This window comes from Poecilia reticulata, chromosome 21, assembly GCF_904066995.2.
Source record: "Poecilia reticulata chromosome 21, P_reticulata-male-v2, whole genome shotgun sequence".
Lineage (NCBI taxonomy): Eukaryota > Metazoa > Chordata > Actinopteri > Cyprinodontiformes > Poeciliidae > Poecilia > Poecilia reticulata.
Window position 1 is genome coordinate 7,513,812 of NC_088850.1, and position 288,358 is coordinate 7,802,169.

The window sequence follows — 288,358 nt, forward strand, 5'->3', positions numbered from 1 at the left end:
TGTCGACGTGGCGTCACTAATCCATCTCGTGCCGAGACCCCTCGCCGATGCCTCCGGACCTGTCGCCTGGCTTTCAGACGGTCACGCTGTGCAAATCAAATGAGAACTGGCCAAATTGAATGAGAGCCAGCGCTCTCTTGTGAGTGTGAGGATAAAGTTTCCACAGAAAATACTTTTGGATGTGCAATAGTATTAGCGAGACAGCAATTACAGAAGCACATAAACGGCAAAAGTGAGGAGAATCTGTAGCTACTTGACTGCCGTCTGTGTCATCACCACCACGCAGAGAAATCATTGTATGGTTTAACCTCGGCAAGTTCTGTGTCTGACAAGAGATGACAGGAATGTAAACTTGTTCATATATTTTACTTATTTTTATTTTTTTGCAGCGTCTCAATCAGCTGTGAAGCAGATGAGTTTGAAGTGAACGCACAGATGATGTGTCTATAGGATACAGAGGAGGGGAACAGCTGACCTCAATACATGTCATTATCATAGCACAGTGTTCAGTCAACAGAGCCTGTCACATCACTTACAGCGCTCCAACAACTGAGTCTCACAACAAATGGTGGGTGCAGCATCGTGCAGCAGATTAACTGAGCTGTTACCATGAGCGTTAACCGTCTTCGCAGCTCGGAGAGTTTCGGGGGAAATGAGCGATCTGCAGCAGAGAATCCAACTCCGGTAACACGAGGCAGGAAAGAAGAACACTGTTTTGATTTTAGGTTGTTTCAAGCAAAGTTTAAGGTCTTAGATTTCACACACTCCTCCTCCACTTCACAAATTCTGCACTTTTTTTTACCCTGCTAGCAGTCTTAAGTTAAAAATACCCAGCAGCATGAGCATATGAAGCAGAATTAATCAGTTGATTAATTACTTTTTTTATATTCCTGAAAATGTGCTGGCGAGACGTTTTAGAAGAAAGGCTTAACCATTTCACAGTTTTTGACAGCCTAACAGCAGAGTTATGTATAATTTGTTGCCTTGGTTTGATCAAACTAATCCATTGTGGCTCTAGCTGTTTATTTAGGGGCAACCTGCTGCAAGGTTAACCTCCATTTCAGCTCAATGCCTTTTTTTGCATACTCTGTTCCACTTTTGCTCTGGAGTTTTGAATCACAGTCATCTAAACAAAGTACCTCGTTGCGTTTGCTCTGAAAACCACATACATACAAGCTGGTCTTCTTAAGGCTTTCTTCTTGCCACTGCTCAGTAAAGGCAACATTCACAGAGTGGATGACTAATGGCTCTCCTGTCAATGTTCTCTCACCACAGTTATGAACCTCTGCTGCTCCTCCAAAGTTGCAATGGGCCTCATTTCTGCTTTTATGATCAATATTCTGCTAGATTTGCACGATTTAAGACACCATTCTCCTTTTCAAAGTATTAAAAACTCAGTCAGACTGAGTTGAAAGCATATGCAAAAAATACATATTCTAGTTTTGCCACTGATTCCTTATTGGATTTATGTCAGGGAAACCTAAATCCAAGATTGAGCACTATTAGATCTAAAGCGTACCAATAAATGTCCACTAATGATGATTCTGCCACTATTATGTTTCACTTTGAGTTTTTGGTGTGTGATGTGAAGTTTTATATCTTGTTTTTTCTTTCTCAGAAAGTTGAGCTCTGGCTAACCAGAGCATCTGGCTTTTAGCAAATTCCAATAAATACTTCTGTTTGGCTTTTCTGCAACAATAAAATTCCTCTTTGACAGATGTATGGCGTGCAAAACTAATAATTGTGTCTTGAGGGGACGGTGGCCCTTAAGTGACTTGTGATGGTAACTGGTTGCACTGGATTGTGTTAAGGGATGTCAGAGCAAAGGGAATTATTTCCAAAAACCTTAGAAAACCATGAAACATTAAACTTCCACTTATCTGATTTTTTTTTTTTTTTTTAACAAAAAGCATGGTAGTTTAGTTTCTGGTTGTTATGTGACAAAATGCAAAAACAAAGTTCAACATACATAAAAGACTTTTGCAAGTAAAGCCAGTTACCATCTGGACTTCCACAAGGCATGCGCCTCCTGAACAAACAAGCTTTAAAATAAGCCACAGTGTTCCCAAACACATACATCACCAAGCGCATCGTCAATCTTAAAAAAAACAAGCATTTCGTCTGCACCTTTCCTTTACTTTTTCAGCAACTGTTTCAGGTTGCTTCTACTGTATGTCTCATTAGTCACTCTATGTTAATTCAGGAAAACACAACAATGGAAAGTAATGTTTTCTTTTGTTCTACGCTAATGCATCTTAAATTGGGTGTATTTCATTTAAGACACAAATAGGAGTATCTTAGAACTGAATATTGAGCCACTTAATTATGCTAAGTGACTGACCCTCATATTCAGTTTGGGCATTGAGGCACCGACGTGTTTCTGATGGTCCAAATAAATTACTTTCAGAAAACATTCTGAAACACCAACCAAGAAAACATATTTAGAGCAAATTGCTTGTCAAGAAGATAAATGTAGCAGACAGTCAGTGCATGGTTATTTTCCTCTAACTTTTCCTGTGGCATCCACACACACACACACACACACACACACACACACACACACACACACACACACACACACCCCCACACACACACACACACGCACACGCACACACACACACACACACATACGCATGCACACACAAAGGGTGCCAATTATAGTAACTGTATGATGAGGTTTCTTATACTGAGCCCCATGCTACCTTTGCCTCTAATCCTTTATTAATTATATCTTCAACGAGCCTACACAGTTCTGGTGGTGTCAGCAGCGAGTATCCATGGGAACAGTAGGCTGGTCGCAGCGTGCAGCAGTGCACGCGCTCTGCAGCCTGACAGGCTTGATGCAGAGATGCTCCGCTGACAAGATGAGCAACTCGGTAGCAGAAACTCGGAGAGAAAAACATGATGGAAAAACAAGCAGCCTGCAGAAATCCAATGTCCTCATTCGATAGGTGCAGTGACTTAAAAAAAAAGGTCAGATTTGACAAGTTTCACACAACTGGATCAAATATGATGCATTATATTGCTAATAATAACAATAATGCTAAAGGATGCACCCAATCTCCATGTTTCTTACTACAGATGTCTTACTGTTAGATGTTGCACCTTTTCCACATTGTTGCACATTCTGTTAATAAAACTTGCAACAACAGACTGTTCTGCATCTCATGAACACCCTGAGGTAATATCACACATTTACAAAAAAAAAAAAAAAAAAGCTAATAGCTGTTATTTAAAAAGGACAATTTCTGTACAAGGTTTTAACAGAGAAGATGCTAGAAATGTGTTTATTTATAAATACACAATTAAACATGCATGCATAAAAGTGAGTGCAGTACTTCAAAGCACAATTTCTATCATGATAAAAGAGAATACACGTATATATCCCAAGGTGCATTTCCCTCCCCCTATTCATTTACCTGCAAATACTCAAATACTAATCACCTGTATGTCACTGCTTTACTCTCAAATCGCAAAAATGAAATACTCCTTAACTGATCTTTACAATCATATTTCTAGTTATAAATAACTCACATCAAACATGGAGCCTAGAGCTAATCTCCAGATTCTCTTTCAGCAACCGAAGGACAGCTCATTAACTTCCAATTAGACCTTAATGTTCAGTGAGAAGAAGTTATTTGTGTTGTATTGCCCTTGCTGCACTTGGCAGGGATATTAATGAGGCAGCAAAATGAGCCTAGAAGGAGTTAGATTAAAACTGAAAAAAAAAAAACATATTCCTCAAAGCACGCAAAAACTGTTAGAAGTGATTTTTGTGTTAATAGTTCCTTGCTGTAGTTCAGAAAATGCAAATATTCCTTGTGGGTTTTCGTCTTTTCTCTGTGTGATGCCTGTTAATTAAGCAGGAGCACCTCTTGGTGACAAATAAAATCACACACACACAACATGGCAGCCTTCTGCAGCACAAGGTAAACAGAAACATAAAGAATACAGATAAGATCAACTGCTCATATACATTGGAGAATACCGAATTGGATTATTTGAAATAAATTTATCAAGCAAATGACGTTCTGTCAAAGTGGAGGATGTGAGGGGGAAAACAAAAATGGGAGCAATTGCTGCTAGCTAGTGCCATCTATTGGTGAGATGGCATAACACAACCAGATGAAGAAACTGTTTTGAAGTGAAGAAACTAATATTAAAGTTTTCTTTCTTCTCTTTTAAAACAATAAAGCTTTTTACGTTTCTGTCTCTCCAACACAGCATCATGCTGCCACCTCCAGAATGAGTTCAGTTATGCTAAAAAAGAACAATATATCCCGAAGCATGCAATAACCGTTTCATTTTTATTACTATTATTATCGTTTCCCTCTGGTTATCTAATAGTTGGCATTGCACATTGTCGAATTGGGTTATGTGTAGTATGTGACTAAAACAACGTGGGAGCAAAGATAAAAGTAGTCATACAGCGCCATCTAACGGCGAAATGACAACCAGTTGTACCAAACCTGAGGATGTGAGATCAGTACGAGTAAGAGTGGAGAGAACTGTAGCTACACACCGCCACCTACTGGTGAGTCAAGATACACACAACTAGTGGCAGGAATTTAGCTTTAAAACGTTCAGATACATAGTAGCTGTTAATGTTTTCCTCAATGGGGGCACAGACACTTGAACCATTTTTTATACATGGATACAAAGTAGATTTCAACAATTTACATGTACTTGTTTTTTCTTCAAGCCACCTAACTTAAAAAAAAACATTCCTAAAAGACAATGTCTAGCTGAACTTTTCTTTGAATAATGCTTCAAGACTCTATGTTATATCTTAGGGTAAAAATAACCTATAAAGCTAGCACTTTTTTTTTTTTGCTTTTTAATAGGATTATTACGCAAATTAAATGTGTCTTTCCTGTCTTTGGACTTCTCATTGTGCCATTAGATATTGAGAAGTCTCCTTCTTACTGCAACCAATAATTTTTTTCTTCACTGATCAATTCTACTTAAATTAGATAATGTCTTGTAAAACTCTTCGGAAAGCCTACTGGCATCATTATGGCGGGACAGGAAAAACAGTAAGGAGTTTCTTAAAGATTTCAGCTGAAACTTCCGCTTGATTCCAATTTTCTATGTATAAAAATGGGGGGAAAGGTCTAAAATTTGCTCCAAATCTGCTTTCTTATTTGCAGCAGTACGAGTATTTAAAACCTATCATATAAAACACAATATTTATATTGATTGTTTAAAATCTAATTACAGTAAAAGTAACAAAGAAATCAAAATAAAACATGTTTGTGCAGTAGTTTAAATTGATTTACCCCTTAAATTTCTTCTGTTTTTTCTTATTTACTACACTTAAACTTCAGGACATCAAACCTATTTTAATATAAAATATTATATCAAATGATTATTTCATTTAAGAAGGGCAAAAAAAAAACATACACAAATGAACTAACCTAAAATTATAAATGCAGCAGCACAAAGAGGCACAATCAGTGCTTTTGGAACAGAAAATATTTTTATTCTTTTAAAAAAAAAAAAAGCATGTAATTTTTATTTGTTTTCATATTCTTATTTCAATATGTAAACAGAGTACAATATAGACTGAAATTAGATTTTATCAAAATGCTTAAAAATACTTGATAATTTAGAGCTACACAAAACGCCAATAGACAAGATTGATCTACATTACTTTATTAACCCGACTGCATGCTCAGAGCTCAATACAATCTGACAACCCAAAACTTTCACACGGGCTCTACTTTCACAGAGTCCGTGTGAAAGTAGCTATAGATAGAAAAGTTGAACGGCACAAAATAAGTGACAAATGCAGCTTTTTCCAGCATTTGGAAAGTACTGACAAGCATAATTCTGCAGCGTTAAATATGCAGTTTGAAAACTAACACAAGTAGTTTGGTCTTTTGTTACAAATGCAACTTGAAAATAAGAAAAGCATCAAAACAATAGAAGTTTTATGTTAACATCCAGCAAGAAGAAAAACATAGAAAGGCAGCATCAGTGTCCCTTTAAGCCACAGCATTTCTACCCTGGCAGAAATGTTTTAAAATATGTATATGTGTTCTGTAAAGGTGCAAGAACGTTGCCTAAACATGATGGATCGGGCAATTTTTACCAAACAGGAGAGAGCGGACCGTTACGTGTTCAAGGCCAAAATACAAAAGTATAAAAATACAAACACGGCACAAAGAGGAATAAACAAAAATTATGTAAACTTTATTAAAAATGTATTTATTCCTGACTGAGCCTTTAAAAAGGAAGCAGAGGCAGATAAAAGGTAACAATAGCTTTTTTTCTGTTTAGAATTAAAAGGGGAAAAAAAACGTGGGTTGTATGAGGTAACTATGCTGTGAAAATACATTTTGGCAGAAATTATATTCTCACCATACATATTGCAAAATCCTTAAACTAAATTCTAACGTTTTCTTCAGTGGGGCACTTTTAAAGTGGCGGTATTGTGTAAATATCGACTTTTTTGAGCTTTACATCATGTTATAATGTTATTCCATCATTAGAAACATAACTGGAGTACAGCTTTGATTCTTTCATGCATGTTTGAGAAATCCTTTAATCTCCACTGGCAGCCGTTTGGGTTTGCAAAACACTTGTTCACACCAGGTAATTGCTCCAAACTAGCGGGAGCAGCAATTAGCAAGCACCTAGAATGACGACGTGCTGAAGGCAGAGTCTCGGAAAGAGCAAGGAGTTTCTTAAAGAAATAAAGCCTCAATTTCAAAGCATTATATTGTGACATTTTACATACATGGCATTTTTATAACAATTGAAGGTGACATAGCTACTTGATGATGTTATAAAATGCCCCTATGTGTCCGTAAAATACATAATACATAAGACTCTTTAAAACATGATCGATTTGGAGCAAATCTCATCCTATCCAGATAAATTAGTGTAGTGTATGTCACTTGCAAATTACTCTTCTTTTTTGGGCTCCTCGATGAGCTTCCCCTTGTTGTACTTCTGTCCAATTCCATAAGGCACATGTGCAGATATGGTTCCCAGCTCATTGGCCCCCTCAATGTGGAACATCTGGTCGTCGAAAAAGATGTGAGGTCGGATTTTCTGCAACAGAGGGCCCTTGGGAGCCCCGGCCAGAAAAAGGGCCTCGTCGATCTCCAGGCCCCAGCTGCGGAGGGTCTTCAGGACTCGCGCGCCGGAGCTGGCTGCGCTGCGGGCCGTGACCAGGAAGGTTCTGATCGGGCAATTCAGACGCTCGTTCTTGGCATAAAATTTTCTCTGGAGCTTACCGAGGGCCTCCAGGAAACACTTTAATGGACCCTGTGTGAAGCACAGAATCGGGTTAATGTCCCGTAAAATGAGTAGTGTGACAACAGACGTATTTTAAAAAAAAGCTAAGAATTAATTTCTCTTAAACTTTTTTTTGTTAAATCCCAATACAACCACAAACTATACTTTTTAATTTTACAAATACAATCGGAAAAGTGCTGCATGCAACTGCAGTCAGACCTGATTCAATTCTGTGATTTTTAAGTGTTCACAAAATTTTGAATTGGATTTACTTCGGTCCTTTGACTAGGCCATTCCAACACATGAATATGGTCGTATATTTTTGTTTGTCCTACTTGAAGGTGCAGTTCAAATTTTAGCTCCATCAATCATCCCATCAACTATGACCTGTGTTTAAGTAAAAGATAAACACAGGTCCACAACTCGTTGCTATTTCTTTAATAAGTGCACAGCTTAATTCCAATGGGACTGCATTATTAGATCGAGTTGGCTGTATATAAGATGGATCATTTTTTTGGAAAGTGCTTTGAGAGGACATTTGTAGTAAATTTGCACTACATAAAAGAAATGAAATTAATTCAACTCCAAATTGTCATGCTGGGTTTTACTGAAATTTATTCAAGGGTCTAACAAGTAAAAATGGGCTGAATACATATACATGCAACACTTTTAGCATTTTTATTTGCAAAACCTTTGATTACCAATGGATTAGTCCCCTTCTTAATTATGTGCTATGTTGTCTCAGTATAATCAAGGTTTGCTGTTGCAAAACCATTAAACCATGACAGGGAATGAACAGTTTTGCATGGTTCTCTACAGCAGGTTAGACAGGTTCATAACTGCATCTTCACATCCAGACTGGTTGTAACAACAAGAATATAGATCTGTGTGCAAGTTCAGACATTTATCACACTTCACTGATGAAGAGAGAAAATATGACTAATGGAAGAAAAAAGAACCTTAAAAGTTGAAACTGCAACAAAAGTCATTTTAAAGCTATGTAAAAGAACTGGGCTGACATGTTGCGCAGAGTCATGGCGTTTGTGTTATTTTAAGAAGACGTGTGATCTCATTTTTGTCAGGTATCAGAGATGTTGCACGTAGACGACAGTGCCTTTTTACCTGAGCCAAAGGTTGGTTCTCAAACTTTTTCTCATGCTCAAAGAAAGTGTCGAGGCCGTGCTTCTTCACAATGATCTCCGACTCGTCTGAGAAGAGGACGGCGTCACCATCAAACGCCACTCTCAGCTGAGTGTCGCTCAGATCGTTCTCCTGTTTTGGCATAAACACGGTGGCTGCAGCAATCCCTACATGGAGTAAAGAAATGGTAAAAAAAAAAAAAAAAATGACGACATGTAAATGTTCTGTTCTTGGATTTCTACCGCAGGCTAATGTCAGCCCTATATTTCATTATAAGATGTTTGAACTGACGCTCAACTTCAGATTTCAGCAACCACATGAGTGGATTTCACCAAAAATAATAGTGACTCGCAAAAGCTTCCCTACTGCTTGAATGTTTCCACATTTTGCAATGTTATGATCACAAACTTCAGTGTGTTTTCTCATTTCCTTTTCAGTTCCTGGTTCTTTGTGGTTATGCATCATTTTGGATAAAAGCAGCAAATCCTGACATTTAACGATTTGAAACTAGTAAATATGGTCCCATATTTGATAAAAGAAATATTTTTATTAAGAATATGCAAATTAATTTTTTAGATTAGACAGGAGGAGCCTTAAATGCTACTCTTAGCTGCATGTTGCCAACAGTGACATGAGGGGTTCCCCCCCCCACTTATATAATGTCTTGGTTTTTTGTGCACATCTTCATGAGAGGTGCCAATAATGATGGAGGGTAACGGTATTAAATAAATTTTTAAAATAAAAGTTGTGTTAAATGTCCGAGCTGTAATAAAAGGATATCTCCTCTTACCTTCCTCTATTGCTTCTGTAACTTTGTCTGCACTTTTTGAGAGGTAAAGGTTCGTCATGTAGGCCTTCAGGTAACCTATAGGACTTTTCCCTCCAGTCATACAGAATCTCTCTATGGTCAAACCTGAAAGAGCATCAAACATATTAGATATGCATGAAGAATGAAACCCCAGCTCTAATGAGTTCTCTTCTTGATTATGCCTGCTGATGTAGCGAGGCGGTGAGACGTTGCAGAGCTGAACGATTAACAATGTTTGGTTAAGAAACGCAGCGTACCGTAGTGATTAATGCTGTTAATGAGGCGCACGCCGACTTGAGCGTGGTTGTTAGTCATCAGGACGATGTCAAACAGCTCCTCGCTGTCGGGGTAAAGGTTCCTAAGTCGAGTGTTGACATTCATGAGAGCCTGCAACACATATCACACCTTCTTAACTCAAAGAAAAGAAAGGATATTGAGGCATTGTGTTACACCTGAGGTAACAGCAGTATTACAAAAGGTTTGCCATTCTTTCCCGTTTATATAAATTACACAATATATGCTCTGACTGTGGAAATAAATGACTTTAGTGGTCTTGGAATCACATATTTCCTATATGAGATAGGAATAATGTGTTATAGAAGCAGTGCAAATGAACGGACGGGTGGATGGGATTCAACTCAACTCATGTTCCACTTCTGGAAAACAAAATTAGGTCAGATATTTTCATAGCACCACTGTCAAAAATAAATAAATAAATAAATTAAAAAAATATATATATATATATATATATATATATATTGTTGCTTGACATGATAACCTTCAATTGTGGACTTATTTATTCCAAGAAAACAATTGCACAATAATTAACACACAGAGGAGCAGCATCCAAAACAAAACCAATGTGAAAATTCCCAATTAAAAAAAAAAAACTTTTTATGGGAGTCAGAGATTGAAAAGTAGAAACCTGTTAGGCTGTTCGGTCTTTTGGCATTTACTTTGCAAAATACTCTAAAAAGTGTTCTAGTAGTTGTGACTGTAGCTCTGTGATTCTCATAAGTTACTGACTCCTAATGCAATAAACCTAAAAGAGTTTGATTCTTCCGGTGTATTTGAATGACTGGGTCACATCAACATAACAGGTTTGGCCAAGTTACAATAATATCATGACTGATGGCTTGTTGCCAGTATTAGCTACAACTGGAATGCCTTAAAAGGGTCCACGCCCGGAGTTACAGCTGTTTGCCACTCCCTGAACGACAGGCCTACCTTTACGAAAGGGAATGCAGGTCCCGGCTTTAACGGATCGTTTTCATGTTCCACCTGAAAAGCGACGTACTTCTCCACTCCTTCATCCACGAAGATTTTCCTCTCTGCCACCATGTTGAAGAGGGTGCGAGAGGAGACCGCGATGGTTACCGCGTTCTGGGGTTTAGGCTGACACAGACAGAGGAAGACAGAAAAACCATTACCGATGCTCAAACTAGACTACTTTAAAAGTCATAATGATAGAGATAAGGAAAAAACAGTTTAGTGATAAACTCACCGGCCTCGGTACTTTGGTCTTTAGACTCTCAAAGAAAGCTTTAGCTGCTTCCCAGTCTTGTTCATCTTCATTTTTAACGGTTGCTGTTTTTTCCTCTGGTTTAATTTCGCTCATTTTTACAAAAATAAATAAATAAAACTGAAGTGAGTCGAAATAAAATCTAAACGAAACTCAACTAAGTAGCGTGCAGTACGCTACAGTTACTGTGTTGCACCTACTAAACTTTACGGAAGTGTAAGTAAGGAAGCCCGATGGGAGTTCCCATAGTTCCTACCAGCAGTGACGCAAGTTGTCATGGCAACACTTTCACCGCACGTGTTTATTGACTACCACAGTAACACGTTCTATCGACGGCTGTGTACAACTACAGTAGTCACCAAAAATAAACTAGCTTCCTATTTATGAAATAGCCTAATAATGAATAACTGTTGCAGAAGAAGAACATTGTGCAGGCGAAACTGATACAGACGTCACAATAAAATGGAAACAAATGAATTAACAAACTGTTGAAACTTTACTTAAACTCGGCTAAAGGTTAATGTGGTCATTTAAGCGAAAGAAGACGTACTTTGCTTTTGCATAATGTGAGCAAATTAGAATTGTGTGTAAAAATGCAGAGAATAGAACTTTTATTGGCCTTTATGGAACACTATTGTACACAGTTAATAATGCACATCGCCATAAATACAGCATCAATAATCTTAAGTATGGTCATGGCAGTATCATGCTGTGGGAATGCATGTCCTACAAGAATGCTAGAAAGAGTAGTTGGATGGATCTACAAGACAACTCTTTATTGGAAATGTTTCAAGGGGATATTTATGCAAGACACATTTGTATTAATAGAGAGCAATCTTGGAAGAACTGTAAAAGGCTGCAAACTACTAAATATTAACATTTATATAAATTAAATCTGAACGCAGACATATAAAATTGCACAGCAAATAAGCAAGCGGCACTTTTCTTAATGTGAGAACAGTATATCATTCTAGCAATATGTGCAAATATGTTATAGAGACAACCCTAAGACATGAAAATTACAATAATTTTAATTTGTAAAAAAAAAAAATGTTTACAATAATGGACTAGGTTGTGTTGGTTTATCACGTAAAGTCCTAAAATAAGTGACAAAACTGGAAAAAAGTTATGCTTTCGTGAGCTTACTGCACGTTATTTAAATATTCTATTTAAAATGTTTAATACGCGCATCTTGGAGCGCCGCTCTCGTTAAATCTTTAATTGCTTACACAACTGTGACTCACACACAAACACATGAATGACCTCCCTCCTCGGCTGCACCCCCTCCACCCAGCAGTTGGTTGGTAGAGTCCGGGACGGAGCATCATGGCGATTGACGGTAAGTCTGCCTCTCAGGTGCCAGCCCTCACCTTAAACTTTACTATGAAACAGGAATAAGAATTCTTCTATGTAGATGATCGCCTTCCGATCATTTCTGCGGCCGCGGTCTCCCTCTTGATCCACGCGGCGAGAGGCACCGCAGAGCCGGGGCGCGCGGGCGGCTGTAGCAGCGCGGGACGAATGATGCTGAAGAGATGCGGACACTTTGGTGATGCAGGACGGTTGTGATCCGCTGGCGGGATGCTCACGTGAAGTAATGCGACATGTAAACAGAGACGGAGACAGATCCGCGGGGGCTCTAACAATGTCACAGGCGAAGATATACGCGAGGAAAACATTTGTCCAAGACGCAACCACAAATAGAGAATAATTTAAATATATAATGTTAAGCTGCTGTTTCAACGAGACCGCTCTGCGGATGAATGAGATGGGATCTCGTCCACCGGAAAACAACGCTATTAGTTTAAAATTACTCTATTTCATGGCTGTGTGTGCCGTTTAGCTCCTTTAATCAACACTTAGTGTTTATAGTGACCAGCGTGGAGACGAAATTCGGCGGCTGGGCAGTGTTAATGTCACGTGTGGCCATGCGTGCATGTTGGATGAGTTTAATGACGACCTGCTTGCCAGCAGTGTCACACCTATATTAAGACAACGTCGTTCTTCGGTAGTCCATTCATTGCACTTATGCTTTGAGTATATCACACTTTAGTCCGACGAGATGTTAACAGGGGTGGTTCTTGCGTGATTGGCGCCCCGGGTGAACCGGTGCCCCCCACCACTGGCCTATATGAAGCTTCACAAATAAGAGGGTAATGTGAGTTGACTAGTTAAGGATTGAGCCACAATCCCTTTGGCAGGGGAAGAGGAGTGAAATAGACTGATTCTCTCTAAAAATATACTGCAAAGTGGTTAAATATATTTTACATGTCGCATGGTAAATGAAGAAATGTAGAATTGCCTAAAAGAAAGCACATTTTTACTCTTAGGCTGCAAAAATTGAGTATTTATTTTATTATGTTCTCTTGTGTTTTACTTCATTTCTGTTTTGTTTGAGTATTTCTGCCGCTTGGTGAATTATTTAGATTTTCTGAATTGGTTTCTTTTCAATTAAGTGAGTACAAGGAAGGAATAGCCTACTCTGACAATACACTTTGTTAAGTTGCGTGCAGAACCAGAAAACATTCTGGTCTGACACGTTTCTCATGCCCTTTACTCTGTAACTTCTCCAAATTTTATTCATACGGTTAGCTTTGGGTTATGATTAGACAAGGCAGCTAAAGTAATGGGGTAACCTACGTTACACTCCAAGTACGCTTAGTGTGTGAGATCACAAACTACTGATCTCCCCACTCAGTACAAGGAGGTGCCAACTCTTCATTATCTGTATCTGTATAAAAGCAATATAAAACTTATTAAAGATGCAAATAAAATACAAATGCACTGTTTTCTTTTAACGCATGGTCGCTGTGTGTTTCCTTGCTGATGACACCCTGGGCAAGTGCCCATGCGGCAAATATGGAAAAACACCACTGCTTGTGAATAATGTTAATAAAAGTAATAACATTGTATATTTGTAAAAGAAAAAAACCTTCATAACTCAGTTTGGCTGAATGCAAAAAATAAATAACCACAAGTTCTTGCTGGGCCTTGAATGTGCCAAGTGTCAGTGAGGTTCAAGACTACAAAATTGTGCATGCACATGTGCAGCGCTTTAATCTGCTTGTTGGCTTAACTAACCTCAGTGACCTTTGTATAGTCTGCAAATGTAAAAGACTACATTAATGATTTAAAAACAAATAATTATGGCACTAAATAGTACACAGTGCAGATAAGGCCAAACTGTTCTGTTGCAGTCTCACAAGCTTGGACCACTTTCTCAAATTCAACAAATGAGAGAAGAGAGCCTTAACTTTGACTTAAGATATACACACACCTGGAAAGAATTCATTCTGACTGGAATGAGTGTAAGTCCAGAGGTCTGATAATTAAAACTTCCATTTCTTTTTGGGATTGCCCAAATAAAAAAAATAAAAAAAGTAAGTGTTCACCGAATGTCAGACAAAAGTAACACAGTAACAGAAACCCTAAACAATTTAATATTCTTAACACTAGCTAAATATGAGAAATCCCGAGCTACACTGATTAAAGTATTGTTTATTAACCAATTACTGCATACTGTCAGTTTCATAGTTAAAGGAACACTAGCTGGTAAAGGAACAAGTAATATTTTGTGAATAATTGCAATTTATCATATATAATTATTGACATTCCTGGATATATCCACAAGGTGTCAGTATTTGGGTCCAAACCCCTCCATTCACTAAATATTATTATTTTTAAAGCATACATCTTTGTGTAAAACCGTTTGACAACTCCCTGCATTGTGTATCATTTTCTGAGAAGTGCTACAAGTAGTATATGTAGCAGCTGTGAGTTATGAGGCTTAAATCACAGAACGTTTTGAAAAAGAATCCATGGTGGACCGGATGAACTGGAGATCAAATTACATACCACTGGGCCACACTTAAAGAATGGTGTTTAAACTTTATTTACTATGAACTGCATATTGTTAAATGCTATAACAATGGAAAGGGAAAATCAACAGTGTACTGTTTTTATACAGTTTCAGAAGGTTACAACAGCAACACATTGGATAATGATTCCCCAGCTGCATCCCTGGACTTCTAAAACTAGTTTCAGCTTGCTGAAATATATTTTATGCATGTAAAGTACATACATTTTTTTATTAGGTGTTTTGATTGCAAAGTTGTAATGACACTGCACTCATTTCCAGGATCCTTGGCAGGGTTATTTTAGGTGCAGTACATTGAATACAAGTCTTTAAATATTGTTTGGATTAATAAAAAATAAATCATTCAGCTAGGGAATAAAGTACATGTTTTGACAGTTCAAACAGTAATCCTGTTTCTTTAGCTTTTTAAAAAAAATTTCTGTGTCTTCCAGGAGGGGGGAGAAACTGTGGTGCTCATGAACTCATCTGTGCTAGACGAGGTAAAACCTTTAATACCATCTCAAAGTTTTTTTAACATCCTTGTTTATTTACAACATTTTACTGTAAATAAATGTAGATTTTTTTTTATTTTTTGTACTGTCCTCAGAATAAAGTGTTTCGGTGAATTATGTAGGCCGTATCAAGTTTTGGTTCACCTCAGCAAAAGAAGGCAGCTGTGTGTGCATGATTTATTCAGCATGTAGGTTCTGTTTCGTTCCAGGTGTCCATGTGTAAGCAACGCTTCCGCATTCTAAACAACCACGCTCCTTAAACTGCACCATCCTCTCCTCCAAAGACTTGAACCCGTATTTAGTTTTTGCTTTAACTTTGCATAAATCTGACAGATTAATTACACTCCCTTGTTTTCATTTTCGCTGAGACGAGCTCACATTTCTCTGAGGCTATTATTCATTTCAGAACGCTTCAGCGGCTGCGTTTTCACGTTCGTTAGACAGCTTGCAGGAGTCATTAGCTGGAAAAGCAAGCTGATTGAATGCTCAGAGTCCTAAGTTCAACCTCAGGTCACAGACTAATTTAGCTAGGTTTTGCTTGTTTATTTTGTCAGGTCAAAAAAATAAAAAACCTGAACACAAACGCTTATGAAGGAAAGAGGGGCATCACCTCTGCTGGCAAAAGAAATGTTGGGGATCCGCTTTCAAGTCTACATCGATGAACTCTTCAGGTTACCTCGGGCCTCTGAATTATTCAGCTGTTGTTAAAATTTACAGAGACAGAGTGATGTATGAAGCGTCATCACATCTCTTTAGCGCCAGTGCCATAAGCTGGAAGTTTTTAACAGACGGCTGATGTGCCCACCGCTGCAGAGGTCACGCCGGCTCAGTCGGCAGTGAGAGTTGACACGTGAACCTTAAAACCACTGGATCTGATTAAGCGTGAGGGATTTATTACATGCGTGGTTACCTCAGAGCTGGATGGCTTTGTGTGTTAAGTTACAAACTATATCTGGGTTATAACACAATTGCGGTTATAAGGTAAGGCTGTCGCTTTATTATCTAACTCGTGTTTTGCCATTCTTTAGGATTGAGCCTTGATCGTTTTTGGCAGAGTGCAGCCGGCATGCTGTACTACTTGAAAAAGCTGAAAAAGTGTCTTTCCTGTTGCTATGGTGAGAAAGGTCTGTCCATGCCAAGTTTAGTTCACTTTCACAGCATTTAAGGAAGATCACCATAGAGCTAACATGACTGCTTATGTTAACCAAGCTTCGTAGGTTATTTTAATCAGCAACGCTGGGAACCTTACGCAACATTTTAAATGCTTTAATGCTCTATTTGAATATTTGTGGGTTTGACAGGAAGTAATATTTATCTTCAGTGTTAAATGACATATTTTATTTTAATTATATACTGCATTTTCAACAAAATCTGGTAAAAATGCTGACTAGTGTGTGTGTGTGTGTGCTCCTAAGGCACAAACCTCATGTTGAGGGGTCAGAGCGATTTAAAACAAAGCTTGCATTTACGAAAACGCTTTTAGCCTGACTATGTGGGATAACATGACATGCACAAAGGCGGGTGCAAAGGATAAATTGGTGTTCATTCTTCAAAGGCATTTTACAAATGTCCCCAATTGAGACTTTTTTTTTTTTACTGAAATCAGTTCCAGGATCCTTGGCAGGATTTTGTAGGAAACAAAAAAAGAGTCAAAAAGGTGTAAAAAGTTGAAGATAGTCATTTTAACTTAATAAAAAACTGAGCTCTTTACAGATTTTCATATTACAGGTGTGTGTGAAGAGGGAAGGGGTGTTTTCCAAGGACAAATTGCATCAATTCTTAAAGCTCTGAATTGTCTTAGGGTCAATTCAATCCTTCACTAATTTGTTGATCCATTTCATGCAAACATGCGACTATTTTGTTCTTACCTATTTTCAGTTCATAGAAATAAATCTCGCTGCACAGTGGTGCTGTTGGTAGAGCTGTTGCCTTGCAGCAACAAGGTTCTGGGTTCAATTCCCAGCCCCAGTCTTTCTGCATGGAGTTTGCATGTTCTCCCTGTTCATGCGTGGGTTTTCTCCAGGTACTCATGGTTGTTTGTCCTGTGTGTCAAACAACTGGTGACCTGTCCAGGGTGACCCCGCCTCTCGCCTGGAACGTTAGCTGGAGATAGGCACCAACACCCCTCCTGACCCCACTAAGGGACAAGGGTGTAAAGAAAATGGATGGATGGAGAAATCAATCTCATTTTAAATCATAGCACATCAATTTGGTTCTGTGGTAAATTTGTCAATTTTGATGAAATATATAGAGAACATAAAAAAAATGTCCCAAAGGCTGAACTGATGCTCTGTTGGTACGAGAAGGCAAAATGACCAGTATTCTAGAGAAATAAAATCAGTTTCCTTAGCCAAGAAACTGAGTTATAAAGAACATCAACTGCAGAAACACTTTGATAGGCAAATGAATTCTGGAATAAAGCATTTTCAGCAGTGAAAATTATTAAAATACACCATTGTCATTCACTTGAAGGTTTTTGTCCATTAATCCTGCAATATAGTTCCATACTGTACCTGAAGAGTTTAAATCTGCTTCATTATTAAAATGTGTCGGTGTGAGTTTAAGCTACATATCTCCATATATTTCAAAAACTAAACAAAACAAACACTTCTTATTATAAATCTTGTCTAAAAAGTATTTTCCTTACGAGTTGTTCTTTCTTTTTAACGGTTAAAAAAAAGCTGCTCAGACTGCAGCTAATCTGCCTGACAGCCTCCTAAATGATGGTCCAATCTGATTTTTCGGGCTTTACTGAATCTACTTTTCTGTTAGATACTGCTCCTTTGAGACTCTAGTAAAAATAGCACAGGGCTGCCTGCTTGGTTACATGGAGTGTGGATGGCCTACATACACCGCCGTGGCTTATGTCTGCCTATGAAGTAAGAGGAATAATGGTTGATTCAGCTCACAGCAGCTAATGCTCACCATTTTGTCTGAAAACTTTAGACTGATTTCAGTGTGAGCTGTTTTTTTTTTTTTTTAAATAATAAATTATCAATAGATGATTGTTTTTAGAGTAACTCAGGTTTGTTGCTCAGGTCTAAGATTTTCCGGTTTTTTAAAAAGATTTGGTGTAATTCTTTTTTTTTTTTCACTGCAGTGTTTCATTTTTCTAAAATTTTTTCTTGTTGTCTTTCTCTTTTTCTTGTCTGTTCTCCTCTTGTCTTCCACAGTTTCTCCTGAACTTCTGGGTGTTTTGTCTTCCATTGCAGCCTTCGTGGCGTTGATGGCTCTGTTTTTTCTTTACCTCAGCAACAAACTGTCTGTGCAGAGTCCCGACAATCTGTCGCATCTCAATGGACAAAAGAACCCCCACCAAGGTACTCAACACATTTACAGACTGGCCATATGACCAGAAATGCTCTCAGTTATTGGTTACAAAAATGCTCGCAGCGTGGGATATTTACAGTTGCAAAGATAGTTTGCTGTACCTGGAGAAAATATAGAAGAGCAGTGACTTTGCAAAACCTCTAAAATGAATTAAAATACCAGAAGTGAAGTGGTCAACAACCAAACAGTTCTCCTGTATTATTCATAAATCTAAACTGTGTTGTAGTGTTTGCAAGACAGAAGCATTTTCTTTCAAAGACACACATAAACTAAAATCAACAAGTCAGCCTCACCTGAAGAAAATTTAACGTCCAAAGCCAAATCTTAACCTCGGGGTCATTTTGAAGAGAGCTGTGGGCAAGAAATGTACTCAAAGTCCCATAGATTTGGTGAACAAATCCATCAACAAATTAGTTTAAAGGTTGCACACCAGAACCGCATGACTGTTATAGTTTTTTTAATTATTTTTATTTTAACTTAAAAAGTTTAAGTTAAAAATTAAACTAAGCCAAACTCTTGACGGTTTAGTTTGGTTTTCAGTTGAATTAACCTTTTGTTTCTCCCATAAGAGGTGAAAACAAGTAGGAAATTATTTATCATGGCCTCATTTGTTCATAACATGTAATTCTGGCATCAATTAATTAATCAACTTCATTTATGACATTACTGGAGATTTGGTTACAGTGAGGTGAGTCAGCTTTCTTAACAAATCGGAAACTTGACAAAAACACTTGACTAAAGGTGGCCCAGTGCTTGGTACTTTAAAATATTAAAAACAATGAAACAAAAACACTGAAAGCAGACTTATATATAGAGCCAAATTTGTACAAAGGAGAACTTAGATAATGTGAATTTTCTTAAAATTTGGCTTCACAGCTAAGCAGCAAACAGTTACTCAGTGTAGACTAACATCTATTATCAACAAGCTGGTGAATGCATGTACATACTGTGATGATGGCATCGCACCCTGCTAACCACCACATGTCTGTGTCAGTGCTTCTGATGAGGTAATCTCGTGGTCAGCGTGTAATAGAATCCCCCGACTGAGAGATGGCCTTCTTCAAGAGCTTCCAGCCGACCCTGCCGTCTGTCAACATTTCTTCCATCCTGGACTCAGTCACCAGTCGTGTGGATGATCTGGCCAACGCAGTCAGCGATGCCACATATGCCGTCAGCGACCAGCTCACCGAGCAGGTTACTACCATCATCAACAAGGTGCAGGAGGAAGAGGAAGGGGAGAACAGCAGGAGCCAGGATGCTGCTCAGGCCTCCGGCTCGCAAGAGGGCAGGGCCGGTAATAAAAGCATGTGGCAAATGCAGAGAAACTCAGACGCTGGCCAGGCCGGGTCGAAAAACAACCAAAACAGCGATGCAACCGAGGGACAGAACTCCCAGGGTCAACTGGAGTGGGAATGGAGGGACGGATGCTGGCGAGTTAAAAAGACGGAGGCCGAGCTGGCAGAAGAAGAGATGAGGAAGAAGGAGGAGAAAGAGATTCAGGAAAAAAGAGAGCAGAGAAGGAAGGAGAGGCGAGAGAGGCAGCTGGAGAAAGAAGCAGAAGCCAAAAGAAACAGAGAGGAAGCCAACGGAGGAGGGATGGAAGAGGAAGATGAGACTTCTGAGAAGACAGATGACAGAGACGGACAAGAAAGGAAGACAAATGAGAGTGAGGATCCAATATCTGCTCAGCAGAAAAGTGATGAGTGCGATAAAACTTCTTACTTAGCTGACAGCGAAATAGAAACAAAGACATCAAAACAGCAGGAGGAAAAAGACGGGGAAGCCGAAGAGGGGCAGGAGAGAGAAGCAGACAATGAGGAAGAGGACGAGCCATCTAGGTCATCTTCTAAAGTCAAAAAGAAGAAGTCGGATAAGAAAAGGGACAAAGAGAGTTCAAAGAAACCTGAGGAAGACTTAGATGTGGAGAAGAAGAAAGACAGAAGCAAGAAAAGCAAGAAGAAAAAGAAAGGAAATCAAGGTCAGAGTGAGCTGCTTCTGTGTGAACGCCAAACTCTGGATCTCTCCTCAATTTCCACTCTCAACCTTTCGGAGTGTTGTCCTCTTCTGCGTCTTCTTCTTGCCTCTTTAAGAATTGCATTCACCATTACTTAAGAGATAAATGTAACGCTTGAACTAAAGCGCCCATATGTCCTGTACAGATGGAGTTGTGTCAAACAGCGAAGAAGAAAAAAGCCTGGAGGGTGTGACCCAGCAGAACATGACGTCTGCGTGGAGCAAAGGCAAACAGTCGAGTGAGCAGGGAGGGTACAGCAGTGAGGCCTCCAGCGAACAGGGTGAGCCTGCACATATGGCCTTCTCTATAGTTATGCAACATCGTTTTGAACCAGTATGGTAAGAAAAGATATGTATTTAAAGTCTCAAGGTGGCACACGACCAGTTTATAATAATTTAGAGACATGAGGAATAGTTTATAAAGAAACATATCACAGATAACAAAGAAAATACAGTCAGTAATTACAGCTTATCATAGCATAATTACTGTTGTACCATCGTTTAATTACTGATAGCAGTAATTACATTAGTAATTACTGGTATGGTTACTAATATTTGCCATATTTGTCCAAGCATCTACAAGTAAAACTAATTTTCTATGACAGGACAGGTAAACGCAGATTTATGCTTTTAATTACTTAATTTAAGATGCACGTTTGAATTAAAAATAAATCTGCCAATATACTACACATGATGCAGGTTAAGCTTTGGCCTCCAGTCCTGAAGAAATTTACAAAAAAAAAAACAAAAATCAAAAACAACTTTTCAGAGTTTTGTTTTTGTTTTGTTTATTACGATAGAAGACATTAGTAAGCCTCTGTAAAATCTAGCTCAGGCTTAAGATTATTTATCTGATATTTATCTGCTGAATTACACATATGTCCTGTTGGCTGAATACATAATGAAAATAGTATGAATCAAATTAGCATCACTGGTCCGTAAAGTGTTTATTTTTTAGCTAAAAGGTTTTAATGCTATGCTAAGCTAAGCTAGCTGGCGCCCAGTCAAATGGCAGCTGGTAATGAATACAGAAAACTCAAAGGACAGCAAAGACAATTTAGAGAAACTATATATGCTTTCTATTCAAAATCTGAAATTTCAAACTTTACAAATGTCTTTACATTCACATTGTGTTATAGGAGGCGGTATTATAATGGCTGTACCCACAAACGGCCGCGCCACCTGGTGGCAAAGCAAGGAACTACAGCACAGCCTTCTGAAGACGGGATAAATATTTAGTTCAAAAGATGGGAATTGAAAAATAGATAAGTCATCAATAAGATGAACAAAATTGTAAAAAGCATTAAATCTGCTGAGTTAGCATGAGCGACTTAAGACAGCTGGCAGCAAACCCAGACAGTAACTCTGTGGTCAAAACATTTTTGGATTTAATTTTGATTCTGGCAGCCATTCAACCATGGAGCCCAAAAGAAAACCTAATGAAAGTTTCTGCATAGCACAGTAAGTCTCAAATAACAGTGATTCCATCTCATGTTACCTCGTCTTTTGTCCCTCTCCGTCTCTGCTGTGACTCCAGCTGCCAGTATTCAGAGGATAAAGAAAGACTCCTCTCTGACTGAGCTCCAGCCTCCGCCGTACCAGCATGTGAGCTCAGGCACACGCAAGTCCTCACGCTCAGAACGAGGAGTCAGGAGACCGCCGTCCCCGCAGCAATCTGACAGCCCTCGCTGCTCCAGCGAGGCCAGCGTGGAGCAGGACACCGAGAGTTACCTCAACAAAGGCTGCGAGGAGGACATTCCCAGTGACAGCACTGCTGTTCTGAGCCCAGAGGTTGGTTCTGACTCTCATTATTTCAGCTAATGAATCAATAAACTTTCGTAATGGTTTAACATCAAATGCTCTGTGGAAACTACCACAAGGAAGAGTGTAAAATTGCTATGCACCACCACATTATTTCAGTAATTTTGCATTTCCCTTGCAGGAGTGTTCATAGTCCTTGAATCTTGCATTTGAAATAACAACACAAAGTAGTTGATGATTGTTAAATAGAAGGAAATTAGCACGAGGATTTAATTTCCTTTCCTCTGAAAAGTACGGTGCGCTTTTCAGAGAACCACATTTTACCACATTTACTGCTACAAGTCGCTAATAGTTTGAACATTGAGAGACTGAGATTGTTGTTCAACTGTCTTTACAAAATAACTGTCAGACTGGATGGGGGTTTGTGTGTAAATGTCAGTTTTGCAGTCCTTGGAGTTAGATCTGCATTTTGACTAGACTATTCTGTCTAATAAAAAAGCTTTAATATATTTATTAATATTTTTTCTTCCACTTCCCAGTTATGTGCTACTTTGTGGTTGAGTGAAATACATAGAAAAAATATGAAAAATTACACCTCAGGTTGGGGTTGGCAATATGCACTTAAAGTTTTATCGCAACATTTTGTGGTACTGATGATAAAAGTGACAATAAGAACTACTTGTTACTACTTTGCACACAAAGAGACATGATTTGTATCACTAAGTTAATGGTATTTAATCATATTTTCAGGTTTATTAGTATGTATTGAGACCCTCATTGAACAAACAGTGGAGAAAATACTAAAACAAACAATCCCAACAATATAAAACATTGTTACTTAAAATCATCGTGACAACTATATATCAAAATTCTTATCACAATACATGATAAACGATACGATAAATGCCCACTCCTAACCTCAGGATTTTTAAAAAATTATTATTTAAGTGGTTATTATTGGCAAAGAGTTAATGTTTACTTTACCAGTCAGCACCAGAATGTGAATGTAACTCCTCTGTTGTTTTTTTAAAATGTTTTTTAGGACGGTTCTGGTCTCCAGCTTCCTTCGGCCTACGAGCCAGAGCCCATCGCACAATACGGCACGCTGGACGTCGCCTTCGAATACGATTCCACTGAGCAGTGGTTGGCCGTCACGGTGACGGCCGCCACCGACATCCCCGCTCTGAAACAGACGGGCAACATCGCCTGGCAGGTCCACCTGGTCCTGCTCCCCACCAAGAAGCAGCGGGCCAAAACAGGCGTGCAGAAGGGTCCGTGTCCCGTTTTCACGGAAACATTCAAGTTTTCCCGGGTGGAACAGGAGGCCCTGGGGGACTACGCCGTTCGCTTCCGCCTGTACAGCATCCGACGGATGAAAAAGGAGAAGGTCCTGGGAGAGAAGGTGTTCTACCTGACTAAGCTGAACTTGCAGGGGAAGATCGCGCTGCCCGTCACGCTGGAGCCTGGCTCTGAACTTACAGTGAGAACATCTTGTGAAATTTTACCCCCCTTTAAGCCGACTTCACATGAAGCTGCATAACTTGTTTTGTTTTTTTTCTGTCATGCCAGGGTTGTGGCTCTCTTGTAAGTGTGTCTCGTAGCGCAGGTGCTTTGTCCTACCGCTCCACCGAAGACTCATCGCTGCCAGAGGTCCTCCTGGGTCTCATTTATAACTCTGCCACAGGACAGCTTTCTGCTGAGGTTATACAAGGAAGCCACTTCAAAACTGCAGCTTCTGATAAACCTGTCAGTAAGTACTAAAGCTGTGATGTGGAAGCCCTTATCTCTTGAATTTAGTTCCGGCTTGCTGTGAATTTCCTATTACTGCAATTTTATTTTTCTTTCGCTACAATATCTGTCTGTCAAACTGGCTGCTACGAGGAGAAAAAGGTCAACTCACGATGAAAATGTAGAATACAACAGTGCATAATTTAAAACTACAAACCTGTATTGACTCAGCTTTTTTATTCTAGTTTTGGTGAGGTCCAGCTCATCCTTTACAAAGTGCTACAGATGTTGCATTTGTCAAACTCTCTCCTGCAGAATTATTAATTCTTTCGTTAAAGATGTTGTCTAGGAAGCAAGTTTCACATTCCAGATGGAAAAGGATGAATCCTTTTCACATTTAAGGAACCCAACTATTTAATATTAACCCCTTGGAGAATTCTGGGACGTGCCAGAGAAATGGCTGAATCCAACTCTGGACAGAAATAAATACTAGTCTGGGGAAATGAAACATTGGTGACTTCTTTCCTTGATATGTTGCAGGCTACGTATCTGCTTTTGGAAAGGAGTTGCATTTAACTCCCAGAGAGATTCATCTTGACAAATTTTACTTCTCTACACAGCTATCAAAAATACTTAATAGTCAGTTTGACATGCAATTTGCAACGGAGACGGACTCTCTGGTGAACATCACGTTCGTTAAGTTTACCATCTTTCTTCTTTCCTTTCTCCTGTGTGCCGTGGGGTGTGTCCACTCTCAGACGGTCTGTTTTGTTGTGTGAAACACTTCGTAGGGGGACAGCTGTATATCATGAGAGGTAAGGCTAAATAAATGTCTAGAAGTTTAAAACTTTTGGTACAGTCCCAGCAGGTTAATCTGCGTTCTTCAGACTGAAATGATTATTTATGAAAAAAGAAAACAAACAAGCAAAAAAAAAAACAAACTTGATTTAAAGAATCAAACTACCCCTAATCATTCATTCAATTGTAGTGATATGCAATTCAGAATGTCGGTTTATATTTACATTTTTATATTTAAAGTTATATATTTTTTTATTATATATACATTTTTTATGCTATGTATGTTTCACTCTCATTGCATTTAAGGCACTGAACGTGCCTTCATTTAAAAAAGGACAGTGGTAAATCTGACAAAGGGGAATAAAAATGTGAAATTCTATTTTTATTTAGCCGGAGAATCTCAAAAGACATATTGGTTATTTTTATACAGTGTTGTGAACAGTTATTTTGTCTTAAAACAACATTTAAACAATACTAAAATGCACATTTTTGACAAAATTAGGGGGGAAAAAAGTGGAGTGTTTAGGATAATATTTAAATGCTGTAACTACCAACAGCTCTCGGTTGATCTCTGTTCGCCTTGTTGAGAGATTACTGGCAACAATTTGTCTTTATTTCGCAGAAACTAATTGTCACTTTTGCATTAAGGAGTTTTTTTTCTTTTTTTGTGTGTGTATATTTTCTGGTTAAAGAAGCCAAACTGTTGATGATGATTGATTTGTAAAAGCAATCTAGAAAAGAGTAAAACATCCAAGGGGCACTTTATGTTCACTTATTAAAATATCTGTTGCAGTGCCCAATTTTAACCACTTGATGGCACTCCATCCCTGATCTCCCGTGCGTCTCTCCTTCCAGACACTTACGTTAAGCTGACCATGCTGGACTCCAAGGGCAAAGAGATGTCCAAGCGCAAGACGGCGGTGTGCCGCGGCCAGCCCAACCCCACCTACAAGGAGACGTTTGTCTTCCAGGTGGCGCTCTTCCAGCTGTCCGAGGTGTCGCTGGTGGTGTCCGTGTTCTGCAGGCGGAGCAGCATGAGGCCCAGGGAGAGGCTGGGCTGGGTCTCCTTGGGCCACAGCAGCACCACCGAGGAGCAGCAATCCCACTGGACAGAGATGAGGGAGGCAGAGGGGCAGCAGGTCTGCCACTGGCACACTCTGACCGACACCTAGGAGACGTTTTGTGAGGATTGATGAGCAACCGTAAAGAGCATCCAAAGCTCTGGAAGAGCAGGGAACACCTTCTGCGTACGAGTGTCCTTGTGTGCGGTGCATTCAGGTGTGAGGGTGGGCGCTGCTTCCCGGTCCTCACTGCCAGGCTGCATGGCTGCCCTGTAACCTGCCACAGGGCCGATTTCACGGAGAAGGATTCATACCTCCGACTCCAGCCTTTTGAACGACACACTGTTAACAAAAAACTGACACAGTAATTCAGAAGTTAAAAACAATTTGTTTTCTATTAAGAGATTATTTTTCACAGCAAAATCCGCATGCACACCAAGTGTTTACAGGACCAACATGACGCAACACCGTCCAGACGGCTTCAGCCTTTGAATCTCGGACCAAAGAGTTTGGTCCCGGACCGGCAAGACTCCTTCCAGTTATTTTCTGGGCTTCAGCTATCACCAGCATACCAGACATTTCTCCAGCACTGACAAAAGAGGATGCAAAGAGTGGACTGTTACAAGAGTCCTGCAACATGCTGCAACTTATGCTTACGAGCTGTTCTTTTTACGACATGTTTACATGCACACGGCGTTATGCAAGATAAATTACTTGGTTTGCTCCGGTTTTTTTTTTTTTTTTTAAATGAGTTTTGGATATCTTTCATGGTTTTATATATATATATATATATATATATATATATATATAAATCATTTGCATAACTCTGAAAAACTATGCATATGATGCAAGAAGGGTGCACTTCTTCCCTGCGCTTGCCGAGTCTCCCACGGGATTTTGGACACAGCTCTGCATGCCGTCTGCACTGAAGGACAGCTTCCCTTCCTGCGTAACACAGACTGAGCCTGTTTCACCGTTCAGCCTTCTGACAGCTCTGCCATGTTCGTTCATGTAGAAACACGGCGCATCACGCCGGGCCGAGGAGGAGGAGGAGGAGTATGCAAAAGGCCGCACAAGTCCCAATAAACTGCCCTCGCAGTTTATTGGTACTTGCCAGCGCTGATGGGCAACCTCAGCTGTGCTTCCCGGGGTGGAGCGAGGAATGAAGAAAAAAAAAACTGAGTTAAAGACAGAAGAATCGTATTCTTTTTTTTTTTTGAAAATATGTTTCATAAAGGCTAAACAAATATTTGACAGGAGCGGTATAAGGTTCTACCTGTATGCTGAAACGCTGAGCTGTGAGAGCAGCTGTGAGTTAGAAAGAAGAAGAAAAATCTTCCCTGAGGACAAATGAAAACTCCAGAGTCACACCCTTCCCTCCCTCCCTCCCTCCACCAGCTGGCTCCGCTTCAGAGGCGTGGGCAGCCCGCTCTGCTCTCGTTCTGTCGAAGCGTGCTGCGGTCACACCTCATCAGTGGTATTCATTTCAAATGAACGAAGAACGCATCCAGAATTTCTAACAGTTCTTTTTTTTTTAAATTTCTTTTATTAAAAGAGATTGAGTGTAAAAAATGAAATCATTCCACTGTTGTTCTCCCCCCACCCCCTACTTCTTTTTTCTTTGGCATCTTCACTAAAACATGTTTCAAAGTCCATGGCGCATGGAGATGGTCAAATCTGGACTGGATTATTCCATATTAAACTTGAGTTCTTTTATTAATAGTTTGATATTTTTTTGTTGATAAAATTTCCCCCCCAAAAAATGAAGTGTCAGTGCTTTGCTTGGCATGTTAACACACATGGGCCCAGTTTAAATGGTGCGTCAGTGACTAAAAATGAAAACGATTAAGAGTTTGGAGAAAAACTTAGGTTTTGAAGTTACTAATGTGTTTTCAATGCAAAGTTACTTTATTCCATACGGAGCCAGACACGGAAAATCGAGTAAAACCTTCAGTGCCTTCATAGGAACTGGGATTAAGGGAAAAATTTCACATTAACACTCAATTTCAATGTCAGTAGGTAATTATTAGGGGATTTCCACTTCTGCTTTATTTGCATGTTTTACAGTTTGTCTTCGCCCACATCCCAATTATCATGCTGTTGAGACCCTCTGAAGCTTTTTGCAATTGTGAAGAAATGTTTTCAGTTAATTTTGCTCATTGAAATAGTCACATGCTGTGTTTGCAAAAGTGTTTGTACCTGAACTGTCAGTTTGTATTAAATTTTTATTTATTTATTTCAGGTTTTGAATGATGGAGCAAAACAAAGCGGCGCAGAATTGAGGAGAGAAAAACAATAAATGGTTTCCGACGGTTTTTACAAAAAAAAGAAGAAAAAAGAAAGTGGTTTGCGTTTGTACTCTGACACCCATAAATAAAATCCAGTCTTCTCCCAATTGGTAAATAGTCCAGCTGTTCAGAGGGTTTGCTGCAGAAAATTATTCAACAAGCAGAATCATGAAAACCAAGAAAAGCACTGGGCAGATAAGGGCTTTTAATGCCCAAAGTGAAGAGCCGTGGTGGCAGCATCATGGTGTGGGAGCGCCGTTCCTCCGGAATGGCAGACAAACTAGTCAGAACTGATGGGAAGTTAGATGGAACTAAATACAGAGCGATTGTGGAAAAAAACCTGTTAGCGGAGGCAAAGATTCCCCTTCCAGCAGGACAACAGCTCAGGACAGATGGCCAAAGTTACAAACGAATGAACATGCTGTGACCCGAGACAAAGTACTGACCTAAACCTAATAGAGAATCTGTGCCACAGCTTGAAAACTGCTCAGCAAAAAAAAAAAAAATGTTATTCAGAGGGAGCTGAAAACATATGGACGACAAAAAACTTCCAGATTCATTTTTTTGTAAAAACGTCAAAAACCCGAGAATCGTTTTACATTCACAGCCATATGCTGCTGCTTTGTGTTGGTCTTTCAGAAAAAGAAAAAAAAAAAACAGATGTTTGTGGCTGTAAGGTGACGAGACGTACTAAAACTCAAGAGGTAGGAATTCCCTTTGTGAGAATCAAAAGACGTTAGTAGACATAAAAATGAGGAAATGAGTCGAGGACATTTTTTTTTATTAGACAAGTTTTTATTCCCACTCATCTGGCCTTTGAATGGCATGTCTGACGCCGTCATCAGTCTGACAGCTCAAGCAGCGGTGCAGGTGGCTGGAGCCTGACCAGGGAGCGCATATTTTCATCAATATTTACACCTTGCAGGGTGACTGCAGCCTTTTAGATTGATTCTGCTTCAAGCCACAGAAAACGAGTTGTGCCACTGACGCTTGAAGGGGGGGGATATACACGGAGGGAGAAATGCTGACCCAAACTGAGCCCTTAGGACTTGGTCAGAGTCGAAAAGTAATTACAAATATCCTGGAACGAGAGCCAGGCTGCTTGTAATAGAGGAATAAGGAAATGTGGGTTTTTTTTTTTTTTGGTCGTTTTGCAACACGTCTAATAAAAACCGACTCCAATTTTGTCTAAGGAAAACAGGCCTGATTCCATATATTTGGCCCTCGAGTCAGAGGCACCACAAGGCTTTCATTGGCAGCAACATTAATGGGATGTCTCATTTAGGTTGGGATCTGAGTGATCAGGAACAAGCAACCACAACATTATGGTTTTATTGCATGTCTTATCAAGTTTAAAAACAGCCTTTTTTAATAACATTATTAATAAATATACACAATGTTGTGAAAGTTCCATAAAAGCATCCTCACAGAGTACAAATGCTGGGAAAGAACACCAATTTGAGCTTCTTCTGTTTTTTTTTTTTGTTTTTTTTGCTCCTCCAAGTTTTATATTAAGATTACAGAAAATTAACCGACAGTCAAATAACGAGAGACTTTGGATTTATAATACATGATGGGTTAGGCTTCGGTGGTTTGATGAGGGTCGTACCGTTCTGCATCCCTTTAGTGAGCACCTTGCAGATTTATGCCGTGTAGCTGCAGACATCGTACTCATTTGGCAAAACAAAAAAAACAAAACAAAAAAAAAAAGAAACATTCATCAAGCAAAAGGTAAAAAGAACAGATGTAAAAAGTTACCATCTACACGAGACGCGCTCCAGATCTGTGCCGCAAAAGGCAGGACTTGCCGTTACGGTGACGACATTCAAGCTTTCCGAACTCTGGGAACAGGCCTCATGCTGTCAGCTCAGTACAAGCACACGAATGGTAGCAAAGGAAAACGGGAGCACATTAAGTATCTTTAGAGGCCAGATCAACGAGTTGTTGTTTTGGACCATTTCTTCTCTCAGATCATTACCCTTGCGCTCCTCCGTGAGACAAAACAAAATGAATTAGCGCGATGTGAATGTGCTAGTAGGAGGGAAATTTGTCACAATTTGACGGAGGAAGAAAAACTGTTGCCTGTAGTTTCAGATTTAATGACCCAAGTGCGTGGTTCTAGTCAGAAGTTTACATACACTCCTCATGGACACGATGGACATTAATTTGAATATTTGAATGATGCATTTGAACTGTTTTTTTCTTGCAACTTCAGTATTGCATAAAAAAAAATGGTGCGCAGAAGTTTCGCTTAAATATCTATATTTACAACTTCCAAAGCTTCTGACAAGATCCTGGCTGAATATTGGACAACTCTTCTTAGCAGAATTAATAGAGATTATTTTATAATTGGTTTGTTTCCCCTCACTGAAGCAGCTTAAAGCACTATATTCACATCAATAGTAATAGTTCCTGCACAGTTCCTATGTGAGAGTTTAAACTTTTCCACCAGGAAAGAATAACGAGAAAAATTTAAGTCAAGGAAGGAAATAACGAAGTGCTCAAGGAAGTGAGGGAGCAAGAGACAATGGACAAGGAAAGGAAGTACATGTAAAACAAACTGGGAACTGAAGGCAGAAGCAAGAACATGTCATTAGGCAATAGTATAGAGATTAAAGACTGGAAAGAAAATTATTTCTCCATACTTATAAATACCAAAACGAAAAAACAAAAAACTGCAGGGCAGGAAAAATAACGTGAGCCTTCAACAGCATGTTTGATCTGGTTTGGTATTATTGTACCGTTGAAACACTCAACTGTGTTCACGTTTTCACGGTTTGGGTCAGAACTCAATCTGTCAGAAGAAAGGAAACGGGGAAGGATGTTCAAGAACCACCAAGCCTCAATCGCAAACAACAACATGCTGGAATGTCAGCATCGTGGTCTACAGCAAACTCAGCATAACATTAACGTCGACTGGGAGGGTTCTGAACAACTACTACTGCACGGTCCAACATCGGCACATTCAAACCGGATTGAAATCTGCAGCTGCCCACATGGACCAGCCCAATTCCTTCTTGAGGATTTTTACCGTCAGTGGAGACGAGGATTGTCACGATAACAGGAAGTTTATTCGGAGATGTCAGATTTTAAAATCTAAGCACACTACCAAGTGTCAAGGGCAGTTGTGCTGGTTTAATAATGTTGCTCCAGTTCATTTCAAGAGACACTGGTGTATTTCACGAAGTGAATGGAAAAATGGAAGACTAAAACCTCCAAACTGTTTTCGTTCACATCAATTACATACACTCCTCATGGACATGAGGATAAAGTTGTATGGTCTGGCAGGGCAAGTCAAGACTAGTACTAGAATAGACCTTCTAGTGAAAATGTATAACCTGCACTTCAAATGGAGCTTTGTAACAAGAGAACAAACCAATTTATTTGAATTTTACCAATTCTGTAGTGGTCAGAGGTCAAACATCCAGCCTGGGTTATGTGTGGATCATTCTGATGGTTGTTAAGGTATAAACTTAATCAGAAACCCCCCAAAATGTGTGTGTATGCATAATGAGTAAACAAAAAAAAAAGCAATCAAAAATAAATTGAAACTAGCTCAACAAATTGCATTTAATAATCACAGAAATGTTATATTTTTACCCATTGATATGGGATTTATGCTGATGAGTGTATATAAACTTCTGACTATGGTTTTACAGACCTCTAATTGCATCCATAATACATTCCACTGAAACTGTGTTGATTTTTGTGATATTTAATCATTTTCAGCCATTTGGTTAATATCACTTCATTAAAAATGACTTGAGTTGGACAGCCTGATTGTTAGTTGTATTGACACATTTGAGGCATTATGGTGACCGCTAAAGTGAATTCCCTCTGGAGGACGCAACGCTGCAAAGACATGATTGGACTGAGCTGTTGTCATTTTTGATTTCCCAAAAGGCAGGGAGGTCTCAAAGTTTCCACTAGACGTAAATTTACACATTTAAACGACATTATTTAAAAATTAAAAAAAAAAAAAAAACTGTCCGATAAAATACGTAGGACCATCAGTGCTTGAGTTTGAAGAACAGTTTTCAACTGAATCGCTCTCAGCTGAAGCCATAATTCCGTCTGTTACTTCTGCAGCTCCACCATCAGGAGGAGTGAAGAAGTTTCTGTACACTGTAGGTCTGCCTGCTTTTCCGTGGCAGGCAGGTAAGAGGTGCAAATATCTTCTGTAACTAGTGGTTGATGATTCAACATGATTGAAACGGCGTGTAAGAAACAAAAAAATAAAAACAAGAAGTGACGTCCGCTGAAAAGGCTTCATTTCTCGGCAGTGGTTTCTCTCAACCTACACTCTCTGAATTTCCAGCTGGTTAAGGTTAAACGTTCGATCCACCTCCACAAAATCCGAGCCCGAAAGCTTCCTCCTGCATATTTATCCTGCAGTCCAGCCGTCAGTCTTCATCACTACCTGCAGTGGATGTTTCAGTCTATCAATCTCTCTCCCCCTCCGGCCGCCTGCGAAGACGCTCGACCCCCAGGCTAGATGAATTTGAAGCACTTTGTCTTATCGTGGGGCAAGCGAGTCTTAAACAGCACAGAGTCCACTCTGAACTGCGTGTATAGCAGCGGCATGTAACCGTACACCTTGACAAAGAAGTTGATGCATTTGTGGCGCTCGTGGAAGTGCGAGTCGTCGTGTGAAAGGGCCTGAGGGCAGCCGGGGCAGCGGAACGTCCAGCGCGAGGTTACCTGAAATAAAACAGAGGGACCGTAAAGTCACAGTTTTTCACTTTGAAAGGCAATTTGGCAGTCTTCAAAACACACCGCTAACTGTTGCTGAAGGCCCTCTGGTAGGGAAGGAGTGTGTAGATTTACGATGTCGGTCTGTCGTAAACACGCCGTCTAGTAATAAATGTCCTTCCAAGCGAAATTCTGGGGAAAACTCAGGCGTAAAGAGCCGATTCGATCTGCCGTTTTGTAATTCATAATTGTGTGTGTGCAATATTGAAAGTGCCAGTTTGAGTAATGGCATGCCTAAACGGGCACAAACAAAAATACACAGGGTCTGAAGAGAATGGATGGATTAAATGCAAATAAGACGAGCAGCAGAAGGTAATAGCAGCATAAAGTTCTCACAACTTTGGGATTTCTCACTTTACAGTCAAACTTCTGCGCATTTTATGTAGATTTTATGGATTAACCAACACAAAGTAGAGCATTATTCCAAAGTGGGGGAAAAAATTATACTTTCTAAAAGTTATCAGTAAAAATCTGAAAACTGACTCAAAACATAACACCATCCTTCAAAGCAACAACACCTTCGGCACATCTAAATGTTGAGGTTAATATCCACTTTTCTTTGAGAAGAGCTGAAGCTCATTATCAGTTTTCAGATCACTAAAAGAGATGATTTTATCCTTTATTTAAACCAGATGTTTTTTGTGCTTTCAAAACATGCAGGTCAGATTGGGGAATCAAAGACTGTGGCTGATATCACATCATTCACCTGATTGAAAAAGGCTAGAAATATTAGTTTTGGTTTCATCTGATTAGTACTTATTCTTCCCTGGAATAATGTTTTGTGACATAACCCTGGACTTGGACTTCTCCACAACCTCATCCGTCATCAAAAAAGTAGAAAACTAGTAAATAATTTCCTTCAGTTTCACAATATGTCACTACTATATGCTGATCCTCCACATAAAAATCACCGTAAACATTTTTGCAGTGTGTTGGTTGTGATGTAATAAAAGGTGAAAAGTTCAGGAGATGCAAATATTTTATCTTCACTGTACAGAAGTTTATGAACAACAAATAGAAATGTTTGAATTATTGATAGCAAAAGTTAAACAGGTGATAAAAGGCAAAATGTCAAGGCTAAAAAAAATTCAAAATTTTTCATAAAACAAATAGGAACAAGAACCAGAATAACATGCAAAAACGTAGAAAAAAAAAAAGTCCAGGTTCAATTTTAACACGTCGACAAAATTAATAAGTGTGTTTGGCAATCAATAAAACAAGTTAAGAAAAGTCATGTTTAAACCTCTACAAATGCAGACTTATCTTCTCTTAGCGCACCAAAAAGCAGCTTTCTGTTCTTCCAAGTGGCTTCAAAACTCTCAATTATAGTGAGTGATGCGGCACACAAAGCAACACTGTACTGGTGGAAGTGGTTTTGAGGTCTGAACATATTTCAAGAACAGTGCTTGTTGGAGATATAAAGTGTTAAAAACAGATTTAAGTGTTGAGTGGTGGTAATTTTCTCCGTCTGGCAGACTTTTTACAGAGCACATTTTATTGCACAAGGAATCATTTGTGCACTTAAAAGACAAAAGACAAAAACTGTAAAGAAAACAAAAAACAAAACATATTATGAAAATGAACAAGCTCAAGAGGAACTAGCTGAACATTTTAACTCTTACAGGAGATGTTTAAAAGAAAATAACGCACTGGGTCTTTTTAATGGTATAATGTGAGAGAACGTTTTATTTGAAGTTTAAATTGATGACAGTTTGGTTGTATTTTGCAGATGGGGAAGCAGTCTGTCTAAGTTTAGAACAAATCCTATCGCCATCACTTTGTTCAGTCCTTAATACCAGATTAAACATTTAAGGGAAGCATTGTTCTGTTCTGCAAACCATCCAACACTAAATATTTCATTTAGAAGTGCTATCGACACGATGCTAAACTCTTGAAATGTTGCTGCAGAGTCGATGCTGCTTAAAGTTTCATTTAGGTGCATCAGCGATGCTGATGAAGAAGGAAAAATTGGATAAAAGCTTCGTTTCAGCCTCAGTTGTGAGAACATTGTAACACACAAAGCCATCAAAGGCCCATTTAAAGTCCATTCTACTAGGAGGTTCTCCAGAGCAATTGCAAAGTCCGCTTGAGACGGCGCGCCTTCCAGACAGAAGGAACAAATGTTGGCTAATCAAGCAGCAAGCGGCTGAAATCTTACAATGCATTGAAGCGAAAAACATTAGTCTGCAGCTGAGAGGGGGGGGAAGCCTGTTTCTGTCTACCGCCGCCTGAAAAATAAGGACACGCTGTTTAAAAATGACTGTGGTAAATCTGCTGCTGTGCAGACATGCTGCCCATTTAAGATTTCAATTATGAAAAAATAAATAAATAAAAAACTCGCAAAACATTCAGATTTGAATGTTGCCAATTTCTCACCAGCGGTGCAATAAAAAAAAGCTATTTAATTTCCAATCTTATTTGTCCTATTGGGTGTAGGAGGAGGGAAATATATTCCTTCTGCCATAAGAACGACAGATTTGCTCCAAATTCAATATTCAAAGGGTTTACTCTTCGGTGAAGTGCCGTCATAAAACACCCTCCCTCCACCAAAGATGGCCTTAATTCCCTGCTGAATATCCCCACCCTGATAAATCAGGCATAACTTTAAAACCAAAGGCTCCAGCAGCTTGATTACCGTAATTATTTGCCCAGGCATAAACATGCTGTGCAGCGATGAACGTCGTTCCAATAAAAACCCAGAACAGAAAAAGCAAGCATGACCCACCGACGTGAGCTTGTTTATGAGTTAAAGTTGGGTTTTTTTATGCGGGTAATATTGGACATGCCAGTTTGAGTAATGGAGAGTCTAAACAGAGAAAAATAAAAATACATTTAACCCAGGGGGAGAAACAGAAACTTGAAGAGCGAGGACGCAGCGTGCCGTTTCTGACCTTGATCGGTGGTTTGCGGGTTATGTGAGACACCAGAAAGTTCATGGCGATGTCCTCGCAGTTTATGTACTCGTCCACCATGTCCCTGATGGCCTGGGGCATCACGTAAGAGTACAGGTAGGCGTAGTACTACAAGGACAAAACACACACAGGGGAAATCTGTCAGCAACATGGCTGTATAAAACTCTACAGCGTATGATTTTATTTAAATTTTTTTTAATACTTCTTTTTATCCGACCTTATGGAAGAAAGCGGCTCCTGTCAGGACCATGGAGAGCTCACAAGAGTAGTTGGAGTTGTAGAGCCAGGACTGATGGTTGACGTCCCACGCATGATACCTCCCTGGGAAACCGACGATGCGATCTCTGGCCTCACGCCACACTCTGAGAGATACCACCAAACGGAGAAAACAAACAATATGAGTCATTCAAGATCTTACTCACATAGTCTGAAACTTTACTCGGGTTGTTCAAAGTTTCTCAGATTTGCCTCTCTTCATGTTTGTTATGGTCCCTGCTAATACAAAGGAGCAAAGGAAGAATTGTAGTGCCCTGACTTTTTCAAATTTAGCATAAGTTTTGTGATTTCATGTGACAAAGATGTGTGAAATTGTGAGGTGGAAAAACAATAATTTTCAACATTTTACAAATTGAAGTCCAAAAAGTATGTCATTCAGCCTGAGACAATAAAAGCAATACAATAAAGCAGCAAACCACCTTTTCACTGTATTTAAAACGTCAAAATATTTTGACGTTTTCACAAAAATGCTCAAGCTCCGACTGGACAGAACATGAGTGAACATTTATCAGATTTATGCTCATTTATGGCCTTCTAACCTTTATTGTTGACTATATTTTCAGGGTTGATGTTCATCAGGAAGATGAAGTCCTAGTCTGAAGTCTTTTTCAGCCTTTAAAAGAGTTTTTTCCACAATTATTACCTTTAATTTAGCTACATCCATCAAGATACAGGTTTTATATTAAAAACCACACAAAGTGGATGATTTGTCATATGTAACATCTAAAGCACTGGAATTTAGAGGTAACAGAGTAAAGATGGCTAAATGCAAATGAACTCCGTATTTATCAGACTTTTCAACGCAACAGTTATGCATCACTTTGTGCTGAAATGTATGGGGTGTGAATACTTTTCCAAGGCTAAGCATATATTCTTACTCATAACATCTGCACGACATCAGTAAAACAGAAACAAACACACTTCAATCTCAGTTCAGATTAGATAACTGGACTCCTCCCATCCAAGGAGATCCACAGAATGTCCAAAAGTAAATCAGCTTCTCCAATACATTCATGTGCAGCCACTTTAAAAATCTAAGATGCTCAACGGCACAGGGACTTCTCTCTCCCTGGAGAGGAGGTCAGGAAACATTCCTGAGTAATCATTGGGGGGGAAGTTTGAGAAAATGCATCACATATGACCCAGTACACAGACAAACAGAGGGCCGGTTTCTGCCTGTCTGGACAAGCTGCCACAGCAGCTCCAAACAAGATGGGAGCAGGGGCGAGAACCATGCAGGAAAAAACAGCTTTTATTTGGTTTAAACACAGACTTCACATTTTGAGATATTCAACAGACACATGCATACTTCAGTCTTTTTTTATTTATTGCGTCATATTCAGTGGTTTCCTTCAAAGTGGTGTTTTGAATTTTTGGGATGTTTCTTTTTTCCTCAGAGATAAAATGTTGCAACTACAACTGATTGAGAATTAGATTTGGCTCCAAGTAACAAATCTGACCAGATATAATTAAACTCCTAAATCTAACAGAATTTAACAAAGATCTGCAATCAGTCAGAAAACTGCAATCGGTGCACCGCAAGTAAAAACACACACCTCAGACCTACTGGCCAGGACCTGGTCATCTTACAGTCAAGTCGACCCCCAACTTCATTCTGTCCAAACATATTTTACGATCAAATGTGACGCCTGGTGTCTGAAAGATTAAAACCGACTCAAACTTGAGAAAATCCCAAACATAGGAGCAAAACCACAGCAGTAGAATCAAGGTACTGAAATGGTCCAGTCAAAGTCAATATTTCAACCTGATTATAATGCCATGGAGGAACCTCAGGAGGCTTGTGCAGAGTCAAACGTTGGAAAATATCAAAGAACTGAAGCCATGGCGTGAACCTCAGTGGGTCAAGAGTTCTCTCTAACTGATGAGGGAGACAGAAAAACTTCCACTCCAAAGGCTCTTCCACATGCTCTTGTTTCAGTTGCTCAATCTTAGAGTTTGAAATCTTTCCTGTAGGCGCAAAACAGAGAAAACAACACTACTCAGAGCTTCACTGACCTGAAGCCAAACATGATCTCGTCGTGCCGAAGATGAGCATCGTCATCGATGGAGAGGACGGCCTCGGTTTCCACGACGTCCCAGGGTAGAAAGCGGTTGTTGAGGCTGTTCTTTTCTGTGCGGACAACCTGCAGGCATGAGTTGGCAAAAAAGGGCATTTATATAAAGCAACACGGAGAACATTTTACATAACACCACCCAGAACAGTTTGAAAAGACATTGAAAAAAAAATGACTGCAAAGGAAAACAGGGCACCATGTCTTGAGATCTGTAACTTGTCTATTTTTTCCCCCATTGCTGGCCATTTTATTTTCTTATGATTGAAAATACATAAATAAATAAATAAAAAAAAACCAGGCCAAATTACTAATTAAACTTATGAAACACATTTTAAAACTCTGCCTACAATATACAGAAACATTAAATTTCACAGCGATTCTAATTTGCAATAACTGTTATTTTTAAGACTGTGCATTTCAGAAACATTAGCAAGGAAGCAGGCATTTTATTAATGTTGCCAATTCTGCTTTGTGTGTATTTGGGTCAATGACGTCACACGTGCTACAAGAATAAATCTGCATGTGCTTCTAATAGTAAACACAATGGGCACCATAACAATTAAAACCCCATTCAAATGCTGGTATTATTTTAGAAAAGAAATGATAAAGAAATCTCATAAAGGTTAATGGATGATTACTTGCCTTATGTGATGCCCTTAAAGCTATGTGTAAGTGTAATAAAGTATTTTTTTGTTTATATCCTGATTAGAAAAACAAAATGGGGCAAAAGAATTGGAAAAAACCAACAATGAAATGTTTTATAAGCGGCAAACTATAGCTGAGGTGTCTAGTACTGATTTTACGAAGCAGTCCAGCAAGGAGCTTTAACAAATCTTTAGCAGGATGCAAACAGGGAACATGAATCTTACCACAATAGGCAGGCCGATGTCTGGCCAGAGGAGGTCATCTGAAGGAGGTTTTGGTGAATTCCACACCACCACTACCTTGTTAAGGTACGGCAGCCCATTTAGCCTCTCCAGAGAGTTCATCAGCACTTCCTCCCTTTCATATGTCAGCATGACCACAGTGAACTGCTCTCGGGGGACGTTCCCTCCCAGAGCAGCCTGAAATTCCTTCCCAGAGCCCCCAGAGCCCCCACCAATGGGCCTGAAACCGGTTCCAGAGCCGAGGAATTTGGCTTCCGAGGGCAACACCGGGTCCAGAGGAGTGTGGGGAAACAGATGGAAGGGCCCCGGGGCCCTGTTCCATGATCTGTACGTGTCTGCTGCCGTGTATGTGAAGTTGCGGAGGAAGCGGGGAGAGGCATATGGAGGCTCCGTCTCTACGGGACCCAGATCCAGGTCCCCATTGTCAGCCAGGTTGGCGTCCGTTCCCGCCAGCTTCCCGGCTTTGTGGGGAATCTCATGCGCGGGCTCGTCCTTGATTGGAGCGGCAGGAACCTGGATGCTGGTTCGTATGCTTGCGAGGATGGTGTTGAGAACATTTTCAGAGGTTGAGAAGTACGTCTCCCAGAGAAAACGACCCTGCCGCCTCATGGCGAGCATGTCATTGTCCGATAGGCTGCGCAGCAGGAAGTGGAGCTCTGTGACACGGGGCTTGGGTACTATAATGGAGGCTTCAGTCCAGCGGATAAACTGGTGGTAAGGTAGTCTAGAGTGGTCCCCTAACACAACAGGAATCGCCCCTACCTCCAAGGCCTCAAACAGCCTCATGCCGCAGCCTGCTGAGGCAACCAGCTGTCCATCCCCTGGAGCGATCACCAGGGCGAACGTAGAAGCCTTGAGCACCTCCAGCCTGTCCTCCCTCTCCCCACAAAGAGCCCATTCTGTCGGCAAACTGGGCTTTGGGTTCTTGCATGTGAACTCCACCAGTACCTGATCCAGGTGGCTGTCCTGGACTGCTTTTAAAGTGCCAATTATCCGATCATCGTAGTCGGCGGGCGGATCTCCCTGCAGTTCCTCCTCAAACGATTGAGGGGGCGCCTCCTGGAGACTGCTCCTTAGAGACTCCACCCTCTCACCCTGGAAAGTGAAAAGGTACTTCCTCTTTACAGGAACCTGTGGCGGAACCTCCAAAAAGTTGGGTTCTGAGAGAGCGTGGACCAGCGGGGACACAACTAGGTCGAATCCCTCACGGTACTGCTGCTCCAGGAAGGTGGACTGGGCGACCGCTGCTCTTCCTGTGCTGACGTTATACAAAAAGTTCTGAGTCATGGACTTCCTGGAGAAATGCACCAGAACATGATTGTGTCCATCAGATCTCCAGTAAGGAAGAGCTTTCAGCTGCTTCTCCAGTTCTGAAGGAGACGGCAAAGGGGAGGACTCTAGTATCTCTCCCACCAGAACTAAATATAAACAGGCGATACTTGGGTTATCAGTTACATAAATATTGCTTTTAACGGATGCCGCAAAAGCCTGCTTCACCAGTGGGTCAAGATTATTCCCCCAAGCATAAGAACTTGTGTCATAGACATAAACGGGAAACCCAGATGTAAGAGGACAGCGTGCGTAGTCGAAGCAAGACCGCAGACGACAGGAACGCGGAGACTTTGGTGGAGGTAGTCCTGGGTCCTCTTTGTCTGGTAGCAGTCGAACAGGCAAAGACAGCTTGGGCTGGTTCTGGGCCATCAGTTCTTTATAGGAATGCTCGGTCTGGCTGATGACGTTTTTCAGCTGCAGCAGATCCTGCTTGGCGCTGTCGATGCTGCGCTTGCAGGCCTCGATGCGGAGGTTGAGCCTGGCAATCTCGCCGTTGAGTTCCTGCCTCTTGGCCTCCAGCTGCAGCAGCTCCTCGCTGACAGACTCACGGATGCGGCACAGGTCCTGTACGTGTTTGGCTTCGCACAGCTCTCCGCCAGGCCGGGGCCCAAAGATGCGCTTGTCGGGCCCGCCGGCTTCATCAATGGTGGTGAGGTAGTAATGGGCGATGAGCGGGAAGAAGACCAAGATGAAGAAGAGCATGAAACTGAGCCATGTGAGACGTACCCGGCGCAGCACCCATGTCTGGCCTCCGCCACCCACTCCGCCACCGTTACGCTGCATCGTTTACCGGTCAGTCCTTTCCTCGCCCCACCAAGGAACCGTTTCTATAAGGAGCAGCAGCCATGGTCGACCTTGTCAGCAAGGTGGTGGGACAGAAACTAAACCATTAAATCTTCTCTAAAGGTCATCTGCTGCAGAGTTCCTCCACAAAGAGTCCCGTAGGCGGTGTGGGCTGAGGCTCAGCCTCACCTGTACTCTAAAATGTACTCTGTATTGTTACCCACTAAAGTTGATGCCATTTTCTGTTGAGAGAGGTTCAACTATTCCTCTGAATGTTTGCCAGGAAACAGTTCAGCATATGCAAAGGGATAGTCCCTTGATGGATGAAGCCAGGAGTACATGATGATCATGTGACGGCTCAGATGTGCTCATTTTCTGATCCCCCATCAGAAAACCCACAGGATGTTGATCTTTTTAAATCTCTTTAATCTTCTTAAAATAGAAACCTGAAACAGAGAAAAGCAGGAAACAAACAATAAGTGCCATAGATCATCAGAGGCAAGAACAAACTCTTAAGTACAGATCATGTCATGGTGGTTTCATTCAAATATACAGCAATTCTGGCTTCACACACCACAACACATCTCATACATTCTTCTCTGTGCAGGATTGTCCAGCACAATGCAGATCTCTTGCTGTGGTGCTACTGCAGCTGTTACTACTTGCAGTCTTTTCATAAAATGATTAATTGTATTGATTAATAAAAGTTTAGGTGATATGATCCAAAAAGAAAAACAAAGCATAAAGCGGATGTAATTAGTGAACAGCTGCATTTAACAGTTTTTTTGTGAAACTTCAGTAATTTGAATAAAGGTATAAGGAGTAGTTAAAAAAACATTCATATACCTTGAACCTGAATGTGAGGAATCCACATAAATTAGCACATAATTGTAGAATGACAAGTGTAGGATGTTTTCAAACATTCTACCAAATAAAACCCAAAATGTGGTATTCATATGTATTCAGCCTCTTTCATACTCCAAAGTGAAACCCAGATTTTTGTTAGGGACGTGCGGTTGGAAGTGAAGTAAAAAAGCAAGTTGAGGTGAAAGAGACAATAAGTAGGGAAGCAATATGTATGAGATTTATAGTCAAAGCTTTGCAAAGCCAGCCAGAGGCTCAGCTGCTCAGCCTGTGCATGATTGCCTCCCACAGAAGACAAATATCACTGAGCTGAACAATACAAGGTATCTTTGGTTTTCAATTAACTTTTCAATTTAATCTTTTTTTCCATGTCACACAGAGCCCAAACTCTGGAGAGCCGTCATTTGTAACACACACCCAGCCAGGAAATTAACATCAAAAGCACCTTCAGCAAATCTCATTAAAGCCCTCCTCCTGCATCCTGACCTCAACGCAGACTCAAATTATCGAGCACCCTTGATAAGAGTCCATGCTAGAGAGCGATGATTGCCTCAGGACCGGGAAAGGCTCAGGCATACAGAAGATAAACAGCTGTGCCATCTGATGAATAGTGTTAAACTGATATCTCAGTATTGGGACGAAAAAACACACACACACAAAGAGCATAAAAAATATGTATAACAAGTTTTCCGTCGGTTTCTAAGAGCAGCGAGAGATGTGCTGCTCAAGCTACAGCTACATCAAAAGCCTTGTAGATGTCACCTGATAGGCCAAGAGCCAAACAGTTCTTATCAAGCACTTTACAAACCCAAAACACACCGAGCAAGTTACATAAAGCAGTTCAGAGCAACACAAAGACCAGAGGAATGTAGGAGGCGTTTATCCTCACTGACATAATCACCTTTTGATAAGCGAGTTGTCTGAGCTACTGCTACATCTGAGCTGCCGTAGATCAGGCCAGAGACCGAGATCGTCTTTAAAACAGACATTTATCATTTCAGACATCATTTCTGAGTCAAATAAACCTCTGCCTGCTGCTCACAAGTCATACATCTCAGACTACAACTAATGCATGTTTCCGTGTTCTCCTTGGACCTATTGGCACAACTCGGGGTGATGAAACAAGCCCAATAAGTCCTATCACAACAGTGTAAACATGCTAATGCTACACTTGCACTTTAGAAAACTGCTCAGTCTAATTACTGAATTTCATTAACTTCAAAAAGTGAAAGTCGTAGATAGATTACACACAAAGTGATATATTTAGTGATGTCTTAAAACTATGGAGAGCTTAGTGCGTCTTACATTTATATTTCACAGGCCGCATAAAAAAAAGATTGTTCAATACAGAAGTGTTTTAACCACAGTTGCGTCAAAGACTGCTGACTTAACAGTTGTCATTTAACCGTCAACACAGAGTTAAGACATAAAAGTACTGGTGGATCACGGAGAAACATGTCAAAAGCAATTATTATTAAACTCAGTGAAAGAAAAATGATGAAACAAAAATATAACTTCAACCTTGGGAGGACTATTAATGCATTAACCTTTTAAATGAGAACAAAATACACAAATGCACAATTCATTTTAGGATAAACAGCCTACAGGTCAAGTAATGCTTTATTATTTAGAATAGTTACCGCTGCACTTAATGTAGGACGGTTTGTCGATGCAACTTATTTCTCTCTGGCATTAAGGAGGTTGCATATGAAATACAAATTCACAGAACGGATGACAGTTTGAACACTGGCCTCCGTCTTGCTGCACAGCGACGTCCCTGAACTGCAACTATCACAACAGCCTGATTAATTAGTGCATGACTGCCAGAATTAGAGGCCTCATGGCACACAGATGTTAGCAGATGTGGCCGCCAGGCCTAATCTGGAACCAAAAACATGCTGCCTTAAAGCGCTGCCTGTGGCTGCCTTCTGGGAAACGGAGCAACATGCATAGATAAGTCCAAATTTCAATCTCTTCAGTAGCAGTTCTCTAATCTGCAGAAAGTTGTCCCTCTGCTGTAGACAGCCTAATCTGACTGCAGTTTGCATGGAGAACACACAGTGAAGCATTGATCGCTCTCAACTTACTTTGTGGGGATCGATGATAATGCCATCATTACCTACCGCCAAGCTGCGAGGCTTTGGCTGCCATTAAGGGAAGCTGATGGAGCCATTTTACTTGTAAGACTGAAGCAACATTAAACAGAGCCACATAAAAAGGAGATAAAACACAACATGTCTTTGCTTATGCGGCACAGACTGCAGCCGTAACACCACCACACCACTTTGCAGTCGTACCTGCATGGGTTGCAGCCAAATTAATAGTTATGAAGTCTTGCTTCTCAGGGGAGAGGGAAGCTGTAGCCGACCAACTCATCTGACCCAGATAAGAAAAGAGCATTTGCACCACATGAAAAAGCACCAAGCAGGAAAACCGTTGGTTGGTTCCATGAATAAATTAGTATGCATTACTCAGGAAGTGCTAATATGATTTACTGATTCAGTCAACACGGCCTAATTTAATTTTATAGAAAATTTGCAGCGCGTAGCCAAAATGGCAGCAAGAGCATCTAGTAAGGTTTGCACCAAAATATGCATGATGATGGGTTTAAACCATAATAATGATCAAGAGGTTTAGATGAAGTGGATTCATGAGATTGACAGCAGCAGGTGCCGGACACCGAGTGGGACTCAGATAGAGGGGGTGCCGTCTCCGATTTCCCAGACATCAGAGGGCTAGCTCTTGTATAAATGTTTGAACAGCATCTCTGCAAACTGGCAGCACTTTACGAGGCAAAATTATTTTTGTAGGAAACACAGATGAGACTGTGCAGTCTTCCAGCTGTAACAGGTTTTTAAAAGAGGCGACAACAAATTTGACAAGATCCAAAACCAAAACGAGCAGCAGAGAGCGCATTAGCAGAAAGAAGTTAGTGAGAGAAATTTGGGGTGAAAGTGTTTGTTTTGTTCCTTCCCGTCTGTCCATGAGGAATCCGAGCTTTAGACACAGCTGACAGGAGGAGCCAGAGAAGCCCACAGGAAGACTCCTACTTAGTGGAGGCAAAGTTGTTGAATAAATTGCAACTGAAACTAGAATAAAATGATTCTGAATGTTTTGGCCTCCTTCATAATCATTTAAAATGAATTGTGTTTGGCTTCCAAGAGCAAACACTGATTATTTAGAGAGGAACACGACTTCTGCAGGATGATGCTTGGATGCCGAACCACAGCTCATTAAATCTTTTATCCTGTTTTTGTTCTATTCTTGACATTGTATATGTGCAGTAGTTTTTCCCTTATTAAAAACACACAGCATTGTACATTCCCATAAGTACAATGGTGAATCCAAAGTTCATGAGACAATTCAAGCAAAGAACATAAATATTTATGGCTTGGCTACTAAAGGAGATGCACTTTTCATCATTTCACCATAAACGTATGTACCAAACTATTGTTTTTATGTCGTTGAAATGATTAACCTACAACATGCTAACTAGTGAAGCTAACAACATTCCTAAAAATTACCAGTACTGTCTAATCAGGCTCAACACTCAGAGGCCGACAGAGAGCAAAACAGCAGAAGAGACAACATTCTGTGCGACATGGACTTTTACTGCAGCATTGTAGCTGGCATTAATTCAGTGTTTAATATGGAGTTTTTCCACTATAGCATAAATCTGTTCAAAAACAGTACAGACCCATTCAATATATTACATTTAAAGTTACTTTAGGAACTTATCACCAAGCGAAACATATAGATCAATTACACACAGATGGATGTTTGAAAGCCTTTATCTCTGTTAATTATGATAATTTTCCACGTACAGTCAATGAAAACGATTGGAATATTACATCAGACCAATAAAAGTTAATGGAGGAAAAAAAAACTTTAAACTGATCTCCAAACAAGCTGCAGCAGCACATGTCAAATAATCCTGATGGCTTTGGGACCGCGTTATGTTGCTCTCCTTATGGAGCTTTGGCTCCCTGTGCTCACAGACTATGCTTCCATTAAATAACTGGGAATTTATAGACAATATTAAGGCAAGGCATTCCCAGCAGAGGTGCCAAAGAGAGAAAAAAAAAACATTCAGGCAGCTGACGGGGAGGACAGTCGCTGCACGAAAGTAGCAGCTGTTAAAACTACGGGTCACCACTCATCTCCAGACAGCTGACGGAGGATCTTGAGGAGTTTTTACACTGGAAAGTTACAGAGGTCACTATAGAGATGTAGATCATTTCAAGGAGTCAGAAAAAGAAAAAGTTTTCATGTTAAATATTTAAAATCCAATATGAGGCAAACACAAGACATGAGGTTAAAATTAACAAGAACTGAATCTGTTCACAGAGAAGAAGTCTGAAGAGACAAATGAAACCAGCCTAATGAGACAGGAGAGGCAGCCTACACAGCAAAAAGGCCAGCAGGCTCTGCCAACTCCCAGCTTATACAAAATGCAGTATGTTGCAGCTCATTTTCAGCTGCATATCATTAGTAAAGAGCTTATTCTCCTATAGGTAAATATAACGCGGTTCTGGAACCTGCTGACGAAGATTTTCATCAAAAAAATGATCGATAGTGGGACAAAGTCATGAGCCTGACTATTTCAGGGTCGTCTGTCAGGGCAACACCCACCATCAGGAAAGCAGGGTAGGTTTTTTTTCCCCAACCTGTGATCCAAAAGTGCATGAAAACATGTAAATTTGATCGCAGAAAAGCAATGTAGGCAATGCCTACATTTACCCAAGAGTGAATGAGCATTTTCACTTTATGTATAAATTTGGAGCATCGTTGCATCAGATTTGGTTAGTGAGAGGGCCTTGTGAGGTTTGGACAGAAAAACAAACTACATGTTAAAAAATTAAAAAAGAAAAAAAAAGAAAGAAAAAGTCAATTTTCCACTTGGAGCATCTTCTTAATTTATAGGCGAGCCTGTGTTCACAATAAAGTGGAAGTTGCCAACAGGATCAATCATACTCTCAAACACAACTTGAGCTGAATACATTATTGTGCTAAAAACCATTGTAAAGCCATTAATGGCCACACCAAGCTTCAAGTTCGCCCTAATCCAAGTATGATTAATGGGCAGCCATTACTTGAGTCGACTGCATGGAACAGAAATATAATTTTTGCCATTGTGCAGTCAATATTTTACAAAACAACAATCCTGTAGCTTATTATCTGCTACTTGGTAGTTTTGTCTCATTGTGTGCAACAGACTGAATGTGGACCACAGACTAACCCCAACCCTGTCTGAAGACTTCAGGAAGATTATTCACATCCATGCTAAAAGGTAAATGCCTAAAAATTATCCCAAACTTTTCTTTTTTTTGTGAACCTGAGGTTGGCAAAAAGAATTGGTTTCACAGTAGAAATGCAATAAAAATTAAATAAAAGCCGTCCAGTAAATGGAGCTCATGTTTTTCAGCATTGTTAATTTTACTAATTGGTAATAGATGCTAAGGGCGAGTTGGAATGTTAACACCTTAATATTTTTGTATTAAACCTTCAGTAAAGCCACGTTTTACAGCAATTGCAGAAGTTTGAGAATACCTGCTGGACTGATGAAAGAAATGGGATCTTTTTGGCCATTCAGAAGTGGTTCTTTGAAATTGTCACGTCGATGGTCTTTCAACACGATAATGACCCAAACATGCAGCAGAAAGCATTGAAAACGCCTGGCATCATTCCCCAGAGTACAAGTACAAGGCCTGCACAGAAATATGTCAAATGTAGCATTATTGCTGGACATTATAGCACATTTTCCTCAATCTCCTTCCTGTTCCATTGTCACAATGACCCTCCCATTTTCCTTACACTTCAGCATTTTGTTCACAAAATCTGCCTAAAGTGTGAGCACAAGAAGATGACTGCTCGGAACGTGAAAAATGAGTGACAAAAATGTACTTTTACAAGAATATTCCATTGCAATACTACGCAAGTTTATTTTGTAAAATGATAACGGTTTAGCAGGTTTGCCATATTTTTTGTCCATTGCATTTTTATTTGTTTACATAAATAAAATATTTACAGTTCAGGATATTTCAATGTCTGTTTCTCTACTGTACAGAGGCACAAAAAAATACTAGCATTAAACAAACAGTTGGATGAGATACTGAACAAATCTGACCAGAGACTAATGAGCGCTGCTTTCCTGTCATTAACTATTAAACACCTATTTTATGTCAACAAAGTCATTAAGACCATTAAAGCCCTGGTGTGATGACCCGAAGCAGGGGCAATTAAAGACTAGCCTCCGTGAGGACCTCTCAGCTCAAAGCATATTGAAGTGTTGACCTTTACAGCTCAGTGAGTGAACTAAAACAAAACACAGACTGGCAGAGACAAGCAGGGAATCTTGTTTGGAAAACAAACTGAACACAGGGAAAAATGCATTGCTCTGCAAAAAAACAAAACACCTCTTGCAATGACACACACAGAGATGTACATAGATAGAGGAAAAAGCCAGATACAACACAGGGGAGAGGGAGCGAGTTCATAATGACAGATGGACCTGGGTGTGTTCCAACCTCCAGGGCTTCTGCAGTATGACGAGGATTACACAAGAGAGTAATTCAAGGTGCATATGTCCTCGCCAGATTGCCTGGATTCATCTTACGAAAGTCAAATACGAAACATGTTGTGAACTAGCGGTGATAATGTCGACAAGTCTGCGGCGATAACGTGCTTGCATCCTTGGCGTTTCCAAAAAAATAAAAAATAAATAAATAAATAAACTGGGTGAGAAATCAACAAAAATGGATCACGCCTGATCCACAAGTGCTAATTTGTCGATGAAGCCTCTGTCGTTATACTGCTGCGGCACGTGTGGCGCCAGCAGGGGTGAGGTGAGGAGAGTCTCTCGCCGCTGCATTAGTGAGAAGTGAGGATGTGACAGCTAATTAGAGTCAAAACAGACATTTGGAGAAACAGGAATCCCCCCAACCCACCGTTTTTCAGCACTAAACAGCTCATGCAGTCTTCTAATGAGGCGAAGCCAAAACATCTAGAGAGATACTCTGGGACATTGTTTTTCCTCATTTCTACTCTTTGCAGGACATATCCTACTGCAGCTATAGGTTTCAATAGCTGCAGTATTACTATTTTTTGTTATAAAACAAAAAATAGTAATATCTTTTGTTTTATAGAGTTAGAAGAAAGCATGAAGCTGGTTCTGCTTCATTTCCTTCACATGAAAACAAGGAGAATATTTAAACTCTGTTTATGCATCAAAGACATGAGAGATTCGGGTTTTGCTGTAAATCTGCAAAACTGAAAAACAACGATTCATGAGGAGGCTTCCAGTGAAAACTCCCCAAGCGAGACATTCCACTAATTTGCCTTGATGCAATGTGAAAAGCAGCATTTCCTGCCCTTCTCAAACCACTCTGTCCATGGTTTTAGATTTTATAATTGGGTTTGAATATGAGCTACATTGTTTATGATATTGCATGCTGCGTCGCTGAATTAACATCCTTGAGTTTCTAAAGGGCTCCGAGTCTTTCCAAAATGTCTAAATGGGGAGCATTTCCACCAAGAGCTGTGGTAGACCTTAATTTTGAACTGCCTGTGACGTGTGGTGTACTCTAGTGAATTGCTTTTCAACGGTTCTCATTATCGACAAGCGAGTGAGGGGTGAGAGAAGGAACACAACCAAAAGAGAAAACTATCTGTAGAGATGAAAGAAAAACTAACTCAATAATGCAATAAATCACAACATTAGATTTATGGGAAATTAGCAGTGAGTTCATGTTGGGAGTCCTTGCTTTCTGGACCTATGAAGAACCTACACGAGCTTTTTCTGGTCAACTGCAGAAATGTTGGAGCAAAAAATTATTTAGACCATTACTTTAGGAATTCTATTCTATTCTATTATTATTCTATTTTAATGGAACACACTTATGTGACTCCAATACATAGTATCTAGAAGCAAGAAGTCGTCTAGTAATTTTGGTTTGATCAGGGGTCATACATATGCTGCCATATTTTTTAAGAGTCAACTGACCCAAAGACGGATCAGAACCACAGTGAATGGAAACATGTACAATAAAGACAGAAAAAATATATTAACCAAATGATATTTGAGGAGTTTGACTATTATTATAATTTGATACATACTAAAGGCGCCAACAAAAATGAACTGATGAAATAAACTGCTGTGTGAGAAAATAACTATTTACAGATATGGAAGAAAGTATGAAGGGACATAATGGGAGTAAGAATTAGCAGACAGTTGAATTTGCCGTAAATTGCAAATGTATTTCTTCTGTAAATGACTGCTCAATAGTAAGAACTCCAAAATGACTGATGAGCAGAAATGTCAGTGAGTTTGATCAATATCAGCACCAGTGAGTCAACTTGTGTTCCAGTGTTTTCAGCGTACCACTCTAAAAGTGCTTAGCAGAGATTTTAGAGAAACCAAAGTTCAACAAAGCTTTTTCATTCACACATGTTCCTTTTCTGACCATGTACTCACAATGAACTGGTGCTAGAGTCGGTTCAAAGCTGGTTCAACCTTAGAGCTTCAATGAACTGGTTTTGCATTTCTAATTTGATCCAGCCATGCCATTACATCAGAGTAAATGTCTGTTCCAGCACATCCTTTGAACCCTCCTCTTGTGCATTCTAAAGTTTCTGCAGAGCACTGCAGTGCAGGGAGACCTTTTTACCTTCACACATCATAGCATTTGCTTGATTTTGCCTGCAGTCCCATGTCTCAATATCATCAGTCTGGATTTATAAAAAGATCTCTGCATAGCAACTACGTTTTTGGAATGCTGCAGTGTACAAGGTTTCCTGGCCAAAATTCAAGAGCTTATTGTCCCACAAAGAGGAAATTCAGATGGAAAATAAGGAGAAATGAAACAAATATTACAAGCATAATCAATAATTGCATCTGATGCGCTTAAGAAATCCCCCTAAATACCTCTTGACCATAATGATTCATTGAAAGATAGATACACAACAAGGGACGAGGCCAAAAACCTCAGAAAGGAGATCACTGCGTAAGACAAACGAAGAAAAAATTGCTGTATCATTAGGGATAAAGTTCTCAATGATACGGCTGGAAGCACAGTCTTCGTATTTAAAAGTTAAGGAAATATTTACTATATCACGTGGTTGAAAGAGAAAGAAGAAGTTCTCAACAGACTTCTGAGGAGGCATGTGGTCAGAAACTCGACTGACGGCAAAAGATGCTCAGCAAGTTCTGGTGGCTGCAGCCACGGCATAAACTTAATGCCTGATCACCAAGACAAAGTCTGCTTTATTTTGATCACAACTAAAAAACAAAAACAGAGGTTTGAACATTCTGATACATAGAACAATTAAATAAAAGAAAATAAAAAATTAGGCCCATAAATCAGGGCCTAATTTGATACAGGAAGAGGGACGTATGTCGCAAAAAAAACTAAACGTATTGTGGAGCACGGCAGTGGTTTAGCGATGCTCTATGGCTTCTTCAGTTCCTCTGGCACTGTAAACCTGCAGCACATGCAGGAAAATTGAGATTCAATCAAATGAGGAAATCAAATTTCAGACAGAAAATCCCGTAAAAACCCACTATGTCAGACGTGAATTTAAAGTAAACGAACGCTGAACAAATGGCCTTAATATAATAATAAAATAGCTGGTGCCCATCTCCAGTTCTGGGCGAGAGGTGGGGTACACCCCGGACAGGTCGCCAGTCTGTCACAGGGCAACAGAGACAGACAGGACAAACAACCATGAACACACACACTCAGAAAATTTGGAGAGGCCAATTAACCTGACAGGCATGTTTTCGGACTGTGGGAGGAAGCTGGAGTACCCGGAGAAAACCCACGCATGCACAGGGAGAACATGCAAACTCCATGCAGAAAGACCCCAGGCCGGGAATCGAACCCAGAACCTTCTTGTTGCAAGGCAACAGCTCTACCAACTGCGCCACTGTGCAGTCCGAGACATGGGTGGATGGATGGAGGCAATTAATCGTCCAGCAAAATCTGTTATTGTGACAGGCCTATTTATTTCTGGTACAGATGCTAATTTAAATATCTTGTCAATAAGCCCATCTGCAGTCAGGCTCATTTTTAAATGTAACTTCATTTGTACTGGAGAGTTTGACTCACTGCTTTAAGCAGCACTGAGTCAGGTTTTACAATTTAACGGAAATAATTGACAAATGCACCTGCAATATTCAGTTAAATATTGCGCAAGTCATTTACCAGTTGACTGTTATTGAACATTTAACAAAAACAGACAAGTGAGAAGAGCTATAACGCTTTACCTTTATACATATGGTAAAGATCAGTTCATGAAAGTTCTTCCTTGGGCGAACTGGAATTAAACATGTGGTCAGATGACTGCATCAGACAGAACTGGTTTTAAGATGGGAACAAACAACCCAGCACTGAAAACATCTCCGCACCATCAACCAAATTTGTTCCAGTAATCCTGGTTGCCACTCTTCAGAGAAACCTCCCGAGTTTAAAAATGTGTACCAATGGTGTCTGACCTATTCATTAAGCAACATTTAATTACAGACCATCACATGCTGCTCAGTTAACCATGTGACTCTTCACAATTATCTTAAGAGGTTAAACGTGACAGAAGAGTGTCAGGCTACAAACTGGCTTTCTTACCATGTTTCTTGTATATGAATCAAGACATCTGCTTCTATACACAGTTCTGGTCACACAAAATTCTGAATATTGCACTACTTTATTAATAAAGGCAGTCTCATATTTTCCTCTATGGTAGCATTCAATAAAAATATTTAAAACATTTGCTAACGAATCAAGATTTAAAGACATTTTCCAATTCAAAAGGGAAATACCGATCTCTTAACTGTTCGTTTAATCTACAATCACGCTTTGTCTGGGTCAAACTGGATCCAGCCGTCAGAACTTCGAGTGCTGTGACAGCTCAGTGTAACAAGAAGACACGAACAGAGAGGACGCACAGAAAAAAAGAACGGTCTTTTTGTATTCTACAGTGGAGACTCATTGTGTAAGAGCCAAGCTCACTGCTGCAGAGGGTCTCATGCGCATTTCTCTCCTTCTCGATGGCAACAACATCAAAGCACAGGATTCACACTCTTTTCTGTATGCATATGAAGAATATGAGTTTTTATAAACACTTCTAACATCAATCCATCATCTATACTCACTTATCAATTGGTGTCTGTAAATGAATTGGTAGCCCAAAAAATGGTGTGAGGGAGGTCTAACTTTAAAAAATTGCTGAATAGATTTTTTTTTTGTTTCCAGTTTTTAGCCTGTTGTTTCGCAAACAGAGCAAGTAGAAGTTAGAACTCTAGATCTTTTCAATACCATTAAGATTTAGACTTAAACCAACATAACTAAGAATTTAGATTACTTAGTAACTTATTAAATTTTTTGATGCACATGATGCATTTTGAACATGTTTCTATGCTCCTGAGACCATCTCAGAACATTTATGAAAAGGTTTTAAGACAGTCTGGAAAATCTGAACAGATTTAAAACTTTCTACACTCTAAATATTGATGAATATGTTTTTGACTTCCTAATAAGTCTTTAAAATCCTATAGAAATCCTGTCACAAACTGCTTCCGTTTTATGGTGGCAATTTCCCTAGAAAGGTGGCTGCACGACTAGTTATCCCTTAACTAGAGTCAGTTCACTATGGTAACCTTTAAGGATTCCCAGGATGTCATTGTTTAGCATCAAAAGGGCTTTAAAGACAAGAGCAAGATTGCACCCTAATCCCCCACTTATTCACTCAAAGAACCTCAAGGAGAGCCATACAACTGCCGTGAAGAAAGATTCAAGATACCAAATAAAATCCAGAAAGTGTCAAAACCGGTTCCTGAGGAGGATTCAGCTAATGGCTGTTGCCAGCGCAGAGCTTATTCAAGAATGGCAGCAGATAAAGTGAGAGCATTTCTTTACACACAACTTTCCAAGACAACCGTGAAGGACAGACTGACATTCTGCTTTTCTATAAACTTTTGCTGCTTTTTCACTTTTTCATTTTTAGTCCAGTACCAGAACTTTTTTTTTTTTTAAATCACCAGGGAGCCAGTGTTGTAAATGCACATACAGTCACTTGACAAAGAACCAATTTTTTAAATGTCTTCAGCCACTTTGTGACTGGTTGAAAATAAATAAATGGAAAAACAGCATTTAAAACTACCTGAGAATACACAATGAAATTCTGACTTGTTGGACACCATGTGTAAAATTGAGAAACAAGGAGGGAATTTGTGTGTTTAAAAAGTTCAAGAAATAAAGCAACTGATGCAGTTTGTAGCAGATGTTTTAGATTTGAATCTAATACTCTAACTTGATTACAGAGCTACACTGACAGAGATCCCAGGAGGTGAATGTTCTTTCTGTTCCTCAGAAACCTGCAAACAGCCACGAACTCCATGCAGCCTGCAAATGCACAAGCACGACTCCCAAACATTTGCCTTGACATCTGAGCTTAATTGTGAGTTCGCTGCCAGTCTCAACACCACACTGTGCCAAACTTACCGCATTAACTGTTGGGCTCAGTCCAAAAATAGGACCACTTAGTCAGCCATGACAGATGTAGAGAAATAACCAACTTGTCGCTGAAAGCTACTAAAAAAAAAAAAGTCAACTAAATCTATTCAGATTAAAAAGCCTGTAGGAGACTTTTTAATCATTTTGATTAAGTTAAAGTTGTTCATATTTTTTTCGAGGGTGCCAACAGGAAGAGAAATAATCAATTTCGATTAGAAAAATCACTTGCTAAGCGTTCAAAAACACTAACCGCAAGGAGAATCAGCCGGGAACGCAAACACCGATTTACCAATTTGTCTCCAAGGATTGTGGGTAACACGGCAGACTCTACATGCAGGCAGTAAAATCCTACACCGCTAACTTATAAATCCTCTTTTTATCTTGCCATAGCAGCCATACTTGCTGGGTCCTCCCCAGAGCTCTTCCGCTCCCCCCTCCCTCTACATTAGCTGGCACGGACCGCAACAGATTGACTCAGTCCGACAACAGCTGCCAGAACGCCGCGAGCCTCGTCCTCCAGACACTGACGGATTGTGGGAGGCAGCCAGGGTGATTAGCCCCTGACGTGGGAAAATTATTGCAGCGTGCCACCCCAAAAGCAACTGCACCTGAGCATACCATCAAGCATTCACTTCAAAATCATGTAATGCCCTTTTAAAGAAGAGGTACAATTACTAAAGGATGCAATCAAATCCGTTCATGCATTGTTCTTAATTTGAACCTAAAAATGATGTAGACTTAAAGATTCATTATCAGAAGCAAATCCTATTAATCTCGATGCTAGAAAAGTAGACAAAGTCACTTATGAGGACAAAGCTAAAACTACCTCTTTTTATTCAACAGCAGTTTTCCTGTTCTCAAACAACAACAAGCTGCACTTGACAGAAATTTCACTCGTGCCATTGATTTCTCTCCATCTTCTGGTGAAAAACTGAACTAAACAACCTCCTATTATTCAATAAACATCTGGAACAAAGCGTAACTTTTCCAGACAAAAGCCAAGGTCGGCTAGAGCGCTTCAACTCGTAGATAGGTTTAAAACCTTTTCAACAGCTCAGAGCAATTAATTTCCCCATCTTCCACGTTTCAGCCTTGTCGTTCTGTATTTCAGCTGACTAAAACCCTGAATCTGCGTTGCATTATGTCTCCAAAACCTTTAAAAGCCACTAATGAAACAGACTTTCTGGGGATGCTGATGCTACTTCAAAGCAACAGACAATCCTGTCAGGGAAGCATTATGAACACATTCATGTGTCACGCTGTCTTCTTTTGCTTTCAGTGCCGTTTTTCTTAAAAGCAGCTTTGCCTTTAGGTCTGCATGAACTCGTTGCTTCTCAGAGGACGAGCAGAAAGAAAAATCTGTTCTAGGTGAGTCGTGTTTCTGTTTACTAAGAACAAGCTTAGAAATACCACAAAGGGGGAAGTAAAAACACAATAAATCTACAAGATAAAAACGAGACGCTTGGGGGCATTACTTTTTTCCCAGACACATGATAGCAGCTCCTAACCTGAACTGTTTCTGCAGCCCTTCTTTATGGAAAGAAAAACTGCAGTGTTGTGTCTATATGTTCAGTAAAAAGCTGCAACAACGTGACTTTTAAATGAAGGATACAGACTGATAACACAGAGTAGGACTATCTGCATGTCAGTGCAGCTTTAATGAATGTTGTGTCATCACAGACGCACGTCTAACCATGAATTATGCTGAGTTATCACGGCACAAAATAATCAAACCCCTTCAGGAGAAAAGCAAAAACATTTGAAACCTGATAACAGGGATTTAATACATTTTCCACAAGTAATGCCCCCCCCCCCAGCCCCCATCACCCATTAGTCTGCAAATATGATCTGCACCGGATCACAGGGCAACCGAAACAAAGTTCAATCGACTTTTTCAGGAAAGTGTCTGAGCATCAACAGCCTTCTACCTTCATATGCACACAAGATGCATATTCTGTCCATCTTGTGTGACGCGTCAGCCTCTCTGCTGGTAAACCAGCCCCACATCATGATGCTGCCATCACCATGTCTGACAGATAAGCCTATCCTTGGTTTCTCCTAATGTATTTGTGGTCAAACAGTTCAAACATTGTCTCAATTAACCAGAAAACTTTTCTCCACACAAGATTTGGCTTGTTCACGCAATCAGCTGCAGTTCTGGAGCAGATCCCTGTTCCTTGGTAGAAAAGGACAATTCAAGGAAACTGAAAGGTTAAAGAGACAGTCAGAATCATGCAACTGTGGAAAACCATTTCTCTAAACGACATTAATCGAGGTAAGCTGATGGCTTATGTGTACATTTGAACCTGAATACAGATCTGGCCATGTCTGATTTAAAGAGAAAAAAAAAAACAATACACATCAAACTTGACCGCTAAACTCTCTTGTAAAAATCATCAATTAAACCGTCTAATGCATGAGGATTTAAAAATAAAATGAGAATGACTTAAACAGATCATTAACAACCCAAAATCTACATGGCATTCATTCTCACAAGGAGCTCAAGTCCAACTTTTCACCAGAACTGTAGACGTATCCAGCTAACTGGATTTTTTTCCACTAGCCAGACTGAAGACATTTTGGCTCTTGACAGCAGGAAGGACAAGCACAGGTGTAACTTATAATATTAATGAAGGGTTTCAGCGAGCCACAGCAGAAATCTGGAAGTGAGAACACCTACGCAGAGTTTAAAAAATGTTAATGTCTCCTAAGAAATGGAAGATTTGAAGCAGGATAGGATGGAGTTAGTAGCGTCTTCACTGAAAAATTAGTATAGGACAGAAAGAGACCAATACCGTAAATGTTTATATCAATATTTTCTGAGCTTACATGATAGAGGTGGATGAGAATATGTTATTATTGGAATATTTTAAACAAGTGAAGTTTCTCAAAATTAAATTTAGACTGTTGTTGCTAAACGTGACCACGAGGAAGCAGGAATCATTCAGGAAAAGCATGGGAGTCAATCCTTGGAGAAAAAGATCAATATTTCTGTCCACGATGGAATGCATGCTGGTGTGTGGCACATCTAAATTCACACTCTGATCCATTATATTCTTAAAGCCAGCGAAGTTCAAATTATAAACATTACAGCTTGCTGCACAGGGCACAAAAAAGTATTCATGCTTTTTGAACGCAACCAGACTTTATTAGGTTACTATAACTCAATCCCATCCATTTTAGTGGTGTTTTATGGAATAAACCAAGAAAAATAGCTACGAGGGTTTCATCCAGTTTTCTTTCCTTTGAACCATAAATAAATTACAGAGAAACTAAATAAGCTCATGTAATTAGAGCTTATGTGACTTAATTCTAGTGCAATTCTGGTTGTTCTGTGAAGGCCTCAGAGGTTTGTTAGTGAACAATAACGAGCAAACAGCATTATAAAGGAAAGGAACAGAGCAGACAGGTCAGGTTAGAAAGTCGTGAAGAAGTTTAAATCAGAGAGAAGCTTTGCTCTTGTCAGATGAGACCAAAATGGTTTTTTGTTTTGTTTTTTTAATTTCTGGGCTTAATGCAAAGAGCTATGCATCGCAGAAAATGTAAATACATTACATAATTCACAATGTAAAACACAGTGGCGGTAGCTTCCTGCAGGGGGGGATCCTTTCTTCGGGAGAGACGGGTAGGTAAGAAAACCTGGTATAAACTCCAAAAACAGCCAGGAAAAGGAATCCAAATGCAAAGCCGAGAGAACCTGTGACTCTCCAGCAAAGCTGACTGTTGTGCAAAGTAAAGAACAAAAATTCTAACCTCTACACGTGCAAAACTTTCTGAAACATACCCAAAGACTTGCAATTGTAACTGAAATAAGATTCTGAGAGTGTTGCTCCAGAAGGGATTAAAGGAAACGCACACCACCATTTATCATTTTTCTTTCACTTCACAATTATGCACAAATCTGAGTTTGTAAATTGAAAAAATTAAATAAATGTAGTGTTTTTAAGTTAGCGTTTGTAACAGAACAAAATGTCACAGCATAAATAATTTCCCAACTAACATAAAACTCTCACACCAAGTTTTCAATGTGCGAGTCTACTTTAATAAAGTTAATTCCAATTAGTCCAATTACAGTAGCTTAAATAACACACTGCTGCAATGTGTTTCTAGCAAAAGAAACATTAATACACAAACAGAACTTCCTTGATAAAAAAACCCCCCAAAAAAATCCAAAACACGAGTTGTTTAATTCAGTCAAGTGTCTCACACACCAACATTTCACACAACCAAGATAGTTTAAAGGAAATTATTTTACATAAAGAATACAAGCTCAAATAAAAAAAACATTTCATTTAACCCAAAGGGAAATTAAATATTGTCTCTCAATCCAAAAAAATATGAAAAGCAGTCTACAAAAAGAACAGATCAGAATGAAGCTACTTCAATATGCAACTGCACAGTTCTAGAACAGCATCTTACACAAACTATTAACTATACAGAATTATACAGGATTCAAACAACCAATCCCTAGCATAGTCTGTATGTTTCATTTTTGACTTTCTTACTTCCAAGCATGTCTACAGACAGAGTGCACTTTGAATGGCTTAATAATAAAATGTCAAGATACTTCTACAAACAAGAAATGACAAAAAAAAAACTCTATTGAGGATTTAGTTGTTAACTAGTTTGAGGAAATGATCCTTGTGCCAGACATCAACTGACCTTGCAGCGAACAAACAACTCTGACCTAACAGCGCAGACCAAGAATACCGTTGAACGAATTCGCTCTTTACTCAGACTGTGTTGTATAATAACACCTGGCCTGGCTCTGTGCTAAATAGATATTCCTTGTGCTGGAAAAAAAAAAAAAAATTCCAGATGGTTTGAGCTGCATTTGCTTATTTTATTTCCACCATGCAAATGACGTGAGGTGAGCACCATAAGGTGATATCCAGACATTGGGCTGCTATGTGACTGATGGGTGAGAAAAAAGGTCTGTAACAAATGGGGCCAATTTGCAATAACAAAAAATATATTTCCATAACAAGATAAGCCATTACAGAAAAATAGCGAATAGTCAATTAAAGTGCCTGGAATACTTGTCATGTTAAAAACCGCAGGAGTGCGAAACTCAGTCTGTTCTAATGGGATTTCAATGTGACTGACACAAAGCAGTTCATAATTTAGAAAGGGAAAGAAGAAGACGGTCTTTATAAACTAACAAAACACAAGTTAATAGGAAATTTAATTATGGCAAATAAGTTAAATGGAATAACTTATAGCTTGCAAAAAAAAATTGCATTATTGACAGAATACTATAACCATCTTTTTTATTTCATTTTTTATTTAATTTGTAGTGTCAATAAAGTCAGCTGAAGTGCCTATTTCACCATTATGCATGTTATGTCAGTTACGGCATACTGGAGGGTTAAATGGGTAGGTATGGGAAATGTGGGGTTATGGTCAAGTATGAGTTATTGTAGAAAGGATAAATGTTTAAAGCTGCAGCCTGGACATACATTAGGCAGCAGACCGCATCCCTGTGCAGCAGCAGCAGCAGCAGCAGCTACACCGGCTGGTTGACGTGTGCTTCTACTGAAATCAGAGCGAAACATTCCTGCAGCTGCTACAGAAACCCTCTTCATAACCCCCCCTTTGACTCAAACCAGTAACATAACCAGCGCCTCCAGTAGAAAGACGTCAAAACGTCCTTATATTACCCTCCTGAAGATAAAAGGAGGTGTTCATACACAAACCTCCTCATCTGGCCGAACAGCTAGCCAGTGTTAGCCAGCAGTGGTCACAACAAAATGTATTTACTCTGTCCTGCGATACAAGACCAACATTAGCTTCAAAGGCTACTTACCTCCAGCAGAAAGTGCGTCCTGGAAATGGAGGCTAATTCCTCCCCCAAGCGGACGGAGAGCTAGTGAGAAGTGTGACAGTGTTAAATCTGAGCGGCTACGGTCCCCGGCCAGCCTGGCGGTGTTGCTGCGTTTCCATCTCACAGCTCCATTAAAAGCTGCATTGTTGGAGCGACGGCTGCACAAACATCACTGACTGCACGCAGTGAGGCATTCTGGGAAACGAGGTAGAGCAGTGCCATTAAACGCTGCGGTAGAAAGGTGGAGAAACTGCGCCCCCTGGTGTACGGTCTGGATGCGGTCCACTTTTATGGCGCATTGTAGACCAGGAGTCTGCAATCTGCGTCTCCTGGGCTTCCATAATAACTTTAGCTCAATAGTGATAAACTGTGAAATGTTTAAAATAAAAAGCTTGTCCAGTGTAGATGGTATCAGACAGAAGAAATTTGGCTAAAATAACATCAGTTTTGGACAGTGTCTCTATAATATGAATGAATAATATGCAGATGTTGTTGAACTGACACAAACTGCTGCATCCCAGGTGCACAAACAAGCGTTTTTATATGTCCTTTCTCCTAACAACTGTTAAACTCTATGACCTTCATTTCCCCTAACAAACTCAAGCTCATTTACATTCTGGCGGTTGTTTTCACAGTTTGCGTTAATTGCTTTGCGTTAATTAGATGTTTTTGTTAAGAAAATTCTATAAAATGTGTGAAATGATTTTCCCTATTTTTTATCTTAATCATTAATGCTATATTAGATTGATGTCAGCAACAATTAAATTAAAAACCGTAAACCAAATGTATTTTCCATTATTCTTCACATAAGGAGAGAATAAACTGGGATTTAACTTTAACTTCCATGAGCAAAAGTTTATACTTTCATTCATTTTCCTTTCTGGTGTTTTCAAAAAATGTTGTGAAATCCCTTTTATGCAAATAAATTAAAAATTACTATATATGCTACTGTTAACAAGGAAAAATATATGAAAAAGAAATACACTTTTACTCGCAATGAACTAACTTAATTTAGTAACTGTTATTGCTGACAATGGTTAGTATATTATTTGTTATGCTGTGACAAGGATGTGTTGTGGATGTGGAGAAGGTATTTTGTGGGGGCTGCTGAGGGAGTATGGAGTATCTGGGCAGCTTTTAGAGGCTATCCGATCCTTGTATGTCTTAAGCAAGAGCTGTGCCCACATTCTCAGTGTAAAGTTGATATTGCTCCCAGTGTGCGTTGAACTCTGCCACGACTGCCCCCTTGTAATCAATCATGTTTGTGGTGTTCATTGACAAGATCTTAAGGCATAGGAAAGAGGGGGAGGGGTGACTGGTTTGGCAACCTCAGGATCTCATATTTGCTGTTTGCTGACTATGTCTTCTGGTGGCTTCTTTAGGTCAGGACCTTTTGCATACACCGGAGTGGTTTTCAGTTGAGTCAGCTCCTGTAAGTCTGAGGCCATGATTCTTGACTTGAAAAGGTGGTCTGCTCCCTCTGGACTCAGGGTCAACCTTTGCCTGAGTTTAATCTTGGTGTATTTATTAGTGATGGTAGGAAGGAAAAGTAGATGGACAGATGGATTGGGGTTTTGTCTGCATAATGCAGGCTCTGCTCCAGTCTGTTGTGGAGAAAGAGCTGAGCCAAAACGTAAAGCTCTTACTTTAGAGCTCAGCCTAGATTCAGACCCTCCCCTATGTTCTTATGACATGAATCAGGACTGGAAGAATCCCAGATACACGTGGATGAAATAGACTTCCTCTATAGGGTGGCTTATGGAGGAAGTCTTACCTCGGAGCTCTGTCATATTGGGAGAGCTCAAAGTGGAGTCGCTGCTCCTTGCCACCAAAAAGGAGACCGCTGAAGTGGTGGAATAACAATAAGAAAATATTTTTTTAATCGATAAATGAGCAAAACTAAATAAATTATACTTATGATACATTATTATTATTATTATTAGCCCGTTGGTTCGTTTTAGAATTTTGGCGTGAGCTTCAGTCCTCCCGTCCTGCTGGTGGCAGTAATGAGTTATATAAAGCTCAGACGTACCAATCCAGTTGTAGCAGAAACAGTCTCAGTGTGGAGAGCATGGAGAATAAACACATGTCTGCTTTTTCTTTGTATCAGTCTCTGCAGTCAGAACTGCCCCCTCCGCTTAAGAAGCCCTGCCAGCGGGTACAGGTGTGTGTACAGGCTTCATCAATACCCGACGGGAATATCTATATATGCATGGCTTAATATTTACTGTGCGAACACATAACTGATATTTGTGTTTCTTCGCATCGTATGCATCGTCAATGTGTGGCACTTTAAATTAACCTCCTTTTTTTAATGATATCTAATTAGGTGGAAGTAAAGAAGAAAAAGAAAAAAGTAAACGGATCTGCAGCTGCTATTGTCAACCAACAACGGGCCAAGAGGAGGAAGATCCGCAAAAAACTCGAGAAGGCAGCGAAGAAACAGGAGAGTAAGAAAAATGGACTAGATAATACTGTAAGCATCTGCTCAGGGTTTGACCGTAAATCAGTGTTGTTGAGTGTGTGTGTGTGCGAACCAGATTGAGCGTTTGTGTTTTTTAAAAGCAGCAGCAGAAGGAGGAGAGTGTAACTGCAGAGTCTTTGGATGCGTTGCTCACTGAACTGACCAGCGTTAACAACAGCAAAGAGAGAGCCAACAAATTATTCCAGTGGCTCCTCAAACCCGTTCCTGCCAAGTTCTTCTTCAGGTAAAGTGTCTGTATGGATGCTACATGATTTGTAAGATGCTCTGCATTTAATTGAACCCCCACAGCCACTACAATGTGTCACTACACAGTTGGTACGTCCAGAATGATTTGCTGTGTTAGTTTTCTACCTCTCTCCCTTGTGTTCATCAGGTTTTACAAGTTGGCGAAACAGTCAAACTTAATCTAATTAGCTTTACCCACTACAGAGCTGCAATCAGCATGTTTTTATGTGTTCCTCTCTCGTTACCCTTTCATAGAACCAGCACATTGAAGTGACTACTGCATAACCTGCTGGTAGATTCTTCCAGCTGACCTGGGGAATCTCTGCAGCTCCATGTTAATCCCATCATTTGTCTGCTTTGTTTCTTGGTCTTCATGATGCTGTTTGTTCGTCAAAAAACGTCTGAGAATCTACAGAGAGCAGCTGTGTTTTACATTGATAATAAGTTACACACTTTTGATGCAGTTTGGTTGCACCGAAGTCCGTTTAGGAATATCGGGTTAAATAGGGCAGAATAGAAATAGACGGCGTACTTTTCATACTTTTATTTAAATGCAGCGAGTTGGTGGTCATAATGTTTTTGCAAGGAACTGGATTATCTAAAGGTAATGTTTTTTCTGCTCATCCTGGTGATGCTTCATTGTATATAAGTCCAAGAAGGTTGAACTTTGCATTTTTTAACATGGTACACTAACATTTTCTGTTATTATTAAATAGCACATAAAGGTTGCTATTGTCAGTGGATTTGGTTTAAACGTATGGATTTACCTGCAGCAGGTCTGCAGGAGTGTGTGTGAGAGATAAAATGCTGTGATGTGCAGTGACCTGCTTGCGCACTTGTCCCCATGTTCTTTGTCAGTGCTTCCATCTGGGGAAAGCACAGTGTGTTCTGTAAAGCTTTTGTCATGGTCAGCATTTATATTTTCAGCTGTTTGTCCTACTGTTTCTCCTACTGGGATCATATCAGGTGGACCAGCATTTGTTTTCCCCACAAACAATCAATGGAGCCCTGAGGGATGCCTATGCTATTTAGTTGCAGATTTGCCAAATGTTTCTAAATGCTTACTGGGGAAAATGTGCTTGTGACAAACACAGCACGAGTAACTTGGAAGATATGTAATATATCTTCTTACTTGGACTTCAAAATCTCATACACCATGTATTTATTTATTTTTTTTGTTTTGCCTCATTTGTTTCCTTTGCGGTGATTTATTTGACTTTTTTCTATATGTGAAGGGAAACATGGGAAAAGAAGCCTGTCTACGTTCAGCGCAAGAATCCAGATTACTACAAGGGATTGTTTTCAACAGCTGAGTTTGACCGTATATTGAGGAAGGTAATGTTCTACAACGATGCACATATCTGTCGGCCAGTTATCTAATGATCACCTCTAACTGGTGATCAGTGAGTCAAAAACTGAAACATCCGTTTTTCTCAGTTTTATAAATGATGCAAAAACTTAGATCTACCAATTTTTTTGTTAGCCTGCACCAACAACTGGCATGCTTTATGAATTTGTGTATTTTTTTCTTAAAGGAAAATGTCCAGTATGGAGTGAACCTGGATATCACCAGCTATGTTAATGGCAAGAGGGAAACGCACAACCCACCAGGGAGAGCTCTGCCGTTCACTGTGTGGGATTTTTATGAGGTAAGAATGGAACAGTTCAGGTTTTATGCTTGCTTATGCAAGTATTCCTAATAGCATTTAGGTGTCATTTTGTAGCTGCAATTTGTCTAAGACATTTGCATTAAGACGTTTGCATATTTTCTAAGATAACGTCCATGAAGAAGTTAGAGATACAAATGTACATTTTACTGGAGTTAATGCACTAAATACTTCAATGACTTGATATTTTGTCATCTAGAGTGGCTGTTCTGTGCGCCTCCTGAATCCTCAGGCTTTCTCCTCCACAGTGTGGAGTGTGCTTTCCATCCTCCAGGAGAAATTTGATAGCATGGCAGGAGCCAATGTGTAAGTTCAAGGGAAAAAAAAACAAAAAAAACTTGCTTGCCTCAAACTTCTTTTTTGTTTGTTTCCGTTTTAAACGCATTTTTCTTTCAACCAGATATCTGACGCCTCCGGGAACTCAAGGTTTTGCTCCGCATTATGACGACATTGAAGCTTTCGTGATTCAACTGGAAGGGAAGAAACACTGGCGAGTGTACAGTCCGAGGTAAAATTTATTAAGGTTTAAACTCATCAAAAAGCACCACGTTCATCTATTCTTCTATAACAATACAAAAATATTTTTTCAAATTTTGTTTTACAATTTTATGGTGTTTATTTTTTATTTTTTTAATAAAATTGCTCTCCTGGTCTTGCTGAAGAAAATGATCCCCACAACATGATGCTGCCACCAGCATGTTTTATGGTGGAGAAAATGTACATTTTACTCTGATCTGATCCAAGCATCTTCTTCTACATATTTGCATTAATACACGGGGTTAAATATAAAGGCATGCCACACTTTTCAAAGTTTTTTCTAACTTCATAATTGTGCACTTTTTTTGACACAAGAAATGCTTGAATAATATGCATTCTTTTGAAATATCTTGATCAGTTTTTAATACACATATATAAAGTGGAGGTAATTTGAGGAAAGAGCAGCCAACATTTTGGGTTGTTGACTAAATTTCTGGTAAATATGTATCAATTATATAAATAATTGATACATATAGTGGGAGAAATACCTTTTTTTTATTTTTTTATTTACATCTTTAGGTCCGAAGATGAAGTCTTGCCTGTGCTTTCTAGCCGTAAGTACCAAAAAGGTCTTGATTCTTTCAATGACATAATTTACCTCATCTGAAATGAAAACAGGGCATTTTAATCCTTTTCTAAAATTGGTTTTACAGAGAGAACAAGCTAATTTTGTGACAATAGAAGAAGTGAATCAACTCTTTTGACATGCAGCACATTTGATATTGTGGCTGTTGAGGATGCGTCGGACATTTTGCGTTCTCCTTTCTAGCAAACTTTGACCAGGCAGAGATTGGGAAGCCCATCCTGGACGTGGTGCTGGAAGCCGGGGATCTCCTCTTCTTCCCTCGAGGATTCATCCATCAGGGCAACTGTTTGCCAGACGCACACTCTCTGCACATCACCATCTCCTCGTACCAGAAAAACAGCTGGGGCGACCTGCTGCAGAAGGTAAATGCACTTTCGGTCCCGCAGTCGACGCAGCTGGCAGGAAGCCGCATTACTGCGTTGCAACATTCGAAATATAGAACAATGTTGATGTAGACTCCGTACTGCTTTGTGTGTGATACATTTTGAAATAAAAAAATAAAAGTGGTTGAGCAGTTTTATTTGATTTAATGTTTTGTGATTTCATGTTTAGGTCATTCCTGCTGCATTAGAAGTGGCGATGGAGGAAGATGTGGATTTTAGACGGGGTTTACCTTTGAACTACCTGACCTACATGGGAGTGCAAAATTCAGATAAGGTCATTATTGCTACATTAACTCATTCTGGACTTCCTTGGAGCATAATTAAAGATTTTTTTTTAAACAAAAATTGGATGCGTGGTTGTGAAATTTTATCTAATCTGTACAGACTCAAATATAAACATACATCCCCACCATTTTTATTATCTTTTCCTTTTTAAACATATCTCAGCAAGCTGCATCTTGACTGCTGTTTTTGTACCAATCAGTGCAATTCTAGAATAACTCTCACTGTTTTGATTGGAGATTATAAAGCTTACTGTAATTGGTTGGTGGATTTAAAAAAAAGGTTTAGCTAATGTTAGCCTGTTTAATAATATATAAGCATTTCTTTAGCTCCACTCTAAATTCAGACTTGTGGACCAAAGTTTTGTTTTTAAAAATAATTGCAATTGTGTGCTATAATCATGCCACCTTGTAAAAAGAATGGTTCAGACAAGCTTAAAATGCCCGAATTAATGACGTTTATGCTCATAAGTTATTTAGCAACTTTTCACCGAAACCGCAACTCCTAGTGAGTGAAATTGTTCTTGTGCAGGAGGACCCACGGAGGGCATTTTTCTTGTCTCGGGTTGAGAAGTTGATAAAAAAACTGCCAAATTTCGCCCCGGTGGACGCCGCCGTCGACCAGAAAGCCAAAGAATTCTTCCACGACTGCCTGCCTCCTGTGCTCACTCCAGGTTTGTGCTGTAATGTATGACATTACGAATCAATGGATGGTTTGAGGTTCCAATATTTGATCTCATCGCTCTCAGATGAACTGGCCACCAGTGTGCACGGAGCGCCGGCCAGGTGGGAAAATGGCAAAGTTAAGAATGTCGGTGTTCACATCACTACCCAGACCAAGATCAGGCTGCTTCGTGCAGGGTGTGCCAGGTACAACAGCAAAACTTTGTTTATTTATTTTTTTAGTTAGCAAAAATACATCTTACCGATTCTTCTTTTTGTGCCAGACTATGCAGCGATGGAGATGCCGTGCACCTTTGCTACACCGTAGATAACTCCAGAGTTTACCACAAAGAGGAGCCCAAGAGCTTTGAAATACAAACAGAGGTACATTTGTTTTGTGTGTCTTAATTCTTATGCTGTGCATTGTTCTGATTGCATCTACCTTATTTAATTTTTTTACTTCTTTCAGCATACAGATGCTGTTGAGTTTCTGATCCATTCGTATCCCAACTTTGTGACAGTGGGAAATTTGCCTTGTGATTTTGTTCAGGACAAGGTGGGATTCTCTGCTGTTTGCAGTAATATTTACTGTCAGTGATGATATGAGTTATGTATTAATTGCTGATGCTTTTTTCCCCCTTAGATTGCTCTGGCTGAACTTCTTTTTGAGAAGGGAATTATCCACACTTCTGAACCTCTTGAGGCCCCACCAGCTGTTGAGTCAGAATGACCACATTGTACAATTTAATGTTTGTTTAAAATAAGATCTACACCATGAAACTCGGTCTAAAAGAATCTTCTTTTGAATCTGTTATTTTCATGAATATGCCTTTTCTAGATTTTTTTGATGCATAAAAAACATACTAGCAAATAAAAAGTTCTTGAACAGACATTTTTATTTATTTTAGTTGATACAACTCAAAATAAGGTGTACATCAGTCTCCTTCAACATTACAGCTTGAGGGCCATTCATCATTATTCATTCACACTTAAACCGGTGGAACTTTACAAGCAGTGAAGCGTCTACTTCCAGGTCACCTCCTCACCAGGTTTCAACTCTCTGCAGGGGACAAAAGGTTCAACGGTCATAAGATTGTATCAAAACGTGTTATGATTGTCACTTCAAAGACAGTTTGCACTTTCAAAATTGACTTGAGGCAAAAGTAATTACAGTTCTTACCTCTTGTACAGTGCACTCTTGTTTCTGAATGCTGTCAGCTTCTGGTCCTGCTGTTTGTCAAGGTACCATCCAACCACAAAGCCCATGGGAATCAATATGTGTGCCCAATTCACACTGGATAATGCAAATTTGACCATGGTTCCTACAACCAAAGCAGGGAAAAAGATGAGGGAGTGATCTGAGTTGTTGGTACATAAATTTATTTTTTTGTATTATTTAAATGAACATTATTTTATCCACATCAATTCACAAAAAATGGCATCCTAAGGCATTTTCATTCTTTTTAATCACAGGACTGTAACAGTGAAACAATTTTAATTTAATTCAGAAATTTTATTCAAATTTTTTCAAATTTAGCTCGGTAACAAAATGTCTAAGGAAGCCAGCAAATTGCATCAGAACTTGTTTTCTCTGCATCCCGAGTAAGCAACAAGGCGACAGTGAAATATGTCCCTTTTAAGAATGAGGCAATAATTACAGATAAGCAAAAACAATAACATTTATAGCAGTTTTTGTTCTTTAGATGAGAGGTACAATATTAACATTGAAATACAAAGGTTTACATAGGATGTTTCTATAGTGTCTTTAATTTTGCATTCTACATGTTATTGAAAAATAAAGATAAGTAAAAAGCCTTTAGTTTACTAATCCTACATTTTACTTCCATCATCCTTACAATACTTGTCCGTTATACACCTGTATAAATGCACACATGCTTTTAATGTTAGCTGAATCTAAATTCTTCTACTCAAGATGCTGTAAATGCAAAACACAAATCGTTTCAAATATTTTAAATGTGCAAGGAAAATTCTGCGGCAGAGTTCTCTTTTTCTTTCTTCATTGACACAACCTGAGGTCAAAGGAAGATGCTTGCAGGCTATTCTACAAATGTTTTTCTAACCCCCCCCCATGAAATGCATAAAAATCCGTAAAATGATTTCAATTTCACAGCGTTGATGAGGTTTGTTAGTCCTGAAAACAAACTAGAATTAATTTAGGTCTACTTTCGAACAGTACAAAGTAAATGAGGAGACTCTAATGATTTTTAAGTGGCCTATTTAATCAACCTTTATTAGAACACGGGTTTAAGAGGAAACGTTAAGTTTGTTTATGTCTTTTCACAACAACAAGCAAACTTGATTACAGATGTAGATCTATTAAAATCAACAACGTCCATTTAAAATTATATTGCTGCATATCATTTTGTTTGGTTATTTGGCTATCAACGAAATCCAGCAAAAATGACACGAAGCTATACTTAATACAAATTCACCCACTGCTAACATGGCAGCTAACTGGCATTAGCAACTAACGCCGTATGTTAGAAAGATTTTGTTTTTTGCATGAAAATCTATTTCAGCGAGATAAATATGTAAGACCAATTGAAGGCAAACAATAAGAAATAAAATAAATAAATGAATAGCTTTAAAATAATACCTTATGTTAACACCAAACAGTAGCCTTCAGATCTTCCTTCTCGATGGGAAGGACATAGGATTGTACCAAGTATGTTTCAACGACATGTTTATGCTAAATGATAACACGGTTACAAGGATTGTGTTCGGAAGTTTATTTACAATAAGATACAAGTTAATCCTATGTTTTCTATAGAATTCATTCAATATAGTCCGACAACGTCCTATTTACTGTTTTCACACAGATTTATTATGACTTTATTTGGTACGTTCCTTTACCCTTTCACCTATGACGTAGCACCCAAAATGGCTGCTTCAAACCCGCTAACAGAAAAGTCTTGATTTTCAAGTAATAATAAATAATAACTTTAAGGTTACTTTCTTATATTCAAAAGAAGGATATATTTATTTAACGTTATATTCTGTCGCTCTTTTGACGTTTTCAGCTTTCTTTTAGTTATCTACCTAGCATGTAGCTAGCATGCTAAATAGCCGTTGCCCGGTAAACGGCTAACAATCGTTGTCAAAGCCAAACTGGATTAATGTTTTATCTTGCTACATACATTTACGTTTATTCTCATGCAGCTCACGTTGTATTCCATTTTGTGGAATTAAGCTTTTAAAAAAAACACTTTTGCTTGCCTTTGAATGACTCGTTATAGTTGGCCTTTGTTATAGAGACCCAACAATTAAAGTTGGATTGATGAAGACGGGTTTGTGCTTTTGTTGAGAAAAGTAAAGGAAAAATGACTTCCATTATCAAGCTGACAGCCGTGTCAGGGGTCCAGGAGGAATCGGCTCTTTGCTACCTGCTGCAGGTGGATGAATTTCGCTTCCTCCTGGACTGTGGATGGGACGAGAACTTCTCAATGGACATTATTGATGCCATGAAGCGGTGAGTATGATTACAGATGTCAAAGTTTTATTTATGTATTGCATTTCGACTTTAATAGAACACAGAAAGTTGTTGCGTTCTTTTATTTTCAGTGGGTTAGATCATTGTTCTCGTACATGTTTTGGATGATATAAAAACTAAATCTGGAAGGTGCATCTGATCCAGAAGGCTGTTGCCAGAGTTCTGAACGATACGTGGAAAATGGGTCAGATTACACCAGACCTGGAATCTCACTGCTCATAAAAGGACAGGATTCAAAATCTTGTTCCTCAAAAAATAAATCACCCTAAAAAATGTTTTAAATGTTATATATATAACTTTCAAGAGCTAAATCAAAATTGTTTGTAGAAAGCTTCTAACTTTTTTTTTGTTATCTCTGTATTGCGTTTTTGCTGTCAGATATGTTCACCAGGTTGATGCAGTCCTGCTGTCTCACCCTGACCCCATTCACCTGGGAGCCCTGCCCTACGCTGTGGGCAAACTGGGTCTGAACTGCACCATCTACGCCACCATTCCTGTCTACAAAATGGGTCAGATGTTCATGTATGATCTATATCAGGTACAGTACTGCAAGTTAAGGTTTAAGGTAAATAAATGTCATATTTGCAAGAATAGGACTGATTCCTTGAATGCTTATTTCTTGTTCTAGTCGAGAAACAACAGTGAAGATTTCACGCTCTTCACCCTGGATGACGTGGACAGTGCTTTTGATAAAATCCAGCAGCTGAAATACTCACAGATTGTCAATCTGAAAGGTGAGACGAAAATCAAGTGCCTCGTTTTCTATAACCTTTCATAAGAAGATGATTTTATAAAAGTTATTTTCTTTTCGTTGCAGGAAAGGGGCACGGTCTGTCGATCACTCCTCTCCCAGCCGGACACATGATCGGAGGCACCATTTGGAAAATTGTCAAGGACGGGGAGGAGGAAATAGTTTATGCAGTGGACTTCAATCATAAGAGAGAAATGTAAACGGACACAAAAACATAGTTGTGTAAGCAAGATCTTAAGCCGTACATCAGTTGCTAATTTGCGTGCTCTTCTACTCTGTCTGTTCCAGCCACCTTAACGGCTGCACACTGGAGAGCATTAGTCGACCGTCTTTACTCATTACAGATTCCTTCAATGCTGCTTATGTACAGCCACGCCGCAAACAAAGAGACGAGCAGCTGCTTAGTGAGTAATACGCACAGAAGTCTTTACAGTAAAAAGCACCTTCGGTTCAGTAAGCATGAAACTATATAGAAAACTCTGTCTGTGCCTTTACTAATGGGCTGTATCATCATCCTCCTTTAATACCCACAAAGCGAACGTAATGGAGACCCTCCGTGGTAATGGTAATGTCCTTATTGCCGTGGATACGGCCGGCCGCGTGCTGGAGCTGGCACAGCTCCTCGACCAGATTTGGAGGACGAAGGACGCTGGGCTCGGCGTTTACCCGCTAGCGCTGCTCAACAACGTCAGCTACAATGTGGTGGAGTTCTCCAAGTCCCAGGTACCAATCAGTATCACACTTTCATACAATTAAATTTTGGTTTTAATGAAGTCCAAAAGATATTAAGTATTTCAGTTGTAGCACAGATATGAGCATGAATGTTGTTGTGATCAGTTTTCTTCCTTAGATTTACAACAAGTAGTTTATAACAAATAGTGATTAAAAAAATTAAACAAAACATGGCTGCAAAATGAAAGCTGAAGCAAAATAGCTAAACAGCTGAAAGTAAAATATTCCCAATAAAACGATGCACACAGATATTGGATAAAGCTATTCAGTTAAAAACATTTTTAAACTCAAATCGAAAGCCATATGCTTATTTAAAAATTGCAGAATAATAAATTGTGTATTTTAAGATCTCAGAAAAATTCTAAGTTGAAAAAAAAAAGTGTCTTCAATTTGCTTTTAAGAACCTTCTGTCTTCCTCTGTATGTTATGTAAAGATGTTCCAGAGCTTCCATATGCTTTACTTATAACTACTGGAATATTTAATAAACGGCTACAAAGAGATACGAGTATTTCTGGAAGCTGAGCCTAATATACTTCGTAGTGTAAGTGAGATCTTCTAAGACCATTAAGAGCGTTGCAAACAAGAAAAATGGTTTCAAATTAATTGCTGAGTTTAACAGGTAACCATAGCAGAACTGAACTTTTAAGTATTGCAACTTTGTAATTGTTTTTTGCAGACAAAGGAGCAGAGCAGGGATCCAATCTGCGAGTAACAAAAGCATGGATTAATAACTCTGTTGTCTGTATTGGCTTGAGAGAAAATTGGCCTTCCTCTGAAAATGTTTTCCTAGTAATAAAATCCAGTTCTGGTTAATGATTTAGTGCGTCTTGAAACTGAGGTTCAAATTAAAAATGTCTTCTTGTTTGCAGGAGTGTTTTAGGGTCTTTCTATCATCTTTATTGTAAGATTTTTTTCAAGCTTTTCCACACTTAGAAAACAATTGCGTTGTTTTCATTCCATTACTATTCATTATGTTGTCTTTCTATCTGTTTATTCTTTTTTTTTTTTTTTCTTGTAAAAACCAAACCCGTCTCTGTAGGTGGAATGGATGAGTGACAAACTCATGAGGTGTTTTGAGGACAAAAGGAACAATCCGTTCCAGTTCCGACACTTGAACCTTTGCCACAGTCTGGCAGACCTGGCCCGGGTACCCAGCCCCAAGGTGGTGCTTTGCAGCCAACCGGACCTTGAGTCTGGCTTCTCCAGGGAGCTCTTCACCCAGTGGTGCCAAAATGCTAAAAATTCCATCATCCTTACCTACCGCACCACGCCTGGCACCCTGGCCCGCTATCTCATCGACAATCCTGGAGAAAAGATGCTGGATTTGGAGGTGAGAGGGGTTTTCGTGCAGAATCTTCCCTGAAAAATGCTGCCATTTGTGCCGATGTTCCAGCATCCCAGAGTCATGATTAACTTCTTCTATGCACATCAGGTCAGGAAACGAGTAAAACTGGAAGGGAAGGAGCTGGACGAGTATGTTGAAAAGGAGAAAGTAAAGAAGGAAGCGGCTAAAAAAATGGAACAAGCCAAAGAGTAAGTTTGAATAATCTCTGAATCTTTAAAGTATGGTTACAGGTTGTTTTTTGTTTTTTTGTTTTAACATGGAATGTAATTATTAAGTAAAATATCTGTGAAAGTTGTTAATTATTGTGTTTAAAGAGGGACTAGTAAAGTCCATAATGTATACTTTTTGATCTAGTAAAAGTACTAGAAACTCAAAAATGGGCCCCTGATTACAAATGGAAAAATGTCGTATGATGTACGAGCTATAAGAAAGAACTTTAGATGGAATTAAGGTGTTTTTTATGGCTTTTTTCAGGGTGGATGTGGATTCGAGCGATGAGAGCGACATGGAAGACGATCTGGATCAGCCGGCTGCGGTGAAAACCAAGCATCATGACCTGATGATGAAGGGCGAGGGGAGCCGCAAAGGAAGTTTCTTCAAACAGGCCAAAAAGTCATACCCCATGTTCCCGGTGCACGAGGAGAGAATCAAATGGGACGAGTATGGAGAAATCATCAGGTGCTGAAGTCTGAATGCAAATCGAAGGAAGTAGAGATTTTTTTTTTTCACCAAGTAACCCATTGTGGGGTTTTTTTCTTAAAGGATTGAAGACTTTTTGGTTCCTGAACTGCAAGCCACAGAAGAGGAGAAGAACAAACTGGAATCTGGGCTGACAAATGGCGACGAACCCATGGACCAGGATTTGTCTGTCGTTCCTACAAAATGTGTCTCAAGTGTTGAGAATTTTGAAATAAAGTGGGTGATTACTCACAAAGTGAACCACACCAGTATAATCTCCATATCTATAAAACTCTTACAATGACCCTGTGTTTCTTCCTCTATGTTATAGAGCGAGGGTGACGTACATAGACTACGAAGGTCGCTCCGATGGCGACTCCATAAAGAAGATCATAAATCAGATGAAGCCCAGACAGCTTGTGATCGTTCACGGGCCACCAGAAGCAAGTCTAGACCTGGCCGAGTCCTGCAAGGCTTTCAGCAAAGACATCAAAGTTTACACACCCAAACTGCAGGAGACTGTGGACGCCACCAGCGAGACGCACATCTACCAGGTCAGTCTCAGGAAACTCTGCTTTTAAAGATGCCCACTGGAGAACCTTTACTGTGGTTTGTTGATTAGGTTTGATAGTCTATCAGGTCAAATCCACATAATGTTTGAGATTAGACTGTGACAAAAGGTAGAGGAGTTGAACTATGAGTTGTGTGTTTCTTCTGCTGTGAAACAAATTCAATTAAGTTGCATTTGTTTTTTCATTAACGCAGCTTCTTTTGTGTAGCTGTGTAACCTTCTCAATCGCCGCAGTGTCTTTCCAAGTCTTAAATTAATGTATCTGAAATTAAGACCTGCCTCAAAATGTCTTGCCTTCTTTGTAAAATATGTATGTTTACCTTAAATACAGTAATCTCTGGACTTTTTGTTGTGGCAGGACTATTTAAACTTGCATATTTTATGTAGTTCATTTTTCTCGTGGGACTTTTCTGTCAGACCACAAGCTTGATTGCTTACATTCTGTGACTCCAGGTGGTTGAGGCTACCGCTAACTAGATGCTAATAGATTCTTACCAGCTAGCTAGATAGCTTTTTGTAAACCATTGCCAATTGGCTGGATGATGTATGGCTCATTTCTGTTTCCAACCTGTGTGATTCTACATGCATTCTGTGCAAAGAATCTTGTGATTATTACTTTATAAAATGTGCAATTTTCCTTTTGTACATCTCTGTCATGATACAAGTCTTACATTTTATTCATTATGGTCTTAAAAGTCCTAAATTTGAGTTGGTGAAACCTGCAGAAACCCTGTAATCCTCTCCCTTCATCTCAACTTAAAGGTGCGGCTGAAAGATTCCCTGGTGAGCTCTCTGCAGTTCTGCAAGGCCAAAGACACGGAGCTGGCCTGGATCGACGGCGTGCTGGACATGCGCGTGGCCAAGGTGGACACTGGCGTGATGCTGGAGGAGGGCGTGAAAGAGGAGACGGAGGACAGCGAGGTTCCCATGGACACCGAACCCGAGCTTGGCATCGACCACAACGCCACGGCCGTGGCGGCGCAGCGCGCCATGAAGAACCTGTTTGGAGAGGACGAGAAGGAGATGTCGGAGGAGAGCGACGTCATTCCCACTCTGGAGCCGCTGCCTCTCACTGAGGTGGGCAGCTGTGGTTTTTCTGTTAGGAAAGCTTGTAGTACACAGCACTGAGTACATTCTGTAAATTCAACATTAACATTTGCATTTATTAAGTCTAAATATTTCTTTCCGACCAAAACAAAAACAAAAAACGGACAGTTGACTTGCATCTTTGAGAAGATATTTTCTTGTGATTTTAATTGTACATGTTCAGAATAGTCTATTAAAAGTTCAGTCTAACTGAGTCAGCTATTTCCTCCTCTCCTCAGATTTCAGGCCATCAGTCTGTGTTCATCAACGAGCCTCGGCTGTCTGACTTCAAGCAGGTCTTGCTGAGAGAGGGCATCCAGGCTGAATTTGTGGGTGGAGTTCTGGTGTGCAACAATGTGGTGGCCGTCCGCAGGGTGAGCGTCCAAACCCCTCTGTCCGTATCCTCTTTTTGATCATGCGGGCGGTCAGTCAGCGTACAGAAGACATTCAGCACGACAGATGTCATTTGACGCAGCTTGTCAGCCTTTTCCTTTTGATCATCACTGTTCATTTCATGAAGCATTGAGTTTGAGCACAACGGGCTACTGTTATGGAAAGTAGCCTGAGTTGTTGGTGATGAAGAAGAAGTTGACATGAGAAATAATTGTTGTAATTCTTGGATAAGGATATTAAAACAAAGTGGAGGAGAGAAATTCCTGGAGTTCCTGGATTTCCAGGAATCAGTTTCTGGATCCCTGCATCTGGTGATCAACCAATTTATTTTGTCCATCAATTTTTTTTTATCCGTAGTTTTTTTTTCCATGCACTGCCCCCATAAAATATAGAAGTTTACATACAGTGAATAAAAAAAACGTGTTTTTTTTTCCTTCACTGTATGAAGTTTAATCGGAACAAATTTCTCGTTTTAGATCAGTTAAAATGACCAAAATTATATCTGTTTTCTAATTGCCACAATAATGAGAGAACAAAAATGTCGGTAATTTCTTTTTCAGTGTCTTCTTGTGTGGCCATTATTTCTTTTCCCCATCTGTTCATTATTATTTCATCTGTTTTTCCATCATTCCACCTATTTTTAAATCCATCTATAATCCATCTTCCCTTCCTTTTTAATTGTTCTTTTTGCAGATCCCATATTCAGACTTTTATGACTTGAAAATATCTCTTCATTCTTTTTCTGGAATTTTGTATTTCAACTTTAGGAACTGGCTCAAAAGGAAAATTAATTATGAAAGTTGCATAGGAAGCCTTTTTTTAAGACTTCATGTTGACACCAGACTTGTTATAAGACACTTTCATTAAGCCCGTACAGTTATAATGAGTTATCTTAAGAGACAGAGGAGCAGAGATTACCTAAGTAGAATATAAAATACCCAGTGGCACATGAAGATATCTCACCTTAGGTGAAAGATCAGTCAGGATTTAACCAGAGTACAAGCTGAAGCCAGGATGCTAACAACAAACTGCATAATTGACAAGAACCTAAAATAGATGCAACACAGAAAATGAAATCAAAGAGAGCTGTGACCAGTAACAAAGCTTTTTCGGATGCTATTTAAATGGGAAATCTTGATCTGAATTCATGAGACACTTCCAAAAAAAAACAAACGTCTGCACAAAAGAATAGCGAACAAACCGTAAAGATGTTTTTCTCTGCAGCGATCTGCTGCACAAGGTTTGTTTATCTCTGCTGAGAGATGCAACCTCGTTGCTTCAGGGCTGAGGTGACCTGTGAATCTTTCTGTTCTTTTTGCTCAGACGGAGCCTGGACGCATCGGCCTAGAAGGCTGCCTGTGTGACGACTACTATAAGATCCGGGAGCTGCTGTATCAGCAGTACGCTGTTGTGTAGCAGCAGCAGAAGAAGAAGAAGAAAAAGACCCCCATGGATGCAGAAAACGGCATCTTTGTACACAAACTTTAGAAAGACTTTAATACAGTCTATGCCCTGTGGATTGTTCCATCCTCACTGTAAAACCTTTTGTATATTTCCCCTTTTATACATTAGTTCCAGACGTTTTTTTTATTGTTTACATTTATAAAGTGAAAGGCAGATTGTGTACCTTTATGGACTTCTTCATATGAACACCTGTGAAATTGTCACATTTCTATGAATCCACCCCCTGGGAAGCTATTTTCCACTTACTGTCAGTAAATTGTTTGTCCTGCAAACGGATCATTGTGTATTTGTCTCTATTATACGTGTTCAGCCAATTTTATTGTGGTAATTTGAACAACATTGTCACTAATATACACTTTGAACAGTACTGTCCCTCTTTATTGTAAAGATGGTAAAGTAATTATTGCAGCAGCTTAAGGTCACGCTGAAATTTTGTCATGAAAGAAAAAAACATGCATTTTATGCACATAAAAAAAAAATCAAGAAAAAAATGTTTTATAAAGTAACCATTGCAGCAAATATTGATACTCTCAATGAGCCTATAAACAGTAAATGTAACACTTTTCTTAGTTTAATTTACTTGTTTAAGTTTATGAGTATCTAGGTAGATATTGTTACTAGTATTTCATAACCTGTTTCCCAGAAGTATAGATATAATAACACTCGGATTGATTCCTTTTAGAAAATAGCTAAAGAAAATGTTAAGGGCGTAGAAAGAAATATCTTGGCGTCAACAAGTTCACCCAATCATTAGGTGATGTCTGCATACCATTCAGATGCTTGGGAGTCGGTAAAAAGTCTTTTCTGTCCCACCATCATAAATGTAAACATGTGAAGTTTGCAGAACTTTAACTAAATCCCTGTGCTTCAATCCAATAAAAGTTTGGTTTCTAAGAAACAAACACTTCAAGTGGGTTTATGGTGAAACAAAGGGTTAATATGTAAAAAGTAACAAGTACGGTGGAGGTGCCGTTACACTGTGGGTCTGTTTATTTTTTCAAAGTCCTGGTGACCTTTTTAGACTGTGTGCTAACAGGAACTCCTTTTAGTATCCCACAAAACTTAAAACATTAGTATACCCTGGAAAATGGGCATTTGGTTGCATTTGATCTTCCCACAGGATAATAATTAAAAAAATAAAGCCAAATTAACAGAAAAAAGGGTTCACCAGACATAAGATCAAGCTTCATTCATAGCCATTTCAGTCCACAGATGTACAAAAGAAGAAGAAGGAAAAAAAAACTGGAGTGATCTGAAGAGAGAGCATATGAGAGGATTCAGGACTCTGGGGAGATTATGCAAAGAGGAAAGAGCAAAGACCTTTCTGTCTGCTCAAACCTTGTGAAGTTAGAGGAAGTACAAGTGCTGCTCCTGGTTGAAGGTGATTGCTTAAGCGACAGCTGTACATAAAGCTTATATTGAAGGTACTGGTGTGGATGAGATCTTTCCACAGTAGAACTTTTCTTGCACGTTTTGTTGAAAGTCTTCTTCTGAAGCCCTCTCTCGTTGAGTCCCTCAAGGCTCTGTTCTTGTGTCCTTACTATTCTTACTCTGTATGATTATTCTGGGCAGTGTTTTAAGAACTACACAATAAGAAAATGTTTAAATTCGCTTTCTCGTGAGCCATTTTTTTTGTCATGTTGAAATCAAATCCTCAACAAAAGAGCAATAGTCATCTTTGATCCTAATTAGTTCTCACAAAAGCACTCAATCCTAAGCAGTTGAGTAATATTTTATTATTGAACCCTATTATTTACAGCTAATCATTTTAATTCACCTTAGCATAGTTGCTGAGCATCAGGATTCAAACCGACGGGCACACTTTGGCAGGCCCCTTTTAAATTTCTTCAGAAACGTTCAAGAATTTTATTACTGTGCACATTTTAAAATATGTCCTTTCATTTTTCTAATTAACTTGTATTATTACTGTGCACAAGCTTTTTCTTTGGGGACTTTATGCACAGGATGTTTACGGCTGTTTAAATATGTGCAATAAACAGAAGCTTGATCTGACTTTATTCGAGCTTCACGTCCTAACCAGGTGAACTAGTTGCTGCAGCAACAGCAGATGGAGACATTTTTCAAAGACATCGAACCAGCTTCTGAATACCCCTATCAAATGCAGCCAGGCCATCTGTAGCTACAGTGATGGGATGGCATTGTCACTAAAGTCATAACCAGGATTGGATTTAATTGAGCCTGCTGTTGAGAGCCGGGATTAACATGTAATTCATGAAATGTTTTAGCAAAGGAAAATAAATAGGTAATAACTTGAATTCCCCTGACTGTTTGTCTCTTATATCTTCTAGAATGCGCCTCGTCTGAGCTGCTGTGAGGTGTAGCAGATTAGAAAGTTGGTTTGCTGAGGATGGAGGTTGGCTGGCGTGATGTGTCCTCTGCAGCAGCAGTGGTGGTGGTGGTACAGTGACTCGGCTGATTACCTTCGCAGCCTACTGTGAATCCCTGGAGTGGATCCTTACCGCGGGCAGCTGTGGAATACCTCTTTCATGGATACACCAAAAACAAACCTCTTTCCTTCCCCCCTCACCTCAGCCTCTCACATCATCACACACACACACACACGCTTGCAACAGGATATGATAGCATATGAAGTAATCACAGGGATGGGGAGGGAGGATACACATACCCACACACACACACTTGAGTAGTGAAAGGAATTGTATGGGAGTGTGTATGTGTGTGGTTGAATGAGTTAGGCTCAAGCACGGCTGACTGGATGACGTGCAGCCCTGGTTTTATACAGTTGCATAAGGCACAGTTTTGCACTTTAGAAACATTAAAATTTAAATGCTCTTTTTTTCTTTTTTTTTTTTTTAATCCCCGGCTCGCTCAGAGACGCACAACAAAAACTTCCGTGTTCAGGAGAGCGCCCATGATGCTATTGTTTATTTGCCCCCACCTCCCCTGAACCCAAGTAACCTGTGACAGACTGGAGCAGAGAGAGAGAGAGAGAGAGAGAGAGTGCAGATGAGGAGGAGCTCTTTGTGCCACAGAGCATGCCATCCTCTGCCCAGTCACCGCTTTTCATTTTGATAATTGACCGCCAACGCCAGAAATGTCCATCAGCTAATCCTCTTAGCTTTCATAATGCTGACTCCGTCACAGAAGCCCCTGTTTTAATGTAACAAGCAGCTAAGCCCGCAGCACAGGGCAGAAACGCCTTGGGGGCACAGAGGCTACTCTGCCCCCTGGAGGCCACCGAGAGACCCGCTTTCAGCTCCACAAGTGCGCTGTCAATCTGTCGGACTGAGTCAAATCATGATTCCGTAACCTGGCTCCAGGGTGAACACACCACTGTGCCTTTCACACTGTACACGTTGGCACAAAGCTGCACTCAAACAGAAAGCATCCAGTTCCTGAATGTCCATTCATCTGCGCATGTTGGAGAATGAATGAGAAAACGAATGAAGTCAATCCCGTTATGAGTTGCACGTCTCTCTTCTCTAAGCAGACCACGTCATACCGGTGACATCAGTGTGGAAATGTGAATAGGGGACAAAGTCCCCAAAAACCGCACAGCTTTCAAAAGAGACATAAGGCACAAAAATCCCATGATGCGGTGCTAAAAAAAAAAAATGAAGCTGTCACTTTGCCCAAATGGACATCATGAAGATTTTATTATTATTTTTGGGTTTAAAACAATAAGCAAGAGTCAGAAATTAACAGCAGGCCTATGACGCTTTGAGAATTGAAAAACATACTTACAATGGACTTAAAACTCCCCAGCTTAGTTTATTAAAAAAAAAAAAAAATCAGAAATGTGTCTTTGAGAAGGATGCTAATAGAAATACATTCTTAGAAAGATTTTCAGTCAGGAAATCTGAAATAAGTCATTTTGGTTGTGATTCTCTTAAGCAAGTGGCTTTTCACACTTAGACACACAGCAGGAATACTCATGAGAACAAATACATAAAGACACTTGCTTTCCAGATTATCTACAGCCCACAAAACGACAGTTGCCATGTTGCCTTTTGATAAAACAATGGTCTTTGTTGGATGCATTCATGACTAGGACTGATCCTGTCTGAGTCCCTTGCTGAGACATGTGCTTGTCTCAATGATTATGCGTATGTGGCTAGATATTTAGGACAGATCACATGAGACTGTTTTGCCCAGCCAAGGTACAAGCAGCACATTCTCTTCCTCTCAGAGCAAAACGAACCAGTCGGTCGTCCGTAACTTGAGGTGATGCAAGCCATAGGATCAGGAAAAGCGTTTTTTTATTTTTTTTTATTGGACAAGGGCAGCATCGGCCTCTTAGCGAGCTGCACACAGCCTGACGAGTGGTCACAGCCAGTCAGCAGAATGCAACCTGGTCAGCCTGCTCTTTCCACTCAGCACATCAGAGCGACCCGGCTTGATCTGATGTGACACACATGACACCACCTTGAGAGCTGCGAGGAGACCCTGCCGATGATTAATTCCAGCTCAGACACCACAATGGAGATCAGCTTCCCCGTGTTTACCCTCGGAGACGCCTCTGCCAAACTCAGGACTCCGGCCTACACTACAGGCTGAGTAAAGCCAGGCCGTGAATCATTTTGCACCGAGAGACGTGGATACGAAAACAAGCAGTGTCCAGAGTGAGGAGCGTGAATCCGGAGAAGTGACTCAGCTCTGTAACAGTTTATCTGAAAGAAGCTCAGTTTAGATCCAATGCAATGGTTGTGAGCAGACCCAGAATAGGTAAAGCTAAAACTTCCCTGGTTTGTTTAAATTGTAAAAGGGAAGTTCGGCCGTTGTTTTAATTAGCCTATCCCAACATTTCCACAGTTTTGTTGTCCAAATATGCCAAAAAAAAATATTTATTCCTTTTCTATCTTCGGTCTGGCCTTGAATGTTTTTCTTAGTGAGCAAAGGTTTCCTCCTTGCACAACTTTCTCTGCAGTCTCTTTGTGACGTTACAGATATTCAATTTCAAATCTATCAGTTATGCATGCTGCAAACCTGACATATGGAAGAGTGGGAAGAATAAATGATAACTGAAATTAAGTCATGTAATTGACAGCAAATATGTTGAATGAGGTGTGTGAAGGAAAACTAACACATCTCTAGAGTGAAACACAGTGGAGGGAGCGTCATGCTGTGGAGGCGCTTTCTTTAGCAGAGAAAGGACGAAGTTTAGATAAAGCTACGTAGGGCAAATAATTTTAGTCTTTTAGAGAGCAAAAAACACTTAAAATGAATCCAGAGATTGGATCAAAGCATATGTCGGCGATCGAATGGCCCAATCAAAGTCCATCCCGGAATCTAACTTTCCAATCAGTTCCAATCATTTTTGCAAAGAATGCAAATGATTGCCACACTTTTGTATTTGTCAAAAAAAAAAAGTTTTAAACCAGGCTTCCTTTTCCTTCCGTTTCACAATTATGTAATACTTTGTGTTTGTCTGTCACATAACATCCCAATAACACACTATGTAGAGGTATGTAAGTGTTATAAAAATACTTTTGGAAGATTTGACCACAGAGCTTGTGATGGTGCTGGGGATCATTGTCAGTAGACAACAGTTCCTTTGCCAGCGACTTTGCCAACCCCAACTATGACATTGGTACTAACAACCTGATCCCCTCCTACTGGTTGTAAAATGATCAACAGTCAATTCCCTTTCTCGTCACAACATGGAGAACATTGTGAGCGGTGCTGACCGAGAGCGCTGTTACGTATGCGCTCAAAGCAACCAGCAGCACAGAACTGCGCAATTTAACACACGGTAGCCTACGGGGTGTTATGAATGTCATGATCCAGGCCGAAACTGACTCAGACTCTCAGCTAAAAATGTCATCATATGTCCTCCGCAGTGTGGAAGAAAAATAACTCATATTTGCAAAACTACATGTAGAGTTTCAGAGCCGCAGAAAAAAAAAAAAAAAATTAAAGACGCATGCAAAGCTCGCACTCACGAATAGACAGATGAACTCAATATTCAACTAGAAACTCTTTTTAAAAAGTCACTCTCCATGCCTGCTTATGAATATTTAGACTTTGACATTAACAACTCCTACTCATCGCCCTCCTACACTGCAACTAAAACTTTTGTGTCCAATATGTAGCTTGCACAGGGTGATGAAAATCACACAGCAGGGAAATCTACAGGCCGTTCTGATTTTATTGCATGCCCCCCTTCAGCTTCAAGAGATTGCTTTGTAAGGACTTACTTTCACTTGTCCTCTGTTTCAGAGAACAGCTTCCTACATTAATATAGACTTTGTGGCCTGTCTTCGCGGTACTGATCCTATCTTTTCAGAATGAATGGCCAGCATGTTCTGAAGTGAGTCTGAATGGGGCTCTCCACTCTACATTTCCAAGGGGAAAAGGTTGCTCTTTGCCTGTCTACCCATCCCATTCTGCCCTGCAGAGAAAAGAATAATGAAGTTATTTATGTGCTGCTCATTACAAAAGGTTAAGTCTCTTTAAGATATAACCAGGATTTTTTTTTTCAGTCATATGGCCGATGCCTTAAGAATCGCCGAATGACTTAATTCCTTTTACGTTTCCTAAACTGAATAAAAGCATTCAGGAAAACTGAACTGATGTCTGAAAGAATGAAGCTGATTATCTTAAGTGAAAATAGTTTATTGTATAAATTTTCTGTATAGATAAACAATTATTTAGTTTATCTAGGACAGAGATAATCTGTTAAACGCTAAAATAATATTCCGATCAGAGGTATTTGCTAGTTATGTAGTAATGATATATAAATTGTTGCATAGCAGCAGCAATGGAAAGGGCTCCACAAAGGAAAGATGAACAGCCAGGGGTCATGCCATTTGATTTGTTGAACTCAGTTTATACCCAGAATTTTATGTGGCACATAATAGTCTTCCTCAGAAGATGGAAAAGCCTCTAAAAGAGCCTTAAAAAACCAAGATATATTTATTTGTGAAATCTTTTTAATAATCTGTGAAAAAGATCACTTGATAAATCCGTCAAAAGCTGTTTTGAATACTATAGAACATATATGTTTGACAAGATGTGCTTTGCAGGGAAGCTTTACACAAACGTTACCAATGGCAAACTATTTCTTCAACAGGACGCTAAATGAAAGGTATATCCTAGCAGGACTTTATAAATGAGCAATGCTAACCAAGCAAGCTTTTTTCAAATGCTAGGCAGCAGGGGTGTATGTTAGCAAATGACATGCTAATTGTCCTAACTAATAGGTAACTGCAAGGCCATTTAACACTACATAGGAAATAGGTGAGTTATTATATTTTTGTTTATTACTAAAATACCTTAAGATGATGGAATTGAGAGAACATATATTTGTATATATACATTTCTTTTCTTTTTTTAAATTGTTTAATATATATTTTAGCATCCTAGTCCACACTCCATTCCAGTAGATGGCAGTAATGCACATCTAAACGTTGCTTGCCAAAAACCACAAAAAAGGAGAAGAAGAAGTGAGTTATTGGCTAAATTAAAAGCTAACTATATGTGTGTCAACTGGAAGTTATAGCTACATGTTAGCTGCCCTAATTTTTAACTATTTGCAACTTAGTTTATTTGCTACATTCAAACTGTATACTAAGTGCTCTAAGCATTGGTCAGTTGCAAGCTACTTCCTAGCTTGGCAAGTTATTTTATTGAATGTAATGTGGTTACAGGCCTGCCTATTATATATTCAACCTAATGTAATTGCTAGCTAGGAAAGTTGTTTAATTAAATTCAAGCTTGATGTTAAGTGGGCCAGCTATTTTCTAATTGCAAGCTTGTCAAATCATTCAGTTTTTCTTCTCTGGTTAGACCCAAAGTTCTTTGTGGCATGTTACAGTCTTCCTCAGAGATGAAGAATCCGTTAAATTGAGCCTTACACAATCTGATTTATTTGTAATACCCTCTGATTTGGGACTTTGTTTATCACCACATTCTGCTGCTGAATTACTTTCACAAAAAAAAAAAAAAAATCTAATGAAAGGTTTTCTTCAGTATTAAAAATAAGTCAGGAGCCACCTACTGCACTCTATTTCAATGCCCATTTTGTGTTATGTAACAGATTTTTCAAGAGCTAAAGCAACTCAGCAGGCATGAAAATCACATAAACGATCAATTTGCTCCCTTGCAAGCATATGACACTGCATTGCATACATTAAAAAGCAGTGAGCTTTGGGGGTTGTCTGACTTGCCTCATATCAGCAGTCAGAAGGGTGAGTTTTCATGTTTTGACAGATCAAGAGGGTAATAGAGAGATAACTGTTGCAGCCAACAGTACACAGACAGAACTGACTGTTGCTCGATTCTGCCCTGTTTACTCTTCACACCTGAGCAGGCATACAAATAAACCTGAGGTGGTGCCGTGAAATGCTCAACACTCATGATGAATATTTCATGTGTTCTGCAGCTGACTGAGACGCTTTTACAAGGAGTAAAAATTGGCATTTTTTTTTATCTTGCTAAAAAAAAAATCTACATTTTTTTAAATAAGAAAGGCTTCTTTTGCCAGCTTGAACAGCGACCTGTTTTAATCCAAAATGATCTTAACAATAGTTGGCAGATTGAGACAAGAAAAAGCTTCTGAAAAAGGGATATGCTCCTCTCCATCTGTCTAGAAGCTTCTGATGATTAATAAAATATTTTTTTTTGCCTGGACTATCGATGTATAATTTCTTTTATGGGCCCTGTGTCGCACCGTTTAGCTATGATTTTGTGTTTACGATGTTTTCAGCAGATGGAGTTTGATTAGAATAGAACGGCAGTGGTCTAAGCTAAACAATACAATTCTGACTCGATTAGTATTTGTTCTGAAAAATCCAACATGTTGACTTCCCATTAGTTTTGCAAATATCCTTATTTTTGGTACATAGTTTTTTTTTTTGGTTTGTTTTTTCTCCACAACAAAACTAAGTGAGCAGACTGACAGAAACAAGGTCAGTCAAAAATATTACACTTGATTTATTGGGGTGGGGTTTTAAGATCCTCTTAAAAAAAAGATAACATTTAAAAAATGGGAAATAATAAAGCAAATAATTTTAAGAATGTTATAAAGCAAATAAAACACCACTTATACAAATAAAAAATAGAGAAAAAGTGGTGGTTGATGCTGCTTTTGGTATCATTTGTTGAAATTACTGTTGAATTCTTAATAGACAGGCTCATGAGCCTCTTTTATTGTTATTTTGGATCAGAAGCTAAAAAGCTTGCGTAGCACTGGCTTAGAGAAAATAGATATAAAATTGTCCAGATGATTTACTAAGTAGGGAAGTTATTGATGACAAAATGCTCTCCTCAAGCTATGTGCTAACTAAGCAACTTCTTTGCTAGTAACAGCAAGAGGTTTTATTGAATGCTAAGAAGTTAGCGAAGAAGCAAGAGAATTATTTCAAACTCACTGAAAAATGAAATGCATGAAGCGCGCTGATTCATAATGGCCTTATTGTCAAAATATCTCCACAACAGCAAAAACAACAGTCGCTTATTAAGACTGGAACATAATCAGTGCAAACCAGCGAATAAACAAGATGAATCATCCCAGCAAAAATGTTGCTGGAGCTGAAGTGAGCAGTTCTGAGTCAAACGGGAATTGTTGTGTGACTATCATTGTTAAGTGCTTCACCTCTAGCCATTAGTCATTTGCACTTCAAGTATATGACACACGTCTTGACATTTATATCAGGACAACACATTAACGTCACTCCAGCTGTTCTTGGGACGTCTCTGAAGATCCATTTATTATCTCTTCTGCAGATCAGTGGCTGTTCTTTCGGACCCACTGTACACACAGAAAGACGTGTAAGTTTGACTAAGGCAGGGAGTCTAAAGCAGTGGCTAAATCTCTGTAAGCAGGCACTGGCACTTCTCCCCAACTGCCTTCCCTACTGTGTGGACAGGGGCCTGCAGGGGACTAATCTCTTGGCACTGGCACGAGTCACACATGTTGTATATGTGCGCAAACGGAAGACCCAGTCTGCTAAAGACGAGTCCTGGCGACGAATTTGGAAAGCTCTGACTAATGACCCGCAACGACTTCCATGTTCACCCCTCAGACAGCCTCTTGGATGCTTTTTGGAAATGACGGTTAATGATTTTGGAGAGCTGCCTTGCACTGTACTGACAAGGACAGTCCTGATCTTATGTAACTCTTTTCCGCAGAAGATTGTAAAGGTTTTGATCCTTTAAATTTCGTTTTTTTTTTTTTTTTTTTTTCTTTGCTTAAGCGATCAGCAGCGTTGGTGGTGTGAAGTTGACCAATCCATGCGTGGAGCAATATAAGCAGCATGCACATTCCCTGCATGCTGTGCTGGCAAAGCTGGAGGCAGCAGAAGACCTCTGTGCATACATGAAGCACAAGAAAGCCTCACAACCCCCTCACTTGTGTGTTGGTTTAGTTGTGTGACAGTTGTTGTGCTCAATTGCTAAAGTACTGTCTTAAAATTTACATAATGCAGATAATTATTACCCTCATTAGGCTTGTTCTCGCTATGAATCTACAGGCAGCAGGTTAGCTCAGTTCGGCATGAGGAAAACTTACATCCCCTCAAAGAAAGTTGTCTTTTGACCCTTGTTAGATTTAATTAAACTTGGAAAACAAGTTAACATGTTAATTAGCGGGCTTAAAACGAAGTGCGCGTAGGTAAAGTTTATTTATTTGTGTTGCCCAAGAGCAACTTCAGACTTGGTGTTTGCCACTACTTTAAGAATTAAATAAGCCGACGTCTCAGCTAGCTCTCGGCAAAACTGCAAGTAAGCATATTTTCCACATGGTAGATAGTATGCAGTACTTGAAGTTATTAAATGCTACCCTTTGGGAATGGACTCCTTTTTCCAAGAGAGGCCTGATAATTATGGCAATAACAGACAGCTGAGCTAAATGTACGTAACTATTAACGAGAAAGTTGTTTCCAGTTATTTTTAGGCACAGTCTTAAACCTCTGCTTTACTCTGAATGTTGACTACTCAGTAGATTCCAAAAAAGAAGCCCAATTGCTTTGTTTAGTTAAAACCCTGCAATTCAAGCTCGTGCCATCTAACGCCACATAACAGTTCCCCCTCACCATTTGCATTTGGCTCACTGGACTCTGCAGAGTCCTCAGCTTGACTGTATTGGTGACACACTTGAGAGAGTGCCAACTACTAAACAGTAGTACAGTAGTCAGAGGGGGAGCATTGATGCCAAATTGAACTTGAATCTGCTTCAGCAGCTTTTTCACCCATTTATTTATTTTTTTGTCCAGTTTTTTTTTATATACCTGCACATAATGACATTGTGCAGAATATTATGGTACCTCATTGCAGCTAAAATAACATTTTATGCACATGAAATGGCTTTATTGTTATATTTTTAACAGATTAATACAAAACAAAGTAGCTTAATATCCAATTAAAACAGACTTATTTCCAATGCTGTCTTCTATGTTTGAGTTTCTTGACTTTAAGATGTCTGTATTTATAATAGAAAGGTTGTGACAGATGGATAGTTGGATTTGCAGCTACATGCACACTGTTGTGCTGGAGAACTTGATCCAAAAAGCCTGATTTACCTTTCTATCTGTAATCTAGCGGCTGAAATGTGCTTTCCTCTATAGAGTGGCCAAACTGAGCCGTAGAGATGAGCTGAAGCGGCCCTGCTTCTCTGCATCAAAATGAGTGGCGTAGTTCTTAAGGACGCCTCTTGGGCATCTCCCCTGGGAGGTTTTCCGGTCATGTCTCTCTGATAGGATGCCCAGCTGGAAACTCTGTACTTACTGGATGTACTACATCCTATCTGGCAAGGGAACACCTTGCCATTCCTCAGAAGTATCCGAGGAGAGTTGCTGGACAGAAAGATGTCTGGGTTTTTCCTATTCTGGATCTTTCACATCTGCAACCCGATCTTGGGTAGGTGCAAAAGTCAACAAGCACATGTGGGACGATCGCTCTAAAAGACTCTTGAAAGCAAAAGAAAGAAAAGAGATGACTTAGCGATGATTTCTTTGCAGAGTGGTGAATGTGGTAAAAATTCATATCAAACAGTCAATTTAAATGCATCTTTTTCTTACTGGAAGTATTCACATATTCACGGTCTTCAGCTAGTCTGCAGCTTCTTGCAGCGACTCCGTTGCAATATAAATTTTTTGCATGCTCAGTTCCAACAGATCTCTCCATATAAACCAATGAAAAGCAACTAGAATAAGCCCTTTTTTTTTATCACGGCAGTTAAAACCTTGAGGCCATGAAAAAAAAAAAACATCTCCTTTTAGATTTGTGGGGTAATGGAAGCATTGATGCTTCTGAGCTAGAGGATCTACAACCTCAATTATTCAGATTTATATCAAAATGGGGATTGCAGGTGACTTGCAGGCCAGTTATTAAAAGGGGATATGCTCAGGGACCCAGAAAGATATTGGATTTGGTTTCATAATGCAGCTGTAAAGAGATACGGATGATTTTGTCATTAGCGGCACTGCGAAGCTCCGGCGGTGTGAAAGATCACCATGTTCTGGGCTGATCAATGGCGAGCAGCGCGGCGCTTTCAGTGCAGACAAGCAAGAGCTGAATTTGTAAAAACTTTTCCTGCACACATAGTTTTTAAAGGCAGTTCAAAGAGTCGAGTCTGAACACAGATAACACGACTCTCCGAAGTCTGAGGTTGTACAGGACAATGTGCAGATATTTATTTGGAAACATAATTATTTCAGACCCATAACCTTTAAGACATGAAGGTTTTCCTTAATATCCACCTGTCAGCATACCCCCTTTGAGAATATAATTTCTCTTGAGGCCCTGGATGTTTTTTGAGTCACCTCCAGATTTGATAACGAGGGAAGAAATAAATAACGCAAATTGAAACCTCAATTAAGTCCCCATGAGAATCCCAATCCTTTTATTGAGGTTTTCTTCTCGATTACGTTTTTTTTCCCCACCGTGAATAGAAGCAAAGGCGACCAGCAATCGAATCAGGTTGGAGGGATTTTATCCAGCTTATCTCATTAAGGGGATCTGAAGCTTATTTGCTTAATCTATAAAAGTAATACTGAAAATATATGCTGCTTACCTATGACAAGTAAACATGAAATGAATGAATGAATGAATAAATGAAGTACAAATTCTAAAAAACCTTGATGCTTTCAGTTTGAAAGACTAAAATCTGACTCCTGCAGGAAATAAATTGTAATAATATAGTATAATAATATAGATAGTTTAAAGTTTTTTGAAAAGAAGTCTAGCAGATGAGTGGCTCAGCAGCATTCACCTTAAATAAAACCTTTCGGTGATGATTCGTAATTCACGTTCTTTAAAAAATTAAGAAGAGAGCTGGTACGCCATCTTCTGTAGCACTTTATTTGTTTGATTACATGAAAAATGGTGCTGTTATTGTTAAGAATATCCAACTATTCCTGAGCTGGCTCTCCAGTATCTGGGAATCCTAACAGGCGCTTGTCCTCAGCAGTCGCAAAGTTCGCTTGTACTTAAGGCGTGCTCTGCTCGGTCGGCTCTCGTCGCCCGCCCGGTTGTTTTGCACGGAGAGGGAGTTCATACGCGGGGAGGGGTGGAGGCGCACGGCACGACTGCTGCCCGATTTGAACAATTATCCCTGATGAGCGCAGATTGGTTTCACTTAACAGGCGCAGGTGCGGAGGATTTGCGATGCGGCGCAGCTGAACGTTTTTCCAGGTTTGTGACTGAACACTGGCGCATCTTATGTTGAACGTTAACTCTTCAGCGGACACGGACTTTATTTCCCCCCCCCCCCTCTCCACCCTCCTTCGGGACAGGATGCGTGCTACAAAATGACACCCCGTCCAGTCTGGCACACTCGAGCCGAATTCAGGAGCATCGCTGAATAAATTTTGGACCCACGCTGGTAAAAAATTTGACCGCGCTGTCATTGCTCTGTCCAGCCTAAAAGGCTCATCGGAAGCTGCGGGGGGGGAGGAAAAGGGGAAAAAAAAAAAACAAAAAAAAACTATTCGCTTCACTACTCTTAGGTCTGCGCACTTGGACGACTTGAAATGAGGACCACATCCCGGCTGTACTCCGTGTGAAGAGACGAGCCGGGCGGCAGCTTTCCCTTCCGCTCTCAAGGACGCGCCAGAATAAAGTGGCCCCCGGCCGAGCGAGCTGCGGAGCATGGAGCGGGACGACTCCGAAACCGTGTGCCCGTCCAAAAAGACGATAATCGCGAAGATCTTCAAAGTTCGCAAGAGGAGGGAGATGCTGTTCGTTCAGGTCTGCTTCATCTGCAGTGTCCTCTTCGTGGCATGGAGCATGTCGGCGCTGTTAACTAAGACAGGTGAGTGTGTGTGTGTGTGTGTGTGTGTGTGTGTGGGTGACAAGAGGGGGATGCACCGGGGGCGAAAGGGGAGCATCAGACATCTGCAGAGTGATCATGCTTGGCCGTATCCATAAAAAAAATGTATCATTTTTGCTTTAATTTCAAGGGCAAATAATGAAAAAGATTCGTTTCTTTCCCTTTAGGAACACTCTGTCCAACCTGTGCATGCAGTTCATCTAAATGACGTGTCATTCAAATAACTGTTTAGAGTTTCTGAAGCTGCACATGCTGTCGGCTCTCAGCTTTTTAATGAAAGTACATTCTGTGTGCCGCAGTGTGCGCGGCGGCACGTTTTTAAACTGACAGGCACGTTTGTAATTACAGCATGCTCCTCACCCACGTGAAGATTTTTTTTTTTTGTACTTAAAATGTTAATTTGCATTTCGACCTCATTTTATTATCATTTTTTTTTGTCTTGCCTTTTTCTTTAATGCGTATCAGATTGTACCGTTTCCAGGCGCGTCATCTGTGGAGCGTCAAGATCATGGTTAATGCTGGCATCATCGCGTCTGGCCCGGGGCTTCACGCAGACACACGCACATTTTGCACACACTGGTTCACGAAGATGATCATGCTCCTTTTGCTTCCGCATGCTGATTTTTACGCAGAGGCCACCGACGATCACTAGGATGGGGGCGGGAAAGGAGGGAGGGACGTAGAGAAGGGGTTTGCGATTTCTTAGGATTTTTTTTTTTTTCTTCATTGGCGAGCACACTGAGGAGAAGGATTCCGACGGTGGTGATGATGATGATCATGTCTCGTGTGCGTGCGCGAGCGCAACCCAAACATGCCCTCTCGTGTACAGGAACTCTCGCGGCAGGCTCGTGCAGAGCATCCCACTCAGCCCTCACGCGGTTATGTAATCTGATGGTCAACCTTGACATTTTTGCTGGTGAAAGAATGAGACGCAACTGGGATTTAAGGTTAACTACACAATAGCCATCCCTAGGGAAACTGATCGTATGATCTCCTGGATTTGTGGCAGGAATTTTGACAGCAGTCGATTTATTTGTGTTTTTTCTTGTACTTGGGGTTTCGATGAGAGCATCTAGCTGTAGCCGTCTTATTTTAGGGAAACCTTTCAGATATGATGAACAGTAGGAACTTCTAATTCTCCCAAATGCTCTCGGGTCCCTCAGAGTCATGGACTATATCTAAAATATGCTTTTCCATAAGCTTTTGTCCTACTTCTTGTTGGCATGAAAATATCTCATCTGAAGACCAGAACATGCTAAATGGACTTCATGTCACTCTGATCATAGGTGTTTGCGATACAAAACATATTTGATTTTCTGAGCTTTTTTTAAGTGATTTATATCCTGCATTTAAGTGAAACCTTAAGAATAAAAAAAATGCAGTATCCTAGTTGCAAGTGTGGATATCCTTTGCATAAACCCTTTAGTTTATGCATGTATTACATAAACAAAAGGTTTGCAAAACCACCTTTTCAATTAAAGTCCAACATTGTCCTTTGGAGTATAACCTCTATTGCCTAGAACCAGATCTGACAAAACATGATCTTATTGTACATTTGTCAGTAATTTAACACTGAGGGGAGTGTTTACCTAATGGTTTGTGACCTCAATCAACCTCCTGCATTCTTTGTAAATCTGGCCTAAAAGGTATTGAAAGATGGATAGAATCACCCTAAATTATTGGCTTAAATACAAGATTTGCCACAAGAACAAGACTCTCCAAAAGAACGCAACTTCTATTGTTGTGCATGGTGTTGGCAGCATTATGATCTGAGGTACTAGATTAAGTGAATTAAATTGTGTGAACGGTTCCAGCCAGTTTTGGTTTAATCCTTATGTCTGCCAGACTGATGAAGACCATTTTTTATTTAATTTTTTTTCCCACCGTGTCTCAGTGAGTCATGGCATGCATCTAAATCAGCAAAGAATGAGTTTAACATTTGAAGTTGTGAAATGACACACAGAGTTAAAAGCTGGAAAAACCAGCATAGACTTATTATGGGGTGCTGAACTGAATCAAAAAAGGGGGTTGAATTAAATAATGTGAAATATTGTGGATTTTTATTTATTGAATTTCCCAAAATTAGTTTTTAGTTAAATTGGACAGGTAATATTAAAATATTTGCTCACATAGCTTTATTTAATTTCTTTTGTAGATTAGAAAAATCCTGGTGTATTAAAAGGGGCGTGTACATTTGAGGGCTACTAACCCACGGTTAAAACAAAGGCCACTTTAAACTTTAAGAACCACTGAAACTGTAAAATTACAAGCACAGAAATGAAATCTTGAGTGACGTGAATTTTTGTTCTGGTCCTTGTCAAACGTGAGATTTGCTTAGAGTATTTCAATAATGTATGGAGTCCTCTAGGGAACATGGAGATTAAAAAAAAAAAAGTTTTCTCTTGCGTTGGACTATTTCTGAGTTATTATCACGGGGTAATAAAGTCATCTGACAGTTTTAATTGGTTCTCTCTTGTGTTGGTCTGAATGATTTAAAGGACTGTTTTTAATGCGCAGTTCCTTCTCAACCTTACAGTGAATAAATCGATTTTCAATCGATTTTTTGCAATAACGAGTTGACTGTAAACACATTTTCACAGAGGCTCTTTATTTGAAATTTCAAATTGACATTTGTGACTGTATACAAAATAGACCAGCAAATATTGCAGTAAGTATATTGCAAGGAAATATACTTGCAATATACAAGTATATTTGTATATTAGAGGCGGCGGATTCCATTCGCCGCCTCTAATGGAATCCAGAGGCGGCGAAGAATAAATGTTCTGGGTTTGGTGCAATGGTTGTATTGTTGGTGCTCTAAGCAAGACACTGTTAATCGGTTATGCTTGTAAATATCCATGACAAAATTTTTTAGATTGTATCAAAATGGCATAAAGGTTCTTAACATCTCTTGACGGTTTCACAATGCTTAAGACTGACTACTTTGTTTTGGTTGCAATGTGGAAAATGTTTTTACCCATATCTTGGATCAGGTTAGAAAGGGCATCTGATGGTCCCGTCTCATCGGGAGACATGCCTGTTTAAAGCTGGGGATGATTCACATAACTGTGAAAACTTGATTTCAGGGGTGGCATGTATAAATTAAGAGCGGGACATGGACTTGAGCCTTGGGGGGGAAAAAAACATGGATTTTGTTTATTGCTCAAAGATGTAACTGCAATGCCTAAAAAAATAGAACTTGCTGGTTAAGGCTCTAGATGAGAACCTGATGTGCTTTCTGTTGGTCCTTTTAGCCCCTACTGCTCGGCAGTTCTGGGCTAAAGGCATTCAAACACTTGGTGTACCTGATTTCGGACCCTTAAGGCAGGGGTCACAAACTCCAGTCCTCAAAGGCTACACCATCCTGCAACTTTTTGACTCGACTCTGCTCCAAAATGTCTGAATTTCCTCACCAGCATTCATTCCTCTCTGCAATAGGCTGGAAATGAGCAGTTTATTTGATCCAGGTGTGTTTGAGCAGAGACGCATCTAAAAGTTGCAGGACGGTAGCCCTTGAGGACTGGAGTTGGTGACCCTTGCCGTAAGGGATTACCACAAGTGTTTTGTTAATTACACTAGAAACAAGAGGCTTAAAAGATTATTCTGAAATTATATTATGGATTACAGTGGAATGAATCCCCTATGGTTTGTTCTAGAAGCCGTTGTTGAGGCCCTATGTTTTCGTTTGATCTTCTGACTCTGGACCACACAAAGCTGAGCATGAGCGCCTTTTTGACGCTGACCGATTGGACTTCCAACCTTTAGAGAGGATTTGGGATGGACAATGAAGCCATGGTGGCAGTTTACCATGGACCAGCTGTACCAATGTTTTAAAACCAGTTTTCATTTTACCATTTTTTTGTAGTAATGTTTTATTGAGATTGCAGTTATGAGAGGGGGATTTTTTTTCTTATCGTATGAGACAGTTGAGCAGTGCTGCCCCTCCTCTACTTGTTGCTGCACACTCCCATGACTAAAAACACCTCCCACATTTTTCTCTTAAAAGGGGGGGGCGAAGTTTCCCATTTCCCGCCACCAAAAATGGACATCCACTATGTAAGCTAAAGGTGATCACTACATAATTTTAATGAAGCTTTGTTGTTTTTTTTTTTAGATGCTCGCCAATAAATCCAATCTAAGAATTTTTGGGTCTAACACAAAAAAAATAAAAATAATCAAATATTACCTTTGTCCCTACTTGTGACTGGTGGCAAATGATTTGCCGACTGGCCCAGATGGACAGGATGTGCTGTACTGCCTCTGGGTCGCATCTTCGTGGAGCAGGGGTGGGGCTCAACATGCTGTCACTCCCGCTGATCGCCGCGTGCATATGCACATGTAGCAGACCTGCACGCGGGTGGCAGGAACAGGTGTGTTGAGCAGCGGGGCATTGCTCTGACGGGTAGCTGTGGCAGGTTGACTGTCTGAGCAAAAAAAAATTATGGTAGCAAAAAAATGAGGTGTGCTTGTTCACATCGTGACTTTTGATGGATGGTTGACCTTGGTTTATCTACCTCCTGGGCTTTTCAGACAGCGAGAGGATGTTATTAAACCATTACTGGCTGCGTCGGATGTTCAGTATTGTCAACCGCAGGCAAATTCACAGATTTTTCTCAAAGTGGGTTTAGACTACTGAATATTATTATTTTTTTTTTTGCATGGCAGTCTTTGGTCATTTTAGGTTTGCATTATATGAACACGTCTCACACGATGGAGGTATGCTTGACCTCACTTTTTGTTGTCGTATAATCTTGCACTTGAAACGTTTTCTAGAATATATTTATTCAGTGGGGTGGGGGATCCCATGGTAAAGATCTTCATGTTGGGTAAATTTCCCCTTGGTCTTATTACATTTTAAATAGTGGGTTTTGTCTATACAGGCCATATTGAATCCTTTATTACTCTTATCCTCCCAACTGCCCTCTCAAAGGCTTTACATTATTTAGTTTTTCAGTTTTTGGGTATAAAAGCACCACAGTTACAATTTCCTGGTTTAAAGTGTGCATGATCATGATTCTGTGAATATAAACAAATGAAAACACTGTCTGTAGGAGATCTGATGTTGCATAAGGCAGCAGTGTCACACAACTGGCTATAGCTCGTATTATAGCGCCGACTCCCTCTCTGTCTGCCCAGAGGTGCTGACAGGATCACATCCTTAAATGAATGCAACTTGGTGGTGAACTGGACAGCTCAAACTGTCACCCTGCGTTGACGCTTTAAGTGGAAACGTCATAGTTGTGAGCATGTGGTTTCACAAGTAACTGGTATGGAAAACTGCAATTTGATGAACTGTTTTACTAAATGTAAAATTACTGTGTATGTCTAATCCAGTTTTCTAATGTCACACACACACAGGCCACATTATTTACTATAAACTGGGCTAGTGATAAGATATAAAATTTAGATGGCTTTCAATTGAACATCTGATCAAGAAGGGGGAGGCCAGAGATGTCAGACCAGCCAAATGACTTGACTGGTGAAAATGGGTTAAACTGACAGCCGGAGGGTTTGGTCTTGGAAAGCAGCAAATTGTGGGAAGCGGTAGCGTCTCATCAAATGTAATTTGATTTAGTGGCTTCTGAAATACTTTTGGATTGGTCTTTGAATCTAGAAAAAACTATTTGTGGCAAGTTGAGCACTGCTGTTCTTGTCTGATGCCTGGAAATGAGGATTTAATTCTATAATACTGAACATTTTTTTAGACGCTTTTTGAGACGGGGTTATACCTCGAGCAGAATTTGATTTGGGAGTCAAACTATTAAACAGCAATCCCCTGCATAATAATTGATTTATGGTATGTTTTAACCAATGAGCCAAAGAATACAGAATCAAATGTATTGTGAAACTTGGATATCAGGTACTTAAAAAACTACCAGTCTTGTCAAAAGCCTAATCAATTTTGTAACCTGTATCTTTTTTTTTTTTATAATTTTTTATTTTTCAGAAAGTTTAGTACTGGAGTCATGCACGAGTTGTGTATGTGTGTATTAAAATCGATACAGAAAATCTAATGGGGTGACTTATCCTCTGTAGGTTGATTTGCGATTAATTCCCCTTTTGTTTTGTCGGTACACCATTTTGTGGCCATCTTGGCTGTTCTGACTTCTTGCATGACAAAAATGTCATTTTAGTATGTCAATCACTAAGTGGAACGTTTCTCAAAAAATAAGTTTTGAGAAACTTATTTGTGCAGTTGTACATATGTGTAGATGCCTTTCAACCTTCAGGAAACTTAATTTGTGGAAAGATATTTTTTTGTAGAATTCAGGTGGTTATACCATTGGATTATCTTTGAGACAAACCAGGAGATTTTGGGGCGGGGGGAAATGACATTGGCTGCAGGCAAAGAAATGTTGAGCAATAAAATTTGTAGATGGGTCCAAGTTCTGAAATGTGTAATCTTGTTTTTAAAAATGGAATTTATGCAATTCAGCTTGGAGCTGGAAATATCTACATACATTATGTGTATTGTATAGTTTTTGTTTAATAATCCATGAGTTGAAGCTAGACAGAAGCAGCAAGATTGATTGGCTAAGCTCTGGATGAATTAAACACTGCCTTATTAGTTGTCTATATTCCCTTGTGAGCAGTACAAATGTGCACACAGCATCACTGTTTCATCATCTTGTGCCACAGTCCAGCATTGGCTTTGCATCACAGCGTTTTATGAAAATTGCAACTTTAAAGTGATGCTCGGTGCGTTTGAATGACTTTACATAATAGGTTTGAGATTTTTTTTTCTCCCCCTCTTGTCCTCATTAGAGGCTTAAAAGCAGTTTTATTTGTATATATATAAAAAAAGCCTCCACCCCTAAAACATAATGGCACAGCTGTATTTTGACGTCGTGTTGGTGCTGGATAAAAATTCCGCATCTACGTAAATGAGAACTTTTAAAGGATTAAGTGAAAATAAACCTTGGTTGGATTAATGAGCATGATCATGGATTCCTGCGCATGAAATGTGCTGTAAAACATCAGCTGTGTTAATTTTTTGTTTGCAGAATTGAGTTAAGGTTTCTTTAAAACTACAGGTTCTACAGTTAACTTTTAAATGCATGACATGCTGCAAGAATTGAATGTGTATCTGCTACTGTTGGCTAATCAGTTCTGTCTCTTTTTTAAGGGCATGGGATGATTGTGGAGGGACATCCAGACCTCGAACACTGGGGTAGAAGACTAATGGCTTCCAGATCTGAAAATGACACGGAGCCAAAGAACTGTTCAGAGCCAGGTACGTTCTTAAAGTTTCAAATACATGAACTTCATTTGGCTACATTTCAGCCATAGGTGGAAACAGATCAAGCTTGACGGAGAAAGTGATTGCATAATGCTGGCCCTGTTGACTGGCTTATGGAGAGCCAATGTTGCTTCAAGCTAGGCTGCTCTGAAACCATAATCATATGTTTTAAGCACAGATAAGGATGGATGTATAACATTATCACACCCCTATAATCTTTATTCTAATCTAAACAAGGATATTTTTCTTTCTCTTAAACGGCCGTATTTCATCTCTTTCTCCATGTGGGTAGTAGTTGGATAGTCTAGATAATTCCGATGTGCTGTTTCCATTTCATATTTTATACTTCCAGTAACTCATAATTTTGTGCCAACAAAGTTGACATTTTCAAATGGAAATGAGGTCTCAAAGCTGACCCGTATTTAGGTGTAAATGCTACTAAAATGGGCAAGAGAAATCAACTAATGAGCACTTTTGATCCTCATGGCCATTTTGCATGACTGCAACTAGAGTTGCGAAATCACTGAATATCTGAATTGCTGTTGGACATTTCTTAACTTTTCATGAATGACATGAAAAGAACTCGAATGTGCAGATAAACGCTCTGAAGTTGTATTTACTTTGACTCAGAGTGCAGCTCTTCTGACCTTTCTGTAAATGTGGATATTTTGGGAACTCGTGCGCTTCACTGCCTGCTGACCTGCTTAAACGTTCGTTTCCTAATTGGGACTCGAACATGGCTAGAATTTTCTCCTTATTTTCATTTTAACCAATGAGTTCATGGATTTTCTTGGTCACTTGGATCGACTCAGTCTGGCAAACTTGTGTTTTCCTCAGACCCTGAGTCACATGTGCTCTGTGACCCCTGCGTGATTCAGTAGAAAGAGAATGGCAAAGCTGCCAGGCATAGAAGTTAAGTCCCAGCTAACTACTTATTTTATAAAGATTTCTATAAATAACACCCATCCTGTAGCACAACTCAACAGGCTGAAGAGGATTTGGAGACGACTGTGAAATAACCTTCAGACCTGTTTTATTACAGATGAATTAAAATCCACAGGATGATTATTCTGCATGATGCATCTCAACAGGTACTTGTGTCGACCTGCGACGCTGATGAGCCTGTGGCAGAACGCTCTGGGCCATGGATAATTCGGAAGCAATTTCAGATGTTTCATTTACTCACTTGGTGAAGTTTACCAGGTTATTATTTCATTACTGTTCATAGGAGGCAGGATATTGAAGAGATTATAGAAATGTTTCCTGCTGTTGATGTGTGACGGAGCAAAAATGGCATTTCTTTATCACCGTTAAACAATAAAAATGTGTAAATGTTTTTCATTTTTTTCCTTTAAGGCCACACGGTCTGAAAACTTTAATCACAAGACTCTTAAGTTTTGCGCACGTCGACTTTCCCGACTCCTTAGCACAAGGGGCACCGGCTGGGCCGTGACATTCCTCAAATTTCTCCTCTCATCCCACCGCCGCCCTGCCTTGTCGGTTTAAAGCTGGTCATATGACTTTTATTCCTGTCTCGTGAATAATCCTGTTAAAGTTGCAGTAAAATTAAAGCGCAACCACTGTTCTCATTTGTGCAGTTGCGTGAAAGCAAGACGTGCATTTTCGTCTGGCGTTGTGCCATCGGCCTGTTCTTGCGTTCATGTGTTTGTCCTGAACTGTTGATGCAACTATCACTTTTGGGAAAATGCAGTCAATGAATAAATCTACAGGCAATCGATATTCATCCACTAGAAAATATGAGCTTTTATTGCCTTGTGGTAATGGCCACAACAGAAGCTGAATGGATGAAGATAATTTCTAAAGCTGTCCACCATAATGGAAATGGGGGGCTGTTGGTAATGCATGCAGATGTTTTAAAGACTTGGCTGCTTGTTAATAACATTCTGTGCACAAATTGAAGTTCACAATTTTTACTTGAGTATAAAATAACACGATGATGTTGATGGTTCGCTGACATTGTCGCAGTTGAGGATTGAAGATGCAGTGTTTAGGCAGGTAGTTTTCCAACCTTCAGCATCAACCTTTTAACAGCTTCACTTCTGGCATTGTAGCGACTTAAAAAAAAAAAAAAAGAAAAATTCTTCCCATAGTTTTTTTTTTTCCCCCTACCCTCTGTTGGGAGCAGAAATGAGGTCACGCTGAGAACAGCTACTGCAAAAAGGGTTTGCTTTAAACTCAGATGAAAGGGGTTAGAGTCAACATCTTGAACTACACCACCTTGGTGCCCAGCATGCCATTACTAAAACTGTTATCTTGAATTTGAGTTTTCCAAAAGGTTGTCAACATTTCAAAAGGGGGCATATTCCAGGAGTGGTTAAAAGCGCCCAAAAAAAAAAAAAATAGAACACATTGTTCTACTTTTGAACGCAACTTTGCCGTTTTGGTGAAGTCTGCTCTAGTTCGTCTTTATTTGCCAGATTGAATTATCCCAAGCTTGATACAAATCGACATTCTGTGGTGTAAGATGAGCTAAGCAAAAGTGCAAAAATATGAAATGACAAGCCTCAAGTGTTCCCATGTTTTTGTCTATACATATAAAAATGCTTTACTGAATACTGCTGCACCTTATTACAGCAATATGTAGTAATATTGAAGAATTTTGAGTATTGGTCTTTCTACTTGAGCTCTATGCTGAACATTAGGCCCAGATAATGAGTGGTTTATTAGCGACGGAGGGGAAAAATGCAAAATTGGTTGGCTTGACACCAAACCCTTCATCTTTCAAATTAGCCAGCTTTGTAGTGAATCTCTAGTTTCATCCATGCAAATAATCAATCTACTCCAACAAAGGTTGGAGTAATGTATGTTTTTTTTTATTTTTTTTTTTTAACACTTTTGTCCCAGATGTATTGCGCATCTTAAATTCAGTATAATGAGGCATTGGTTTGAAGACTTGCATAGATTTCCCAGAGCTATCTTGGGTTTCAGCTACTTCCTCATCGTTATTTCTGATCAGCAGGGGAGCCTTTTCCGGGGTTCCTGGTGTGCTAATGTTTTTTCTTGCTATTCCTAAGACTCGGTCTGCTAAGGCAGCCATTTATCGTAAGTGCCTCTTTATATAGGTCACTGAGTAATCACTCCTGGAAAACAAAGTGCTATACTAACTGCTTTTTGGGCTCTTGCTTTATAAGTGCACGCTTCCACAGACCTGTCAGATTGAAATGATTACATTGTAAGTTTCTCCAAGCCAGAGGTTGGGATGATTGTAAACCAGAGAAGCCTGGCTAACTTCCTATGAGGAAACAATCAATACTTGATGTCCTCTTTAAACCCGTGTAAGATTTATGTGAAGTTTTAAAATTGCAGCCATAATGTTGGACTTCCTGGAGATCTTCTCTGCTAAAAACAAATTTTATTGCTTGGGGTTGAATGAAGTGGGAAGGTCGGGGTGTTTAAGTGTTCAAGTATGAACGTTGAGTGTCCATGTCGCTGCCGGACGACCAGGCTTATTTCCCTCCACCTGCCCTTGAGAGGATCCTCCTTTCTATCTGCGTCTGCTTTATAGTCCTTCATTGCTTGATTTAAAGCCACTAAAGGCAAAATCTTAAATAATGGACATTTTAATGCCGTTTAAAAAAAAAAGAAAAAGCCTTCCCAATACTTTACTGATGAAATAATGCAACACAGCTAAAGTTGTCTAACATGCTAAAATGTGAAATCATGGTTATTCCCTATTGTGGCTACATGTTAAATATAATCTGTGCTGCTCTCCTGAGCTCATTCTAGAGCAGTGCTTCTCACTGCTCTAGAATGTGAGAAACACTGCTCACATTCTAGAGCAGGGCCAGCACCCCCCCAGCCTTTCTCCAGGTCCCTCACCGCCCCCCACCAAAGAATTTGTAGGCTACTTTGCACTGACTATTTTATTATTATTACTATCACTATTGTAGATGTTTTGATTTTTATGCTTGTTTCTGTATTTATCATCAAAAATAATTTCCCAGAGAACAAAAAAGCCATAGGAATAGAAATTATTTTCACAGGCGTCTACGAAAAAAGCAATTAACATTCAAGTTAAACTTGGTAGGCCTAACAGCAGCCAATCAGAGTGGAAAAATATTCTTATTCTGTGCCATTTTCTAGTTGTTAAATATTCCACAAAATAACCAGATAAAAGATGTACAACATGCCAGTTTAAACTTTGAACTATTTGCAAAACGACTGAGCTCTGCAACATTAAAACATGGATAGAACTGTAACTACATTAATCATGGCTCTTCTTCTCTTCAGTGTTTCTGTCGGTTTCTGGTAGTGCAGCTTTGTGCTGCCTTCAGGAGAATGGGACATCAGAGTATCATCCATAAAATTTGCATTTATTGTGCAAACCAGAGCTTTCAGTGGAAAAACAAAAGTTCCAGGTCCTTTTAATGCCATACAAATATAAGACAGAAGCATGGATTATATCTGATTTATAGATTAATAGTTTCACTGGACAGAAATTACAAAGAACAAATCTGGTTCTTAATCAAATCCTAATGAGTCAAATTGAAAGTGTCATGGAGTCAACAGCCTCATGACATTAACACTGACATGAAAAATAATATTGAAGAAGTAAATACGTATATCAAATCTAATTAAAAACATAAATAAGTGATCAGTACTGTTATGGTCTGTAAGATACATTTATTCTCAGTACTAGATGTGGTCTCAACAAACCCATGACATTTCAACAATATTTTACCTTTTATCTGGAAACGGTGCCTGTTTATTCTTGCCATACAGTTCTATGTATTAAGTTTTGATCAAAAGGTCTTGCCATATCAGTTTATTCCTCTGTATTTACTTTAGTTTCTTAGTTTATTTTTGCATTTTGTTGTTCATTCATTTCCATTTAGTTTCATACAAAGTCAGGGTATCGTGATTTTAGCATGTTTATAAGAGCGATTTTCTGTTGTTCTTCCATGGAAGGGGACAGCTTTCAAACGGAAATAAAACACTTTTTAATACAAGTTTCTGCTTAACATGATCACAGAACTGCCAAAACATATGTACAAAAATACCAGACAAAGTGAATCACATCAACGTCATCAGCCGGTGTAACGCTGAACTGATGTGGTAAAGTGAAGAGTAGCAGGAGCGGAGCGGAGCCAAGAAGCTAACAAACACTGAATAGAAGAAGAGCTGCCATCGATACAGTTGCAGCCAAGCATGGTTTAATGTTACACAATACAGTTTTACCAAGTTGCTCAAAGTCTAAACTGGCATTGTTGTGCATTTAAGGTGTAAAGTTTACCTTTGACTAAACGCCCTCCAAAGGAATCCCAGCACCCCCCTTTTGTAAAAATGTCCGCCAGCGCCCCCTGCCATCCTCTGAACGCCCCCTGGGGGCGGTACCGCCCATGTTGAGAACCGCTATTCTAGACAGTTTCTAACTCTACAATCTGGTGTTAAAATGTAGAGATGCATGTTTTCAAAAATGCTTTTCCGTGATTGTGTTAAAAAAAAAGTATTTGACTGAGATGAGCATTTATTATTCACTGGAATTTAAATGAGCAAAATTAGTGTGGTAAAATCCCAATGGCCAATATAAAGACAATTTTAATTTTAGCTATCGTGTTGCTCCATTTCCAAAACTGTTGAACAAATTCTGTTCAGTTCTGGTTTCTTCCTCTTTACTCTAAAGTGGATGAGAAGATTGACTCGGTGGTCTATAGATTGTTAAAGTTGCTAGTAAAACTGTGGGTTTAAAACCATTGCATGCAGCTCTTGAGTCACGCCACCTCATCAGATGCTTGCCTGTAGCAATCCCATGACGAATGGAACAAACACACTTTCATCTGTTACCCAAGGAAGGCAACTAGCAGGATATCTGGAACAATGTTTTTATTTTGGGATCCGAATGTTTTATGGGTTCTTCCAGGCGGTGTGGGCAACATGATGCATGCTCGCTGGGAAATGACTTGTGGCTTACTTGGGACTATTGGATTACTTTCTCACATGCATCCCCTTCCTGTGTAGATGTTGTTGCAAAGCGCACAAGATTGGAAAAGGAGGATGGAACCACATCTGCTAATGTGCTGGAGGAATGATTTGCATTCAATAAACTGTTAAAACCAGATTAAACTCCCACACCAGTAGCATAATAGCCCTGGTTAAGGTACAATGTAAAGGCAAACAAAGCAAAGCATCTTGGATTGTTTTGTTGGCTGTACATGTAGGCTGGTGATGCATATTTCATGAGATCGAGGAGGAACTGATTGTGACATGAAAAAGTAGACCTGGCTTGAAAAAGCTGCTGCTAATGTCTGTTGTGTGCAATAAGACAAAAAGTTCCCTCAGTTAAACTAAAGGTGGAAACCAGCAGCAAGTTTTTTTAGCTGTTCGAAGGTGGAGGCTTGCCCATGTTCAAATGTGCATTTCTCAACTCCAGGGAGCGCACCAGAAAGCATTTTGAAAGGGAATTATGCAGGGTGGGATTATGCTGCCGTGCATAATGCAGACTGACCTGACTTTTTCCATTGTTGGCTGGCAAACGAGAAGCAATGATGCAGCAGAGGAGCAGGAACAAACACCTGCAGAAAAGTTTTCTGTGCAGAACTCTCCGAGCATGCCTGACCTCCTTATGCATTTATACACCCTTCAACGCATTGTGTCCCGTTCCACTTTTAGCAAGGTGCTAATGAACATGCTTTCGTTGCCGCTGCAGCTCACCCTGAAGGGAAAAGTGTACTTCTAAAGCTCTACAGCAGTCTTATTCAACATGGAGTCCTTTTGGTCCAGAAACAACTGTAACCATAACGTCCCATTTGACTTTGTGAAACTGTTGAACTTAATGGTGTATCAAAAAATTGGACTGAGCAACTCGATGAAGGTCAGATTTGGTACATGGAGATCTTTCAAGTCTGTCTGCCCTGATGAAGGATTACAGATGGAAGTTTATCAAGTTCGATGTCATGACAAACGTTTATCAAGAATTCTTAAAGCGCTTCATTTTTCTCTCTGCTGATGAGCTTCATTTCCCCCCATCCAAACTTGGCACCTGTCCATCTAGTTTAAAGTACCAATACCTGAGTAATGACTACAGGAGCTAAACTCCACAGAAAAGCTATGTAGTATTCCAGTAAATGATGCAGCACTGGACCTGCCCGGCAAATCTGGAAGAGCTTAATGTTGCTATTGAAGCAACAAGGGCTTTCTGAACATCATAGGAAGTCCATGTTGCACTGCAATGTAATTAACAGAAAAAGGAGTCAAAGTATTCAGTGTGCTTACTGTACAGTACCTGGGCATATTTTCTGTAAGCTCATTCTTCCTTGAGTAACTTCAGTCTTTTGACAAACATCATTTTGCATTATTGGCTGTAAAATGAATGAATCTCAATGTATCAAGGTGTATGAACTCTGAAATTAAAAGTAAAACTCAAAGCGATTCTAATGTTAATCATACAGGTTAAGGTGCTCATGAGGCCCTACATGCATTTGTTTTACGTAAATGTTTTGATGGCAGACTCAGTTTGACATTCTCGATGGATTTCCAGAAGTTGAATCATAATTGCATGTTTGCAAGAACGGCTGATCAGTGAATCTACATTACGCTGCTCATTGATGCCTTCTGGAGCAAGCTAATTATCTAATGGGCTAATAATGACCCAGAGGAAGAGCTCCCTCTCAAGAGTCTCTTGACTGCTGTAGTGGATTGTCAGTTGTATTTAGTTAATGACCTGGCTGGTCTGTGGGTCAGAGCAGGCTTTGGCAGAGGGCAACACCGGGCATTCTGCCGAATAACATTTTACTCATGTCACATTTTTCATTTTTTTATTTGGTTGTATAATATTTGAGACTTGTGCTTGTCTCGCTCTCCCGGGAAGATCCGTTTAGCCTCATCACTTAGTTTGATGGAGCCATACGGGCAAAAAGGTCCACTTCATAACCTCGCTTGAGTCATAAGGTTTTGTTCATAGACCACCAGAAGTGCGGAGGGAACACTTGCACGCATTCATGCACATTCCTGCCAGGGTTTTTTTTTTGTTTTTTTTTTTTGCTCTCCCTCTGGTGCAGCAGGAGGTACCAGATGCTGAAGGCCATCATGTAACTGAGCCATAATGTTTGTGATTTGGCCAGATTATGAAATAACTGCCAAAAAGTGTAAAAAAAAATAAAAAGTGTCCGGCATGCTTTGCCACTCATATCGACATTGGTTATGTATGCAATTCATGAGGCATACATGTTTACTTTATGCCTTATGAATTGGTGTTAAAAACAAAAATACAGCTGGGGAAAAAAAAATCTGATTTGCAGCAGTTTGAAGCTAATCCAATCTCAAAATTGACCATTTACTACTCGACCACTTCTTTCATAACTCTTAAACTAATCATCACAGTTACATCTGTCTTGGTCATATTTAATCATTTACTATATTTAAAGTCATCAGCTGCTTTTGTATGAAGCAAATGGCTCTTTCAGTGGGGTTTCTTTGTGCAAGAGGTGATTTTAAAATTAAAGCGTTTAACGTCATTCAATTAATGCGATTGCATTTTAAACGGTGACGTTTTTGGTGTTGACCGGATTAATTTGCTTAACCTTTTTGCTTGTTATCCATGTCTACTGAGCCTTTTTGGAGCAGACATGAAATGTTTCTTGAGGCTACAACTCTAGTTATTGCTCCAAAGGAGGAAACGCAAACATTACTTTAGAAGAAGTCTTCTATTGCAAAGATCTCGCTTGTGGTAAAAGAACAGCTCAATTTATTTTAGTCGGATCCCTCTAAACTGCAGTTGGAATCAACAACATGTTTTATCCTCTTAAAAACATCCTAATTGATACGGTTTTCCCTGAGGTGTGCTTTCCTCTTGCAAATTAGATTAGGGATTTCTATTGCACTACACCAGCTGGAGCAATAAATTCCTGTCATGACACTTTAGGAAATCTTAAAACTGATGGTATGCATTATGGATTTTCTTGGAATTTATAAATGAATAGGTGATTTTAACAACTTTGAAACATTTATTGCCCACTTGTCGAAACAAATCTGAAGGACTTGTAGCTTTTAATCACAAAGCATTAATGTATTACCAGTGAAATTTTTAACCAGTGTGGCACAGAATGAAGACAGTATATTTAACATTCATCAGTGTAGTAAATGTGGACATCTTAAAAGCTGCAAGTTGTAATCGATTCTTTGACCTTAATTGGCTGTATTCTTTAAAAAAAAAAAAACAACTGGTTGCTCTTATGCAGAGTGAGGTCTATTAAAATTTTATGTTGTGTGGGACTGGAAATGTAAATCAAACGGTATTAAAAAAACTTGATGTTAAAATTCTTTTTACAGCTGATTAAAACTTGACTGGTTTGTTGCACATTAATAATCCTAAAAGGGACACTTCCCGTTAATTTCTTGGTGTCAAATGTTTTGATTTGCCTCGGTCTGTGTGCACACCATGTCCTGTCCTTGTGAGGGAATTGGCTGTGAAAGCAATGTTCATGTCTGGTTTGACCTCTGTTGGCAGCAGACGGTGGCGAACCCCATAGACTCTGTCTGATTGAATGTTTACGAGGCTGAGCGCTGACCTCCCGCCTGCCTGTCATCGCTGTGCAGTCTTGGCGCTTACACCCTTTTTTAGGTTCACCTTTCTGCTGTCGTTCAGTGACGATTACAGCAGCAAGCCGGGATTGGGTAAAGCTTTCAGCTGGCTAACCTGCAGGCACGCTGGAATCCCAACTGAACATGTAGGGAGGATAAATCAACTCTTTTGATTTCATTTTATTTTTTGCATGCCGTTTTAATCTAAAATGCATGTTTAGAGAGCTATTTGCTGCTTATAAATCCTGTAATTGATTTTGCAGGCAGCCATCTGACACTTGAGTAAATAAACCTATCGGATATGAAAAGATGTAAAGCTGCCTGGCACAATCAATACTGTTGTAAGATCTATGTTGGTGCTCTGGTACTTCATTACAAATTAAAATAACGGTGCTTGTTTGTACTGAGATTTTTTTTTTTTTCTTGAAGTTTTACTGTCGGCACCTGTAAGTGCGCATTAATTTAAAATTGGTGCGTATTTCTGCCATGATTTTAATTTTGTGACAAAGTGGATGTTTGATACTACATGTCAGTCAGTGCAGCATTTGAAAGCGGTAAATTCAGTTTCATGTCACTGTACTTCAGACTGATGCAGAAATGGATGCAGAGTTCTCCCCTTTAAAGTACCGTATCTCTAGGCCCCAACTGTGGTAGTGTTTTTCAGTTTAATATTCCATTTTTTTTTTTTTCTTAGACATGTTTGAGTCATGCACATTTCACTTGATGGCCAGACGACTTGAGTAGGAATGTTGTTTCTGTTAGACCAGACAAAGCGCTTTGTAATGGAATTCAAGGGGTTTTGAATACCTATTTTTTCAGGATTTAATGCAAAACACCTACCATATTTTCCGCACTATAAGGCGCACCTAAAAACCTTCAATTTCCTCAAAAATCGACAGTGCGCCTTATAATCCGGTGCGCCTTATATATGGACCAATATTGAGCCACAACAGGTCTAGCAACTACGGTAAGCAGCCGCTGACTTCATTTTCCCCATAGACGAAGCACGCGGTGCATGCTGGGATAGTTGTCAGAACTATCCCACCACTTCATTAACTGGTTTGTTAATAAAGTTTGATAATACATTTAAAGCCGGGGGAAGGGGCGGGGGAAGAGACTGCGACGGCAGGGTGTCGGTTGGTCTGTTACCCAGAAAGCAGTCGGGCACAATATTGCAACACCAACACCGTGAGTGAAACGACTGGGGCAGACTACTATATAAAGCACTCAGGGACCACTTCTTTACAAATGTAGATGTGTAATAATAGAGTACAGAACAAATTGGCAACCCAAACTGTAGCATCTATTCTATGCACCTTATAATCCGGTGCGCCTTATAGTGCAGAAAATACGGTACTCATAATTGTGCAGAGAAACAAAATTAATTCCTTTTTTTTTCTTTTTCTCAAGAATAAAACTCAAACAGAATTTTATTTTCAGATTTGATTGGAAAAGTTGTAGAATCACTACTTTTATCCAAGTGTTGGAGATTTTTTTTTGTCCATCTTCTGTTAGATTAGATCAAGAAAGATGATGATTTTTAAAGTGTTCAATCGTTGCTCTGGCTGTAGGTTCAGGGTTGTCATCCTGCTGGAAGGTGAACCTCCATCAATCTAATACCTTATGGAGTCTTGGTTTTGATCTAGTTCCTCTTTTTTTTTTTTTTTGGAGAAAAGCATCCCTGCATCATGCTGCCACCTCCATGCTTCATGCTGGACATGATGCAGACAGGGTGGATCCTGCTTTATACTTGATGTTTTATCTCTAGAATGTTCCACTAATGCTCTAACAAACCCCACAGGTTCACTGAACAGGTGCATTTGGAGTTTAAATTTAAGATGGTGGGCTTACTTGTGCATTAGCTGACTTTTATAGACAATTGTTTGCGCTGGATTTGGCACATATTCTGTATTTCCACTTGTAAAAAAAAAAAAAAAAAAAAAGTAAAATTCTGTATCGTTTTTAATTGTATTTTGTTAGCCTGTTAAACTCCAATAAGCATTAAAGTTGTGACAAAATGTAGTTGGAAGGAAACCAGTTTGAAGCATTAACTATTGCTGGCATGCACGCTGGCTGTTAATTGACAACCTGCTGAAAGCGCAAACGATTTCATTCTGAGATTTGATGCCATATGGAGCTCACTGGGTGAAAGCCACCAAGTCTGAATCTGATGTAGACATATGGTTCTCGCTGGCAGCTCGTCTGCTTTACTTGGAAACTTCAGTCCACAACATTTAATACATTTGCTTAAATTTCAGGTTAATCTAAAATATATCTAACATGGCTACAAGGCCCAGGTTCTGCATAGGAATATTGGCTTTTCAGATTAGTTGCCACATCACCTGAATTTGTTCCAGTGCAAACAAATAAAACAAACCACTAGTCGGTAAATGGTTGCCACTTGTAAAATACTTTGAAATGGATTCGTCAGTCTCTGTCCCGATCATAACACTGTCCTTTAAAAAAAAAAAAAAAAAAAAGCTCTTTAGACCTCAGGCAAGTTGCTGACACACTCCAGCTCTGAGGTTTACATAAGATCCTCCTCGCTCCCTGAGGCAGTTTTCTCTGTCCTGTTTCTCGGGGTACCTTGTTTTTTGTTTTTGTGTTTTTGTTTAGATGCTTAAATTTCAAGCTGTTAATCTTTTTTGCAATAATCCAGCAGCATCCTAAAGTTATTGGAGTTTTTTTTTTTCTCTCTTTTGATCCATCAGTTCTAGTTCAGCAGAATCAGATCAGTCACAGATGTTGCTCTCATCAGGGAAATGACCTGCCTCCGTCTCCAGCCAGAGGCAATATAATTGTGACTCCAGAGATCTGAGCTGTGATCACTCTGGACTGAAGCTGGAACACCTGATGAACCTTGGCGTGTTCCTTCTGCCTGGTTGCTTTAATTCTGATTTCACACTCGAGATTTTTCTCAGTCAGAACGTCTGGCTGTTTTGTATTGATTAAGATGTGTGACATGCTGCAGCTTAAGTTGAGATTTTGAGCAGATCCTATGAGGGTCCTTCCCCGCACCCTTTCTTCCTCCAACACAAGAATAGATCAGAGTGCGAACTAAAAACTAAACGCCCCCAGGCCTCTGCCTCCCAGACGGATAGCCGTCATGAAGTCACCAAGTCCTGTTGGGGTGGGCTGGGTACATGAATACCTCACAGTCATGCTGCTGATGTGTTGTGACCGTGACATTTCCTCTCTTCTCAGCAATACACGAGTTCCCCGATGACCTTTTCACCAACGACGAACGAAAGAGCGGAGCCGTCCTGCTGCACATCGCAGCGGTAAGGGAGTTCTCAGCCGACGGGAGGCATACGCACTCGGTGTTTCTTGTTGTTTAAGTAACCTTTATTGTCCTTTTGTTTTTAGTTTCTGTGCAGAAGTAGTGGGATTTAGAACAAATTGGAATAAACTGAATGAAATTGCTTGGCCTAAAGTAAATTGTCAAGCCCGAGTTTGCCGTGTGAACCTTTTTGAAACGGGCTTGATTTAATTTGATCAAATCCATTTCAACACAGGCAAGATTATTCTTTCAAGCTTTATGTCTAAACATTAGAACATAATGCAATCTACTATTTTCCTTAGATTAAAAAAAAAAACAATTAAAGAGCTTTAGTAGAATGAAACGGATTTTTTTTTTTTTTAAATATGTACAGTGCCTTGAGATGATGTGATGTGTATTGGAGACGGATTTGAATATACTTTAATTTTAACTCCTTTAAGGGTATGCATAACCTTAAGCATATGGTACATTTTAAAAGCATTTTGAGTGTTATTGTTTTTAAAACCATATTAAGGAAAGCATTGCCATTTATCAACAGAGGATTGAAAAATGTTTCATTTGGTTTTGAGGGTAAAAACCTGAGATGTAGAATATGTGACGGACCTCCAGCTCAAAGCTGGAATCGGCCGTTGCTGAAATTGCAATAATTGTCAGGCCTCTGAGACTTTAACAACGTTGCTTCTATTTTTAGATTAAATGCACTGGTCATTCTTCTGACTTGGTTTGATGTTGTACTGGCCTCACTGATCAGCAGGATAGCCCTGAGTGTGAAAGTTTGGAGTGCTGCAGTCCTGCAGTGCCCCCTGTGGACAGCATAGAGCAGAGCATTTCTATGAGAGCTGATCAGCCTTGATGGTGTCACGACTGATCTATAATTTATAGATCTCTTCTCCGCTGCTGAAACGGGCTGAATCTCTCCCTTCCTTCTCACTGTGGGAGTATAAAGATCCTGTCAGTTTTTCTCATTGTAAGGGGATACGTTACCACTGAACTGACATTGGAATTTAATGCAGATAGTGTTTTTTTTTTTTGTAATCTTGTACCATGGTTTGTTGTTCCCCTTTCCTTGTCCTTTAGCAGCAGCACTAGCAGGCAGTTCTGATCTATATAAAAAAAAATTCAGGTCAAGAAAAATGGATTCGTACATGTATTTTCTACACCTTATATGGATTTATCCGACTTCTCCTTCCAGACTCTTTACATGTTTCTGGCACTCGCCATAACTTGTGATGAATACTTTGTGACGTCACTGGAGAAGATCTGTGAGGTACCGTGAGGGCTTTAATCCTTTTTTATTTATTTTTTATTCTTCCTAAATATTACGTAACAAATTCACAATACTTTTCATATTGCAGAAACTAGACCTCAGTGAAGATGTTGCTGGAGCTACCTTCATGGCAGCTGGCAGTTCTGCGCCAGAGCTCTTTGCATCTGTCATCGGTACACACTCACACACACACACACACACACACACACGCACGCAGGTCGTGCATACAGATGGTCCCAGATGGTCTGTGTCACTGCTGGTTCTGAGACGCTCCCTCCCTGTGCGCAGGTGTCTTCATCACCCATGGAGACGTGGGGGTGGGGACCATCGTCGGCTCAGCAGTTTTCAACATCCTATGCATCATCGGTGTGTGTGGAATCTTCGCCGGACAGGTGCGTGAGTCAGAGCGGGGGACTTACTGCTGTGGCTGCATCATCTTGTTTATTTATAAACTGTAGAGCAGCACATGTGCTGCCCCTCCTCTCTCCCCCCCGCCCTTTGAGGAGAAACCAAAGCTTCTGAAATTGAGGACTGATTTAGTCATTGGCTTCAGAAGACGACAAAAAGCCAAAGTTTTAGCAATGAGAAATGGTTCTAGAGAGCAAAGATTGAAAGTTTTCTGCAATTGTTTCCATAATCTGTTCATATTTCATGCATATATTTGACCCAAAAGCCTGAAATACTTCACACATAACTTAAAATCACTGATTTAATGTTACAATGTCTGCTAATGTGAACAGGCATCATTTGTGTGATGGGTGCAATTTTTGTGCTTTTCTTTTTTTAGGACAGTACTCTTGTAGATTACGACTGCAATTATCCAAGTTCCACTTTTAAAATAAAACTTGCATCCTAAATCTTAAAATTTAGAAATTAAATTCAAAGATTTAAGAAATAAAACTTTTGAATTTAAAGATTTTACTAAAAACTATAACTGGCAAACAGTAGCACTGTGATGAAAACGTGTTTTCTTAAGATTGAACGTCTTGACCTTCACAATTGTTCTTGAATTAAATGTTGCCTGATTAGGCATTTAGCCCTTCAGACCTCACGTTTTTTCCTGTTATCTTTACCATTTACATTTTCAGTTCAGATCGTCGTCAAATAAATGCACTTGTACAACATCAGATTCAGAATAGTTGAATAAAATGCTACCCGGAATTTGCAGCGTCTTGATTTAGAAGGGCTTTGCTGCATGTAGTTGAAGCCTTTTGATAATTACACAATATTTTTTTTTTTTTTTTTTTTTGCGGTTTTCTGAAATCAAACACTTGGTACCATAACAAATGTTTCTACTTGTAAATTCTCAGGTGGTGTTGCTGACCTGGTGGGCTGTTTTCAGGGACTCCTTCTACTACATCCTGTCTGTTGTAGCTTTGATTGCAGTAAGTTAACATTAGCAGTCAATACATGCGCATTTTTGTACTTGGATTTTAGGTTATACTAATCTGTTCCTTTTTTTTTTTTTCTGCAGTTCATCTACGATGAGAAGATAGTTTGGTGAGAAGATTTTCCTATTCAGCTTTAAATGCAACTTATTCAGAGTTTAGTTCAGGTTGACTTGTATTCACAAAAAAATTCAAACAAGTCAACAACATGATGCAGCTTTAGCTAAAATTGAATAGCAATACTAAAATTTGACGAGCTACACCTGAATGAGTTTAATTTAGTAGTTTAAGTGCTTCTGACACAGATCGGATTTACCTTAAAGTGCTCGGTGTTGCTCACCATAACTGGAAATATTTCTACTTATGAAAAACACAAACGGCTAAGTGTGTGAAGTATTAACCTTTCACTGAGCTCACCAGTTCACAGGAACAGGTGGAACTCTGGTACTTTTACTACAGACAAATTAAAAACTTGCTTTTACATGTTAAAGATATTGTAGAAATGACAATGTTAAGAAGTTAACCCAGCTATATCTTGAGGCCAGTAACTCTTTTTGAAATGATTCATCTTTTCAATATTCTATGTTAAGAATTGGAATCTGTTTGAACCTATTTTTTGTTATTATTCTCTTCTACAGGTGGGAGAGTTTGGTGCTCGTCGTCATGTATGCAGGCTACATCTTGGTCATGAAGTGAGTTCTGCCCTTTTTCACAAACAGTTCTTGTTGGATTGGGGTTTATTGGACTGATAAAGTTCTGCTTCATCCCTGTACATCTGTGAGCTGATGAGTATAAACGACTGCGCTCTCACAAGAGGGCAGGAATTTTTCCAGCTGGAGGGGAGTGTCCCCATTTCTGTCCCCTGCCCAGATGGCGCACATTTTCCTCTGTATGGATATGATATGCTGCTGCTTGCACTATAAAATTGTTTCCTTTTAATTAAACAATGTGACACGTTTCTCGTATTTTGCAGTTTGTAAGTGGAAACGTGTTTAAATCCTAATTTTAACTCTTTAACACAGCAGCCATGTGTTGGCCTGCAGAGAACTTTTTTATTTTTTTTTTCTAAACATAGATCTATGCGTTTATGACCATAAGTGCACTCCATTAGGCCACATTTGTCTTTACAGTCCAGACTCGATAATACCAACCATGCTGTCCTGTGCTGCTGTCTCTGTCCAGCTGGTAATCTGCGCTACACTCAGCGGCAGCCTGCTCACTCGCTGCCATAAGAGTTTAATCTTTTTCCCTCTGCAGTGGCTAAGAGCACCAGGCTTAACCGGATCATTCCCCTCCTTTCTCATTTGGAGGAATAAATGCTTACAGTAGGACATGCTGTCATGTCTCCCTTAACCCAAAATATCTGTGGAGCATTTTGGGGCCGTTCAAGTCCAAATGGAGCAGAGTGCGTTTAACGCGGACCGTCTGGGTCTCTGATTTGAGATAATACTCCGCCCCCTCCCTCGTCAAATGCGCCGAGATGAAAGCTGAAGTGGAGGAAAAAAAAAAAAAATGTTGCCATAAATTATAAGCTGTACATCTCATCTCTTGAGCATTTTATGTTTGTTCTCTAAATCTAATCCTGTAACTGACAAAATGCACTCGTAATACCATTATATGCACACTGACGTTGAGTCTTTGGGATCAAAATGAGGGCTGCACAGCGGCTGTTTTGGCAAACCTGAGGGGGGGGGGGGAAATACAGGAAAGATTTTCTTCTGTTTGTTTGACAGCTTAACTTTATCAACCTTTTGTAGGAAGGAATTAATTGTTTTGGGTTTTTGTATCTAAACTTATCCTGCTCTTTGGGGTCATTTGCTGTTGTGCGAACAGGGCCTCTTAAATATGATGGCTTATATTTGGCATTAATGCTGCATCACAATATCATAACCAATTATACCAATTATAATAGTTTCTTGCTGAAATCCACAGAATATCTTTTTTTGCAATGTCTCTGTTCCTTGACCCATGATAAAAAAAATTCACTATCATAAAATAACTTTGTATTATAATGAAGTGCTGGACAAAAGTCTGCACATATTTTGGGTTTAGAGAATCCGAAATGCACAAGAACCTTTCCACTGCTAGATACCTGAATAATCTACAAAAGGTTGTCCTGTGCTTAATCCAAGCATTACTTGAAGGATGAGAGGGGAAACGATGACAGAGATTTACTTGTGATCATTGTAGGGGTGTGTAATATCAATTTTGCGATGCATATCGATATTTTCTTAGGAAAAAAAAATCGATATTCATCCGCAAGTATCGTAACATCCGACTGTCACCTGGCTCACTCACTGCTTGCTTCACTGGGAGAGTGATTCGGTCATCAGGCTTAGAGTGATTTCTTCAGATGTTAAGTGTCGAGGTTAAAAAGGTATCAAACTATTCAGAGCAGGTACTTGGTGAACTTTATTTACTTTACAAATGCATGTAAGCTACAGTTTGTACTGTTTCAATTAAACATGTCTTTTCACCACTTCTTTGATTCATTTTGTCCAGCTGTCGACTTTAAGTCTGTGTCCATGTCCAACCAGAGCCAGGTATTGTGTAGTTGGTGCTTTTAATCAGTTTTCAGTTAAATTAATTCAGTCCAACTCTATAACAGTCACAAAATATCACGAAAATCACCCTGTCCCTCTAAAATCTTTCAGAAAATCGCAAGTGTATTGAGTTGTATCGTTTGCTAAATATCGCTATATATCGTATCGTGAGCAGAATATCGCGCATCGTATCGTGAGATTATCGTATCACTACAGCCCTAGATCATAACCTTAAGAGCTTGTGAAGCCAAAGAAATTCGAGAATTCAAGATATTGATTTTTTGTATAAAAACAATCTCCCCTAAGCCACAGATTTAAGTCTCACCTGGGCTAAAACAAGACTGGACAGCTGCTCAGGGCTCAAGTTATGTTTAGATTAAATAAAATCTTTCACTTAGAAATGAAAGGTCTAGAGAGTCTGGGGGGAAAAGGTGAGGAGGCACAGAACATTCTCTAGATCTAATAGAAATGTTCTATTTGTTGTTTTGGAGAGGAATGTCTGCTGGTGTTGGTGTTCCAGGTGTTGGCCAACCCGGTTCAACACCTCTGCAACCCCAATGCGATAATTCATCCAAAAGTTGCCCTGATTACAGAATTTACAGTCCACACATGTTGTGGTTAGTCCTTGGATGTGACTTTTTCTTCCATTCAAATTTCCTTCAAAATGCATGAATACAGTAATTTGAACAGCAAACGTCTGTAGCAATTTGAGAAGCTTCCTGTGCATTTTAGACCTTATGAAACAAATAGAAAAGCAGGTTCAAGACCGTTTGGCAGATGAGCAATTTATCTGAAATTGACTTTATTTCGGGCATTTCAAGTGTTCAAGGTGTATGCAAATATCCACATGTTTAACAGTAAAGCAACAGAAGTCATATGAACAGTCTTTTCACATTGAATATGCACTGTGTAGAATAAAAGTAATTTTCCCCAATGAATCAAAATTCTGTTTTAGGAGGGGAAAAAAACCTCAAATACTGACACAGAATCTGGTCTGTCTTCGTTCTCTGCTCTTATCAGGCGTTTTTTTTTTTTATATATAGTTGTAATGTTCTTTGAAGATGCTGAGGGCAGAGAACAGCTCTTAACACTCCAGCTATTACCTCTGCATACTTTATGTTCAAAGGCAGCTGTAGTTCCTTCAGTGTTTGATCCGTTTTTATGTAATGGCACTGAAATGGTCTCACTGAAAATGTGTGGCTAAGAGCCTTTGATTGCCTTTTGGGAACATTTCTTTTTGGCTTTCTTTTCTGCCTCAGTACAGAGCAGCGTAGCTCAGCCATTTTCCATAACATTGTTAATGTGGCCTTGAAAATTGGGCCCTTGACAATTTTGCATAATGAAAAATAGACATTTTAAGACGCTGTTATGCTTCACCTGCCCAGCTTTTTATTATTTTTTTAATTGGATATTTTTCCCCTCCTTCCTCCCTAGATTTAACTCCAGCATGCAGCGGTTTTTCATGGGGAAGTCTAACAAAAATGTGGCCAATGGTAACGCTGCAACCAGCAGCGAGATGGAGGACGGTAATGCTTGTTTTGACTATGTTTGGGACGACGACCCGTCGTCACCTTTGCTCTCGGCAGGTAAGGTTAATCAGACAGGCCGGGTCCCAGCTGAGTGGTTGAGTCCGATTCTCTGGACGTCTGAAGACTACTTGCTGGAGTTTTTTTTCTTCTCCTGAGGGATCTGTGGCTTTGCTTTCTGCTCAACTAACGCAGCCAGTGCTTTTTTGTTGTTGTTAATGCTAATGACTTGATATGAATATTAGAAATGTTTGTTAAGGTAGAATGATGTGATCTCTGATCCATCTTGATTTGTGTTGATTAGCCAATACAAATCACTCATCAGGCTCATGATGTGCTTCCAAGCCACAGTCCTCTCTCTATTCTGCTCTTAATCTTTAAATAATATTTAAAAAAATAACCCGTTTCAGAAATGTAACTCTTCCAAGTCTGACTGCATTACTGCTAACATGCCTGTCTGTTTAGCCTTACTAAACCTACTCTCACTTTGTCAGTGTTGTGCCGCTCTGCCAGTTTTTCTGCTTGCATCCTGCTTTTTCTCCTGCCAGTCTCTGGAGCGTAGACCTGCTCACTCCTGAAGTGGTAATGAATTTCGCAAGAGGAACTGTTTACACCAGCTCTGTTTACGCTGCTAATTTATGTGCATTGGTGCATGCATAAGTAGTCAAATTAAGGCTGGGTTGAACTAATAAGTGTTACTGCCTTATTCCCTGTGCGTGCAATCTAAAAGCTTCCTTTTCAGCGAATGAAAAGATATGAAGTTTCACTTGAATTAATTACTTTTTAAGGATACGATCTAAAAGTCAAGTCAAACTTTCAGTGTTGCAAGTTTTGAAATCGGTTCTGTTTTTGTATTTATGCAGCACATCAGTGAGCTGCTAACCAAACTATAGCACTTTGGATGAAAATGTGCCAAAAACATGATCAGCAGAGATCTTCACTGAAGAGCAGCTTGTCCTTTGCTGATGAAATTTTGACTTCACTTAAAATTTTTTTTATTAAAATGTACAAGTTGAGCCTTGACAGATTGAAAGTTAAGTTTGGGGGAATATGAATGCTAGCTACAATGTTCTTCATCTCAGCATTGATTAAACTCCACATCATTTTTGTTCCAGGTTTATAGCTAATATTTCTGGTATAGATGGGATAAACTCCAATGTGATAAATTCTGTATCTTGGCCTAAGGTTCTGAAATAAATTGTCCATGTCCTTTGTTGAGTTCCTCATAGGTCTTATAAAATTTAAGTTTGCATTTTGGGTGTAATAACTTCAGTTGTATAGATTGTTTTTGCCTCACAAACGTCAATATGTGCCTTCATCCCTTCAGTCAAGCCGAGCAAGGCTTACAGCCGCGGCTCAGTGGTGATGGTGGATGAGATGATGAATGCCAGCCCATCAAAGTTCCGCTTTCCTGAGGCGGGACTCCGCGTCATGGTCACCAGCCACTTCGGGCCCAAAACCCGCCTTCGCATGGCCAGTCGGCTCATCATTACAGAGGTACAGCGGGCCGTTGTTGCCGGATTCAGTTTGGTGACTTTGAGCAGAGAGCTTTCCTTGCTGTCCGTATTTGTCTGCGGAAGTGAGCTCTGTTCGAAAATGTTTTGTAGCAGCGAGTCTGCCTGTGTGCCCTTTGACTAAGTTTCTTTTTTCTGAAAGCGCCAGAAGTTGGTGCAGGCGTCCAATGGTGTGGAGACGCAAGTGATTGATGGGAAGGTGGAAATCGAGAACGGAAACGTACCAGAGGACAAACCCAAGGAGGCAGAAGAAAACGACACAATTTCACCGTTTCATATTCCAAGTATGTGATTTATAAACTTGCATAAATGTCTGATCCAGTATGTTTTGAGACGGTGTAAAAGATCTAATTTGTACGTTCATAATTTAAGATATATTCTCTGAGGCGGTGATATAAATAAGTTATTGAAGTTCTTAGTTGGACATCTTGAATTGTTTTGCTGGCGTCTCTTTTAAAATGAGTTTGCGCCATCTGATGGATGAACTAATGATAATCAGATGGCTCAAAGCAAGGCTGCCCTTCTGTCTCTACTGATGTGAAGAGGGTCCAATTTATCATTAAACTCATCTATTATTGAAGTGTTTATGCACTTACAAGGTTCAAAAGGAAGTGAAAAGGGAAAATATTTGCTTCTATTGGTTTAAAAATTTTAAGGAGATAGTGTCATATTAAACTGTCAATACTCAAATATTATGGTCATCCTATTTTATGTTTTGTTTTGTTGCATTTTTTTATCTAAATGCATTCAAATTGGAAATTATTCACACTTGATCAGAAACATTTCCGGACAGGGAAAAGGCAAAACTGGAATAAAATATTTCACTTTGTATATGTAATGTAATGTTGTCATTAATGATTCCAATGTTTTCAAGTTGACTTTAATCTTCTGCTCCTGGATGTCAGTCGTTTTCACCTTCCGTCTTCCTCCTGCAGGGGGCGTGGGCAGCAAGATCAAGTGGCTGATCTCATGGCCGCTGCTCCTGCTGCTGTTCTTCACCGTCCCGAACTGTGCCAAGCCTCGCTGGGAGAAATTCTTCATGGTCTCCTTCATTCTGTCCACTGTCTGGATTGCAGTCTTCTCGTACTTGATGGTCTGGATGGTGAGTTTATTTTGCTGTGATTCTGCTGCGGTGGAATTGATTTCTGAATAAAACCCGGTGTGCAAACTGGTGTCTTGATTTCTGTTGCATAAAGTGTCTTTTAAACCTGTGCCACTGAACGTTTCCACCTATATCGACACCTATAGAAATGCTCCCAATCAAAATTTATGGCATTTACTTTAAGAAAAGCTACATCAGTAAGACGATGAATATTTTCTTATGAATTCATGTTTTATTTCTCAGAGAAATTGTGATTTAACTGTGCTTAGATCACATCACTGAGGAAAGCTCGTCCCACTCTGCACAATATTTCTTCCCCATTTTAAGTGAATAAATGTTGAGTGTCCCAATTTCTCATTTGAAACTTATTTCGGCTTCTGAAAATTACTTCTTGTTTCATTCCGATTGTTACAAACGGGCCAGGAAGGAATTACGTAACTTATTTACACCATTTAAATGAAAAGCAGAAATCCGTTTCCACTGTTGGATAAATGAGGAGTAAAAGGGTAATTCTATTGGTGGAAGCTTCAGCAGTAATAAAGTGTAGCAACGGTATTTGAGGACAACGTTTCCTGAAAAGTAATTCACTTCAACATTGATTTATGTATATTGGGTCTGTTTGTTGTCACCTCAAGCTACAAGCAACACACATTTTGATTAAGACAATCAATCAAACGCTGAAATCATGCTAAAGATTTATTGTCTTAAAGCTGTTTACATTAAGGATCCACTCAAACACTTTTGATGGGAACCTGCAGATAACCTGGCCTTACCTGTGCCTCTTTAGGTCACTATAATCGGCTACACCTTGGGCATCCCGGATGTTATCATGGGCATCACGTTCCTGGCTGCTGGCACGAGCGTTCCAGACTGCATAGCTAGTCTCATTGTGGCGCGACAAGGTATTGCTTTACCTTCTGGGAATAATTTACTTTTAGAAGATATTTTCAGGTTTGCTGGTGCAGGAACGGAGTTCCATGTGGATCTCTTTACATAAATGGGAAGGCTGATTAGAGCTGTGTAGGGTTATTTGGTTCAATGGAAATTCGGATGCTTAATGGCTGGCCATCCATTTTATTTTTTTATGTTTTTGGATCTGTTCTTGGGGAACTGAAATTTTAACCAGTTAATGGCATGTCAAGGGTGTTATCTGATGCAAATATTGTTCCAGAAGATTTTATGATTAATTTTCTTTTTTACTTTCAACTTATGTGGTTCAAAAAATACTATAATTTAAAAATAATTCTTTACTTGAATGACGGGGGAAAAACGCTTGAACTGAACTTACAGTTGAACTTGTGTCTTTCCAAGAGGATGTTCTTTTCATGGCGTTCATAAATATACTTTTGCCATGATCTATGTATATAAAAATACTGTAAAAGAAAGCTTTGATCTGTGCTATAATAACTTTTTTTTTTTCAGGTTTGGGAGATATGGCGGTGTCTAATACAATTGGCAGTAATGTCTTTGACATCTTGGTGGGACTCGGAGTTCCCTGGGCGATGCAGACGATGTGTGTGAACTATGGATCAGAGGTTGGTTTACATCTGGTCAAGAATACAGTTTTTGATCGGTTTATTCAAGAATGTAATTTATTAACAGAGGATCTATTAGCCAGCTACTCGTCTTTTGTTCCAGGTGATGATCAACAGTCGGGGACTGTTGTATTCAGTGGTACTTTTGCTGGGGTCTGTGGCACTCACGGTGAGCATTAAATGCTAATCGCACATTAAGTCAGACAATTTTTGCTTTGAAAAGAACTTTAGGGGTTATAAAGTTTTGCTCAGCATCTCAGATGTTGTCCCACCGCAACGAATTTCAATGTATTTTGAGGTTTATGTCGATGCTAAACAACGTACTGCTGAATTGTCTTGGAAGGATGCACATTGTTTTTTTTTTGTTTTCTTTTGTATACAGTGTCAGCCTGACTTTTTGCCCATTTGAAGTTGCGCAGATCTTTATGATGTTTGTCTTTCTACATGTGCAGGTGTTGGGCATCCACATAAACAAGTGGCAGCTGGATCTCAAGCTGGGCATCTATGTTCTTGTCCTGTACGCCGTGTTCCTCTGCTTCTCCATCATGATCGAGTACAACGTCTTCACCTTTGTCAACTTGCCCATGTGCATGGAGGATTAGAGCGCAGCAGCATGCAACGATTACCAAAACCTCAAAAACCCACTTTGGCAACCTGAGTTTTTTTTTTTTCTTTTTTTCTCAATAAACTGAACCTATCTGGCGACTTTTTGTTTCCCCCCTTTGCTTGCAGTCTTTATTTGTAAGTGTTTAATAGAAATCTCATTTTCTTATAAGGCAGTGCTTTGTAGCTGTGAACTCTACGTTTCCAAATTGTCCAGTCATCGCACAGCACTGGTCCTTTCTGCTCGTTCTTTCAGACACTCGTCAGCGTCATGGTTTCTCTGTACGCCTGCTAACTTTCCACCCATCAAGCATGCCTTTAGATGTCGTGGACCTCCAGAATCAGAAGTGCCCCTTTTTGATTTCACCGTTCTCACTTTAGCGTTTTCAGATCAGAACAATCAGTTCCCACATCAAGCTCTTACTAAACCCAAACTTTATCAAATGTAAAGCCATTCTTAAACGATTCGTGAAATTACTACGGTCAGGATTTTTTCCCCCCTCTCTAACCAAGAAAAGAGGGAAGGTCTTGCGCTGGCATCTCCCCTCCTTTAGCTTGGACCCCTCCCACGCCCCAGCATGGCTTTAGGCAACAGGGAGCTGATGCTGTTAGTGCTTTACTCCACTCTGACCCTCGCCTGCTTTCCTAATCTGCTTTCCTAAAGACCTTTTTGTCAGGACACTTTAATTCAACATGTCACAGTCCAGATCTAGTGACTGTGATGGTGTTATGCATCTGCACCAGTGCACAATGTAAATTTGTAAACACTTTTTTTGTATTTATTTTTTCAAAAAAAAAAAAGGTTTTGTTTAGTTTGAAATATAGAAACGAGCTTGTTGCAAATGTCAGACATTGTTTGTCTTTCACTGAAAGCTAATTGCACATCGAAAATGCTTTTCTTGCTCTTTGTGTTGAGATTGAAACCTCGGATGTGAGATGTACCCTGGCTGATTGACAGCCCAGCTTCAGCCTTTCCGTTTGTCCTTCTGCACAAATCAAGATTGGGAGGGGGAAAAAAAAAATCTCAATCTGTCTGATGCATCTTTTAGTCTTCATCAAATGATTCTCATTCAAAGATGGCTGCAGAAGGATGGTAGTTGTGCTTGTTGCAGTGATGCATTCTGGCCTGTAGGGGCCACTGCAGCCCCTCTATTAGTCCAGAGCGGGCAGTCAGTTCCACCAGTTATCAGGGAAACTAAGATGGACAGCTCCTGGAGATGGAGATGATGATCTTGCTTTTTTGTTCTTTTTTTTTTTTCTTGCGTTGTATGTAGATATTGCACTTTAACAGCCGTCCTCTCATTCTGAATCAACTAGTGCTTCCTTCTGTGCGTTTGTACTTTCAGTGTATACATGTCCGTGTGACTGTGTGTGAAAGAAACAGTGTGTGTGTGTGCGCGCGTGAGTGTGTACGTGCTCATTCTGGGCTCGCGTCAACTTTCTCAAACTGACTGGTTCCTCTTTAACAATTTGAGCACACCTGTATCTGTCTGCAGTGCATGCTGGGACACGAAAACAAAGCTCCTCCACAGCACAGCAAAAGGTCGAGGGCTTCCGGGCAGTTTCTATGGCTACTGCCTGGCCCACTTTACACAAAAAAAAATGGCAGCTAAGAGCACTGCAATCCAGACAATTTTGACACAATGCAAAAATGCCTGTAAAGAGTCCAGGAGTGGGGGGTGCAGAGACTATTAAAGCGTACGTGTGTATGAAATGTTTTGTGTTGAATAATCCTCCTCGGCCACATTGTTGGCAGAGGGCACTTGTATATGCAATCTAAATGTAAAGAATTTATGTGACAAAGGCCCCTGCAAGGTTGCCATATAATGACGGGGCATCCTGTGGAGATTTGATGTCAGTTTGTCTAGTAATCCTTAATGTGTGAGCTCACAGGTGTGTGTGAAAGCTGGAGAACTGTGCACAGAAAACGGACATGTCTGGAGCAGTGGCTTTGTGGAAACGCTCATATTCTCCCGCTTTTTATTGTTTTTTTTTCTTCCTGTGGCTTTCCACTCTGGTACCAGGGCATTAACTCCTCGCCAGCCCCAGCGGAAGGAGCAGCGGGGCAGGATGCGGCACGCATTTGGCTGCCCCCAGGACTCTTTATTGTACACGGCAGACTAAGGAAAATACAAAATACTGGACCCCTCCTTAGGCTGCCTTTCTGCTGGGGTTCATGTGGCTTTGTGACCCCACAGGGTCTACAAACTCCTCCTCCTCTGTACAAGACCTCTGGAGCTTAATTTATTTTTTAATGCTTTCTCAGACTGCATGGCAGTGCTGTCAGAGTTGATCTGAATTGTGTTGCTCTATTTGATTATGTACCGATTGTCAGGACAGAGCAGTAATGGTTTAAGAACTTTTTATTTTATTTTTTTTTTTATTTTTTTTTTGTCCTAACTTAGTGTTTTAAATGGCTGGCATTTTTACTCCAAAATCAATTGTATTGGGGAGAGAAGGTCAAAAGAAAGTTGGATGTCATGTTTGTAACTTTGCATAAACCAAGATTGTACGGACATGTTGTGTACAAAATACGCCCACGCACTTGAGGAAGCACATTAGAGAAGGCAATTTGACACTAGAGGACTGGTATCTATTGACCGAATGCGACCTAATGCACTGTGAGCTCAATGTGATGTGGGAGTTGTTTGTCAAGAAAAAAAAAAAAGATAAATATATTTAATGTAAAGTTAGTTACTATTAAAATATTACTGAGGACATCTGTATAACTTATATGAATGTATTGTCTTGCTATACTGGACATATCCAACCAATGCATTTTACTGTAAAGCAATAATGTGAAGAAAAAAAATAAAATGACAAAATGACTCCTACACATTTCTCACGATTTGCCTTGCATTCTGGGATTGTCGATGTAACTATTGAGGTTTTTTTTTTGTTTGTTTTTTTGCTATATTGAAAAATTCAGACTTGAGTGGGGCTTTTGTTTTCTAAGAGTTGATATGTAAGTTTAAGTGCTTGTGCCCCTTTGGAATAATGGGATGCTTTGGCTGGAGACTGCAGCTCTGAGGAGGCGCATTGAGAGAGCAACCCTTGAGGTCCCCGATTGCTCAGACATGCATGAAGGAATCAAAGCAACACTCCAGGTACGTTTTTGATGAGGGAATAACATGACATGATATGCTCGGTTGATTTTTACATAATCCTTCCCCTCCAAGTTCTGATAAAGAAGGCAACGATTAATCCACATCCATGATGTACAAAGTTTCCAAGAAAAATCAAGCTACTCTTCACTCAAGTACAGCCATTTAACATTAGCAAACCTTTAAAAGTAAATAAGCGTCTGATTGCCTAAAATGCTGCACTGCTCCTTGTGCATGCAAATTCTCCTCTTGTGATTTAGTTTAATGTATATTTTAATTGGCTACAACTAACGCCACTGGAGGACAACTTCAGACTTGCTGACTCTCGAATTGTTCTTGATGCAAGCAATTTGAAATGCGTAATGGATGTTCCTTGATGAGAAAGCCTCAAGGTAAAGTTAATGAGTTGGATGGACTCATCATGCTTGCATTTATGCAATATCCATAATTTTAACATTTCTATTTCAACTGACTGGAGATTCGGTTTCTCTCCCTTTTTTTTTTTTTTTTTTTAGTTATGCAATAAAATAACCTATTTGCATGATATTTACAAATCAATTTGAGGTCTATGAAAAAGACATTTGGCTTAATGGCTACAGTAGCCTTTTCTAATGGGGGGGGATTTGTTTGCAAAGCTAAAGTCCAGTTGTAACATTTCGGGGCTTTTTTTTCTCTCTCTCCATTAAGCATTCTGGACACTTTGTTTTTTCCCCCAGCAGGGGGCAATGTTGCAGCATGTTTCATTTGTCGTCTTCAAGAAACTTTGGAACTGAAAATGGAGCTCATGTACCTCAGAGTACGAATCCTCCACTCTGATGTAAAGTTAACAAAGTGCAACTAAAATGAAAACTGACAACTGGAGTGATTTTTTTTTATTTATTTTTTTTACATAATTTCATCTGCACAAAGTGCGACAAACATGATCTGCTAATAATGGCTGCTCACGTCCTTCATCAGTCAGACAGGCAGCCATCTGGTGAGACCAGCCTGGTCTGTGCCGGCTACTGGTGCTTCTCCTTAATGAGCCACCCTCTTGGCTAGCTTTGCTGAAGTTAACAAGCCTCGCTGTCAGCCGTGATCTCTTGCACTGACGAGTTCCCTTTCTGCCCCCTAACAAGCCCGTTTGGGCGGGAACTGCTCGTCTCCTGTGAATGCTGGCCCGGCTCCCACATTTGTTGTACCACTTTCAGAGACGAGGCCCACGCACGCTGGTCTTGACGTATCCAGTTGCAGAATTCCACTTTCAAAAGTTGTTTATCTTTTCACCCACCGCCTCCACAGTCGTATAGTTTGGGGATATTTTCTTTCCTTATTTGTGTGTTGCCAGTATTTTTGACAACTACTTCGCTGTTTGGGTAAATTGCTGTGCTTCAGTGATGGATGATGGGGAAACTGACTTGCTGCAGTCCTTGTGCATGGAATGTTTTGGATTGCCCTCAGCTCTCCATAGGACGAAGTTTGTATTTTCTCCATTAGGTAGTAAATGGGTTTTATGTTGCAAAGTTCTTCTGCCTCTCAGCATCCCAAATAACACTTTTGTTCGAGGCGCTGTTTTCTGGCTCAATGTGTAACCCAAAGCACATACTAAAAAATAAAATATAGAGTGTTGTTCACCCAAGTCTAGAAACTGACCTGCATATAATTTTCTGAAAGGCATTGTTGAAAGAAATTGCCAGTAATTGCAACTTGTCTGCCACAAGCCAGAGGCCACAGACATGTGGAGGTTGAATACATTTTCTATTTTTTGGAGTCTGTGTGATGGGAAAAGTACCTTGAACCACCTTGAACACCCCATTTCTGGAGTAAAAGGAAAAACAGTTGCAAAGATACAGAGTAATCCTGGAAAAAATATGTTGTTAGAACCTGCAAAAGACTCGGCTGGGTCAGAGAGTCACCTTCCAGAAAGACAGCAACTCTAAATACAGCCAGAGTTAATACGCTTTTAGATCAAAGGGTCTTGGAGCAGCTCAGCCAGTCTAGACCTAAATTCATCTGAATCCCAATAAAATATATATTCTAGTTTCTAAACTATGAAAATTATTCCCATGAAATGGCATTTGTTACAAATATTTAAGCTTGCTATGCTCACATCTCGTGCTCTATTAATGTCTTTGACATAAACAATCATTTCTAATGTAGTCAAATAAGTATAGGAACAAAATGGTCGACTTTAAAATCATTCCTTTTTGGCGAAAGTTTTATTGATTTTTTTTTTTTTTTTTTTTTTTTAACCTAACCTTAAATTTGAATTAGTTGAAGAATCTCAAGACTCGAAAGATGGCGATATTATTCACTGTCAATGCCTTCTTATGCTTTTCCGGGTTTCTTAAGTTTATCAGGTTATTGATCAGAATCCTTGATTTCCTCGTCTTTCTGTGAAAACACCTACAACCATGAAATGCACTGGGTCCATTTATCATAAAACCTTTTCACAAAAAGCCCTAAGCGATGCGTTTCTGCTGTTTTCCATTATCCCCTCATAACCTTTGTGGTATTAACTTGCACAGTAACAGTAAAATAAGTAGAAATGAATCCGAAGGGAATTAGCCTGAAACACAATGACATTTACATTATCAGAGCTGCAACCTGTGAACACTAGTTCCTTTCTTTTTTTTTTGCATACCCTTTTTAACGAAGTCACTTTTAAAACGGCATACACATAAAGCTGCTAACCCAAAGGTATTCCACACCGAACTGTGCATCTTTCACTCGCAATGCTCTCTCGGATTTGAATTCTGCTCATCTTTTTATGAAAGCTTCCACAGCTGTGGATTGTAGATCCGCAATTAATCCATCGTTCGCAGTCCATGAAGGCAGCACACCTTATCAATGTGTTTATGAATACTAAATAGTCATCCATGATGAATTTAGGAGAGTGCAATGAAAACAGATGGTTGTGATAAAAACGTAACGTGCTCTTAAAACTTTGTCACTAAAAAAGACAATTTAAGCTCTCCTCCTGACAGAGGAAGTGAGGTGCTGCTTGGTTACACAAATGAGAAACAAATTTAAGACAAGTGCTCAAATGCTAATTTCTGTTTATTTAAAGTAGCATAGCTGCACCATGAATGAAATCAGGATGATTTTGCCGATATTTCTGTTTTAATAAATATGTCATAGCAATTATTTTTACTCTACTATACTTTCCAGTAAATTGCTTTGACACATTGAAATAACATTGCTACCAAAAGCATTGACCTTGTCAGGGATGTTGGTCCCGCTATCGCTTTGGACAAAACACCATGTTGTAATCACTGCGCCCATCTGTTCCTTTGGTCAAATGTTCTTTTTTTTTTTAAATATGGTTTTTCAGGAACGCTATTTGTCTGACAATAATATTGTTTCTTAACTTCCCAAAGTCAGCATTGCAATCAGTAACCAGTTATTTTAATTTTATTTTTTTTATGTGCAAAATTTTGATCAACATTTGTATTTTACTGTTCATATAGTTCCCTACTCTTGTTCACTTGTCAACAGATGTTTCCCCAATGTACATTGAAATTCCATTGCTTGTCATGTCATGTAGATTTCTACTGAGAGAAAAATATGCAAATCCTTTCCAGTCTTTCTTTTACGTACGTTACTTTAAAAAAACAAAAAAAAAAAAATCTGTCATTTTCTCACATTTGCTGACCAACTGGACCGGAACCTTTTTGAGCCTTGTTGCAAGCCTAAAATTCAAAAATGAATTATTAAAATGATCGTGGGACACAACATGAAATACCCAGTGGTAACAGTGTCAGCAATAAAGTAAAAGTCAAAGAAGGTAAATTATTCATCAGTTTCTCACATATAGGTCTGTAGTGGGGAAGGAAAAGACAGACAGAAAGAAATAAACCTACTAAATGTTGATTTATATAAAGTCATGGTTCTAGGTGACCGTTTTCAGTCATGTTTTTTTACTGGTACTTTTTCATCAAAATGGTTTACTGTTTCATGTCCTATAAAAATAAAGTAAAGGATGTTTTTAAGCTGCTAAAACCACATTGTAGAAACTGCTTTTCCCCCCGGCAGCGTATGAACCGACTTTGGCTCGCCATGGTCACATTAAACAACATTCTTTGTGATACTGAACAAACAACTTTTAGAATACTCCAATAATTTTCTTCCTGAGGGCAAGTCGTGGCTGACTGCTGTATGCACACTGTGTCGGTCAGGAGATCATGTGTGCTTAATACGTCTATGGAGACATTTTATTCATTGACTCTATGGCTTTTGTCCATCCATTTTAAGCTAATGGGTCAACAATCTAATGCCTGAAGCTACAGGTGCATCTCAAAAACAGTCATTTTGAGATGCAAGAAGCCAAAATAAACTTCTGAGAATTTCTTTAATGAGAAATTTTACAAAAAAAAGACAAAACATGCAACACTGAGCCAGCAGACTGGCATTAAGAATGACCATTTTTGTGCAAAAAGGAGAGTAAATTAAGTTCTTCTGATGTCAAGAAAGGGAAAAGAAGAATGACGCAACAAAGTGTTTTTCGTGATTTTTACCGTTATTACTAAGGGAAAGTCTTTGTTGTCCAGTGAAGATTAAATGTGCAGCTCTTGTATGATCTTTCTAGAGAAGGATTTCCATATAGATGACTTTGTGCATGGAGGTATATGGGGTGAAGGGTTGAGTAGAGACCAAAGTCATCCATAGGAAAAAGAAAAAAAGCTATTGACTGAAAATGGTGAGCAAAGAATGGACAAGTCAGCACACGACATGCATGTTAAAAGTCCGTCATAACTTGAAATGTCACTTTCCTCTTATAGGCTCTCAATTGACGTTAGCAAAGACTAATTGCTTCAGGAAGTCATGGATAGACATTAAATCACGTGCAGACAGAGAAAGTCCGTTTACTGAGTTATTACATATGGAGGGAACACAATTACATTCCTGATGCGCAGCGCTGTTGATTTATGGATGAGTCCGTCGCACAGAGGGTCTTGGAAAGGTGATCTGCTGCAGAGGCAGCCACAGGTAATTTATTCTTATTCCCAAGTTTGCCATTTACTCTCCCCCTCCTCGTCAAGCACTTGTGCTGACGAGATTTATTCAAACATTTGTGGCACGGCACTGCGCGCTTAACTGTGACTTGTGATCCAGGCCGCAGCGAAGCCTCGACTCGGGGGTCATGGACATAAAGTTACTGATCAGTACCTGTAATGGTTGCGAAGCTCATTTTCGTGAAGGATTTCTTTAATTAAGCGCGGAACCTGCTCCTTGCTTCCGACGGACGTATTTTGCTGAAACTACTGCTCGGGCGGCATTAAAGAGGCTCAATAATGTGAATTCAGCTGCAGCAGAGAGCCAGCTGGGCCATCATCATCATCTGCTGAAATAGGCACCAAATTCTTAGACATTTTATCCCCTCGCAATAATCCATCTTAGAATTAGAGAATAACACTGGTTCCATTTCAATTTTCAGAGCTGTAGCATATCTCTAACCCCAAATCATTTAGCCGTGCATGAGGTGTGTAATTAGATTTTTTTTTTTTTTTAATCTACTTGTTTATCTTGAACAGCGTCAAATTTAGATTAACAGCTGTCCTTGCTAACAAGGATGCCCCTAATAGGGAGGCCTGGGTGTGACAGCAGAATGCACAAGGTGACAGGATTTTGAAGGGTAGTTTATTTAGGATGAGTTATATCCTCTTGCAGGTGACAGATGACGGACAGTAAACGGTGTAATGCAGTGTGTGCATTGAGGCGCAGAGACCAGCTAACAGAATCTAATTGCTCTCGAATGTCCAACAGCATATAATGTAATGACACAACTGAGATAAGATCCACTGTAGGACAGGGGGAATTAATTAAATAGACCAAGTCAAGAGCAGTTCGTCCAGGTGTAGTCATTTAGGGCTTTATACTGTTGTAGAGCAGTTAGGTATTACTTATCGTCCACAGACAGTTTTGGTTAAATAAAATAAAATAAAATGCCTACAGGCACTAATTATCATCAGGACTACATTATAGCTTTGGGCTTTTAAAGATTTGTTTAACTGTTCAGTTTCAAAGTTGAATTATAATTTATCATGCAAACTGATTTTTTGTTTTTTAAGGAACTAAATTTATTTGATTTTTCTCTAAGTCACAAAAGGTTAAAAACAGCCATGAAAACATATTAGGAGTATCAATGACACTAATAAGGGTCCGAGCATGTTGAGTCCATCCTGTTGGACGTAGCTGGTGACATGGTGGATGGTACTTACCGGCATGGCAACGGAGGTTCGGAGGTGAGTCATGGTCTTCCTGGTAACCGGGTGATTGTATTGGAGGTCGAGGAGATGTGGTGTTGGTCTGAGCCGTGCTCACGTTTATGACGAAGCCGGGAGAGTCTGGTTCAGATGCCAGCCTGGTCTCCTTCACTTCACCGGTGGTGAATTAGCACCACCGGTGAATTTAAGAGCACAGAAATTAGCGAGCACTCCAAAAGGCAAGGCATCCTGTGCCGGAGGGCCACAGTATGCTGGAGGGTTGGTTCATCGGCTGGTGCTGGTCCCGATTCTCCATGCTCTTCTCCTCGGATGGTGCATGCCAAAGTGGACTCCCCTGCGGCGAATCAGCCGGAAGCAGATAGAGGCGAGGAGTCCTGACTGGAAGGAAGCTGGAGGGGCCGGCCGGACGGAGGTTCTCTCTTCCTCCGCCCCAAGCATCTAAGCAGAAGAGTCCATCCTCCTCCAGGTTGATGGTGGGGACCAGAGGTGGCCCGGAGCTCGGCCACAAGCTGCAGGATCCGTCTCCACTGCAGTCGCCTCTTCGCCTGGTGCCTGTCCACCTTGGGGCCCGAGTAAATGCATTGGCGAACGGGGCAAAGCATGGCCCCTGACGCTGACCCTTCTAGCTTACCCTAACCCAACAATGTCAAATTTAATTTTCATATTACTAAGGTTCCTAATTAACTTGTTTCTCTGAAGCAGATCATTCCTACACCTCAAAATAACATGTTCCACTGCCTCATCTTCCACACAGTCACATTTCCCTGTCTGATGATTCCCTATCAAAAATAGTGATCTATTCAATACGGTGTGTCCGATTCTAAGTCCAATTATCCATTTCCCCCTTTCGACAGTTCATAAAGGCCTGCCCTACGAGGGGCTAGGCTGTGCTAACTTTAATTCACCTTCTCTTCCTGAGATAAAAAGAGATTAAACCAAAAGATGTAAACTTTTAATTAAAGAACTGCATATTTGGAAATATTCCCTATTTTCTGCACACGCATTTTGTCATTTAACCCGAATATGTTGCTATTTTTTTTTATGTTTAGTGAACAACAGCAGGTCGACATCAGATGAAAAGAAAATGCTGCTGAGATATAAATGATTAGTTTTCTTCTTGGATTCCTAAATATCCTGAGCAAAGCATGATAATCCACCGCAAACCCCAATGCATATTTTAGATATTTTGCAAAAAAAAAAAAAAAAGAACATGTGCTTAGGTTGCAAACTCCTCCAAGCAGTCCTAGATTTTCCTATTTGCAAGATGATTTGTTGCAAAGCAGACAAAATACATGCAAAAGCAGATTCATTATTTCTCATGCCCATTTTATTTATTGATTTATCCTCATCTAACGGCCAATCGGAACAGAATGAGCAGCATCAGTTTTCTACCTCTGGTCTCTGTGCAATCCGACAGTCTCTTTCCCTCGGAATCTCCTCTATAGAAACATATTGATTGTTCAGGCTGGTGAAGTATTAAATACTTAGGGGACATGGACTAGTTCTTTGTGTTTGTCAGTTTTCAGTCCGGTTCTCCATCGTTAAAACCGTGATAAATGTAATGGTAAAGCTACGCTGCATCACTGGAAATTTCATATTTTATAGTTTGGATTATTGTTTATTGTCTTTATTACAAACCTCTGCGAAATTCTTTTTGCAACTCATGAAAACATTAGTAAAATCTTGAATAAATAAAAAAAAAAGAAAAGAAAATGTGGTCACACAATATATGAGGTGGTAAAGAAACACCAGGACAGTGGATGTATTTGTGGGGAAAACAAACAAACAAAAAAAAAGCTCTTTTGCCAGGAGAAGCTGTTTACACAGAGAAGTGCAATTATTTCCACCGGACAGCCTGGGCTACAGGCAGCCCGGTTATTCAGCCAGGATTTCACAGCGAAGCGCCGGGCGAACTTTGATCTCGATTGTGCTTACCTCCACAGCATACTTCTGGAGCGATCCAGTGCTGACAGGAGGCCAAAGAGAGGCATACAATGGTGGAAAAAGTATTGTAGCGCATCTTAGAGTACAGTTAACTGACCGTAGCTTTTTTTTTTTTGGAACAGCAATAGTTACAGAATGTGATGAAGCAAGTTTGGTTTTTCTTGACAATCGGCTTCACTGTACATCTGATGATTTGCACTCAGAGATTTACATGCACTCACACATAAATGTCTTATTCATTTGGCGTTTCATTGGAACTGTTCCACATAGATCTTGAAATTTAAAAACAACAACAACAACAAAACCTGGATGAAGAAATCTCAATTATTGTAAATGTTTGTGTTAAAAAAATACATGTAGAGGCCAGGAAGATCTAGAGCTTCTAGATCTACTTATCTTTACAATACAAACAACTGAGACACACTCACTGTACTCAGGTGATCTCCGTTCAACTTAATGTGAGATTAGTAATGGCTGGATGTCTGCTGAATATTTATGAAATCACTTGTTTTATGTTTAGTTTTTTAAAATTGTTATTTGATAGAAATCAGTTTTCTAAGGTTTTTTTTTCTGCAATTCTTCTTGTCAAAAAGCCCAATTTTTGTTATGATTGATTTACAAAAGCAATAAAAAAAAGTTAAAGCATCCAAGTGGGGGGGCGTATGTTTCATAGGCACTGTCTATACACACTCAGAAATGTTTGGATTAATATTTCTTAGCAAGTTGCAAAGAAGTAACTCTGTTCCCATTAGCAAACCTTTGGCACAATTACAGCTTGATATTAAATCGCTCTCCTTTAAAAAAAAAAAACAATTTTGAAAATGTTTTATCCAATAATTGGCTGAGTAAATTCGGGCTGAAGATGCACCTGTGTGCCACATGTTGCTGCCAGGAAACTGAATAATCTTTGATTTTGTGTGCTGGTCTGGTTCTGATTGCTTTTTTTTTGTGCAAAATTGATTATCTTGTGAACTTTTGTAATTACCGCTACCTTATAACGTCAAGCACTTAAATCAGCACTATTTTAAATGCAGATATTTGTTATTCATTGCCTTGATTCAGCAGCAGAAGGATCCACTAATGATGCCTTTGTGCTGGATTAAGTGTATCAGACCCACGGAAAAGATGCAGGCACACAACACACCCTGATTTTGAAAAAAAAAAAACAACAAAAAAACATTCAGGAAGTGGCCAGGTTTTCCAGCTGCAGAGTAGAAAACAGGATGCATCTGTCAGCCTGTCAGATGAAAGGATTCGGGTTTCTTCTACCCGACGATGATGGGAAAAATGAGACAAGCAGCAGCTGAAAAGGGCGCGGGTTTATAATATCCTCAGAGTTAGGAAGAGTTTAGGTTCGCTCAGGAGTTGCAGCTACGCCACGACAGCTTCCAGGTATACTTCACACCGAGTCGGAAGAAACTTGACAGGCGCGTGGCGTTTTGGGAAGAGTTGCAGTGAGACTCATGAAAAATAAAAAACTAACTTCAGGCAGCAGAAGCTCACAGCGCTCGGATCAGTATGATTATGTATGCACACCCTCACTGTATACCTCGGAATGTTTGGATTGCTCTCTAAGTTTGGATGCTCACCCTCTGATCACAGAAAGCCGCAACGCCCCACATGAATGCTCTATGAGAGCATGAGCATGCACAGTGACTTGGAAAAGTGTTCATAACTTTTTCCACATTTTACAATACAAAGTAATGGATAACAGAGCAGTGCAACCAGTTGCCTTCTGAAGTCCTCGTAATGAGTAAATAGAGTTGACATTCGGGTAATTTAATCTCACTATTAGTGTGAAGGGAGAGCAGTACTCTGAGAAGCAGCTTGGACGGCATGTTTAAGTCTGGGAGAGCTGGACTGAACAGATACACTCCACAAATCTGGCTTTTGTGGAAGAGAGAGAAAAGAAAAAACTGTTTAAAAAAAATCAGTGGAAAGTTCAAGTTCATGTTTCCCAGGGACAAAGCAAACATGTGTACAAATGTTCTCAGGTCAAATGAGACCAAATTGAACCTTTATGACTTTGTATGCAAAAAGCAATCTGACTGGGCTTGAGGTATTTTCAGAGAGTAAATAGTATGATAAACTTTCAGTCTTTAGATGTGTAAATATTCAGCAGATATACTTAAAAATTGCGTCTTTAATTGTAAAAAAAAAAAAAAAGAAACATTAGTTCAGGTGGCTGAGATATACATTTTTAAACAAAATATTTTTGCATCCTTTCTCTCTCACATCACAGATTTAATTTGTGTTGGTGTGTCATATAACATCCCAATCAAGACTATTGTAACAGAGGTTTGTGTTGAGACGAAATGTGAAAAAGTTTGCAAAGCACTTTAATGAAAACTAGAAGAAAATTAGCATTTAGAACAAGTTGGGTTTTTGTTTTTTCAAGGGACTGCCTGTTTTTTCCCTTTCAATTGCATGTTTTTCCTCTGACCCGTGTTGTTAATAGAGGCGGCTCCTTCAGCATCTGACAGCTTCTCTTTGAGCTGAGATCAACAATTAACTTTTGTTTCTCTCGTTTCTGATGGCTGCAAAGTGGTTTCCCTCGTGTGACTGACCTCTCTGCCTCCTTCTAGGATGTTATTTCAAAACTCTGTGAAAATCTGGAGGCAACTCATTCCCTGGGGAACAAAGGGAGGGGGGAAAAAAAGTTAGATTTGATACGGAGACAGAACAGAGAAGATTACTGTTAACAGAATAACAAAGCAACTGGGAAGGTGATAATGAGAACTGGGACAAAAAAGGGGGACAAAGCGAGGAAAGGTTCATGCATTTTTATCTAATTTTAAACATGAATTTGTTGCCTCCGTTCTGAAAATATTAAGCCTCAGGCAGAGAGAAATAACCCTGAAGAAAGCTGCTGCGGCTAAATATTTATGCACCGGGAGGGGGAGGCTTTTGTGCAAAGCAGATCGATTATTGGTTGTATTGCTGTTGGTGAAGTTGTTACTTAGAACAAAAACAATTAATTATAATAGAGAGTCAGATAGAGAAGACGAAACAATTCTGTTATTATTAATATTATTTTATTTATATTTTTATTAAAACATTATTGGCCTCCAACATGTAAAGAATGTACATACTATAATAATAATAATAATAATAATAATAATAATAATAATAATAATAATGAACTGAAAAACTTCTTCAGTTTCTTTTTCTACATTGTTAAATTTTCTTTTTATCTCTTCTTTCTCTGAGTTCTGCTCTGTCAGCCTTCAAAACTTGAAATACTTTTTTTTTTTTTTTGAGGAATGTACAGTACAGAAAACAACCAAAAAAAAAAAAAGAAAAAAAAAACGAGAGTAATCTTTACCGCTGTCATTTTGTTCTCTTTTTGACATCAACATATCTCATTTCATCTGCAGATAACGACACCCAGCAACAGCTTTCCACTTAAAGTTCCGGCGCGTTTCCGTCAGATGTGCCCGCACTTTAACGCTCGCTCTGCTAAATACGTTTGGTGTTACGTCGCCGAGTGCTGCTGTTCTCATCAGACGTGTGACTGTAAAGCACCTAAATGGCTGCCTTTACATAGCTCTGTTTTTTTGTTGTTGTTTTTTTTTCCTGCTGAAGAAAACACAGAAAGCCGCTGACCTTGCGCGTGCACGCTGCAGAGAGCGCATCATGACAGATTTTTTTTTGTCACTTTCTGCTCTTCCTCTCCATCTCTGCTTCACACTGAGTGATTTGTCCTTTGCTGGAATATAAAGGAAATGCCACAGATGCACTGTCAAAAAAAGTGACATAAAAGAAAAGAAAAAAAATACAAGCTACTCACTGAAAGGGAACCAACTGTCCGTTTCACAGAACAAAATGCCACAGGGCTGCACAGTTTGGAGATGTCTTCTTAGTAAAGTTAGAACTTTTAAAATATGTTAGACAGTTAAAAACACAACAGCACAATTTAAAAATGTTCTGATTTAGTCTGCGAGCTTCACTTAAGAGTCAAGTGTAGGTTCACAGAATTTTCTGACAGGCAGGTGTTGCTAAAAATCTCTTTTCTTGATTCACTGCGGTTGAGAAGAGCTTGACAAGGAGCAGAACTTCATCCTGTCATGCAGCTGATTTCTCCATCCCCCTGCTCTCCTTCCCCGCTGAAGCTCTCAGTCTGTTTCTAAGGGGACGAGATCTGGCACTGGCGGTCATGTGTCTATAACGTCCTGCGCCGGTGAAGGTTCGTGCGGCAGACTCGTGGCGTTCGGCAGCGTTTGCGTGTGGGCGACGGAGTTCTGCTGCAGCTCCAGAGCCATGGCGTTCTGCGGGTGGGGAAACTCCTTCACCTGTTTGCGGTACTCCAAGAAGGTGGAGGCCTTGGTGGCGATGGCCACCACGTTCTTGCCGACGAAGATGGTGGAGACGCGGCTGTCCTGGAACAGCACCATGTTGACGCCACGTATGAGGATGGTGACGACGTTTATGGTGACCAGGCTGAGGACCGGGTACAGCATCATCTTCTGAGGCGACATGTGCTCGCCCTGCATGCTGATCTCGCTGAGGGACACGCAGGGCAGGATGAGCAGCAGGATGTAGCAGTAGAAGAACATCAGGCCTTCCGCCCAGATGGGCAGACCTGTCCGCTGGGGCTCCCACAGGTTGGCTTGAATGTCCAGCAGGTCCAGCAGGTCCAGAGCAACCCAGAACAACCGGCTTCTCATGTCCTCCTTCTTGCGGAAAGTTCTCACATATTCCATGCTATCCAGAGCCACGAGAACCAAATACAAACCCGGCACGCACACAGATAATAGCAACGTCAAAGCTTTCCGTGCCACTGTCTCCAGACTCTTCCTGTCGGCCTTGCAATTCTGGAAGACAAAGTAGAGTTTGATCTCCAGGACAAAGATGTAGAGAAACCACAGGATCATGGCGTATCCTCGTCGGGCCGTGCGCACCTCGGCGCCGACCCACACCGCCACGTAGCGTAGGACAATGAGGAAACAAACGTCCCCGACCAGCACTATGATGCACACGCCGATCTTCCTGGGACCCTGGTTTTGCTCCACCAGGTAGGCGTCCATGAAGGCCATGCTCGTCATGATGACAATGGTGGTCAGGCACACGTGGCGTTTATCTGGGGGCGGCAAAACCATGGTGAGGGCATCAACTGGCTCTCACCCTCAAGCTACAGCTTTCAAAGGTATTAAAGGAAATAAAGTAGAAGTTGATGTGCACTGTGGAGACTCCAAACCTCACAGGCTGTAGGATAAAAGGTATTTAAGGTGCTTTGACTGAAGCAAACAGTCAAAATAAAGCAGGGCTGAGGATAAAATACCACTTTGAGTGAGTGCCACGGTGGAACATGCAGGACGGTTATTGCGGTTTGGAAGTGGGGCTTTCTGCGGGGATATGCTGGCTGCTGAATCCTCTCAAGCCAAGTGAAAACAGGAGCCTCCTCTCGTCAGTCAGCGCACTTCCATTGATCCGGCCCGGCCTCCCAGCAGCAGCTACACCGAGGGGCTCCACACCCAACTCACCATGACTGATTGTAATCCGCACACAGTCAAATGAGGGACGCTCTCAGAGCTGTCTCGCTCTAATTGACTTGTGATGGGATGTCGGGACACGGTGCCGCAGTGTTGGAACGTTTATGGAGGCGTTTCTTTTTGGATGAAACCGCGTAGGAAAAGGTGGATATGTGGGCACGGCGGCTCTGCATGTATGAGAAATCCCTCTTCGGATGCCCCTGCAGACGGCGGTGCAGTGTGTGTATCTCCTCGTGCTTCTGCAGTGTGTAAGGAGGGAAATGGAGGAGAGAAGGGAGAGGAGGCTGCAGTGGCCAGAAGCCCCCAGCCGCCATAAATCAAGGAGACAGCAGGTCAACGGCCCGTGAGGCCTTGCGTCTGATGCTGGCTTCCCCGGGGGGAGGCTCTCGCTCTGGGCTGAAGATCCATCCTGCCTCCTTCCTCGTGCCACGTGCCTGCCTCTCCACAGCCTACAGGAGGGAGAAATGAGGAAGGGAAAAGGGGGGAGGAGGGAGAAAGAAACCTGTCAGCACTACTGGGCCATATAACACAGTTTCATTGCCAACGGCCCATATATGAGAAGCAAAGTAATGTGTCAGCTCGGCTCAAACGTGGCCTGTTTCACTATTGATGGGACAGAACATATTGCTCACGTAACACTGCTTCAGGATGTCATTACCACTCTATTGTCTGTGATGTGTCATGTGACATCTGGATGCATGGCTTAATAGGCTCCCATGGCAATGGCAATATATTCACTCTAATGCGTTGCCGTTTAATTCCGGCTCTTAAATTAATAGAGGACTTATTAGAGGAACTTACAGGAACCCAATTTTCAAGTCTCATACAGCAGCTAACTACTCAGAACACGTATTTTCCTTTTTCAATATTACTTGGCAGAAAAATGGGTTTCAATGTTGGCCATGTGTTCATTTCCTGATAATATTTTTAGTTAGTCTTGGGCAGCTTCCAATCTGAATATAGGAGACCATAATTGCAGTATGTTCAGTGGCTGCCACGTTTATAGGTACTCATGGCAAAAATTTATTTGTGTTTTATTGCAGTACCATGTTCTCACACTGGGAAAGGGTGAAAAGTAAAACTTTTTATGGTTATTAAGTAGTTGTTTTTAACAAAATCTAAACTCAGACTTATTAAATCTATTTTCCTGTGGTAAACAGAGATTTGTGAACTTTGATGCCTTCATTCTGTTGGTAAAAAAAAAAGACATTCGGTGCTAAAAAACAAAAATATGGGTTTAAAACTCATATTGAATGAGCATTAAATCAAATGTGGGCTTTCTGTCGCACAATAAAAAATGAGTTTTAATACAAAATATCAAGTTTCATTGTTAATTATAGACATAAGGAATGCCATGTAGATTTAAATGCATGTAGGAATCACACTACTTTGAAGAAATGTATTTTTTAACCTAAAAAAAGAAATAACGTTTTGAAACCTAAACATTTTTCCATTTTCTAATTTATTTTTTTCCTACTCATTCTCAGATGGAAAAAAAATCTATTACTTTCATACACGGGAGGGTTTCACACTGAATAATTCATTCCATTTAAAGCTTTGATTTTTCAAAATTATTTCAGAGTGAGATTATGCTGCTGCAATCAGCAATGATATATATATATATATATATATATATATATATATATATATATATATATATATATATATATATATATATATATATATCCATCCATCCATTTTCTTACACCCTTGTCCCTCAGTGGGGTCGGGAGGGTTGCTGGTGCCTATCTCCAGCTGGCGTACCGGGCGAGAGGCGGGTTCACCCTGGACAGGTCGCCAGTCTGTTGCAGGGCACCACAGGGACACACAGAACAAACAACCATGCACACACACCTAAGGACAATTTGGAGAGGCCAATTAACCTGACAGTCATGTATTTGGACTGTGGGAGGAAACCGGAGTACCCGGAGAAAACGCATTCCCGATATATATATATATATATATATATACATTTTTGTCCTGTTAAATATTTTAGCTGCTATGTTTTTTGGAGCATGTGACAGAATGGATTTGAGACGACTCAAAGGGCATCTGTCTCTAACAGAAAAAAAAAAAAAAAAAAGCCAACACATGCCAGGTGCTGAATGCCCAGCAGGAATCCACCTTGGGCATTGGCCTCATCCATAAATAAAACAGCATGTGCAAACATTAGCATGAACACAGATTGGGGCTGGGTAACAAGAACGTTAACTGTATTAAAAGAACAGAAACCTCTCCGTCTGTTCCAATGTGCTTTACTTTAGCAGAAACCAGAACTTGTCATTCTACTCTGTTCTGCCGACTCCTGCTGTCGCCGGATCCCTCCGGCTAAACACTTATGAATCACATTAACGTTTATGTCAGCCTAGATACCATTTAAATCAAGATATAAATGTAACACTCTGAAAAGCCCTGGCAGTAATCCTACAAACTCTGGTTAAATAAAGTCACTTAGAAAACTTCTGTAATGTAGACATCCAAAAATATTCTTCCACTCCAGAAAAGGAGCAATTAGGGTAATTTAGTTAATGTAGTGACCCAGATAGAAACAGAATTTAATATGCAATATTCTCTTTAACTTAGTGCCTGGCAATCCAATTGGATTCCTTCAGCCTATTCTAGTGTTTCTCGTTGTACTGTAAGAATAATGAAGCTCTAAAAACTTAATAAGCCTGTATCAGAGCCGAGAACATTGTGAGGCTTAAGTTTAAGTAGCTAATCACTGCAGTAATAGTGACCTCATTTTGATTATAGCAAAACCTGAAATAAACACAAATGCTATGTTCACTATAGCGCACATATATAGCACACTATATCTGTTATGAAAGACGTCTCCTGGAATGCAAATATGACAAAAACTCAGAAAGTGATGTTAACCATCCCACACTGAGACGTTGGGATTCCAAGTATCTGGGTAGCAACACACTACGAATCATTAGGCATTAAACATGATTTAAACATTAAACAGGAACACAAGCCCAACATAATTAAACCCATTTCAGAGTACTCACTGTATTTTAGGTTGGGAAATTTTTATTTTGCATGGGTAATATGACTCTTCACTTCACTATTAGCCCATTGGTAGGCTATTGAATTTTTTATTTGTTATGCTTCCATGGCAGTTAAATTTTTTTTACCGATACATAACTCATAACTAAAAGTTAAAAACCCTTTTTGTGTAAATATCTCATGTTACAACATTGGACACCTGTGGCTTATAGTCAAATATGGCCTATAGATCTAGAGCGGGTGTGGCTTATGCTCAGGGGCGCCCGATAGTGAGGATATACGTATGTGTGTATATATAAAAGACTTTTTGAGTAAAGCCCTTTCAGTTTGGCACATGTGTGTACTGAATGAACACAGTGTTGTTTTAAACATGTCCGCGTGCAGAATATTAATGTGTGGAACTAAGTCTGCAGAAATGCTGCGGCTGCAGTTGAGAAGTTTACCAACCCCCCCAAACCTCCCGGCTCCAGCCACAACTACTTAAATAAAACCTACTGACAGCAGACAATCCCAGCTTCCCATCTGACACTTTCAGCCTAAATCAGTAGCTGCAACTGTCAGTATAACATCAGCTCTTGCTGTCGTGCCACCATCTGACTGCACTGATGGTCTTCCTCCAGGCTTCAATTAAAACTCTACAAACTCTTTACTCACCGATGGATATATATATATGGGTTTTTTTTTATTGTGATTAATTGCCTTATTCATCAGAATAAAGATATCTCAACATCTCTGCATGTTTATTGTGGTGGCATCTGTGAATATGGAAATGAGTACTTTGTCTCCCCTCTGCAGCTTGCTGACAAGCACATAAAAAAACAGGTCATGGCAGCACAGTGAGGCATCCACGGAGACTGTTACATAGAAAGAATGGAAAAAAAACAAAGATAACACAAAAGTTTCAGTTGGCTACATTAGCACATAGCCAATGATATGTAAACAAATACAACTTTTCTTCTATTGGCCTGAAAATGAAACCCCATCTTACAAGACACAAGAACAAGTGATGCATTTTATACACACCACAAACACACACACATATTATCTATCTGCATTCAGATAGATAAACATAGCAGATATGCTACAAGCCAGAAAAACATGTTGTCTTTGAACAAATCGGCCGAATATTATAATTATTGGTTTCCTCCGCCTCCTGATCCGTCACAGCTGCACCATATCAGTAATCACACACCTATTTTCTATCCACTGATCACTCTTGCTGGTATTTAACATGCTCCCTGGTTTACTTTTTCTGCTTCATCCTCTGTTTTGGGATTTTCTGATGCAACACACACCTTTGTCTTCTTTTACCCTTGAAATTGTTTTTTTTTTAAAGTCTTATATTTTGATCTCCTTATTTTGCACTTAATTCCCTGTGTAACATCATTCTACAAGATGTTATCCAGCTTATTCACAAAGAACACTACATTAGAAAGTTTCTTTTCCCCCCTGAAAAGGGTAACAATGAAGTAAAAAAAAACCACAAGCCCGAATTGTTAGCCCCTCAAGTACAAAGCCCTCCTGAGTTTCTGAACATTTTAGAACAATTGCTAACCTTTTAGCAGCATTGATTAGCTTCATTGTGGCTCTAGTTTAGGTCAAATGCAATAAGCGGAAGCGTGTGCTGTAAGTTGCTCCGCCGCTATGTCTATGTCTGGTATTTGGAGACTTCTACTTCTTTCCCATCACGGCGAACCGAGCTCACCGTGCGAGTGTTTTAAGTATGCGATGAATAAACATGAGTTTGTTTTCAGACCTGCAGCGTGAAATCACTGACGGAAAATTGGCCTCTTTGAATATGATTTTTGAGAGGTTATCTTTCATCAGGCAACCCCATCATTTAAAAAGCCCACTAATAGATCCAGAGAAAATGCATCTTTTGTAGTGCCTTGTGACAATTTTGATTGGTGCCCTGGAGTGCAGAGCAGGAAAATAACTGGGTATCTGAAAAGCATCTTGATTTATGGTCAGGCAGAGCAGGCCCAGCATATGAGTACAGCGCCAGAATTAGCCTAAATTGTAATCCAAGTGCGGATTTGATTGTTTAAAACCCATTACGTGGAGCGGCGCTTAAGTATGAGATTAAATTCACAAGATGGTGATTAATTGACTGATTAGCAGAATGCTGTGGATCATTAGCATGCAATAAAGAGGACAACACCCACTTATGAGAAACGTCATATCTGCACCAAAACGCCATTCGTTATCAGAAAAGACTTTGGGATTCTTTCCCAAATGAACAGATTAGAGCCCGAGCTCTAATACGAAACCGGTAAATTGAGTGGCTTGAAAAGTCTGGGGAATTATGACTGGGGCATGCAAAACATGGATCCCAGTGTGCCAATGGCGTGATTCAGTTTGAGCGATGAAACTGGAAGCAAGAGATTAGATCAGAGATTAGATGATTATTAATATTTTCAGTCTTTGTCTTTATGAAATGACAGCAGGCATTAACAGCATCTTTTAGTGCTCTCCGTGCTGCATGTATAATACATAGCTCAAGGCAGAAGATCAGTCACGGATGTTAACAGAATTAGAAGGAAATTTAGGAAGAAATGTCCACAGATATGAGATTGGACACATGTGACAACCCTCATTTCGTATCTTTGCTTGAATTCCTTTTCCTTGTAGGAGCAAAGGGCCTTTGAGGGTAGCACTCTGTGTAAAGCACTCCTCACAGACTTCAATTACAGCGTATTAATTATGGTGAACTATAAATAGTGAGAGTGGAGGACTGTGAACTGGTAGGACAACATTCCCTCACAGGGGGAAGCTATTATACTGTCTGTGGTCCAGGTTATTATCTCTCTGGCCAGAGTTTCTTTGTCAGAGGGTTATCTAACAATCTGTGTCTGTAAATGTCCACAAGGCTCCACATGGATCACAGCAAGAACACACGTTTAGCAGCAGACACCATTACAGCAAATGTTGTTTTTGGTCTGTGATTTTCAGTGCTATTCGCTTCCTCTTTTAGCATTTCGTTTGGGTAAAACCACAAGTTTTTATGTGTTTTGCTAGCATTTCATGTGACCGAGCAACATGGCGTTTTGTTTGATTGTGAGGTGGAAGCAACTGAAAATCTGAACAGTGCGGTGTGCATGTGTGGGAAAAAAAACTGTTCCAGGCTTGTCTTGAGATTCTAAGCGATATTTCTCTAATTAATGCACTTTTTCCCTAGACTGTTTGGAGGATTTGTAGACTGCAAATCAAATTAAGGCCTAAAATGTTATCTGAATTGTGCTTTTTTTTCCCCAAGTTGTTCTTTTGAAGATCATGAATGAACAATTTTCCTTTATTCATCTTGTTTACTTAATTAACTGTGTGCTGCTAGATTGATGTTTGTGTTTTGTGAGACAAAGAGTCAGCAGATCGGTGAGCCTTTCATCCCACTGAGGCTTTGCTTTAATGTGAATATGTTCTGACACTTTGTACACCTTGTGAGGCTTGTGAGATTGTGCTTGTTTACAGCAGAAAAAATCATTTCATTCTGCAGCTGTGGACGATGTGCTTTTTTTTTTTTTTTTTACCTGTAGGCTTCAAAGGAGAAGGAGATGTTTACGCTTTCGAGTTGCCATATTGTTATACAATAAACGAGCAGCATTATAGCCACAATTCTACTTATTTTTTTTGTACCGCATTCTTTCAAAATCGAAAGGATGATCTAATGTTTATTTCAATGGCATCAACACGGCAACGGGATGGCGCAGGTCCCCAGAGTGGGCCGTTTTGTACAATATTTATGTCAGGTTGTCTTCATTAGGCCCAGAATGGGCCTAATGATGTCTTGGCCGCCGGCCATCTTCGTCATCCCGGCAGGTGTTCTTCACCGTCCTTTGTGTTACTGTACAGGCAGTGCTTGGCTGATTTTGGCAGAGACGTTAGATTGCTTTAAGCGTCCCCAGTACACAGACTACAGCTCAGCTAGGCAAATGCTCTGAACATAGAAACTTAACCCATGTGCACCTGATTTTGTGAGTGTGCGTGCAAGATCCTGGAACGTTCAGAGAGGAATGCAATTAGCAAGAAATGCCCTCTTTCAATTTTTCACAAACTGATAATGTTCTGCCACCATATGTTGATATACAAAGCACTGACAAACTAATCACTGAATATAACATTATAAAATCCCCTGATAGATTATAAAATCTGCTGGGACTAATAAACCACCTGGTTGCAATCAAAAATGTTTAATTTCCCATATATAAATGTTAGTTTCTCCTACAACATCCCCCAGGTGCTGAGTAAATTTTCTAGACATCTTTAAACCACTGGAATACAATATTTAATAGATCACAAACTTTTCTTCAAATCAGGTTTTCTTAAAGCCTTCAGGGCGTCAAACGCTTCCAGGCTATTCATCATTCTAAACAATTTTTAGCACTGAGGGTAAAGATCTGAAAAGAAAAAAAACCACTTTAAATAAATTTATTTCATAGTGATGTGCTGAACTCCATTAAACAGTTCTGAAAACAAGCTTTGCAGATTTTCCTCTACCTCTGTCGCACTAATACAGAGAGAGCCTTGCACTTCAATAGCATATGCAGTTTAATCTCAAGCAAAGTCAGGCTGCCATAGTGTTGGTGATGGCCGCAATATACATCTCAGATACTAAAACTGCAAAAAAAGAAGAAAATATATGCAAATGTTGGGGCACATAGCGTGATTTAACTTTTTGGTACGCTGTGCAGAGCGTACACTGATGAAGGCTCACCTCAGCTTGTCAAATGCTTGAAATGGCTGCCTATTTTCTAGTTAATTTACCTAATTACTACATCATCAACTCTTGGGGGAAACCATAGACTGTGTAAACAGCATTTACTTTCATCCCAAGATGGTGTGGTGTTAGTCAAGTACTAAGAAGGAATAGAAGAACAAATGGTGTAAAGAACACACAATGTTTCTCAGTAGGGGCTTCATTTCTTCACATTTAGACACATGTCAAACAAGATTTAGACATGTGTTAGTCCACATATGGCAAGAAATGAAAGTGTGTGACAGCAGACATCATCCTGTATCTCACAGTCGTATGTGATGCCCACTGGTGTGTGCCCACAAAAAAGAAAAAAAAATGGAGCATGTATTTCTTTGAATGCTTATCTGGTTATGATGAGAAGCTATTTTAATTGCTCATAAAAATGGTTCACGATGGTAGGTGTAGTAACAGTGTTTCACCAGCAAGTGGCGCATGGAGGCTCTGAATTGCTCTGGCGTTTCTCATAAGCTACACGGACTGCGTCTCATTTACATGCTGCTTTTCAGGTGAGAATAACACTGAAGTTTATTAAAAAAAACAAACACTTTTTTTATCATTTGGGAATGTTCGGGAAATATTTAGGGAAATGTGTCAACTTGTCAAAGATGCAGGAAGAGTTTTGTTGTGTTCCGGAGCCTGCAGTGGCTAGTGGAAGTAGCCAACATGTCGTGATGCTAGTTGGCTAGTTGGCTAGCATACTGTAGCTACGGGCCCATAAAATATGTCAGTGTGTGATTAAACATGCATTTAAAGTGCAGTGAGCCAAAGCAATATGTTACCCGATGAAATTGTGACAAAAAAATATGTTGATGAGATTATTTCTGGTTTAAGAAAAGCTAATGTTGATGTTCCTGTGTATGTTGGAATATGTCTACAGAGATCATGCATCCAGTAAATTACTGAACTACAAATTGGGCTGCACAGACAGCTATGAGATGGTTTGTTCAATAAATAAAGCTGAGAGAAGTTGGAGTAACGCAGAATGTGTCCCCCGTGTGCTCATTTACATGCTGTTTTTCAGCTTTATCTGCTGCTGACAGGTCTGGAACCGTGATACCATTTACACATACCCGTCTTAAATTTATCAATGTCGCTCTGCTGTTCTCCCTGTGCACACGTTGGTTCTCTCTGGGTACTTTGGCTCCCATCCACAGCCAGAAAACTTGACTTTTAGGTTAATTGATCTCTAAATTGCCATTTGGAGTGTATGTGAGTGTGCATGATTGTGTGTCTCAGTGCCCTGTGATGGACGGGCAGGCTGTACGTGGAGTTACCTGCTTCCCGTCGATGTTGATGCTGGAAACAGGCACCAGACCACCGTGTCCCAGCAAGGATAAACTGGTAAGACGGAGTGATGGAGGGATGCTCGGCTGGTGTAGACATGTATAGAGGAGTAGCTATTTGACTAGTGAAGATCAACATGGCATGTTTTATTTCCGTTACATGTCCTCTTGTATGCCCTATTTTGAAGAGTGGCTCAGAGAATCTGTCTTTTTTTGTCAGGTCACATTTATGCTAAAACTACACATGAAATTTTGGATCATTAATTAAAAATTCCCAGATAATCTGAGCAAATTAGGAAATAAAAGTTAACATTAAAATGCTTCAGTTAAACTTATGCCATAGGAATTGTTTGGGTTGTCAAAAAGATTTTTTTTTTAAACAATTATTTCTTCACATGGGTTTCATTCCTCTCGTAATAGAGAGAATCACTCAGATTAAAGATTTAATTGTTTTAAAATTTATACTCTGTGATAATACCGCTGCGATCACGTATACAGTTATTTGAAGGCCTTTTATACATTTTTACTAAAGAGGCTGTTAACCTTCTCAGCGCTTATGCTGACTGCACATATGTCTTCAGAGGACAAGTATTTGAAACCCAAAGCTAATTTTTTTCACCTCCTATTACAGCTGAGTGTTGCAGATCATCTCCCCACATTGTTTGTGTGTAATAGGCATTTAGAGAGCAGTGTGTGTTGATCATATTCTTATAAAATCGAACCGAGTGCAGCTGACAAGGGATGGATAGAAAGCTGCAACGCAGTGGAGTCTCCCATAATAGTCATTGTACAGGATGATGCTGAAAGCAGCACAAAAGTGCTTTCCTGCAACTTGGCCACTATGAGCAGAGACAAGGGGGCTTTTCAGCATGACAGACGTGTCTTTTTTTTCCCCCTGCCAACTCTCTAACGGCCATAATGTGCGCTGCATCAATCAAAGCGTATTCTTTATTCACAAAGCTGGGGAGAGGATCAAAGGCGCCATGCCACGGCAAGTCATCATCAAAGTGAGGAGCAGCCTCATGGCATCCCACCCTGTATTTAGTTAAAAGAACAGGGGGTGAGGATGACCAGTTAAGCATGTACACACCGGACCCATGGACCTGGAGGCAATTATCACCCTCATTTAAAAGACAGAGGAAAATCTTTTGAGGAAAGAAACATCCTCATTTTTAAAACGGTGGAAAAATCCGCAAATGAAAACACAAAAATAGACTGGAGGTATGAGGTATCACCTATCTAACACTATTCATCCAAGTGGTTTCACAATTCTTTTGCACTTTGATTCCTGTGACCGTAAAGTCTTGTGTTAGCCAGGTAGACAAGCAAATCATAGGGGACAACAACCCCAAGATATTTACAGAATTGTGATATGCAACAGTAACAATTTATTTAAAGTAACAATTTCAAAACAACCCCATGTATGTTTCAACACCCCCGAATATTGGAGAGAGGAGCTCCAGCAGATTTCTGTTAAAGCACTTCAAATATTTGTGACGAGTTAACCTGAAAAGCATGTTCTGGTTTTTGTGGGAGAACCAAACAGTGTCATTTGTGTCACTTTGCAGCCCCCAAAATGTATTTTTATCTTCATCAGCAGTCAATGAAAGTTTAACAGTGCATTTCTATGTGTTCTTATTCATTTGTATTTGTATTTTATTGACATAAAACTTCCAAATAAAGTATCTACATTTCAGTTACTTGAAAGGACCAAATCTAACCAGTGTTGCACCAAATCAAAAACGAAATTATCACACAAAAGATGGACTCATTATGTTAAAGTGTTGTTTGCGATACAGTTATTTTTGCATTTAACTTTCTGCCAAGCAATATTATGTTTTTTATCTGCAAATATCTGTTTTTGCTATGTCAGCCCACTCTGTGTGCTGTTGGTTGTGTGTCGTTTTTCATTTGTCTATTTTTGTCCTTGCCTGTGTGCCATTTGTAGTCTACCTTTTATTCCCCTAATGCAACTGTCTCATTATTTGTGTTTTCTCCAAATTTTGGGCATATCTGCCTGGAAGCAACCAAAATATTTTTTTTAACTCCACAAACTAAATTACCTTCCAGAAGAACTGTAACTAACAAGAGGTATATTTCATACTGGTTCACTAGTTGAGAGTGCAGCAGCTTTGTAAAAAGCACTCTCTACTTTAAAGAACAATAAATCTATGCAAAAGTCAGAAATACACGAATCAATTCAAAATAAAGTTTATGTGACGTAAACATTACAGCAGCTTTATCCTAAATACATAAGGGGAATATAAACTGAAGCACTGTTGATATGATACATCGGATAGGGAAGAAGCTAATTATTGTTCCTGACAAAGTTGGGTACAAAACAAAACTTCTAACGTATGAAATCACAATGGGGTGAAATGACCAAAGCCCACTTCTCATTCTTCTCGTATTGTTTGGGGTTCTTGAACTTTTAAAGTACTACCGACTCCCCTCACTTCCAGTACGTAACTTAATATAGGGGACCTCTGTTTTTAGATTCACTCCAACATGGTTTACATGCTGTCACTTAATCAAAAAGCCTCTTTTTCCTTTTGAAACAATAAAAAGAAGTAGCACAGAGGAAAGTGAATAAGAGTCCTCTTTGTTTATTTAAAATATTGATCACACTAGCTTTTAAGATAAAAGGTGGCACTGTTCTCACTGCTCCCTTGGGCATGAAGAGGCTGCTTTATACTTGTTCATAGGTGATGAGAACAAAACAGAATAAATCCATTGAGAGCCAACATTATCCAGTCTGTGCAGACTTAGATTAGAAAAGGGGAAATGTGACTAAATTAAAGTATTATAGCTCACTACATCTACGTTCAAGGACGTAGCAGCTGACCTGTAAAATATGCATTAATACCCAAACGTACGTTAGCATCTAATGCACTTGTCAGTTTTAATAGTAGAAACGCAACCTTGCTCCCGAAGATATTACCCCTCATTTTCTTTAATGTTTCCAGAAATGGGATTCATTGACGCTAGACCGGTTATAAATCCCAGCTGCGCTGTTCATTTTTTTTATTAAAGACCAAAGGTTATCGATAAATTAATGTTTTCTTCTTTTTTTTTTTAGTTCTCTACGTTTCAAGAAGCCTTCATGCGCACGTCAACATCTCCTCACTGTGATAATTGGGTCGTCCCTTCGGCTGATTGTTGGACGCCCCTTTAATTTTTGAAAGTGAGCACCACAGAAGAGCGTCAAGTTCTGCAGTCATTACCATTGCCCCCTCTCCTCTTTAGACACACACACACAGTCATCTCTGGCTCTGGAGCCGAACCATGCTAACACGCTATTACACACCCTGCAGCTTTTAATTCTCCCCATGCACTGACGCAAGAGTTCAGTATTGATTTGTCCATGTGATGGTGGCTCTCGTATTCATTTCTCTAATGACAATTTGGGCGTGATCGCACCACCAAGACAGTTATTTTCATCCGCACGGATTTTTACAGGGAGATCCGTTTAATCTTTGTGCCAGTAACCCGCCCTGTGTTCCCCCCACCCCTCTTTTTCTCCACTCCCAAGCTTACTGTTTAGCCATGCTTCGAAATCCCTCCTTCTGTGTTCACTGTCACCGTTTCTAATCTGGCAACCCTAAGGGAGGTGGTATCCATACCTCATTCCAGTCATGCTCGCATGCCTTTTCTCCTTGCGCTCATCCCACTTGGGGGTAAAATGGCTTTCTGAACACATCAAAACCTCACAGGTCCAATTCAGTATTTGGTTTTTCAATTGCCTCATTCCAGCAAAACACTGAAATTTAAGAGGTAGGAATCCACCACTAAAAGCTAACTTTGCTTTCAATCTCAATTAAACAGCCCTTTGTCCTGCTGTTGCAGCTACTTTGCATGAAACAGATGTACACTTGCAGATAAAAGGGCAAGAAGTAGTCACCTTCATGCGGCTTTGTCATAAGAGGAAAAACAAGGGTGGAAGAAAATGAGCAAGGAGATGAGAGGGAGAGAGTGAGACAAGGCAGCAAGTGCCGCTTTTCCTCCTGACTGAATAAAACGCGAAAGAGACGTGATTCACAGAGGATTTGAAGAACTGCTAATGAGCTAGGGGTTAAATCAGATACTGTAGCTGTGCTGAGGAACCTGATTTCACTATTAGCTAAGGGTTTTAGAGAAGGGTGGGTAAAAGTGGAGGGGGAAAAAAAGCAACAACAAAAAAAAGTCTCTTCCAACAAGTCGTTTGATCTTTCTTTCAGTCTTAAACTTATTTTCTGGAATGCACATTAGGGATTTCATAGATGCTGGGAGAAATGTTCCTCTTTTTAAGGAGGATGAGGTGTTCGGCAGTGAAAGAAGTTCTTTGTTGCATTCAGTTCCTGTAATGCTTTTTATTTAACCAGAACGGAGAGAGTGCTTAATGAAATGTTGCCTTGAAAGTGTCTCGGGGTTAGGTATTTGGTGAAAGTGACACAAGCTTTGTTAGTCATAAAAGGAGGAGAGATTTTTAATCAGGATTGAAAAACGTTTGTTTGACGCACTTTAATAGAAAACATTTTTTTTTCTTTGCATCTCCCTCTCCTGAGGTGCAGTCTGAAGTTTAAATTCACTCACGCTTCTTGCATTTCTCCAGTTTATCTCCACACACTGGAATATTATAAATCAAAAATATTTCCTTCTCTTTTGTTTTACTGTGGCTGCTGCTGTCAAATGGATGTTGGCCCATATTCTGTTATTTTCTCGGGCTTATTAGCAATTATGTATAGTGTCACTGGGAACAGAGTTTCGAAGCTTTTGGCAAGTTGTGATGAACGAGCTCAGCAGTGAGCAGTTTGTGTTTAGATAATGATGCTGTGCAGTTCAACTGCGAGACTCGATTCAGCTGTCGCCCTCAAATATAAACCATTTAAATGTGATTTACTTTGAGTTTTTCACTCTGGCTCTCGGAGTGAGTGGAAGCCTACTGAGACGTTTAATGTTGTCAAAATTTGAGAAATATTTTAAGTTGACATGAACGTTAATTAGGAAGATCCAGCCTATACTAAATGGCTGTATTCAATGTAGAATAACCCAGTCCAGATTAAACTTGCCTAGAAGTCAGTTTTCAGTTTTCCCTACAATCACAGGTGGTCCTGAACCCAAAAACCCAAAATAATGTATGTCTTTTATGCATTTTTATGTCAATTCACCATTTTACTTCCACCTGCTGTATGGTTTGTTCCAAACATATTTACCATATCTTAATTGTGTATTTACTATATTGCCTGGTTCCATCGCTCTGTCTGCAAATCGTGGTAATAAATGTTCATGAAAATGAAATGAAAACAATAGCTAATTTGTAGCCACAAATTGAGCAGGTGGCACCTGCATCGTTGGCAGGAAGATCTAGTCATGGGAAAAGTAACTGAAAAATCAAAAGGAGAAGGGAAGCACATGATTTGTTGAATACAGGTTTGAAATGTCAGCAAGTAGTACATGAAACATCCACTTGTTATGTTTTGAAGGTTTAAGAAAGGACCAAACCACAGACATGAACATATGCGATTTAATGAAATTCCCCGAAAACACTTACAGGAAAAGGATAACGGGGAAATGGAATGGCAGGGAGAATAGGTCACATCACGGGGAAAAAACGGCAGCCGGTGGGGAACAATGCAAACCGGAGAGCCTAAATGCAGGAGGAGAGGTGGAAGTGACAAAAGAACCAGAAGAGCTAATCAGGAGGGAATAGTGCACCGCTGAGGGAGAATGCAGGCTGAAGGAAAGTGAAACGGAGAAATGTAAAAGAATTGAAACCAACTTCAACAGTAAACAGAAAGGAATGCTAATCAGAAGAAATGAGTCAAAAGCACAAATGAGAGGAATTGAACTGACGGGGAAAAAACTAAAATATACTATAACATGTCAAGATGTAAGCAAATGAAGAAATGATCAAAACAAACAAAGTGAAGAAATACCACCAACCAAGGCAGCTTTTATTTATTTATAAAACACAGCTGAGGAAAGGGATGACATAGCAATGGACCAAAATTTCAAAAGCTGTCTTAAAGTTGTAGACTCTTGAATATTCGGTTTAGGTTTGAATAGTTTAAGTATCTTAGATTTTCATATAGAGATGATTAAAGGCAAACTTAATTCCTTAAACATTAAAATGGCATTTTTATTATTATTAAGGAAAATTGAAAGCTACCCTACAGAATCAAAACCTCCCAGTTGATGGTGTTTCTCAGATTTGTACTGTATATTCAGTAAACTAGGATCCATAAATGAGTGAGTCTGACTCCAAGCCACAGCTTCACCAATGAGCAGATGACATTGGTTTGATTTTATGTTGAACTAAGGAGCACTGGACAGGATTTCAGCTTTGAATATACTTGTTACCTAGAGTTAAAATAAGACAACTTTGACCAGTTTGTTCAGTTGCTTTGAGTCACTTGTGATATAGCTGCACCAACTTGTCTGGAAAGATATTGTCACACTTTAGCACAACCTTATAGATGACATTCCACATTTTTGTTCAAATAATGAAGGTAATAAGGAAGACAAGTTGGTGCTCTACCTTTTTGTAATCGGCTCCTTCGAGAAATTCCAAGTCCAACTTAACATCCAGGTTATAAGCACTTGCTCGACTGCATCCCTTATTTTCCCAGTATGGTTATTGTACACCTGGTCCTCATATTTTCTGTCATCTCCTCCTTGCTTGCGGCATCTCATTTGTCTTTTTCACTTTCAGGATGAGGTGACTGTTCACAGACCATGCCCCAAAGTGCTCGCCAAATTGTCTGTCGTCACCATCCTGTCCACTACTGACAAACCCCACAACTGCATATAATCTGATTATTGATAAAGAGAAGAGTTTCAGCTGTGAAGACGAAAGAGAAAACGGGTTCTCTAGTGTGAATTACCAAAAACCTATATAATATTACAAACTTATTGAGTTCTTAGAAAACAGGAAAGCATAAATCTGTATTATAAATCAAAGAAAGTTATTCATGCAGTACTCTCTGCTTTGTTTCTGTGGTGCTAGACTTGCAAATAAAGGTCAATAAGAAAACCACAGTAGTGTCAAGTCCACAGAAGAACTCTGTGACTTTCACAATATAAGATCATGAGCAGGCCTGCAGTCAGAGGGCACACATTTATTTATTTATTTTTTAGGTAAAGTACAAGATAAGACCTTTTCCGCTACCCAAGACTGTTTTCTCAGACTAAGGTCAAAGGGACTGTGGAATCACACACAGCTAGTCCGTTCTTTCTAGCTTTTCCCTGCAGACATGCAACAGCCTCAACTCTGCACGCTTCTCAAGAACTCTGTCTCCCTCTCTGAAGGCTCTCCTGGGGCCTAACGGCTCCTTCAAGGCTTGTTACTGGGAAAACACCTCACTGTCCACAGAGGAGCTGATGTTGTCCTCAACACACTTCTGGTGTAATTACTGTGTACCTCACAGACAAGGGTCCCAGTCTTTCACATAACAATTTGTCTGTACAGCGTGAACTTCCTGTGACCACCTCCTCACATTTCACTTTTTTTTTCAAAGGTTACAGCTGAACAAAGTGTAGACAGTAGATATAAAAAAAAAAAATCTAATTGGTCTGTTTTTCCAATGACGAAAGGGCATAGGAACTGCAAGAATAATTAACATTTAAACGTAGTAAAGTTCAAAGTCTCCTGAAGCAGTTGACAAATTAAAAGTGCAATAGTTGAGGTAGAGACATTTCTGAAATCCAATGCCATAAAATGCATTTGTGTGTGCCAGGTACTGTAACTTGTCTGATGGACACTCCTGCAGTGTCTGTAGAAACTAAGGTCTGAAACATTAGTGCCACCAAACAGTAGAGCTAACTTGCTGCTGAGGTTAAACCGTGTTTTTCAGGAGGACAACATTGTTTCCCTGGGGGCGTAATGTGTCCAGGACTCTGTCTGCTGTCGACAAGCGCTGCTTTAATCTTGGCGCCGTGTCTTCAGTTCTCCATTTGTTCCTTTTAAATCTGTGCTCATGTCAACTCATGTTTTGAAACAGACACACAGACATAATTTAGCCAAATTTTAGTTTGTAAACTTTCACTCCAAAAATCTTCAGCTTGAAAGATGAGTTAATTTATCATTACTGTTACTATTTGCATTATGTGTAATACTAATATTCAGCCTAATATACAACTACTTCCATGTGTAAATTTGTTTGAATATATAAAATAAATATTCAATTCACATTGTATGGACATCATTTTTAAGTTAGATTGAAAATTTGCACAACAAAACGTTGTTCAACATGACAGAAGTCCAACATTACTAAGCGGATTATTCACTGTTTTTATAGAAATCATATTTCTACAAGTTTGGTGAAGTGGAGTATGACAAAACCAGTGGAGTGGGTTAACAGACACCTGCATGCTGCTGATTCAGTATAATTAAATCATTAACTAACGGGTGTATTTGATATAATAGCAGTGTGAAATTAAGTCAATGAGGTCATTCCTTTTGTAAAAAAACAAAACTTGTGTGACAAAAAACCTGTGGCAGAAAAACGATAGCGCTTATTTAAGGTAGAAGGGAATGGATGTTAATTATGCTAAGCTCTCCTCTGATAATCTGAGTAAAATGGGTCATCAGAGAAACGACATTCTGTGATTTAGTTGTTGATTAAAAAGTGGAAAATTAATTAAAAAAATGATGGACTGATTGGCTAAACAGATCCTAATTGTTTCATAACATAAACCAAAACCAGAAAGATGAAACTAAATGGATGTGGAGAAAAACCGAAAACGGTCACACTGATCAGATTACAGAGTTGCCAAAAGCAAATCCTGCACCGATGCTCAAGTTTCAAGAGGTTTCCAGTTACTCGAGTAATTTCATAATTAGAGAACACATGTGAAGCCAAGCTATCGCTAAAACTCGATGTAAAGTAAAATTGTTGAAAAAAATGACATATGAAAATGTACAATTCCAAAAGCCCCTGGAGGACTTGGAGCTTTATTTGCTTTCTTTAAACACAATTTAATAGAATATGGCAGCAGTTAATGAAATGAGCATTCATGAACCGTCGCTGCATAAAATGATTTCATTTTTTTAGGCATTTAAAATCTAATTTGTTACTGACCACCAAAGAGACATGAAAGCAGAAATAAATGTGCACCTGACATTAAGTCTGACAACTGAGAGAAACTGAAAAGATCACCTGCATGAGAACGTGAGCATTCAGATTCAGTGCATTATACTGTGAATGAGGACGGAGTGTTCCTCTGTTTCTTTCAATCACTGTCACAATACTAATCTAATGTGTAGACTTTTTTTCACCACAGGCCTTTCTGCTTCCCAGCCACGGTGCATTTTCAACAGTGAACAGTTATTCCTTTCATCTGCATACTGATGGTTTCATGATGTGAAATGTGGTATGATGATTATCACTTTTTTTTTATTTTTTATTTTGCCACATATTTTGGCATGTGTAGTTTTATCCAAACATTTTTTTAACTAATTACTTTTGCATTAATATCACAGTCGTGGTTTTATTTATTTTTTCCGTATTTAGTGATTGCTGACTATTTTAGACTGAAAGCTCAATGCATAAGTGATCCCAAGAGATCAATTTGGTTTAATTTTTGTTATTAAGGAAGGGTCACCACTGTGAGCATTTGGCATGCTGAGGTAACCGAATGGACTGTAGCGTTGGCAAATTAGCTTTCTGTACTTTATTTAAAACATGAATTATTTGCCAAATAGTGAAAAAATGCAAAAATGATAGTAAAACAGCAGATTTCCTCCGCAAAGATCAACAATATATTAGGTAGCTATGGGAACAACCACACAGCAGACATCTGACTTTTAGTGCTGGTGCTCAGTAACAACCAAAGAAACTCATTCAAGGTAGCTATGGGATTTTTATTCATCCTAACATTAATAAAAATCACATCACATAGATTTTAATATTATTTCCATCATCTCTATGGAAGAATTAAAATTGAATATTTTGGCAATATGCGACAACTAATGATGAAAGTCATCCATCTAATAATTTGCACTGTTGTGTCAATGATTGCCACTTAAATCTTAATGCCAGATAAGAATTGCTAAGCAGCATTTAAGCATCAATGACATGTGCTTAAACATAATGGCATATTCAGATGTACTTAATGCCAGCATCAGTTAACGAGATCTAAAAATGGGCTTCAAAGAGTGACAAGAACATGAGGTTGCATGATGTAAACAGCTCTACTGAGCCACCCAAACAGATGGGGAGCACTAATAAACTTCTGGTATGTCATGCTTTCCGAACAGTGCTTTACAGTCATTTATACGTAATAAACATGCAGACAAGTCATCGGGACAAGCAATTAAAACATGACATATTAATTATGTGACAGCAGACAATTAAAATGTGGATCACAGAAGATGCAGAGTAAAATAATGTTTAGAGAAGCGGAAGTTGTGTTGGAGATTGTAGGAGATGATGCATTGACTTGTGCTAATGTTGTTTTTGGGTTTTTTTAGCCGTTTTTTTTTTCTCACCATTAGTATATTGGATAATGTGTAACATATCTTTGCTGAACGTGAATTTTGAGGCTATGGTTCTCAACCGGAAAAAGATGGAGTGCCCCCTCTGGTTGGGGGTCAGTGTCTGCCCCCCAACAATGACAAAAGACATCCCTTATGTCTTTTGTCACAAGTGTTGTTAGGGCAGAACAGGAGACGGACTGATGGATGGGGCTTCGTCTGCAGTAATGTGGGCACTGCTCCGATATGTTGTGAAAAAAGAGCTGAGCCTGAAGAGCTCTTGATTTAATAGACCGTCTATGTTCTAACCCTCACCTATACGGTCATCGGTCATGAGATATGGACTGAAAGAACAATGTCCTGGATACTAGAGGCCAAATTGAGCTTCTTCCCAAGGGTGTCTCTCCCCTGTCATACAGGGGGAGAGTTCAACCTAGAGTCGATGCTTCTTTGGATCAAAAAGGAAGTCAATTGACGTAGTAACGGGCATCTGATCAAAATGCCCCCTGGGCACCACGATTCGGAGGTCTTCTGGGCATGTCCCACTGGGGAGGAGACCCCGAGGAAGACCCAGAACTCGCTGGAGGCACTACACATCATGTTTGACCTGAAACGCTTTGGAATCCCCGAGAATGACCCGGGGGATGTTGCCATGGGTTTCCCTCCTGGACCATTTCCCCCACTACGTGATCTTGGATGGAATGGATGCATGGAGGGAAAAATCAGCAGAAACCACAACATTCATACTGAACATTCTGAAAAAAAATAGTTTTTTCCTTCTGTTGGCATCAAAAATATAAATTTGCTTGTAAAAATGATTCACGTCACTTTGTGCAAGTGCAGCTAGAGGACTCTGTCACTGTCTCTGCTGTGGCCTCCACTTTACTCTTTATATGTGGTGGCTTCATATCACCCACAATCAACCTCTCCTTTTTTTCCGAAGTCAGAGGGCTAATCTGCTGAATACTCATGCTTCTTAGACCGTGGTAAATTCAAAAGGACAAAAAAAAAATCCCATATTTTTTCAGCGGCAATTTACTGCTGATTTTTGTCTATGTGCTCTGCATGGTGTATGCAGCCTCTGATAGAGAAAGGTCAGGGTAAAATATTTTGAAAGAGCAACGCCACTCAACCATATCTCTGCATGTCAGACATTCAGCGACATTTTAGCCATCGAAAAAGTAAGCCAAAACTTAAAATACTTGGGGAGGGGGAAAGGTAATCCGTTTTTAAAAGCCTATTTTTTTGATTAATGCAGTTAAACAAATCTTTAAGCACAAACTTACATAAGCTTTGGTCCCACCAATGTCAAAATCAATGTTAGTTGTAGCTCTGGCAGAATTTTTAGAGTCATTATTCTACTAAGAGGTAAATCTTACAAAAAATGTGCCAAACTTTAAACGGACGTTCTTCTTTCATACTTCCATAAAGATAATTTCTGGAGTGATTAATACCACTTGAAAATCAGCCAAGAGGACCACAGTAATTCCTCCTGTCAGTTCAGGAGGACGGTCATGTCTTAGTAGGTTTGCAGAAATTGTACGGGGGTTTTTGTAAAAAGACTATCAAAATTTGAGAAACTATTTCATATCCACAACTTAATTTCAGATCTATGTGATGAGATTTTCTAAAATAAAAAAAACCCTTCTCATGACTTGCGCTGGATTTTAATTAGACGTTGTCGGATTAAAACAAGCTTAGTAATGGTAAACTTTCAGATAATTATTTGATGTATTCTTTTTCTTTATTTTTTCAGTTATGCACCACTTTGTGTCGTAGTACATAAAAGCTCAACTACATTTGTGCCTGTAACATGATCAAATTCGAAAGCCTTTGAGGGGTATCTCGAAGTCACTGTGATCGGCCTTTTGTGACACAAACTGGTTCTTAAAACCAATGTCTTCATAAATCCTGCCTTGATCTTTGAGTGATTTGTTTCTTACTTTAACTTCTAATGTAAATACTATTCATGAACTTAAAAAAAAAAAAAACCCAGATAAAAACAAATTGTCTCTTGCAAACTCAAGGTCTCATAAAGCTTGAGGGTTGTTTTGAGCAGAAAAGTTAGTTTCATCAATCAGCCAACTGCTGGCAGCCTTTTCAAATGAAAGCAGCCTCCATCTGTTGTAGAACTATGCTGATGTATTCAGCACACATGCTCACACACTCCAGGCTAGCCTGCACCTTCACAGGCAGCGGAGTGTGTGAAGAAAGTGGTTTAAAAAAAAATACACAAAAGTTTGCTGTCGTTTTGTTCAAAATGTACTCCATGTTTCTGAATTGATTTCACTTTGGGATTTGCTTTAACAGAATAAAAGCCCCCCCCAAAAAAGAAGAATTAGCAATTCATCAAAAAGTTAGTGGTGGTTTAGTCTTGCCAAAAAAGTAGGTCCCAAATTATTCAGGCCAAGGACTTCTTATTTAGCTTTCTTAGTGTCGCTATTGACTGTAGTTCTTTTTTAGGTTTTTTATGTCCTCTCTGAGAAGCTGAGCCTTATTTAACTGCCTTCCACATTGACATGCAATTTAGTTTTGGCTAATTATAGGGTGCAGCAGTCATATTTTTTTTTAATTTTTTTTCTGTGACTCCTAGCTCTCCCTCTCTCTTTGACCCACACGCCTTCTTCTCACACAGGCAGAAACACACACATCCACCCTAACCATGCAAACAAAATTACCCATCTGCTGATTTTCACACTGAGGCTGAATGTCACGTACGATTGGGAAGCAGCACACTGACTCTGGGTGGGGGAAAGGAAGAGGGAGAGCGAGCAGACGAAGAAACAAGAGACGGGAGGGGGGGGGGGATCCAGCAGTTCATCTCTTCCCTGCTGTTAAAGGCCATTCATAAATACTCAGCCTTATCTGCCTCAGTGTAACAGATTCTATGGGACTCTAGTTCTTCGGTGTTTCACAAGCAAAGCTTTAAATCATCCCAACACCGACAAGAAGGGGGGAACAAAATGCATTCTGACAAGAGAGGAAGAGCGAAATCCGAAGGAAGGCAACACTGGAGTAGCCCGCTAGCTGCGGAACATTCAGGAACGCCGTGGCTGTAATAATGAGCCATTCACAGAGCCGCTGTGCTCAGTTTGAATGCAACAGGAAGACATTTTCAGACTCTGAAACCGCCAGAGCTGAGGCCTCAACTTTTAAGGCAATTTTTACAGGACCAATGTCGTACACTGTCTGTTTTTCTACACCATGCAGTGAAATGCATTCAAACAGAAAATATTTCAAGAAATTTTCAAACCACTTAAGTGCAATAAATTTATATAGATTATATGTCAGGATGTATAAATATTGCAAACCATGCCGATAGGTGAGTCAAATGGATTAATTGAAACTGAAATCATTTCTTAAAGATAATCTAAAACATATCTATAGCATTAGATTAAAGCATATATTTCTTCTTTTTTATATAAAAACTCAGTTTATCTGTGACTGCCCATGTTGAAGAAAAAGAAAATATATCAAATTGTATGACTTCACTGGCCTCATTTTTAAGTACGTTCAACAACCACAATATTAGGCACACCTTAGACTTGGCAACTTTTTTTCATTTAATTGCCAGTTTTGGTGAGCTTGTTACACATGCCTTGGTTTCCAGGTCTTATAATACACAAGTGGCACCAGCTGTGGTCTCTTGCTCTAAGGTTTGCAATGTTGTGCTTTCAAACGTGAATCGAACCAGTTTGCCGCTTCCCCTCTGACCTTTGACATTAACAAAGCAGTTTGGTCCAAAGAACCGCTGCTCACTGGAAATGTTCTTTTTCACACAATTCTCCGTAAAACCAAGAGATGGACGTGTAAAAAATACCTGAAGACCAGATCCTAATGCTCAGTTATCAAGTAATCTTGATACATATTTTTTTAAAATAATTTTCCCTTCTGTCAGTGTGGACACGGAACACAGGACTGGAAAGTGAACTATATATATCAGAACTATAAAATAAAGATGAATGTTGACATTTTATGCAGAACAAATTATTGTATCTCTCTAATCTTACATTTGTGTAAACTTTAGCGAGAAAGAGTCTATATATTCCTCATTTAGTGCTAAGAATATTTTTTTAAAAGGTCACAGTGATTCCAGACTTTGATGGAGAACCTGTAAGCGTACTTGATTACAACTGAACATTCGCAATAAATTGGAAAATATTACCATCAAGATTTACAAGGCACATTGCACTCAGTAAAGGTCACATACACATACTATATGCTGCAAAACCTCGTGCTATTGCTGTCACCAGTAAGTACATTTTCGCATCTTTAAAATTCAGCAAATATAATTTAGCTGGACCTAAAGCAAGAACCATAACTATTTAAAACATAACAATATTGGCCTACTCATCAGCTAATATTCAGCTTTCTACGGAACACGAGTTAGAAGTAAGACAGAAAATTATTATATTTATATTGTATTCCATGTACCGTGGAAAAATCGGGTTATTAAAAGCCATTTTCACACTTCATTTGCAGCTAATCTCATTACAAACTGTAAGTATATACAGTCACTTGAAACAATTAGGATTCCTCATTTAATGTATTTTTTATTTATTTTTTTTGCTAAGAAATTCACATATCAAACATAACATGTCTAGTTTGTTTTTTTAATCTCTGGACTGGAAAGTTATTTAATAACAGGTACACAAAGCTAGTCTCGGTTTTTAGTTTAACCAAAAATGATAAAGAAATTTGTTTCCTAACTGAGGAAAACATTATTACACCCTCCTCTGGACGATGTAGTAAACCGAGTATTTTATGTGTTTTATGTCATTTTCATTTTTCAGGGTCTAGGTAAGCTTCTGATTGGTTTGTTGTTTGGGGTTTTTTTTGGGGTGTTGACATTGTTTCTCAAGCATTCTCTGAAACATGGTCAAATTCATGGTGGGTTCACTAAAGGTGAGGTCCTGCTACAGCAAAGCATCCCCAAACCACTTCCAGGCTGCTTTCAGGGTGAACTTGCTTGGATGGCCAGACCCGGTCATGTTGGCATTCACTTTGCATGTAAGACCACTGACGGACATTTTTTTCACTCTTATTGTTTTTTTTTTCTAGAAAATTTTTGGACTGTATTTGGGACATTATAACAAACTTCTGCGTAGGAAATTCTGTTTTTCTATCGTGGTTTAGAACTCAGGTTAGCGGAGTGCTCCCAAAAGATTTAAAACTGAGAACTAGCACTTGGCCAAGTTTTATTACTTTATGTATTGGATTTTGTGTAATTTTATTATCATAATTGTATAAATCTTATACAACTTTTTGTCAATGTTATGGTTTAGTTCACCAAAAGCGGTTTGTTTTGAAACTTATCCAACATTCTTAGTGTCACATTTAAACACACCATTGTGCTCCAATAGCCAAACCTATTGGCCAATTGGTTTAATTTTCTAAATAATATTCACAACTGTGGTGCAAAGTCATGTGGAGTAACTCTACAGACAAAATTAATATCTGCTGCATAAATAGGAAAGTTATTCACTTTACTTGAAAAATAAAGTACTTTTAAAACCTTGATGATGTCACAAACATTAGAGTTGTGTATTACAGTTCGCATTAATATCAGTTATCTCCATAATTTCTGTGTAATTACTTAGACCTCAAAAAATGAACATATATGGAAGTTAATTTGTTTATTGTGAAAAGGACTATGGACTATGGACTTCATCATTTTTTCGTGTAAAATGAAAGACCTAAATGCAGCCAAGTCTCCAGATACAAAATGTGAAAAAACAAATAATAAAATGCATTTCAAAACAAAACTAGAGGCTATGCAGTTGTAGAAAATCCAGGGAACAAAATTCAAATAAATCAACTAGAGAAATATAACTTTTCACTTACATACGTATAATATAAAGGAAAAATTTCTCAGCAGGAGTGGCTAAAATCCAAGAGCACAGTGAGTTAATGATTAGAGAGAAATAGGTGTTATGACACACAACTTAGGATCAGGTTAGAGGAAAAGAAATTATGCAAAACATGAATTCAAAGCAACTAACAAGACCAAAATATGAAATCGGAAACTGATACACATGGAAAGAAGAGCAAGTCGAAGCAAAACCCCACAAAATCTCCAAACCACGACAGAAGCCTAAAAGAAATCAATGTTGGTAACAGTTGTTAGATTAAGAATACAGTACAAATATGTCTTTTGTCTGTTTTCTGCTTCTCGGCCTGGTTGTAAACGTTGGGTATCCACCAGAGGGAAATGCTCCAGTTCTCTTATTTCTCTCCTTGAGTGAGCCGAGAGTTCGCTTCTTTTTTTTCCACTCTGCGGTCTCTGATTCCACACCAATGTTTGCCCTGATTTCTGTCTTATTTCACAGAGCTCGCTCTACCTATGCTCGGGGGCTTCGACTGACCCCCTCCATCGTCAAAAGATGTACAGTAAAACCGTATCCTTCCCCACCAGCACCAGTGGCAGAATTGTCTCAAGGTCATGTTATTAAGTTTATAGGTATAATTTTGATAATCAGCTCTTCTATTGGACAATCCCTCAGCTAACTAAGAAAGTAGTTAGCTACACATATGATGTTACAGATCTTTGCCTTTATTTTAACATTATGATTTAAAATATGCTGTTCCAGGAATCTGCAGCGCATTAGTATGTAAAGTTATTGTTTAATCAATCATTTAATCAATTTGCTGAAGTTTTTCATCAAGCTTATTGCATTCTGGTCTTTTGTAACCATTGGACAGCACACAGTTTTGACCAAGAATGTAATCATTCAGTTTATTTAAGGAATTGTTTATGCCCTTCATGTAATCAATAAGAAGTCCTTGCAGTTGACCTCAGCAGAATAGCTTGAAAAGGACTTCAAAAAGGTATGTCTTAAAAAGTAAAACACACCAGAGGAGTTCACACTCTTTAGCCTTGCGAGTCATGTAGCAGAGAGTAAATGACCACAAACTCCTCAGAGTGTTGTAGCTCTCTGGCAACCTTACCTTACCCAAGAACACCACTGGGTTTGTGAAACATGTCCAACAGAAACGGCTCTTTCTGAAAACACCGAAACATCACTCCCTACTTGCATCATCATAATTCTCCATAGATCTACTGAGAGGTTCTGAGGTCCTGTATCTTGGCGCGTTGCTCCAGTTTCAATACAAACGAGAGACGGCCCTGGAGAGGATAGTGAGAGAAGCTGGGAAGGTCACTGAAATGTCACAGCCCTTTGTCTGGGGCCATGACGCTGGAGGAACAAGTTTTTATTTATTTTTTTTCCCCATTGATTCCTCATTTCCTTCCTATGAAGTTTTTAAACTGTTGCCATCAGGCAAATAATGCTGCAGAATGAAAAGCAGAACAGCCTCACAGCTGCACAGCTTTCAGCCTGAAGTTCTTAGAACCTTGCAATTATTGTACTTGTTTTATGTTTCTTATAATCTTTTTTAATAATCGGGGATTTTCCGAGTAAAACGATAACCTCTTTTTGTTGTGGTCTATTTACTTCATAGCCAAATAAAAAATGCATTTCATTTAACTTGACTTAAGACCCCACCGCCATGTTTCATAGACCTTGTTAAAGCCAAGCTCCTTTGTTTCTGAGGTGGACCTCTCTCTCCTCAGTCTTGAGAATAGTACTTAAGATCAGGGTTGTAATGAAAACCAGGTTCCCTGCTGGGAAAAACTCTTGTAGCCGCTTTCACGGACATGGATTATGCCTGGTCCTAAACTAATTTGCCTTTTCAGTGGATAACTCTGTTGAGAAATCTCTTTAGTAAAGGACTGTGAGTAACTGGCCCCTCCTCTCGCTCTCTCTCTCCTCGAGTATCTATTCTTTGGATTTTCTCTTCCAAAAGCACAAACTTGCTCCATCCCCTGTATCATCCCTCTCTCCTGTTGCAAAGCGATTTTAATTTAAGACTACTTGTATGGCTTGTGCTTATTCATCATCTTAAATATCCCTTAGCCCTCCTCTCTCTTGGCGTAGATTATTCAAATGACGGCTCCCCCATATTTGGAATTTGGCTGTAGACATATCGGCCCATAAATTGTCTCGATCTGCCACTGCACTCCAGATGCAAGGAACTCCAGTGATGTATGCTCTTGTGTGTCATAATGCACTATTATTCCATTTTGGACATGCATGTGGGTGCGGGGTGCGTATTAGCAAGCCAGATTAGAGTCATAAAACTTGGTGCAGAGATGATGACATTTACCCCCTGACTGTAAAACCTCCACAGGCTGATTGTGCTCTCACACTGTAAATTCAAAGCCTGCCGCAGGGGAACCGAGACAGGATTGTGCATGCTAATGATATGTCAGGTTTGTGTATATAAGGCAATTCAAGCGGGGCTTTTTGTTCCTCTGTGTTTGCATGCACATTAATCCCATTTATGTGCTGCAATATGTTTGAGTTTGTTTATCCACACTTTAGAGCAGCTAACATGAGATACATCTTAGTTCTGCATGGGTGTGCAGAGAGCAGTCTAAGCTGTGGTTTTGTAGTTCTTTTGCATCTGCCGTGAAACTGCACAAGAATCCTCCTTTTTTTTTTTTTTACAGCATGTCTGACTTCATAGCCCAACCGGTATCTCGTCAATCCATCATGGGGGCTCGCAAACAGGTTGTACAAGTGAGGGGAGAAGGGACAAAGAATGACATTGACAGGCAAGTTGCTGCAGAAAGTCTTCCTATTCCAGGGACAGCAAGCTGATTGCTGATAGCAGATGTGTGTCTAATTGCTGCGGGGTTGGGCGCCCTCGATGCGTCTCTGTTTCTTCTGTCTCTGCCTGCCAGAAAGCTAAGCCCCCACCAGAACCCCCCAATCACTGCCTTAATTAGAGGCCTTATCTCCGTCAATCACCGTGCCTTTTTGCTCTCCTCTGCAGCCCACTGTAGGCATAATAGCGTAACAGGCCTGGCCAGGATGGCAATGTGTCACACAGAACGAGTAGAAATGGGGAAAAAAGTGGGAGAGATAGTTTAAAGAAAAAGTGAAAGAATTTTGAAAAAGATAAATGGAGAGCTTTTTGTGATTTTTGGTATTCATACCACTGGAACGTTTTCATATTTCGTTACACTAGAACCACAACGTTTAGTCACTTTAATTAGGATTTTTATGTGACAGACAAAAATGATGTAATATCTTACAATTAGCATCAGACAACACTTAATTCAAATTATTTACATAGACTTTAATATGTACATTTTCTTTTTGTTTTGCAACTAATTATGTATTTATTTTTCTTTTTTTACATATAAAGGATCTAGCTGAAACCTTCGCATCATTTCTGGCATGGACAGAAATCTGATGCACTAGCAGCATCTGCAAACGGTGATGGATGATACGGCCACTTGACTGTCCCACTGGGGATTCATTTTTGCTTAAAAAAAATGAAAGACTATTATTGTTTTCAAGTCTTGCAAAAATGAGTTAGCCTATCACCTTAAAGCTTTCCAAGCCTAAAATACCATCTCAGCGCAAAACGTGGTGCAGAAAGCACAGACGCCCCAAACGCTAATAACAGCCTCCACATTTATCAAGGTTCCTGAAACACTTAAAAGGTAAATAGATAAAATAGCACTTTGCCTCAGCGTTTGTTGAGTAACCCAAATAACAGATTACGAACAATGAATGTCTTTGTTGTGGAGCTCTGTCGAGTCAATGATTTGGCCGTATTTTTATACCGAACATGCTGCTTACGTTGACGTTGTATAGCTTTTGATTAAAATGCGATTCATTCTGTTTAATTACAGACCCTGCAGTTAATGCGATTAAAAATTTTAATCGAGACCCACCACTACTTAAAACAAAAAGGTCATTAAAGCACAACATGCACTGAGTATAGGGGGCTGAGCAGAACTAAAGAAACTTGGTATGCATGAATGCGCATGAGCATTTGAGCCTTGCATTTGGGTCAGCTAACGTATTATTAGTGTTGCTATCTTTGGCTATTACATCTTGCATAATTGACTGATAAAATGTTGAAGCCCATTCAGAATTAACTAACTGGATTACTTCAAATATGCTTAAGTGCTGTCAGAGTTTTGAATCTGGCTGCATCACTGTTGGAAGAAAACCATCTCATTAGCTGCAATGAAATTCAATAAGGCTACCAGGGTTCCAGGGGCAAACTTTAATTGTATTCAGAGTGTGAACGAGTGAAATGTCATCCACTGACCAGGCAGCGCAGGCACAGATTTACGGAAGTTTTAAACCAAGTCACGATTCATTTACCATTAATAATGCTTGAGTGTATTCAACCTCATAAATGAGCTGGGTTTGGGATTTTATCGCAGTGCACCTAAGGCTTGACTCTTAACAACAGGCAGAATTTTATTTGTGGACGCTCCTTATTTTGCCTGGAGCTTGGGATTATCATATAAAACCATAAGGCCTGTGTAACTGTTGCCTGTATATAAATGGAAATTGTACTGGATCTTGTAGAAGGTATGCATGAACAGAAGCAATCAGCTATTGCAGAAATGAGCTCTCAGCTATGCTATTCCTCGCAAACATCCACTGCAATGTATGGGAAACAGAAGGCCATATAGGACAATCAATAAAAATATTTTCCACTGCTATACTAGATTTTCTACAACAATGTTGGTTTAGAAATGAGCAGAAAAGGAGAAGCAGCATTACTAAAGCTGAACTGCTCAATACCCCGTTGACTAATTTACACCAAATATGAAGATGTGGTATGGATTCACGTTGTTGACGTAGCTGGCTGTGTTGCAAAGTGCTTCCAGAAAAGAGTTTCATTCAGAAGTTTTCCATCAGGTTTTCTTCTGGTTGGATTCTTGCTGAGGACCTTGCTTGCATTCCTGTCTGTGTGTAACTTTTGTTGTTTTGTTTTATTTTCAGACATCCATTGTAGAAACTGACATTCAAAAAAAAAATCTATAGAAAATAGACTTTTTCTCAGTTTTTTTTTCTTTTCTTTTTTTGCATTTGTGCCACTCCTTGGCAGAAGCATACCCTGGGCAAGGAGCCACATCTCTTGCATTAGAAAACTCCTCTACATTCACACATCACTGTGGTACGAACTGTGCATTTGTCATAGACTTGGTTTATGTAATAAATGTAAAAATGCTTACGTTTATGGTTCTTAAACTTAAAAAGATTATTATAACTTATACTTTTATTTTATTTTAGATAAAGAGAATAAAGACTGTTAGTCCAAAGTACTCTTTCCAGATAGCATTTGTGTTACTTTATTTTTGGAAATTAAGGTCACAGAATAGGCACAGAATCCAAGTTGCTTGAGATCCATTTTAAAGTTTCTAAAGTAAGTGATGAATTTGGGAGTCACGATTTTTACTGGTATTGGTTTATTGTTGTTTTATAAGACAGAATAGTTCCAGTAAACATTAGGACACTTCTTCTTGCTTCCCTCTGCTGATGAACTTTGTGGAGACGTTTTCATTTTTCAATGATAATCTAGTTTATTTAGCTGCATCTGTGCAATCCACCTACCATCTGTCATCAATGAGGTCTTAGGGGAAATATCTAAATCATAATCAATATAGAGGTTTTGTTCCATTAACAATCAAATATAGATGTTTTTGAATAACTAATTTACAAAAAAAGTCAGATGGATCATTAAGGAACCAGCAGGCGAAGACGCGGGTCGGTGGAAATCTGATTTTGATATGTAATTGAGAAACAAAACTGTGTTCCAGTTAATAAGGTAGCCACATTGATTTAGACATGTGTGAACGAAGGAAAATAGATGGGGGGGTTGTTGAGGTTAAGTGTAAGTGATAGGCACAAAAGTGCAGACATGTAAATGTGTAGCTGGAGCCCGGGTTAAAAAGGGAGGTTAGGCCAGAGGTTAAGAAGGCTGGAACAGGTCCAGCATGAGAGAAATATAATACAATAGAGTGAGCGAACGGGGAATCCTCCCTCTCCGTGTGTCTCATGCTGGTTCTTTCTGGGCACCTCTTCAAAATCAATTTAAGAAATTACCATTCAGCCAGAGTTCCGTCATTAGGATTTTATAATTTCATCTTCCTCCTCCAGTGCCTTTATCCCAGAGCCCCTCAGTTCATCTCCGCAGCACAACCCGGGTGAATAATTAACCGCAGCCGTGAGCAGAAAGACGATGAGTGACACAAGCATTCTATCACTCGCGCGCAGCCGTCCACCTTCACCAGCACCGGCGGCTCGCTTTTGAGTCTCTTTCTTCTGTTTGGTTTCTTTACGGCTCAGCTCAGACCTGACATGTCTCTAGCTCGTGTGTAAACATGTCAACACTGTAAGACACAAGCGCAAGTTATCGCGCGCGGAACTCATATTCGGCATATCGTGTTTACGCACACTTGCTATCTGTCAGTCAGGAGAGACTTTTTGCCCTTTGTGATCCTCCTTTGTTCTTCAAAACGATCTGTGGGGGCCATGCTGAGACGAGATGGGGCCCTCGTCTGCCCTCTGTTTCATGTTGCGTTGAGCTCTATAAACCAAGGTGGGGTAAAAGTGAAAGGATGGAGGAGCAACTGCTTGCAAGGGGATCACAAGGTGAGAGTCTTAGCCAAGGTTTAGCCTCAAGACCTGATGTGGTGGGCGGACATATTTTATGAGAATCAATACGAACGCTCAATCAGATTCTCTGCAGTCCCAGCTATTTCCATACCATCAGTGTTGGCTGATTCTTTGTACAGAACAGACTTTATTCCGGGGTTCATTCACATGCAATATCTTCTGTAAATAGGGGACATTATTTCACATGTTTTGCAAAAATAGATTTTTCATATATTCCATCTGCTTTTGATTTGCTCAATAATTACAGCATGTCTAAACTGGTGAAATAAAGAAATGAGTCAGTGTCATGCCCAGAAAGATACTGTACGTGAAACCAATATAATGATAGTTTGGTCTTTGTCCTGTTATTGCTTAATCATAATTGTTAATTCTTGCATGCATCTCACCTAAATTCCGGCTGCTTATTTGGTAATGCTTTTGTTTTATCTCTATTAATCTGAGTTTATAATTTCTTTTGCATTTTTTCCTCTATGAACCATCAGATGCACAGTCAGCGACTGTAGTTATTGCAGTGATTATTCAGACTTTAATACCAACAACTATTGGACATGTTTCGTTGTTTAAGGTGTTTTCTTGGTTTTCATTTTGCTGAGTAATTTTTTGTATATTCACTTCCATCAGATTGCGCCTACTGTTTCAGTTTGTAACTTCCAACACCCGTTATTAATCAACAATCAGCATACCTGCTACTTGCTCAACAGTCACGTTCTGAGTATTTATACTTCCAGCTTTAAATCCCCTGGTTTCCAACCCACTACTTTTGAGGTTTGCTTGTTTTTTTTGTTGTTGTTATTTTACTGTGCTGTGGATTTGAAGATTTTAGAGTTCACCATTTTAATCTAATTGATGTATTTTTGCCTCCTGCCTGTATTTAAGACCTATCTTGCTTTCATTTTGCGACTGGCACAAAGAGCAAATGGCTATTCCTAAGCAGCACAGTTTTTATTATATTTGTAAATAGGAAAACATGAATAAAAGGGCATACCAGAAAAAAGAATAACTGCACCCAACTGAAAGCTTATTTCCTTTTCTCACATTAATGAGGGTGCTATGCTGCAAATGTGTCATTTAGCTGTAACACTGTGGGAAATGCTGAAAGTAGGCAGTGAAACTACTAAAGAGCACTTTTTTTTTGTCTTTTTGGATAAAACTTTTGGATTATTTTAAAAGCCATGCACAAATGCCAAATAAACCTAATTCTGCTGTGCGTGATCTAACTACATAGGTTCAGAAGTTGGGTAAAACCATTGAACTTTAGAATAAAAAAACAGTATGTCTTACAAACTTTTATCTCATTTTTAGAAATAAACATTTCAACTGGAGAAAATGAACTCAGGATGATAAAAGATTCTTTAAACCCCATGCTGCTTTCAGGCTAACAACAAAAAAAAAAGGATTACATTTTAAAAATAAGATTAAGAACATCATGTCTTTCAGACTTGGAATGGCCAAGTATGACATTTTCACAATATGAAAATTTAAGAGTTAAAAAACACATTTTTGCTGTATTATGGTATTTCTTAGCCATAAAATGGGCTGAACAGAACCTGTACTTTCTGAGGAAACTAAAACAAGCATCACACCCAAGCCTCCTCACAATTTACAACAACTGTGGTGGAGAGTGTGTATCAGCATGATACTTCAACTGCAATATGACGTGTGAGAGGTCTTTGCTCAGAACAGTGAGGGGAGCTGAGGATGTCATTGGAGCGTCCTTTCACTCTTTCCAAGATCACTGTTAGATATGCAGGAGGAGGCAGGGCTCTGAGCATCGCAAGACTCTGTCTCCTGGAACATTTTTGATATCCTGGATTATACAAGTTTAGCTGAAAAATTACCGAAAAATTACTATCCCGGATTTGCTTTTTAAGAGATATGCTACTATCTTTCACATGTTTGGCTTAAAACAGTGTTCCTTTGACAAGGATTCGTGGTACTCCTTTAAGGGAATGCAAACTGGCATATGTGCGTATTAAAGCAAAAACTGCACCACCCCAATTATTTAAGCAACTGCATAGCCGATGCTCAAAAATATGTCTCCTGGTAAATCATTTCAAACCTGTTCTAGTCAAACATATCAGAGCTGATGAAACAGAAATTCTGATAAGACTATCCTTGGCTTGACTTCAAAATTCTATGTAATTAAGGTGACAATCGACTTGTCACTGGTGATTTGTGTTTCCTTTTAGCTTCCACACCATGGCTTATTTCGCATTTGTCAAAATGCGAAATAACTCTAAACAACCAACGTTGTCTTTTTTGTAGGTGAAAAAAAAAGTGTACCAGTCTATTTCAGCCAGTTGACCAGCAGTATGCAGCAACAGGTCCTGCATTGCTTCCCTATTCCGGTCCTTCAAGCACTTTTTCTGGCATCACATTAAAGGACTTTAGAGAACAGGAAAAATGCCATTTTGAAACCATGGCTTTTTAAGACATTGGTATACATAAATACAGTTCTCTAACCCTGAAAAATCTAATCAACTTCTGGTTAAATATGTATAATGTTTATTACCAACAAGCAACATTCCCAGTGAATTGCTATCTAAAATAAAATTGCTTAAATCTGTCTGGAGCTCTTGACAGATTTGTTTTCAACTCTCATTTCTTATAGAAGGCATTCCAATAGCAGAAGTAATAAAAAGTTTTAAGGATGAGATATTGGGTTCCCTTTCGGTTTGCTTTTTGTAGTCTACTCAACCAGTGATTGCATATAAGAGGAAAATATGTGTTTGCAATAATTTTTCAGTGTGAGGACAGAAAAGCTGAGAATTTGCTAAATCTGCCTGATTGAACACACCGCTCTCAGACAGAGTTCACTTCACTTAATCAAAGCCAGTTACAGAAACGTTAGGCCTGTAAGACACGTGTAGAAACTGTTCTACATATTAGTTTTATTTGCCACAAACTGGGTGGAATTTGCTGATTGGAAGTGGCATGCAATCGTTCTCAATAATTCGCATTCCCCAAAGAGTTGACTAATTGGAACCATTAAAATCTTGACACCGGTGGTTAATTTGTTTCCCTGTGTTTTATAGCGATCATTTATCCCATCGGAAAGCCCAGATGAAGCATGAGGTGATTACTCCGGTAGTCTGTCGGAGTGGGTTGAATAAGGAACGCGCAGGCCAACATCTCACAGTTCCCAAAATCCCTCATGTCATCAGTCGCTGGCGTGTTTTTGTCACATGTAAATACCGGGTCCAGATTAATCCCGACAGCGAACAGGGTCTTTATGAGTGCACAGAGACCTTAATGGGAGAACAGTCAACTTGACCTTTCGGTGAATTCCTTCAGGAAAACACAGGGAAATATCCTAATTTGAAAGAGATGGAGCTGCTAGGAAAACACACATTGATTGTGTGGAAACCACTGCTGTCCACACAGCTTGAAGGAGAGAGGTAAAACAGGGCAGGTTGCACAATAATCATGAAGGACAGACCCAGCATCCTTAAATGCTACATGATCGGAATAGACGCTGTTTCCCTAATTGGGAGGGTCAAAACTTAAAAGTGGAATTAGCTCATCGTCTGTAGTTTAGAAGAAGTTAAACAAAAACCTTGAGGACAAGATTATACAGGATTGTCCAGTTCCAGTTGTCTAGTTCCATTTTCCCAGCGGCCGTTGGACAAGAATCCACCCTAAACAGGACATTTAGCCCCAATTCCTTAAAAGGAAAATCTTGTACACCACAAACCGCAGTGTGAATTTCTTTACTATCTTCCCGATGTACCTTTTTCACCTTGGTTTCTGTTTTGCTTTTGTTTTTTTGAAAGCCTGATTTAACTTTAAGGAAAGTTTGGAAAAGAAATGAACAATTCATCAGAGGAAAACCTTGAAGGTCTGACGGGTTATGATGCCATAGAAGTGTCTGAGAACATTTAATAAAACAGTTTACTCTCAGCCTTGGGTCTCATTGTGTCTTCTGTCAGTGAACCAGACAGGGTCCCTTGACCTGTGCTTTCTCAATGTTCTGCTCCTCAGTTCAATGGACAGAGAGTCTCTGCATAACATTTGTTCAAATTGGCCTGAAGATTGTCTCTCCAAAGAGGCATCGGCTGATTTTACCGGTGCAGGAAGCTTAGCAGTACCTTTCTTTGCAATTTGTAGCTGAAAAATCAGCAATTTCTAAAGCTATATTGAATTAAATTAAAGAATATTGTAAATAAAAATAACAGCACTAATTTTAACCAAGTGGATCCAGGGTTGATTAGTCTGAACAGGCACAATTTCTGCATCATGTGGGTTGGCTGGTCAAAGATTCATCACTGTGTTCGTCTCTCTGGCTCTCTCCGCCATCTGTTCTTCATCATTCTGACTCAGTCCATTCTCTTCATCATTCTGATCCAGCTTTCACAACACACAGAAATCACCCAATAATGTAGTTATCAGGAATTGTGGGGTTGGTCTTTATGTGTTTGGCCCAAACTATCATACAAAGACCAGTTGGATCGGTTTTCCATCAACTTGTCCAATGCAATTCAATATTCTTAGCACAGAAATCGCATGTTAAAATTCAGCTTACCGTGTTTTATTCTTCACAGAAACCTCATTCGTTTTAAAAAGCAATACATTTTTACAAAGTATTTCAGTTTCTTTAATCATAACTGCTTTATATTCAAACGTTGCATTTGGACAATCTCAAGAGCACAGTGAGATAAGAGAAATATCTGCCACCGTACGAGCACGAGTATCTTCAAGGTCACCTTTTATGTGTTTCTAAACACTTTATGAGCATCTCATTGACTGCTTGCTTTTATGCTCTTTAACAAGAGACCACAAAACTGCTGGGTATGTATTACCTCATGATTTTGATCAGTAAGGAAATCCTTTATTGTACCATGAGCTGGACAAAATGTTCACAATAATACCAGTAGTACCATAGGCAACAACTCTTACAGGTGAAATGACTCCAGCAGCTGCAAAAGGCCAAGGATATATTCTAGAGCCAGTGGGTTGACCATCCAGAGTGTGTTAAATTCAATCACCCACTTTATCCTTTTAGTTTCCTTGTCATCAATTGATAACTTAATTCTTCTATATTGAGTTTCTCCTAAAGTATGTTGCTTCACCTTGCTTGCTTTCATGTTAACTCTGTGAGATTTATGTACTTGGCTGTGTAGCTCCTACAATATCACCTCAGGAAATATCCAAAGGTTTACAGGTGGCAACTGAACAGCATTATTTTTCTCTATAGCAGTGTCTCCTATCCCTGGTCCTCCTGGCCCAATGCAACACGTGTCTTAGATCATTCCCTGCTTTAGCACACCTGATTCAGATGATTGTAAATCAGAAAAAGCCTCTTAATCAGCCATCAACTGCTTATAGGGAAACATCTAAAACTCGCAGGACTGTGCCTTGAGAACCTGGATTGAAAAACACAGATCTGTAAAATAAAGCTACCCTAACTGAACCTTCAGTAATTGTATTTTATATGGTGTAGCATATTCATACTGTCAGCCCAGTTGAACCACACTGTTCCACACAGTTTCAAGTCGAAAGGGGGCAACAGTGTGGCGGTTTGTACATTCTCTGGTTAGATAAGAAATTAAGTAATTTCTTACCAGGATGTCGAGTTTTTGTGTCCTTTTGTAAAATCGCCTTTTTAAAAAAGTTGGAAAAATGTATAATGCTAAACGAGCTACTAAAGTTCATCTTAAATTTTTGAGTTATTAATCCCCATCATATCAAACATAAGAATTTGGTAGTTATGGAATAAGAAATGCAAAGGATTCCGTTTAAATTCAATAACGTATAATAAAAAAGTATCAGTCAGAATGAATGTGGTTTAATTCTCTTGGTCCTACATTAGGAAAGTACAGATCCTGTTAATATAGTCTGGTCGGATTTTAGAGTGCCTTCATGTTAGCCTGTTGCTTTATTTAGATTTTGTGCAGTTCACAAATGCAGACTCCTGAGTTTTCACAAGCGGAATTGCTGTCGGTATGCTAAAAACACAGAGCAGACCCACGTGCATCCCTGTGCAGAAGTGTCAGCTTGTAGCACTTCACGGCTTTTGACAGAGAAATTGTAAAACTCGCAGAGCTCGGTGATGCAAAGCGCCGGTCAGCCTCTGTTCACCCTCTTAACTCCTCTTGACCAGTTCTGATGTAAACACTGTGGCAGATGAGCTCTTGCTTGACCAACACAATATGTGGTCTGCCTGCCTTTTGCAGTGATGCAACTCGAGGCTCCTTGTAAGTTTTCAGCCGCTTCTTTGGATTTCCAGCGAGTTACATCACTCTGAGTGACTGCTGTGATTGGGAATGTGAGCATTTCATTACCGTCACGCTTCAATTATTGGTGAGAGATTTAAAAGATATATGGCAGTCAAGAGAAAAGCCTACTGGAAGACTCAGACATTTGCACGGCTCCGTAGAGGTTTTTGAGGCAGAAAAAAATTCATTACTACAAAGTTTTAATGATTGCGAACAGACGGACAGGGAACATAGTTGATATTGATCTGCTGAGGCTAAGAATAATGCTCAAAGGCACCAGGCTTCAGGGAGCGGGCTGGCTGGGTTTCATTAAGTGTAAACATTTTCAAGGCAGAAGTAGCCTGAAATGAGAAAATTCTGAGCCGCGAGAGATGAAGGTGAGATAGAAAGTCAAAGGCGAAAAAAGCAAACAATTCACGATCTTTGCTTTTATTCCTCGAGCCATCTCTTTGGACTTCGCAAGCAGCTCTGAATAGATGATAGAGCCTTTCAGTTACAGTGCCTGGTTCGGGGCCCGACATGAAATTATGGGCAGTAGCCCCCGGTGGACAAAGATGAAGCACCAACAACTACCTTAGCTCTGGTTCCAGCAACAACACCTACATAAACAGCCTATGTGGGCTTTTAATAAGTCTTTCTGCTTTGGTTTGTTGTGTTTCAATCTGTTTGGCAGATTGGCAGGCCGCTACCTGCTGACACACATCGCTGTGATGATAATAGCATTTGACTTTGTTGGTGGGCTTTGTGATGGGCAAAGCGTGAACTGCTTCATCTTTGTTTATCTTTTCTTTTTTTTTTTTGCCTAATTGCAGAGTACAGTGGCTTGCAGAATGCCTATTAGTCCCTTGCTGAGTTGAGAGACAAGCCAGCACAGAAAACGAGAAAAAAAATCCAAACACATTTTTATGTAGACAAACACTAATCCATTCCTATTGAGAGTTTGCAATGTATAAACATTCTTGTGATTATCCACATGCTCGCTTGGGCTGCGTAGGGAAAGAAGGGAAAGATAAAATGGACGAGTCTTTTGTGTTTAAGCCCACACGCCGAAAACAAAGAAGTACACGTGAGAGTATATCGCTCATGAGTATTTGTGTGTGTGTCCTTGGATTACTGCCTGTTGGTGTTTAAATACTGTTGGAAAAGACGAATGGGATGAAGAGAGAAAAAAAGGTGAGGTAAGCAGAGATAGGGGAAAAGCAGTAACAACAACGGTGGAGGGAGGAGGTCAGGGTGAAAAGGACTCCCCGTATCTCCAGACTCCCCATCCACTGCTCAGAGGCAGTGACACAGCGGCAGCTTCCCCTGCCTTTCACGGCTCAGTCTCAGTGATTTGGAGCTGAATTTATCCCCCCAGCAACAAATACTAGCAGTCACTTTGGACTTATCAGTCCAGCAGTCGTGACTTCAACCTGGCAGAGGCTGTTTGCCCTTTCCCCTTGTCGGGATTGATCTGTATCAGTGATGATGAACACAATAGTCTCACCTTCTGGGCTGAAGCTTATAACCCGGTGGTAATAATGTCCAACAGAAGGGGTCAGGTGGCCCCCATACATGGGGGTCAGCACCTTACCATGGTCATTGCTTCCCTGTACCCTCACCAGGGCAGTGTATTTTGAGGGCTGGCAAAGGCCTGCGGGTGACAAAAGAGAGGGGAATCTGCAGGAGAATGAGACACGGACAGTTGGCTGATGTTCTCTGCGTGTATATGTGTGTGTGTTTGTGCTGTAATTAAATCATGGGAGTTTCTGTGGAGCACATGGCGCTTAGAGGAAGCATGGGTGCTGACTTAATTACAAGAAAACAGAGGAAACTGTGATTACACACAATCACACCTGCACAGCACCACCAGTTCTTCCACAGGGTTGTACAAACACGGTTTACTACAGGAACAGCTTTAACTTGGTCTAATAATCAAGCTCAGAGTTCTTACTGCAAATGGCGCCCTATCAGAGTTTAGTGTTTATTTGCTTTGAGGCAGGAATGTAAAATTAGCAGTCATGCCAACGTGGTTGTGTACCAGCAAAGATACCATGACTGCGTTATTTTTGTTTTTCCAAGTTATCCATCCATAGTCTGTTTTTCTTGTGCTTGCAAGATCTTTGGGTTTCTGGTTCCCATTTTCTGTGGTTACTTGGTGAGAGGCAAAGTATTCCCTGACGGGGTGTCCATTGAAGGGTAACACACAGGACAATCAATCATGCACACACAATTTGGAGAGACCAATTAAAACAGGGCTGTCCAAGTGCAGTACTTGAAATTTACCATCCTGTAACCTTGCGTTACCTCCCTTCTTCAACACAAGCCTCTTCAACCCCAATAAAGGCTATCATAAATGAGTGTTTAATCATTTAGCAAAAAATAAACATTATTTGCCTGGAATCTTCTCTCACTGCTAAGTTAGCTGCAACATTACAAGGATACTTTCAGTGGAAAGTATCTAAATAATAGCTCTTCCTGTTCTGTTCACTTAGATCCCTAATTAGTGCAATATTCAATGATGGAGTGGACAATATGAAAATTGTCTGAGCTATTTTTTAACTTGGTCATTAAAAAGTTTCAAAATATACTTTGTTTCATTCAGAAAATTACATGAACATATTTTTTTCTCTTTGTTTTTTATAAGTATACTTGCATATTTATATTTCCAGTAGCGTAAACATTACATTAAATCAATTTTCAAAACATGAAGCTGACTGTGTGTTTCTATGGTCACTTAAATGACCTCATTTAAAGATTGAAAGTCAATTATCCAACATCCATGCAGGAATTTACAGATTTGCATTTCTTACCCACAAACATTAGAGCTGCACTAGACGGATTTGATGAGAAAATGTTTATTTTGATTGCTGACTCTGATTTGGGTTTTTACGGCTCTTTCCATTTGAAATATGATACAGGGCTCCTTAATGAATCACCCTTTCAAAAATAATGCATTCATCTAATTTATTTTTTCCTCATTCTTAATGTATTAGATCATCGGCAATGTGGCTATAAAGATGTGCGTTACATTGACTATAAAGCAAAGACACCCGACCACATTTTGTGCCAAGAAGGAAAAGACAAAGAGGCCTGGAGGATACTTTCAGCACAATTAAGCCATGTATCTTCCAGCTGGGTGAAATTATCACATGTAAATGAACAAAAAGCCGTTGAGCATCGCAGTGGGTGAAAAGCATATAGCGGTACAGACAGACAAAAGGTGAGCTTAATTGTTTGAATACACACGCAGCTTCAGAGTTGCCGTCTCAGACGACGACACAACCCGGCGACACTCTCTGGGTCACCATAAGATAGACACACTCAGATTGCGTACCGCGAGCTGCGCCTGGCTGCCTGTCAGATCAGCTAGTTTTCTAAATGATCTCATACTCTCTTGCTGCTTAACTGGGATGACAGCATACAGATGAGGCCGCCAGAGGGCCAAGTCTAGTTTGCCAGCCTGGGACCAGGAAATAAACACAACTGTCACTCACATGCCAGCAGCACACCAGAACAGCGTCCCAACACTTATTCACGTCTTTATATTTGTGTGAACCTTTAAATCAGACATTTGTAAAGCTGTGATTATAAGCATGCAGGCTTCATCATGAGATTTTCAGCTCTGGTTGCCAGTTTACAGGAAGGTGAACCTATCGTCATTAACTTTTTTGTTTTTTTTGCACCCTTCCTTTTACTTGCAGTGTTCTCTGTCCCCCCTGAGCAACATTACCGTCCAGCTACATGCTCCCAACACTGTTTCACAGTGGTGTTTTTTAGATTGATGTGCAGCTTTTGATACATGCCCATCTCTGTGTTTTGCATGAAGGTGTAAAGGTAAACTCTTAATCTCATCTGAGACAAAACATTTCCTGTGTACTTTAAATGCCCTCTGATAAACAGTAACTTTGACTTTTTCAGGTTTTCTTTCAACTTACCACTCTTCCAAAAAGCCTAGATTTTTAAAGTGAATGAGTAATAGTTGTCCTGTTGAGAGAGCCAACCACCTTAAGTGTAGATCAATGCAGCTCCTTCATAGTAACCATTGGCCTCTTGGCTTTTTCTCTGATCAATGCTAACCTTGCCAGGTCTGTCAATTGTGCCATATTGGCCACATTTTCAGGTCATGGATTGAACCTTGCTTTTGCTTTGAGACGTATTTAAAGTGTTGGGTATTTTTTACGACTTTGCACTGCTTCAAGCTTCTCCTCAACTTTATTTTTGGCCCGTCTTATATTTGTTGGTCTTGATGCTGTTTCTTTCCTGTGTTTGCTAACAAACCTTTTGAAAGCTTAATTTATAGCATGTTGGAGAAATTAGCTGGCACATGAAGGCAATTTGATGCACTGAATGTTATTTTTGGTGTATTACAATAGTCACTTTAACAGCCATTTTGTATTTTTATTAAAAAAATCATTAAAAAAATGTCTTCCTTTCTGTATACTTATAATGTAATCAAGCCTCCTTATTTCCACTGTTAATTTCCCAGAACCGCAAGGCAAAAAGTAAAAGGCACCAACAACTTCTCGGAAAAATGAATTTGATGTTTTTCTTTGGAGAAAACAAACTGAAGGAGCTTTAAGCCTTGAGAGAAATTCAATAAAAATAAATAACCTCATCAACCTATTAAACCATTGTGAAATGCAACTTCATTAGTAAGTGCAAGTGGTCCAAATGTTTAGATTTTTTTTAAAATTATATTCCTTTATCTTCATTATTTAGCCAGTGCACATGGAATACTTGATCAGCTAACACCGGACACACTGAAGCACTCCACACATGGAGGGTTGGTGAAGAGGGTGCTTCACACTTTCTATGTAAAAAGGAGTAATGAGAGCATGTGAAGGCACAGGATTCAGTTGAGTAGTGAAGCAGCAGGGCTTGCAGCAAAGATCGTGTAGATCACTGACAGCTTATGTACGGTGCCATGATTGAAGAGATGCATAAGACATATTCTGCAGTCGGGTAAAATGCCATCCGGGCAAAGTGGTATTAAATTGCTTGTGTGAACAAACTTTCATAAAAAGGTTTAATTCTTTTTTTTTTTCCTTCAGATTTGTTTCATCGTCTAGCACTGCGATTAATCACGATTAATCACTATACTTAACTTTTATAAGCTTGAAATGTAAAAATGCACATTTAAAAAAAAAATGTTTAAGAAAATTGGTACAAAAGCCACACATCTGAGTTTTTCAAGTTTTCATATTCAGGAAGGTTTTTTTGAACATAATTTAGAAATGCTAACTATAAACTGGTTGTGTGTCAATGGAAGGATAGTATAAGTTCTGACGGCTCTGTTGATGGATCAATGTTGGTAGCTCTGCTGCTTTGCAGTAGGAAGGTCCTCTGTTCCTCCCACATTTCAAAAGCATGACTGTGAAACAAGTAGACTGGGAGGAACCTGTCCTCCACAACCCACTAACAAACAAACTGGGCATTACATCACATTAGTGCCGAGCACTTTGATTTTCTTTTATATTTTTGCTATTCATCATTGCTGTTATTTCATTAAATGGTAATAACTGTACTTGTTAACAGCCTTGCATGCCAACTTTGTTTTATCTAGCCTAGTGCATCAGTCATACAAACTAACATTGCCTTTCTAATTCCCTAGTACATTTTTTTTTTTTTAAGAAAATATTTAAATATCCCCGTTGTTCCAGGATCTGTTGTCCTTTGTCATGTTTTTCAAAACACCAGCAGGTAAAGAGAACATGGTCTTACATGTAATTATGTGATCCACCATGTTGTAACTACCTCTGTTCCAGTCATAGCAGCAATCGCCTCCCATGACCAGACATTAAGAAATTACAGTCCCATCCATCATGCCACCGTTACCGTATCTCTACCTGCCTGTGGTACAAAGGATGTTATGAATGTTCCTGTACTTCATTGACTGGTTACTCATAATTTCCTTAATGTTTGCCAGTTAAAACTTCTGAATTCAAACCTGTAGTAAGTGCAAAATGCATTCTGACAAAGACCTGGTCATGTTAATATTATTATTATTATTTAGTTTGTTACGGCATCAGTGGGCCCTGCCCTCTTTTTCCTTGCAGGGTTCTGCAGTCAGGCCCTGCAGGTGTTGGGTGTTCCTCTGATTGGCGTCCTGCAGCTTTAAAGCTGCTAGGCGTACAGCAGAGGGAAGGCTTTTCCCTTCCCTCTCCTCAGATCCCCACTTGGTTTGGTTTGTATCTTTTGGTTGAGTTTTGTTAGGTTTTGCATTCGCTCATTTCTGGTTATTTATAGGTTTTGCTCTAATCTATTTTGGTTTCTTATTTCAGGCATTTCTTTTTTCTTCAGGGTTATTTCTTTCATATAACTTAATAAATTCTACTTTCATTTACACATTAAATCCTTGTGTGGTCTCCATTAATGTTGCCCCATCAAACGAGCCTGGTGGACGTAACATTGTGGGGGCTCGTCCCTTCATGGTTGCCATTGTGGGAGCTAATTATGCTTGATTGGCCTCATTGGTGAGTTCAGGTTGCAGTTACATGCCCCTGACTTTGGTTTTCCTGTACTGCAGGTTATTTGGCTAGTTTAAGGAATTTTACCTTACTAGATTTTGGACATTTTTGATGTTTCATGTTTGTTGCTGGAGGTCCATGAGGATTTTTGTTGGTAGGGGAGAGAGGGTTGTGTTTTGAAAAAAGGTAAGTGCTGTCTGGTATTTGTTTGTGGCAACTTCATTTTAGATTACCCTGTTTGTTGTTTTGGTTTGTTATTTTTGGGTTGGACTCTGGGCTGAGGGCACCGCCGTGGTTTGCTGCCTGAGAGGTCTTGGCCTGGAGGGATTTGCTGCCAGCGGTATCTTGGTGCTTAAAGTGACTTGGCTCTTGGAGGAAGGCCTGAAGACTAGGCTAAGGTTAGTCAGGGTTTTTGGCACTTAGTTAGTGGTAGGAAAATGGAGGTTTGCCATTTGTTTGTACCAGTCATGCACTTCCTTGTGGTTGTTTAAACAATTGGGTATATTTTGACCTGTATTGTTTTTTTTTTTTTTTTTGAAAGTGGGGTTGTTGGGTTAGTTTGGTTTGAGGATGGACGTTGTGAGTTCTTTCTTGTCTTCTCCAACATTAGAACTCTTGGAAAAGCTTACAAAGGAGCAGATTCGTCAAGTAGCTGAACACTTTAAAGTTGATCTTGAAGATGTAAAAGGATTAAGGTTACCTCCGCTAAGAAGTTTTTTAAAAGACGAACTTGTAAAACTGAATGTCTTTCCTGTCTCTCTTTCAGATGCTGATGTGACAGATGAAACTTCCCTCGGTTCAGTTTCTTTAACTGGTGCTCCAAATGAATTGTCGAGCTCAACAGTGTCTCAAGCTTCTCAATTAAAGTTTCAGTCGAATAAAACTGAGATGGAAATGCAGTTGGAGTTAGAAAAATTACGACTAGCACATGAGCTTGAGGAGAGAAAATTAGAGTTACAGGAAAAGCGGCTAGCATATGAGCTTGAGAAAAAACTAGCTTTACAGGAAAAGCAGCTAGCACAGGAACAAGAAGAGAAGAGGTTGGCACATGAGTTGGAGGTGAAGAAATTATCTTTGGAAGCTGAGCGCCTGAAGTTGAGGTCTGAGGGCAGGTTAAGTGGTGGATCTGTTAATCTGTCTCAAGGTGGTGATGGGTTTTCTGGACATAACTTGGTTAACATGTTGAAGCTGTTGCCTAAGTTTAATGAAAGAGATCCTGATGTGTTTTTCTCTTTGTTTGAGGACATGGCAGAGGACAATGACTGGAGTGATCTAGATTGCTCCATGCTGCTGCAAAGTGTGCTTGTGGGTAAGGCCCAAGAAGCATATGTTTCATTAACTTCAGCTGAAAGAAAGGTATACACATCTGTTAAAAAAGCTGTGTTGAAAGCTTATGAATTGGTTCCTGAGCATTACAGGCAACAATTTAGGAGCTGCAGGAAAGCTGAAAAACAGTCAAACACGGATCTGGTCAGAGAACTAAACACCCAGTTTTCTCGTTGGTTATCAGCTGAAGGTGTGGATGATTTTGAATCACTTTGTGACTTGATGGTGTTGGAACAGTTCAAGAACATTATTCCAGAACGGGTGGCTATATATATCAATGAACATAAAGTAAAAACTGCTGCTAAAGCTGCCGTCTTAGCAGACGAGTATGTTCTGACCCATAAAGCTTTGAGGGATTCTCATTTGAAAGGTGACCACAGCCTTAAGGAATTTCATTATGACCGGTTTCCTGGTAAAAATGGATTGGATCATACACTGAGATCTAAAGCAGACTTGGTTTGTAACTATTGTCGCCAGAAGGGACACTGGAAAAATGAGTGTCCTCTGAATATCAAAACTAAATCAAATAGGGGCAAACGGGATCATCGAAAACCTGTGGCTTTAGCCAGTGTTACACAGTTGCATTCAGTGGAGTCTACACCGCTACCTAAAGTTGAAAGTGTAAGACCAACTGTCTTAGCTGCACCTCTTGACTTTCAATCTTTTTCAGAACTGACTGATTCAGATCCCCAGAACTTTGTGAAGGATGTTGGACAAGATTACGCTCCTTTCATCACACATGGGTTTGTTACTCTGAATGGAAGTTCTAATAAAGTGGCTGTAAAGATTCTGCGTGACACCGGAGCATCTGAATCTTTCATCTTGGATTCTATTTTGCCATTTTCTTCATGTTCTGATACTGGTCGTAGTGTCTTAATTAGAGGTATTGGGATGGAAACTTTCTCTGTGCCTCTCCATAGGATCTATTTGCAGTCAGAACTGGTACAAGGAGAAGTGACGATAGGTGTTCGTCCTTCTTTGCCTGTGGAAGGGGTGTCTCTCATTTTAGGAAACAATCTGGCAGGTGGACGTGTGTGGCGAGATGTTGCACCTCCTCTAGTGGTCCGAGCGTCTCCATCTGTTTCCGTGTCAGACAAATGTGCTCAAGACTTCCCTGAGGCGTTTCCAGCTTGTGCAGTAACTCGTGCCATCACTCGTGCTTTGGCTGATAAGGAGGTTGAGTCTGGTAAGCCTAGTTCTGTTGAGAAGACTGCTTGTTTGCCAACTCTTCCTGTTCCTTTGTCACTCAGTGAGTTGATTGCAGCCCAACAGGAGGACACAACCTTAGCTGTCCTGTTTGACCAAGTCCAGACAGCTGAACAGGACACAAAAACATCATGTGGGTATTTTCTACAAGCAGATCTGTTGGTACGTAAATGGTTACCCTACAGTGACAGGGATATTGTTGGTCCAATTTATCAAGTTGTTGTTCCAGTCAAGTTCAGAAACCTTGTTTTGAAAACTGCTCATGGAGAATTGTCTGGTCATTTCGGAGTCAATAAAACTTATAATAGAGTTTTACATCATTTTTATTGGCCGCGTCTGAAAAAAGATGTTGCTGCGTTTGTGAAAACCTGTCACACTTGTCAACTAACTGGAAAACCTAATCAGACGTTGAAACCAGCTCCACTTTTTCCAATACCTGCTGCTGATAAGCCTTTTGAACACTTGATCATTGACTGTGTTGGCCCACTGAGTCCTTCAAAGTCCGGATCAGTGTATTTACTGACGGTTATGTGTAAAAGCACTCGTTATCCTGCAGCATATGCTCTGAAAACCATTACAACAAAGTCGGTGGTCAAAGCTTTGTCTAACTTTATTTCAGTGTTTGGAATCCCAAAGACCATTCAGACTGACAGAGGTACCAATTTCACCTCACGCATGTTTGGTGAGATTTTGAAACAACTAGGTGTAGTCCATCAACAGAGCAGTGCTTATCATGCTCAAAGCCAGGGGGCACTAGAGCGTTTTCACCAAACCCTGAAGGCTTTGTTGAGGGCATACTGCACAGAGTTGAGTAGAGACTGGGAAGAAGGTCTGCCTTGGCTACTTCTGGCAGCTCGTGAAGTTGTACAAGAGAGCACAGGGTTCAGTCCAAATGAACTAGTGTTTGGACATCATGTGCGTGGTCCTCTTGCTATTTTAAAAACCAACTTGGAGAGGTCTGAGCCACCATCAAACCTGTTTGACTACATCAATGGTTTTCGTCGCAGACTTTTCTTGGCTGGCAAACTAGCTTCTGAGAATCTTAAAAAGGCTCAGAGGAAAATGAAGCGATGGTTTGACCAGAAAGCTGAAAATAGAGTGTTTCATCCAGGAGATAAGGTGCTTGCCTTACTTCCCATTCAGAGTTCACCTTTCCAAGCAAAGTTTTATGGTCCGTATTCTGTGTTGAGATGGGTGTCACCACAGGACTATGTGGTTTCTACCCCAGACCGTAAACGACCAACTCAGCTTTGCCATGTGAATTTATTGAAGCCTTACTTTGGTTCTACTTTGGAAGAAAAAGATGTGAAGGCAGACTCGAGCTGCAACACAGGTTTGGATGAGGATGTGCAGACTCCAGATGACACAGTGTTCCAGCCCAGACTTAAAAACTCTGAGATGTTGTCTAACATACAGACATTATTGAGTCATTTGTCTGCAGAAAGAAGTGAGCAGTTGAAGCAGTCCATTATGGATTTTCAAGCCTTGTTCAGTGACATTCCAACATGTACCAATTTAATTGAGCATGACATAGATGTGGGAGATGCGCAACCCATCCGTCAACATTTTTATCGTGTGCCTCCTGAAAAAAGTAAGTTTTTGGAGTCAGAAATTCAGTATTTGCTGGACAATGGCCTGGCTAAACCATCTTGTTCTAGTTGGTCTTCGCCATGTTTGTTGGTTAAAAAACCTGACGGTACTTTTAGATTCTGTACTGATTATAGGAAACTGAACAGCATTACAAAGCCTGACTCTTACCCGCTTCCTCGGATGGAAGATTGTGTCGATCAGGTTGGAACTGCAAAGTATGTGAGTAAATTTGATTTGCTCAAAGGTTATTATCAAGTACCCTTGTCTGCTCGAGCCCAAGAGGTGTCTTCCTTTATTGTACCATCAGGATTATACTCTTACACTGTAATGAGTTTTGGCCTTAGGAATGCACCTGCCACTTTCCAACGGCTGATGAATAAAGTAGTGGCTGGTTTGGAAGGTTGTGCTGTCTACTTGGATGATGTAGTGGTCTTCAGTGACACCTGGAATGAACACGTGCTGCGTATCCAGAAGTTGTTTCAGTGTCTTCAGGATGCTCGCCTAACTGTGAACTTAGCTAAATGTGAGTTTGCAAGAGCTACAGTGACTTATCTGGGAAAAGTTGTTGGGCAAGGACAAGTGAAACCAGTAAGGGCAAAAGTCCAAGCCATTGATGGTTTCCCACCTCCTTCCTCAAAAAAGGAGTTGATGAGATTTCTGGGGATGGTGGGTTACTATAGAAACTTTTGTGAGAACTTTTCTACTGTAGTGGCTCCATTAACAGACCTATTGAAGGCTAAAGTCCAGTTTAGGTGGTCCTCAGCTTGTCAGAAGGCATTTGAAAATGTCAAGTTTCTCTTGAGCACTGCACCAGTCTTGTCTGCTCCAAGATTAGACCGGCCATTCCAGGTACAGGTTGATGCAAGTCAAGTGGGTGCAGGAGCCATTTTGTTGCAGACTGACGAAGGAGGAATTGACCATCCAGTGTGTTTCTTTTCTAGGAAGTTCAATCAACATCAACTTAATTATTCGACCATTGAGAAAGAGGCCTTGGCCCTTATTTGGGCCCTGCAGCACTTTGATGTGTATGTGGGTGGGGGTGCATTTCCTGTTGTGGTATATTCAGATCATAACCCTTTGACCTTTTTGCACTCTTTACAGAGCCCCAATCAGCGGTTGATGCGATGGGCCTTATTTCTACAGCCTTACAACCTTGAAATTCGGCACATTCGAGGCACTGAAAATGTGCTGGCTGATGCATTGTCTCGTGCCATTGATGGACCAGACTAGCAGGAAAAAATGTCTACAGAGGTCCTAGTGGGAACCTCTGTTTTAAGGGGGAAGGTGTTACGGCATCAGTGGGCCCTGCCCTCTTTTTCCTTGCAGGGTTCTGCAGTCAGGCCCTGCAGGTGTTGGGTGTTCCTCTGATTGGCGTCCTGCAGCTTTAAAGCTGCTAGGCGTACAGCAGAGGGAAGGCTTTTCCCTTCCCTCTCCTCAGATCCCCACTTGGTTTGGTTTGTATCTTTTGGTTGAGTTTTGTTAGGTTTTGCATTCGCTCATTTCTGGTTATTTATAGGTTTTGCTCTAATCTATTTTGGTTTCTTATTTCAGGCATTTCTTTTTTCTTCAGGGTTATTTCTTTCATATAACTTAATAAATTCTACTTTCATTTACACATTAAATCCTTGTGTGGTCTCCATTAATGTTGCCCCATCAAACGAGCCTGGTGGACGTAACAAGTTCCTGAAATCCATGGAGTGCCAAAGACAAATTATCCATTTTCATTTTTTATTTTACTATTTTTTACAATCATTAATTAGTCTTTCGGTACTTATTAAATTGGATTAAAAAAGCAGGCTGGCTTCTATGGTACTGAACAATTTTATGTTGGAACTAAGCTAAGCTTTTTTTAAAATGTGTTTCTATTGACACATCATAAGTAGATGACGTGTAAAGCCGCTGAGAGAAAATGCTCATATTTATAAGTACTACTATCATTTCTGGGCATATAGATGGTTATAAGTTGGAACTGGACATCTGTCAGTTAGAGCTGCATCTGTAGAGCAGTGCTAATATCCCACCCGAGTACAATGACAGATGCTGAGTGTTTGGTTCTACAACGCTGGCATGTGGAACTGCTAACTCCTTAGCCATTCAGGGTTTCCTGAACCAGAAGCTGTAAAGTCCTCGGTTGACACCTAAAAGACACAGATAGTCCTCTCAGCTTCATCCTGAATGCACAAACATCCACTGTCACACTGCAAAACTCTGATATACACACGTTATGCTTGCATGCGCGCATCAAAGCTCAGAACACCACGAGCTATCGCACCCTCTGTCAGACAGATGCGCAATTCTGTTCCCTCCCGCACTTTCAGGTAAATCACAAGGAAATATTCTCATGCACAGGATACACAAATGCACAATTATGCACACTCTGACCATCTGGTTAGGTGTGCTTACTTTGCGTTGATAAAAGAAGCGCATGAAAATAACCAAAAAAAAAAAACCCTAACATCAGCTTTGCCGTGCTGCTAATTTTTGTGTCAACGTACCAGAAGCAGGCGCTCTGCTGTGAATTACTCTCTATGCATGGGAGCGAATAAGTGCACAAATGCATTTGTATCAGCCGCACACACTCGCTGACAGATTAATGTGGATCCGTGTTATGCTGACAGTCCGGGCATTTAAGCAGGCAGGGTTGTGCGTGGTGTAAGCTGTTTCCTGCGAGAGCGTTGAGAAATGTGAAAGGAGCCCCACACTCTCTGTCCTCACTTCCCCTCCAAGGAGAAGAAGCCATATAGAGCACCGCATGAAAATATAAAAACAGGCTGTACAATCTGACTTATAAAATCATTACAAAGGAAAACGTCCCTGTGGGATAATGTGGGATATTAATGTTTATGGACACTTAAATCCTCCAGAGCCTCCAGCTACAGTACATTACTTTGCTCTGTTCGTTTTTGCACGGGGCCCAGCTTTTGCCAGCATGCCTTTTGAGAGCATAAACACGGCTGCAGAGCTACAATAAGGTGCATGAATTAGATATGAGGTTGATATAGAGATGTAACAGATCTGTTGGCTTTAGCACCGCATTGCTGCTCCGAAACTGTGCAGCAATATAGATACCAAAAGGCAAAATGTAGGGGAAAAAAACCCCCCAAAAAACTTGGGATTTAACACATGGAAAAAGGTGGACTAGATAAGTGGATATTTCTGCTCTGTCTTGCATAAACACATCATCGGACAGAAAATGTATGTTTGATTCACTGGCTGAGCAGTGAACTGCACGCGTTCAGGCATGCGTGTGCAAAGGACAAGACTCTCCACATCTGACCAAGCCACTCCACTTGAGCTGATTGATTTCACATCACTTCTGTATCCCCGATAACTGCATGCCTGAAGGGCTGCAATGGCGCCAATATTTCACCGCTACATGCGTGCACAGCTGCACTACGTTTGCAGCACGTTTTTTAGTGTGGGTCCTGCCATGGTGTGTGTGTGACTGGTGTGGGTGAGTTCATGGGAGGATGTACGATCGTAGGTGTGTGTGTTGTGAGAAGCACCAGCAGCTGGTAGCTGTACACACGGTGACATTTTTGATGATGACATGCCATACATGTCTGCTTGTATCCAAGACGAGATGGAACCTCTGCTGCTGCTGCGCCTATTGTTTTCCTTTTCCTTGTCAACAGTCTGAAGTAGGTTTTCTGAGCTGGTAGGAAGACAATAAGGTATATTTCTAAGGTAAAAATATAAAAATACTAAGACTGTTTTTTTTCACATTTTGTCACGTTGCAAACAAACTTCACTTGTAATGATTTTTTTGTGCGACAAAAACAAAGTACTGCATAATTTTGAAGTGGAAAAAAATGTTAAATGGTTCTCAAATGTTTTTTCCTGAATACAAAAGTCTGGTGGGAACTTGTGAATAAACCAAAAATAAAAAATAAATTACACACTACACTATGAGTATTTCACAGAGCACAGTACGGTCCTTCATCCAAAAATGCACATTACCATGAACATGCCATCTCCAATGTGCTGCTGGAAGCACCATGCTGTGGGGACGCTTTTTTTTTTTTTTTTTTTTCAGTGAAACAACGGTGCTGGTCAGAGTTGTTGAAGATGGGTGAAGTTCATTTAATTTCCGGGAGGAAAACCTGTGAGAGTGCAAAAAAGACTTGGCAATAAGGAGGAGGTTCACCTGAGACCCTGAGTATCCAGCTAGCTTCTCACCTGAATTATTTAGACAAAATATATTCCCACAAAAGAATAGTCAAGTCAAAACCCAGCATTTTGAATTCATTATTTAGAAATGTTAATGTCACAAGCTTTTTTGAGTGTTTTCGTTTTACTCTTTTCTCCTAAAAGTAGAATCAAATCAGATTTTTTTTTTTAACGCTGCGTGTAAACAGAAGAATGTCTCATTTGTAATTTTCAGGGCAATTTTATGCTCCACAAATATTAGGCTCTGTAGCTGTCCTATATCTCTGCAGCTACTTTTTCCAGTCGCCATTCTTTCCATTTGTATTCCTCCTTTGTGTACGAGAAGGCTGTCAGCAAAAGATTTCAAACACACGGATAATTTAAAAAGGTTTTACTCCGAAATGTCAAATGTGATAAAGCGGTTGTTTCATCTCAGATGCAGCGTGCCTTGTTGGCCACAAAATGTCCTGTCTTATCGGCGGGTTCTCTATGCAAGGCACGGATGAAAAGCTTGATTAACACTTGAAAACCCAGGGAATTTTCTGGCTCTTCAGGGAAAGCAAACAAACCCTTAATTGAATGTTCGAATACGGCTTCCATGCCTGATTTTGCAAACCACTGGTTAGAGTAGAAATGTGTCAAGGAGAGGTTTTTCAAGACAGCCAAACTAATTATGCCTGTTTACTTTTACACTGTTTAATATTCAAGCTTTCAGTTTTAACTTTGTTTTGTAGCTCTGTGGTTTTTTTGAGAAGAGGCTGGGTGATGATTAGAGCGAACGAGGAGAGCAGTACCGAAAAATGGTGCCAATTCTTTTTTTTTTTTTACTTTTAATGGAACTGCTGTGCTGACATTAGCATAGATCATGCAGCAATCCATAATACATAGCTCATTAATGAGGTTGGTATTTTTGATCCATAATTAAGGAGTATATTTTTTACATACTGTGCCTTTCTAAAGTACTCATCCCATAATCTGTTTCACATTTTGTTGTCTCAAACTTCAATATAGTTTGCTGTGACTTTAAGCGAAACTATAAATACTGACATTTTAAAGTATAGGTCTATAACATGCTTCACCTGGCAGTGATGTAAATGAACTTAAAACACACACACACACAAAATAGGGAACTGAAGTATTGTTTTTCTTAAGTAACATAAAAATGAGCATTATTTAGTATGAGTATTTTCAATCTGACAATTTAATCTGTTTTTCATGAAAACAAACCTGGTTGTTTTTCACAAGCTGGGGCACACCAAGTCAGCTCTTGTAAATGAATATGAGTACATGTCCAATTTAAAAGCTCTACATTTTGTATTAATCCTTTTTTTAAAACGGTGTATGAAATCCGGTAACACTTTATTTGAAGGGGGGTGAATAAGGTTGACATGACACTGTCATAAACACCTTACAGCAGCATTTCTGTGTATATGTGCAGAACCTATACATATTGGTGCACTGCTGAAAGACCACAATAGTACTCTTACTAGGAGCTAAATGTGTCGCCTTGAGTTCAATTTCCAAAATAAAAGCAACATTTTCACAATGACATGCAAAATGCTACATTATGCATTTTTATTTTTCAGGTTTCATGTGTTCCAGTTAAGAACACATAAAGGGGGGAAGACAGAACCATTCTCTTGTAGGTTGTGGTTGTTTTTAAATTGTCCTTGTTCTGCTGGAAGTTGAACCTCCACTTCAGTCTCAGGCCTTCTGCAGGCGCCAATCGGCTTTCCTTCGGGACTCCCTGCATTTAGCCACAAATATCTTCAGAATAACTCTGAGGATCTCCCCTGTCCGTGCTGGAGAACACCACCACCACATGATGCTGCAGAAACCTGTTGCATCGGGGGATGGTGTGGTGAGAGTGACATGCAGTGTTAGTTTTGCTTTTAGGTCAAAAAGTTCAATTTTTCTCTCATTTCACCAAAGCACATGTTTGCTGCGCCCTCTAAAGAGCTTTTGTTATCAAATCTTTCATATAGACCAGATCTGAAAAATACACAACCCCATTATACACAGATGGAATATAGGAGGCTAAAAAACATTTTCACCTCACACTTTTCAGATTTTTATGCATAAAACTGATGGACAAACTTGGATCATTTTTTTTCCACTTCACAATTTATGCCCGTGGTTTGTGTTGGTCTACACATAAAATCCCCAATAACAACACTGATGTTTGTGTTTGTGGCAAAATGTGACAACCAGGATTATGAATGCTTATGCAGGGCTTTGCGATTTGCATGCAAAGGCTGCAGTTCACCCGGACCTGGGCCACGTTATCGTTCAGCTTGGTGGCTATCGATTCGCCATGCCATTTGGCTATTGATCAGAGTAGATCCCATTATGTCAGTGATATTGTAGCCCTCTGGAGCACAGTAAGTTTAAATGGGGGAACCAGCCAGTGAGAACTGATGGGATGAGCTGAATCAGATGCAAACAGCAGCACGGTAACATGTAGCTTAGGATAGCACGCCATAGTCCAGGAACAAGCACTCTCATTTCTCTCGTTTCTAACTGTGCCGAAGGGAGCTGTAGAACCACAGAGAGTAATGACACTGACTGTTTCAGAAATGCAGATTTTTTTCTCCTCCCTTTTTATTAGTGCAGCTCACCATGCCCCAATATCCCCTGTGACAGTCGGCGCCTGCCTACCACACTGCCTTCTGTTGATCACTCAAATTGACCAACTCACTATGCGGCGGGGTGTGGAGAGGAGGGGAGGATTTTCATTGGCCTGGGATGGATTGGGAAATCCGGGGAAAGGAGGGTGGCTGAGTGGGCGTTCACCGCCACTGCCTACTCTCTTTCTGTTCAAACCCGCCTGCCATGTATTTATAGCAATATTGAATTTAATTGCATTTCTAGCAAAGGGCGTTAGACTTTAAGAGACCCATAAATGGAATTCCAGGCATGCAGTAACACAATTTGCCGTGCAAAGAGCATGTAAAGTGCACACTCATGGAAAGCAACCTGGCCTGCAATTTGTGTAATGCAAAAAAATCCAAAGCGAAAGCCTATCAGCCCGCTGTGTCCTGGATACCAAGGCCGGCTGGTAAGTGCTGTCCCTCAGGCTGCGCGCTGTGCCATGTTTCTCAATAAGGCATGGCTTGAGACAGTGCGCCACTGAAGAGGTACCCCACTGGGTGGCAAATGACTGCTAAACTGGCAATGAGATGATGTGAGATACTGTAAAAAGCCCTGGGCCGAGCCTGCCATCGCTCTCCATCCATCCCTGACCGCTTCATTTTCTAACAAGACAAAGACAGTTTGCACAAAGGTAACAAGCAGCTGTAGGTCCTGCCCTCTGTTGGGGCACTGCTCAGATTCAAATTCACAGTCTGTTTATTAGATAATAAATTGAGCGTGAAGGATTAATTTGCGTTTACTTCATCATTCTGCTGATATACGGCAGCAATCTCTTTACAGTGGTGCCCAGAGCTTAATATCCCAGAGAATAAAAAAAACTGACTGATATGCGATTTCTTTCCTTCAAGGACGCCGGAGTGTGAGGGCCGTAGCAACAGCCATGCTGAGATTCACTCTTCTTACTTCCTTCCTGCCATTAAGTTCTTTTCACTCGACGTCTGAGCCAGAATATCAGACACGCTTAACGCAGAGTCGAGAGTTATCCAATATTAAGTGTAATCAAAATCTTAATGAACATCATTAAAATCAAACTGGGGCTCACATCACAGTGGGTTAACATGGTCTGAATATGGATGCGTTTGTGTGTGTGTGTGTGTGTGTGTGTGTGTGTGTGTGTGTGTGTGTGTGTGTGTGTGTGTGTGTGTGTGGGGGTGTGTGTGTGTGTGTGTGTGTGTGTGTGTGTGTGTGTGTGTGTGTGTGTGTGTGTGTGTGTGCTTAAAGCTATCGGAGCTTGTCAGACCGCCTCAGGGAAAGCCGCATGGGGGTCACTCCTTATTCAGAGTTTGGCTGACATAGCTTTACATTTTGAGAATTATTATTTTTAAATTCTTTTAAAGAACTGGAGCATGACAGCTGAGTAAGCCATATTAAAGAAGGCAAAAAAAAAATGGATGCTGGGTGGCCACATTAATTTCAAACACCAGTCTGGACATTCAAAGGTCACATGGTTAATCCAAGCACCAGCTAATGCTCTGCTAGGATTACAGAAGTATAAACTGAATAAATCCTTTGAAACATTTGCTAATATGTGACATACTGTTCTAGTGCTCTACTTAATGACTAATTAGCTTGCTGTGTTACTAAACCAAAACTAAACCCACTTGTAAATCATGGGTTGGTTGCTGTTGTCGAAACAAACGCAATATAAAAAAAATTACATTTCGAAACTGCACATAGTTTTGTCATGTTGTTCTGGAGGCTTGAAGTGCTATAAAAGTCTCAGGGACCAGCTCTTTCTTCAGTGGTACAAAAGAAGTTTATTAAGTTCTATGCTAAGCCATGGTTTGAAAAGTAAAGAAGCACCAACAATCACTGTTACTACAGCAGACAAGGTCACTTTGATGCTCAGTTCTGTTATTTTGCTAGCATATAAAGATCTACAACGATATGACGACTCACCATCTAAAAATGTAATAAATTTAGTGCAGTGTGCTTATTCAATATGGTGGCTTAAGTTTATGTATCAAAATAGACTATATTATTAAAATTAAATCAATTGGATGCACCAATCCATTTTTATTTCTTGATATGTCTTTGTTTTCTTTGAGGCACCACAAACCTATTTCAGAAATGACCAATTTATGGTACTTTGCCTTAGGACTATGACGCATAAAAGATATTTTAAAAAAGATGTGCTGCAGATTTCTTAGACAATTGTGAATCCTACAGATAATAAAGAAATTCAGTTCATATCCAGAAATGTTCTGTCAAACCAATGTGATCTAATCATACAAACGGATTCAATTTCAAACACAGACACTCCAATTCTTAGCTATTAAAGTTGGCAGAAAGAAAATCTGTTGATAAAAAAACCCAGCTGATTGTATCTTGACTTGGATTAGAATCCATCACGTGCAAACATGGTGATATCCTTAACCTGACTTTATATTTCTAACACCATCAGAAACGATGAAGATTTTTTGCATTTTTACACTGAAAATAATGGCACATTCTTTTATGCATTTAACGAATAGATCAATATATCTAAAAAAACAACAACAAAAGAAACATTTGACTGGCTGATTACTGATCAGAGACAATCAACAGAGAACTGGGAGATTGGTGCATTTCCACTAGCTAACAAGCAATTTATAATTTTTTTTTTTAGCAGTGAGAAGATCTACTATGCTACGGTAGATATTTTTGTTTTCAAATATCGCTATAAAGCTATTTCTGTTTAAGACTATCTTACTGCCAGGTTCTCATCTGCCTAGAACTGAAACCCAAAGAGACAGTTAGACTGTATTTATTTATTTAAATCCCATCGCTCCGAAATGATTAATATGTTTCACTCTGCAGCTCTGACCACGTAGACTCATACCTGTCAGCTGCGTGGTCCAGCAAAATCACCTGCTCATTAACCTTAGTTTGACACGGGTTAGGACATGGCAGGTGGCATGAAAGCTCATATATGTGGGCAAAAAATTCAACCTCTCTAACTCAATAGTTGAAATTAAATGCGCAGGGTGAAGCGGGGTGAGCGTCATTATCGAGCAGTCGATCTGAAATACGGTGAAGTGAGATCCACGGGGGTCGTATGGATTATAAGCGGTGTGCGCGTGCGCGTGCTAACGGTGGATGGGCTGTTTTTTTTTTTTATTTTTCTCCTCTCCGCTCTTCTGTCTCGCGCGCGGACCTGAGGCACGAGCAGATGCTGCTTGGGCACGCGCTGCCTCTCGAGCCAGCTGCCTTAAATAAAGCTGACGAGAGCAAACGGAAGCTCGCCGTTTATCAAAGCAGAGATAAAACCTGATTTTTTTACTTGTTTCGAAACATGTTTCGTGACCACTTGATGTCACACGTTACCGATCTCATGAATGGACCAAAAAATATACGAACGTGGGACCTAAAAAAGCGCCAAGAGGAGTGAGAATAAGGATGGTTGAAAGTGAAAGAGCTGCTAAATAAATGACCAAACGCTTAAGCGTCAAACTTCACGTAAACTGGACTTTCTGATAATTACGTCAAGTGCCATGTTGATCTTAATGTGTGTCATGTCCTTTTAGAATGGGAAAGAGTGATTTTTGTCTCCATTTCTATCCCACCCTTTCTTGTTCCCCTGAACATGGAGAGGCGAAAAGCCGCTGTTGAACTCCGCTCTTACCTCCAGAGAACGGCGAGTCGCTGTCCAGGGTTCCCGGGATGCTCACTCTCTGTCCAGGGTGCTGAATCTCATCTCATCTCCGGCTCCGCGCAAGGTGGCTTTGTAAATCCGCTGCGTGGAGGCGCTGAAAACGCCGGTACAACAGGGGGAGAAAGAAAAAAAAAAAAAAAAAAAAAAGAAGAAGAAGAAAAACTGCTGCCTGGCCGCTGTGAAGTTAAAGAGAATCCAAATCCCAACACGCCGAGCGACGGCTGCTCGAAACCCGCTTGCTAAATACGTGAGTTCGCATTCAGGACCGTGAATACTGAAAGCGAAGCCTGTCGGCCAAATGGAACCGCTTTGGCAAGTGTAATTGCTGAGGCTTCTTGGCCAGTTGCTTCTTCCTCCGGATAGGCTTAAACACCTCCCCCTCCTCTCTCCCTCTCTCCCTCTCTCTCTCTCTCCACTCCTCCCTATCTCCCCTGTTCTCAGTCTCTATCAATCACAGCTCCCATTCAAATATGTTGGAGCGACATGAAGCGAGAGCCTAATTCTGTAGACTGCAACAGACATGAGCGAATTACTGCCAGTACTGGCCCAGGGCTCACTGTGATAAAGGCATCGTTGACTGGGATATAAAGTCAGAACTGAAGAGATGGTTGTTTCTTATGTTAGACAAACAGTCCTGATACACGAGGCGTTTAAATCTAAACCAAATCTGCTGAATATTTTAAATAACAATGATGCTGCAGCTATTTACTAGAAAAAAAGAGACACGATCAAATAATTGATTTGGCAAGATGCCATTCTTGTATCAAGCAATGACCTTATTTTGAAGAAAAAAAAACAAAACAAAAAAAAACACATAACTCTTGCAAGTAGAAATAGTTTGGCATATTCTAAATATGCAAACTAAATAATACCAAAGAGGATGTATTTGTATTTAGAATCCGAGTTGCATATTTAAAGCCGTGAGATAAATTGAAAATCCTTACAGCAGCTTTTATTTCCCTCCATGCAAACACATTGGCAATGCTGCACTTTGCATTCCAAATCAAATCGAGAAGAAAATATTAACAAATGTGTTATCACTTTGGAGAAAGTCAGGGGGGGAAAAAAAGAACATTAGGCTGTTTAAAAAAGGAAATGTTTTTTCATTCCAAACTAAAGCACAAAACTAAATTGAAGAACCAACCACTGTTCACCTATTGTAGAATTAATTCAGCATTTGGAGGTAATCTGATGAAACCTTCTACATCCAGAAGAACGCTCTATCTTTCATCAATCCATAAAATGTCAGTCAGGGTTTTATTTGGGAAACTAGAACCCCTTATGTCCATAAAACACTTTTTAGCAAAAGGATCCTGCTGATAGCTATTAACTTTTAGAGTACTCTAGCTGTTCTTTTTAACCTTGATGCTGATTATGGGTTGAGTCGTCAGACATTTTCTAATCCATTTGACTGGAAGGTTTGTGTTTTCATCTGTGTTCATCTGGTTTTGTTTTAAATGCACAAGCAGTCTTTCTTTTTTTTTTGTCTTTCTTGCTTTCATATTTTCAGAGAGGAATGCACTACAATCAGCATGCACAACATTCATGGCCGCTGTCCTTAAATAAGGAATAACAGTTTGAAATTAATTTTATACAGAATGAAGAACCTTGGAGATCGCTCTTATTTTTTCTTTACTTGCACACAGTCAGGATAGATATGCCAGGGGTGTTGGTGCTGCTGTTGTTTGCTCATTACTCTACATACTACTAAATTATTTGTCATACAGAATTATATCTTTTACCAAAAAGAGTGATTAAAAGCTAGATAATCATGTTCAGCTGTTGAGGACTCCTCCTTCAAGTATGAAGTGAAACCTCTTTGTGAGAAATTTAAATCTGTTCTGTTTTGCGCTTGGTTTGGTTTTTTTTCCCGGTGGATCTTTTTTCCTCCAACGTGTGTAGGCTAAGTGCTTATGTTGACCCGTCCTATGTAGCATCCTGACCTTGCATAGCTGTCTTTGTTAGCAATGCAATCGATTGGCAGCCTCGCCAGGGCTTCTGCCCAGCTCTCACACTGAGATAGCAGTGCTAGACTCCGGCAGTCTGCAGCTGGATTAGGTGCGGATGAATGAACTTTGCAATTTTTTACCACCAGCACCTGGTTGCATGGGGTGATGATTTGTACTGTTAGTTTAATAATACTAACTCAAATCTGTCTGTGGGATTTCCGCTGATTTTTCAGTTTCCTCCCGTAAAGAAAAGAAATTGCACACCACGGATGCATCATTGTGACCTTAGGGAGGATAAAACAATTGGAATGAATCGACTGGCTGTTGGATTCAAACTACCACAACGCGAAAGATTATTTAGATGCATGCAAAAGTCTGACTTTAACTAAAAACTTCTGTCAACTTTGACTGTTCCAGCCATTTGGGGGCAGCAGCTACTTTCTGTGGTAATAATCACCTAATTGCTTATTTGCTGTCCTTTACTGATGTGTTACTGTTATATTCATGTTGAAGTGTTATGGAGGCAGTCATGGTGACAAATTGTTTAGAACCTATAAACATTAAAATAGTTAAAATAGAAAACTTTCAGAGCAAATATGACATTAAATACTTTAAAAGTGAACTGAAACAACTATTCAGAATCTCTAAATTCAGATGAATGAAGACAAACATTATAGCAGAGGCCACATGATCAGGCTCCTCACCTTGGTGTCCATAGAGTGTGCAGGAAAAACATTTACACCGTCATATTTTTATGAATTATGAAAAGCTTTTTCTTTTCTTTTTTTTACCAAAGTATAATGTCCTTGACTGTCTCCCTAAACAAAGTCTCAAATGTTGTTTGACCTTAATGATAACTACTCAGCAAACATGTAACATTTTCATTTGTCCTGAAATCACTCATTGACTCTCTGAAATATTGGCAGCTACTTCATAGTTAAAATATATTACCAGACGTTAATTGACAGAAGACGGTGAACTTCGCACACTTGAGAAGTTAGTTTCAAACAAGTCTGGTGTTTTATGATCATCTCCTTGCTATTTCAGGTACACTCCTGCAGGATGTGGTTGTTCATTTTCTACAGGGGAAACTGTTTTGCAATTAAATGTGCTCCAGTGGATGAACAGGCTTTTTATGGGGCTTGAGTAATTGCTGAAATATTTAAAGCCAAGAATTCAAAGCGATACTTTGCACTGCGTCTTCGGGTTTTATTCATTTTTGAGTATTTTGGAGCAAATGAGACTGAGGAGGCCTTGAGTTAAGAAATCCAGTTACTCCTTTATTATGTTAACGCTGACAATTCACTACCAATTCACAACTTAAGTGTAAAACACTGGGCAGTCAAGAATTAACCTTTTTTTTGGCATCAAGCATTTATGAGTGTATACTGTAAATGCAGTGCAGTGGTAGCAAAGGGAACACAGGTCACACTGCTTTATTTTTGTTTGTCTTTTTCCTTATATCTTCATGTTGTTCCAATTTACCATTTTAATCTTTCTTCTCATAGATGAACGCATTGTAAGCACAACATGAATCTTTTCCAGTCTTTCACAGACAGACTTGTATGAATTTAAATTGCCTCAATCTTAATTAAACAAAACAGAAGTCTTTCTCATTTTTTTGTAGCAAATCGGATTCAAGCGTCTTTCATCACATCAGTGCGACACAATAAGTCTGTGCTTTAAAAAGAGTGTTTTGTAATCCTTATTCGTTTAGCTTTGCTGTTTTTTCATTGCTCTCGTGGTGCAGCCCTCTGGTGTTGCTTTTTTATTTTTAAAGCAATTCAGTATTAAAAAAAAGACTGACATTGAATGCTCAAAAAGGTTAGGTGTTGTCACATCGGTGTAACAGACCATAGTCAAAGCACGCACTCATATTTTTTTGCACAACATTGAGTCACATTGAGGCAATCTGAAGTGAAACAATGATCAAAGAGACTAAGATCCTCTTTAAGAGTTTTACTGAAATTTCACCTAAAAGCGAAGGAAAGATTTTATGTCATTTTGTCTGGCTTTATTTTATTTTAGTTGGTCTAAAATAAAAGTCTGTTTTGTTTTGAAGTTCTTTTCATTCTGATTCTTGTCTGGTTTTGCTTCTCTTTATTTTGTCCCTCTTTGTTTCCTTAGTTTCATCTTGTGTACTGTTGTCTGGTTTGATTTTCTCATTCCTTCTTTTTCCTCCCATAATACTCCTCAGCATTTTTTCCTTTGCCTGTTTAAATGTCCTGCCTATTTCCTTGCATGGACATCAAAGGCTCTGTGAATTTAAATAAAGATGTTTTGGGGTTTTTTTTCCTAAAATTGCCTGCCTTACCTGTGACTGTACGTTGGTCCTTTTCTCGGCCTGCACACGTAATAACCTCCCCACAAACCACATATGTCATTGTCAGAGTGAATCTATATTGAATGCCATGTGGATTCATGATCTGAATGTTTCTATAAAACAGCAATCCATCTAAAACCTTCAATTTAAGCCTGGAACCACAGGCAGTAGCGGACCAAACAATGGCTGACCGCCTTCCACATAAAATGGACATAAATTCATCTGACAGTAAAAACATTAGTGTGTTCAACTTTTTCACAATGTGACATGTTACATCTATAAATTGTAATGAAGTTTATGGGATATTATGTGATGGATGAACGCAAAGTGGTGCGCAGCTTGTGAAGTGAAAGGAAAACTACTTGCTTTTTCACAGATAAAAAAACATAGTTTGATGTCCATTTGCTTTCACTTAACTTCAACACCCTTAAATAAGATCCAGTCCAACCAACTGCCTTCAGTAAACAGTCTCACTTTGTTAGAGTTTATTTACTCCAACTGTGAATCTGAAGCTCCTTCAGTATTGACATGGCTGTTTCTCATATTATTGCTCTTCATATATGGCATGTGAGTTTAGTGGACAGTGATCAGAAGATTTTTGTTACACTTAGCTTCAGTTTCCTGTTTAAATTGTTAAAGTTAAAGTTGTGCTATGTTGTTTTTTTTGTTTTTTTTTTACATTTGATGATATACCGAACGGGTTTAAAGCCTGGGCTACCGTTTTGTATCCCGATTCTGGTCTTAACTTCTCCACAACCTTGTCTATTATGTGTTTTGTTATTATGTGTTTTGTTTGTTGTTCTGTGATCCTTGTGATGTTATTTGGTCACTTCTTAGTCATACATCCTATTAAACTCCTTTATGGAAATTATCAAGATGAAAACTATTGGTAAAGGAAACTCGTAATGAGTCTTGGTGTTGATCTGTCACATAAAAATCACAAAAATTAGGACTGAAGTTGTTATTGTGTCATAAAAATGTGTACAGGGGTGCAAACAGCATATATATATATATATATATATATATATATATATATATATATATATATATATATATATATATATATATATATGGGTGAGGTCATAAGTGTACAGATGGATGGCCTGGATACATTATAAGTGGTTGTTGGCATATCATGCAGCAATGTTTGAGCAGAAATAGAACATGAAAAGGATCAAGTCAATAACTCCGTATCAGCTATAACACACTGTAAAGTCATGGTTCAGTGCCATACGCTAAATATTGGCTAGGTCCCCCCCCGTAGGGTTACAACAAGAATATTGTCGTGTTTTTTTCCGTCATGAGTTGAGCTGTTCAGTTCTGTGTAGAAGGAGGGTGAGGGGGCAAGTCTGCTGTGTCTCATTAGCTTTCAAAATTGCATCCATATGAATGACTGCACACGGCTTTTTGAAATCAAGGAGCCACAGAAAAGCCCTCACGCACTCAAGTCATCATTTCAAAGTTATTCAAAAAACCCCCCACACACTGTCGTCACGTTAAAAGTAATTTACCGTGATTAGCCAATCAGTGCCGATTAGAATCGGCTTATGGAGTGAAATGCAAGGTGACTGTCAGAGTGATCTTTGATGGAGGAGATCAGAAGGTTATTCCTTGGCCCCATTCAAAGTGAATGTAGGATGAGGGGTGTTAAATATTTAGGAACACCCCCCTGCACCCCACATTCCCCCCCACAGCCTCCCTCCTCCCTGTTAGATCTCTAGCTGCAGCTTCAATGTTATGTAACAAGTGTTTTCATGCTTTTGGGGTGTGTGAAAGCATGCAGTCTGACAGCCGCAGAGAGTGGAAACCGACTGTTGTTCTGCTACCTTTCATCATAACAGTTCACCATTCTCACCTGTAGAACGTCAACAGAATTTAGAGAAGAATTCTTTCGAGAACACGATTCCTTATTTCTGCACTCAGATACTGTCCATCTTTCTTAAAAATCCACCCTCACACTTATGGAAGCGAGGAATTAGAACCACCACGGAAAAAAATCATTCAATGTTAGAAAAATCCTTGGTTATGGGTTTCTCCTTTGCAATAATCTCGCTTTTGTGATCGTTGCAACATGTACGTAAACCTTCAACTTCTTCACCACCTCCAATAGGGATTTTCGTTGTTCTGAGAATGAGACTTGAGGCCATTTTAATACCAGACTCGCACCACAAGATAAAAAAAAATACTGAGAGGGGGGTCTTCTTGGGTGCATCAAGAATGCAGGCTGCTCAGTTATGTTCAGCGGAGCGTGAACGTTTCCCAATTGTTTTGAGCATTTGGAAAACGTCGGTGGTGAAATCGTGGTGGTGTGTTGCGCATCTCTGGGCCCTAGGAGCCAGGAAGCGGTGGGAGTTTCTCCAGATGCTCGCTCAGGATGAGATTTCTGCAAATTTAATGACTCAATGAAGCTCTTTAGCTGAATAACTTTTCACCAACTGGCCTTAAGATGGAATTTTATTTTCTGTTGTAACTTGTGGTTTGCCACTTTATGCACAGAAGAAATTCTTCTCATAAAGTTAATGAAACTTCCGATTTTGCGTCTACTTCCACAACAAGGCCAAACAAACACAGACCCATTTAATTAATTGCAATATCATTGAAAAGTTAATTTACTCCATTAACCCTTTCAATACTCAAGTGAAACACACCATATAGATTAATTTCGCACGGACTCTTTTGAAGCGTTTAATACTTCAGACTAATACTTCAGGAATACACAACTTTTCCCAAGCATACTAAAGGACATATATTGGATTTAATCTGCTGCTCAGGAGTTACACCCAGTGACTGTAAAGCGGATTCCCTGACATTCTCAGATCATTTCTTTTTATCATTTGGAGTTAATATTTCACTTTCTAAATCTAACCCCCCACGTGACATAACCTTCCGTAAAATTAAGGACATTGACCTGGATAATTTGTCACATTGTATTAATAGACTACCTGCTGCTGATCATTTCTCTTCCACAGATGAACTATTGGCTCACTACAACAAAAGTCTTCACAACATCCTGAACAATCTTGCTCCACTTAAAACCAGATCTGTTTCTTTTACTCTTACTGCACCTTGGTTTAATTCCACTCTTCGACAGTAAAAACAAAAGGACGTCGCCTTGAAAGACTGTACCAAAAAACTGGTCTCACTGTTCACAAAGACATGTATTCCAGTCACATTCTTTTATACAAATATGCAATTTCTTCAGCCAAATCAACATATTACTCCACTTTAATCAATTCTAACAAGGATAACTCCAAAACTTTAAACATTACCAAACCACTAGATTCCCTTCCTCCCCACCTGTATACTTCTGATTTTTGTAACACTTTGGTATCATTTTTTACTTCTAAGATAGAAATGATCCATCAGGAACTTATACCCAGTCTTGCCTTAATATCGTCTGTCCCAGTTTCAGTTGTTCCTACTAATTCATTCTCGGTCTTCAGCCTCCCTTCTGTTGATGATGTCGCCAAATTAATTCAAAAATCTAAATCTTCAACCTGCCATGTAGATCCTCTTCCCACTGTTCTTGTTAAGGCCACTGGTTTCGTTCATATCTCTCAGGCCGCTCTCAGTTTGTTCAGTTAAAATAATTTACCTCTCGCCCAGTTCCCATCTCCTCAGGTGTTCCCCAGGGCTCTGTCCTGGGACCCATGTTGTCTATCATTTACCTTCTCCCCCTTGATAATATTTTTCGCAAACATAACATCCAGTTTCACTGCTACGCGGATGACACCCACCTAGTTCCATGCTTCCATTTTCCTCCCTCACTGACTGTCTTCTTGAAATAAAACAATGGTTTACTCTTAATTTCCTCAAATTAAATTCCAGTAAAACTGAACTTCTCTTAATTGGTACTAACTCAATACTAAGTAAACTTGATAATTGCTCCATTTCAGTTGATAACTCCTCCATTTTTCCCTCCCCTCAGGTTAAGAGTCTGGGTGTCATCCTCGATAGCACCGTCTCTTTTGCCTCCCAGGTCAATAATATCACTCGGTCAGCTTATTTTCATCTCCGACATACTCGCCGTCTCCGTCCTTCTCCCACTCCGCACTCCAATGCTGTTCAGGTCCACAGTTTGGTCACATCTCGTTTAGACTATTGTAATTCTCTACTTTTTGGTTTTCCACAGAAAACTCTGCATAAATTACAATTGGTTCAAAATTCAGCTGCTCGTGTCATTACACAGACCCCTTTAATTCATCGCACCTATTTTACAACAGCTCCATTGGCTTCCAATCACATATCGCATCAACTATAAAATACTTCTTCTAACTTTGAAAGTAGTTTACAACCTCGCACCTTCATATCTCTCGGACCTCCTTCACACTGTCACACCCACCCGTTCCCTCAGATCCTCTTCTTCTATCCGTCTCACCGTTCTCCCTGCTTGTCTTGTCACTATGGGGAGCAGAGCATTCAGCCGCTCTGCTCCCAAACTCTGGAACTCACTCCCACCTGATCTCCGTAACATCAAGTCTTTGCAATATTTTAAGTCCAAACTCAAAACCCATTTGTTTGAACTAGCATATAGCCTTTAATTATCTTTGTACTGTCTTATAAATCTTGTTTGTGTTTTTATTACCGCTATGTATTTTATAATTTGCTTGCTATTATGTCAAGGTGACCTTGGGTGTCCAGAAAGGCGCCTACAAATAAAATGTATTATTATTATTATTATTATTATTATTATTATTATTAATACACTATGATATCCCAATTCTCTTTTATTTATATATACATATTTTGCTAAATGGAATGCACCCTGACCATTTATGAATGCCTCATTTATAGTATCTTTCATTTTATCAGTAATGTTCTTGTGAATGTTCCTCATATAGTTTCTTTTGAAAAATAGATTTTTGTTCTCATTTAGTTTATTTTCCTGACTAAAATTATTACATTTTCAGTGCTGTAATGCACATGTACAATGACTTTTACAAATCACCGTTGTGTCGCTCACTTTCAGCCGTCATATTTTCTCCGTTTTGCTCTGAAAGCAGCAGCGTACCGGTGGGAAAATGTGGCACAAGAGTCACAGCTCGAGCTGTACGTTGTTTGAGACCTGAACGGTTTGTAGAACTGAAACAGGAAGCGACAACGACGAGCTTCTTCCTCAAACTAATCAGTGTTTGTTTGCAGGTGATTAGCAGCTAAGTGAAAATGTTACAAATGAAGCCGAGTTGATCGTTCTTCTAATTAAGTCAGCAGAATTCAGCACAATGCGAGAGATAACCTCTGAACTAAGCAGAGGTGGAAAAAACTAATTAAAATCATTCAGAAACAAGTGAAAGTTTTACTTCAAATTACACCAGCCACAGTTTATTTATTATGTATAATGCATAAACAAAGAGTGGGTGGCTAAAGATGATTTTAGTCTAATTGAGTTGCAGTACCACACATTATGTTCCTGAAAACGATGTGTACTGTATTATGTTATGAAGTGGGGAAAAATGTAAAGTTTTGTCGATTTTGAAAGTTAAAAATGACTACTTCACTCAAATCCTAAAATAATTTGTACTATTATTAAAGGAGTAGCTTATTTTGTATTGTTTGTATTTTTGTGAAAACACTATATTTTTGCTTTTAATTCATTTTTCATGAAACTATGAATAACGGAAGAAAAATGAAGCACAAGTATTACAAGAGAATGACCTGCATCCCTTGGCAAGAAACACAATTTTTCAGAGATTTGACATTTATCTTTGTAAGAACACAATGTTACATGTTCATGCTCAGACTTACTCGAATTATTCAGTTATCCCAACTCATCATCAAATGTTTAAGCGAGCTGCTGCAATAAAAGAAAAAGTTTCAAAGAATGTCATGAGCTCCTGAACTTCCCTTCACCCCTCTCTGCAGTAAGTTATTCTTCAAGGACCAGGATTGTTCAAGCCCTGACAGCATTTATATAATGTGGTTAAAACGCTAAGTCAGCATGAGAGGCAGCTTGGCTACTCAAGCAACAGTGAAAATATTGCCATAAACACTTAATTCTGTCGGAGACCAAAACTAAAGTCGTGGCGTTGTCTTGCTGCGTACTGCATGGTGCCCTGTGTTCAAATGCTGATTCTGTGCCTCCAAATGTGAATATATGGAGCATATTTTGTCCTGTTAAGTGAGTGATGCATGTGTGAATTATACGCTATTGAATATTGCTTGCTTAACGGAATACAAGGTGCATAATTCAGACAGTGTTGTGACGCCACTGTCTTAATTTCTTAATTTGTCCATACTTATAGTCAGCCTGACTATTTTTAGCTGAATGTTTAATCTCCCCCAAGTGGTAAATAAATCAAATAATCATTAGCTGAATTGAAGAGTCAGAACAACCCCAAGCATCCATCCTGCCAAGATGAGTGGAAACTCATCGTAGCAGACAGAGCATCTGCATAGTGTCACATGACATCCGCTATGTTATTATTGGGTCATGCTGCGCTCATGTGGTATTTCAGAGTTTCTGTAATAATACCCCGGGGTGTTTCGACAAAAACAAAAGACCAGCATCAGCCTGATTTAGTTAGCTTGACAGGGTCTTAGTCTTAGTAAGTTGATACTGAAATGTTAATGACCTAAAGTTGGGCTCTGTTGTTGATTAAAACTCATTGAAGACGCGGAAAAATTCTGATGGTCTAATTCTACGAAACTTTGCTTATAAGGGTAAAGTCTATTTTAACATGTGTCCCAATCATTTAGTTGTATTGGGAATTTGTAATGGACTGCTTCTGAATGAATGAATAAACACATATCACTGATAAGCAGAATAAACATAAGTAGAGCGTTATGGTCTTATTTCTCATAGGACTCCAGAAAAGAATTTGCTTTCAATCAAAAAAAATTATTGTCCTACTTTCTCTGAGGTTCAGTGAATGCAGTGAGATTTATATTGGGGCATTAATCTGAGGTTCTCTCTCAAGGAACGAAGTGAATTCATGGGAGTACACAAATTATGTTGATATTGATGCAGAAGCATCAGCTAGGAAAACACATTATTATGCAAATGTAGCAGATAAAGTTTGACTTTGTGTGATTTCAGATCGAGAGACCTTTTTGGCCTTCAAGATGAAATCTTTTTGGAAACTAACTGCATAACATTTTTATTCATTTATTCGTTCCCACTGTGCTGAACTCTGAATTAACCCAGCATCATTCTGCTCTGGAAAGTTTACTATCCTAAATATGTTTCAAAAATAATCATGTCCTCCAAACCACTGCAAAGTACTTAAATCTAATCATAATATTATACTAGTTTCTTTATTAAAAGCAAAAAGATATGCAGCTACTGATTGTTTTTAATACTTGTATTTCTATGAAACCAAAAATCAGCTTTTTGAAGATGTCAAATCTAAAGGAAACCTTTGGTGGTTCTATAAAACGTGGCTGAAAAATCTAATTTCTTACAGCAGTCATCTGTCGTTATTTTCAGTTTTCATCTGCGTAAAAAGGCACAAAATTGTAACCAAGAGTGATGGCAAAGCAGCATCGGGATAAAAGCTTCATAGTAAGACCAAAAAGAAAGTCCCCATCTTACTCATCTGTGCTTTCTGCTGTATTTTCCAAAAACAGAATTTAATAAATAGCTCTTTAAAAAAGATTTTTCTTTCAAATGTGCCTTGATGAGCACAATTGCCCCTCCGGTGATCAAACGTTCGCTGTACTCTCTCCTGGTTTGGCCTCTATCTGCTTGAGCTCGAGCTCAGAATACACACACTGTTGTGAATGAGCTTTACAGCCAGTGTGTCTGTCTGACCGGCAGCAGGCTGCACACTTACAGCCTCCGTCTAGATTGCGCCGACCCTTGTTTTGCCAAAAGACCTATTGCAGTTCGTAGCTGCCAGACTCGACTGCGGCAACATAATGATTTTGTCCCACATCAGGGTGATTTGACATGCTCTGCTTGACTGTCTGCAGCTCACAGGCTCTCCTCTTCAAATCTGGCACTCTGCTTCTGCCTTATTACTGTCAGACATATCGGAAAATGCTTCGTCTATATGTCTCACATTGGCAAGAGAGTGTATTCAAGTACACAATAAAACAACAACAAAAAATCTCCTTTTGAGATATACGTGTGTTATTGGCTGTTTTAATGCCGTCCTTATCCAGAATGTACAATTTGTTCTCATCTTGAATGCGTCTACATGTTATCCATTATTCATGTATTTTCCTTGTTACTTGCTTTTACTCACTTTCATGCCTTTTCTCTTGTGGAGTTACTGTTTCCCACCAGTTTCCCTTCTGTGTTCGCTCTGAGCTATGCTTTGAAGTGACTTAACTGGCCAGACCCAGCTGTTTGTTGCCGTTTTCTAATCAGTTTTACAGATTTTAAATTCGGTTTAAACTAAATACTTTCTTAAATACACAAACCCACAGAGTAGTTTAAGAAATAAAACCCAAATGCACTGCAAGCAGATGCTGATACACGCTTTTCCGTTATTGGTTGATTGGTTAAAGATTTGGGTATTCTGTCCGGCTCTTTTCCTGACCTGTATTGTAAGTCCTTAGGTGTTTGTGATACTGTTGTTTTTTTATGTTCTAATGTTCTGTAATACTCAAAGACCTTCACAGAACTCTTGCATTTATAGTGAGATTAAATTATTCATACTGAATCTTTTTACTTCTCTAAAATGCACAATAAAACTTCCACACATCATATAGCCCTGTAATTGTTCCCCTACTGTATACAGAGATGTAGGAGTGAACTTGGAAGTGTTCACCTCTACTTGAACCTGTGTCTTGTTTTCATTCTCTGCAAACTCATGGTGATGAAGAATTAGAAATAAGAAGACTGTGACAACAAGATGGAATGTATTAAAACCTTCCAGGTTTGGGTAAGGGTAAGATATGTGTTCCTGAAAAAAAAGTCTCCTTTCTTTCTCCCTTTTTAATTTCCAGGTATACTTCACTTTGACACTCCCCCCCCCACCGCAGCATCTTGCCATGGCTCACTTTCCTCTGAAATGCACTATAAACAGAGGTTCTTACCATTTCAAAGCTCAGAGCTGCTGTGTTTCCTGTTCTGTACTGTCTGTCTGCACACACTCACTCCACGTACAAGTTGAACCAAACCGTGTGACAGCCCGGGTTGTTTGAGAGGACCAAAGTACCACAGTGAACACCACTCTGGACAAAACTGTGAATTTTATAGAGCGCCTCCAGTCTCTGTGTCTATTACAAACAACCACGGACACACACATTCACACTGAAGGACAATTTATAGTGACCAATTAATCTAACAGTGTTGTTTTGGGACTGTGGGAGGAAACCAGAGTACCCAGAAAAAAAAAAAAATCATGCATGCAAAGCCAGAGAGAGCATGCAAGCTCCATGCAGAAAGATCTCAGGTCAGGATTCAAACCCAGAACCTTCTCGCTGCAAGGTAACAGTGCAACTAATTGCTCCACTGTGCATCCTGCATTGGATACAGTCTCATCCAACCTTAAGAGCGTTCGTCAAAATGAGACAAAGTAAAACAGACAGATAAAACAATGTTGGACAACACAAGAACTCGTACAAAAGAACAAACAACTCATACAGTGTGGAACCCCAGGGGGAAAAAGATGAATCTCCAAAAAAGATTAAAAGTAAGATGATGAAACAACCTGCCAAACTTGGAGAGGCAACCCGTGCAGTAACATCGGGGCCGCTACTGCAATAGCAATAGCAATAGGTGACTGTACGCGTCAGTCGCCAGGGTGTTGGCACCTCTTTGTGAGAAGTAGCTGCCTCCTGCTTGCTGCTGAGGACAGGGAGATGAGATTACGTGCTTTGTGTGGGACTGCAACACATTTTATTCTGCACCAAAATCCCACAGCAATTGCCGTATTTTGATTGGATGGGAGGTGAGCGGAAGTAGAGGTCTGACCCTCGGCACCACTCCTGCAGGAACCGCTATTGGTAGCAACAACAAACTCCAGCGTATTTTGTTTGGATTTTATGATGGACCCCAACACAAAGTAGCACTTCACTGTAAAGTGAAGGGAGTCCACTTGTGTGTAATTTAATTGGAGCATAAATACAGCTGCTCTGTGAATTTTTCAGAGGCTTGTTAGAGAACATTAGGAGACAAACATCGCCACAAGGACATGCACCAGTCTGATCATTATACAGGAGATTAAAGTGGTGATAAACTGGCAAGTCTGGACATGAGGGCGCCAATCAGAGCAGCCATGAAGTTTGTGGTAGTTTTGGAGGAGACATGGAGATCCACAGTTCAACTCTGTTATGCACTCAAAAAGTCAGTCAGAGCTTTAGTATAGAAAGAGAAGCAAGAAGAAAGACACAACTGCAAAAAGCCTCTAGACGTTTTGTTTAATGTCCTGTGAAGAAAACGGACAGAGGAAAGAAGGGGCTACAATTGAATTACCGTATTTTCCGCACTATAAGGCGCACCTAAAAACCTTCAATTTCCTCAAAAGCCGACAGTGCGCCTTATATATGGACCAATATTGAGCCACAACAGGTCTAGCAACTACGGTAAGCAGCCGCCGACATCATTTTCCCCCGTAGAAGAAGAAGCGCACGGTGCATGCTGGGATAGTTGTCAGAACGCTGGTTTGTTAATAAAGTTTGATAATACATTTAAAGCCAGGGGGCGCGGAGGGGCGAGGGAAGAGAGACAGAGACTGCAGCGGCAGGGTTCCGGTTGGTCTGTGTTACCCAGAAAGCAGTTGGGCACAATATCGCAACGCCGTGAGTGAAACAATGGTGCGCCTTATAGTGCGGAAAATACAGTAAAAGAATATGGAACTTTACCTTGAATTGGCCTACATGCAAAATGCAAGATAAAGCAAAAAAAAAGGAAAAAACTTACTGATATGCACCATCTCCACTGCAGTACAGAGTGAAGCAGCAGTGGGAATGTTTCTACAGCATATATAAGGAAGCTGGTTTAATAGGAAGACGGATTGAGCTAAATACATGGCAACAGAGGTAGAATCTGTTGTTTGTAGCAAAACATTTGAGATTTGGTAAAAATTCACCTAAAAAATTGCTGTTTGTAGATGCCCAGCACCCAGTTTGTCTGAACTTGAGTTATTTTGCAAAGAATGCTGTACAAAGATGGTGAGGACACAATGTAACCCACAAAGACACAGAGGTCCATTAGAGTAATCTGCCTTGAGTTCATCTATCACGTAAAATCTCAATAAAACATATTGAACTATTGTAGTAGATAAAACATTAGTAGGAAAAAGGTGTGAATACTTTTTCAAGGCACTGAATAGGTCTGCTTCTAATCAACTTTAGTATAAATTTTGAGGAAACTTCAGTAAAATATGCATGGCAGTAGTTGCACATGATTATGTGTGTGATTGTGCATCTGTGTCTTAACTTATTAGTCAGCCATTTGGCATTTAGCAGGGAGCTTGGGAGATTTAGAAGAAAGTTGTGTGAATCCCTCTGTGTGTGTGTGTGTGCGTGTGTGTGTGTGTGTGTGTGCGTGTGTGCGTGTGTGTGTGTGTGTGTGTGTGTGTGTGCGCACGTGTGTGGGGGGGGGGTGTGTGCGCGTGTGTGCGTGTGTGTGTGTGTGTGTGCGTGTGTGTGTGTGTGTGTGTATGCATGTGGGTTTGAACTCATACGTGAACGGAGGTGCATTAAAAGCACGTCTGGCCTCTGAGGAGAGACAGAGATAAAATGAGACTTAGATCAGCAGGTTGTGTTTCTGGCACTATTTGCTCCATTAAGATCATTTGAATAGTGATTGTGTATCCGATTGTAACCGAGCATAAAGAGAATCATTGTTTAATGCAGTCAGTGTGCAGCTCTCTTGGCATGAAAGCTTTTATGAGCATGAGTCCTTGTTAAACTAACTTTGGCCGTAAGAGAATTCGACGGCTTACCAACTTTAATCCTTTTTCCATATTTATGAGATGTTGCTTTTATGCTTTCTCTGTGTACATATACATGTTTCAGAAAGATAAACGTGTTTAGCCCTGAAATAAATAGCAAATATAATTGAATTTATAGGGATGTGTAGGATGAGAGAGGGGGGGAAAAAATGGTGGCAACGACGGAGTGAGATTAGAACAAGCAAATTCAGAGGGGAATGAAAGATGGATTAGAGGAGAAGATATTGAAAGGGAAAGCAGATGTCTCACTCAGGTGGCCGTTATGTCTAGCAACAGATTCAACAGAATCGTGGGGAAATGTCATAGAAAGCTGGAGTCTTTTCACCTCCCACAACTTGATCACCATGGTGATGCATTGTTCATTTGTGCCTCATTACCTGCTCTTAGGTCAGCATGCTCTGCAACATCTTGTGGAGACGAAGGGGGCAGCACCTTTCTGACAGGATGGTGATGGATGTTGAGGGAGGGGGCAAGGAGCAAGATTGGGTGTTCTGATTAGGAGAAAGGTAGGTGGGAAAAAAAAAGACAGGTTGAGCCCAGTTTGATCTTTTGTAGCCATGTGAGGGAAAAAAAAAAAAAAAAAAAAACGCTGGGCACAACAGAGCAGAGAAATGGAGGCCTGCAAGGCATTTTGAAGCTGGGTAATAACCGAACTCTGCAAAGTCAAGATATATATTTTTCTGCCCCTATTATTGACATAAGTTTAAGCTCATCTCTAATGCATAAAACATTAAAAAGACTTCATAAAAATGAAATTAAAGGACCAAAGAAGACCAGCTCATCACTCACCACAGTGTCCCACATTCACACTTGGTCTTTTAAATCTTTAATAAGGGCCTCCAGGCATGTTTTCAGACACCGAACACTTATATTAACCACAGGAGGCCAAACAACTAACTTCTGGATCCCTACCATGTTCTGCAAAAGTAGTCAGAACTTTTCAAAAGCTCAAAGATAAAATAAATGTGTATGGCATATTTTCAGGACTGATTCTTATATACATTTACTCAAAAACATCTGCAAAAAAAATAAATAATAAATTGTCTCCTTGCAGATTTCTTTTGGTTTTATTTTTTTTACCACACTTAAATATTTCATCGAGCAAATTGTGATAATAGTTCCACTGTTCCATGTTTTCTCCATGTGTGAACAGTTGCTCTTATGAATCCTTTAATAATTCCTGGTGACCCTCACAGACTTTGAAATGTCAATTACGTCTCAACGTCTCTTAAATTTCTTTAGATTGGGGCCTGATGTGTTTCTTTTTGAAGATCTTTCAGTCTATCCTATTTGTTTTCATAATGCCTCTATTAAAAAAATAGAAACAAATCAGAGGGGAACAATTTTTTGCCAGCACTGTCTCAGCCACTGTTTTGTCATGATGCATCTGCAAGGTGTAATTACGTTGGTTTGTGGCACCATTTCCTCTGCAAAATATGTTAAGTTCTGCTGCACAGTTTAGTATTGCATGGATCAGCATTTTTTTCCCCCCGCAATTTCACCAAATCGGCTCTAAGGTAATTACAAAAACAAAACAAATCTGCTTTATAAGCCCTTCTTTGTTTCCACTAAGTGTGAGCAAAATGTTTCCTTTGTCACTAGATATGCCACAAAGTAAATTGGGATTGATTTACCTGCACCACCTGATCAGTTTCAAAATCAAAGCTCAGGGGAAATAATCTGGTACATAAAAATAGAGCAGCAAAAAAAGCACACACCTACACACACACACACACGTGCAATAAAAAGGTTATAGGTTCTTGACAAAGATTTTCTCAACAGATAATGTGCAGAAGGTGCACAGAGTTGTGTTTTTCCAAACAGAAAAAAAAAAAAAAATCTGATTTTGCTTATTTTAGCCTCTCATCGGGTTCTTGAACATCTTGACGTTCCAGATCCTAAACACAGAAACTGTATCAGCTTTTCCTCTTTGAGGATGAAACCAGCATGATTTGTATTTTCTCACCAGCAAGGTGATCCAGAAACGTAGCATCACCTTTTGTCATGTTTCAACCCAAAACATGCATGTATTTTAGTTATAAACCAACAAAAAGTATGTAAACGCATCCATGTTTTCAAAAACAAATATGAAAAAGTACACTACTGTACATCCGATTTCCTCCAGAATTCACCTAAACAGAAAATACGCCTGTATCTAATTTATACTATGTGAAGGCATTGGGATTCATAAACAAACAACCTCACAAAGACTAATTTATACATCATTGATGTCAAGAATAAAGTTGTGGAAAATGCATGTAAAATGGCAAAGATGGTGGAAAACTAATTGTACAAAAGATCTGCAGCTACACCTGCAGCAAAAGCTGGGTTTACATAGTAACTCTGGGATCCTAAATAAAAATAGACCTTTTTTTTTTTCAGTTTTTCAATTTGTAAAAAATATTGGCAAAATTGCATCTGTTTCCTTTCACTTGTTTGTGTTGCTAAGTGAAATAAGATGCCAATCAAAATACATTAAAGCACATTGGTTTTAATGTGCAAGTACTATGTTAACGGCAGCTGGATGTGCAATGTTTATTTAAGTTTAATTTATCGTGTAAATTAGCCAGAAGAAAATTTAAATAAGAAAACAAAAGAAGTGGGATTATTAATCAGACTGTGCTTCGGCATGCTTCCAGCTAGCATGCATTCCCATGCAACTTCGTACTCCTACGGCTTCCCCTCTCTCCAGAAACAGCTACTGACAGCTCCTGCTGTGGTTTAGGAATGCCTCTCCTGCCACTGCTGCAGACACCAGCTGAACCTGTTGGACTGCAAAGTGGAAAAACAGATTATCCAAACAGGGGAGAGGAGATGAGACATCAGCCACAGTCTCCTCCTCCTCCAGAGCTCAACAGTCAAGATGTCGAGCAAGCTTGTGTGGAGCAGCCCAGAGCGCCGAGACACAGAGAGAGAACGCTCTTCACAACGATGAGCTGCACAACACTCAGCTACATGCATAACGCATTGAACTTGGTTCATATGTAAAACATTCCAGTTTGTGGAATGCTCTTGCAATCAAGATAACGTGAATGTGAACGTTACGGTGCCGTGGAGTCGTAGTGTTTTCACTCAATTTCACATTTTTAAGAAATTGAGCCTTAATTGACGATATCGCATTTATGCTGCTGCTATCGCTGTTCCCACTTCTTCTGTTCAAATGTGTTGCTTTTTGACTGAGTCAGACATCACAGCAGCAGCATTCTGATTTGTCACGTAATCCCACATTAACCCATACGTTATCATTTAATGTGTGAGAGTCTGCATGGCAGGAATACGTTGCCAGTGATACTATCAAAGAAGAATTATTTATGGTCGGGTGAAGATGTCTTGCTGAGAAAGGTTTGCAGGCAACATCACCCTGTCAACACTCATTCAGTGCAAGGGAGGAACATGCAGTTACTTGTGGACAATCTTCACTGGGATATCTGCCTATGAAATTAAATGTACCTTAATTGTAAGATTCAGCCACTATTTCTAATTTAGAACGCTAAAAATATAATTTTATAAAATGACCTTGATATTTATCCTTCAGTCAAGTATTTAAACATTAAAAACTACTATGTGGGAATTTTAGGATCAAAGCTACAAATGACCAGGAAAAATAAAAAAACTCCAAACAATGTTGTTCAGTACAAACAAATGTCGTCATTTTCGATGCTGCTCAGAGATACAATATGTATTATATGATATGATATATGTATTAAGATACAATGATTCCAAGCTGGTCACATTTAATGTTTCGAAACAGAATATTTATTGCTCATCATTTTTATTTCATACTGCTTTATACCCTTGCTTAAAAAGAAAGCAATTTTAAAACCAATTAAATACATTATTCATCCCCATCAGATTAAGATTTTACAATGCTCATGTTTTTATTCCGACCAGTTCTATTTCACTTTGTTTCAAAAAGAAACGTTTCATTCCCCAACAGTGGCTTTCTCTTAGAATAACAGAGATTTTGTTTTATTTTGTGAAGGTGACTGACATTCAGCTTGGTTGCATAATCACACACCAGTCATTTGAGAATCTACTGAATCCACATGAGGCTTCTTGCATTTTAAACACACATTTGATTTTGTCACTCTGACAATCTTACGAGTCGTTCCCACAGTTTTCTCTCAGCCCAGCAGACGTGAGCTTTAACCGCTATAAACGAGAACAAATGCAATTTTCTTACGGACTTTTGGTTTACATTAGCATTCAGAGAAGTAGCCCGGTGTTTTGACCGTCCACGCTTACTGATTACTGAGACGAGTCTGAATATTTATCATGCTTTGAAATTTGCATCCCCTGACCTTTTCTAATGATCCAGGATTAGACCCAACAAGTTAATTAAGGCCGGAGGTTTCACATCACTTGGGATACTTTTTCATGGTATCACTTTCTTATTTAAAAAAAAATACAACTGGAGCATTTCTATAAATACAGAATATAAAAATGTATCTTGAACTAACTGCTACTGAATATCAACTCATCCTCTCTCTCCCTAACACTTATTCTCACTCCAAGTAAAGACATGTAAAAAAATATTGTAAACAAATTCAGATTTATTTATTACTTTAGTTGGTCAAAATATGTCAAATTACTAAGTACTTGCTTTTAATAAGTTCATTGGTGCCACTTTTGTTGGCACCCGAAACAATTCCTATAAATTAGACTTAAATAAACCTTTTTTTTAATGTATACTTCCCATATTGAAACTTTACCAAGATTGTCATATTACCTGTGTGTTTCACTGAAAAAGCAAGAGAATATCCCAATGAAGTAAGGATGACATATTTCGAACTGTGCAAATCAGATAATCAGTAGGAAATAGCTAATCGCACAAAATTGTCAATATGAATGCTTTTTATAGGTCTATTCTATTTAGTACCTAATCTATTTATAGGTTTAAAATAGAGGACCTTAAAGGTTGATACAATGAAAAAAGAGCTTTAATGTTTTGATTCCAAAGACTCTTACCTAATAGAGTACATGAAGAGTATGAACACTTTAAATAAATTGTAAGTAAAACTGAAATATAAAGGACTCACAGTGAGACTTTTAATCATCCAAAACATATAACTCACACAGATTGTTTTTTTTAGAAGAAGATCAACAAGGTGAGCGAAAGAGAAGAGTGCACAAGACACCACCAAGGTCGAGATGATCTAGGGCAGCGGTTCATATTTTTTTAATAGTAAATCACACTTCAGTGGATCGTTTTCCAAGTGCCTCTGAGAGATGGTAGCAAAACAGGGCTTCGATTTTTCGCCTTCAGTTAATATCCTTGCGTGTAAAGCTAAGATATTAAGACAACAAAAGTAACTAGTGTGGCACTTGTAAGATAGTTGGAGAACCACAGGTGTAGGGAAATGCTGTCCTTTGGGGAAATGGGGCTTGAACATGTAGAGTATAGAGAGATGGTGTAGTGTGGCATCTGTGATTTTTGGGTTTTAGTTCTTTTTTTTGTGCGTGTGATTCTTTTCTGAATTAATAGACGTTTACACATTTTAACAAGCAATACCAAAAAAATAAAAAATAGGGTGTTGTAATTTGGTCAGTAAAACAGTAGAATGTAATTTTTACAAACCAACATTTATGAGTCTTTTAGGATTAGAGGACATCATAACACAGTGCATGGCAGGCAATGACTCACAAAATAACAAGATCAAAGGCAATAACCCGCTACATGACTTGCATTATTGCTATGGCATTTCATGAGACCAGGAGGGCAATTATAGAAAAAAATAACAGAACCTCCTGGCGCTCGCTTCACATGCTTATGAAACACATTATGCCGGCATATAAAGTAAAACCTTACTACCATTTGCAGGCCTTAGTGTCATTTACTTTATTATTTCTAAGGCGGATCTGTTCTCCTGTTTGTACTCCAAAAACAAAAACAAGAAAAAAAGCATATTTCTGGAAAACAAGAAAAGAAGCAAATGAATAAATGTTTATTAGTAAGGCGTGACGAAACTGTACACTAAATTTTTCAGTTTCAAGTGAGCATTTTAAGTCAAATTATTCAGTGTTTTTTTTTTTTCTTCAACCAGAACAAGTGGATTTTCACTCCTCTTCCTTAAAATGGAAATTATATTTTCATATTGGCAAAGGAAAAAAAAAAAAAAAAAGGTTTCAATGCAGGCTTCCTTCTGAACTCCTAAGAAGCTTCAGAGTCTCGAACACCATCACTAAGCCACTGATTGATGAGCTTTCAGTGGTGTGAAGGTGTATTGAGCAGAAGACGGAGTGAGCAGAGGGCAAGTAGTACCGTGACTTATCTGTTCCTGCCTGAGCAGACTGTGATATGCATACGATGATGAAATCTTGTGTAGGGGAACCCAAAGACACCACTACCCGACTGCTACCAACTCTAACTAGCTTTTTCACCAGGACTTCATTTCACATGGACTTTTTTGTTAGATTGACACTCTCGGGTAGAAGGCAGAGAGGTCTAATATTACCTGGATGTAATTACTGTGGTGCTTCTTATGGAACCTCGAGGGTCCTTGAGGACAGCACCAAATCTGGGATTTTACTGGTGACCCCCGTGGTTAAAGACGTCTGTCACTGAACAGTTTTGGCTTCTTTACTTGAACTTCTTGTTAGTGAAAATCAAATATGGAGGATCACACGCTCACCTAAGGTTGCACACGAGCCCACAACATGTGTTGCGATCAACTAAGAAGAGTTGATAGATTTTAAACAGGGCTGGAGTCAGGGGTTTACAAGCTTATTGCTAGCATCTTTTGTCCATTGGAAAACCTTTCTCATGGTTGTTTGACCTGATTATGCTGTCGAAACATCCAATCATAACACATTTTAAACCATCTGATCCAAACTGTTACCCTCAGATAAGTGTGAACTGTTTAAGTTAATGAAAACGCAGGAAGCCTTTCATAAACCGGGATGTGCTGGAACACCAAAGCCAGTGACGTTGAGGCAAGTTTTACATTTTCATGGACTAAAAAGAAGCCAAAGCTCCAAACTGGAGCACTTCAAGCTCCAAGTCAAATACCTTGTTGATACATGACCACAGTGACCAAACAATATTTAAAGCAGTCAGGTTGAGGCTTTCAAACCAGTGTACCAAATGTCAATACCTGAGATGGCATCAATATGCTGTGGATCTCTTCTGCAGCAAGTGATAATGGTGATTAAGACAAAAGGAATAAACAAAGACACAGACTGCCTTCGTGTATTTTTTTAACTTCAACTCAACAGCAGTAGGCTGTTCCAACAGGACAGGGCTGGCCAAAACACATTGAAAATGGTTTTAGAATAAATAAAGAAGGCTAACATTAAACTTCCAGGATAGTTTTTCCTTCAAATATCCATCCAGAATTACGCCTACAGCTTGATAATGGAGACAAAAAGCGTGTCGGTGAAGTGCTCTTTGTTTTCTTTAAGTGAATTTAGGAAATTCTACCATAATTTCAAACAGTTCATGCTTTTTTACATTCATTAAATGTGTCTGTTGTATTACCACTGTTAAAAATAATGAATCTATACAAATAGTTAACATACCCAAATTAATATGACATTAAAGTCAATGATGGGTGTGTATGAACTTCTCCCTGAAACTGTATCTGAAGAGTTTTGGTATTTCAGTTGGAATAGAGCAAAGTAAAGGCAGCAACCAGCCGTCTAAGGCCAAGAGATAAGTGTTAAAAATGACCATAAATAGCCTTTTGAGGCTTTTTACAAAAAAAAAATTCTCAGACCTTGACTTCTGTGTGGATAATTTTGATGCACTCAGTGTATCTTATACACATAACTTTCACCTTAATGGTGTCAAACTCATAAGGCTTTATAGGCCTACAGCAGTGCAAGCTGACTGAAATGCAAAAACCTCAATAGAAGCCAGATGGTAAAACATCTGTATGTTACATTTACCTGAAAAAATGAAGATGAACTAAGAGGAAATGTCGTCTAATTTTAAATCAAACTGAAACCTAGTTCAGTTAGGATTACTGAATTATTTATATTTACCAAATGCTTGGAAAAGCTACAAGACATTTTCTAGATATTGAAATAATTGTTCAGCAAACACAAAAGTTTCAATACATTTCCTCAGAGTTTGGTTAAGCGACTTCTTTTTGAGAAACATTTGGTAAACTTTCCAGAAGCTTCACACAACAACAGTCTTCTGTAAATTTAACCCATTCCTCCTGACAAAACTGCTGCGAGGGTTCCCTCTTCATCTCTCATCATAAATCATTTACGTGACTCCAATCATGGTTTTGTGATGGTTACTTCAAAACGGAGATTTTGTTTTCCTGAAGACACTGAAACTCATTTGGCTGTGTGCTCGGGGTCATGATTCAAGCTTGCAAGATTTTTGCCTTTTTTCTTTTTGTTTTTTCGGTCATACATTGCAATCATCAGCAAAGTCAAACTACACATTTTTAGTTTAGATTTTAACATCTTCACAAAGTTTTTTTGGATATTGGGAGAGATCGCTTACTAATTTCTGAGTCAAAGCTTTCAACAGCCAGGTTGCACAAAAGGAGGAGAGATTTTCTCTTCTTTCTAAAAACGTCTTCTCAGACAGATGGGGCTAAGTGTGGGAAATGTGCCTTGGTGTCATCTCGCGCCTTTGTTAAACTGCAGAAATGAAGATTAGCGTCGATTTTAGGGTACCATTTAAGAGCTGTCAAATTTCCCTCAAACAACCCGAGCAGCATAAGCTGAACATTTGGAAGAAAAGCTGGTACTTGATGGCGATACGTGTGATTGGCTGTGCTGCTATCGCTGCGCTAAAGTGAGGGGAAGAAATTACAGCCTGAGAAGGAAGGAGAGCAGAAGATGACAGAAAATTATTTAAAAGCAGATTCAAAATATTGCCTCTCACATAATGGTGACGCTCCATCTTGTATTGCTGCGCTGCTTCTTTGGAGTTTTAATTTTTCAGCATACCTAACCAAAACCTGTAAATTAGTAATAAGACATTGAACTCGATGATTTTCCTGAATAATAAGAGATTCTATGGGAATTATGTTGAAATTGGCATGCCCTCATGTTGCTTCGGAGTTGAATGCCTGACTCATAAATTTGCAGAGGCAGGTAGCACAGACAGGGTTTCCAGAAAAGGACCGACTAACAGCCTATAAATCTCTGTTTTACTGATGTGCTCCATTATCTCGTGGATTTTCTGAACTCATTGCCTCTTAAATTTGACTCTTAGTTGTGATTGGAGAGTCAATTCATGCCCCAAAGTCATGTTTTAATGATTTTTTTAACTTTAATCTGCAATTCATAATTTCTAGGATTTGTACTCATACATTTAAAAAGAGCAACATGAAAACGAAAACCTCTTCAGTAATTTTTATTTATCTTTTTCTGTGACTTGGGTACAGAAAGACATCGTTGCAATAAGCCACGCATAAAATAATTAAATGCTGTTTTTTCAGCCCAATTAAAGTTTAATTTGGGGCTTGAAAATCAATTTACTCACATGCATAAGCCACAGCATCAAATCAAAGCAAAATGTGTTTGCTTTTCAGCGTGTTTCACTCATCCTCCAAATCAAATAAGTGGATCAGATGCAGAAAAGAGTGGAGCTAAATGAATATCTGCTTGGAGGCTTGCAGAAGCACTGACTCGGTAAACAAGTAAACATGGTTCTAGTAGTAACAGAGGATGTTAGATAATCAGGCAAGAGGGAGTTTTGGAGTGTAGATAACTTCACTGCAACCAAATGAAAAAATTATTTAGACAACAGAAAAGATGAACTAAACTGAGCTTTAGCATTCAAGACGAAGGCAAACTAACTCCTGCGGCTTCCTTAACCTCGGTGGCAAATTCTGATGCGGTTTCCATTTTTTTCTGTAATGCCAGGACGCATCCATCCGTTGTCTATCGGCGCTTATCCTTACAGGGTCCAGGAGGGGGGGTTGGCGATTATCTCCACCGGCCACAGAGTGAGAGGCGGTTATTATTTAAACTGTGAGGGGAAGCAGGAGTACCTGGAGAAAACCCGCGTGTGCGCAGGAAACGGAGCCAGGATAATCTCTATGCCTCCTCTGCTCTGAAGATGAAATGATGAAAGCAACTCAGTCCGTCCATCCATCCTGTCGCGTCTATTAATGTCTGGAGTTGTTATAAATCTTTATGATCAAATGACTTCTACTGTCTTTTTCCAGGACAGATGTTTAAAACATTTCCAAATGTTGCTAAATAAGGTCAGTTGACTGGCCAACACAAAAGAAATTCAGCTTAGCAACGAGCTGCAGGTGCATGTAAGGTATTATTGTGCGCAAGTGTGTCTTTGCTAAAATTGGACATTGGAGACATCCGTCCCTGCAGAGCCCACCAAGTGGGATGTTATATTTTTATTTTTTTACTGTTCTTGTACGCCTTTCTTTCCGTTTCCCCCGCTGCATGTCTGTCATCGGCACAAGACGCAATTAGAAAGCCCTCACAAGCGCAGCCAGGTTCAGACTCGGGTTTTCTGATGAAGTTAATCTTAACAAAGGTGTCAAAAAGTAGGACAAAGCTGTCAGTTTGAGAGAAGACGATATCAGAAGCAGCAGGTAGGCTGTCAGATCTGGTGCTTCAGCCCTCTGGCGTTGGAGTGATAGATTTACACTCGCCTCACTTTCTGACCTTTCTCATTCTTACCACAGAAGCTGCGGACGCCCACATTTTTTCTGTCCTTTCATTTCAGCCTCCCTCTCGCCTCTCATCCTGCTGACTCTCTCTTCCAGAACCCATAAGCAGTACAAAGATTCCCAAGTGGGTCTTTTGCACATCTTTTTGTTCATTAGAGAAGAGCTTGATCTGGTTTGACCGCTGAGCTCCACTGGATGAAGAAGAAAAGAGGAGGAAGCACAGAAGAGTTAATTCACCCTTACTTTTTGTCTTTTGTTCTACATTTATCTTTATAAGAGGGAACATAGACTGTGTTTTTTTTTCTTCTTCTTCCTGGAACGCCGATCTGGACTGGAAAACCGAGAAACACTTGACTCTGTGGTTCTTTGTAATCACCCAGGCTTTTCTAGGAAGCATCAAAAGAAAAAGATTTTCTGTCTTGGTCTCAATCTTTTGTATCTTTTTTCAAATTCCCTCTTCTCTGTTACATGATCCAGAATTGCAATCGTTTGCCACTCATCCTTGCACCCTTGCCGTCTTTTTCTCCCCCTCCTTACCTTCTACCCTCCTCTCTCACTTTAAGCATGGCTTAGTTGGAACTCTCCTCCCAGCACCAGTGACCCAATTACTCCAAGTTGTCCCTCCATGGTTGGATGTAGCAGTGTCCCTCCCTGGGGACCTATCCTGCAGCACACAGACGATCCATCACTCTTCTCCTCCACCTCCCTCCCTCGCGCTGCGTTTATTAGTGTCTCTTGCACATAGTCTCTCCCAGCACATCCGCAGACCTCTTTAAATGGGCTCTAAAGCAGACATCTGCATCAATAAAACACAGATGCATGCATAAGTAAACATATTCCGGGGTTTTAATGTGTACGCATTTCAAATAGTGTCATACAGGTGCTGTTAGATGATTGCTGGTGGGCATTTGACACTTGTTCGCAAATATTTCTTTTTGCTCTGACACCCCGTCACACCCCCACTTCTCGTTTGTATAATCCTGTTTGGGCTTCTCACAATCCTGTCATTGAGATTTAATGAAGGGGGAGGCGTCGCAAAGTCGGTGCGACACCATTAATTTGCAAAAGTCACCTTCCTCCGCTGCTGGTGATTGGGGGGGGATACCTGTTGTAAATAGATGTTGGCAGGTGAGATAGCCCATAAAGTATCTTCATTAATCTGTTTACAAGAAAGTTGGTGACAGAAATCGGTCACAGCTGAAGTGACTGTAGGATTCGTTTCAGAGCTCGTATGTGAAGAACGTTATCGTTAGTCGTGCCGTAATGTTTTTAATAAGTATTTGGAAGCTTTAAATAAAAAATGCCAAAATCATGTGCAGGTCTCCTGTGCCTACATTAAAAAAGGACAAACCAAATGATCCATAATCAGAGATGGAAGTGCCTGAAGTGTTAACCAATGATGCAGGTTTTCTGCAGAGCTAAGATGCCTTAAACACAAACCACTCACCTCATATATCCCTTTAAAATTTCTTTAGATGAGTTTGCTTTCTGCATTATCAGCAGAAGTTCTACTGCAGAAATGTCCCCTATATGCTGTGCTTGTTAGGATCTTGGGTTATTTGAGTTTAATTAGGGTTTTGTCATTATTTGTGTTCCTTAGATTCTTGTCTATATCAATTCTGCCTTCTTTCTATTTTTACTTTAGCTTAATGATTCTAGTTGTAGTTTATTTTTTGTGTCCAGTCCTTAGTTATTCCTTGTTACTCTAGTTTTATTATGCTTTTTAGGTCTAGTTATACGTTAGTTTTAGATTCATTTTCTTGTCCCTCGTCTCTCCCTCTCTCTACTCTTCCCCCTCCCTCTCTCTTTTTCTTTCTCTCTCTCCCTCTCCCTCTCTCTACTCTTCCCCCCTCCCCCTCTCTCTGTCTCTTTCTCTTTCTCTCTCCCTCTCTCCTGCAGCCCATTAGCTCATCAGTCCAGGTCTGACTTGGGCTGCGTTCCCGTTGCGGTTGGAACTGGGAAATTCCAACTTTCCACGTGGATGAATGTAGCTGTAATGCGTTCTGCAATAGGATTTGTGATGGATTGGCTTCTGCACTATAAAACATCCATGAAGGAATGCTGTTGAACATCGAGACCATGCATTTTCAATTAAAGAGCAAGATTTCTTGCGCACTAACACAGATATTGGAAAACTCATCCTTAATGCACAGCTTATCTTTCAATCTCACAGTCAGACCTGTCACCGCCCATGAGGTTGCAGTCGGGTTTCTAGCCACTTGCATGCGGATCTGCGTAAATCAGCGCTTCAGACTTCTTTTGGTTTCTTGTAGCTGTCTGACCTGTTGCTCATAAATGGACAGTATGTGCACCAGATGGACAACTTGTCTGTATTTGGTTTAGTGCTTAGCAAGTGGACTAATGTAGCTTTGTGGTTAAGTTAGCCTGCTGAGAAAAGGTGGATAAGCCATCTGGAGTTCGGAGAGAAATCCTGCGCTCCAGGATATACTCAAAAAGTAAGGAGGAAAAAAAAACACAGCTAAAATTGACAAATATATTTGTTGAACCAAATGAATTTTGGGAGGGAACATGGCAATATTTACAGTTTATGATTATGTAAACAAATTTTAATCATTTACATTCTGTTATGTTGCCAACTGTGTAGTTATATTAATGGTTTTATGCTAATTACTGTAATTACATGTACAAGCCAAATAGAATCCCTCTGTTGACAGATTGGCACTGAACACCAGATAAAAATTCTTGTTGATCTCATGCCAAACACAATTTTTTTTATTAAAATTAATGTGTGAGATGTGTTTTTCGAAATCTGCAGCAGAGAAATCTGTGTATAGGAGTCGGTGTGTTACTGAATCAATGCTCTATTAGAATTTTAATTACATTTGAATCATCCATACAGCTGCTCCTATTGGTGTTGTAACATTTCTTTTACTTTTTCTGCTGTTCTATTTGAAGGCTCATTGAAACAGACTTTTTAAAGCGTAAAATGTCAACTTTAGCATTTACTTACTTAATTTAAATACTGTTTTTGGTGGTCAGTTTGTTTTCATTCAACTAAAATGTTTGTTTCTGATAAATAATGAGACAAATGGACAACGTAGAAGAAGAATTTACCTTGAAAAAAAATGCTGTTTTTTTACATTTCATCTAAAAAAAAAAAGCATGAAAAAAACATTTCATAACCTTCTCAAAAATGGGTGGAAAAATCTATTTTAAATCCATTTTAATAGCTCGCCTGAGTTCCATAAAACTTTGATTGAGATTACTGGCATTGCATGAAAAAATACAAATGAATTAGAAAAAAAATCCACTTGATTACAATAAAAAAAAGTTTGTATTTCCTGTGATACTTTAATTAAATTTACAGATTTTTCAAATACATTAAGCAGCTTTGTTCCGCTTCCAAAGTGCATAATCGCATGAATAAAACATTTATGATTTTAAACGAGATTGGCCAGGAAAAAAAATCAACAAATCATAAATGAATAAAACGGATTTCCTGCCTTGTTTAATCAAACCTTAGCAGTATTGATGCCTGTCCGTTCAAGGCCACATTTCTGACCAAGCAGTCTTTGCTAAGCCGCTCAGGCGGGCCTCAGTACATATTTAACAACGGCTTTAGCAACATGACGTGCAGAAGAAACGGCCCTGGCTCCAGCAGAGCATGAGCCCACGTCCCAGTGTGTGACGGTTTGTGGATGTTTGCCTTTCTCAGCATCCAACAACTCTGTCAGATCAGCAAAGGAAGTAAAGCAAATGGGCTATGTTGTGGAAACATGATTATCTCCCAGCTAGAAACTAGACCAGTCAATAAACACTGATGGATCAATGGAGACCACCGGGGATCGGAGTTCCATCCCTAATTCTGGGTATTAGTTTAATGATCAGAGCTGCTGACACAGGTTTCGATTTGAGTTTAGCCACTGCATCCCGCTGAACCTCTCATGTTTGCAGAACAGGTTCCTACCTCCCTTCCTCTCTCTCCTTTCCCCTGAACGTGTGGGTGTCTATTATTTTCCTGTCTATAATTCTTTATGTGTCACTTTTCTCCCCTCTGGGTGTGGAGTTTCTTGTGTTTCTTGTGGCTTTCAGGCACCACGGTGATTGACAGATGCTGAAAAGGAAGGCAGAAAGGTTATCAGCCCATCTGACAATCAAAGTCTGCTCGAAGCAGCAGCAGCAGCAGCACAAGCCTTGCACAGAAAATGGCCCTGTAATAAGGAGAAAAACACAAAGTGTCGTTTGATGACGGTTGTTTCTTTTATCCCTTTTTACAAACTCGTGATATCATGAGTTAAAAAAAAGAAAAAGCTTTTAATAACGCCGAAGCAAAACAAATATGCATAGCCGGTTGCAGAGTAGAGGCAGAGTTAGCTAAACATAGCTTTAAAGCTCACAGGGACATCGTCAAGACAGGAAAACTCTATTCTCCATGTTAACTCAGTGTGCCATTTTTCCAAGCAGGCTTATTGGCTGAACCTTGGAAAAAATTTCCAGCTGAGCATGACGGGGAGTATTTAAGGAGTTTTGACAAAAACAATCATCAGTTCCTTCCGAAAATAAATCTTTCATATTGGATTTTCTGCTGCTCAACCTTTCCTGCTCAGCCTGCCTCACTCTCCCGGACCGTCCATGACTAAGCAGGGGATTTGGCTGCATTCACTTGTTGTGAGGTTTCTCCGGATAAACATATTGGAATGAAGATTCCCAGATGGTGTTTGACTAGGAAGTTGGAAAGTTTCCTTGGTGCACAGAAAATGGAAGAACATCGCATTGCTTGTGACTTTTTAAAAGCTTTGAGCAAAATGGAAGTTGTAGGAAAACGTCCTGGTGAATTTGATACTTTCTGACGTATTTGTAAAGATTTCAAACCATCCGAACTATATTAAATAGTAAGAAGCTGCTTAAAATCACAGGTTTCTACAGTCTTGGTACATGCTGCTTCATGTTACCTCTTTTAAGAGATGATGTGTGGATCCATGTCTGTTGGTGGCTTGGTGTTGCTGTTCTACAATCCTTTACAGGGTTTACAGAAATAATAAATGAAATGTTTTAAGTGTTGCAGGCTATGAACTGCTACGGGAATATTGGGGTTAGCATAGCATCAGGGCTATTGTTACCCAAACTAAAATTCAAGTTTTGTGGTGGATTATAACAAAGAGCCCTCATAATGCCCTTTCATCTCCAAATATTAAAATGTTTAGATGCAAGGATTTGTTTTTTAAATATGAATACAATTCTGTTCACATTTTGGGTTATTTAAAGTTTAACGTGTGGATGTGATTTATTTTTCAGAGTTAAAGTAGTTATGTTTGTGGAGAGAGAGAGAGGAAAAAAAAAACCTTCGCTGTGGTACCGTACAGTGTTGTCCTTTTGTAGCGTGCTCAGTGTGAGCCGACTGTGTGGCTCGCAATTTACCGAGCAGTACAAGAACTCGCTGATTTATTCTTCTTGCATCAAACTTTAAGCCTTGAAGCTTGACAGGATTTTCTTCTTTTTTTGTGAGTGGGCATGTAGCAAGCTCTGCCAGAAGAACATGTTACTTTCCATGTAGACCAAAAACACAAAAGCACACACACACACACACACACACACACACACACACACACAATATGGCAGACATAACTGTGTCTTTTTAGTACACATGGAAAGTTTGGCTTGTTGAAAGTACATATAAAAAAAAAATGCGCTTGTACCATTTAAATCGCTACAAGATTTTAGTCAGAAAAACAACTTGCAACACCTGGGCTGTGCTCCTAATCTGGTTGGACACAAACTTATAAACTTTTCTCATTTTGCCGAGAAGCACTCAGACTTGCATGTGCTGATATGAATAAAAGTGCCATATCCTTCGTCCTTTTGATTAATAAAACTATTATATTTGAGAACTATGTTTCAGCAATCCGTTTGAAAAGTCAATATCAACACAGGCACTACTGATTGAAGAAGGAATTTTGTTTTGCAGGTATTGATGTTATTGCGTGAGAGTGTAATGAAGTCATTCCTTATCCTTGACACACACCGACTTCAAAATTCAGAAGAGACGCCTCGTTGTTCACTGCAACACACCTAAACGTGAAGTGGGCTGCATTGTTCTCTAAAAAAACAAGTTTCTCTGAGCTCATCCTTTCAGCACAACGGCTTTCTACACCTTCATTCAAGACACAAACAATAGAATTTAGAAAAGAGATGTAGCTGGTTTTCCAGCATTTGCGCTAGTTGTTTCTTTTCATCAGAAAAATGTTACAGACAACTATTTATTTTTATCATAGTATTGGAACTTTAAAAGTGTTTTGTACTGTCAGACGGTGCTGCCTTAAACCAGGTATCCTTAAAGGCATATCTTATTATGTCTGGCACTACATTGTTGTGAAACTCCTCATAGACGAGGGCAGAAAACGATTAATATAAGTAGAGGATACGCTGGTGTAGATTTTAAGTTATCCACGTCATTAATCATTAATCTGTAGAGATTAATGAAGGCAACTGGGCATCTCTTGTTACCTGAAAGCCATTTTAACCCTCATCCAAAAGGCTTCTTCAGCTCTGAAATTATTTTGGAAGTATCAGGCTTGTAAGTTGCAATCAGGAACCATGACACTAATAGAGCAATCTCACCTTGACAGGCCAGTAGAGGCCACTAACGAGGCCATTGATGTACCTAATGAAGCCATCGAGGTCATGAAACCACGGAAACCACAATGGTTTCATGACCATTGGAAACTAAATAAAGTAATCAGATCACAAAGTAACACATTTCTTTCTCCTAAAATGTTAATAAAAATCTGGAATTTCAAAACAGAAATTTACTTTTGTTCTCTCCAAGTTTTTTCCTTCCATTTTCCATCAATGTTTCTTTGGAAGAAAATTGTTTCTATTTCTCGTTTAAAATGATTTATTGGTCTTATTCTAAGTTTCTGAGGAGCTGAGTTTTATGTTTCCATTGGCTGTAAGTCATAATCATCATAATATTTTAATTTGTCGAGATGGACCTGTCGATGGGTTAAACCGGCACCATCAGCAGATACTTTTATTTCAGGAGGAAATGGATGGAAATTGTGTTTCCATCTATTTCCTGACAAAATCAAAAAACAATATCAATATGCCTGCTGTTTTGGTCATATGTTTCAAGGTGTGAGTTCCTGTGAAAAAGAAATGAAATTGAGTAGTAAAGCAGTTGACAATTGGTACTTTTTTGTAAAAGATGAGGGAGAAAATAAACAGAAACCTATAATATATATATATATATATATATATATATATATATATATATATATATATATATATATATATATATATATATATATATTACTTTATTTATTATTTTTTTGTGTGTGTTTGATGGCTGAAAGCATAAACCTGCAACTTATTATAACAAAAAGAGATTAAATTAATCAGGAAATGTATTTAGAAAACCTATACTGAAGAATAAATCCCCAAACTAAGACAAAATGACATCAACAGCTCAGTAATGAAGGAAAATATATTTCTGCCAACAAACTGCACTCATTAGGATTCGAATATGAATGTATTTTCTTGTGTGAATACTTTGCTAATCACTTCTTTAGATAATCTTTTTGGACCCTGCAAATTTCCATCCACGCCAAGGCTGACCATATCAGTAACTTTACTCTCGTGTAGTCGCAATGCAAACCTGGTGATAGATAACTTCCCTTTTTAAGATTATATGCTTTTTTTTCTCAATAGGAAAGAGCTTTGCAGTGTTTTTTTTTTTTTTTTAATTGTCTGGATTGATAAGTCTCAAAGCAAAACAAAACTAGCATACAATCAATTCAGGTAGGAGAGGAAGCTTGTGTTTTGTTTGGGTCGACAAAGTTTAAAAGCTTTCCTCATCAACTTTTGAGGACTGTCCCTGATGCTAATCCTCTCTTCTTTTCAAAACGGGCCGTGTTCTTTTAGTGCTCTGAAACGTATCACATTTCAAACAGTCTATGTAGCGCATCCTCAAGGCACAAATTATGTCTCCGAGGCACAGACTGTTTCGGTCACACACCGTGCTGTCTGCAAACACTAACAGATGGCAGCAACAGCAAATGATGGCTGCCTGTTTTCCCCCCAGATCCTCTTCTGGATGAGTCTCTGTGGCATTTCTCTACACGTCTCTGTTCCACCCCACTGTCCGCGGAAAAGCCACAGCCTCGTTTGTAAAAGGGAAGAGATTCCCGTCTGCACGCTGGGCTCTTCTGTAAGGATAATTAAATAAATGGCAAAGATCATGTGAGCTCCCTCACTTTGATGTCACGAGGAAGAAGTCATGCATTTCTGGTTCACTGTATCCCTCCGCGACATATGTAGGTTGTGTCCGCATGCTTCGGAAACCCTACTTATTATAAAAATGAGAATATGACTTTTGTGCGTGACCTTTGCATTTATGTGGTCGTCTCTATTCGAAACATATTGCATCTTGTGCACATCTGTGTCTCTGTGCTAAGCACAGATAGAGAGACACAGAATCTGCATTAGACTCCCATCACACACAGTAGCTCCTGTTTTCCCAGCTCCCTCTCTACCTCATTATGGACTCACATAAGATTATCGGTGACATTTAGCCGTTATGCTCTGCCACTGTCTTCTCCTGCCATAGTTTCCCGAGCATAATAGCCAATGCAAATGAGCAGGTTAAACACTGTGGCAAACTCTGGTATTGACCAGCCAGTATGGATGCAAGGAAGTAAAGGGAAGACTCTTGCATAAGTAGATAAGGATGAGAGACCGGGTCAAGCCAGGTAATGTCTGTAATGTCTGAGATTATTGCTGCTCTGGTGGTGACCTAAGAAGGTTTTTCAGGAGGTGCTGAACCCCCTGAAATTTGCAAAGTTCACGGCAAAGCGCTGAACACGCCGCGAGATGATGACCTCAGCATTTAAGGCAGAGGAGCATAAAGCAGCGTGACATTTGTGTCTGAGACACACAACTGCCTTGCTCTGCAACTGAACATGATAATTTCTCTTGTCAGGATGTGATTATCTGCTCCAGGCTCACCCAGTGCCCCCCGTCCCACCACCCCCATCCTTCCTCCACCTCCCCAATTATGCTGCTCTGAGGGAAAAAGCTATCAGGGTATGAAGGCATGATGCCAGAGCCAGTGTTTAGCCTCCTGGAAACGTGTCCTCTCCCTGGAAGTAGGACAGACGCGTTCTGTCGTTGCTCGTTAATGGCAAGTGATTGTGATATACTTTAAAGGTCTGATGTCTTTGGTCAGATGTGGTTCACAGACCAATTGCACTAATTCAAAGATGTCAGCTGGTGTGAGACAAAGTAAGACGGAGGAGAAACTGAAGATAACAGAAAGTGGAACGGGAGGTGCGACTATGCAGGCTTGTCTTAGTCACCATGGCGATCTCTTTAACACAAATCTGCCATGCTTGCTGCTAACATCACTGCTTTACAGGACCACTTACTTTTGTGCCTTTGCACCTGTTATACGCTCACCCTCACAAATAATTACAGAACACTGTAATCTATATGCAGTGAATGAGTGAATCTTTCCAGTCAGTCAGTTTTAATGTACCTTGAGTGCTTGTAGTAATTATGTTTGAGAGCTGATGTTTGGCATAAAAAAGCTCCTTTTAGGGGAGTATTCAGACACCTCTGTGTAGTAATTACTTTGAATTATTGTAACATTTGAACTGAAAGGCCCTGCTGTTTGCATCCATGTTTTTCTGAGTGTTTCAACATGTTTGAAAGGATAAGGCTTCAGGGCAGATTACAGAACCTAATAATTCTTTTAAAAATTTCCCCTATTTGTGGCTCTGATGCTTTTGTGCTCAAGAGTTTGTGTCTGGTAAAAGAGAAGATGTGTCAGTTCAGAGGTGGGCAGAATGACCGGTGGCTAGAGCCTGAGGGAGGGTGACATCTGTGCAGCCTGACAAACTGAAACAAAACACCTGAGGATGCTTAGTCTGAGTCATCGGACGTGAAATAAGCCTGCTGATTGGCCGCCTTGTTTGAACACTATTCTCAACTCCTGCTGTGCCATTCCCTTTTAAAACAGGATAAATGCATATGAAACGTTGCCCATTTTGGCAAAGATGTAGTTCCTGAAGCCTACAAACATTACATTTTCAACCTTGGCCAAATGTTCTGCTAACAAAAATAGTTTCTTCTGTCACCAATTTACCACACCACGTGAGCAGGTCATAAATTGCCTAAAAAAGATTGATTGGTCAAGAAAAAAATGTAAGTAAGCCAAAGTATGCAGCCAATAATATAATATGGCTGAATGCTTTATAAATTTACTGGTTCCAAAAAAATCTACACGGATTTTAACACTTTGGTAGCAGCAAACGGCAGATAGTTACCATGCAAAATAAAAGGGCATATATATATATATATATATATATATATATATATATATATATATATATATAAACGTTTGAAACTTTTCCCCAGATGTTCTTTAGCATGTATTTCACAACTTAGGAGAAGCTAAAAAAAAAGTAAAAAGGACTAAAAGAAAAAGTTATCAAAGTGCCTCAGTGCATAACATAATCCTTTAGTCTGATTGTTTGGTTCAGTCCAAGAGCAGACATTTTCTTTTTTTCTTACTTTTTTTGCAAGAACAATATGATTTGTAAACAAACCCGTGTTTACAAAGGATCACGGAGCACAGATCAGGAAAAACCAACTCTGGAAGTCCTTACTGCGTTTCCATTGAGCTCATTTGTGCTTTTATTATGACTGCGAACCCATTTAAATGTCATGAGCAGCTTATTCTACGAGTTCAGGCAGCTGCTTATGGAAGAAATGCAACCACCCAGACAATGCATGTGTATGCATCGTCTGCTTACATGTATAATGCGAAAACTGTTATTTCTTTACATGCTGGCAATAGAGGTAAATAAGTCAGTTTGATTACCTGGTCCTCATAATAAAAAGCTCTTTGGTTGTGGTGATTTGCCACATATTTACCGCTGGCATCAGATTGCTCATTTTAAATGGCTCGTAAGTTTCTATTATTTGCATGTGTGTTTGCGCTGGTAGGTTCCATCTCTTTTTGTGTGTGAGACATCTGGTAATATTCTTCCTCCTGCATTCTAATCTCCTCATCACGCTGGAATTTTGTTTCCGCTGTTGTTTTATTACATTCGTAGCCATGAGGTTGTTTTACACCAGTTAGAAAACACATTACGTTGTGCTGCGTTTAGTTTGGAAACTCCGCTCTAATCTCTGCTCCCGTTTTCCCGTCTCCTTCCTGTAGTGGAACGACAATCTGTCCGCCAGAGCCCCGCCTCCTCTGCAGAATTAATCAGTTGTTTAATTACCTGAATATGCAAATAAACGTCTACTGTGGAACGCCTGTGTGTCTGCTCTTAAAATCTCTTGTTGAGTCTAAAACTGTTACCGCTTACATTTCTGCAGAAATAAAAACACTGAATTGTTTTCGTGTGACTATCTGACGCAGAAACCATTTGCTAAAAATGTGCTTAAGCCAACCAAAAAAAAAAAAAAAACACCACAAAAACAACTGAACTCATTTTTCAACCTTATGTCAGGAATCAAATTTGTTGGATGAATGTCAGTTTTCATTGTTAGTTTTGTCAGTCTAACCGGTTTCCATGTGTAGTCTGTGTCGACTGAAGTGTCCTACAGATGTGTCATGTATACTTTGACACGCAGGACAAAGGATCTATATGAAAACGTAAACTTATGTGGTACCTGACTGACAGAAGAACTCTCAACAGGCCCTCGTCACCTTGAACAACTCCTGCAGCAATGCAATTCTCTGGGCTCTGCAGCTCTGTTGTTGTTTTGGGCTTAAGGGACACCAAAAGGCTAAGCACACACATATACACGCATACACACACATGCACACGCACCCATGGGCGTATTAATGTAAACAGAGCACACAGTCCGACAGGCCATACAAATGTCAGCCAAGAAGGGATGCTTTTTGAGCTTTGAAAATGCTCCAGTGAAATTCATAAACACACCATTAAATTAATGATGACGCTGTCAGAAGCAACCCACCACTCAAGCCGCCGTATACCAGGCAAAGCTCTCTTCAAATCACACCTTCTTGTCATTTCTTTTGGTTGCAACAGGGAATTAGACACAGATAGCCGTGAAAAGTAAAAAGGAGAAAGGCAGGCTAGCGCTTTTTTCTTTCAAAACATGGCTAGCCAGAGCAGGTTATTTGAACTGCGCCATCAGTTATTTCCTTTTCATTTTTGGGCAACATTCACACTTTTGCTTCCAGTCGCCAGTAATGTATCAGAAGGAGATTAAACGGTGTAAGAAAACATGTATGTGGTTCTTGGCATGTGAAAATGATCTCATTAAGTTAGTGGAAGAAGGATAAAAATGGAACTTATTTATTGGAGAATAGCGGGAAACATTTCGATGTTCTGACGTACCAATTGGATCCTAAATGTATATGAGATGACAAAATAATTAATTAATTAAATAATTAATTAATAATCATTTGTGTTAAAAAAATAAAACAACATTTACTCATTTTGCCATGACACCCTGGTTGCAAAGGAGGAGAAAAAAAAATGATTTTTTTACTGGTGACTCCCAAAATTACTCACATGAGAGATGTGTTCTATGCGGCAGAGTCAAGTAAGCTCCATCACGCTCTGGGAGATCTTTCTCCAACAGAGCAATGGACCTTCAGGTTGTACAGGGGACAAGCTGGGGCTGGCTAATTGGAAATGTTACAGTGGTCATCCCTGTTGACTGAGGATCTTTGTTTGCGCAGTAATGACTGGCTCTTTCAACAAAACGATACTGCGGTTCACAATACACGTCTGGTTCCAGACTATGGACGCCCTTCGTGGATCCATTTCAACCACTTGGGGCAAACTCACAATAAAAAAGAAAAGTCGGATAAGGACACCTGAAAACAGCTGAACTGTTCGCTGCTGGATCATATTTTGGAACAATTTCAGTTCAGTATTATGTTTTTATAGGGCTACAGTGTTAAACCTTCGATCAACTAATGAATTGTTTTTTTGGCTTAAAAATCAATTTTAAGCAGTTCCCCTTTGTGCTCTGGTCAAAAAATCTGACTCAAGCCTTTCGGCAGCATTGTTTTTGGAAGACTTTTCCTCAATAATGACTCCTTTGTCTCTCTCACCTAGTTTGTGGATTGTATTTCCTTGTAGTTCAAGATCTGCGACTAGCAAGAGAACTGCCATTCTCAGTGTATGCAAAGTAAATGTGATGTGTTGGTACATTAAAACTTTGACCAAATCATTATTTTAGCTGTTGTCTTTAATTATTCAATATATTCAATGTAACCTAGACCTCAGCAGCTCTGATTTCCTCCTTCTGTATTTTTTAGAAACAGGAAAAAGCCACCATTTACAGAAACACATCAAACTATCGTAAAACACCTGCCCTCCTACTTTCCACATCAAACAAGGATTTAAAAAGCCTCTTTTTTTGGTGATTTCTACAGTTAAAATCTCCAGTAAGTGAGCTGCTGCTGCTGCTGCTTTAAATGTTCTAGCTGCAACATGGAGAGACGAGTTTAAAAACAGAAGAATCCAGTTACAATCACCAGTGATTCTACAAAAACAGAACATTTAAATTGCTGCTTCTGGAAATGCAATAAAGCTTTTAAAATCTGCAACATAAAGAGCAGGGGAGAATGAATGGAATCTTCCAAATGTCTTATTTCATGTACTGTTGGCAATCTGCATTGATGCTTTGTGTTCATATCGACATGTTTGCAGTTTGATGATCTGCATCTGAATTTGGATTTCAAAAGACAAGAGGAGCAGAAAGGCAGACAGATAAAACGGGGGGAAAAACATTTTAGCCAAACTGCAAGAGACTCAACCTTTTTTTGCAACTTTGAAAAAGTCATGACATGATTGCTTAGCACATGTACTTTCTTTCTACCATCTGCCTAAGAGAACAACTCCGCCCAAACCAAAACCCCAAAGACTGACATTCTCAGGAGCTTACAATTTTTTGCTGTTGAGGCGATATGGTAACAGAGATAGAGGGTTCTGTTGCAGCTCATTGCCCAATGTCAATAGACAATTAGGCGTTTACTGGATTCCACCCGCAAGCTAATTAGAGCTATGTAATTAGTAGAGGGAGAATCTTAAGTGTTCTCAAATGGAGCTCCAGATATCCACTTATGGAGTGCTGTGCTGTACGCTGGCCTGACAATCCAATCACAACTCCAACGACACCAAGACAAGCACTAAAGGTGCTTGAAAATGCTCAACTTGGCACTGAGTCTGGATAAGAGGTGTTCAATAGTAACAAGCTGCCACTTGAAGCCTGTACGGCATGCACTTTTTTCCATTAGAAAGAATCTCTGCAGCGGAACAGGGTGCTAGTAACAAGCCACATGACACCGCGATTCTTCGGCTGCGATCTGTGCTGCCACAGCGAAGAGATTTATTGTTATTGTGGTAATTCCTTGGTGCTGTGACTTCCTGCATATGAGGTCAACTGCCACTCGTTATTGGGCATCCAGAATCATGGGGTGATTATATGTCCGTGTGTGTTTGTGATTTCGTTCCCTCTCTTTCCTTCCCGTCCCTGGTTTGTTATCAGCTCAAGTCATTGTCCTGATTTCAGGGATTTTCTTGACCCAGAGGCAGAAATGTTCTTAAAAGGTAAAAAGTTTATTTACAGAATGGCTCCAGGAAATGTGTAATGACCGAGGTCAGACTCTTGGGTTCGTACAGTAATATCTGGAGGGCAGAGAGAGGAGTGATTAGGATTGAGAATCTGTTTCTAGACCTAAAAATTGATGTTTAAAGATACTTGACATCCAATCGGATTTGGTTTGGCTTATTGACTGGGAAAAATGTAACCTCAAGATGTAAAGCTGACAAAGAGGTACACCCGGAATGAAACAAAGGACTGATCCAGGGCAATAAAAATATAGACTTTTGATGCTTTCTTAGTTAAAAAATAAAGAAAACTATTTACTAGTTTTCTTCCACAACACAATAATGAACCACCATCTGTTGGTCTATCACCAAAACTCTTAATAAGATTCTCTGAAGTGTATGGTAATGCGGTGAAAAAATAAATCATAGAGCATTATTACTTTTGCAAACCGCTGTACCTGTCCGCCTTCAGCCTCAGCCATCTCTGAATCATCCATTACTCCCTCTGCAGTGCTGACCTTCAAAACCCCAGTAAGACTAAATCCATTACTCACAAACTCTCAATTTACCTCAGAGCTAAACTAATCCAGATCGCCTTCTCCTTGGATCATTTCTTGGATCACTGGCTCCTTATATTTCACAATGTGTAGAATAAACTTCATAATCATTTTAATCTCTACTTCTCTGGGGGTGGTCTTTCATGACTCCTAAATCACGACAATTGGTGTCAGTATGATTCTGTCACTGTGACGGTGCTTTCCAAGTCCATCCTGTTCACCGACTGCTGGGAAAAGCTGAACCGAATGAAGACGGTGTGAATGGTATGAACTTTTACACCGGAACAAAAACGGGACAAAACTGAAGGTCACACACAACACAAAATACATCTTCAAAACTTGAGTTAAAAGCATTTGAACTGTTCTCAGTAAGTAATCTTCCAGGCCGGTGTTCCTGCAAACAATCTGGCAGCAGCTGACTAAACGACTTTTTGACCAGTCAAGACTCAACTTTATAAAATTACACATTCAGCTTATGCATCTTCCTCTTACCTCGTCTGATCTCCCAGCTCTTCTTCTTTCCTCTTTTGACTCCCACCCTTTTCCTCTTTCCCATGAGTTTTCTTTCAGAAATGCATTTTTCGTGCCGACGGACTTCAAGCTGTGATGCAAGAGTTTTCTAAAGTCTGGTATGTCTCTTTGGATCTATTTCTTCTTTACATCTCTCCATCCATCCAAACTCCTCCGTGTGAAGTGCACCAATCAACAATTCAGTCACATCTATGCCTTGCTCTCCACGTCCTGCCTATCAGTCAGGGGGCCCAAAATGGCAAATTCAGGCCAGCTGGCCTGCCAGCTGTCCATCAAGCATCACTTTCTCGACAGCAGCAGGATGAATGGATGGCGAAACCTGTATTGATCACAAAGCAATAACAACAGTGATATCTGCATTTGATATGTTTCTTGGACGTTTTAAAGAGAATTCTCGTCAATGTGATCAGAAGAAATGTAGATGATGATCATTTAAACTACTTTGGGGAAAAATATTACGAGCTTCCAAAGTCTGTTTTCCAGTGTTCCTTCCTTATCATGTTGTTCTTTGTTCATATTTAAAACACACTCAATAAAAACTTCGCTACAAAAGTTATCCATTTACATCACAGGCATCAAATTACATTTTTTTTTTATAGCTGAAACACAATTTTGAAAACGGGGTCCAGTTTTTGTAACACTTCACACAGTTCCACAAACAGTTTTCATTTTATTATCAGCAATTGTGAGATGAAGAAAAAAAAACTGTACAGACTAATCCTAATCTCATGTCAATCCCCTGCAGCAGGTGGGAGCTGTTTTGGACAAGCTGTAATATAATTCTGTTCAAAATTATGCTCATGTCATTTAAAGTGGATCTTTTTTATCCTAAGACGTTTAAATTATTTCTTTCAAAAGTTCAATTTAGTTGATTAAAATCAATTATTAAAGTGCTAAGAAAAGCTCTTTTTATCTGCCATGTATCGTAATATTGAATTATACTGTTATTCTCTCTCCATGATTGTTAACTATTTCTTCAGATTGCAGCAGGTGCGATGCCTTTCTTTTAAATGATGCAAGCATGTAAAGAGAGGAATCTAGAAAAGGAGTGTTTGAAGCCTTACAGGCAAAAATTGAACATTTTCTGACTTTGACGTTTGTGTGTAATGCAGAACAAAAGCTCAGCGTTGAAAACTTTGAAAATACTACTTCACCACACGAGATAATTCAAGAATAAGACTGTTGGAAAAGGGGGGGGGGGAAAGAAAAGATAATGTATATTTTGTTTCACTCATATTAGCTTCTTCTCAGCAACAAAAAAGGCAAAAAGATCTGACCACAAACGAACGGGCCCTGCACTTTTCTGAAAGTTTTTCCTGAATGACGTAAATTTCTGCTCTCTTCTTCCTGGTCTACTGGTTTATCAAAGTGCAATAATGAAGACTACTATTTCTACATTGTGTGTATCTTAGTGCATAACATCACCAAAGCACAAGTAACAGGTCTGATCTGCTAGTTAGTGAACACTTAATCGACAAACATTTTTTTGCCAGATGTTTTTTAAAACCCACTCTGCTTTTTTTTTTTTTTAACACAGCTCAAAAGATTGGATGAAACTGTACAAACCAAAAAGTAAAAATCCTCCCTAATGTCACCTCACAAGTTTTAAAAGTTGAAACTAAAACTGTCCTTGTCGTTGTAGAACGTGACGCTTTGCAGGATTTCACTCTGATCTCAAGACAAACTCTATACAGTGGTTTTTAAAATCCTGATAGCCCCATATTAGAGGTGACCTAAACTTGGCTTAACGTTAAAGCCATGGGTTTTATTTAGAGTGCAGCTTCAAGTGTGAATCTGTCTGCTCCTGAAAGAAGCCTCAGTTGCGCTTGTTATCACTAGACACCTCATAAGTGATTCCCAATTGGATGTTTTCCCTGAACCGGGGCTCAGAAATCAGAGATTGAATGACTGTGAAACGCCAGTGACCCTCCAGCAGCGCATCTAACTGGCTGCGCCTCCTGCTGAACAGCAGTAACCTGCCAACAAACCCATTTGCTGTTTGAAAAAAGGGGGACGGGGACTGCCTGGACCTTATTAGTCTCTCACAGAGGTGTCAGTGAACCTCTGCTCTCTCTTGTAGGTCAATCAAAGCCACTCCATGCTGGTAGCGCTGGCAGGGAATCTCGTTCACCTCTGACTCGCAGAAGCTGTTTTCCATCCTAAGATTTGATGATGGGCTGAGTTAGAAAGCACAGCATGTGTCTCATCTCCAGGAAATGTTAAACTTTATGTAAGCTGAGGGATTTTTTTTTTTCACATACCGCATACAATTACTGAGTGACATTTATTATATTTATATTTAGCATAAAAGTATAGATCGTTCCTGTGAACTGTGCGATAATGACTGAGTCCAACACGCAGCGGGGATATAGCTGTGCAGCAAGCCGACAGGAAATTCTGAGGCAGAAAATCGTTGTGAGGCTACTGAAGTAAAACTAAATGCAAAATTTGTTTGGACTAAAAAAGAAGTTTCAAATAAAATCGAAACCTGCAGCGGCGCTGTAAAGATTTCCGTGAGATTTGGGTCCGTTCTCAATAATGGATAAGTTTGGCTGAATGCATCTTTTTTCTTAAGGAATTAAGATTTTTCACCGTTTCCAGTTTGCCGCTTTCAAGTCTGTTGTGTTGCTACGTCTGCAACCATCTGATTCCCACAATATGTTTGTTCATGTTATTTCACCTTTAGTCAGTGTATGCTGCCCACAACACACTCAGTCCCAAAGTAATATGAGCTGCAGCTTCTCTCTGATGTTGTGTCGTTATAGTAACATCCAGCCTGTAAATCTTCTGTGGTAGATTTTCCTGGAAACTACCTAAAATGTGTCTAAACCCTCCATTGGAACATAAAGTGTGACAGAAATATTAAATAAATATGTGTAACGCATTGATAAGAACTGAATTTGAAATTAAAATTAACTCCATGAGAAGATTACTTTAAAAAAAACGCACTTATAGTCTTACTCTTTTTAGTAAATACTGTTAATGAGTATTCACATGCTATTGCCCTGTGTAATTATTTGTACCTTTAGAAAACGCATAAGAGAGCTTTAAAATCATATCTTTTATTTCATCAGCTTACACTTACTGAAAATAGCAGAATCGAGCCTTTAATTTGAGTTCTTTACCGAGTATAAAAAGAAATACCATGTCAAGAAATGATAGCATTTACTGGGAAAGTTTATTTTTTTCTATCTTAAATTGGCACAACCTGGATTGAAAAACAGACAATAGAGCTTCACATTAGACAGTTATATTTCATAAATGATTATCTTTCATCTGGCAGAAAGTTATTTAACTCTAACTATTGCAAGGATTTTTCACATCACACATTTGGCAAAGAAAAGTGTGTTGGCCACCAATGAAGAAGATCAATCCATTTCTGTATCATGCCATGTTTAAACCCTTGAATGAATTTAAAAAAAATATATTCTGTTGATTTCCTTTTGTAGAAATTGAGAGAATCAATAAGTATGGCCCAGTCAATTTAGCTAAAAACAAGTTTTTCCAAACAGTTTTCTTTCCGTGCTGAATGAAGGCACCCGAAATAAATGTGGGATTTTTCAAAATTCTCCACTTTGAAATTATGCAACCAAAGTAAAAGTGCTTTTTCATGGGTGTCAGTGGATAGGAGGAGCACTGCCAGTCAAAACAAACATCCATCTGAAAGAGTCCTATGGTTGGAGTTTCTCAGAGGGATATCCGAGCTAGTGCGGAAGCTCTTCTAAAGACAGACGCAGACCCCGGAAAATTCTTAATATTTTTCCAGCTTCTTTCATGTTATATCGGCACATCGTTCTCTCTCTTCCATTGCGTCTTCAGTCACTCTCTCAGTCATCGTCTCTGTTTGGGGTGTGAGGCAAAGACGACGGAGTGCTGCTGCTGCACTGCTGTAACGGAGTGGGTTTGCTCTGCTTTCTCCATTTTTTTTTTTTGCTTTTTTTTTTTTTTTAGCTTTTGCAAAGCTGTCACAGAGTTGAGTTAGGGGTGTTGGGGTTGTAGGCATATAAAGACAACAAGGCAGAAATATGTCACACAAGATTCAGCTGTCAAACATGTAAAATGGATGGCGTCCATCATCAGACTCTAACCGGTATGGAAGAAGCAACAGACAGTGAGAGTCAAATCTAGGCTGCTTTGAAAGTTAAGACAATGATGATGATCATATATGAAAATAGTAAGCAATATGAATCTAACTCTTTTGTTTGACTGGAGGAATGTTTTCCATACTTCTATTGTATGGTAGCTTCAGTTAAGCGGGCAGTTAGTTATGCTAACATAAGTTGTGTTGTAAAACGACATATGCAAACAGTGGTTCAGGAAACGGTAGTAACATTCAATAAAAATGGTAGCAGAGATATAATAAAAACAAAGATATGATGTGCAAGCAATATGTGAGAGCAGAGAATCACAGACCTGAGTCATTAATGAACGGTTTATCTACGCTGGCTTCGTGCCTCTTGTTTCTCTCTGTGTCTCACCGAAGTCATTCTTTGGTCTAACACCCCATGAAGCACATCCACTGATCCAAATTATGCACACACACATGCACGCACGCACGCACGCACGCACACACACACAAAAAAAACAATCCCCAATAAATAAACAGCTAAGGAAAATTATGAAAGGCCTGTTGCATAAAACCAGGCATTCTGCAGCAGTTCAGAACACTGTTTTTCATTCCATGCTTATGAATACTCATTATGTCTGCAGGTTGTCGAATCCACTCTGCATGCCGAGAAAAACTGTCCTTGGTTTTTTGAGTTATTATCTTAGTTTGAATTGTTGTTAAACTGGTTTCACTGTGTATATCAGTGTTCCAGTAATTTCTAGTTCATTGCAGCCTAAAGCTACGGTGGCTCCTGAGTGTCACAGAACCATAATAATGTTTCTTCATTGTTGTTTCCCCTTTGTTCTGAGTGAGTACTGGTCATTCCAATGAGTGCAATCAAACAAATCTTTCCTAGCTGTAAAGGAGAAGCTCCCGTCTGCTGTTAGTCAGTCAATAGAGGTCGGCTTTATTAAGCATAGACAACATAGAATTCAATACTGATGAGATGCAATTAGGCTTAAACTTTAGACTTTTTATGTATTATTTTTGACACTAATTCACCTCTATAAAAAACATAGGAGCTTTAAACAACCAACAATGAGAGTACAATTACATCTAATAGGTAGTTTAAATTTGTTAGTGTTCAAAGTGTCTGTAGATTGTTTAGGTTTAAGTCTGTGACTTACTGGATATTTATGAGAAGCTTTGTGAGTTTTTGTAACATGATCTCCACAGCTTGCATTATTGATAATGCTTCTCTTTTTTCTTTTTTTTTTACATTGAAAAGCTTTTTTCCATAAAAGTACCAGGCTTTTTGAATTGTTTTTTAAAGAGATGTAATTTAAAGCATTTCAAGGATTTGTTTAAAATTAAGTTTATAAAAGTAAAACTCTGCGCTTGTTCTTATTTCTTAACCTCTGGGATTGTATAACCAGCACCTCATTTGCATTTTCTTCACATTTTCCTTCTAACTTCTTATTGCCAGAGGATTTTCTGAGCTTTGCTTGTTCCTTAGTCATGGGGAGATGCATAAAATGTAAAGAGATGTGAAAAATAATAAGTTGAAAACAGTCCTTTCCTTGTGTAAATCTTTGTAAATTTTGCTCAAGGCCAGAACTGACATCTCTGTATGTCCTTGCCTGTTGCAGACGCTTGATATGTACATTTACACTTTTGTGTCTAGCAAACACGAACTGTCTGCCATGTCACTGATAAATGGTGTTGCTCTTTGAGGAGCCTCAGTCCCCTCTGGCTGTCTTTTCTTGTTGTCCAGTCCGATAATTTATCTGCAAAAAGAGAGAGAGGTGGACGGCGTCAGTCTCTCGCAGAACAATCCGTCTGGAATGAGATCTAGCACCCATCTCATTTCCTCGCTATCGGAGCACATGCTTATTCCCAACTGAACTTAGCAACAGCAACACACAATCATTTTCATACAAAAATGATTTGTGTTGAGGCCATGTTGCTGTACTAATGAGGTCTCAAGAGCTGAAGAAGCTCAAGGAACAGTCAGTCATGTGGGAATGTATGTCTTGTCACTTTTTGTGTAAATGAATGACTATGACTCTAATGACATTTCAGCCACTACCCATAAATTGCCTAAATTATTTCCCAAAAGGGAGGAAAGGGAAGAAAGCTTTGTTGTTGTTTTTTTATTGTTTTTTTATTTTTTATAGGAACACTGCCCCAGCCTTGGGTCGCATTGATTAGGATTAAGGTTTAATCCAAGTAAATCTCAGCCAAAGGGAAGTCTCAAGACAAAACCAGGGATTTATTCTCCAATTTGTAAACCGGAAGCATTGAAAAAGATTGAGTTTAATAGGATGTATAAGAGTGCGTTTCCATGTGGTTATTAAGAACAATCGATCACAAAGACTTGTATTTTATTAGCACGCACGGCCTTGCACTCCCTCGTTTTCAGTTTGTGTAAATGTGTACATTAAAAAAATGAAACAAAGAGAAATCGGTGCATTTGCTTCTCTTTGCTACTTGAAATATAGAAATGAAGGAATCCTATAAAGGCATCTCGAAGACTCAGGATTTCAGAGTAGAGGTTCTTTTTTAAGGGAGGAAGGGAATAGAACAGGAAAAAGGAAAACCAAAGTGGCATTATTTCTCTTTTGCGAGACATACGTGAGAAGAACCTAATCAGTTGAGTATGCAAGAAAACAAACTGACTGTTAAAAAGGAGAAGTAGGTGATCTGGAGACATAAATCAGACCAATGAGGACAGGGGATATGATTTTCAGACAAATACAGACACAAAAGTAAAGACAGATGAGCTATAGCAATAATGTAAAACAATATTATGCTATTATGGCATTGTAACATCAATTTGCCCATTTATATGGGTAGATTTCTTTTTTTCCGCTAATTGCTCACACCTGGTCCTTGTTTTCAAATCACATCACCTGGATTGAATCATTCACTCTCCTCTCTGTGAATAAACTCTTTGGAGTTTTTTGTTTTTGCTTAAACTTTGCTGGAGTGTTCAAAGGACATCAATTTCCTTCATACATTCTGGCTCCTACTGAGTAATTAGTCTTTCAAAAACCGATATGTTTTGTCTTAAGCTTTTTTTATGCTTGGAAAACTTTATTTTGTCACGCAAAGATGAAGACTTTAACATAAATATTAATTCAGAGCACATGCAACCTGTCCAATCTTAAGTTTCCATGCAGTTCAAATAATTTACTGCCACTAATGTGTACCCATTAGCAGAGGTGCATTGTTAAATCATAAGTGCTTAAATGTTGGTGCTGTCACAGGATTGCTAATTTGGTCACAGTCATAAAATATGCTGTGTGCTCACCCTCCTACCACCTCACTTTGATCTGTTAGCAGTAACTGAATTCAGTTGCACCAATAACAACTGAGGTAGCAGAACTTTTGGTCCAAGTTAATTGAAAGCAATTCCATTCATTCCAATAATGTGATCGAACTTGGATCAATTTGCATACAATCAGTTTATTTCAAAACAATATCATCAAAATTCTCAATGTAAAACGGTGATAACAGTGAGTCCTTTATACCTGAATTCAACAACAACTGCATCTAGTGAAGGCATTAAAGCGGATGTAACTTCTGTTCACTAAAAAGGGCAGCTCGCTATTTATAAAAGCAAAGAAATCCTCAGCTGAGACAAAGCATTCATCCAAGGACACATGTTTGAGCTTTATTTCCTGCAACATTTATTACAACACATTTTGCATTCACGTAATGGCTCACCCTGTCAGTTGCTTCATTTGGTGTGGTGCCAGGATGCTGAGGAGGCAGTGTTATTCCAAAGTCCTTGGTAAACTGAATTACTCTGGTGAGAAGGGAATGCTAATCCTGGAACATGAATAGGACTGTTTGTGTTAAACTTCAAAGACTTTATTGTGTTACATCTTCACCAGTGCTTTCATTAACTGGGTCAAGGACCACATCTCCACTTCATTGTAACAGTTTGAAAGACTCTGATATGCTGCAGAAACAATCAGTTTTGCCCTCTGGTCTTTTAGATTTATCAGATTGCAGTCACCTTGTTCAAAGAACTGACAAATGCAGAAAATCTTCTGTGTGTGTGTGTGTGTGTGTGTGTGTGTTTTCTTCTTCTAAACGTTATGTGTGTCCACCTGGAGGCAGCGAGTGAGAAGACAGTGTGTCTGTCATTGTTATGTAAGAAGGAAAAAACATAATCTGCTGGTATTTAGATAATCATATAGGGCGTTTTGGAAGAGTATAGATACAAATCTTTTTTGTAAAACCCATAATAAGCTACTTGTGGCCGTCAGTGTCGTCTGTTTTAAACAACAGCCCGTGTGCAGCCAAGAACAAGCAGATGTTAAGAGAAAGAGACAGACTGAGAGTGAACGAGACTGTAAATCGACAGATACAAAGATGGGGCTAACCAGCTAAGAGAGAGTGAAGAAGCGGAAAGCAAGTGAACACGACAAGAAGGCAAGATGGAGTTGGAGGTCGAAAGACACGGAGTGCCCACTTCACTGGCAGCTTCTCCCTTCTGGTTCTGCGTCCGATGGCCCAAATTCCAGCCATTTAGTTTCAGAATTCGCGTGGAGTACGCCAACCTGCTTTTTGTTTTGCAGCAGCCCCTCTAAATACACTAAACAGTGCCTGCAGCAGATGGATTTATCCACAACATGGATTCAGCTGTCAGCTATTCATGTTTGTTTTGATAGCAGATTATGTTAGCTGCATTCTATGTAGTGGTATTCACGTGTTAAGTGTGATTAGATGTAAATATGTATGTGAATGCCATTTTTTTTTATGGCATAAAATGTACAGCATATATTTATATAATGGAAATCGCATAAAAAATGATGAACACCATTTCTGAGTCTAACTGCATCTGCTGCATAACTTTGAATAATACTGAGCTGAGTGTGCTGGGAGGAGGAAGTTGGGAATATAAATCTGTAGCTCTGCCGTGGAGCAGACCAAACCTGGAGGAGAGCTGGGTTTCCCCGACAGAATACTGTAGTGTGTTGCCAAACCTTTCCCCAGAGGTAACTCCCCCCATGTGGATCTACCTTTCATTTCAATTTCACAGGAAAGCACCACATACACAGCCGTGCTTTTCACTTGACGCTGCAGCATGCATAATTACGACATAAGCCGTGAGTGCCAGTCATGAAATGTTGCAGCTGGATCATCGCAGCTTTCACATGCATTGCATACAGTACGTCTGCACCACTGTGAAAGTATTGATGCAGCTGTGGCTTAATTATTACTAAAGTGTCCCAATAATGTTACACCAGCTCAGTCACTCGCCTCAGCATGCTGAATGCTCAGATTTGGAAATGACAGAAATGACTCCTCACTTAGGGATTTTAGTCAAAGTTTGACTTTGGTCTTTCCCTAAAACTTAATGACAGGGCTGTCAGACACTTTCAAATTTTGACATTAATGAATTTTGACATTTGAATGGATCACTCCAGAGCCAGATTGGGTATGAAGAAAAAAATGTTTTTAAAGTCATTGATGGATGGTAAGGTTGTTGCAATTCTGAAGAAAAAACAAAAGTAAAACCAACAGGATCCTTAACCTAGAAAAGTGACAAAGGCCCCATTAACTAACATATGATGCTCTAAAACATTTATGAAACAAAACATTTGTCTGAAATTTCAACCCGGACCAAAATCTCCTTTGGTGCACTTCATTGCCAAAATAAAATTTAAAAGGTTTTAGCAATCTAACATTCATGTTACACGCTTCGGTTGGACTCCGATACCTGACTCCAGTCGGCGAGGAGCTCCTTCCGTGACTGGGCTGGGGCGTTGCCGGACGATGGTCACCCGTGGTAAAATTAGATACTATTTTAACAGATGACTTTTGTAAATATTGTATAACACCCATATGCAAGAGTAAAGTAAAAAAAAAAAAAATCTTTATTTCATCAAAAAGTGAAGCCAACCAGCGCGACAAAATAATTTCCTAATATTTTTTTTAAAAAACTGAAAACCCAATTCATGGTCAGTTGGATAATTCTCGACCAGCCAGCCTCGTTATGTTTTTTGCTTTGGTGAATCCTTGATTTTTTTTTCTTTTCTTGTTTTCAGTGTGAATATGCCAATAACCAACCAGGCTATAACCATCTAAAATTGTTTTTCTGCACAAAATGAAAGGTTTTTACTGTCATTGGTGTAACACTACTGTGTCCAGGTTTTGAGTGGCAATTTTACATTTTTCCTATAAATCATAAGTGTAATTATTTTCATCTTCCACTTAATTTTTTTTTTCTGTATATATGATTTCCTCCCAAGTTGTAACTGTGTAAATGTGAGGACCAGCTGGTTATTGATATCGACTGAGGAGCAGGTTCAGTGGCTGGGTTAATGAGGGTCAGAGCCACTGCTGGTTATCAGAAAGCTAAAAGGAGCTCGGATCCAGTACATAACACAGTTAATTGGGCTGTAATGGTTTGCAGCCTGAGGCAGCCCTCTCCTTGTAAAGGACCTGAACCATACCAGTGGCCTTGTGTCTTAGTTAGGCAGGGACAATATTTCTGAAAACAAAGCATGAATCTGGATATGATGGTTGTGAAGAGCACCTCTCAGGTGTTTAAATACCATTAACCAGAGAGTTGGATGTAATAATAAGCTACATCTAAATATTTATAAAATACAAGCTTCTAGCTAGTTTCATTACTAACTAGAAAACCTTTTTTTTTTTTTTTTTTTTTTTTTGCATTTTCTCAATTATAAAATTTTGCATGACAAAACAGCTGGCAGCCCGGTTTCCTGAAGCAAGAAGCTTCTAGTTTTTAATTCTGGTCTGTAGATTCAGAGTTTGTTACGTCAACTGGTCTCTCTGAACGTGTAGGTATTAGCTTTTGCACCAGCAGAACCATTTTCCTGGTGGTTTGTAGGGGAGCAGCATCAGAGCCAGAGACGCCCACAGACTGAACAAGATCATCTGGAGATCTGGCTCTGTGATCGGCCTCGGGTTGGAGACATTTGAGACGGTGGTGGAGGGGAAGACGCTGAAAAAGAATGTCATCCGTGTCATGGAAAACTTGAACCACCCACTCCACCTCACAGCAGACAGACAGCAGAGCAGGCAGATCTGCTGTCGAATGGACAGGTGCAGGAAATCTTTCTTGCCACATGCCTTCACCTTGTATAATATAATACTAGTATACTACTGATCATAATACATAATATGCATAGATATTTATAGATGATACTTTTTTTTTACTTTATGTTGAGCATATTGTCTGTTTCACGTATGTTGTGCTGCTGCTGTCAGATATTTTTCCATTTATGGGATTAATAAAGTACATTTAGTCTTATTTTTAGCATTTCTTGTTTCTGCGTTTGAGAGTCTTTAGGTCTATATCACTGAAGCATCAATGAATGGCAAAACCTCACAGTGGCCAATCTTGTAATTCCATCTGCTACTGCCTTTTGTGAACAAGCAGGAAACCATACCCTACACACAATATTGCACACTTACTTTGATTGCACTAGGACAATTTATTTTAAACTGTACAAAGCATTGGAACAAAATGTGATAGCATCTTCACAGCTAGAAGAGGAAGATTGCCTAGAAGTAACAAAAAAAAAGCATTGGTCAATCTGTAAATAACAGAATCGACCAATTTAAGTAACAACAGGAGTCATTTAGTCATTTATAGGTTTACAAGCTTTGTGCTTTCGAATAGAAATAAATACGTCGTCTAAATTGTTGTTGTTTTTTTCCTGTTTCTGATTGCTCTGAGTTATTTGTTTGCATCCCTGTGAATCTTAATTATTTTTTCTATTTATTTCTCAACCTTCTCTCTATGTCACATAAGCTTACCCATTTCCAGGCTCCAATCACTTCTCCCAGTGCTTAAACTCAGATTTTCATATTTTTAACTTCCTGTTCATCTCAGTCTCCTTTTTTGCTTCCTAGCACGTTTGATTATTAAAGTCTTTTGGATCCTATGTCTGCCTCTGGCATTGTGCAATTTGCTCACCATAATTCATTACCAAATAGCTTAATATTCTGTATAGGTTAGTCAAAAACTCTCTTGCTTTGCAGCTACAGTAGTAAGTTTATTTTATTTCCTAGAGGTTAAGTCTGCATAGACGTCTCATCTGCCAATAATTTCTTCAGATACATGGAATAATGTGTAATAAAGGGGGAGAGCTTTGCTGTGTAAGCTAACCATAAGCTTGTGTGAAAAAGTGTTTAAAAGTTGCAAGCGTCTTCGACAGTCAGAGTAAAGTCTCCTGTAAAATGAAATGCTTCAACGATTCCTTTAAAGCATGTTTTGGTGGTTTGAAAGAGGACATGCAAACGCAAAGAAATGCCATGGAGCCAGTCTCTTTATTCGAAAGATCTGAAGAGAAAACCGTGAAAAATTAATCTAGATCGCTGCATTCACACTCACAGGATTGCTGACAGATGAAGAGTGAAGCAGAACCGATGATATGTTTCAAGCACAATCCTCTGATTTACATTTCCCCTTTACGTGTCACAACCGCCGTATTCCTAGCGGTGCTGTGGTGTCATAGATAATGGATGAACATTTTTCACCATCAATAAGCGCCTCGGTTCAGAACTGGGTTTCTGATAAAGTTACTTTGACAAAATACTCCAGAGCTAAACTTCTTTAACCAAACATTCTTTGAGACTGTTTATTATTTCAGAGTCAACTAAACTGGCAAATTTCTGCTTTTCTATTTTTACGTTTTGACAGTAAAATAGCAATGGCAGCGCATTGTTAGTAATGCAGAAGTTAGAGTGACAATGAAATAAAGGGTTGGAAAACCAACAGAACGAAATACAATATATATTTATGTTCTGTACCACCGTCTCTGCACATTATAAACTACCTATACACAGCTAAATAATGAAATAAAGTGAATTATTTACTTGTGTAAAAAATGAACTAATTAACACAGGTAAATAAGTTCATTTCCTCACCGCTTATCAGTGATTCAACGAGCGAGCTTCAGAATGTGCAGTTATGGAGACAAGACTATGCTGCAGTGGTTGTTAATGCATCACATGCTGGAGCTTTCCAGCCTGCGTTTAGTGATCCCGTAGCATCGCTTTGGTGTTGTGGTGTGGCGGTCAGTTTCCTCCGTGCTTCATAGACCCACAGGCACTGGTTCTCAACAATGGTCACAAATTGTTCACAGGAAAATCTTGTGTGTGTGCGTGCGTGCGTGCGCGTGCGTGCGTGCGTGCGTGCGTGCGTGTGTGTGTGCGTGTTTGTAATGCAATTGATAATAGGTGGGGGGAAAAAAGTACAAAATGTCAGTTTGGTTTCCCTTCAACTCTAAAGATCTTAAAATATCAGTTTAAAACTTGCTCTGCTTTATGTTAGACCCTTAGCAAATAAAAACTTTCACTTTTATCATTTCTGAAGGGATCTGGGCATCCCTGGCATGTACAAGGAGATTTATTATGTAGATAGATAATATGAGATTAGATCCTACCACCTACATGTGCCCTATCTCTTAACAGAGATTCTACAACTGCAACAATGTTTGATGTATTCTTTTATTTACTAAGATTAATCAGATCTGCTTGCTGTTTCTGTCTTCCTTGGTGAGACAGAAAGTAATGGATAAGCTACAAACAGGAAAACAGAGAAAATATTCACTTTTAAAATCAGTTAGGTGAAACCGCCAAAGCAATTAAAAGTCCTTTATTGGAAACTATTTCCTCACCTTTCAGGTCATTCTTTAGAAGTCTTTTTATTTAGATGAATATTGTTTGAATGATCTAGTTTCTTTATCTTCCTGCCACAACATTACTGTTCACAGTCTCATCTGTGAAACACAGGGATTGAAAATATTAAAGCACAGAAAGCTCAGGGCTTCCTTTCTGACTACCATCCCCAACAAACTGCTAAAATATTGACTTTAACCCTGACTTTGCCTTAATCCCAAGTGCGTATTTTCTGATGTCATCACGTTTATTTCAATAAGTTGTTTAACGAAACTCTAAAAATTTACATGTCCACGTATTCCTTTACAAATGAGAGATTTTAGGTATCCTTGAACATTTCCTTCAAATTTTGTAGAAATGTGGTCTCGGTACACAACCGGACTGTACCTTTAAGGCTGCTTTTCTTTTGCAAAAGCCTTCAAAAAATGACACGTCTGAATAACATGGCCCTTGCAAATGAAATATTACACAATGTCTGGATAGCTGGATCAATGGGCCCTGTGCCTCAGTTGAATCATTTTATCCTGTAAGGATATTTGGGTCCATATGAGCCAGGAACCACGATTTAGAGATGGTATGAATGACTAACCAGCACATGCGGGCATGTGAGTCATGAATTTGTGGCTTTGTGCAGCCGACTGAATGGTCTCATTGCCATGGGACCCAGTGTTTGTGATGCACAGAGGAATAATGCTGCCAACGGACAACAATGCACTGCAGAGACACACTGTTTTACAGGAAAGCAGCGAGTCTATGTAGCGCTAAAGCTGTTGACAGAAGTGCCTTGTTGGTGACAGCAGCAGACAAGGCACTGATAAGGAGGGATGCATAAGGTCCTGGCATCAGAGAGATTGAATTACAGATGGCATCTAAAACGTTAAGAAAACACTCTCAGAGATGGGAATTTGTAACGTATATTAAAACAGCATTCCTTGTTGTAGGTGTCTCATTCCCTTACCAAAGGAGCAGAGTTGTTTCTCCTCTCTTTCACCACCCAGCCTTGAGCCCATGCAACCCACTGAAGTTTATGAAGATGGATTATGAGCTGCAGGATGTTTCACACCCATAACGCTGTCTCAGTGACCATTCATAGGCTGACTATCCTACCTCTTGAAGATCTTTGCAAATTTAAGAAAATGAATTGGTAGCAATAAAAGGTACTAAGTCACCTTAAGGTATAATTTCAGTATCCTTGTATGGTTGCATTCAATTTTGGACGGCTACCAATCATTTCTGCTCAGCGATGCTCTGAAAAGGGTGCGGTGATGAGGAGTTTTTGCAATATACATGAAACTGACCAAACTAAATGCACATTATTCATGAAATAAAGCAGAAAAAGTCAGACTAAAAACTGACCAACAGTTGTTAAAATCTGTGTTTTTCCTTTTTCAAAATATTGGATTATTGGAGAGAAAGATCAATACTTTATTACGAATCTCAAATGGTTATCTAGTCCAGTCCAAACCCACTGAACCAAAAAGTCAGGGGAGAGAAAAGGTTGAGAGTAATTTAGATGTAGGGTAGCACAACAGAAACATCTCTCAAGTTAGTTTTTTTTATTAAATTTGAGTTTTTTTTCCATTGAAAACTATCAGACTGTCACTTTAAACAGCTTGCTGTTTCAGGTATTTGATGTTATAATCCGCTGTTGGTCCCCATAGGCGGTATCTAAACTGCGCAGCAGACTGCATGATGTGAAGGAAGCTCAGCCCCCGACAAAAAAACAAAAAAAACAACAAAAGCTACAATTCCCACTTATCATATCAAATAGTTTGTATTCTTTCAAAACTGTCGGAGCAAATAGAAACAAACGTCTGTTCGTGTACCGAGCAGGCTATCGCATCCTCCCCTCTTCTGTCTGACTTTCTTTTCTTTTTTCTTTCCCCCCCGCTTCATCGTTTGTAATTTCAGCATCTTTAGCTGATTTCGACCCGGCGTGGCAGATTAAATGATGGATTGTCACGGTCTGCTTTCCCACACGTGTAGACACGCGCGCAAACATGTTCACCCTTGACTTCCCTCCAAAGTAATTTACAACTGGGAAGGCAGCCATTGCGGAAATAGTGTCTCCGTTTGATTGGGGGCTGCCATGCGGAGCCGCAGAAAGACTTGTCTGTCAACAGTCGGCACAGCAAATCAAATGATTGCCTTTGAATATGAACTATTTTCTCATGTGCCGAGCACAGAGCCGGCTCTAGGCACTTTGGTACCTTAGGCGAGATTATGTTTCGACGCCCCAAACAACAGCTGCCTGTATGAAGTTGTAGTTATGCCAATAAGCTATTCCTGCTTGAATATATCTTATAGAAAAGTTGTAAAAAAAATATTGCTCATTTCAGTCTGTAACTATATTCGTGATCAAATATATTTTATTGTAGGGATATAAATTAGCTTTAGCAAAATATGTACAGACTACTTGATTTGTTGAAAAACATCTGTATATTTCTGATTGTAGATTTATAAAATAAGAGTTTGCACTGCACTTATCTAGTTGAAACCCAGCTATAGTTTCTTCAGGTGAATTCTTTGGTCATTTTTCAATTTGGCTAGCTTAAGAAAATCAGAACCTCAAAGTAGAGCGAGAGCAGGCCATGCACTGTGTCCACAAATAATCTAATAAAAAGGGAGGCGTTGGTACCAAACGACATTTAAAGCAGCTGTGTTCCTCGGCGGCAATAAACACGCGGTCTAATCGTTTCTTCTGCACACATTCGGCCTGCGAATATTTGAGTCAAATTTCTGTTATCATATTCTGTTAGCAGTGAGCATGTGGAAAAATAAGCCATCGGATTATTTTGTGAAATATGTTCCAGATAACTGATAAGAAAGTGAAAAGCTTTCATCTTCAGACTGAACCCTTCTACCAATCATTTACAACTGATACATTTGTCACATCTCGCACGGATTATTGCGATTCTCTCCTCCTGGGTCTCCTTCATAAATCCACTCGCAGATCTCAGCTGGTTCAGAGCGCTGCAGCTGCTGCTGCTGCAGCTGCAGGTGTGATCTGCACAACTCTCTATCCACCAATCACATTTCACCTGGACTCCAGCAGCGCCGCTGGCTCCCAATCAGACACCAATCAGATACTGCTACTCAAAGTCTTGCTTCACACGTTTAAGGCCATCCGCCATTTTTTTGCTCTTTCATATTTGTCTGACCTCCTTCGCATTAACACTCCCCTCTCGATCTGTTAGGTCAGCGAGTCAAACTCGTTCCCATGTTAAAGTAAAGCAAATTATGGAAATTAATACCGTCAGCAAAAACGTCCACAACAGCTACAGTTTGGCAGTTTGGGGAGGAGGATGCAAACTATTGATTATAGAGAGCAATGAGATTAATATGAGCTTTTAAAAAATATTTAGTTGTATACCTGGTGTTGACACTTTTTGATTTATTGATAAAAGAGATCCAGCTACAATTCTTCACGTGAGCTCAAGTGAGGACGCATCTGATTAATTTATTTTATTTTTTATTTATTTATTACTCTGAATAGAAAATCTCAGAAGTGAATTTATTAAAAATTATATATCTATGTACTTTGAATCAGCTGATTATGAAACACATGAACGGAGGTTCAGTTTAAGTCAAATTTGATCAAATAAGGAGAAACGACAGGGACACAAAGGATGGTTTTATTTTCAATGCACAGCATCTACACAATATTGTTGTTTAATTTAGATTTTTTTTTCTTTTGTTTCCTTCTGCAGCATCTGTCAAACAGACAACATGGCCCACCGGTTTCTTTGTGCACGCAGGTGGATGTTGACGATATCTCCTCTGCGGTTCCATATTTCACTGCGTGTTCCGGTCACACTCTTTTGTGCGAGTAACCGTTAGCTAATCCGTCCATCCTTTCTGAAACATTTCTACGGGCTACAGTTCTGCTTAATAATTTCCTGCATGCTCTCAATCCTTGCTTTTTTCCCCCCGCACACATGAATCTCAAACACACGAAGCAGCATTCTCTATCCACAGGGGAGGATTACAGATGAGAGGAGAAATGTCAAACACACTTATGTACAGAGATTTGTGGCATTCTGACTGATGCGAGTGTGTGTTTTTGTGCGGCGCAGCTCATATATCTTCTTCTTGCATCAGATGCAAGAGCCATCTGAACAATGTGCTCCCAGGTGATCATCTGTGCACATTAAATGACAAATTGTTACCTAATTCTGCTTCTCTTTGAGCTCAGAGACCTCATGGTGCCCCGAACATTGTAACTGCAGACCCCATAAGCTCTTCAACGCCCTCCCATTTAACCAGGATCGTTCTCCAGAGGCCTCGCAGTCCCCTTCACAATGAGTGAACCCCACCTTTACAGCTTCTTTGGTGACAGAATTAGGACAGCTCCACAGCATCGTCAGCAGCATCAAAGCCGCTGCGAGAGACGGAGATGGATTAATAAGTAAAGAAAACTGCAACAGAACAAGAAAGGCTCTCAGATCACACAGAGGCAATAAAGTCACCTGGGGCTCCTGAAAGTGAAGAAGTTTTCAAACCTGTTTGTCTTGTTCTGGTGGCTCAAAGAGCTCCTGTGAACGAAGGTCTATTCCAAGAACAGCAGGCAAGGAGAGAGAGAGAGAGTGAGAGAGAGAGAGAGAGAGAGAGAGAGAGAGAGAGACGATGGACTGCTGCTGCTAGCTGCTTTGCAGAAGTTTGAAGAGCAAAAGAAGTCATGCGTTTACGCCCGCATTCACCCAGCATGCCGCATTTAATTATTCCACCCGTCTGTCAGCTCTCAGTGCTGAATCATCGCTACAGCACAGGAGGAGGGAACCATAGCCTCCTCCAACTTTACAGTAGTTCTTTATGACTGAAAGCAGGAATGTCTCATTAATTGTGTTAAACACCGACAATGGTACACCAAAGAAAAGATCCGGAGCATGTGAGGTTGTGCTTCTTCTGCTTGTGATGATTTACTCATTTTCCAGCTCAGATAACGGTTACCGCAGTAGCACCAAGTTACCACTGTATTCGAATTAGAAGTCATTAATAAATGATGTAGATGATTTTTTTTTTTTTTTGCCATCTTCACTTCATATAAGATTAGCTGACTGAGATTAGCACACGGTTTGTCAGGTTAGTTGGTCCCAGAGGCTGAAGCTAATAGCTAACCTGAGAATATCCAAGATTTCTATCGTTCCAACTCTAAAAGAACTCTTGCATATTTACATGGGCTTCATGTGTTTGTTTTTTATATTGTTAAAATATAAAAAATTTTAAGGAATGCCATCCAAGTAAAGCTTGGATGGCATTCCTTAAAAAAGAAAAAAAATATGCTCAAGTTGTGAGCAGACACCAGTAGAAAATTAACATGCTGGATCTCCGCATACCGTATCGTATAAGAGTTTTACTGCCGCTATTGGCATGCACAATCAGTGCAGTCATAAAATAATAGGATGCACCTGGTTCTCTGCAGAGTCCTGGTGGACCCTGGCAGATGACTGGTTCTATAGGGCCGACAGGTTTTGTGCTTGGTTTGATGATGGAGTGGATGTGGAGAAAAGAAATCAGTCTAGGCTGCCGTCCGCGCACTTGGGGGAAGAAGTTCCTTTCATCTGCTTTTTCCGTGATCTTATTCAGTCATGATCAGAATCTAATGAGGGATGGAGCAGTGGGGCTTCGGAGAGCTTTGTCTTTCTGCAAATGAAGCTCAGAAGTGATTGGCAGAGAATCCACTTTGACCTGGAACAAGCGCTCCACTTTTTTTCACCTTTTGAACCACGGTGGCAAATTTATGAGTCCACTGACCTGACAGTAGCACACTACCCATTTGGCTGGTAAAATTCAACAATATCCACCCATTTACTTAGCTGGATCTCCAAGTTATTCCTGAGTGTACGCAACTGTAATGCAGCATAAAGCTGCAACATGATGTCCCTTTGCTCCGACACGCCGAAGTTCAAAAGTTCAATCTGAGTTCAATCAAATGCATTGAGTTAAAAAGCATTTATACAACTTGATTTTTTTCCCCCCAGATTTTGTTGCGGTAGACTCTCAAACATCATCTTATTTATCATCACTCATGCTCATCAACAAACCTCTAAGACCTTCAAATAGATGTATTTTTACTGATAATAACACAATACACTTGTACACGCACAAAAAAGCTTGAAGTATCCAAACATAAATGATAAAATGTGTAAAAAGTTTAGAGGGCATAAATATTTTTTGCGAGGCATTTTACAACTACCGTCATTGTTTTCCCTTTCTGATCTAATTTGTTGCTTTGACACAGTGGGACACGTCGGTTGTTTGGAAGTTTATGATGTATCCCAGTTTATCAGTACCTATTTTGTGTTTAGGTATAATCTTTATGACACCTGATAAACAGCGTTTTACAGTGTGGCTGTAAAACCAAGCCTGCCGTCGGGCTGTAGCCAACTGGTGTCCATGACAATCTCTGCCTCTCGGCTGGAGCTTCAACCTGCCCAGCTATATGTGCCGCAGCAGCTCGACATTCATCACACTTCATTATCCAAGGCACAAAAACAGAAACGAGCACACGCACACACACACGCACACACACAAAAAGAAAAAAAAATCATCTGCTGAAGCTCAGGCACCCCATGGCGTCATGGGATGAGATTCTGTAGTTTATGAAGTCTGTGACAAAACTGGCAAACATCACACTCCCCTGGCCCCCTGCTCCTTGATGTTGTTTGACATTGGGGTGAGGAGGAGGTGTAATGAAGCTAGACCTGCTCTTTTTCTTCTAATGTGGTGTGACACGTCCCGACTTCCAGAGTAAGATTAATGTGAGCTACAGCTGGACACATTTAATGTCATCTGCAATACCACGCTGCTCTAACAAATGAGAGCCCAACAGTCATACATTCCTGTGGCACATTGTCCATATTCATTAGCAAACAATTTATAGGATCGTTTTTGAGGTTTTTGTTGTTTTTTTTTTTATGAGCTGCCACCAGATCTATCAGTCAGTCAGCCTCTGAGCCCATCAGAAGAACTGAAAGCCCGAGACTGATGGGTGTGTATCAGGCTTTCATGAATCACTTATTAGCCATAGGGTGGTTTTCATTTGTCCTGTTAAGAGATTTTGGTGTTTCCTTAAAGACGCAAAAGAAAAAGTTGTGCATGTGTGTTAAAGGCATTCAGAAAACAGGAGGGCATTTTGAAGCTTAGAGTCCAACATAAATAGACAAGGTTTGTTCAGCCCCATTTACTCCCCGATAAATAAAATCCAAATGACACAGCTGTTCTTAGAAGGTTTCAGGGGTTTCTTAACATTTTTTTTAAATAAACAGCATCATGGAGACTGAGAGACACAGCAGAAAGGTCAGAGATGAAGTTCTTGAGAAGCTTGACGGCGAGTTAAATGATGAAAAAAATACAAATATTCCAAACTTTGAAGATTAAACAGAGAACAGCTCAATCAAGCTGCAGAAAATGGAGCAATTATGACTGCAGTTCAAACCAGACAAGTAGCCAAGAGACGCATTACAGCTTCAAGACGGCTGCATAGATCAAGTATGGTACGAATTACAAACTTTTCACCTTTTATTTGCAAAGTAACGAAAACTATGAGTCATTTTTCTTCCAGTTCCCAACAATGAGCAATTACTTTGCGATTCCAAGAAAATAAAGAATGTTTTGGAGGAAATGAGAAAGATTCAAGGTTTTTGCAGGACTGAGAGAAAGAAGGGAGATTAAATTTTTTTGTCAGGAAAACCTTTCTCCTCTCGCTGACCTCAGCGTTTAATCTTCAACATCTAGTTGTTTACAGTTTGTTTTTTTCTCAATCAGATCTCACTCTGAGGTTCCTCTCACAATAGTTCCCCTCTTTTCAGTTCAAGTGCACGACATTTAGCACTTTAGCTTCGACAAAGCCCCCCAAAAAAATCACAAAAACCAGGGGCTTAGGGCTTCGGCTGGATAATCAGCTGACATTTCCCAGCGTTGCCTTTAATCCAGCAGCGGCATCTCCTCACTTTGATGCAACTTTGCCCGTGCCAACGTCTTCCTATTCGCTGCACGTCCCACAGTAGCATGCATCTTAATCTGAAGAGACGGTTCCATCTCAGCTCACTACTAGAAGTAACCTTCCCTTGCAGCTTCAGTGAAACGGAGGGAGCGCGCCCCCCCACCCCTGCCCCAGAAATAGAAATGAAAAGAGATTATTTCAGTGGGAGAATCACAGTTTGCGGCAACAACCTGAGAGAGAGGGAGTCGGGGATGATGAAGTCGGGAGGAACACGATGGGAAAAGTGTAATGACATGCACAGAGGACAAAAAAGTATTTATGATGTTTTGGCTCCTTGGTGTATTGCCTTCCTCAGGCTGGGATTATTAGAAGAAGCAAGTCTTATTGGAATCTCCGCTTGTTTCAACATTCAAGGAAGCAGCCTTTCGATATCTTTGGCAAGGTGAAAAGAGAGTTGACTCATGACGAATGGATGGGTTAAATAACCCAATATGTCTGCATTGTCTTGTGTAGAGAGCAATCAGCTTGACTCCGTTGGTTTCAGGCACAGAGAGAGCAGCTAGAATTTAAAAAACAAATTAGGTTCAAATCCAAAATTAAGTCCTGTAGAGGAAAGTAATGGATGGATTCAACTTTCCTGATAGGCTTTATGCAGCTGATAGATTACCTGGAGACCTAATATTGAGCACTGATAGACTGTGGACCATTAAGTAACCCTTTGTGGGTGAATACACCTTGTGCTCTATTTTATTTTTTTACTCTGCTTCTGTCCCTTTGAATGAAATCTAAGAAGATACTATTAGGAGACACTTGTTTAATTGAAGCGTATTGTTCAAAATGTTGCTTTTTGGGTCCTTTAGAAGAACATGAGTGTCTTAAATGACGAGCCGTGTCATTATTATACATGTCCCATTATTCTGCAGTGATTTCATTCATCAGGCCGCTCCAGTATCAAAGAACACGTCATTTTTTTAAAACTCGAAGAAAAATCAAAGAATTTTTTTTTCGAATTTCCTCATGAATTTACTACCTTTGTTGCAGTGGAGAAAATATATGTTATTTTATCAAGACTGCTTTGCTATGCTAAAAACTGGAAAGTATCATCACAAGTAATTTTTTTTATATCAGAAACAAATTATTGCATTGGTGCTTTAAATCTAAATCTCTTGTTGATAATTCAAAAGATTTCTATTTATTAGTAAAGGCATCATGTTGAAAACAAAGTAACAATGAAAAGTTATTATATTAAGCCAGTTTATCAAAAGTTCCACAAATTGCCTTTGGCTTTCCATTAGAATAAATATTAAACATATATGAAATGTTATGTTTGTTCGTAAGCCAGCCAGTTTAATCTATCAGAAAAAAAATCAGTCAGAAGGATTTTAAACACAAGCACAGTTATTCTCTTCTATTCCTATTATTATACAATTATCAACTTCAAATGTCACCGTGCCTTGTCTTTGTTGCCTTGGAAACATTTCAATCAGCATCTGTTGATATTGCGACTGGTTGATTGTCTCCAGAAGACCTAAATAGAAGTCTGCATTTGTGTGTTGCTGCGGAATTTGCAGCAATGTGTAGAGTTGAGCGAAATGAAAGGACTCTGTGTTTGCATGAGAGCGAAAGAGGAGAAAGAATAATGACAGCCGCTAGTCAAATTTTTCTTAATAATGGTCTGTAACTCCGCCGCAAGATGTGTGGCTGTTGGCATCAGGCTGCCAGAAATACCAGCCATACTCACACACACACACACACACACCAGTGGTCACCGATTAGAGTGCCAGGAGGGAGGAGAACAGAATGCTAATTGGTGGGCTGCAAAGAGCACGACATCTGAGTTTCTGCTCAAGCAAAAAGATTTCACTGACGGGACACGCGCCGCCCCAAGAGGGACATGTGTGAACACTCGGGAGCAGGTAGTCACATGCACTCAGTCACCACCTAAAGGCAATAGACTATAGGAAGCACAAATGGCCACACTCACATTCACACTGAAGCCTCAATCTGACCTCTGGGGCCCCATTAACAGAGAACCAGGTGTCACCGAGCCTTAGGAGAAAGCAGCAGAAGCAGGCTGGTTTTTGTTTTGTCTTCTGTAGGGGCTAACCTTTTCTCCACCTCTCTAACCTCTTTTGAGTCATCTGCTTCAGGGGGTGTTCGCTCACTGAAACGTCTCACGTTCCCTTGTTAGCCTCTTCACAGCACTTGCTGTGCTGCAGATGCAGTAGATGGATTAAATGGTTTATGAAGAACAGAAAAAGAAAAAAAAATCCAATAAAGAAGGGGTTTAGGATCCAAAAGCATCTAGACCCACGGGTCAAACTCAGTAACACTCCGAGCTTCTGTGCGCCTCGCCCTCTTCGCCACACATTCATGAAGATGTACTGCAAAAAAGCGTTAGATCATACTTACAGCTAAGCTAACAACTTTTCACACCTCTGACAGATTTAGGTTAAAATGTGGTTATAACCTATTTTATTTATTATCTACCTTTGTCACCTTTGACCCCTTCAGCCTGATTGCTGTATTGTTTCTAACCCAGAGCAACGCAGTCTGGACTGTCTGGTAGAGAATAAATGACATCCTGGATCCGTCAATAAGTGTTGCCTATAGGAAAGCTTCCTTTAAATTTCTCTGGAGACCACATGGTTTCCTCTTTGACTGTCTGAGCTAAACTCTGCACGATGCCTGGCCTTCTTTGTAAGAATAAATGCTGATAGGCCCACGTTGCCTCAGCATAATGATTGAGCCTTTGTGTACTGATTCATCTTGGTTCACAATGGTATTTATACTTCAGATTTAATTAAAAGGGGAATCCAGGTTCCCATCAGCGAAAGACCTTCACTCTGGAGCTCAGCTGCAGCTCAAACTCAATAAAAGATATAGATAATGAAACGTCCCATTCGTAATCTGGTTAAATCCAATGATATTGCTCATCGTTTCCTCCACTGAAGCCGCGAGAGATCATTGAGCTTTCCGATGTGAATTCCTCCAGGTCAAGATGGCAAGATGTCATGAGGCCTTTCAATCAAAATTATTTGGAGCTGGGTTCATCTGCTTTCACAACGCTTCTTCATCCCTTCATGATTCAGGCTTAAAATATTGTATTCACCTACCCCTTTATATTTTGTGGAAAGCAATTTGTAACCAAAACCTGCTATTAACGCTTGTTTTCATTTACGCTTGTATGTTTTAGGTATTTATAGAGTCGTTTTGTTGGTGTCTGCGATTTAGTTTGGAGACTCAAGGTAGAAATACATAAACAAGTGTCTTAGTTACAAGAAGATGTGCAGGAGCAGAGCGAGGAAAAAAAAAAGAACAGTGAAGTTTGATTTGTTTCTTTCTCCTATGTGCATAAATAGTGCAGAAAACATCATCCATCACTAGATCTGATGACAGGACTTCACTTTTGCAGCGTGTTAACCACATTTTGCATATTCAGCCACGGATTGTAAAACAGAATATAAACAATTTGGAGCTGTGCATGCTCTCCCTCACTGGCAACCCCAGACCCCAGGCCTCGTACATACCAATCTCTACGCGAGAGGGGCCTGAGCAAGCTGTTTTTTATGACTTTTTCTGGAAAATGTGGAGCGTCCTTTTAAGCTGATTCAACCTCTAATGTCCAGCAAAACCATCTGATGTTCAGACTGATTTTTAATGTTGGTCCTACCCCAGTGGGAAATAGGCCTTAGTCTGAATTTGTGGATGTTATTACAAAGAATTAACCCTAACTCAGAGGAGGGGCTTTAAGATACCGTCTCTGTTCACCCAACTTACTGTTTTACCACTCTAGTATAAAAATGATATAAAGCTTGAGAATTCAGTAGTATCCACTGATAAATTTCACCTTTCTCCAATTTCTCCTCTGAATGTACGAGGTAAACAAGAGGAAATCTGTTTTCCACTGGGTTTTGCATCTACTGTAACAGTACATTTGCTCATTATGTACCCCACGTTTCTGCTTCCTTCCTCTGATTTTGTCAGCCTCATTGCCTGCACTATTGTTGAGTTGTCTGTGCCTCTCACGCCTGACTTTCTCACGCTTCACTCCACATCCTGTGCTGTAATAGAGACCTATTGATTTTCATCCCAAAGTGCTTCTCACCAAGCATCTGGATGCCGGTTTTTACTTACACCGTGAGGATCTTCTTAGGGTGATAAAATTTAACTACCCGGAAGTTTTTAATTTCCAAATTGTTTCTTTTTCACAAGATGGAGCTGACGTTTGGATGTAATCCACAATATCCAACTCAAAGACTCAAAATTTTGCTGGGGCTCGTGGTGTTATTCTTCATGCTTAACCATTTCAGGGACCATTGCGTCCTATTAAATGAGAGAACAGCCTAGAAATAACAGAGCATTTGCCCCCTAAGTACCTCACATAAACCTTTAAATGTTATTTTTTCCACATTTTGTCTAAAAGTAGTTTTAAATTAGCTGAAATTGACACCCTTGAGCAAATAGGTTCTTGGTTCTCTTTAGAAAACGACACCACTCCAGCTTACTGTCGTGATGGAAAATTGGGCAAAATGTGCTTTTAATTAAAAACAAGAAATGTTTCCCTCACAAAAAAGCACTGTGAAATTAAATAGGGATCCAATCAGGGATGGGCCAGTCAACAAAGTCACACACGAAGTGAGAAATAAAGAGAGAGTGCTCTGTCCAGTTATTAATCAGACAGTAAAGGGCTGTCCAGATCGCAATCGGAGACAATGGCCATTTGCCGATTCAGTATCTAATTACGAGACAGTCTCGGACTCGTGAACCCTGAAAGGCAAAGCGGGTGATAGCGGCGAGAGGAAGGCTGGTCTGCTGCCTGATGCCTTTGGGCTCTTTGTTTTCTGTTGGTACAAATCAGTCATCATTATGCACAGAACAAACGGATACTGTAGCTCCACGTAGAACTATTGATGAGAAAAATGGCTGCTGAGCTGTTTGGCTTCAGGGGAGATGTGGTAATTACATGTCTCACTCTAAAAGGATATTTTTTCTTTTCATATCGCTCCATCATGTCAAACTGTATTTTTATTTTTTTTGTCATTGTGAAAAATGCATAAAGATACAAAAAAAGAAAAATACAGTCTACAATTTTTTTTATTTATTTTTTTAGTTTACAGAAAATAAAGAATAGAAATTGACAGTCACTTTATGCTGATTGGATTGGATAATGCTTTTATTGAATTGAAATGATCTCAGTTGGCTTCTGTCTTGGCAACAGAAACCAACTGTTCTTAAAAAAGATTTTCTTTGTTTTAACAAGAAAATCTAAATCAAGACTTTCCAGTTGAATATTTTCCACTGAGACGGTGGGAATGTTTTTTTTTTTTAAAGTATGTCAGTGTTGAGAAACTTCTTACAAAGTCTGAAAAGGCTTAATTTACTCACTACACACCAATTGAGACAACAGTGTCAAGCATCATCAACTCACTACCACTAGAGTCCCTAAAAGGATTGGAGAGCATCATTTTGCCAACCTCGCTGAAGGTCCATTCAAATCACTAACTTCTACTAGAAAAGCAGTAGAAGCTAAATCTCGTCCTGAAGAAACATGTGATCATTTTGATGGCGTTCAGTCAGGATATATTCAAAGTGTAGAGCAATTATTATTGAAGCAGTGTGACTGTAAAGGTATTAATTCCAACCACAAACCTTTATGCATTTTCTTGGGATTTAATGTGACTGATCAACATCAGTAAGTGCATGTGAAGAAAAAATACAATTACTTTTCCTGCAATTTGTTTTTTGCTTAATCATGTATGGCCTCATAATGTTTTCATAATGTTTTTTTATGGTGTAGTCATTCCATATTTGCAAATCTATCTACTGTAAGTTACTCTTAACAAAAGCTTTAAACATTGTGCAAGCTAAAATGGGTCCTTTCTGGTGTGGCGACGATTTGTTTTCCATGTGTGTATGCACTCAGGCTTTTCCAGAAGCTTTTCAATGCAGATGCAACCCAGCATGAAGTCTGTTCCAAAATGCTGCTGCAGTCATTCAGTGTGCAAACAGCTCAGTGTAAACTAACGCTGTGGTTTGGCTGCCAGCACATCCGTGGAAGAGTTCAACTTTGAAAGTAGGAATATGGTCTTGACTGAGGCCATGGACTGTTGCAGACTAGAGACTGGGGTTATTGGTGTAAGTTTTAAATTTAAGAATTATTTTAATTCTTAATTCTTCTTTGTGAAAATCAGATGCAATTCATAAGATAAATACAAAGATAACAGCAACAAAACAGAAACAAACACTGTCTCATGAAAATTGCATAAAACTCTTTTTTTTTTAAAAAAAACTGCGTTGAAAGATTAAAGTAAACCTGTGGAGAAACTATGTAGACCCTAAAGACGCTTATATGGGTTTTTGTTTTTGAAAAAATGAATTAGAAACCAAACATATCTACTTTTTGTACACCTTTAACCTGTGGTGTTCCACAGTCATCAATACTTGGATCTATCCTTCTCGGTTTGGTAATAGTGTCCTTATATCCCCTCTTCAGCTGTGTAATGGGTTGTATTTGGATAAAAATTGCTCTACATATCCCTTAACTCTGACAAATTTGCAAATTGCCTGACCCTACACCAATATGTGTTAACTCTACATTTTCTTAAACTGTAATAAAACTGATGTTTTAAATCAAAGGAAATTTGGATGGAAATGTGTTCTATCTCTTGAAATCTTGGGTGTTAATATAAACCCCTCTGCTAGAAATGTGGCTCATCTCCAACAAATAACTGAAGTTTGACCCATTAAATGACATCTGTTGTTCAGTACTAATATATTTAGCTGAGAAATGTTGTAAACAGCCAATCCTGTCATGGTTGCAGTTAGAAACACTGACCATTTCTATGCTAAAGTATTTCACTGTCTTCCTGTCTCAGCCATGAGTCAGTTTTTTGTTTATGTGTAATGTTCTTCCTTTGAATATTAAGATGACTCGCTTGCATGTTATTGCACCTGAAGACTAACCTCTTTTCCGACTCTTTTTATGTCTTACTCGTAGGCGCTTGTTTGGTTTCTGTTTTCTCGTTTATTGTATTTTTTGTTTTTTATGTAATACCCTTATTACTCAAATACATTTTTACTGACCCACTAGATTCTCACATCTCTTTTCTCATTCTCCACCTGTATATATTAACTTACTCGCACGAAAGGCCATTTTTTATATGTTTTAATTTCACATTATGTTTTACTTTTGATTTTTGATTACAATATAATACTATTTTATTTGAATTAATTTGATTTCCCTTTGATTGTATGACACAGTGGTGCAGTTGGTAGAGCTGTTGCCTTGCAGCAAGAAGGTTCTGGGTTCGATTCCCGGCCCCGGTCTTTCTGCATGGAGTTTGCATGTTCTCCCTGTGCATGCGTGGGTTTTCTCCGGGTACTCCGGTTTCCTCCCACAGTCCAAAAACATGACTGTTAGGTTAATTGGCCTTTCCAAATTGCCCCTGAGTGTGTGTGTGGATGGTTGTTTGTCCTGTGTGTCTCTGTGTTGCCCTGTGACAGACTGGCAACCTGTCCAGGGTGTACCCTGCCTCTCGCCCGGAACGTTAGCTGGAGATCGGCACCAGCAACCCTCCCAACCCCACTAAGGGACAAGGGTGCAAGAAAATGGATGGATGGATGGATGGATGACACAGCATCTGCTCAAGTTTCATAGATTATTCAATGTTTTCAATTTCCAAAATCTCTCCATTATTCATCTCTAATTGGATGATTGGTTTTTGCTAATAATTAAGTAAGATCCCGCTTGCTTTAGAACGTTGTTCCTCGGCTCCTCAGGCGCCAAGGGCAAGTCTTTCAGTTCTATGTTTTCTCATTTTGACTTTTGATAGAGTCTTGTTTCGGCACGAAAGGCCTTGTTTTGAAAACTTGGCTTAGTTTATGGTGTGAATCAAATGCGCATACATAGCAGTCTACTTGTTACCCTCTGAATAAATGTCCACTTTCAGAGCTGTTGAAGGTCCAGTGTGCTTCATTCCCAGCTACAAATATGTCATCAATAATTTCCTACTCAAATGTCCAGATTGTACTGGCTGCACACCGTTGAGCAGATCCGAGGCATAACACATTATCTCTGCTCTGTCTTTATATTTCATGGTGACAAACAAGGACAAACACAGACACGCGGCCACATGCTTTCCTGTTATCAGAATGTACTACAGCTGCTAGTGGAGTGACTGATTTCTGGGTGTTTGCGTGAGGCACAGAGGCTCTGGCTCAGGCAATTGGCCACAACAATTTTGCAGGAGTAAACAATGACCTTTGACTCCATTACAGCTGATTGGATTGGTTTCCCCCTCCCCTCTCCTCATAGTTGGCTGGCCGCCCAGCTGTATACCCTGTGGTGACACACTGTGGACCTAACTCTGATTTCAGTCCCCTTTGCTCTCCACCTCCTTCACATGCCTACCTTCCCCAACCAACGGCAGCTCTTTTCAGCTACCGTTCATTCATCTTTTTGTTCAGCTTTTTCCTCCCCGGGTTCTTTTTTCACCTCACAAATTATCTTTGATGCCTCCGGCTCCCTGCTTCTCCTTCTATGATCTACTGTATCGCCCTCCTTCGTCTATCCATCTCTCTTTAAGCTCCATTCCTTTTTTCTTTCATCATTCTGTCCCCCCGCTGCTACTTTCCATCCATCCTTTTTACTCAAGCTGCGCGTACAAAAGCATGTAGACCTCCAAACATTGCCCCCTCATGCGATTGTTGAATCTCTGATTCTAAACTGTAGGCATTTTACTGCTGCCTGCAACTGTTCCAGTGATGGATTTCCACAAGGTTTTGACACTCGCTGCTGGAATCACTGCCATTCAGCTTTGGTGAGCTGAGACATGAACGTTGAAGGATAAGGAATGGTTCACCAACGCTGTCAGGAAGAGTTTGGCTTGCAAAAACTACACTCAGCATTGACCCTGGCTAAGTTGATGGAGCAGACAGGTCATGAAAAGGACTGTGGCGCCATTTGTTGAAGGTGCTTTGGCAAGACACAACAACTCTTAAGGCTGGATGGTAATGGCAAATGGACTGTTCCAATCACAGATCATCAATGGCTTAGCTGCACACGCAATGTTCTCATACGCAGATCAGTGGGAAACATGTGATTGTCTTGCACAAGTAAAACTAAAATAAGTGCAATAAAACTTGTAGTCATTTTTTTTCATCAATCGTTATATATATATATATAACAGAAGGTAGATAACAGAAGGTAAGCATAAGTTAAGGTAAGTGTTTACAGCAATTAGTATTGAAAGTAATTCCGACTTTGGGAGTTTTTTTTTTCTGTAAAACAAATACAAAGTCCATTAGCCATTAAAGTAGACAAGGTAAGAGTTGTTTCCCTCTGGCCCTGTAAACTTGTCCTCTCTGGCTGTTTATCCACAGGCTCTCATGAGTTTGATGTTAAGTGAAAGTGACATTTATCATCTGATCTCCTCATCCCTTGTGACATCGTAAAGGATGCACTTGTTTGCACAGGGCTGAAAGCTTGCCCACTTGAAGCATCACTTCAGTTCTCAATTTAACTATTAGACAAAAGTACTTTGAGAACAGTTTCTAAAATGATCTTATACAACTCCTAAAGTCAACAGATTTAAAGACTACACATTTTTCTCCTGTTAGGAAGTCTGTTTTTTTTTTTTTTTTTTACTCTTCTGGAACTTGCTGTTTTTAGATCCTGGTTTTAATACTTTCAGCCTTTTGTCCACTGCTCCACATTCATTGAAAATACTCTGCATGAATAATTTCATTTTTAACGGCTCAACATCTCAACCACTCTAAATATCCAATGTTAAATACCAAGATGAATTACTCTTTCAAAGCCTCAACAGATGCATCATAGCTGCTCTTTACTCTTGGTAATTCAATAGGTTTTGACCAGCATCAGTGACTCAACGACGTCTGAAATTAAAGCCACACAAACTGTAGCTCTAACAAAACAGCTCGGAACATCTTTTAAGCATTTTATTATAGATACAATTATTTGAATCATGCAGTCTGTCCCAAGACTTACAGTCGATCCAATTTTATTTTAAGTGCATGTGAGTGCTGACTCAGAGCTTTCACCTCAGGCCTAACAAGAGATTATAAATTATACACTTTTACTTTCCGTCATGGAATTGAAAATATTTACTAAAATACTTTTATGAAAATTCAGTAACACTTTATTTGAAGGGGGGGGTGAATAAGACTGTCATGACACTGTTATGAACATGAATAAGCCTTCATGAATGTTTATGACTGTTGTCATAAAGCGTCATTCGGTAAATTATGACACTTTTAATACAAAGTTGACATTATTCAAAATGTCTTTATGACAACTTGACATTAACCAAGAAATCATTACTGTTTAAACTTTACCTTTAGTAACATAAAGTTACCTAATTTTTAAAGTGCAATCAATCATTCTTTTATAACAAATTTACATCAGTGGGCATTTATATCATGCTATTAGTGGGCTTTGCCCTCTACTCCACTTTTATGAGATCTTCTAAACCTTTATCCTTTCTACCTTCATTCTTATACCACTCCTGTGAGGAGCCTTCGTCTGTCCATACCTTTCATTCTCTCTTTCTCGAATCTTTCTTCCACTCTTTCCGTTATCAGCTGCTCCCCACTCTCTTCTTCTCTCTTGCCCACAGCTGCACTTCCTGGGTTAAAGTCACTGTCGGCTTACATTACCCGTGGCTCAGTAAATCCATCCCCACAACCGTGTGCACGCATTTCCATGTATTTTCTCCCAATCCAGTGTTTTTTTTTTTTTTTTATTCAAACACAACCCCCAGACTGAATCAAAAGTGGCATCATTTCAGATTTTGATTCGAGTAGTTTGAAAACATACCATTGGGTTTGAAGAAGCAAAATAGCCCCTGGAGAGTCCTCCAAGTGTGAATTTGGTGGTGGTTTTCTTAGTGAGTATAAAAACAAACACTGTCTCATTTCCATGACAGTTTTTGTGCTCACACAAGTATAGTTTGAGTTTGTTCTATTAGGACACGATATCAAAGATAAGTGTACTTTGAGTGATATCTCATAAAAATCATGATACAGCCACTTTTTTATATATAATCTCTTAAATTAAATGCAATGTTACCAGTGAGCATGTAACGCCACATTGCCAAACATATCGAGTCACTTTCTTTCACACACATGTGAACTAGTGGGAGATTCAATCCCTAATATCACGATCAGAATGCTGTTCGAAGATCGCAAGCAGCTTTTGTGATAGGTTGTACTTCTTGACTTTGCACAGAACCATTTCTGGTTGGCCTCCTTCTGACCAGAGAACAGCAATGGGGCTTTTCTCTGTCACCCAAGTCCCACCCGGGTTAAGTTCCAGGTGGTTGGACCAGGCCAATCCACCTTCTGTCTGTATTAGACTCATCTCTGGCCAATAACAGTGGCGTCATCTGTGAATGTTAGGAGTTTGACAGGTCAGGTGAGGTGTAGTTATTTATGTGCATCAGTGCACCAACCTCCATTTATAGAAAAGAAAAGCAGGTTCTCGTTTTCTCAAAGAGCTCCATGCTGCTGGAAGCTGCGTGAGGTGTGCTCACCGTGGTACGTTTCAGTGAAACATAAGACGGTCTGTTTTTAGAGTTGAGAAGCAGCAGCAGTCTGTCTGTTTTGTTAGCCGGGGATTGAGGGCAAGAGTGTGTTCAGTCCTCTTTACCGAAACATCACAAGCCTGCGTGTCTGTTTACCGTGTCTGTGACTCTGGTAAATCCCAAAGAAAGCCACCAAAAGTTAAATGACATGCTACATCATTTTAACCTTTTTTGCAACTCAAATAAAGAAAAAACTAGGAGTTTGTGAGAAACGAGCAGGTGGATAAAATATTACAGTTTTAGATACACAAGTATATCTTTAATTTGAAAACTATGGTAGCGTATGCTTCTACAAGCAATTCTCAGAGCATAGGAGAAATAATGAGGGACTTTTCATTCCTGCAGACAAACACTCCCCAAATCATTTCAATTACAGTGAAAGTTTTCACCTATTCACAGTTAAACCATTTATTTACTTCTTTTGTAGTTTTCAAACCATGAATACACACGTAACACAAGACTGGGGCATGTTGGATTAATTCAACTGTGCACCAACCAGTTGGTGACTTTCAGTAGGATAGTCATAAGCTTTCACCAGCCTGTGTGAGGATGCGATTAAAAGCTTACCTCTGCCACTGTTTACGAGGACGCATTATGTTTCTGTGCCCTGGATTTTAATTTGTTTTAGCGTGTGAAGCGCAGAGAACAATAAGGGTGTTTAAAACTTAATTTATGTGTGTGTTAACGGTGATGAGGTTGTTACATTGCGCTGCTCATCTCTGTGTCCTTAAACCGTGTTTTTTTTTTTGTGTACAACCAAACTGAATTCAAAGGAAACTTTTCTATTCTGCGCGTAGTGCCGGGATTCATGTTGGAAACGGCGCAGTCAGTTTCATACCCTCTGTGTGCATGCATGTGTGTGCATGAGCACTTTTCCATATCACTCTTGGCAGGAGACACTTTTCAGTTCGTCAATTTTGGACAATGTCTGCGAGGGTGCTGTTAATAAACCAGAAACCTCCTCCCGTGGAAATGGGGAGGAAAAAATGATTTACATGGTAATGAAAGCATTAACGGCCTCTGACAAAGCTCCAAATGGACAGAAAACAAATATTAATTATCTCCTTTAATCCTTTGATATGTTTCATATTCTGATTTATTTGAGCTGGAGGAGGGGGGCTTAGCCACTTCAGGTTGATAAAGCCTTTGTTGAAAGGATAATGAAGAAGTGAAAATGGACACATGGGTGGAGTTTTCGATGCCTGAACGTGCTGCACCAGTGTGAGGAGAGGTGACCAACAACTTTCACAACAAAGATGTGTCTAAGATTTACCAAAATATCACATGCAGATGAAGGACATTTTTTAGGGTTGACGGGGGCTAGAATTAAATTAATGATAACCAAATTAACTGATTAACCTATTGAAAGTGGAAACAGCTTATAGTACTGACAATCCTTTCTCTAAACAAATACATGACAAATCGGACCTAATTTTAAAAAATGGTAAATCAACTGTAGTATGTAACCAGGGTAATTTTTTCCATTTCCGTTAAAATAAGTTTTTTTTTTATTGTTACAAGTTTTTTTTTATTGTTACTGGTAGTATTTCTCTTTTTTTTCTTTACGTGATTGAAATTAGGATCCCAAATTGAATTTTCTTAAAGAATTGTTTATTTAAATTGTATTAATGTAAATATTTATTTGAAAAGATCATAGATTTTCCTTTAAGTACTGTATTTTCCACACTATAAGGCGCATAGAATACACACTTGAGTTTGGGTTGCCAAATTGTTCCGTACTCTATTATTACACATCCACATTGTAAAGAAGTGTTCTCCGAGTGCTTTATATAGTAGTCTGTCCCAGTCGTTGTTTCACTCACGGTGTTGGTGTTGTGATATTGTGCCCAACTGCTTTCTGGGTAACAAACCAACCGACACGCCGCAGTCTCTGTCTCTCTTCCCTCGCCCCTCCGCCCCCCTGGCTTTAAATGTATTATCAAACTTTATTAACAAACCAGCGTTCTGACAACTATCCCAGCATGCACCGCGCGCTGCTTCTTCTACGGGGGAAAATGAAGTCGGTGGCTGCTTACCGTAGTTGCTAGACATGTTGTGGCTCAATAATGGTCCATATATAAGGCGCACCGGATTATAAGGCGCACTGTCGGCATTTGAGGAAATTGAAGGTTTTTAGGTGCGCCTTATAGTGCGGAAAATACGGTAAAAAAAATAGATAAAGCAAAATAAAAAATAAAATGAGAACAAACACCAACACAAAGATGCTGAAAACTTTTCTATTGACTATTTTTGACACCTTTACTTTTATACCAAGTTAGTATTTCTGTTTACAGTTTTGTGCTAGATTTAGTTTACCTGTGTGTTGTCAGTATTTCACTGTTGCAGAATGGCCACAAGCCAACAAATGGTAAATCTAATTAACCATTGGCACAATCAAATCCTATCACTCACTGTGAAAATTCAAAAAGTGAAACAAGAAATTCACCATAGAAACGATGTGCAATATAAAATACTAATCTCTATCCAAACACTCAAAGCTCCGTCAAATGAATTCCTGTGAAAATCTTGTACTTCAGATGTCACAACGGGTCACAGGGAGTGACCGTAGAGATTTAAGTTCATTTCTTGATTTTTAGTAAAGCATCCAATAGAACCTGAAATTGATTCTGAAGCATTTTGTCTGATGGGCTTTTCCTCAGAGGAACACAACAAAGTTTTCCATCTGACTGATTTTCTCACTTGTTCAAGAGTCACAAATGTCGTATTCTGCTGGTATCACTTTGAGTTTTAGATATAGGGTGTGCACATTTATACAACAAGGAAACCTCACACTTTTCTATTTTTTTTTTTACATTTGTTTTTTTTTTTTTGTTGAGTTTGTTAGAATGCTTTACAAGCTACAATGTGCCTTTAAAAGAGCGGTAGTTGATATTAAAGTCAAGACTCACCACTTGGATCGCCTTCATGAACCAATTCGGTCTTTTTACCCATAAATCCAACAATGTCACTGCATATGACTTCAGCCTGCAGGATCAAGTAATCTGGATTTACACAAAAATGAAGATGCTAAATATCTACTGCAGGTGAGACATTAACTGCTTAAGAATCATTTTAAAGATAGTTTCTGGTTGTAATTTTCAGTGGGATCCATTTCCTTCTTTCTCTGATTGTACTTTGTAATAAGAAAATATCACAATTTAGTTTTAGGCTTACACTAAAGTTTCACCCTGATGGGAGTTTGATAGCTCTCCTCTCTTTCCACCATTTATTTCGTTTTTTTTTCCCTTCTGTTTTGCTTCCTCTCGATCCATCAGTCTAGTGCTTCATCTCTTTTTAGCTCTTGCTGAACCTTTTTGTCTATCTTTTTTTCCTTCCCCTTCTCTCTCAGAACTCACTCCCAACACTGGATGAGAGAAAATGAGACATCTGTCTAGAAATCAAAAGAGCAGGGCATCTTGTCTCCACATGAATTCCTACAGACCTTGTAATTGCTGTCAGTGAGCCCCCCGACAACTCATTTAATTGCCTGCCATCCAATTTATCCTAAGATTGGGAAGGCAGAAATAAAAAAATAGAAAAAAATAGAAGAATGAGAAGAGGTGGGCATAGAGAGATGATAAGTGGAGTAAATGGCAGAGGAGGTGGAGAACTAAACCCAAAAAGATGTGGTTGCCTAGCACTAATAAGAACAGTGCAGTGTAGATAAAAGGAGACTAATGTTTAATAATAGTGGGGATTTTTTTTTGTGATGAGGCAAAGTTATTAACTTTCCAACTTCCTCTGGAGAAACTCACCATGGACCTGCAATTAGTGTGGCCCTCATTAATGTTAGAGACGAGTGGAACGAGGGCGCTGAAGTAACGATTCGAGGTGGGAGGGCTGAACAGAAACAGCTTTTGTTCACAAAGGCAAACTGCATGCTATAATTGGAATAAGTGCTGTCATTAACACTCCATTGAGCCTTATATCATTGTCTTTTAAGTGTGTTTAGGGCTCTTGGAGCTTTTTTAAGCTGATGGTAAGACATTTACGCATTATACAACGTGCAGAGTTAGACAGGAGTCCAGCTGCAAGCGAAATCTCCAATCATGATACAGCCACGTTTTTATATAATCTCTTAAATTAAATGCAATGTTACCAGTCAGCCCATAACGCTACATTGCCAAACATATCGAGTCACTTTCTTTCACACACACGTGAGCTAGTGGGAGATTCAATCCCTAATATCACAATCAGAATGCTGTTCGAAGATCGCAAGCAGCTTTTGTGGTAGGTTGTACTTCTTGACTTTGCACAGAACCATTTCTGGTTGGCCTCCTTCTGACCAGAGAACAGTATGGTCAGTGCTGGACTCACCTGCATCTGCAGGGAACAGCACAGTGTCACGATTTAAACACCACGGGGTGCTGTTATGGGTCAGAGCTCTATCAGAAATGAAGAAAAAGTAAATGAACAGGGGTCACAAGCCAATGATGAACTCAAAAACCAATCGCAATGGATGTAACCCATCAGATAAAGAAAAAAAAACCTGAACAAAACATGGCAAAAATAGACGACAAGGCAAGATGGTACAGTCTTGTATTGCCAGTTTTTTGTTGTTGTTTTTATTCCCCTTCTGTCGGCTGCCAGAAGTTGTTTTATTTCCAGATAACCGCTGGAAAATAATCAGAATGCATCCTTTGTTGTTTGGTCTCTTTTTTTTTTTTCTCTGTCAAAGATGGAGCTGACTTTTTACACATCTCGTCTTTCTATGATGTCAATATTCTTGAGAAGCGACTACTTTGCAACGCTAACAGGCACAAAGACGGGCTGCTAACAACAAGCCACAACAAAAACCTGTGGGACCCTCCAGAGGTGAGCTTGGAATCATTACAGAGGTGTTGCAACGACACAGACATGCAATACTGACGAGTAAACACAGCTGTGCAACTGAGGTCCACGACATTTAATAGTTCGGTTTAAAAATGGTCATACGCTGAACCATCAAATTAGAAATCAACCAAAATGTGATTGGTCTTTTTAAAAAGCTGGAACAAAGCAGATGATTCTACATTATGCATAGTGGAAACCTTTTTTGGTGAAATTAACCCCCTGGTTCATTATTGTGGTGGCAACAAATCTGGGACTTTGGATGGTTTGTGGTGGAGTTTGGCTGCATCATTGGTCCGAACACCGTCACACAATTCATGATCTAAACACGATGCCCTCATTAGGTCCTTTTCACAAAGAGAGATCCAGGTGAAATGGACTTGTCGTGACCTACATGGTAATGGAATAAAACTACAAGGTGTGGCTAGGTGTATACACCTTTAAATTGACTTTACAGCCTTATTTCAGACGGCTGAGAGGAGTCGTGAGATATTCAAGCAGTAATTCAGATCGAAGACAATGTGTAACTTCAGACTTCAAAGCCCCGGTGTGAATATTGTGTGCATGATTCTTTCTGACTCACCAAGATGTGGATGCTTAACAATTCTCCTATACATAAAATCCCCTTACCTGGATCTTTGCCTGCTGAGGAAAGTCCCAGTGGTTTTTCTCTCTCCACACTGAAGCTAAAACTGACTGTGCAGGAACAAAACCCAACTATATTTTTTTAGGGAAATACTGTACTGAAGATGTGAATACCAATGTGGATCATTTGGCAAAACAGCAGCAGGAAAAAGACACTCTTTGGTGAATTCAAAGATTTTGCAAGCATCATGTTTGCTTTTTGCAATCAAATTAATTGAACAATCTTTCTGTAATTTGGGACTTTGGATGAATTTTTGGAGGTTCAGCTTCTTGCACTTTTTATATTGTTTATATTGTTTCCATGCACAGCTGCATTTCTCCATGTACAATAGTAATAGGGTTGTTTTCTCTCTTGATGCACATGCATAAATCGATATAGATGGAAAGAGTCTAGCAATAGAGTTTACCACCAGAGCTGTGGTTAAAATAGGGAATAAATAATTTGGTAAATAATAGTTTATCAAAAGCAGAGGCCATATGTGCAAATACAACTAATATCAGAAACTATGAACAGAAAAAATACACTTGATTCCTGACATCAGGAAATATGCATAATAAATTATTAGTGATCACAAAAGGAACATTTACATTGAAAACTGTGCATTTTGTCAAGTTTTAAAATTTTAAGTTTAAAGGGCTGTTTTACTGGAATTATTTTGTTGTTGTTTTTTTTGAATCAGTGATGCATTTATGTTTGTATAAATAGAAAAGGCTTTGATGGGTATAGTAAAGCTTTTTGGTGTCTCAATAATCTGTTATTTATTGGACGAGTTTGCTAGATTATTGATGGAAAAATAACAGTATATGCAAACTTAAGAATATAAAAGACTTTCACAACACAGCTTCTTTACCAATCTCAGACAAAGGGAGAAAAAACAAACATAGGAGGACCTAAATGAACCTTCCACAGTTACCTAAGAAGAAGTGGCTAAATGGTCTTCCTTCAGGGTGTTGTCTTCTTCTTTGATGAATATTAATGAGAACATCTCTGGTATGAGGGAGGTAGAAAAATGTTTACTTCAGCGACGAGGCAGAAAGAGAACGTTGCTGCTGCATTAAGTACTGGTGGGCATATGAGGCTGGATTGCTAAAAGGTTATTGATCTGTGTTAGCATGAATTTGTTCCTCTGGGTGAAGGTTCCAGAGTCCCCAAAGACAGATAATGTTGTTGTTTTTGGGACAGCTGAAAGATGAGAAGGTTGCAGGTGCTAATGATGCGTAAACATGAGCAGGAGCCTTTGTGTGTGTGTGTGTGTGCGTGCGTGCGTGCGTGCATGCGTGCGTGCGTGCATGCGTGCGTGCGTGCGTGCGTCCGTGTGTGTTTTTTTTGTATTCTGAAGAACGGACGTGTTGGCTGTTGGGAATTGTAAAAGTCCTTTGGCCTACATCAGTTCCTGTCCAGTGGGTCTAATATTGTGCTGATATACTGATGTTAGCAGATGCAGCTGGCCTCTAAAGCTGCACAAGGTGAGATGATTTCTTTGAAATTCTGCCTTTTGTAGCCTCAACCAGGATAGGAAACTCAGCAGGGCAGCAAAAAAAAAAAAAAAAAAACCATAAAAGCCCTTAGTTTGTTTTTCAAAGAAGTAAAATTATAGTAATGCCTTAGCGAAGGTCAAAATCACTTGCAACAGCTGCTTCCTGAATCGCTTTCCTGCTTTTCAGTTTAATGAATGCTCTCCTCCAGTTTGGTAAAGTATTAAGGGATGGCCAATTTTTCTCGCCAAATTGTGATTCCTGATTATGCTCTGTAATTAGATTGAATGGAAATGTGATTGAGAGAAGGGGGAAATAAATACAATATTTCACAACGCCTCACATTTTATCAGCACCTCTCGTTTTACCGGCCCTGACTTGCAATACAAACAGATAAGAGCCTGAATTCACATAGCCAGTTTTGAATTTCTCAGTTGGATTATAAAAATTCACCTCAAGCGTAGTTTTTGCAGGACGTTTCCGAAACGAGATAATGAGCTTTTTAGCTGCTGCATCTAGAATTAGTTACAGCATTTGCTGCAGGCCTATTATCAGTTACGCATAATAACTAACGAAGATCCAGCAGAGTCATGAGTACCGGCTGCTGTCTCAGGAGTTTCCTGAAGTCATGTGAAAGTCAGCTGCATGCAAGAACAGAAATTCAAGAACTTTGCTCGCAAATGTTTGCATGTTTAGTTACGCTTTTAATCAGAGGCCTTGACTTAAAAATAATAATAATAGCAATAATAATAATAATGGAGGTTTTGATTTAACTTTATTTCCAGGCTCAGCGACAATGCAGTAAAATATTATTTTGGATTTCAAATTTATGACAGTATACTGTAAGTAATGTGGATTTTGGTGTTAGATTTTTCATGTACGTCTACAAGTTTTGTTCACCCCCTGAATAAACTTTTTCTTCACCGACTCTTGAAGTGAAGCAGCGGGAGAGAGGAAGTAGACTTTAAACTGAGGCTGCAGGGTTGTAAAGGAAAGAAGGAGGCCTTGGAAAGATGTCATGAGGGATGAGGGAGTGATTAGAGGCTGAACAGCAGAAGACTTTCTATCATGCGTTAAAGAATATTGTTCCAGGCCACATATAACGAATGAGACCGATGGGAGGAAAGCAGGGCTGAGAAACTTCCAAATTCTCCACAAGAGAAACGGGAGAGGAAAAAACTCTGAAACTTATTCAAATCATAGCAAAGTAGGGAGCCTTAAACAAATGCATTTTATTTCTTATAGTTACTGTATATGTGTTTCTTGGCGGGGGTACAGGTGGGATGGAACTACAGAGACTTGAATACAGATGCTACCAGCTGCAGCGTGGGGATTGAAGCTCTTATTCCCAGAACCCTCTGGAGAGAGAAGGAGCTTTAACGGATGGAGGGTAAAAATAGCAGTGGCACTGAAATAAAAAGCTGATCCGTGCTGCCAATATCAGCTCATAGTCCTGTGGAGGGAAGCCGAAAACCGAGCAGGTTTTGCTGCCAACTGTGCTTCATGCCCTGGGAGGTTTCAGAAACTCGGAGCTTCACAATTAACTTTAGAGAAGTTGTTTGATTCGTTTCACCAATTCTTTAATCAAATTTGTTCCATTGGAAATGAGCAGAACCCCACCACTATGCACTGTTTACAGCAGAAATGTACAAACTAAGAAAAGCAAAACATTGTCTTGTTTTTAAATGATTGCAGTTAAGTCAGACAGAACTTTCCTGTTTAGGTCACCTGGGACACCATAATAATGAGAGAAAACATTTTATTACTTTCTTTGAAATTAGAATGTTACATGCATTAAGGGAAACCTGGCAGTGTAGTTTAAGGAAATGCCTTAGAAAATGCAGCTTCCTTGTGTAACATCAGGGAAAAATCCAGCCAAGACATGGAAGACTGTGGTTTTCCATCTGGACATCTGGACTGGACTCAACATGTCTGCGTCAACTCCAGAGCAAAAAAAATAAATAAATAAATGAATTACCCTTGCAAATTTGTTTTGCAAAGGTAATTTACAAAAAAAATTACCTTTGCAGATGTGCACATGCTACCTGGAGTTGGTAGAAGAGTGTAATAGTCCATGATTTAACAAGTTCTGCCTGAAATTGGCTGAAAGGCCATTTAGACCAGGAAGAAACTATGACTCTAAAAGTAAAAAAAAAACAAAAAAAACAGTTTGTAGAGCGCTCAGGAACAAAGACGTTATAAGGTGTATGGGCATGAAGGCCAACATTATATTTGGAGAATACGCTGAAGCACACGGTCCCAAGGTGTAAGTACAGAAGTGGGTCGACATCATGTTGACGGTGTGATTCTCTGTAGGATGGACTGGGTGCCGAACGTTATGAGTAAACATGGCAGCAAAATTTCAAGAAAAACCAGAAAACTAAACTACGCGCGACACACCGGTCTTTCAAATGGACGATGACCCAGCTGTACTGATGATAATGTCTGTGTTTTGGAGTGGTTATTATCACAAAGCCTGATCTCAATCCTGCAGGTAATTTGTGAGCAGATTTAAAAAGGTGTGTGAGCAAAGCGGCTTGCAACTCCGAGTAACACCAGTTCTATCAGGAGTGTCTGCTAAATTGTTGGAGGAAAAAGAAAATTATAAATCCAGTATTTTCTGCTTCATAAAATTTGAAGCAGTGACATGTGCAGAGATATAAATTTAAGACATTTACGGATCCCTTAAATTAAAACTCTTCAGCCCTGACCTCTCCCTTGATATCTTTAATGATAACTTTACTCTCCCTTGATAACTTTACGTCTGCACTGTCTGGTGGATAAATCTTGCAACCTTTCCTTTAGAATCACAGGCTCACTTTGCCCCCTAAATAGTTTCACATCTACATAATGAATGTCCATTTTGCTGGTTCTTTATCAGGGACACCTTCAGGAAAAGAAACTGCAGTTATCAGGACTTGATTTATGAACAGTTTAATCAAGTTCTCTGGTTCAGCAGGAGCCAATTGTGTAGCCAGGTCTGCTTCTTATCTTTGTTTCAACTTTACTACTCCGCGTTGTGTTTCTGTTAGTGTTAAAGTATTTTCAGAATGCACAGGATAGAGGTCTTACACATTACATTCCGTCTTTTAGAAATATCAATACATATTTATATAACTATACAAACACAAATAAATAATGATTAGTACTGAATAATATATTGGATACATGTATATATATATATATATATATATATATATATATATATATATATATATATATATATATATATATATATATATATATATATATATATATATATATATATATAATGTTTTTCAGCCGACGAGTTCTAGCTTCAGAGATTGAGTCCAAAATCTGATGTGAGATTCATCCGTGCTGCAGTCAATCTGTCTCTCTTTATAGACATCTCTCTCTTCTTCCTCACGTCGTGTCTTTATGAAACTTTCAAAACAAAAATGGAAGATTTAGGATGTATCTTACTAGTGAAAGAATTACATATAAATAATAGTCTTTACCACCTGTGTAAACTTTGCTGGTGAATGTTATAACACATAATATACGTTTTATAATGTTACATGTTTCATTTCTAATGTAGGCTCTTGTGTCATAAAATCTAAGCCAATGTTAGAGAATCAGTGATTCTTGAGAATAGGCACAAAATGGGTTTTAATTTTCCCATATTTTTTTTTTATTTCTCAACCTTATGTATGCAAATATGACAAATAATGTTTTGGAAATGTACAGATGCTAAGGTGCAGGCTCCCAGTTGCAACATTTTTTTTTAATTACATTTTTAATCGACCTGATCCAGAACGTTGTCATCACCATCTGACAAAAATAAATAAAAAATAATTTTTAATGACCCTATTAGTGATATTTTACTCATTTTACAGACCAATACTGTCGGTCTCCCGGCCTGCTTCCGTCTGTTTCCTGACTTTGTAGGGAGTCCTGTGGGTCTCCTGTCTGACCACTAGGGTTCACAGCGAGTCCTGTTGGTCTCCGGGCTAACCTCCAGGGCTTCGTAGCAAGTCCTGTCGGTCTCCCGGCCTGCTTCCTTCTGCTTCCGTGACTTGGTATGGAGTCCTGTGGGTCTCCGGTCTGACCTCTAGGGTTCACAGCGAGTCCTTTTGGTCTCCCGGCTAACCTCCAGGGCTTTGTAGCAAGTACTGTCGCTGTCCGTCCCAGCCTTCTTCCGTGACTTGGTTGGGAGTCCTGTTGTTCTCCGGGCTGACGTCTAGGGTTCATTGCGAGTCCTGTTGGTGTCCAGGCTAACCTCCAGGGCTTCACACCGAGTCCTGTTGGCTTCCCAACCTGCTTCCGTGGCTTGGTAGGGAGTCCTGTGGGATTCCGATCTGACCTCTAGGGTTCACAGCGAGTCCTTTTAGTCTACGGGCTAACCTCCAGGGCTTCGTAGTAAGTCCTGTCGGTCTCCCTGCCTACTTCCGTCTGCTTCCGTGACTAAGTGGGGAGTCCTGTGGGTCTCCGGTCTGACCTCTAGGGTTCACAATGAGTCCTTTTGATCTCCGGGCCAACCTCCAGGGCTTCGTAGCAAGTCTTGTCGCTCTCCCAGCCTACTTCCGTGACTTGGTATGGAGTCCTGTGGGTCTCTGGTCTGACCTCTAGGGTTCACAGCGAGTCCTTTTGGTCTCCCGGCTAACCTCCAGGGCTGCGTAGTAAGTCCTGTCGGTCTCCCCGCCTACTTCCGTCTGCTTCCGTGACTTGATATGGAGTCCTGTGGGTCTCCGGTCTGACCTCTAGGGTTCACAGCGAGTCCTTTTGATCTCCGGGCCAACCTCCAGGGCTTCGTAGCAAGTCTTGTCGCTCTCCCAGCCTTCTTCCGTGACTTGGTTGGGAGTCCTGTTGTTCTCCGGGCTGACGTCTAGGGTTCATTGCGAGTCCTGTTGGTGTCCAGGCTAACCTCCAGGGCTTCACACCGAGTCCTGTTGGCTTCCCAACCTGCTTCCGTGGCTTGGTAAGGGAGTCCTATGGGTATCCGGTCTGACCTCTAGGGTTCACAGCGAGTCCTTTTTGTCTCCGGGCTAACCTCAAGGTTTTCATAGCAAGTCCTGTCGGTCTCCCAGCCTGCTTCCTACTGCTTCCGTGACTTGGTAGGGAGTCCTATGGGTATCCGGTCTGGCCTCTAGGGTTCACAGCGAGTCCTTTTGGTCTCCGGGCTAACCTCCAGGGCTTCGTAGCGAGTCCTGTCAGTCTCCTGGCCTGCTTCCGTGACTTGGTAGGGAGTCTTGTGGGTCTCCGGTCTGACCTCCAGGGTTCACAGCGAGTCCTTTTGGTCTCCCGGCCTGCTTCCGTGGCACATTTTTCTGGTCTTTTTTATACCATGTGTTACTTTGCTTTTTACCTCTGAAAAGTCTCAACAAATTTACTTACCTATTTTTAACAAAGTAAAATGAATTGACAACCAAACAAACCAAAATTAGTAATATCAAACAACATTTTTACTAACTATTTTATTTTTAGATGATATGTGATATTGTTTGGTTTCATAGTAAATGCTAAAGATTTTTGGCTTTCAGTTTTACTTTGAAATACCTAATGACTAATATTTTTTTTCATTATTTTTCGGTCATCTTGCTCAGTGACAGAAAACTGCAAGATTTTGACAAGAAATAAATCAGCTATAAGTGATTCTTTCATGGCTAATCATTTCACTATTGCTGTGGTTTTGTTTGCTATTTGAGTGTGTTTTTTTTGTTTTCCTGGTTTAGGTAGAACTGATTTGCATTGAGTTTTGCAATAAGAGAACAAAACGGAAAAATAAATTACCTTAAATCTTGTGTCTGATTAGTAATTTCTGAACATATAGCTAAACTTTCATTAAACAAATTAGAATTCAAAAATATAAAACAATGATTGACATCCTAATGCCTGTTTTTCTGGGGTTTTTTGTTTTTGTTTTTGTCTGTTTTTTTGCCACATTACCACAAAAACAGACTAACAAGATAAAAGATTCCCAGCAGAAATTCCTTTCTCTTCTTGTTACCCGAGACGATAACATAAAACTCTGACGTGTCATATTTCTTTCTCCCTTTGAGCCGAGAGGCTATATCTCACGTCTGAACACGGCAAATAAAAACATTGGCTCCATAAAGCCCTTATGGGTCTGAGGTCAGGCTGACATTGCCACAGCATGGACTTTTTGTAGTTTGAGTACAGAGAGCCTTACTGAACAGTGTAATAACTGAGAATGTGAACAAGTGGTCTTATATATTTATGAGTTATCTTTACTCCCATATTCCTAATGCTGCTGGGAAGACAGAAAAATAAGTGATATTTAAAATATGATCTAATCCTTAATGTATGTCTTTCAGCAGAAATATATGTATTGCAACTTCTGCGTCTTTCCAGGAAACGTGTGTGTGTGTGTGTGTGTGTGTGTGTGCGTGTGCGTGTGTGTGTG

General features: G+C 39.5%; 8 protein-coding genes and 2 long non-coding RNA genes across 15 annotated transcripts; 5 read left to right on the forward strand and 5 right to left on the reverse strand.

Annotated features, from left to right (window-relative positions):
- Positions 1-5,639: 5,639 nt before the first annotated feature.
- Positions 5,640-11,246, reverse strand: nt5c1bb (5'-nucleotidase, cytosolic IB b). Its single transcript, XM_008397454.3, has 6 exons — positions 10,698-11,246; positions 10,421-10,588; positions 9,451-9,580; positions 9,176-9,298; positions 8,368-8,552; positions 5,640-7,275 (listed from the first exon to the last, which is right to left on the reverse strand). The coding sequence occupies exons 1-6, from the start codon at positions 10,809-10,811 to the stop codon at positions 6,910-6,912; spliced, it is 1,086 nt and encodes a 361-aa protein (XP_008395676.1). The 5' UTR covers positions 10,812-11,246; the 3' UTR covers positions 5,640-6,909.
- A 745-nt stretch (positions 11,247-11,991) lies between these two features.
- syt14b (synaptotagmin XIVb) lies at positions 11,992-28,748 on the forward strand. Of its 3 annotated transcripts, XM_081602183.1 has the most exons (9): positions 11,992-12,054; positions 15,024-15,071; positions 18,257-18,403; positions 20,573-20,707; positions 21,964-22,217; positions 23,230-23,667; positions 23,757-23,937; positions 24,674-24,730; positions 25,569-28,748. In XM_081602183.1, exons 1-9 carry the CDS (start codon positions 12,042-12,044, stop codon positions 25,883-25,885), a joined length of 1,590 nt encoding a protein of 529 aa, XP_081458309.1. In that variant the 5' UTR covers positions 11,992-12,041; the 3' UTR covers positions 25,886-28,748. The 3 variants fall into 3 exon arrangements, with proteins under 3 accessions (XP_081458309.1, XP_008395677.1, XP_008395678.1); XM_008397455.3 differs by lacking the exons at positions 11,992-12,054; positions 15,024-15,071 and adding an exon at positions 19,408-20,391 and having other exon boundaries at positions 18,314-18,403; XM_008397456.3 differs by lacking the exons at positions 11,992-12,054; positions 15,024-15,071; positions 18,257-18,403; positions 24,674-24,730 and adding an exon at positions 18,411-20,391.
- LOC145549671 (uncharacterized) lies at positions 25,083-26,908 on the reverse strand. The gene is made up of 2 exons (XR_014085512.1): positions 26,211-26,908; positions 25,083-26,130 (listed from the first exon to the last, which is right to left on the reverse strand). It is a non-coding gene; the product is annotated as an uncharacterized LOC145549671 (long non-coding RNA).
- A 78-nt stretch (positions 28,749-28,826) lies between the features above and the next one.
- On the reverse strand, positions 28,827-60,466 carry extl3 (exostosin-like glycosyltransferase 3). Its single transcript, XM_008397458.3, has 6 exons — positions 60,256-60,466; positions 38,947-41,525; positions 38,019-38,146; positions 35,944-36,088; positions 35,706-35,834; positions 28,827-32,763 (listed from the first exon to the last, which is right to left on the reverse strand). The coding sequence occupies exons 2-6, from the start codon at positions 41,077-41,079 to the stop codon at positions 32,554-32,556; spliced, it is 2,745 nt and encodes a 914-aa protein (XP_008395680.1). The 5' UTR covers positions 41,080-41,525; positions 60,256-60,466; the 3' UTR covers positions 28,827-32,553.
- A 1,823-nt stretch (positions 60,467-62,289) lies between these two features.
- riox1 (ribosomal oxygenase 1) lies at positions 62,290-67,990 on the forward strand. Its single transcript, XM_008397461.3, has 15 exons — positions 62,290-62,437; positions 62,603-62,749; positions 62,839-62,981; positions 64,219-64,318; positions 64,519-64,632; positions 64,850-64,956; positions 65,051-65,158; positions 65,707-65,741; positions 65,957-66,135; positions 66,326-66,430; positions 66,970-67,111; positions 67,187-67,307; positions 67,385-67,484; positions 67,570-67,656; positions 67,744-67,990. The coding sequence occupies exons 1-15, from the start codon at positions 62,345-62,347 to the stop codon at positions 67,828-67,830; spliced, it is 1,668 nt and encodes a 555-aa protein (XP_008395683.1). The 5' UTR covers positions 62,290-62,344; the 3' UTR covers positions 67,831-67,990.
- Positions 67,979-69,855, reverse strand: ndufb1 (NADH:ubiquinone oxidoreductase subunit B1). Its single transcript, XM_081602538.1, has 3 exons — positions 69,718-69,855; positions 68,281-68,422; positions 67,979-68,160 (listed from the first exon to the last, which is right to left on the reverse strand). The coding sequence occupies exons 2-3, from the start codon at positions 68,415-68,417 to the stop codon at positions 68,124-68,126; spliced, it is 174 nt and encodes a 57-aa protein (XP_081458664.1). The 5' UTR covers positions 68,418-68,422; positions 69,718-69,855; the 3' UTR covers positions 67,979-68,123.
- A 117-nt stretch (positions 69,856-69,972) lies between these two features.
- On the forward strand, positions 69,973-77,908 carry cpsf2 (cleavage and polyadenylation specific factor 2). The gene is made up of 14 exons (XM_008397459.3): positions 69,973-70,590; positions 70,990-71,149; positions 71,240-71,345; positions 71,429-71,558; positions 71,651-71,766; positions 71,898-72,085; positions 73,135-73,425; positions 73,528-73,628; positions 73,915-74,118; positions 74,203-74,355; positions 74,450-74,672; positions 75,452-75,766; positions 76,015-76,149; positions 77,492-77,908. Exons 1-14 carry the CDS (start codon positions 70,442-70,444, stop codon positions 77,582-77,584), a joined length of 2,364 nt encoding a protein of 787 aa, XP_008395681.1. The 5' UTR covers positions 69,973-70,441; the 3' UTR covers positions 77,585-77,908.
- Positions 77,909-91,071: 13,163 nt separating this feature from the next.
- On the forward strand, positions 91,072-126,255 carry slc24a4b (solute carrier family 24 member 4b). Of its 3 annotated transcripts, none has more exons than XM_008397464.3 (18): positions 91,073-91,436; positions 91,561-91,865; positions 99,010-99,117; positions 111,868-111,944; positions 113,136-113,210; positions 113,299-113,383; positions 113,499-113,602; positions 114,521-114,595; positions 114,685-114,710; positions 115,237-115,290; positions 118,576-118,667; positions 119,995-120,164; positions 120,324-120,465; positions 121,117-121,283; positions 122,071-122,185; positions 122,706-122,818; positions 122,922-122,987; positions 123,271-126,255. In XM_008397464.3, exons 2-18 carry the CDS (start codon positions 91,703-91,705, stop codon positions 123,418-123,420), a joined length of 1,782 nt encoding a protein of 593 aa, XP_008395686.1. In that variant the 5' UTR covers positions 91,073-91,436; positions 91,561-91,702; the 3' UTR covers positions 123,421-126,255. The 3 variants fall into 3 exon arrangements, with proteins under 3 accessions (XP_008395688.1, XP_008395686.1, XP_008395687.1); XM_008397465.3 differs by having other exon boundaries at positions 91,073-91,246; XM_008397466.3 differs by having other exon boundaries at positions 91,072-91,865; positions 120,330-120,465.
- A 3,726-nt stretch (positions 126,256-129,981) lies between these two features.
- Positions 129,982-200,060, reverse strand: tmem121ab (transmembrane protein 121Ab). Its single transcript, XM_008397467.3, has 2 exons — positions 199,351-200,060; positions 129,982-140,616 (listed from the first exon to the last, which is right to left on the reverse strand). Exon 2 carries the CDS (start codon positions 139,772-139,774, stop codon positions 138,830-138,832), a length of 945 nt encoding a protein of 314 aa, XP_008395689.1. The 5' UTR covers positions 139,775-140,616; positions 199,351-200,060; the 3' UTR covers positions 129,982-138,829.
- LOC103457386 (uncharacterized) lies at positions 147,646-176,059 on the forward strand. Of its 2 annotated transcripts, XR_532428.2 has the most exons (4): positions 147,646-148,435; positions 149,166-149,270; positions 165,995-166,063; positions 166,443-176,059. It is a non-coding gene; the product is annotated as an uncharacterized LOC103457386 (long non-coding RNA). The 2 variants fall into 2 exon arrangements; XR_014085616.1 differs by having other exon boundaries at positions 165,995-176,059.
- Positions 200,061-288,358: the final 88,298 nt, after the last annotated feature.

What these genes read in the sequence shown, in the direction of transcription:
- ndufb1 (XM_081602538.1), bottom strand. Translation starts at nt 68,417, where the DNA reads ATGGTCAAATTTGCATTATCCAGTGTGAATTGGGCACACATATTGATT. An exon ending in AAGAGTGCACTGTACAAGAG is followed by an intron (nt 68,161 to 68,280) that starts GTAAGAACTGTA and finishes TGTCCCCTGCAG; the next exon opens with AGAGTTGAAACCTGGTGAGG.
- riox1 (XM_008397461.3), top strand. Translation starts at nt 62,345, where the DNA reads ATGGAGAATAAACACATGTCTGCTTTTTCTTTGTATCAGTCTCTGCAG. An exon ending in AGCCCTGCCAGCGGGTACAG is followed by an intron (nt 62,438 to 62,602) that starts GTGTGTGTACAG and finishes ATATCTAATTAG; the next exon opens with GTGGAAGTAAAGAAGAAAAA. An exon ending in GGGGCGACCTGCTGCAGAAG is followed by an intron (nt 66,136 to 66,325) that starts GTAAATGCACTT and finishes TTTCATGTTTAG; the next exon opens with GTCATTCCTGCTGCATTAGA.
- slc24a4b (XM_008397464.3), top strand. Translation starts at nt 91,703, where the DNA reads ATGGAGCGGGACGACTCCGAAACCGTGTGCCCGTCCAAAAAGACGATA. An exon ending in TCCTGCTGCACATCGCAGCG is followed by an intron (nt 111,945 to 113,135) that starts GTAAGGGAGTTC and finishes TTCTCCTTCCAG; the next exon opens with ACTCTTTACATGTTTCTGGC. An exon ending in GGCTACATCTTGGTCATGAA is followed by an intron (nt 115,291 to 118,575) that starts GTGAGTTCTGCC and finishes CTTCCTCCCTAG; the next exon opens with ATTTAACTCCAGCATGCAGC.
- cpsf2 (XM_008397459.3), top strand. Translation starts at nt 70,442, where the DNA reads ATGACTTCCATTATCAAGCTGACAGCCGTGTCAGGGGTCCAGGAGGAA. An exon ending in GTTGAGAATTTTGAAATAAA is followed by an intron (nt 74,356 to 74,449) that starts GTGGGTGATTAC and finishes TCTATGTTATAG; the next exon opens with AGCGAGGGTGACGTACATAG. An exon ending in GCGAGACGCACATCTACCAG is followed by an intron (nt 74,673 to 75,451) that starts GTCAGTCTCAGG and finishes CTCAACTTAAAG; the next exon opens with GTGCGGCTGAAAGATTCCCT.
- extl3 (XM_008397458.3), bottom strand. Translation starts at nt 41,079, where the DNA reads ATGCAGCGTAACGGTGGCGGAGTGGGTGGCGGAGGCCAGACATGGGTG. An exon ending in GAGCCGCTTTCTTCCATAAG is followed by an intron (nt 35,835 to 35,943) that starts GTCGGATAAAAA and finishes TTGTCCTTGTAG; the next exon opens with TACTACGCCTACCTGTACTC. An exon ending in CCCGCAAACCACCGATCAAG is followed by an intron (nt 32,764 to 35,705) that starts GTCAGAAACGGC and finishes GTTTTATTTCAG; the next exon opens with GTAACCTCGCGCTGGACGTT.
- tmem121ab (XM_008397467.3), bottom strand. Translation starts at nt 139,774, where the DNA reads ATGGTTTTGCCGCCCCCAGATAAACGCCACGTGTGCCTGACCACCATT.
- syt14b (XM_008397455.3), top strand. Translation starts at nt 19,464, where the DNA reads ATGGCCTTCTTCAAGAGCTTCCAGCCGACCCTGCCGTCTGTCAACATT. An exon ending in CTGCTGTTCTGAGCCCAGAG is followed by an intron (nt 22,218 to 23,229) that starts GTTGGTTCTGAC and finishes AATGTTTTTTAG; the next exon opens with GACGGTTCTGGTCTCCAGCT. An exon ending in ACAGCTGTATATCATGAGAG is followed by an intron (nt 24,731 to 25,568) that starts GTAAGGCTAAAT and finishes CTCTCCTTCCAG; the next exon opens with ACACTTACGTTAAGCTGACC.
- nt5c1bb (XM_008397454.3), bottom strand. Translation starts at nt 10,811, where the DNA reads ATGAGCGAAATTAAACCAGAGGAAAAAACAGCAACCGTTAAAAATGAA. An exon ending in TAACAGCATTAATCACTACG is followed by an intron (nt 9,299 to 9,450) that starts GTACGCTGCGTT and finishes ATGCTCTTTCAG; the next exon opens with GTTTGACCATAGAGAGATTC. An exon ending in AGAACCAACCTTTGGCTCAG is followed by an intron (nt 7,276 to 8,367) that starts GTAAAAAGGCAC and finishes TGCTTCACACAG; the next exon opens with GGTCCATTAAAGTGTTTCCT.